A 286,950-nucleotide genomic window follows, 5' to 3' on the forward strand; every position below is an offset into this window, starting at 1 on the left:
TACAACAAAATAACTTTAAAATGTCATCAGTAGATCTATAAAGTTTAGGTAGCTGTAGCATTACTTGTCCTGCCAGGCATCAAAACCATATGCAGGAATTATCAGATTCAGCTGGTATCCCTTAGCATTTATGTCAGCCTAATGCATTATCAGGTTGACAAGTACGAAGTGCGACAAGATGTTAAGCACCACAGATTATAAAAGAAGACAAAATCTTTAGTCTGCTACATGAAGACTTAAGATTTTTTTCTTTACTTTTATTTTGTTTTGGTTTTAATCACAGCCATTGTAGTCATGACATGGTTTAGTGCACTTGGCATTGCTGGATTAACAACAGGACTTGATGATCTTCAAGTCCTTTTCAAACCTAAACAATTTAGTGAGTCCATCATAAACCAACAATTTTTCTGTTGGTGAAAATTCCCTGCAATGATGTTTTCTGAGAAGAAATTACTAATAACCCAATTTTTTGTGCATTCCAGGTTCTTTTAAGTAACTTCCCAGCAGAGATGAGAACAGAGTCTGGTTACTTACGATGTTCTTTGCTGAGAACTTGGCAACGTATCTGAAGCTGTGCTAGCCTGCTCTGGAAAGCAAAAATGAAAAGGGTGCCTTTATATGCCTCCCTTGTAGCATATTTTACCCTGTGGTCTCTCAGCACCAGATAAGAGAGTCACTTTCTTCTAGGGAGGGGTCTGCCACCAAGATTGTCCATCACTCCAGATGGGAGTTTCCTAACTAAATACTGCTTGTTCTCTGCTGAAGTGCTGCCTTGAGGTCTAGGTAATGATTGGTTACAGTTTCTTAAGCCATTCCTAAATTCATCCCTGTTCAGCAAAGCAGAGGAAATCATGCTGCTTAACCAGTGTGAACACTTGATGGTCTCTGCTACATATAACACACAAAATTATCTGTCAGCACACAAAGAATTGTGTTTTCTTTGCATTTCTACTTACTCTGCTTCTGTGCTGCAGATCCATCAGGGTGGGATTCCTAGAATAAAAGGACAAAGCAGCTTAGCATGTAGCTAAACAACACATCTGCTGACATCAAAACTGTGTTAATGGCATGTTATAGGCATGTGCATTTTTGAGTAAATATTTTTCAAACGCTCCAAGAGCTACCAAATAGCTGAGCTGGATTTCTGCTAAGCAGAAAGATCTCATAATTTATCAGAAGCCCTGGCATAAATGGGCTGGGTCACCTTTGTTGCCAATGGAAGTCGGGAAGTCTCTGCTCTTGTAGGCGTCTGGACACGTGGCAGGAGAGATGGCAGTGAGCTGCTCATTTCCTGGAAAGAGAGGGAGAGAAGCAGCTCTCAAAATGTATTTTGTCCCCACTTATTTCCTTAATGTATGCAAAACATAAGCATACACAGAGATCTTCTATTTAAGACCACTTACCTTCAAAATTTCTCCAGTCAATGGCACATCAGAGGGCTTCTTTGTCTGAAACAAGAAGGAGGGAAACAGAAGGAGTTTGTTTGGGTTTTTTACTAATTGGCAGAAACTCAGCAAACCTTTCCTTACCAACAGCTCCATAAATGTATTGCAGATGTAAAAATAATAGAAAGAGAGTAAGAATGATAAAGCTCATCTGAAGGGGAGTCAATAATGGAGACCAGGCATGGAGAGAGCTGAACCCAGCAATGTCAACTCCCCCTCCTCCTCTCAGATGTCTGTCTTCCCTTTGGAATCTTCTGGTCAGGGAGCACTGTTTCCATTTCTAAACTACTGCTCCTACTTCTCTTTATTACTATTACTATATTTATTTATTTATCACTATTTTATTATTATTATCATCATTATCATATACTTGTTATCACTATTTTTAAAATAAGGTATGTTTTCATGGTCTGCTCCCTTTATGAAACTGCACTTTCCCTAAGTTGCTGTTGAAGCAGTTGAGCCTTGCTTGCAAAGACACAGGCTGCCTCTGCATGTAAGAGTTGTGCATAAAGCCTCAGTAGTTTAAAAAAATCCCAAAACAGTTAGAAATAATAGTTCCCAATTAATCTAAGACAGTTCACAAGAATTTTTGTCATTTAGACAAATAAAATCAGACTCTTTCTTGTACTGAAGTGAAAAAAAAAAAAAAAAAACAACAAAAACACCTGGGTATAATGCAACCCCACACAAGATGCAGTTTCTGCTTGGTTTCTAACTCCCATCACTGTTTAGGGTCAGGGAACTCAGGCAGATCTTCAGGCAGGCTCCTTCTGCCAACATTGAGCTTCTGCTCAGCAGAAAGATCTCTTGTAATTTATCGGAAGCCCTGAAAAAAGTGGGCATAGGAATGTGCTCCTTGTTGATGGAGTAACAAAACTGTGCTTTGTCTCCTTAAGAAAGAAAAAAGCCTAGAAGTTTCTCTTCTCTATTAGGTAAAAAGACACTTGATAGGACTTGACAGACTTCACCTCAAACTTAAGGATAGCCAATTGGACAGAAGCCAAAAAGTCCAGCCTAAGCAATTCCCTAGAAAAAGAAGAGAACAAAGAAACTAACCACTTTTGTGCGGTGTTTTACCTGGGGCAAGAACCTCTTGCACCTGGCTCAGTTTTTCTTTGTAAAGAGTTTCGTTATTTTGCCTTTTATTAAAACTTTTCTGTTTCCAACACTACCACAGAAGCCATCCTGCTGATTTTATGCCATCTGAGGTAGATGAGCTATCTTGGGTGTGATCTAAATCTCTGAGAGCTTATAAGACCTGGCTCGAGGAGACCATAAATCAAGTGGGCTGGGTTACCTTTGCCTGCAATGGAAATTTGTAAGTCTCTGTTCTCACAGGTGACTGAAGGGTTAGCAGGAGAGGTGACATGGGGGTGCTCATTTCCTGGAAAGAGAGGGAGAGAAGCAACTCTCAGGAGTTTTCCTGATGAGAGAGTTTCACCTTTCCCAGAGTCAGAGGGATCCACTTCCCCATGGATTTGTACAGGCTTTCTCATGGAGATCTGGTGTTGAGGAGTACCCACCTTCAATATTCCTTCAATGAACGGCACATCAGTGTCCACAGTGGGCTGAAACAAGAAAGAGGGAAGCACTGTGAGTTTGTTTGGGTATTTTACTCATTGATAGCAAACAACATGCACTCAGTAAACATGAGCTCCTGACAGCAGCTCTAAAAATGTCACGCAAGTCCATTCATTATGGAATGCTAGTAAGGAATAACAGTTTCATCTGAAGGGCAGTAAGGAACAGAGACCGAGCAGAGCAAGAGCTGAAACCACCAGTCACCTCCGGCAAGATCAATGTCAGGCTTCCCTGGCAGTCAGGAAACAGTTTCCATTGCTGACTCTTTATTCCTCTTATTAAGAAAGTATGTCTCCACAGTCTCCTCCCTTTATTGAATATCACTTACTTTAGTTGCTATTGTAGCAGTTAAGCTTTGTCTGCAAGGGCATAGCAACCTCTGCATGTGAAAGAGCTGAGCAAAGTTTCATTAGTTAAGAAAAAACAGAAATAAAAGTTTCCAGTTCTAGAGAAATTCCCAATTCAGTTCTAGAGAAGGAGTAATATTTGTCATTCACCTAAATAATATCAGACTCATTTTTCTGAAGTAAGAAAAAAAACAAAACAAAACAAAACAAAACAACCTTGATTTAACTGCAACTCCTGCAAGGTGCAGTTGGTACTTGGCTTCCAGCTCAGAACACTGTTCCTACTCAGGTAACTCGGGCTGGCTCCAGGCTGGGTCCTCCTGCCAAGACTGAGCCTTTGCTTGGGAAAGCACTTAACCATCATCACTTGGGCTCCTGGAAAGACATCCTACTGCTTAATTCACCCAGCACTTGAACACAGAAAAAGGTTCAGGCTTTCAGGCACAGGAGCTTTTCCGAAGGACTAAAGCAGAGATCACAAACTTCAAACTAAGCCCAGGTAATGGACCAGCTCTGCAAGGTTGCTTTGGTTCTGGTGAGCGTTTCTGGCACAAGAAAAGCACCCACACATGGAGCTCATGCAGGACAGAGCAGACTCTTCATCTGTTTTCAGTGAACTTCAAGGAAGACCTCTTCCTTCTACCTGAGAATAGCAGTGATCTTGAGTTGTCCTCAAATTCTTCTTCTTGGCTCTAGACTTGGTAAACTGCAGAGGAGCACAGCTTGACTTGCCCTTTTTTTTCTGCACCCTGACACTTCCTAACTCTTGGCCCTGCCATGAAGCCTCTCACACACCCCAGTCTGTCAGGGCAGGCAATACAAGGCTGTCTGCTGGGCTGAGGGGCTCCTAAAGACATGAACAAGGAGGCTGGCTTTACCAACAGCTTTGTTCAGGTGCTCAGAGAAGAGGTAAAACCTGGCACAGGAGGACAAGAGATACATCTAAGCTTCATTGATGCACTACTTTTAAGGCTTCTCACAGCTCATTTGGAAAGATGCTTTAAAGAGACCAGGGTGATAGAGGAGAGCAAAGGTTCTGCTTTGGGGAAGAGGGGAAAGAGCTGTTCAGTGCCTCTGTGAAGGCAAAATGAGTCCCTGCACAGTTATCCCCTGTGGATTAATTCACTCTGCACTGGATTGTGCTTGCCTGTTCCAGCTGGAAGCCTCAAGTATTTAGTGCTGCCAGGAAAAGAAGCCATCAATAAGGAATTCCCAGCTGCAGGTGACATGTGCCTTAGACATTGAATGAGCCAAACTCCTGGCCTGGAAGAAGTGGCTGTCCTAGGGAATGTCCAGGGAGGTCCCAGGAAGAATCCTGTTTGGTGTGTGGCTGTTTAGCATAACTGAGGCCAAACACTTTAATTCAGATGGAATTCAAAGCAGGAGGAGGGAAGAACATCAGAGTTTCTTCTGCTCTAGACCTTCTCACTGTCAGGGTCCCTGCAGGGCAAGGGTCTCCCCACAGCTCTTGTTTCACCCAAAACAGGAGGGAGGGGTGAGATTTCAGCCAAAGGCCCCCCTTGGTCAGCCTTCCCAAGATCCTTTCTCTGGCTGAATCTTTCTCCTCCATGCAGCACGGCTCACTGGATATTTCCTCAGAGCCAAGGAGCCCAGCCCTGTGGCCCAACCACCTCTCCCATGCTGAACATCCAGCACACAGGCTAGAGATCCAGGGCTGCAGCCTCACTGTTTCTTCCTCCTCCTCCCTCTCCAGGCCTCAGCACTGCAGGACTGTGTTAGCAAAGACAGGTTCATCTTTCAGAGCAAGTAGAAGGAAGACTATATGATATCAACAGAACTGAAATGGGGAGAAAATGGAAAAAAGGGATTTTTTGCTCGCAGAGCCATTGTCCAAAACACCCATGGAAAGAAACCAGTCACTCAGGAGCCAGTCCAGAGATCCCTACTGCAGAGGAGGATCATTCAGCACATTCACTCAAAGTTTCATCCCACAGCTTCAAAATGGACTAATCCTGGAGTGAAAACTCCAGAAGGGCTGGACAATGATGACAAAGGACAAGTGGCAACACTGCCAGGTTTGGAACCAGAAGTCCAGGAAGGGTTCATTAATGACAAAATCCAGAAAGGAAGCAGAGGGCAAGAAATGTCTGATGCTGCTGCAGAGGTCTCAAGGGGATACCTGAACAGTGACAGTAATTAAGGTCTCCTGTCCTGACTGCCCTCAGACAGCAGAGTGTGAGGCAAGGGGCTGTGGGAGCAGCCTCTGCATTTGATTTGCACTCACCTTAGGTGCTGGTGCTCTTGGAAATGCAGACACTGAGGGGCTGTGGCAGTTCCTGGTGCTCCCTGGCTCCAAGTTGCTGGGCTGTGCTGGTGCCACCCTCTTGTGCTGGGACTGGAAAACTCTGCAAGGCCACAAGGTGACAAAATTAGGAAGCAGCAGTGGGGAAGGTTACTTACTTATTCCACTGACATGGCAGCACTCAAAACTAAAACTGAGCCCTGAGTTTGGGCACTGAGAGCAGAGAGGAGAAGGCCAGAGGAATACATTTCTGTGCTCCAAAAATAAAATACCATATGAAAAAACACTCTGGGAATAATCAAACATTTAATTCACACACAGCCAGACAAGAATGCAGACAGGATCTCAATGCTACATTGTAAAGATGCATTCAGCTGACTAAAGTTGAAAAAAATACCAAAACGGCCCAGCGTGTTTCTGAAAGCCCCAACCCCCAAAGAAAACACTTCCAGTAAAGGGTAACAAGTTTCAGGATGGATTCTTGGTCAATACAAAAACATAGGATCTACAGACCCACTGGGGGAGAGGAAGAGAAAAGAACGAACACCTGGGGACTTAGTCTGGTTCTTAGGACTAGTCTGGTTCTTAGGCAAACTCCAGCATGCCTAGATTATTAATTTCTAATGGGAGCTTTCCTGTAACCCCCCCCAAAATAAAACCAATTTTCAACAGCAGCACTCAGCAGCATCAAACCAAAGCCTGCATCTTCAAGGGAAACCAGGAACCCCTTCCCTCTCCCCCTCAAAGGAAAAGCAGTTTTGTCTGGCCTAGAGGGTAGTTTGGGAACACAACTGTACCTTGGAGGACCAAGTGAAGAAGTTGTCTTTTCCACGACCTGTTTTGTTCACAAAAACAGAGAGGAGAGGGGGAGGCAAGGTTAGCTCAGGGAACTCAGCACAATGCAACCAGTGGGGATGATTTAAAGGCATGTCTGTGTGCCTGGTGCAGGCAACATCTAAAACTGGCTTGGTCGGCAGCACTCTCACACTCCCACTTCTGTCTAACACTCTCAGATAATGCTTTTGCTGACAATCAAGATAAAATGGGGTTTGTGCTTCCACAAAGATGACATGCTTCAAGTGTTCATGAAAACCATCACATTGTAGATCAGAACTGAAACAAAAGTATGAGTCCCTGAAGCATTTTCCATTCATCTACCTCCTCTGGCTCAAACATGCTACAGCTCTACAGATACAGAGCCTGCTGAAAACAACGGAAAAGAGGGAAGAGAGGTTTGCTGTCACATTGCCCACTCAGAAACACTCCAAGGCACAATTGCATCTGGTTCTCAGTAACGCATGGGGCTGGTTTCCCTTTGTTTCCCAAATGGAAATTTAGAAGCCCAGACATGAGGCAGCAGGTCCAGAGCCTTTGGATGAGGGGAGCTCAGGGAAGGCAACTCCCAGCTTGAGGGAGGAGCAGCTCTGGCTGCTTGGCATGAGTGTTCAGTCTGGTTCTTGAACTGCTCTAGACAGTGCTACGCTCACAGACTGAGAGGAAGGCTGATCTTACAACTCCAGCTTTTATCCCTACTTCTCAGCCCACCCCAGAATATACTTTCAGGGCAAGCAATGTCTGCTGAGTGAACAGGAGCTGAGCCATGTATTTTTCCCCAGCCATTTCTTTAATATATGCAAAACATAAGCAAATACAGAGATCTATTATGGAAGAGCACCAACCTTCAAAGTTTTTTCAGTGGATGACACATCAATGGGTTTCTTTTTCTGAAACAAGAATGAGGGAGGCAGAACAAGTTTGTTTTGGTTTTTTACTAATTGACATACCCACAGCAGCAGTTGGTTACTAACAACTCTAGAAATGTCATGCAATTTCATTAATAATAGAACGCTACGAAGGATCAAAAGGCCCATCTGAAGGGAAATTGATAATGGAGGCCAAGTGGAAAACCAGTTGAAATTCCAAAGTCATCTCTTCTGCCTCTGAGAAAAAGAGGAAATCCCTTTGGAACCTGGCAGTTTTGGAAATAGTGTTTCCATTCTTAAACTACTACTACTGCTATTTATCATTACTATTATTATTATTATTATATAAGTATGTCTGTGCAGGCTTCTCCCTTTATGGAATTACACTATTACACTATGAAGAAGCTAAACTTTGTCTTCTAAGGCAGAGGCTGCCTCTGCATTTAAAAAGTTGTGCAAAAAGCTTCCTTAGTTAAAAGAAAAACAGTCAGAAATAATAGTTCCCAATTCTTCTAAGCCAGTTCTAGAGAGAGGGGAATATTTCTCATTCACCCAAATAAAATGAGACTCCTTATTCTTCTGAAGACAACAGCAGTCTGGACAAGACACTGACTTCTGACACTTCTGGAAAGATGCACCACAGTTTGTGCAAATTTTGGCTGACTTTAGGCATGCTCTTTTTGCCCCTGCAGGATTTGCAAATCCCATACTACCATTTATCACTCTCCCACTGCTTGACAAAGTGATGGATTTAGCAGCCAAATTTGGACCAGTGGAGGTTCTCCAGGGGTGCCCAGAGACACACTATGGAGAGAAGTTGGCTTTGGGCTACCCCAAAGAGCTGAGTCCACCCTCAGCTGGTGGCAAAAGCTGGATAGGACTCCACCCCTCTCTCAGAAACACTTTTTCTGGGCACCCACTCCTTCCCCTCCCTCATCACACTCTCCAAGAAGATGCAGCATCCCTGCTCCTTTCCGCACACTGATACTCCCTCAGCTAGTGTTCCAAGCAGCAAGGACGAACACTGCCCATTGCTGGTAGCCTGAGGCTGATTGCAGCACTCTGCACTTTCAAGAGCTTGAGATCCAGAATGGTGCTTTGTCTTTTTGGCATGAAGAATGGCTCCTGCAGAAGGCAGGCCCTGCAGTGCTCTACTTCTCTCAGCTTCCTCTTATTTTCCACAAGATGTTGCCTTCAGTCCTTTGCAGCTGATAGACACCCTTTTCCAGGAAAAGCTGACTGCAGCCTCCAGCTCTTCCTTCTCCTTCCAGAGGCCAAACACAATTTGAAAACCATCTCCATGGCCCTCCTGAACCAGCTGCCATGGCTCAGCACTGTGGGCTCCTACATTCTATAGGGCACAGCAACATCCCAGTGGTGATGGAGGAGCCTGGCAAAACCCCAAAACGCACCTGGGAACCAAGTGCCTTTGACCTGAGGAGTCAGGGCCTGTGTGCTGGTCCCTTGGCCTTGAGGGATTGCCAATAACAGAGGACCCCAACAATTGAACTCACCTTGACAAGCTCAGGAAGAATTTTGGATTGTGGAGCTTTGGCTTCTGACCTCCGATTTGAGAGACCTTCATTGCTGTCATTGTAGTTCTGCTCAGGGTGAAGTCTGATGCCTAGTGATTCTGGTGAGGGTTCTCTCCATATGTCCTCATATGGATTTGTCTTACTGGAGGCTGGCCTGCGACTGGGGGCCCGGGAGCTGGGTTTGGGCTTTCTTGGAATCCATATGGGATTCAGAGGGGACTCATGGCTCAGGGACACCTTGGGGTCCCACTCGCCCAGCAATTTCTTAATGCGCCTTGACAGCTCATCTTCTTTATTGGTCTGCAACACAAGAATAGAGGGGGAAATGTCAGAAACACCCCAAGCAAGAGACCCAGCTCAGCAAGAGACATTGCTCAGCATCTTCGTGGAATCACCATGCATCCACACAAGGATGTTCAGTGCAGCAGATGGGAAGATGCTGTGTTTGCAGGGATGAGGCTCAAGTCTGCTACAGCCCATGCAGAAGATACAGCTCTCCTCTCCCACCCCAAGCCTCCTTCCTTCTCTCCTTCCAGCCTGCACTCCACTCCCATTACCTTGTAGGGCCTGGGAAAGAGGGGAGTCTTCTCCTCTGGAGCTACCTTCCTCCTCCGCCTCTCTTCCTCCAGAATACGGAGCAATTCTCTGTTGTTGTTCCAGCTTTCAGACAGAGACAAAGAAAATATACTTAAGACTCAAACCCCTGTTTATACTCCATGCAGAAACGGGGGCTTTCCCACAAGGGCACATGTCCAGCAGCAAAGCAATGTTGAAATTCTCAGGATGCTGACAGTGGACAGATCAGTTCTGTCCAGTGTGTGCTGTGCCCCAGAGCAATGAGACACACAGGGCACAGCACACATCCTTCTCAGGGATTGCTACTCCTGATCCCAGCCATCAAGAAGGGTGGGAAGGGAAAGACTCTGCCCCCATTTCCTTGTGAAATCACAGGGGTGATCAGCACATGAGCTGGCAAATCCTCTTGCAATGATTAATGGGAGAAACTGGCACTCTTGTTCTCCTTCAGACCTCTCAGCCCAGTCTCCCTCCTTGTGAGTCAAACAGAATCTTCTATTCTGAAGGTGTTTTAACTTTCAAGGCTTGAACTTTGTCCACTTTATAAACAATCCTGGAAATTCACTCTCTACTTTAAATGGATATTTGGAAAGCTGCTTCCCTCGAAAATCATGTAGCTGCATTTAAAGCCATCCTATCAGCGTGATTAGAATGGAGTTCTCAGACATTCAGCAAACACCAGGTCAAATCCCCCTGTTCCTCCTCTGCCACCTATGCATGTACTCAATCACACCTGCCCCACAACAAAACACCAATAAAGTGTCCCATCATGGGAAACCAGATCCTTTAAACCATCCCTGGCCTTTGAAAGACTACTGCAAAATGAGGGAAACTCTGGCTCTGATATTTATGGACATCAGGGAAGGGAAAGCATGCAGGCACAGTGGATGCAGGTATCTATTTCTACTCTACTGTACAGCCTTCTCTATACATACAATTCATAAACTCTTCTTTGCAAATCCAACTTCCCAAGTGTCCCATGTTGCAAGGGGAGAGCCTTGTCTGCTCCAGCAGTGACACTTACTCCAACACCACACCAATAATCAGCTCCTGAAAGTTTAATCATTCCTAGAGCCAAGGCACAGCTGCCTCATCTCATACTGAGGGGCCATTACTTAAACTAAACAGGTTTTTGCACTGGATGGCATTCCTAATTCAGAGTACATAAGTCTGCACGCTACTGAAATGCCCAGACTTTTTAGATAAGCCTACAGATCTCCCAGCCTCCCCAGCCCTGGACACACCTTTGCTGCCCATGTCTGACCTGGCCATTGAAGGTGTTTGTCAAGATGCTCTTCAAAGCCCTTGCAAAGCTGAGCTCTGCTGCCATTCACAATCCTGCACAGTTCCCTTGAGGCTGGGGAACTTTGGGAACTGCACCTCCAGGCTCAGCACCAACACGCCCAGCACCTGGGAGCCTTGGTGCAGGGGGACTGCACAGTCCCACACCCTCCATCTCCAGGGGGAAAACAGCTCAGCAGTGGAAAGTTAAAAATAATCCTGTACTTGCTGCTGCTGCTCTACACTTGATGTGTCAACCCCAACAACCCGACTGTTCAAAGAGGCAGATGAAACTGAATGCCTGCCCTGAAATATCACCTCAGTTCTCATCATCTTCAAATATGTTTCACAAGGAGTAAAATCACCCCCACCCCAAAAAAACACAACTCGAGCTTTGCTACGGACTGAAACAGGAAAATACTCCCATGCCGAAAGCATCCCAAACTGCAGAAGGGAGAGCCCTGGCTCCAGTAATAAGAGATTAGTTTCAGAAAGTTCAGCAGAGGATCTGCCCTGACCCATGATAACATCCAGGCCTGGGGCTGTAACAGAAGCTCTTAAAATAGCAATGTGCTCTGAACCCACTCTCACTAATAGGACAATCCTTACTTCACTTGTCCCACTCCAGAATTCTGATTCTTGCATTGGAGGAGGAATTCTTTTTCTAAACCATCACAACATTCATCACAGCACCCAGAAAACCAAGATTACTTCAAATTAATTCCTACCTATAGTCGCTGTTCTGGTTGTCTGTTGGTTCCATTATGAAGCCTCAGTTCGAGTCACCTTCTCTGGAAGAGAACAAACAGAAAATCACCAGGAGTGATTATCTGCACAAATTTGTGCCTAAAGGGGAGGTCAAGATCTCCAGGGACTTGCTACACTTAGAACCTGGGTGCCTGACTGGGAGTCATTCCAGTGCTCCTAAACATAAACCATCCAAACACATGTAGCTGAGAATGGGAGAATCAAGAGATCCATTTTCCCCTTCCCTCAGCAGCGTTGCTGCATTTCAAGTCAGCACTTAACCCCAGATTTGGCCAAGAGCACAATAAACCAGGCCACTGCTATAGGTTCCAGGAAATTTAGTTCAATTTTCAGAACAAAAGTGCCCTAAGAACCCTGCAACCCCGCCTGTAGACAACAAAATGGGCCCCACATGAATGGCAGCATTTGTGGAAAGAGGAAGGAAAGAAATGGAGGGAAAAAAACCCATAAAACAACAGTTCTATATGAAAAAGTAACAATATTCCCTCAGCAGATGCAAGAGGAAATCTTGAAGTGCAAGATCTCAAAAATGCAGAAAAAGGACTGAAAACATTTACATTTAAATTTCTGACATTCACTTTCAGCATCTCACACTCTAGAAGGAGCGGATTTCTCACTGGGGAGGAGGCTACAGGAGCGTCCTGTGAAGTCTTCTGCACCACCCCACTGAGGACAACTGGTGTGAAACAAGAGCACAGACACTTGGGGAAGAGGTGAAGCAGCTGGGCTCTAGGCCATGGCTTTAACACCAGGGAAGGGACCAGCAGGAACCATCCTGCAAGCCACAGAGAGACACAGGCCATTACAGATGCGAATCCTGTCAAACCCCCACCTCCCCATGCAGCTGGGAAGCCTAAGAATAGACACTCACACTAAGCTCAGAGGACACATCTGGAAGCAACACTGCATCTTTGCTGCCTCCTCACCATCATGAAAACCAAAATGTTGGCTGGGAAACAAACTGCCTTAAAAGAACAAAGTGCCCACTTGAATTTAAAATAAATGAAGGTGGCAGAAGTAGCAAGAGCATACAGGCAGAAGTCATTCCAGCTTTCTTCTAACTTCCGTTGAGTGGACCTGGCATTGACATAACTTGTGTAGAGAGACATGCACACCTACTTGTGAATAAACAGCATGGCTGGGAGGCCTGCTCTGTCACCAGCTTATCCTTAAGATGACCAAAAAGCACACAAGTGGCCAGCAGGAAATCTAGATTCCACTGAACAGCCAAATGCCCTTGACAAGGCCAGGTTTTGAGCCTCACTGGAGCTCCATGGATTCGAGGCTGCACGGGCAGCATTAACCGGACACTACTCGGACAAGGCACAAATGCTCTTGCAACCAAGCTGTGCTTCTGAACATAAGCTTTCCTCACTGTGGAGAGGAAAGCAGGCACCCCAGTGACCGTGATGGGAATTCTTACAAGCTTTTGACAGCGCATTTTTTGGCCAGGCTCATTTCTGCATCCCGTAGCAGGACATATTTGATTGCACTTCTTTCTGCCTTCTCCACCCAGCCACAGGCAAAGAGGTGTTCTAATGAAACAAGGAAGCTTGGAAGCTGCTTGGAAACTTAAACCTTATGTACCCACCTCAAGAACTTTTCCTTCAAATGTTGCTATCACTAAACTTCACATGATATTTTTATGGACAAAGTTTGGTGTTTCGCATATACTGAGGTATTTGAAGGGAAAACTTGACATAGAGTCAGAGAACACATCAGATTCATAGAACCACAGCCCCATAAAACCATAGAATGTTTTAGTTTGGAAGGGGCCTAAAATTTCACCTTGTTCCACTCCTCTGCCATGGGCAGGGACACCTTTCACTAGAACAGGTTTTTCAAAGACTTGTCCAACCTATCCTTGAATGATTCAAATATTCTGGTGGTCATTGTTCTTATATACATATGATATACAAATACAGATACAGACAAGGCCATTGTAATTATAATGGCCTTGAGCCTTAAAACTGGAAGAAATATAAATAAATAGATTTGGCTTCATGTTGGGATGTGGGTGTTTCCACGTGGACTTTGCAACCTCCCCCTGGAGTCCCTGGCTGTGACAGTTCAACTGTAAGAGCAGCCTCGAGCAGCTGCTCCCACTTCCAACGGGGCAATCCCAGGCCCCAGCTGGAGCACCTGCTGCAGGCACTGCCCAGGAAAAGCCCAGAGCTCCCCCTGCCACACATCTGATGGGTCTGCCCTTAAGCCTCTCCTTCTCAGTGCTGGCACCTTTTGGCAGCACATGGGGTGGAACCCAGGGGCCTTTGAGTTTCCCATGTCACCCTCCTTTCCCAGGGATTGCCTGGCTCTTCTGCTTTTCAGAGACACTTAAAATTCAAGCTGAATCAGCAGCAAGCCCTCCTGAAACCTTGCTCTGTCCACTTGAAAGTGATTTGTCCCACTGCAAGCTGCGGAATAATAATGCTAAATGGTTGCATAAAGAAGGCTTTAAAGGCAATTTCCCTGGTCAGTGGCTCTTTCCCAGTAAACTGCTGTCAGCTTGCAGAGGCAGGAGCAGAGCCTGGGTTTGAAGCTGTTCCTGTTGGTGCTCAGTGCTGGAATGCAGCAGAGACAGCCATGGCTGGCCTGGTTGCCCTGTGGCAGCAAAGCACAGAATTACCTCGCACAAGCCACCAAGCTTGTGGGTGATGAGTGACTCCTGAGTGGCAGTAAATAAACACGCTGTGAACAGGCTCTGAGGCCAAGCAACACTCCCTGCGTGGAGCTGTGCTTGCTCTGAGCTGTGCACTCTGCAGGGCACTGCCCAAAGAGTGCCCCAACAAAGACAGTTCCACCGTTGGCACAGCCTGGGTAGCAACAGAATGTCCCAGGCACGGCTGGGCAGTGCCCAGGTTCCACAGAAGGGTCAGAGGGCACGGAACCCTGCTGGAGCTGCCCACACCCCCTGCTGCACTGCACTGTGGGACCCCAGCCTGCCAGGCAGCAGCACACGGGCTCTCCCCAGGGTGCACCCACTCTCAGCACTGTGGTCTCTTCTCTGGCTGCAATCTGGGGTCATTTCTTTTTTTTACCTTGACTTTTTTATCCTCGAGGCATTACCACTGTTATTGATGGCCTTCATTACTGCCAGGGGTGGGTACACCTTGGTGTTATTTTTAAATGAACTACTTCATTTCTACTCAAGAAAAGGAAAGTGACAAATGCTAAAAACCAATCGCATAAAGCCAAGTTCTAAAATTACGAAAAGCAATATATGAATAAATTAGGTTTATTCCATTGTAACCTGTTTCTTCATTTAATTTGATTAATTCAGGTTGTTTGATGCTCTGATATCAAAAATGTCTTCTTTCTGGTGCTGCTCCCAACATTTGAACACTACTGTGAGAATTTTTGGCATACTTTAGGATCTATCCTCATGTATCCCCTCCAGCTCAGAATATGCTATGATTTAGGACCAATGTCCCTGTACTCAGCACTTCTGAGGGTGCATCTGGAATCCTGGGCTCAGGTTTGGGACCACACTATGAGGCTGGGGCATGTCCAGAGATGGCATGGAGCTGGTGAAGGGCTGCTAAGGGAGCTGGGCATGTTCAGCCCCGAGCAAAGGAGGCTTGGGAGGCACCTGCAGGAGGCTGCAGCTGCTGCAAGAGGCTGCTGCTGCTCTCCCTGGCAGCCTGAGGGCAGCTGCGGCTCCCAGGCTCAGAAGGGCTAAGCAGCTTTGCCAAGAGCTTCCTGCCACATCCCCTGTGGAATCCTTAAAATCAGAGGGTTTTGGGAAAGCTGAAAAAGGCAGGCCTCAGAGACAGCAGAACTGCAATTGGAGCTAAGCAGCAGCCGTAAGATTTGTCAGCAGAAAAATTATAGAAGTAGAAAAGTAAGGACAAATTGAACAATGGTTTGTGTATTAATGCTTGTCTAGAATAACTCCCTAAGCTACAGAAAAGTATATCTAGCCAGATGTTAGGAAGTTCTAAGCTTAATAATAGAGCTCTGTGCATTGTATTTTAAGGCTTATAAGCAGGTCTTGTATTCGAAATAAGCAAGCATTGTTTTAACCGAAGGTACGTGTGCCTATAGTGGTTGGATAGAACTACTGTCAATATGTTTTTGCTTTGTGTGATTGGCCAAAAAACTTTTGTGTTGTAACACTGAGTTCTTGTGTGCTGTCAGGGACATGAGCTGCTAGCATCTTCCCATTGGCATAACCATGTAATGAGACTGATGCTGAAAAATAAACAGCTCGAGGCACGTTCCACAGCAGTCCCATCCCTTTCATGACTTGTACATAGACCCCCAGCACGTGTGCCGGGGCTGCTGCCATCCCATTGGGCAGAGCAGGGTTCAGGATGCCCTGGAAGAGGCTGGCGGTGCGCAGGGGCCAGGCAGGCAAGCCAGGTGCCAGTGGTGCCACTCAGGGTGAGGGAACTGTGCATGGCCAAAGGGGGAAAGCTGCCATGGCATCTGGCTTTGGGCAAGGCCTGTGGCCATCATGGAGCCAGGAAAGCTGCTGGGAAAGGGGCCAGAGCCCTGCCAGCCTGGGGCTGAGGGCACCTGGGTGACACCAGATCCCACCTGGCACATGGAATGTCACTGCAGCCCATGTGCCTTTGCAGCCATCGGGAAGTGTATGGGACACAGAACATGCCCATTGTCTGCATTTTCAGTAAATCCCGGTCTCCTTGGTATCTTCCCTATGGCACAGTGAGGTTACAGGGCTATGGGCAGAGAAGAAACCTGAAAGGCTTTCATGGAGAAATGTCCGGCTCTTTCTAGCACCACTTGAGGCTATTGCCTTGTGTCCTAGCCCTTTTACTTGGTAATAAAGAGAGAAAATGTGGCTAAATTAATCTTTCTGTGACTTGTTGTTTGGAACTACTTGAGCACACTAACTCAATGTTGTATTAATGCTGTCTTTGACTGCAATCCTGGATTGAAATTTCACAGGAATTTCTAGATGAATGACAGAAATAAGATGATTACATAATAAATTAAAATCAGCTATGCCCGAAAGGGGCCCAGTTATTTCTGAAGGAGATTGACATGTTTGTGTATATCCACGTGATGCGCAGACTGTGACACGAGTTCCATGGTTAGAGATGAACAGCTCTTCATGTTTTGAGGGTGCTGGAAGGTGTTTAGATTTGTAAGAATTTTATTATTTTTTACACTATAAGGACTATCAGAAATCTGCTGGGATAATAGTCTGACAACATTCTGATTTCTCTTGATGGTGTTTTAAAGATCTGCAAAGGTTATGGCAAAATGCTTCTGTCTGTTTCTAACCTCACCATGTTTTTCTATTTTGAGTGAGTTGTGGTAGATCATAGTTTGAATGCTCAGTATATGAAGGAATGAAGTCCCCTTTCTCTCACAAGTTTCACTGAAGAGATTCCTGTTGAAGCTGATCCAGCAGAGTTCTGTAGAGCTTTTAAAAATGACTACACAGGACATAAAATTGTATATAAATTTAGAAGGAATATTTCTATTTTTACACAGTCATTTATGTTTTCAAAGTAATTCCTAAAAAAAAAGGTAAGTAATGATTTGTGAAGATTTTAAAATTATTTTCTGGAATTTAGAGGGAGTCATGAGGTGAGATGCTCGTCCACGCACTCTAAATGCATTTATTAACCCCAGAAAAGAAAGCCATTGTAGAATGGAGTTCAAACAACCCACACAGGAGGGCAGTGTTGGCTGCCAGAATCGCTGTCAGTTCTTGCTAACCCCGAGGGTTTCTGCAGCCCGGGCTTTGGAAAGCCTGGGGGGGACAGATGCAAGAAGATGCCCCGCATGCTTAGACCTCAGAGATAAGAATTGCTTTTTCCCCTTCAGGAGGAACTTCCCTGTTAGTCTTGTCTTTGTTCAGGACCCAGGACATCCCTCTGGCTGTCCTGAGCAGCCCAGACCCCTGCCAGGGGTCTCAAAGACCCTGGCACATAGTCCAAAATGCCTGTGGTTTGGATTATGACCCGTGGAGCAAATTACCAACTTTGTATGAAGATCAGCAAGCCACAACAGCTTAAGTAGAATATTAGTGAAGTTATCGCAAGGTGGAAAAGTAGATTTTAGGGTTTTTGGTATGGGGGTTCAGGAGGCAAGATGGAGGGAACTGGGTGTGTCCAGGCTTTCTCCTTCTTGGCCTCCATCTTCTGCTGTGATGTTGGCACTTACCGATTGGTTTAGAGTAGAAGCTCACTGTCTAACATAGGTGATGGGTATTGGAAAGTGATTGTAAACATTGTATATGTAATTTGTAGTATAAAGACATAACGCCGCCCTGTGAGCAGGCAGAGTGCCTCAGACTGTCTTGCTGAGCTGACCTCGGCAGGGCAGGAGAAGATTTTTAATAGATAAGATAAAATAAACAACCTTGAGACCGAGAAATGAAGAGCCCTGACTCCTTCTTTAAGCACCGGGCTGGGAAAACAGACTTTCGAACTTTTCTCGGGGTCACTCTGACAAACTGATGATCCCGACAGCCCTCAAATGCAGCGGCACAGCCCGACTGCAGCCCTGCAAGCGCTGCGAGAGCTGCAGGCTCCTGCAATTGAACCCCAAAACTGACGCCACAGGCAGTGCTCACCTCACTTCAACAAGGGCAAATAAATGTGTTCTCCCCTTCAATTTCATACCCCAGAAGAGCAGAAAAGAATGGGTGTTCCTCAAATGAAAGCCTTCAAATGATGGGGAAAGGGGGATTTTGACCTCAATTCAAACCCTTTAAAAGGAGGGACACCAGGGCTGCCCCCTCAATTTAAACCTTAGGATGATGAAAATGGGGTAGCTACCTTCAAATCAAACCCATAATATGACAACAATATTTTTCCCATTCCCCTTAAAATAAAATGCAGGGATTCCCTGTCATCCCTGTTGTGAAAAATGCATGTATTATATGATTGGCTTTTCGCAAATATTAAAATGAATGTTATATGTGTTGTGTTAGAAAGAAATGCTGTATTAATTCTCTTAAGTACTGTGTTAAATATAGTTTTAGGTTATAAAAATTGTTAAAATAAGAACTACGTTAGTGGGTTTTTTTTTTTTAAAGAAAGGAATGAGGCACTCCACCAGATAGCAGCCACAGGACACCTAAATCTTTCAGGGAAAAGAATTTATTGCCCTCTTATCAGATGGAACTAACTTCTTCCCACCTTGAAGGCACTGTTAGGATTAGAAGGAACAAGCTGACAATGAACAGACAGAATCCTGTGTTTGAATGGAATTTGTGCATCATGTATGAGGTGTGTGAATATGCAACGGGCTATTGTTCTTGGGGGTTAATCCTTTGTTCAGGGGTGTCCTTTTTTGGGCTTGTGATGCCAGAAAAAGGCACCTGGACGTCCATAACTCTTTGTTTTTATTGTCTCATATTGTCTTAATTCAATTTGTCCAAACTGTTATTATTTTAATTGTGTTACTCTTCTTTTTAACCATTTTATTACCATTACACTTTTAAAAATTTTAAAAACAAGTGATCGGAGTTTTTCACACCTGTGATACCCCCAACAGCCTAAAAAAGGCAGTTTTCCTTCAATCAACACCCTTAAAACCACAAGTGAAGGGGTTCAAACACAGACAATAACAGAAGAGTAGCTTCTTCCCTCTCCTTAATTTGTTTTGTCCTCATAAGCTCCATTTTTCTTCCCTGAGGGCACCGGGGAGGCATTGGCAAGATGAAATTGAAAAGGGAAAGGACAAAAGTCCCTGCTACAAATCCACAGGGGCTCACCTGTTCAGCTGCTGCTTCCCGGCACAAAGATTCGTCCCTCAGCACCTCCTTTAAGCAATGCTCCACTTATCCAAGCGTGAATCCAGGTGTTCTCCCAGACCCTGTGAGAAGCTCTCACAGTCCTTCCATGAGACAGCCCCGGGAGCCCCCCATAAACCCCTCTACTCAGCAGCTCTATGCAAAAGGGAGATGAGGCAAACCCTCCCCCTAAAACAGCCTCCCCCCGGCAGGAGCCAGCCCCCCATCACCCTCACAGCTCACACCTAGGGTGCTCTGAGCCCCCATCACCCTCACAGCTCACACCTGGGGTGCTCTGAGCCCCCATCACCCTCACAGCTCACACCTGGGGCTGATGCCACTCTGCAGCAGCGCCTCTCCCTGTCCAGCACACAGCCAGCCCGCTTCTCACAAAAACAGAGCAAACAGAAATCTGCTGTGGGTGTTGGCTTTTCTTAGTCCATCTGGTTCCACAATTCAAACACGTGCGTGCACTGATGGCACAGAGGGAAAGCTTTCCAGTGGAAAAAACTGTCATTCTGCTAGCACACTTTGATACACCTTCAGAAAAAGCAGAATCAGCACCAACTCCTAAGGTCCTTGCTGAGGAATCCAACCCACCTTGGGACACCCAATGCAGCAGACCTCGAAAAACGAGGGGAAAAGTCAAGCTTGGAGTGGAAAAAAAGAATATAAACACACCAGCCTTTAAAAAAAGCCTTCACAAAGCAATAGTGGGAACCAGTTGCATTTCTTCTTTCCTTGCTTTCTGTAATGACATAAATATGAAGTAAAAAAAACAGAGCTAGGATTTTACAGGTCTTCATTTTGGCACTCTGGATGACAAGCGCCTCTTCCGGGACTGCGACACGATTTGGGGACTGGCAGAGAACGGAGGCAAAAGGTGCCAGAGAGCCCTTTATTGCCTTCAGCCCCTGCAGCTGTTCTTATGGTTTCAGGGCACAGCTTGGTTCATTCCTAGATAAAAACGTTATGGCAATGTATTTCAAAATTACTACCCATCTCTAGTCAGAGTTTCCTACATTCCTGTAAACAAATGAGTGGATAGAGAGGGTTTCTCCCCAAATGAATTTAGAGACAAATTCCTTGCCTGCCACCCACCTGCTCCTGCATGGCAGTGGGGCTCCCTCTCCTGGGGACCTTGGGGTGCTCCCAATGGCATCAGAGCCCCGAGTCTTCATTCCCTTTTCCTCACCCCCCAAAGAAGGCACAGAATGAGTCCAACTGCCCTGGACAGGAGCACAGCACTTCCTTCAAGCCCTTTTATTTTTTAACTGGGTCTAAAGCTACATGTTCACATCTCTATTTAGAAACTACACTGGAACTTTCTTCTGAAAACAAAGACATTACCTAAATCCTCTCCCTATGTCCTAGACAGATAGTTATTCAGTTATTATTATCCAGTTGACTGGGCAGCAGTTCCTTAAACAGAATGATAAACAATATGCAAACATTTTAGCTACAAGCAAATAGGCAAATCTGAACAAGGTACTGGTGGTCAACCACTGAAGTTATTTTGAAGCAATTTTTTAAACAATAAAATACTGATACCACAAAAATAAAGCAAAAAGCTAACTACTGGCTAAGAAATAAGGTAAAATTAACTTTTGACAACAACACAGGCTTTTCCCAATGTCATATCTTATAACTACCTGTCTTGGGAATTATCATCATGTATCCCAAAAGGAATAAATACCTCAGAGTGTCCTAAAGCAAAAAAGTAGCACACATGAGCTCCTTACACTCCTAGGAGGTCAGCACAGCATGCACTGAGTCTGCAACAAATTATGCTCAGTGAGGGTCTGCAAAAAAGTTTCAACTGATGAAAATTTACCCTGTTTGTTTCAACATGAAGCAATCTATAGGACTCCCCTGCACTCTCACTGATTAAATCAAACTGATGCCAATATGCTACACAGATCATACTGTCACTGCCCCAGCAGGTCCATCCACCAGTGTCAGAACCACTACAGGGTCACAAAGGCATATTTCCTATAATGTAAACAATAGAATCACACTCTTTTTCAAGGTCCTACAGTGGGTGCTTCTTGCCTTTTTTCTGGCCTTTCTTGCCTTTTTTTCTTCCCTTTCTTGCTTCCCTTTCTAGCATTTTCTGGCTTTTCTTCCCTTTTTTCTTGCCTTTTCTTCCTTTTTTCTTGCCTTTCTTCTTGCCTTTTTTCCTGCTGTTATTCTTCCCTTTTTTTTTTCTTGCCTTTCTTGCAGTTTTTCTTGCCTGCTGTATGTCTGGTGCAGTAGAAAATTTCAGGCTCCCAGGGAGTAAATAGTTTTCTTTAAATCATTATAGTTTGGGGTTCTCTTACTCCCAGGTAGCCTGAAAGTTTCTACTACAGGAAGAAAGAGGGAGAGGAGAGGAGAGGAGAGGAGAGGAGAGGAGAGGAGAGGAGAGGAGAGGAGAGGAGAGGAGAGGAGAGGAGAGGAGAGGAGAGGAGAGGAGAGGAGAGGAGAGGAGAGGAGAGGAGAGGAGAGGAGAGGAGAGGAGAGGAGAGGAGAGGAGAGGAGAGGAGAGGAGAGGAGAGGAGAGGAGAGGAGAGGAGAGGAGAGGAGAGGAGAGGAGAGGAGAGGAGAGGAGAGGAGAGGAGAGGAGAGGAGAGGAAGCCATAAGCAGTAGAAATGTTCAGCCTACCTGGGGGCAAGAAAAAAGGCAAGAAAGGCCAGAAAAAAGGCAAAAAAACAGGAACAGGGAATGGGACACAAGGATCCTGTGAGGAAGAATGTCTCAGGGAGCGCCACAGAGAATAAAAAGGAACTGGAGTGAGGCATGGAGAAAGACGGAGAAAAACCAGTTACACAACAAGGACAGAGGGATACAGAGACATAGAGGGAAACAAGGATCCAGAGGGGAAATGACCACAGCACGTGGGGCAGGATGCTTCTCCTCCAGTCACTACAGTGCAGCTTCCCTGCCATTCCATGCTCAGTGTCTCCTCCCAGCTGCACAGGTGAACAAACAGGTACTGCCAACGTTTCCTTCCCTCAGGCAGCACAGACCCACCAGGAGAGCCTGGAATCCAAGGATGGATCTAAACATGGGAGTCGCACTTGCTACTCTCTCCACCTTTTCTCCAGCTTAGCCCTGGGCTTGGAAACAAAAGAGAACAAACATTTAAAAACAAAACTTGAGGTGTCCTGAGGCTGCCCAGGCTTGGGAGGAAGCCCTTCCTGCCAGCCTCTTGGCCTTTCCCCACTCTGAGGAACTGTGGAAATGCACATCTAGACCCGGGGCAGACAGCCTGGGATGTTTTCTGCACAACAAACCCCACAGCCCCGAGCACCAGAAGCCTGAAGAGGTTCAGGAAAGGCTCTCCCAGGCGGCCCTGAATGTTCTTGGAAACATCTGAGTGCCACACAGGAAAACATGGATTTTCATTTTAAAGCCATTTTATTTTCCGCTTCTTCGGAATTCCGAGCACAACGTCCACATGACTGGAGGAAAACAATACAGAGCAGACAAGCTTATCCATCAGCAGTGAAACATGCCCTTCACCCTGCGAGTGCTCCTGTCCTTTGGAGCTCCCCTACAGTCCTGGCAGCTCATCTTTGCACTGACAGAGAAAACTGCATGGCTTGAAGAGTGCTGAGATAAAGGAGGATACATTAGGAGGGCCATGGATACAAAATAAATTAGAAGCATCTGTAAAAGTTTCTTTCCATATACAAAATAACTTTTCTTTCTTGGGGGTGATTTTCACTTTTTAAAATTGACTGTCTGTACACAGATAAACCTTTCCCCAGAAAACATTTAAAAATGCTGGTTTTAGAAGGAAAAAGGAGCCACTAAACCCATCCTGCAAACTCACAAGCCTCTCCTCAGCTGAGGGTGCCAATCTCTGGGACCAGCCCTGCCCCAGGAGTGACACCCTGCTGCTGATGAGTTCAGGGCCCCCCGAGGATGGAAGAACTGAATCACCACCTTGCCAGCTAAATCAGAGCACCGAGTGCCCCTTTCCTGAACAGCTCCATGGAGGGTGACTCCAGCACCTCGCTGGGCAGCCCCTTCCACTGCCTGACCATCCTGTCCATGAAGAAATTCTTCCTTATGTCCAGCCTGACCCTTCCCTGGTGCAGCTGGAGGCTGTGATCCCTGGTCCTGTCACTTGTTACCTGGGAGTAGAGGCCACTGCACAGCCTGGCAACAGCGCCCTTGCAGGCAGGCAGCCCACAGATTATTTGGAAGACTGTTCTAGAACTTGAGGTGAGGTGAACAAGTCATTCAGCCACCTGACTGAGGGTGGCATTTCCACAGCCCTGGCCTGCTGAGTGTCCATAGCAGAATTCAGAGGGATGCCCTCAGCAGGGCTGCTTGGAGCTCCTGTGCCCGGGGCTGCTGAGCTCCCAAGGGCTCAATTACAGAGCACTGTCAGGGGAAAGGAACTCGCACACAAGGTGGGTAACCTCCTACCAAGGAGATGCAAGTCACCTGGGCTTACCTACGGCTTTCAGGATGTCAGATTTGTTTTGCTGCCTTGTACTACTCTAAAACCTATGGCAAGAAACTTAGCTTTAAAATGAAGACTACTACATTTCTAACCTCCCCTCGCCATTAGTCACCATTAGAACAGAGATAGGAAGTACCAGCCTGTGCTGCTTCCAAAATCTTGTACAAAAATAGATCATTATGTCCTTTGGGCAGTCTCAAAAATCTGCAGATCCTTCCTTCCCCTCTCACTTCCAACAGGTACAGTCAGGTGCCATTCCCAAGCCTTGTGTCTTGGTCAGAATCACGGACAAATGAAGTTTGTCTTCACTTCCCTTGGAACCACTGTTTGGAATCCATCCTGCTCCCACTCTCACTGACTGGATTTCTTTACATTTTCTTGTCCAAAGGAGATGCATGGCAGTGCAAACACGAAGCAGGTATGATGAGACTCCTGCCCACCCCTTCCCCAGACAGCAAGCCCTCACCCTGGCATTGCCCACAGCCTCCCAAGGCGTTATCTGCACGCACAGGACTCCACTGTCATGTTGGGGTACACCTTCAGAACCACATTCTTGTTCTCATCAAAGAATAAGATACTGAGGGAAGACATTTTGTCAGGAACACAGCAAGGCTCGGGGATGCCGGGGACGACGCCGACGGCTCTCACAATGCTCTGGATGGTGGCGTGGTTGGATGGCTTCATGGCCTGCAAGAGAAAGACACGGCAGAACATGTCACTGCACCCACACTGCCATGGATTCACTACTCTACAATCACATTGCTTTGTTGAAGGGCCCTGTTGAGACCCCTCAGCTGGAACATCTCCAGCCAGCTCTGCCTCATACTAAAGTGATATTTTCCTCAGAGGAGAAACTTCAAAGGGCAAAGCTCCCTAAATTCATAAAAAGGGACACCAGAGCTTGGGTTTGCTCTGAAGAGAAAGCCAATCTGCCTGGTAAGGTGACTGCTTGGTCACAAAACCAGAAGCCATTAAAGTGTTCACAAAAATAAAAAAACAATGCAGAGAAATGAAAAGCACAAAAGTTTTTCTCTGAACCCTGAAATGCTTCCTGATCCAAGTATCTGTACAAGAGATAAGTGAGCATAAAAAATGCACAGGATGCAGCTTTTAGCCAGGGACTTTTGCTTTGGCTTTAGAGTTGTTCTTACACACACAATCTGGGAATCAAAACAGTTTAGTGTGTATCCCATCACATGTCCCTGAGAAATACACAGAACCATGTCATTTTGGCCAAATGTTCAACTTGCAGTTTTGCTGGAATGAGAGATGATTCGGTTCTGGGAAAAAAGAGTCAGTCTTAAGGGTTAGATATGGACCTGCAAAAAGAGCAGGAATAACTGTGAATTCCAGCTTGTCATCTCTTTTGCTCAGCACATTAGTACATGAAGTTTTAAGTCCCCATCTAAGCTGATCAGAGACATTTCTGTTGGTTTGCTTTGAATCCAAGAGTACCTATACCCCTCAGCAGTAGCAGCCAGGGATTTATAAACAAGTTTTGGATTATCATACAACTCAGATTTCTGTATCATTTCTGTCTTCAAAGGGAAGTGAAAGCTCTGGTAGTCCCCAGCCACGTTCCCTTACTCAGCTGCTGGGCAGCATTCTCCCCAGAATAACTGGGAGCCCAACAGCTGTCCTGAGCCTGATGATCACATGCCACAAGGCAGAACACCTACTGTCCTGCGGGGTGTCCTTGCAGCTGGGTTACAAGCAGGGCACAAAAGGCAGCTGTGAGCTCTCATTCCCGACAGGAGAACATCTCTGTGGCCCACAAGCTCTATGCCAGGTCATGCTCCCAGCACAGATGGGTTGGACAGCAGTCAAACCAGCTGGAAAAACCAGGGCATGGCTAAAACATGCACATCTGGAGGCATGGGGGGTACATCTGTTCTCCATTACCCACCAGGTTACTAACTCTAGAGGCTCACCCTCAGCAAGGGCACGTGATGTACCCAGAGTAGTCTGTTATTGCCTGAGGGTCAGGGTATCCCTCTGCAAACACACTCTCAGTAGCAGCAGATCCTGTGATGCCCGGCTTTGAAGCCCGCTCCTGCAGCTGGAGCTAGGCAAGTCTTCTATTCCTCCAAGGAGAGGACCCCATCTTCTGCAGCTTGCTTTGCCTGGGCTCCATCCCCTTGGGTGCCATTCTTCCACCCACCACTTTCAAAGGGAGACTCCCTTTGCTCTGAATGCCACATATATTTTGGAACCAACTGCTCTGGCTTCTCTGTGGCAGGACCAAAGACTTTAGAATGAAAGGCTGCAGTGAGTCCAAGAGCTCTGCCTTTACTGATGCCCCCCATTTTAGGCCAGCCTCAAATCCCAGGTTTAAGCAGCCTCCAGGACCTACTAAAAATGTTGCTAAGAATGACACTGGACATTTGGAGCAGAGTTCATCAATCCAGGTCACAGGGCTAGGAGCACATCAGCCTCCCCTGCTACTCTCATGCAATCAGCTCATACAAACCATGGGATATTTTGACAGTGAGTGGGCCTGGATCCATTGCTTTTGGATTCCCTCGGACATGGCAAACAAAATGCCCAGGTTATGGTAACAGACAGTGAAAAAGCATCATACCTTTGGAATTGGGAATTGGCATTCTCCTGAGCAGTAATAGGCGTCGAAGGACTTGGGGGAAATAATCCACTCACTCCAGCCGATGTCTGCAAAATCCACCTTGAGGTAGCGCCGGGCGCAGCTCCTGGGCTCGTTCCACTGCTTCCTCCTCGCCTTTTTCAGTGTCTGCTCATCAAACTGCAGAGTCTGGCTCTTCTGCAGATGGCTCTTCCTCTGCTTCTTCTTGCTCCTGGCCCTGTCTGCCAGCTGTGGCTGGAAGGTCTTGTAGGGCCTCGTGCCCTCCCAGCTCTGCTCCTCCCCGTACTGGTACTGGGCTCCTGGGAGCTCGTTGTTCTGCAGTGGCAACAGGACGTTCGCAGAGCGTCTCCTCCTCCTGTGGCCTTGTGGCTTGGGAAGGGCCCTGGCCAGAGGATGACGGTGTCCTCGCAGAGTGGACACGACACTCTCAGGCTCGGAGATGGCGGAATCGTTGGCGTAAATCAGGATGTAGGGCTCGTGGGAGGAAGAGGCCCTTTCCCAGGGATGATGGCCGGGTAGATCCATTTTAACTCTGATCAGCAGCTCGTTGTTTTGCTTTGCCTCGTGCAGGAGCCGAGTAATGTCCTTCCACTGCCAGGAGAGGACATCCTGGTAAGCAGAGGAGACATTGATGAGGAAATGTCCCAGGCTCCGAGCCGGGCTCCCAGCTGAAGGAAAGGTCCAAACTGAAAGGTGTATCTGAATTTCAGGTTTCCTGTGCTGGTGATGGGAACAGCCACTGGGCTCAGAACAGTTCCACTTCACATGTAGCAGATCACCAATATAATAATACACTGAGGCTGACAGGACATTTTCAGACTCTGTGAGTGATGTCAGGTTAAAAACATACACCTCCTGGCCCTCGGGGCTCCCTAGAAAAACAAGTAATCACATAAGAATACAGGCATCTAAAAATGTCATCCAGAGGGGACACAGGGCTGCTCTGACAGCCTTTTGGCTAAGTCAGATACTAATCACACCTGAAGTTTCCCTCTAGGGCAATCAGTTACACTGGCTACATTTGTCATTCCATCCTGGACAGTTCATCAGTTTTCATGCCAGAGTTAGAAGGTATTTACTCATACAGCTGAAGGCAGGCAGACAGTACTAGAGCAACCTCAATAGCGCAAAGAAAGCCAATCCAAAACCAGATTTGAGGGGTCATGGGGTAGAACACATGGGGGACTCTAACATCCACAAAGTGCAACAGCAAGGCCCAAGAGGAAGGTGTAATTTTTCTAAAAATCCCTGTGGGCTGCAGTTATGTCTGTCCTTCAGAGAAAAGAGAAATACAGATCAGAATGTTAGGCTGTAAAACCAGGCTGGCAGGGAAAACTCAAATACAGTGTAGCTAAGGTATGGTCTGCAGCCCCACCCAAGGGGCTGGAAACATCCTGACACGTGAGGGAAACGGGACCATGCAGAATTAAACGCTTTTTGGACACCACGGCGTGTGAAAAGCCTCTTCAAAGGGTCAGTCCAAGCAATGAGAAGCACAGAGATGGCCATGGACTAGGGATGACCCTGCCCAGGCAAGTGAAAACATCATTTCCAGTACTGATCTTCCACAGACATTGACAATTTCATGTCCTGTGCCTCCAGCCTGCAGTATCCCAATGGCCAGCGCCACTCAGGTAAGTGTGGCAAACGCCTGGACTCTCCCTGTGCAGCCCCATCCCTACCCCAGCAATCCAAGCAGCTTCCTCCTCTTCTGAACACTTTTGTGTCATAGTATTCCAATCAGTACATTAAAAAAAGCAGCAAGAAAGAGAGAACCCTTCTCCCCAACTTAGCAGATGCACTGCTTCATGGAATTATGGAAAAAACTCCATGTTTTCTTCAGTAGAACAGGGCCAAAAGAGTGAAAAGGCCAAATAACCTAAGGAATCATCTTTGTTTACACATTCAGCCTCATCTGGCAGCAGAGCACATAGGTAACTTTCTAAGTGCTGAAAACTCACATACCACTATAACAGATGCCTAGGGAACTAGATTTACCTGGAATTCCATCCTACTTTTTATTCCTCAAGCCAAAACCAGCCCTTGATTATGCTTGCACCAGGCATACATGAGGACCTGATCTCTGCTTGGTTTGTAACCACTGATGTAATAAGGTTATTACACACATTACATTTGGGATGTAATAAGGTTAATACACACTTTGGCAGGGCACTGAGTAGATCAGTCTCAGGAGCCAGAATTCATGGTGTCTCATGGGCACCTGTTTAAGAAGTTATTATTTGCATCACTGCTGTATGCTGAAGGACAAGTTTTCATCTCAATTTTTATTACCAATGCCACTTAAAAAATCCTGCCTTTTCTAAACTGGCATATTGTATTGGAAGACAAAGGAAGCTCCTATTGTTCATCAAGAAATTCTGGACAGCATGGGGCACACATAGATGGAGCTATCATTTTGGTTAAAAGCTAAATTCCAGCCTGCAGCTCTATGCCAAGACAAAGCACTTGCAGTAGATGGTGCTATTTTCCTACACAACCACCTGAAGCTTCAGCAGCTCTGAATTCTCCCATCTTTTATCTGCAAAATCACCTCAACAACAGTTACTAGTGGGCAGCACAGACATCTGTGGATCCACCACATTCTGTCTCGAGAAACCCAACTGCATAACTTGGGGTTCCATCAAAATTTGGGAGCACTGGGTCCAGCACACCACTTGTGTGACACCAATACCTGACTCCCAGGTGTAAGCATTGCACTGAAATAAGTGTTCCCTGGGCTAGAAATTACCCTTAAAAATTACAGGCACGTCAAGGAAGCTTTAAAATAACTACAAAAGCATCTTTTGCTCAGGAAAATTTCATTTCATTGAAACGAGACACTGTTTTTGCTCTGCTGGAAACCATTCCAAACCATTCCAACTGTTTACTCGAACCCAGCTCCTGGCACAGCAGCTGAAGTACTTGTACCTGCTGGATCTTAGGGGCATGGTTCACACTTCCTCACCTCCCCACACCAACCCACAGCTGCAAGGAAGGCCTGTGACCAGCATTAAAAACGTGTTTTTAAGGAAGTGCAGTAGGTCTGTCAAGACCGAGGTCGCTGGCACAGGCAGATTCCTGTCACAAGGGGGATTTCAGGCATCAATAAGCTGGAATGAATCTGCTAACATGTGGTGTGTTTACCTTTATAGAGGATGCCCTGACATTTTTATGGACTGCCAAATCTATCCCACGGGTGAAAAAGGATGCAATAACGAGGACTATTTAGTTATACGGTCACCATTAGCCATCATTTAAAGGAGGTATTACAGAGGTGCCCTTGTGCCAGGGCCTGGTTAAGAATGGATTGGCGTTTCCGGTGCAAAATCCTGTTCTCATCACTTCACAGCCCATATACAAAAGTTCACTAGGAGCTGGAAACAGGAACAAGTTCCTCAACAAAAACAGATTTGGAAACCAGATTTTCTCTTTTCTCCCATCTTCCTCTTACTTGGCTGCTGCTTCCTAGTTACCAATTTGTGTTCTGTGCAAAAGAAAAAGATGGGATGCAGTTCTCCCTTTTGAAAGAGCATAGGACCGGGTACCAAACTGGTTTTACTAACTCTTTTAGCAAAACAGGTAACATCACAGCAGCTAGCAACTTGATATAAAACAGCAGCAAGTTCACCACGGACTAAAGCTATCAACTGCTCAAATAAACAACTTGTGCAGAAACAGCAAAGCTGCATACCCAGGACCTAACTTACATGAAGGTTTCATGGTACGAAACCCACAAATCTGCACGTTGCACAGCCTAAGTGTGCTGCACAGTGGCCACTTGATCTCTTCTCTCTATATTTTAAGCAGGAGGACCACAGCAGGTATTAAGACTAAACACAACATCTAGCCCGAAGCTGGCACAAGCCAAGCAGGCTAAGGGGGTACATCCACAGCAGACACAAATACGGGCAGAATCCTCACAGCCATGACTCATTGCACTTGGGCTGCTGGGGTGAAAAGCAACTTGTGCACAGCCTGTGCTCTGATGCCACAGCTCCTCAGGCTGAAGCAATGTGTTCTAGAAACAGGGACCAGCAGGGAACTGTGAACACAGGTCGCTCACACGCATGGCACCGCTGTGAGACACACAGTGACAGAAGCCAGAAAATTCTGTCCTGAGAGGCCCAACCTACAGATCCTGCCCATTTGCCTCAGAGGCCTGCAGATTTGGGCCCATCTGCCCAAATCTTAGCTTAATGTTCGTCAAGTTCCTGAAAAATACCAGGATGCTACTGCTTGCATTGTATTTACATGAGTGCAGCAAAAAAACCCAGCAAACCCCAAAACTGAAGAAACACACAGAAGGAAAAAACACAAGTCTTCTGACTGGATATTTGTAAAGCTCTTATTGCAAAGAGCCCCTGATACTCTGGTGCTCAGAGGGGCCAGCATTTGGCCTGGACTGGTTTCTGCAGGCTGATGGCAGCCGGTGAGCTCTGTTTCCCCGTTTGCGTGGGCACTTCACACCACAACAAAGGAAAGAAAAGCCTTTGGAAAGGGAGGAGAACGTATCTCTAAAACCACAAGAATTGGCCTAGGGGAAGGTGTAATACCTGAAATTACTTGAACTTCAGTCATTAAAAAGAGTTTAAAGTGATTTCTGACTGTATATCTTTACTATAACACCATTAGGAGGACCTTCCAAACAAAGTCAGGACTCATTTGCAAGCTGTGTTCCTTAAGTGATGCTAGGATTAAAAATGCTTTCAGAAGCAAATCTAATCTGCATTTGAGGCTTTTGTCTTTCCAGTCTCTTTTATTTCTTCATGCTGTATGTGACCTCCAACTCCTGAGCCTGGGCAGCCACCAGCACACCTCCAGAGGCAGTGCTGAGAGTAAGCACACTTCTGCTCAGGTCTCTTCCAGGAGGAGAGACCAGTCGTGTACAGACACCCCTGCAGGACCACATCTCCAGAGTTCCCTTGCCAGAACTGCCCCAGTGATCCACTGTGGCTCATGTTCTTCCTATATGTCTTTTAGAGAGACAACGCATGGAAAACCACTCACTCCTGTGGCACCCACAGGTAAAGAACTGGAAAAGGCCTGTCCAAAGCACAACAAGGACTACCAGAGCTGTCCCAGAAATGTCCTGCAACAGGGAGAAGAGCTGCTGCAGAAATCACACTCACATATAGAGAAACAAATTAGAGCAGTTAAGTCCATAAAAGAGAACAGTGCTAAAGTGTAACTAAACACTCAGAGAAAGATATATGTACATCCTCACTGCACTCCTCAAGGATTTCAGGCCTGGGGTTTCTTTTCATCTTTGTCACAGCCACAGGTTCCTTTTCCTGGGCTATTCAAAGTGTACAGTTATGCACCCAGGTAATTTAGCAAGATTAACAGGAAACAAATTTGCCTGAATGATCACATGAATGTTCATCAAAATCAGTGGCCAAAAGCCCCAGCCCAAACAAGCAACAGTCCAGCCTCGTTGTAAAGTCTGGTGCATGAGAGATTTCAGGGCAGGAGGCTTCAAAGAGGTGCCACATGGGGCTGAAGCTCTGGTCCTATCCCCTCAGAGAATTGAGCCACAGAAAGGGAAACTTGCTTTTATCAGGAATGAGGATGCTTGTTTTGATCAATCAGTCTTAGCTGGGTTTTGTTGGTTGTTGGTTACAGGGCCACAGCTGCCACCTGCGACACCCCTGTTCTCTGACCAGAAACAGGGACGAGCTTCAACAAATCCTATGAGATTTTGGTCTCACCACACAACACTCCAGAGCCTCCAAAATCTGTCTGGGAGATTGGGGAAGGGCCTTTCCCATGTGCTGCAGAAGAAGCAGAAGCCCCTGCAGAGGAAAAGCAAGGACAGAAAGATTCCACACCTACACTTGAGAGCTCAGAAAATTTGTGCTTCAGAAAAGGAAGAGCTTCTCTCCTGAAAATGTCAGACTAAATTGCAAGGCTAAACTGCAAATGAAACCACTGAAAATTTGCTTCAAGACCTCTTGCTGTAGATGGAGGAGACATGGGACAATTCTGGGGGAACTTCTGCTCCCAGCAGACAAAAAGTTGAGTCCTGAAGGGGCTGGCAGAGGGACTGGTAAAATGTGAAGGAGCAATAGCAACATCACATATTAAATTAACTGATGCATCCCATTAAGGACAAGGGGAAGCCTGTGGGAGACTGAAATTTGGAGCCAAGGAGTGCAACAGTGAAAGCAGAGGATCTAGAGACAAAGTAAAGGGGAATACTGCTGGATGTGCCATGTTCATGGCAGGCCTTGTTAGGCAGTTGGGCCCAAGGAAGAAGACAGAAAAAGTCTTTCCATTGCACACACCACCCTGAGGAACATCAAATATAAGGGCTTTCTGGAAACAGATTTTCTGCCATCAATAACCACACAAAATAAGCTGCTGCTGCCAACGGCAAGAGAAAGACAACAGCCAACTGGTTAAATATTTTGCATAGTTAATAAAGTGTCAACAATGTTTAAAACCAATTTATTGCTTTGGCACTCGATCTGTGAAAGTATTGGAAGAGGAGGAAAGGGATTAGCAAGCAGTGTGTTTATAGGACTGCTGCCACTCAACATCAAGTGAGAGTACTAATATAATCAGAAAGACCACAGAGATGGGATTTCAACCAACAATATTCTAGGTTTAGAACAATAAATGGCATTTATCAGATATCTGTAACAGAGCAAATATTGTTCTGCTAGGGTCATTAACAACCTCTCCTTTTTTTAGGAGGGGGCTGTAGTGAATATTACATCCTCCCCTCTCTTGGTAGACTTAAGTCAGTGAGAGCCAGGGACATGAGACTTCACGAAGCAAACAAGCCACATTAGAAAGGCAAGAGAGCTCTTCAGTAAGAGCAGCAGCTGGGCAGAGTCCTGGCTCTCAATGCTCCAAACCCCGGGCAAGTACTCCTCTAAAGCCTTTCCTGTGGACAGAGATACTTGCAGGGTTGAAACCTAAGACACCAAAGCCACTCATTCCTCATTGTATTTGATCTCTGCTCAGAGCTGCCTTATAAAAGACATTGTTGCTTTTGAAGAAGCAAGGGAGCCTGCCACCCACAGCTCTCTTTCCTAGGACAGGAAGGACCTGAAGCAAGTCATTGAACCTCACAGACAGCTCTCACTTTTACTGATGCTTCTCTAAGAAAAAGCCACTGGGTCAGTGCACTGGTGTAAAGAAAAGCCAGAGACTGGCAAATGGGGCTTCTGTGTGTGTGCCCTGACAGCTGTCCCACACGCAGCAAGGTTTTGGGGTGCAGCAGGTAAGGGAAGGACATCCCAGTGATGCTCATCTTTAGCTTCTGGCCATTCCATTTAGCCCTTGTGGAGCTCACATGCATAAAAACCACAAGAGGGAAGGGTTAGTTAGGGTTAGCAGCAAAACAGTGACTTTTCTCTTTCTGCTAGGACATGGTTCTTTTGAGATGCTGGCATGTTAAACACATCCTCCTCCCTTACAGAAAATGTTTTTACATTTTCACTCATCTACCTGTGCATGCCAGTGTGTAATCATGGAGAGATGTAAGCGACCCTTCCAAAGATGCCAAGATGAAGTATTTATGACACCTAAGTCATGTTTCAACTGACCTCACCTGCCACTGCATCTCATTGTCAGTAAACCCCAAGCCATGACACGGCTCCGTCAGGCGCAGCTCAGCCCTTGGCTCCAACAGAAGTTACAGGTGCAGAACACCACTAACACACGGGGGACTCCGGAGAAGATCCGCTGATTACTCCACCTCCCTCGCACTGTACTCAGCTCTCCTGATGACAGTGATGCTCGATGCAGAGCAGAAGTAGTAGGGCAATAACAGGACATAACGTAATACACGACAGTCCCCGCCGGAAGGGATATTCCTCAAATTCTCTCATTTCTCCCATTCACCGCGCTCTCCGGGCCCAACCCCAGCGATGCTCTGACCCCGCGGTGCTGCCCTCTTTCCCCGGCCGCGGAGCGCACTCACCTGCGGGCAGCGGGCGGAAGCCGCGCACCGTGTTTCCCCCGCGGAGCCACGGCCCGGCCGGTGTCGGCGGGTCACGGTACTGCTCGTAGAGCCGCAGCATGTGCTCCGCCACTCTGTCGGCCGCCGCCGGCCGCCCGGGCCGCCGCTGCCCCGCGCCGTCCTCACCTGCGGCGGCCCGGGCGCGGCCGGCCCGCACGGCTCCCGGAGCGGAGCGGCGCCGCAGCCCGAGCCGGCGCGGCCGCAGCGCGTCGCCCAGAGCCAGGCACAGGCAGCCCCATCCCAGGCACAGGCACAGCACCCAGCGGGCCGACCACGCCATCCCGCCCCTCGGCGCGGCCGGGAGAGCCCGGGACTGCGCGGAAAGCGCGCTCGGGGCGTTCTCCTCCCGGAGAAGGAAAAAAGGGGAAAACGGGAAAAAGCCGGCAAAAAAGCGGGGCGGAGGAAAGCTCCGCGGTGTGGACCGCCCTCCCTTAGCGGCGGGGAGCGAGGGTTTAATTTTTTATTCCCAGCCGTGCAGGTTGCTGTCGGGGCAGAGGCGGCGGTGCTGCTGCTCCCGGCACGGCCGGCACTCGGTGCAGCCCCGCGGGAGAAACGCGGCGATCGCCCCGCCCGGCCTCGCTGCGGCGGGGCCAAGTGCGGGGAGCCGCCACCCCAGGGGAGCGCAGCCACGGGACGGGACGGGACGGACGGATGGAGGGAGGGGATGCTCTGGAAACTCCATCCCCCTGGGCGGACGGCGATCCAGGCGGAGGACGGTTCCCTGCCCGCCTCCACCCAGCCCCTCCCAAAGGCCGTACAATAACGTGATCGCATTAAAAAAAGGGGGGGGAAAAAATCAGGAGTAGTAGCGCACTCACGCTTCTCCCCTGGAAGTCTGAAGGCTTGGCTGGGAGAGGAGCACATTCCACCGCGGGCAGGTGGCAGCAATGCTCACCGGGTTGTGCTGGGCTTCTGTCTGCTCCTCCTGAGTACCGGCCACACTCAGTGACCCTCGGCTCCTCCAACCCTTCTGCCTGCCCCTCCTGAGTACCGGCCACACTCAGTGACCCTCGGCTCCTCCAACCCTTCTGCCTGCCCCTCCTGAGTACCAGCCACGCTCAGTGATCCTCGGCTTCCCCAGCCCGGCCGGGACTGGCAGAGGTGCCCTCAGCACCTGGAGCCCGTGGGAGCAGACGTGCACCTAGAGAAATTCTTCACTACAGCAGGGCACGGCAAGGTGTTCATTGCTCGGCTGAGACAATCCCATAGGCCTCCCGTATTTGCTGTCTTTCAGCACCAGAGGACAGAAACGTCTCACTTGCCCTTGGCAGCGCCACAGCCTCACACAACAGCCCAGCACACACGATGCTGTGCCTTACCAAATCTGCTTTGGAATAAAGGGCTGCCTCATCTGTACCTCGGGCAGGGAACACACGGGAGGTGGAAGAGGAGCCTCAGTGCAGTGTCACAGTTTATAAACATGCTGGTTCCTAAGATCAGCTTGGTTTCTAAGCTGAAGAGGGGAGATAATAAGATTGGCCTACAGACCAGCACACTGAGCTTAAGCACATGGCATTTTCAGCACGGGGCATTCAGCTTTTCCACGGGCTACAGCAAGTGTATCATTATACAGCCCCAAACAGAACACTACAACACTTTATGTACTGCCTCTCAAATTACACTGACATTAGGATGGGTAGCAAGCACTGTTATGCACTGTACAAGCCCATCTGTAACTACAAGAGGTGAGTGCCCACCAGCAGGCAGGGAGGAAAGTGAAGATTCTCAACAGCACAGTAGTGATTTTTATATGCTCCCACATTTGAAGGCTCAGATACAACCCCTGGCAATGACTCATCCACTAACAGTGCTGAGGCACCAAAGCTGCCACATGCATCTCCAAATACTATCCATAGATGTGGAAACACACCATGTCACTATCCATGCAAGTAGTACCATCACCTCTACTTCTCACTAGATAAGAAATACACACTAAATGCAATATAAAAGCTAACAATACAAGTAAACATAATTAATAAGTTCATAATGAAAACATTAAGGTATAATTGCTTTTTTTTGGACACAAGTAATAAAACCAATGTGGATCTGTGCAGAAAGAAAACAAAATTATTTAAACTGATGGCTAAAAAATTCAGCATAAGCAGCAGTCCCTGGCTTATATCCACAGCAGAGCTGTCAGTCCCAAAGAAGTATCTCTATGCAACTGGAAATTACCATTTCAGGATGATTTTCAGGACAGGATTTCAGTTTTTTCCTAGTGTTGGAAGAAGCAACATAAAATAAAAATCCCCAAGCAACAACACACCACAAGTCTTTAAATAAAAACTGGCATAACTGAATCCTGTAATACACCTACAGCACCAAGCCATTTGCTGGAAGATGTCATCTTTTGCACATCTCCAACATATCCTCTGAGCAGCTTCCTAACTCTTGAAATCAGATCACTGTAAATCAAGAATTACCTGAGTTGAAAAAAATCAAATAAACCCGTAGAGACACTGTGTACTTGTTACACCATTCTCAAGCAAAAGGGGATTAGACAAGAACTACTTTTAGTTCAACATGGGGGCTCAAGCACCCTATGGCTGACCTTTTATTCAAAATCCTTTGAGTGTTAGCAGAAAGCCCTGCTTATATAAAATTAACCCCAAATTTGGTTCCCAGAACCTCACCCCAGCAACTTGACTGCAACTAAGTGTGTAAAATAGAAAGTTAGCCCTATACAAGCCTGTTTCAGCCAGCAAGGAAAGAGAAAGAGGACACTGCATGTGAAACAGAAAGGAAAAAGTGACTTCTCAGGGCATTAGGAGCCTTCTCTTAATCCCCCTTTTCAAACAGCTGCCACAGGCACACACAGGGTTTCAAAAATTCCTCGCTTTATGGGCTGTCCCTGTGACATATCAAAACACTCATTACATAGAGTTCTGCAGCTTGCAAAGTTTAGGAATATCCCCCACTCCATGAGATTTCTAAATGCCAGAGCCTTGTGAGTGTACCATCCAAACCAAACCAAACCAGGAACTCCTCTCCACAGCTGACAAACTTTCACACCTGACCTCCAAGAGAACAGCGCTTCTGTGCCTCTCTGCTATTCCTTTTCTGCTTCTTCCACACAAGTGCTGCAAACCAGTTATCCAGACATATCCTGCCCTCCAGCTACAGCCAGCACAACTCCAGGCCCTATTGGGCCTGAGCAGCTCCATCCTCATCACCCCAGTCTCCAGCCTGTGCAGCAACCTGGTCTCTTCATTCCTTAGCCCCTGGCAGAGAGCAGGCTTCAATCCAAATTAAGTTTATTTAAATGGTGAGCAAGTCCTGTGCCATTGTCAGGGCCAGCCTCACCACCCTCCAGCAGCCCCTTCAAAAGTGCTATTTCAAACCTCCACCAAAGCTTCAAGGTTTATCACTTTCTCGGAGCTTGCCACAGAGTGCACAACCCAGTAACTCTGCGGCTATTTGTTCCCTTTACACAAGCACTCGGAAGTCCTGGGGAACAGGAAACCACAAATACTCCTTCTAGAGGAAATGAAATAATTACATATTTGCATAACAAAGTGATATTAGCAAAATCTGTTCAGCATGTGAAGGCTAACCCCACACTCATGCTGCTATTTGCGTGGCTCTCAGCTGCTGCAGAGCTCACTAGGCACAGCAATCTCTGCTGCTGTGGCTCCTGCATCCAGCTCTCCTGGCTGGCATCTGGAGAATTCCCCACTGCAGCTCCACCCCACCAGCCCTCCACACATCTGTTTGGCTGTCTCAGAAGGGCTTCTGTGTGCTCTGCCATGGCAGGGCTCCTGACACCGACTCTTTGGGGCAGTGGCACCAGCTCTGCCCAGCCGTGCATTCCCAGCCCCACAAGGCCACCCCTACTGTTACCAGACCCCAAACCCTGGCTCAGGTGTGCTGTCCTGCATCCAGGGACCTTGTCTCATCTCCCTGGGGTCATCTGCTCTGCAGGACAACCGAGTCCTGGTCCATAACCCTTCCTTGCATCCCTGACACACACACATTCCAGGTACACCAGGTATCTAAGCAGCTCCTCATCCAGCACTGCCTGGAACCACGGCACCGATCCAGCACTGCCTGGAACCACGGGACTGATCCAGCACTGCCTGGAACCACAGCACTGATCCAGCACTGCCTGGAACCATGCCATCCATCCAGCACTGCTCAGAACCATGGCACTAATCCAGCAATGCTCGGAACCATGCTCCATGGACCTAAACACCCCGCACTGGCTCTCCCATGACTGGAACCAAGGAGTGTAGTAGGTGCTCCTTGTCATGCTCATGCCCATGGCCCCAGAGGTGCACACAGGCACAAGGCAGGCCGAGGTGGGAAGCCCCGAGCAAACCCCCTTGTGCACAGCCATTCCCTGTATCCCCCGTGCTGCCTTTTCCAGCTGGGCTGGGTGTTTGCTCAGGTGGCCAGCAGCAGCCTTTCCCTGGAGGGGCCCTCCAGCAGCATTTCTTCTCTCAGGCCCCGGGATAACATGTTTCTCTCACCACAGAGAAGCTCTGCTGCAGGACCTGTAAGAACTCTGCCTGGAGGCGAGCTGGAATGAAGCGCGCCCTGAGCGAACAACAGCCAAGGAACAAGAACCGTGTTCCCCTTCCGTGCAAAGCCCTGTTCTGTACACACAGCTCATCTGCGTGGCCGCAGCCCCTCCAGCACCTGCGTTTTTGTTTTCTTTGCAGTGGGAACTGCGGCTTGGCCTGCACTGCTTGTCCCTGCCTGCCTCGCACAGAACTGCCCAAAGGTTTTAGTCATCTGTAATCTGATTTCTGGGTGTGGGGAAATGGAGCTAAGGGTACAGCTTCCCCAGCTGCCTCTTCCACAGAGGGCCAAAAGGAGAGCATCTAATGACCAAACACGTTCTACTAAATAATAACAACCCTGCTGTGAATGTGCTGGTGGCTCAGCAGAATGAAGCTCTTCAGCACCAACCTCCTGCTACTTTCCAGCTTCACTCTGTGAACCAAAGCAAACACCACAACAACAGATCTCCATGTTCTTGCAAGACCAAAGATTCAGATGCCACATAAAAAGAACGAAATTATGATTTTGGTGGGGTGCTGAAGAAAGAGAAAAGAACTGAAAACATATACAGGCTAATACAACCTGCAGACCTTAACTGATGCACACAGTTCAGATGTGCTGGAAAAAGACCTACAACTCTCCCCTCTGGTAAGAAATCTATATTTCCAGGGATCCACTTGCCCATCAATGTCCAAAATCAATTCCCTTAAGGCAGCGTGCAAACCCTGTACCTGTGGTAAATGTCACAATTGGTGACAACACCAGAATCTCCTTTTGGAAAAAACCTTGGACACTTCCATGCACCTTATGTTTACAGCGAGAAGTCGTTTTGGGCTGGACAGTTGGCATTTGCTTCTGCTAAAGAGCCACAAGGCCTAAGAATACACACAAGAAGCTTTCATGTGGTTACCAGTCCTTGGAATGCTCCTCTCTTGATTACTGTGCATGTCCACTTCACTTGGGTCTGATCAGGGCTGAACAGTGACAAGAGCTTGGGAACAACACCCAGTGACATTTCAGGGAAATGGAGTCTAAGGCTGCCACGTTACTTTCTTATGCTCTGTCCTGTTTGTCTAAGAAAATCAACCTTTCCTTTAGAATGCAAGCCAGACCACAGGAGGGTTTGGGGACAGATTTCCACTTAGGGCAGAGTCAGAGCTTCCTCCAGTTAGTACTGGCAAAGGATAACAGCATGTCACCTGGGAGCTTCCATTTTGTGGTCATGCTTTGGATGTCAGAAGGGACACAACAGCAGGAGGGCAGCTGGCATGCAGGCACAGGTGGGCAGGGAAGCAGACGGGTTTCCTGAGCAGCCAGCACTCCTGAGCATCACTCCTGACTACCATTCCTTCAATACAGATCCCATAGTTCACATTTTGAGCATCCTATAAGACATGGATGATTTTTATAAAAATACTTCCTTTTTACTAATGAGATCTAAGGATGAGCAGTGAAATGATTAATCGCAAGACATTTACAGAGAAAGGAAAATTAACTGGCATTACATGGGAGAAAAGATCAATAATCCAAAATAAGGGGAAAGATGGCAATATTACACAAGAACTTTTTACTGAAACAATGTTTTGTATGTGGTCAAATTACTTGCAGATCTCTGCTGCAGTACGGGAGATGAGTAGATTCAGCTCGGGGTACTGAGGAATTTTTCAACCAAATGTTTATTCCAAGACCCTGATTGCTCAGACCTCACCAAGGATGTGGGAAGTGCAGTTGCAAACCCGTTCTTCACTGGATCTTTAATTACTGACATAGCTTAGGCAGCAGAGCCTGGAAAATGCAGCCACAAAAGCCAGTAATCGCAGACCCACCCTGAGCTCATCAGGGGCTGTTCTCTGCCTCTTCCTGCTCCTCCCTCTCCTTACAATTTTAGAGACGCCAGGTCTTTCCCAAATAGCAGTTTTGGAAGCTTTTACAAGGAGTGAAAGCAGATGTCCCCCCTATCCCATCAGCTCTGTTTCCTGCAAGTCAATCACCAAGAAACAGCCTCTGGCCTCCTGGGCACAGGCATGGGCACGGCCACAGCTATTTCCACTATTTCCTGGTGGAACTCAGAGGGAAAGCAGTTCTTCAGACACCTGTGTGTGGCAGCAATCACAGCAGCAGCGCCAGGAGCAGCACACAAGCCTCTGGCTGATGCCCAGACACCAAACCAGACAATACAGGGAGGGCAGGATAGCATATTCCCTAAGTCACAACTCTTTCTCCCCTAAGATTTTAGTCATCTGTAGTTTCCATTTCCCTACTGCAAATATATAGGGTTAGTTTATCTGAAACTGTAAAAAGCCCATCTTCTCTCAGAAGAGATTTGATCTTTCTTATGAGATTTAAGTTGAAATGGTAAAAAAGAGAGAAATTTAAAGAGAAAAGCAGTATTTGGTGTAGTTAAAGACAAGCCAGATGTGGAACCATACATCTTCAAATTAAACATTTACAGAGTTGGCAGCAATGGATTTTACATCTCACACATGCAAACATCGAGTCTGAATGTACTCTCTCCTCCCTACCTATGCATCTATCCAACATCTATCTTGCCCCCTGCTGCTTTTTGCATTCCTAGGGATTATCCCCTGGACTCCTGCATGGCACCTCCTCACATCAGCACAGTGTCCTGCTTTCACTTCCCAAATATATGAAGACTGTAACAAAAATCCTGGATGCCCAATGAGAGACAGCAATGCGCGTGATTAGAAGAGTGAAAAATCTTCCAAAAATCAGGGCATGCTACCTGTGAGTGCAGACATCAAGCCTCATACATGGGGACCACCGCTATGCAAGAATACAGAGCCACTTGTAAATGTTGAGAAGATATTTTTCCCCCATATGGCTCCAGCCACAGGCTGGGAGCAACAGCAGCCTGCCTTGGCTTTGTTCTCATCAGGCTCTCCAGTTTCACCCCTTTGCCACCCACTTCCCCAAACTGTGCCCTGGAAGCTGGTAGATCACAGTGACAGCTGTCTGTCACACATGAGCCGCTCCTGTCACCAACTCCACGGGATCCACAGAGCATCCCACGCCTTCCAGAGGCTTTGGGCTGGACTCTGGGGTTACCACCCCTCTCCCCTGCATGGGGTCACTGCTGCCTTTGTGCTCCACAGGCACAGCTGGAGCTCTGTTCAGCCTCCACTCCCTCCTTCCCTCTCCAGCTCTGGATGTGTGGGCCTACAGCAGATCTCCTCACTGCTCTTAAACCCAGAGAGTAGAGCAGGGAAGGGAGAAGTTGCCTTCTGCCCCACGTTGGGAATAGCTTGCTAGCCATGACTTGGCCTGCAGGTCCTTACAGATTACCAGATTGTATCTCTGAGTACATCCAAGAACACAAGGGGAGGGAATTCCAACCCCAGCCAGGTGCTCGCCCACTGGCAGCGAGCAGAGTGCAGCAGTAGCGTGAGGAGAAGGGCATAACAAGGGGATGGTTCTTGTGATAACCATGCCCAAGGTGCCGCTCCCGAGTGCCCACGGTCCCGACCGGGCCGCCCTGCTCAGCCTGATGTGTGCTGGGCCCAGAGTAAATGGGTTACACTGCTGATGAGATAAAGGAGGGACTTCACTTCATTAGTCCAGGGGAAAATCTAGGAGCCAGGTGCTGCAGCAGAACAGCTCCTTGCCTGGCTCTGGTTTAGAAAATAGCATGCACATGTAAGAACAACAGAAAATGCAGCAGTCATGAGTGAAGCCTGAGGACACAACAGCACCCAGCTCACAGTTTCACAAACAGCACACCTAGCACGCTGCCACAGAAAACCAATAAACCAGGCAGTTCACACAGAACCCAGAAGCCATTCCACTGCAAGACATTCCCTCCATCCTCCTTCATTAGGAGAGGCGCCCCAAGTATGGTTCATCAGACAAGGAAACCCAAACTTGGCCTTTCACTGTACTGCTTCATTCAAAACACTTTTTTTGCTATGGTTTGATAAAGTGAACATTCTCCATTTTCTTTGAACAAACTGTACTACACTTGTTTCTCATCAGATTACATAAATTAGCTGAGCGGGAATGGATTCAATTACAGACCAGATTCCAGACCTCTTAAGAACTGACTGCCTAACACATTCCTTTCATTTAACAAACTGGAACCAAATGAGGATTATCTCATATAAATAATACTCCCTCGATAGGGAGATGCAGTAAAATGGCAAAAATACTCAGAGGAACCATACAGATCAAACACAAGAGCCTCTGATATTACCCTCTGGATTTGAAGTATGAACATCACATAAACTTCATTGTTCAGTATTTTTGCTTTGTATTGGGAACAAGAATTTGATTCAAAGGCTTCAACTCAAGACAAAGTTTCATATCTTCTGACAGCCTCAGACAGCCAAGGAAAAAACGCGTTTCAGCAAAGTAGGCCTTTCCACATTGAAAAGATAATTTGATATCTCTGCACGCCATACAAACCTGTCCTGAAAAACCCAAGATTTATAGTCTCCCAAGTGACTCAGAGTAAGCATGACCAAGAGCAAGGGCTTTACAGCGCTCAGAAGTGAGGCAGCTTCCCAGACACTCATTCTTTAGGGAGGCAGCGCTGTGGAACAACTGAACCTGCTAGGGCAGCTCTCAGGAACAACCCATCCTGACAGAAACACTTGCCCAGCCTTTCAGCCTGATCACCATACCGGCCACCTCTAGTAAGGATTTTTTTGTATCTGCCTAAACACATGAGCAGCCAGGGAAGAAAATGGCAAGGAAAAGACTTGGATTCGGAGGTCAATAAAGGACTGAAAGCTGAAGGCACAATGTTATACAAGGTGTCAATTATCACATTAGCAAACAGTGCTCTGGACACGTTTGAAGAGCCTGGTTAGAACACAGAGGCAGATTACCTGTGAGCAAATGTTTTTTAGATTGCTAAAGAATGGCTGAAGACAGTTTTGATGTCAGCCCATGCAATTACAACTTGTCTAATCCTCCAGCTGTATTTAACCTGGCACGCAACTACAAATCCCAGATTCAGCAGGTAAGCCTCACACATCAGACTCGATCCAAGAAACAGGATGTTTTTACCCACTCTGTGAAAAGGTTTCCAGGGGACACGGCAAGTTCTCTGCCAACACCAATCTTTAAGTCAGTGCAGTACTAGCCAAGACTTTCTTCCTGGGCTTCTTCTTACCTGTCCCTCCATATGTCCAAAAGCTTTCTCAGTATTTTAGGAACCTCAGTAACTACTGTGCACACACAGACACAAATAAAGCAAACAAACTGTCCTGGCACTTTATCTGAACATCCCTTTATGTTCAGTGGGAAGGTAAAAATGTAGTTTTGCACGTGCCACATTCCACCTATAAAACCCCAGACATGGGAGATGCTCTACCCCCCGTTCCTCCATTTCTTTTAGGAAATAAGTTAAATGAAACTTAAAGCTACATTCTTCCTCTAGAAGGGATGAACGTGCTGGTCTGTCCATCGAGCCTGCAGTGTGCCCTAGTTTATACCCAGTGAAAATGGTAAAAGTGGTTGAAGCATACATGAAATGAGACTTCTTCCACTCAGAGCAACTCAGGACTAAGTAAACCTACTGAGTACAAAGAGGACATTTCCCCTTTGATGGATGTGACAACAACAATTTTAAAAGGCTTCTTTTATTAAAAGGTTCCTAATATGTAGAAAGGAGTACTCATGCAAAGCAGACACAAAGTTAGGTTCACACCTGCTCTTATTTCAGTCCTAAACAGAAATTGTTGGCTTACCCCTGAGATCTAAAAGCACAAAATCCCAATTTTTGCTTCCCACCTCAATTGTGTTGAGAGATTTCCGTGTCTGTCTCTCCTGAGTGACCCCTGAACAAACCACCCAGACCCCTCACTAGCCACTCTGGCCCCTCCAACCCTCTGACCTGCCTGTGAGCTCTGTAAGGAACACGAGGCAGTGATATGATTTACAGAAAATGCTCTCAGAAAATTAAGAAAGCACATTAACACCTCCATACCCTCTGCCTGGGGACTGCACGTAGCTGTTGATAGCTTACTTTCTAAGCCATGGGAAGAGGAGACTCCCATAAGGATGCACTTGGGAAGGCTTTTCCCACAGGTCCCAGGCTGTATCTGCTACATACATACACAATACTCAAACAGGCTAATAGACACCTTGGACACCTATTTTTAAGCAAGGGTGGTTTGTCTGGTCATCTGCAGTGCTACTGTCCATGCAATGCCGACCCCAGAAAGGTAGGAAGAGTGAGAATGCTATTTTATTTGGAATGCCCCTCAGCAGCCAAAGCTGAACTGACTCGCCCTAATGTTCACAAGAGAGATTTTTCAGAGAGGTGTTGGGCTGGGAGCTGGTTACTGCACACCTCTGCTCTGTGTCCTGACCAGAGCAGGCAGCAGGCTCCGCCGGCCCTTTCTCTTCCAAAACACTCCCTGCACTGTTTCAGTTCTAACAGCCAATGACTTCCATAGCAAAAATCTGATACTTTAAACACAAGGAAACAAAGGACAGAGCAAAATCTGATAAAACATCCAGAAGCAATGCTGATTAGGACAGGGCAGCTGAATAGAGCTAGGATGGCAGAAGGCAAATCTTTATCTCACACTACCACACTCAAAAAGCACCAGTTGACAGAAGGGCTGTTGCATCCAGGAATCCACAGAGAAAACCCTAAGGGCAGAAAGCAGAGGTCACTATGCAGGTGAGGCATAAGAGTATCTGTTAGCTGCACACGTGTTTGTTTTTACACAACTGAAATCAAGTGATACTTCTTTACTGAACATGGGAAAATGGAAACAATACCACATGGAACCCTTTCAAAAACAATTTTTTATTTTAACAGCAGCAGATTTCTAGAGTGTAATGGTTTATCTGGCAAGCCTTTATTTTACTTGAGACACGTTTCCTTTTCCAATTTCACGTTTAATTCCTTCAAAACATATGTTACTCATTTTGCAGTTTTGTAGCCTTGATGCTGCTGATGAGAAGAGCCAGAAGAACCTCCTGCAGTACTTCTGACCATCTTGAAAAAGTCTCCTCTCTATCCTCAGCACCTCCCTTTTTGGGACAACTGATTTATGCCTCTGCAGAGCCAGGCACAAGCCCAGAGGAAAAATAGAGTAAGGGCACTACATCTGCCACGGACACAGTCGTCAGTACCACACAGTACACAGTACCATGGGCAGCCGGGCACCTGAGAGGGAATCACAGCTTTAAAGCAACGCTGTGACCCGAGCAGTGCTGTCTGAGCGCCGACGCTGCGGTGCCACCTGCCATGGCCGGCACAAAGAGAACGCACCAGCACCTGCTGCTTACAAAGCAGCCTTCTAGAAACCATCCAGGCAGTGTGAGCTACACGTCATCCCAAAGCTCCAGCAACCAGCATCACTTGGCAGCCTCTGCGAGAGCAAGCGGAATATCGGAAGGCCCACGCATTACAGATCACATTTCGGAGGTCTGCCCCTCAAAACTACCCATCTGTGATGCTTCTCCATCTGTCAACATCACTTCTCTCCTCACCTGTGATTCATTTCTAATCACCCAGAAATATTCACTTATTCAACTAGGAATCAGCTGAATTTTCTATATTTCTTTCCAACTTTGTCACACCTTTTTGCCCTGACAGGATTTGTACTAATCTGCACTTTTTCCTCCCAAAACAATACAGCTGTTGACAGCAAAGTAACTGAGAGAATAAATATAACAGGAAACTCATAAAGAGGAAAATCATGTCCCAGAAGTCTCCTCTTTATTCTTCTGATTTGTCTCTCACACAACAAATTCTATTAAGTGCAAAGATTGTGCTTCGTGTCCACCCTTGAGTTTTCAGGAATTTATATGGCAAAAGGTGGAAAAGCTTTTGTTTGTGATAGAGTTGGAAAAGCAAGTGTACATAAAGCTTTTAGGCCTAAGGACTGAACCTATTTACCACTGGAATAAAGTGACTTGTACTTACTGTAATTTTGAGCAAAACAGAGTACAAAACTAGGATTGAATTGGAAAGGAGCTATGACAATGACCATGCAACGCTAAGTTTCCTTTCCCTGCCCAGACCCTAGAGGCATGCAGAAGTGAGGTTTCACCAAGGACTGCAGAGCTCTTGGAGTTTCAGTGGAGTCCATACTGTATATTTTCATTTAATTGTTTACGGTAAGTTCCTATAAATACAAATTTTTCCACGGGGAAGAGGCTGAGGCAGCAGACAAAGCTCCAGACTGGCAAAGAGTCATTTGGAACAGAACCAGATCCTACCTTTCCCCACCTATCTTTTTCACTTCCATCTCCAGTGATATGGTTTTATGGTAGACAAATTCTGTTGGATGCAAATGCTCTGATTATTCCAAAACCATTTGTGGCTGCTGCTTCTTATAGACAAAAGCCGTTTACTTAGAAGGAGCTGCACTTGGTTGTGCCAAACAGGAGGGCATTTCTTCAGGAGCATATGCCTGGGATCCTTAGGAAAGCCTAACATCAACCTGTCATACCCCAAACCAGATTAAAGAAAACCAGCAAACCACTGTGAATAACCAATTCATCCAGGCATTTACTGATCTCCTTAACTACATGGATTATTTGTATAGGTCTATTGCCTTTCAGCACAGAGCCCTACTGGACCATGCCACTAAGTGTGTTTTTCCACCCAGCCATCCTCAAAGTCAAGCACAACTTGCACAGCCACAAAATCAAGGTCTGTGCTATCAGTACAGAGACCTGCCAGGCACTTGGCTCCTCTGTGCCCCATCCTTCTGCTGGCACAGGCAGTACCTGCCCTGTGTGGCCCCCAACACGGTCAGTCTGACCTGGGCATGCCTCTGCTGCTGAGCAATGCTGCTTATGAAAGAAAAGCTGTTCACAGAGAGCAGCCTGCAAGGAAAGACCTCAGACCTGTGCTAATTCCCACCTACCTGCATTTGTTCACAAAGTGATGTTGCAGGTGAGCTCAGACCTTTGCTCTGGACCAGCCAAGGGAGCAGGAGGGCTAACACCAGTGATCATCCCCACAAGGGGGAAAACCCACAGGATCTCTTTGAGATTAATAGGTATGGGGGTCAATTATCTTTGGAAAACTTTAAGCACTACACAAACCCCTCATTTGCCTCCATCCTTGGAGCAGAACATTCCTACTTGCAAAGGAAGCACTTCAATACAGACTTTCCTTTCAGCACCTCCTCAATGGGCATGTCCTACACACTAGATCCCTTTGAATTTTACATGTGCCCACAGACTTTGCTGGGCTGGGACCTGTGAGATGGCAAACAAACCAGCACTGGGACTGGCAAACAAACCAGAGAGCACAGCAATTCCATGTGCTTCGGGATCAGTGCATGAGTGCTTAGGTGCAGTGCAGCTGGGGACAGGAAATACAGGCAAACACAAAGAGGCCAGCCTTGCTGGAACCATCTCAGAACGTGTCCTTTAATAACACCAAGGGTATATGACAGGAAAGCAGGGACAGACAAGATTGAGAAGCCAATTACTACACCGCAGAGGAAGCTCTTTTCACACGGACAATGTCTCAGCTGGGGAACAAGTGCAGTTGCCTGAAAGGGACAGGTGTAAAACATTTCCAGTGGAAATAGGTGTTTAATGAGGAGCAATTAAATTTTGCTGTGCCATGTTTGGCCTTCTTTGCCACCTGCAGCTCAGGTTACATCGAACTGAAGCACCAGTGGGTACTGGTAGTCACTAACGGGAGCTCACCCTGTCTCTCTAACCCAGGTTCTCTCACCGTGTCTACTGCACGTGCAGGAACGCTGTGCTGAGCTGCTCTTTTGGCTCCCAGGAGCTAAAGCACGAGACACAGGGCCCCAGCAGAGCCTGCCTGGCTTCCCAGCTGCCTGGTGTGCTCCCAGGCACATTCCAGAACCACGGGCACCGAGACGTGTCCACACACAATAACCCAGCCCAGCTTTTTGAACTTGGGAAGTAACGTTTGTGGGAAAGAACGGCTGGCCAAGAAGCAGATGTTCTAGCTTTCAACTCTTCAGGGAAAGAAAAACACAAAAAAGAAAAATAACTATAAAAAAGGGTTACCCTTCAGAAGAAGAACTCTTTGCTGTACATGTGAACCATGTGCTGCCCTTGCACAAAGCGCTCGACAGCTGCTCTCACTGGAAGAAGCTCTGTGGACTGTGAATTTGCCTATCTATGTAAACAGGGTGTTGCCTCAGTTGGAAAACAATCCTCTGGCTGAGAACAGCTTGCTGAGAGACCGAGTTTAGATTAATTCTGTGAGCATGGAAATAAAGAAGCCTGTTAAAAACAGAGATGCACACAGAAGGCAGAATTTCCTCATTCAGACAAGAAGGGGGATCAGCAGTGAGAAGGCAGCCCCAGCCCTTGGGTGCAGCTAACAGGGACAGGGGGGACAGAGGGTCATGAGCTCTCCAGGTCAATGAGAGGGAACTGCTGCTGCAGGCTATCTTCTGGGCACAGGGAAGAGACAGGACGAGGAAAGAAACAGAAGCATGAAGGCAGTTGTCTGCATGTCAGGAACACATTGGGGGGAGCAGAAAAGGAAATCAACAAGAAAGAAAACAAATAAAAAGAACCAGTGGAAGACTCCCCACCCCTTGTGAATTTAAATATAGGACTGGGGAGAGGAGTTGCTTTGCAATCAGAGGCTATCAAAAACAGAGACCTGCAGATGCCTCCTGGGACCTTTTCGGGAAGCAAGCTTTTCTTCACAGCCACTGAGGAACTACAAGGCTTTTAGTGAACTGAGAAACACAAAACCAAAGCAAAACTCAGCACACAGAGACAGCCAAGGATGGCCCTTTATGCCTCAACACAAACCAAGCTCCTATGTGATTCTTCCAAATCCTTCTACCAGGTCCCAAGTACCATTTTTCCATGGTACCCAGGCAAGAGGCAGAATGGTGGATTTAGGGGGTGCAGGGCCATTGCAGCTATGGGGTTTTTGGATTAACTTTTTCCTGTGAGTTCCAGAATGTGGGCCAGAGCACAGAGGTTACTGCAAGCGTAACTGAACATATTCAGTTCACACAGGTTTGCAACCACACATTTGCCACTGGCCCACAGGGCTGTAGGAAATGGCCATTCCCAAAGAAGCAGGGCCATTTGTTACTTTGCTACTTGATTCACTGAAAACATACATGGCTACTTATCCTGCTAACACATATACAAGCAGACCAGTTATTAGACAGGTAAACCACTAGACAAGCCAGCAAAAGATTTTAGCCTGGAAAGCATGGGAGAAGAAATGCAGCCCTTTTTCCCTGGAATGTCAACTTTCACTAGTCCATAAATATTGCTTAAGGATGCAATTTTTTTCAGCTCACTGCCACTATAGTGTCCCTGTCAGACAGGCATCCAGTCATCTTCCCCAGAAAACACTTGATTTACAAATCTGACAGTTTCAAGGCAAGAGAAAACAGAATAGTAAGGGTATGCCTAAAGTCAGGGTTGGGGACTGCTCAGTGACTGCTCTGCAGAAATGGGTCAGGCACAGAAAAATGAAGCCTGTGCAGCAGAACCTGGGGCTGGGGCTGTGCTGCCAGGGGCCAGCCCTGCTCCTGGCAGGTGCTACTGAAAGGCTGCTGCCTGTTTGGCTTGGCAGCCGTGGCCCAGCCAGGGCAGGTGCGCAGCGTTCCCGGTTCACCGCGCGCTGCAGGAACGCCGCTGCCCAGCTCCGAGGCTTGGCCTTTTCACAGGTCTATTTGTATAATCTGCTTTCCAGTGGGGAAAAAATTACTGTCCAAACAGTAGTGATTTGCATATCTTTGAACTTTCAGGGAGTGTTTGCTTTTTTTGTTCTCGCTTTCAAAATGAGTCAAAAACGGGGGCAGGGGGGGTGAAGTTACGTGAGGGGAACAGATGCTCCTGCCTGATCTGCTGGTTGAGCAGAGGGTCCCCAGCCTGGTCCTGCATGGGAGCACATCCTCCCCAGATCAGGGCTCTGCCTCACAAGACAAGGAGTCTATCTTGACCAGCAAATCTATAAAGCCTTGGTGTTATTTTGTTCTCAACAGACACAACCTGTGCCCACCCCAGGACGTCCCACCACCTTGGCAAACATGACAATCTCAGCCCCAGGCATCGAGGCAAGACACAGGGCCACGGCTCTGCTTGATGCTGCCACTCTTCAGCAACAGCAGCCAAAGTCATCGCCCTTTACAGACTCTAAGCCTGTCCTCTAATTCCCTAAGGAGACACATCCAGCCCACCCTGATACCAGAGGCCACGTGGGAGCCACCAAACACCCTGAAAAGCAAGGAGTTGGTCAGGTTTTAGGAGTCTTCCTCTGGAACAGCGGGGACTGACACGAGCACGTCACCCCCTGGTCACTGCACTGCCACAATAACAACTTCCAGGCAGCAATCCTGCGGACACAAGTGTTTGCTTTTCCAAAGGCTCCCTCCCCGTGCTCACCTCTGGGGCAGCTGGAGAGCTGCCTGTGCCTGGCAGGTGCAGAGGGGCCGACTGGTGCTAGCAGCTACAGCAGCATCCTTCTCCAAAAGCAGCAGAGCAAGCTCCTGCCCAAATTTAGTCATAACAAGGCACAATTAGGCATAGTTTGCAAAATGCCTCTTTCTCCTTTCCTAAGGCCAGTTCTGATGGACCCTAGGAGAGCAAGCAGGAATCAAACCACACAGCAGAACACACTCTGACACAAAACCCAGGAGAACTGAACTCCAGGTATGGTGATAGCTGCTAGTAGCTACACAAACATTTGCCAAGGGATCACACTCTCAAGTTACAAGACCTGGCGGACCATGGCAAAAATCCATGCCAGACACAGCAGGCACTGACTGATGGCTTAAGGTTTATAGACAGAGTTAAAAACCAGCTTTACTCAGGAAATCCAAAACATAACTAAAATCCCTGGCCCTAGACAGACTCACAAAACATAAAAAGAAGCTCAGATCTCCTCCACCAGTCCTCAAATTTCCACAAAAGGGGGGAAAATCCCCAAAATGAACTAGAAGGAGAAAGATGAGGAAGGAAGTAAAATCAAAGCAGAGCAGAAGTGACTTGCTGTTAAGATATGAAAGTTTGGGTGCTTTTGATCATATAATAGAGTACTCATTTCTCCTGTCTCCAGGCTCAGAATTCAGTTAAGCAGTTGATTTGGAAATGCTAATTAAAAATAGGATTTGATGTCCATCTGTCCATCCATTGATGCCTAACTGTGCATGCCCTGCTCAGGAGGTAAGAATTCTCGAAGGCCACACCTTGTCGATGCCACAGAGTTTTACCCTTTCCACAGGGCAGGTCAAGCCTGAGCTGCACTGCTGCTCCTGTCCTGCACCTGCTGCACTTCCCTGCAGCCATGCTGCTTCTCCCAGAGGGCAGATGGGATCACAATCCTCACAGCCTGTCTCTCCCTTCTTTCTTTTTTTTTTTTTTTTATTTTGTTTAAGGAGTGACCTTCTAAAAGCAACCCACCTGTCTACAGAACACTCTTTCCTGGTATTTGCCAAGGATATTTGAACAGATTTGACTGTAATGAATGTCATGCCTCTAACCACTGAAATGAGCAAGTCATTCCCAGACTTCTGTTTTTGTTTGTTTTTTTTTTCCCCTTTCAAAAATCCTATTTATTGAAACATCCGTAAAATCTGCTTGGCAGCCTCAGGGCATGAGCCTCAGCTGCACTCCCTGTGTGTACTCAATGCTGGCACTGCTGGAAGAGACCATGGAGAAGTTCCCACTCTGCAGAGTTTGTCCAGTTACAGTTTTGTTCCCCCCATTCAGGGGAGGGGGATAGGCCAGGGAACACAAGTTTGTGCTTCTGCACGGATGCAAAGGAGGGGTAGGAAAGGAAATCTGCAAACTCCTCAGGGCAGAGAGCTTTCACTAGCACCTCTTGGCAAGTTGCAGAAGCTGTTTGCAGATTGTCATTATAAAATACTAAATTTACTGCACACAGAAACAGCACACTGAGCATCCAGCATATTTTGCCTGCCACTTCCCTTGGGCAGAGCGCCCCAAAACAACTCTGCCTTAAGGAATGCACCTGCAAGCAAAGCAGCTTTAGGGGAAGTCATTTTCTCTCTTAGCATTTCTGCTGCTAAGATTCTTCGTTTTGTAAAACCTGTAATTATAAAATAGACTTCAGTTACTTTCAGCACCACTGAAATGCCTCTGTGGTGGCAGGAGAGAAATCCACCCATCAATCCTATCAAGCACTGGGAGCGGGTCAGAAGTGAGAATCCCTCAGAGAGGGCATAACTACAGTACCAGTAATTAACAAAAAGGGAAGACAGAATACAGACTGAAAAAAGCAGCCTGCACAGACCAAACACCCCAAAAGCTCATGTGGAAAACAAACAGACAAACCAATCAGAAGCCAAGGAAAAAATGTCGGACTTAGGAAGTTGGCAGTCTGATTTCTTAATCAAACCTGCTGGAGTTGGAAGACTGTGGACAACCTTCGCTGCATGGCACATGACACCCTTGCATGTTGGACCTCTGGGGGTTTTGGAAAGAGGACTTGAATTCCCTCAGGAACAACTCCTGCCAGGGTGAAAACAGCCCAGGGTGGATCTGCCTCACCGATACGCCGCTCTGGGCTGGGTGGGCGCAAGTGCCATGTGTAGAACACCCTGAGAACAAATCCAGCAGTGCAAAGCTGAGCCCGGAGATCCCTTCCCATGTAATTACAGGGTGGTGCCGCTGGGCAGACAGCTTCACGTGGAGTTCCAGCAGCCCACAGCTAGCCAGAACAATCTGGCAGCAAATGTAGCTGGAAGGGGACAAAAAAGACACGTGCTTGCCCTGAATTGGGCAGACCTGCCTATAAATAGACATAGGGGCTGGTCAAGCACATCTCTGCTTGCTGATTTCTCACATCAGTGGGATCTAGGGCCAGGTGCCTACTTTCTATCAAAAAATAGCCCCACCAACACATGCTAAAGATGTCCTGCTGCTCTCTGCCTTGCATCTGGAAGGTATGCATGAGGACTTACAAGGCGTAAGTCAGTGGTAGTCCATCTGATTATAAATCACGTGACACTGTACTATGACCACATTAAAACCCTGCCATCAATTAAAAAAGGGAAAACTAGAGCTACCCTATAATTTTGGTAGACTGAATCAAGCCTGTTCCATGGACTCACACGCATTTAGTTCCAGATCTGTCATACAAAGGAGAGGCTCAACAGCCACATCCTCAATGACTTACATGTGCAGCTCATGGGGCTGACAGGCTGAAGGATTTTGTTCTCTCAACAAAATGTTCCCTTGACAGGAAAAAAGAGAATAAAAATGAGCAGTGCCATCACCAAAGGTGCTGGAATGGTAGAGGGACTTCTGTCACAGCTGCAGCTTGGGCAGAGGTGCTCCTTCCTTCCCCAGCCCTGGGGGCTGACCCTCCCACCCTTCCTGCTGCTGGCACAGCAAAGTGGAGAGCGATGCAGAGCCAAAAGGAATCACACTGTGCTGCCTGGGGAAGGGAAGAGGGTTTTCCCAGGAAGCACATGCACAACCACTTGCCCTGGCTGCACACCACTGCTCAGCAGAGGCTGTGTCACCACCGGCACTGCCGGACTGTCCTGCGCTTGTCACAGCCCAGCAGCCTGAGCTGAAGAGCACCAGAAACCACTGTCATGGCTGCCTCACACTAGTCCTTGATTTACACCCTGGTGTCTTTCAGCTATTTCCTGCCCCCAATCTAAGTTCAGCACTCCACTCTCTCACAACATCCATCTCCAGGCAAAACACGAGCAAAACTGGCAGCGTGTGCTGTGCTGCCAACAGGTTTTACTGCAGGCACGGAAAGCCCAGACCTCACCGGAAGGGACTGAGGAAGGGCTCTCCAGAGGACCTAATTCTGAGGGCTTCTCCTTCATATTTCAGAGGTTTCCTCTGAAGCTCCTTCAAAGACACCACTAAGTCCAACATCAAAGCCAGAGGAAAGTGCTGCTGTGCTGCTGCTTGGCTCCTTTGCCAGCACCGAGGAGCTGTGGAGCACGCAGAGCCTTGCACTGATTAAACCCCAGTGACACTGGGACAGAAAGCATTATCCCAGACTCCATTTAGGGAACTGCTGCTGTTCCTTCACAGAGAGGACAGATAACTGGGGAGGGAAGAAGGAAGGAAAGGAGAAAAGGGAGACACTACCCTATATCAGTCCTTTGCAGTCTTCCCCCAAGTGCCCAGCTTGCCTCTGTTGCCTGTGAAGGGACCGACTTCTTAGGGGGAAGCAGGCTTTAACATACACAAACAGAGCCCAACTTCTCTGTCTCCCCAGTCACAGCAGAGCTTTCCTGTTGGGATCACCTCTGTGATCAGTCAAACACATGCTGCTACCTCGGACTCAGATAGCAGCATTCCCACACATGGCCCTGGGGACCCTGGATGTGCCCAGAGAGGGCTTGGCAGCAGCCACCACTGCCCTCCTGTGACATTGCCAGAGCGAGTTCATAGCTCTGGCCCTCTCTACCCTAACTCTCCTGCTTGCCTGTGTGCCCCTTTTGCTGAGCTGTGCCTCCCCTTTTGCTGTCAGTAGCTTTCCTTGGCATTTCCTGGCCATCCACTCCATCAAGAGTTCAGGAAATCGGATCCTGGCCCAAGAGTGACACTTGCATAGCATTGCTCCCATTTTCTTACTTCTTTAAGTTTATGAATTTCCAGGCTCTTTTCACAGCCCACTGCAGATGTCGAAGGAGATACCACCATGTGGAATCAGTTTTGTGGAGAGGTCTGTGGTACTTTGTGTTGCCCTGGCATCCACAGCACTGATTAGCAAAACTCTCAGGTTTCGAGCAAAGCAGCCCTGGAAAGGACAGCTTGGAAACCTGACTTGGTGTGGAGCTTGTTGATCAGCAGCTAAATCATGATTACAGACCTGTCCTGACCACGCTGCATCAGCATGCCTGATCCCTGTACTGTTTGCATAGATGAAAGAACTGCAGCCTGTATGAACTCCATACATTTGATATCTTCTGAACCTGTTTTGTGCAGTCTGCCCTTTGAAAAAAAACCCTAAGTAGAGCAGAAACCCTCTTGAGAAAAGTATCTCTGCATTCTAGTGAAATCTAACTGGTAACTCCACTCCAGTTTCCCTGTCAGCAGCATTCCCGAGCACACTCTGCTTGCTCACATCAGTAAAACCCCTCAGTCAACCAGTTTGTCTGAAACACAGCTGGAAATATAAACCATGCATCTGAGAAGACAAGCAGAGCAAAGATACCCCAAGCTGAAGTTTAAAAAGTAGCTGGGTTACTCAGAGATGTTTCCCAACATTCAACAGCCCAGAGGAACACCCCTGAAACCACACAGGTTCCTCTGCACTGGTCACCTTCCCCTCAGCTACCTGTACCACTTGTTCCTGAGGGGTTAATTGTGACTTGGCTCTTATTTCTCATCTGAAATCACAAGTGCCAGTGAATCCTGCGCACATCCCAAAACCGGCTGCATCAGGAAGAAGCTCCATTTCCTTGGGCACCGCTCCTGACCGTTGGGAAGTTTGCACAAGGCTGATGCTGGCAGAGCTGGCTCAGAGCAGCCTGCTTGATGCCACTGGCTGTCCATGTGTGAGAGCCTCCCCAGCCGGCTGCTGAAAACCCCATTAACGGCTGTACCTGGGCAGGCATTGTCAGCTGTGCCACACACCAGGTGTGCCCCGCCGAGGCAGCAGCAGCAGGAAACGCCTGCCGCTAAATTACACATGGGGATGGTCTTGATGCTGTTCTCAGATAGCGCCCTGGCACCTCCTGAATGGATTTTCACATCAAAGAATCCCTAATACAAACACACTTTGTTTACAGTGCTCCTCAAAAATCGTTGTTCAACATCTTCTCAACATCTATAAATCACTGATCAAGCCAACTTCTACAACTCCTAACCCAGCCAAATGCCAAGTTCTGCTGGGAGTTAAATCCCTCCCAAATCTCTGCAGTGCTCCAGGGGATGTGCTGGTGAAGCTTTGCAAGAGCACTATGACAGCTTCCAAAGGATCTTGCTGAGGAAAATGCCCAGCAGGTCCCTTCCTCAGAGTGCTGGAACTACAGAACTGCAGAACTACAGTAAACAGCCCTTCAGCACTGAACTAGACCCTCATGATCTAGTGCATATGATTAAAAAATGCTGGCATTTAACTAAATAGTGTATTAATAAGAGAAAAACCATTACAATGCAGCCAGGGTAGGAACACATAACTTACTGCAAGCTGAATTCAGCCAGCTGAAACCAAACAGGTGACCCAAGCAGGCCACATTCTGTGCCTGTGTTTATGTGTTCATTATCTGGACACAAAACGAAGCTTTAAACACAGCCCTTTCTTTCAAGTACTGGCTGGATGTTGCACATGCAAATCTGTCAAAGAAGCAAGTCCTAGGAATTCTCTGTATGAAATGTCAGTTATGGATTCCCTCACAAAAGGCATTTCTTTCACAGAAGCCACAAAGGTTAACACACAGCCACCAAAAACCCTCCTGATAACATCCACTGGGCGGTGGGGTGCATTCTCACATCAGGCTCCATGCTCACTGCTAACAAACGAACTCCATGTCCTCAGCCCCACTTGCAAACACAGCTCCCAACCACAAAACCAAGGACAGACATGACCAAACTGCTTATGCAAAAGGAGAAGCTGGTTCCTCAGTTCCTGCTAAGCCATGTGGTAATCTTAATTAGCAGTATTTTCCAAGTAATTATTGTCTTAGAATAATGATGTTAATAAAAACAAGTAAGAGGCCACCTAGGATAGTTCTGTCGTGTCTCGGTTGAAATTCCAGTAAACACTTCTGGAATTCATACCAGCAGACAGTTTGGGAAAAAAAATCTCAAATGTACTTCACAGTTCAGCTAAATCAAAGCAAATCTGATTCCCCTGAAGTCTGAGTCAATGTCAGTTGATGCAAATGAGCATTTGTTGAACAAGTGAATGCCTAAATGCATTCAGCCTTGGAGCCAGAATCACACATGATGTAACTTGTTAATTTGCCTCTGTGGGGCATCAAGAAAATATTTTCTGCTTTCTTAAAAGAACAACACGGGTTATTAAATCTCCCAGAAAAAGTTCTCTATTCAACAACGACAGCTACTATACAGGATGTGATTCATTCTGATTTTCCATATCCAAATGCATGCCACAATTAGGCACAAGCTCTGGCACTAAAGGCAGTCTGGGAAAGACTGCAACGCATTAAAGTGAAAAGCACATCCACCATTTCCAGTTCCATTGTCAGGAACACCTCTTCCTCCTTTTGAACTGCAGTCCTCCACTGCCTCTACCTTTTGTTCTGGCAGCAAGGGGATCTTCGGCTACCTCAGTGGTCAAGTTTTCCTTGAACCTATGCTTAGGGAAGCTTTTTCTTTTCAATATTCCCTTAAACCTTTTGAATAAGCCAATGCTCCAAAAAGCCCAGTACAAACTGCCGTCTCCACAGGATGAAGAGAACTGCCGCATTCTTTCTTTGCCCTTCTCTTCCTTTCTGTGTGTTCTTTGGGATTTTTAAGGGTCAAAACCACACCTCTCCAGCAGGGCCATCAAACGCCATTTGCCCCAGTGTACACAAGGTCCTTGAATATTCCTGGTCCTTGAACTCGTCCCTGGGATTATCACCAGATGCACTGACTCCCAGCACTGGTGCCAGAGATCCACATGGCAGCAGCTATGGAATAAAAGAAGGGGTTAGGGACGTAGTTTAGTCACTCTTCTGACCAGCACATCTGCCACTGACCTACGGACCACAGCCACAACAGTGAAGCATCATGCCCAAGCTTTAGAATTCGGAATATCTGAAATGTCTCTCCTCCAATGAACATTTTTGGAGACTTCTTATGTGCCAAATAAAGGTTCAGTTTCATCCTTTCCTACTTCAGCAAAGGCTCCTGAATGCAGCTGAGAAGCCCAGCAGAGATGGGAACATGCCTTTGCCCCAGCCCAATGTGTTGCACCAGTCCTGGACTCTGCCGGTGACACAACAGCTACAGATCCTGGGTTCACCCATTTTAAGCACTTCAAAACATTTTTTTGTGAGGGTCTTGACAACCTTCCAGTAAAAAGCAGCTGTCAAAATGTATCATACTATATCCTAGCAGACCTCCTCCACACTGCTGCTATAATTAGGTTGAGGTTTTTATTTTGGCTTTAAAGCAGCTTGCAGAGAATACAATTTTGAGTTTGAACAAGTGAAATGTTCCGAGTACATCAGGTCCATAATTATATTTCAATTTGAGAAGAATGTGTTCCGTTTAAAAGGAAGCAAGCAGCTTAGTTGGTGGTAATTTAATTTACCTTCGAAAGCTTCTGAAATTTCTGACATTTCTGAAAGCCAAACCCTCAGAGCAACTGCAGTTCACCAAGAACACAGAAAATGGGAAACTCCCAAGTGAGCGCAGCGTCCACGTGTCCCTTTCAGTGCGGCACTTTATGGGAGAAGCTCAGAAGCTTTTACCCTCCTTGTGACTCTTCCTTGACTTCACTGACTCTGAGAATTGGAGTCCCCATCCCAAGGGCCAATTACAGACAATGTGACACAGCTCCTGTCAGGGTCTGGCTGCTAGTGGTGCTCATGTGACACAAAACACTGATAAATAAGGCTTCATTGCTTTTGCAGACACGCTGTGTCAACCCACCTATGCCAAAGAGGCAGCAGTTAACAAGGAGCCTGGCTCCAAAAGCACATAGAGGCACATTTCTGACAGTTCTGGGTAAGGACGTAAATCAGAACACTGCTTACATTCAAGAGCTGCCTGCACAAAGAGAGGGAAAATAGAGCCATAATAAGTTGCCAAGTTCCCTCTGTCTCCCAGGATGCTCTGTCCTATTATTCCAACAAAATCAGTGATGGCCAACAGCAAAGAATTTAATCCCTAAATATAATCTCCCAGCTCTCCTAACTGGGCAAGAATCTAAACACAAAGAAAAAGCAGCAGTCAGTGAACTCAAGAAGGCCGGCACTATGTGACCCGCACTGCTTAATTTTTCCCTGGCTAATTTATTTCAACAAGTTGTCTGAAGTAATGAGCAACTCTGAAAATATACACAGCTATGTGTCCCAAGCAGGTACACAAACATCTTGAAGCAGTCCACAGCCTGAACCTCAACCTGATCCTACCTAAAACATCAGCACTAGGGTTCTAGGGTTTCATTTCCACGCTGACAACTTGCCCTCTAATTATATTTCCTTCATATTTAACAAGGTAATTTTCTCCCCATCACTTTAGCTTATTTTTCATTTGGCAAACATCAGAGAGTAACCATCCCCTCTCAGAGCAGAGGAACTTGCTCTCCCTATTGTACTTTGGGCATCAGAGTAGTAAGGTCAGACCGAGCTATTCTGCAGCACTGCTTCATATAGAAGCAGAACCTTTTGCTTCTGTAGAACATCACAGAGCACCTTCTACTTTGGGTGAGAAAAAAAATCTCTCCTTACCCCCCCAGCAAACTGCACACCCTCTGCAGAGCCAGAACACTCACAGCAGGCCAGACATTCCCTACCTCATATCCAGGGAGAAAGAACACATGCCCCTAGGCCACACCTTGCCCTGGACCAAGCCTGGCTTTTATGGAGCTCAGACTGGTGTCCCCACCTCACAGCCACAGCAGCCAGCCCTTTGGCTCCAATGGGGGTGCCTTAGAACAGGGCCATTGTGGTTGCACCCCAAGGAGTTGATATGGGTCTCCTGTGGCTTGGGAGAGCCCTGATGCAGTAAGATCAGCTGTTGCTTTCAAAGATGAGTAGGATTTAAAAGACTCAAGAATTCGCCATTACCCTGAAATCACATCTTCAAACTACAGCAGGGTCCCAGGAAGGGAGTGCAGGAAAGGCAAGTGTGGTTCCACAAGCCTACAGGTTCAGGTTAGTGCCCATGCCAACCTCAGAGATGCCCTGTGTGCAGCCCAGAGCACAGCTGCTCAGCAGGAGCACCAGCCTTGGGGGACTGGGACCCGCTCTCAGAGAGGTTGGGTGTTCCCCATCTGAGCAGTTCCACTTGGCAAATTCAGTTTCTGAGTGCCAGGCTGCATGGCGTGCACTTAAATACTGCCAGTGCCTGCACTCACTGCATGAGCACAGGACAGAGAAGTCACCTCCTCTGGAGGAGATGAAGGAGTAACTGCTGAAAGGTCACAAAATAAATGAGTTTTGTGTCTAAGAGCAGATGGAGAGAAGTGCTGCAGCAGAGCCTTTTTGTAGCCCTCCTGGTGCCAAGAGAGAGCTCAGATTGTGAGCACCCATCAGAAGCATTACACACATGGCCTGTGTAGGGCACAGGTTTATTCCTAACCCATTCCTTGCTCTGCTTCCCCAGCCTGAACTCATTCAGGATGGCGTGCTGTCACCCACAGTCCAGTCTTTCCCCACAACATTGTATCATTCCGTTTACAGCAGCAGTAGTGATTAAGATGATGCAGTATAAAACAGAGCTGTTAATATCTGCAATTAGTTAAAGCTTTAACCTTTGAAGACATTAAAAGAATGAACTAAAATTATGCCCTTAAAAACATTAGAACAAGATGGTCCCAAGCCATTAGGTAGGTACTTGCTACAAACCAGGTGTGAGACCAAATCCTTCGCCATCTCTCAAACTGAGAGTATGCCATTCCTCTATCCCAGCACGCTGCCAGGATCAACTGCCTGGCAAAGCTTCTCCAGAAATTAATCTGATCTCACCAGGTCCAGCTCTGAAATTCAGAACACCTAAACAAAACTGGGGACAAGGAGGAATCCAGGCATGGCCCTCAGGGGGACCAGCAAGAGTGGATCTGGAAGGACTCACAAACACTTCCACTCCAGCAAACACCATTTTGCAACGTGGCCTTGCAAACTTTGAGCACCAACATTTCAGGCAGGTTGGGTTTTTATCAGAGCCATTCGCATGGCACTAACCCAAAGCAGTGTCTGAGTTTGGGGCCACTGTCCTGGCAGATTCTCTCATTAAATGGCCAAAATTTTTACAAGAACAAGCTGTCCAGTAACCTCTCTCATTTTTGAACACATCAGTTTTCTTCTCACTGAATTTTGTACAGCAGCATCTCCCCATCCACTGGGATGCCAGAGGCGCAGCAAATACAGGGGAATGTGGCAGCAGCATCTTTTAGGACAGTAACACCGACAGGATGAGGAACAGCCCCAGCTGTTTCACCCTGAAACAAACTTCAGTTCTGCCAATCTTGACAGAAATCAACTCTGACAGGCAGGGACTGGCAAGAAGTAAAAGGCATAATACAGCTTTTTAGGGATTTCCTTTTGGTATTAAAGGATTTAATGCCTCCTATTTGCCATCCATGCTCAAAGACAGCATCCTCAGCCCTCACAGGATGAATGTTTTCCCTTCCCCAAAGTAAAGCTTTTCTTGACTTTTTGAAACACATCCCAAGCTGTCCCTGTAACAACAAACCAATTTTCTTGCATTGACCACAGGAAGAGATGGACAACTGAGGCAAGATAGTTCAAGTGTCCTAATTGTAAACAGGATTCCGCTGTATTCTTATTTATACCAGACAGCTCCCACTATATACCCGCTATAAAAACACCCTCTAAGTACAGTGACCACCCAGAAGTGAAGGACTGGATTCCAAGAGGTTGTGGGGAGGGATGCAGCTCAGTAACACACGTGTTCTTATTTATGTAATTCTTTAGCAATATTATATTGAGCTTTAAAAACATAAAATTAATTGTTGATGTCAACAGAATGCAAATGACTAGAACATCTGTGTTGGAAAAATATATTCATGCTAGTCAGAGCAGTGGATTGGCTACAATTACAGTAGTAAGATTTAAACAGAAAGGAGATTTACTTTTTTTTTCTCACCCAAAGTAGAAGGTGCTCTGTGATGTGCTACAGAAGCAAAAGGTTCTGCTTCTATATGAAGCAATGCTGCAGAATAGCTCAGTCTGACCTTACTACTCTGATGCCCAAAGTACAATAGGGAGAACAACTTCCTCTGCTCTGAGAGGGGATGGTTACTCTCTGATGTTTGCAGCACAGGGCTGCACAGAGCACTCAAAAAACACAAAGGTTTCTGGAGTCTCACAGATGCAAGTGACAAGCACTGCTCAGCCCATCCAGGGAGAAAAGCAGGTCTGCACCAACATCTGCTAAACTGAAATTGCCAGAAACATACAGAAATCCACTGGCCCAAGTGCAGTGCATTCACATTCACACCTGAGAAAGTCACCTTCATCACCTGGCTGTGACAGCAATACAAACCTGGAATCTCCCCCCCCCAGACACTAACAGAGGAGCCCAGCTATCCTGTGCCAAGGGGAAGGAATTGGACGCGGAGATCATATTTTTATTTCCAATTTGGTCCAGTACACTTTCTAATAGCATAAAATAAGAAGACACCTATGCTTTTGTCTGTCAACCATTTGGTGAAAAAAGAACAGGAAAAAGCCTGCATCTGAATTCCTTCCTCCCTGAACTCTCTGCATTTCTCTGGAAATGAGCCATGCAAGGTACCTTAGTTTACCCCTCCTCAGAGAAGCCGAGAACTTCTTAGTAATTAACATCTTTATTGTCAACATCACTCTGGTAAAACTCAACCAAGGCAGAGACAGGTTATTAATGTCTCATTTTACAGACTAACAGCAGAAAATACAGCCTGGATTAATATCCTAATCCTTTTACCCAGCCCGTTGTTATCAGACCCAAATCACCAGAGAGGGAGCTCAGCGCCTTTCCAAGCTGGAAATCCAGACAGAATGAGCAAACAGCTGGGCTGGTGCATCCACAAGGAACACCTGAGTTCCAATCACACATTATTTGGTTAAAGCCTACATCCTCTTGTCAGCACTACCCAGAGTTATGGCAATGGTGTTACCAGTGCTGAAGTGGGTCAGCAATCTCCTGAGCACCAGAAGACTGGAAATGTGTCAGTCACTGTTCAGGTGTGTTTATCTGTAATTACTGCCCAAGTGCACAGGGAGCTCCCTGTGTGGCAGGGCTCACCAAACACGACAGCAGCACCGTGGCCATGGCCATGGCACTGGGCTGGCTGGTGTACACACACTGCTGCCTTCTGACACACGGATCAGGGAACAGCTCAGTGCTTCTAATCCCACATTCAGGCAATGTTCCCATTGACGTCAAACATAAATATTGGAGAGTTCAGCTGTGTAAGCCTCTGGAGCAGGGAAAACAAGTATATTTTCAGTACTTAAATGCTTGGCATGCTCTTAAAGAGAGTTCAGATGAAGCCTTCAAGAAAGGTCCTCGCAAAGAAGAACCTGGGGCTGTCCCCACCTTCCTGCTGAGCCATGTTCTTCCCTACACTGCGGCACCAGAACATCAGGCTGAGGCACCACTGTGCTGTCCTTCCCTAGCCACAGAACACAGCACCACTTCAAGCCAGGGAAAAAGCACTGTATGCAAGCAGTGCCTGCACCTCAGCCACTTCCCAAGCTCCTCACACATGTGGACATGCCTGTAACAGCAGCCAGCTAGAGGAAAATCCTTCCAGGCTCCCCTACAAGCAGGCAGGACAGACTGCCAACAGGCTACAACCCTAAAGGCTGGTTTGAAATTTTTCCCTTCTGCTCACTGCTACATTCAGGGGCTAAAATCAGCAGCAGGAGGGAGCTCCTCAGGACAGGAGAGATCTCACTGCTGGGAGGATGAACAGGACAGCAGCATGGCTCAGCTCACATCTGTGGTGCGATGCAGGAACGGTAGGATGGGACACGGTAGTTGCAGCCAGGGCAGTTTATATTTATTAGCACAGAAGTGTAAAAATATTTGGTGGTAAAATGAACCCAGCGGATGTTTTTGCTGGCAGGAGCCTGGGAGTGACAACTGCACCACGCATTGTGAAAGAGCAACAGCTGAGCATGTGCTGGGGCTGCTTTGACACTGCCAGCGAGGCATCCCATGCTCTGGGATTAATCGGATTAGAGTGGCTTTCCACTTCCCACCCAGATCAATTGGCATTTTAAGTAATTCACTTATCGCCCTGGAGAGTGAAAGGCTGAAGTAGCTTCAGCACTACGCCTTTTGCACAAGGTTAAGAGCCTTCTCCTCTCCCTGAGCCCTTGCCTCCAGCTCCCTTCTTTCCTGCTTTCCTATGTTTTCACTCCGTTCAGCTTCTTGCACAAAACGATCAATTAATGTGATGCAAAATAAAACACGTTTGAGAAATTTCCACCCCATTCCCCCTACAAACATAGAGCAAAGAAAATATTTTAAACTTCATTCTACTTGAAATCAGAGGGAACATGCCCCATGAAAACAATTTCCAGCATAACTTGAAGTCCATTTCAAGAGCAGCATGAAAAGCTGTTCTTCAAACTCCATTCCAGGAGCCCTGTCCAAGAAGCTGCCTTCCTGGAGAGGTATTATTCTGCCTCTGCAGGGGTGCTCTTTATACAGCTGGAAATTAATAGTCAGCAAATGCTTTGATGTGCCCTTGTACTTTTTGTAAGAACTATGTGATGACTTTCAATAATTTCCTTTCTTTGGAACTCCCTGGCTCCACGCTACAGTTCGGTACACCGTCAGCATCTGAGAGGGCACAGCTGTACCAGGGAGATCACTGGTGGCTATTCCTGCAGTCCAGACAACTTCTCAGAGCTGGCAAAACAGACACTGGGCAAAACATGACTGAGGTCATCAACAACAGGTTACTAACAGATTTTCAGATCAGTAACAGGTTACTACAGATTTTCCTTAGAATACAAAGGAAGTACAAGAATGACACAAAGTCTTCCCTTTTTTTACCTCTCTTGTACAGTAGGAGGAGAAAATGGGATAAAGGGGCATTAAAGGGATCATGCTAGGAAGTGAAGTGCCTGGTACCAAAGCCTTCACTAAGAAAACAAACATGTTCTCAACATTTTAAAGCACTAACTTTCTACCTCAGGTCTGTAAAACTCATGAAATCAGCAAGGCACCAACAACGAGAATGGTCATCACAGAACAAAACAAATCCCTAGAACAGCAGATACAGAATGTAACAAAACCAGGCCAAGTGCACATCAGCCATCTTGCTGGGATGCCATGAAATGTCTCTGGTAGATGGTGTGTGCTCTTTGTAGGTACCAACTGCTAATGATTATTTCCTCAAAGAAACCATAGTCTCAAAGCCTTGTCCTGCAGAAGCTGATCCCAACTAGAGCAAAGCTGTGCATGTACATTTGATAAGGTGTTTAACACAGCTCAGGTCTGCCTGCATACCCAAACCAAATCCCCGTGCCAACCTGCCATGCCAGGTGCAGCCAGAGCTCAGCCTCCGAGACAGGCTGTGCTCCTTTGTTCACCCAGGCAGCAAAAATAATACCCTCACTCAAAACAGTGAGGCTTGTGGGAGGATTATTGTCAAGGTCAGGCCTTTCCTTTGTGTGACAAAACAACCACCTGCTCACTGTCCTGTGATGGAATCACACGGAATCCTGTTGCTCTGCTCAGCCAAGCCCCACACTCAGGTGGGAAGGACCCGACAATTCACACGAAGTCCACAGCTAAGTAAATATTTCACCTGCTCACCTGCAGCTCTATCACTGATACAAAATGGTCTTTGTTGTATCATCAAAAGCCATCTACCTAGCAATCAGTCAGCCATAAAACCTTATCCACTGGCCACAAATGCCTGAGGTTCTCATAGCACATGAGGTCTGACACTTCCACAACATCACCAGACATTGCTGTCTCCTGAGCTGCTCCCTGCCTTGAATTTAAACATCTCTGAGAGCCAAGGAAGCCAAGCTTTCTGCTGAGCCCTGCATGAGATCCCAGAGCTGGTGGAGAGGCAATAGCTCTTCTTTACACCCCTCTGCCGCTTTACCCACATGGAGCAGGATTCTCGTTTTGGGAGTTGTTTCCACCATCAGAATTTCATGAGGACAGAACTTCCAGTAAAAGTGAACTCACTAAAAAGAAAAGCAAAATCTCTAAAAAGAAAAGCCTTGGCAAACTCTATTCAAAAAAAAAAAAAAAAAAAAAAAAGAAAAAAAAAAAGAAAAAAGAAAGAAGAAAGAAGCTCTGGAGAAGAAACTCTCCCAGAAACACTTTCCAATGATTTTGAGATGCAGTATCTAAAACAAACATTAAAACAAACATCCATATCAAGCCCTAAACTTTGTGGGACACAAAGTCCTTCTTCGTTATCATGACAGCAGCAAATCAGTTGCTACAATACAGCACAGAAGGCGGTAAACCTTTTCCTCCAAGCACCTTCTTGTTTACTGTGGCAGGATTTAACACACTAATTGATCATATCAAACTTACACAGACAATAAAAACTTGATAAAAAAGTGTCTGCTTTGTCACCTTTCCAACAGGAAGGCTTGTGAGTAACAATCATTATTACAATCTCATTGCCCTCCTGACTGACTATGGAGAACTCAAGAGTCTCAGTCTCTTTCATATGTGTCCCAATTATTCACCCAAGACAGACCCATAGATTTCATCTGCACTTCTTATCATCTGAGTGTGTCACAATCCTCCCTGTCCATGCTGTTAGTGAACCAGGGGTGTGAGGCTGGTGATTTTTCCCAGGAACACAGGGACACACAGACATGGCAGACTTTACCTAGGTATAGCTGGAGGTCTGGAGAAACACGCATTTTGCTTTTCCTGTTCTGCCATGGACACCTCCCCTTCTGACACCTTTACACTCCATGTATTTCCCCACAAGGATGGAAGCCTTAAAAAGTGCAAACACAAGTCAACAAAAACTGTCATGAAACAAAGACTTCTCTTATAAAGGATTACAGCAGAGCTATACAGATAAAGTCACTCGTGACAACTGCAGCACTAAATCCTTTTAGAACATCCACAAAACATCCCAGGGACCAAGTGCAAACAGCTCAGCTTTGGATGCTGCAGGGAACTGCCAACCCCACTGAGCTGCCAGCAGAATGCCAGGAATTTGAGGGGAAGGACCGTTTGGGATAAATGGCAGGAGCCACACTGCATGTCTTAAGGGTGGATGGAATGGTGCAGCCTGGTTGCCTCCATTGAAGAACATGCCCTCTGAGTGCCTATGGCAGTTTTTCATAGCAGCATTAAGATTTATAAGGAAAAACAGTGAAACCCAATCCTTTCCTTCAACTCTTCTGCCTTTTACTGGCCCTTTTCCAACCAGAGGAGCCTCCTTCCTAACTTTCCGCCCCATGTGTCTGCACACCATGCATGGGCTCTGACTGGCCAACACCAGGCACACCTGGAGAATCAAGGTGGCTTGAGTGAGGACTGGACAAGGAAGAAACTCATTGTGGATGCTCTTCAACATAAATACAGGAATATGCTTGCAAATGGAAGATTTAAAGTGTAGTAATGAAAGTAAACCAATCAGATGTTATCAATTGCACTGGCACACACTTCACCCAGAAGGATCCTGGCTCATGTACAAAAATACGGCAGACAGCATTAAAAAAAAGGAAAAAAAACCCCACAGAACAGAAATGCCTCATGGAAAACACACAAACTTATTCTTAGCTGTGTCTTTGGAATCATCAGGCACACAAACCTAAAAACCCAGCATAACCACGTGCCACTGTTTCCTCACTACAGATCCAGGGCTGATGCTTTTATCCCATCAGCTACAGAAAGAACAGCAGGATGACACAAGCACAGGAATGGAGCTGGCATCTGGAAAAGCCAGTAAGGAATGCTCTCAGTCAAATCAAAACAACATTTAGTCAAAAAAAGCCCTGAGCCTAAAGGCCTTTGACCTTAGACTGGGACACAGGTTACTCAGCTGGTATGACTGGAGTCTGAAAGCCATTTTTCGTAAGCACTGTAAGTCTGATACCTACATCTCTATGCCCCGGGACATATCCGAGTGCCAGTGAACATTCGGTTTACATTTCCTTTTCTCTTGTTTACATTTCTAAGAATTTGTATTTGTCATGTTCATTTAATCAGCTGCCTCAACTACATGTCACCATGTGACACAGATTTGAACAGCCAGGGCTTGTAAATACTACCTAAGAGCAATGAACAGTAACCAGAGATTACTTATTAAATCCAGGGTGAAAAAAAAACACTGATTTCCATTAAGAAAGCAATTCTAGTATTTTCCACATGTATAAAAACAGGTGCATGTCTTCAAAGACTAAACAGTCCCAGGAAAAGGCTGGCAGGTGGTAAAGTCAAAATTAGACCAAACAAAAGTAAAGAGAGAAAGAAATTTTTTGGGCCCATTTCCAGGGAGCTGCTCTTTGCCACTTGGATCACTCCTGCCACTGATGTGGGGTGAGTGAACCTCTTGGGTTTCCAGGCACTTCCCACCTTGCAGCAATGGTTGATATTCCTTCCCTGTGCTCAGTGGGTTTTGAAAATAGGACTGCTTTTTCTGTATTCTCAAGCAAAGCAGGCTCTGTACCATTAGTTGGCTTTATGGAAAAGGAAAAAAAAAAACCAAACCAAACAAAAAAACCCACAAAATAAACCCCCCAAAAACCAACTTAAATGCTGAGAGTAAAGATCCAGAGGTGGTGAGAGGGTAAGGAGCCCTCAAAAATATGATGAATAGTTCATGACTCCTGAACAACCACACAACCTTGAAGGGAAAGGAAAGGTGGAGGAATGCTCTGAAAAGTCACAGCTAAGGGGAGAATGCGCAGCACATCTTACAAAGGAAAAGCATGGCAAGGGATTACCTTAACCACGGGCTCAAAAGCATGTACCTTGGGCCCTGCAATACTGCTGAGGAGCTTCCAAGGAAACACAGACAAAGAGGAGGTTATCAAACACAGCTGGGTCACCTTGACTGACACAAACTTCTTTTCACCTGCACAGGGAATATGGTGTCATCACCACAAAGCTAAAACCAGAGGCAACATAAACCAGAGGTGAGCAATACCTCCAGTGCGGTCAGTTGTCAGTAGAAATGCTCGGATTTCTCTTAAGAGATTAACACAGATGTGTGGGGTTCTTTTAACAGCCAGTGTTGAAACCAAGCTGCTCATGAACAGGCAACCATTCATGCTTCCCCACCCTGGACTGCTGAACTAGGTGATGGAGTCACCTTTCAAGGATGCCCTGCCTACGAAATAAAGTTTAAAACTCATGTCCTAATCTCGGCTGATCAGGACATCTTCAAAACATCTGCAAGTTTTGGTGCAGTGCCTAGAAATCATAATTACTTCTGAGGAGGAGAAACGCAGATTTATTAAGGCAGGGCAATACCTGGAAAATTAGGAATCTCAGGCAAGACATGCCATTACTAACAGCAGTTCAAAACTTGATGAGAGTCAGCACTGCAGAATGGTGAACTCCAGACATATTTTTAATGATGTTTTTTTGGTTACACTCCATTTAAAAGAATCAGCTGTCAACACCGATCATTTCCTTTTGTATAATTCATAAAGTGGTTAATTTCAGAAGCAAAAGTATTATGGGTTTGAGTAACTGACTGCTGAGGCACAGGAGGTGCTTGCTCCATCTCCATATCTGGCCTCTGGGAGCACGCACTCGGAGTGCTGTGTGCCGGAATGTGCTTCCAGCATCCCTCAGCCCAGGATTACCCACATCAGCACCCTTACCCATTCAGGAACTGCCCCAATCTCTGGGACCTCGTCCTTGCTGAGGACACCAGGGGCCAGCAGGATGCCTGTGTGCCATGCCCCCCATGTGCTGTCATCACACCGAGCCCCTCAGCAACTATTTTATAATGGGTGCTCATGAAATGCTTCTCCTCACTGCCAACCCTGCCTAAGTCCTGTGCCATCTGAAAATCAAACTGGGCCTACTGCATTGACCACCAGTGACAAAAGCAAAGCAACCAGTCAGGCTCTGCACAGTGTCAACCGTCCTGAAGAGATACTGAGAAGTGGAATTTTGCTCACACTTCATCTACAGATCCAAGACAGGGAACGTTTTTCTAGTCATTTTTTTCACAGAACGCCCTTGGAGGATTATGACTACACACTATTTATAATTTACTAAAGTAAGTTTGCCATGGAAACTTACTAAGGATGGAACACCCAGGTTTCTTCCTCTGAACTACAGAGGTCAGGTCTCACTTGAGTGCTTCAGGAACTGACAAGTCAGATCTGCCCTGGCCTCCGGACTCCATTGGGAGGGAAGCCCACAGTTTTACCTGTGATGCTTTTCCTAGAACTGGAAAGAGAGACAGCAGCACAGCCCTCCTTGCACAGTGCCAGATGTTACCCTGAAACTGGCCACCAAGCCAGGCAGGAGTTTCTAGTACTTCTGTGTTCTGAATCTCCAGATTTAAGCAATCAGAAAATGGTAACTGGTTAAATACATAGAGAAATGTCACATATACTGCCTGTCACCACAGTTAGTGCACAACCATCCTCCTGCAGAGAAAACATTCCACCTCAATTCCCATGGGGAAGTGACAAACACACCCTGTCACAACAGCAGTAGCCCAAGATAAAGTCTCCAGCCAAGTTCAGCCAACAGTGCATAACACACCAAGAGCTAGCAGGCCACTGCAGTTCTTTAGAATCTGACAATTACTCTTCCCTGATAACTAGGGGCTTGGGAAGAGGCAGGCTGCCTCCCTTCAGGGATGCTTGATCCATGTCCAGCTGTAGTGCTGAGTCACAGAACCAGGGGCTGAGTGCTCTCACCATGGGAGGGGACAGGAGTATTCACAAGGAACCATTGAGAAAGAAACAAGTGACACACATGACTGAAGAGAGACAGATGCTGTCTCCAAATCCTGCTTTTCTTGGGAAGTTCAGAACTTCTTTCACAAACTTTAACGCAGCCCTCCAATCATGTCTTTCTAGGACACCACAACAAACCCAAAATACCAAAACTCAGTAACTTTTACAGAGAAGGAGCAGGTTCTGGAGGAAGAAGAACTCTTTTTAGAGCTGGTTGTTACCTGGCTTGACTGACACTGGACACATCAAGAACATACTCCTAGCCAGAGCTCTGCAGGAACCACCTCAAACAGGGCATCCCCTAAACACCTGCACCAAATAAAACACAGCAGAGAATTCCAGGTGTCTTTCTGGAAATCATTTGAAACTGCTTGTTTTCAAGTTATTTGAGCCTGCATCAGTATGTTAAGTGAAAAAATTCCTTGGCCATTCAATTTTTCCAAGTGAACAGTGACTTAGAGAAACCTTTTGGGGTGGGAGAGGAAGGGGCAAAGCAAACCTGACATTTTGAACTGTAGAAGTCAGCAAACAAACAGGATGAAACTGAGGGAAGGGCAAGCAAAAGTTGAGGCCATGATTCCTCAGCCATAAATTACACACCAGGAAAACATGTTAAATTGCCAACCAAAGTGAGGGCAGAGGAAACCACCCCCCCAAAAATGCAGCATAGCCCAAAACAAAGCTTATCCCACCAGAGCTCTCACTGGAGAGGGGTGGTAAAAAGCCTCAAAGCTCTGGGTGAGGGCAATTTCCAGCAGGGCCCCAGCTACTTTTCAGAGACTTGACATGCATTCTGTGAAACTCTTCATGCTCACAGCAGAGCTGTGAGTAGAGCTGGATTCCCCTTCTGCAGGTGCAATTTTACACATGGAAAATGAATTCCAGATGCAAAGCAGACTGCTTGTCCATCTCTAGAACATGAACTGCAGTTTGAGTGACATTCACCTGCTGAAATTCCCCCTTGCAGGTCAAGTATGGGTTAACATGGAGGGAGCCCTCTCCTCAAAACCTCTCCTGATCCATCTCTTCCTGCCCCACTGCCACATGCACAGTGACACAGGGGGCAATAAACCTGCATCTCAGCCTCGAGAAAGGTTTTCAGGCATATAATTAATGTATGCCAATTATCTGTGGTACGTAGAAACAATTCTTCAATTCTAAATTACATGTAAAGAGAACAACAAACAACTGGAAAGGTCTTTTGTGTAATTGCAAATACGGAGTTTAGAAAGAGAATTAAATCTTTGGGGATGTCAAACTCTTCAAACTTCTTGATAATCACATTTCCAGTTTCCTCCCGCCACCCCCCCGTAGGCACAGCACTGGAATCTGAGGCCAGCTGAAGGCACAGAACCTCTGTAGAAGCAATCAAAGGTCCCAGCTGGCCCTAAAGCAGTGCAGTGAGCTAAGGAGCTGCTCTGCCTGGGACCAGTGCAGTTCATGACTCCACATTCAACACTTGCTCAAGGGATGCCTGACTCGGGACTCCAGGCAGGGACACACAGAGCATTCTCCTGGGCAGACACAGCGCCTGAGGCTGCATGTCCCAAATGAGTGCCCTGATCCTGGGCAGATTCCTGGCACAGCTCCCCGCTCAGACATGCCAGCTGGGACAAACACTTTCTCCTACAGTTTAAACTTGTCTATTTAACCTTGCACCAGATGAAAGAGGAAATGATGAGAAAAATTCCTTAGTAGTGCTCCTAACTGCCCGAGTAAATACAAGCCAACTTAGGTTTGACACACAGAACACTACCAAAAAGACATATAAATCGCTCTAACCAGGGTCTTTATCTGAAAAGGAATGCCAATTGGCACCAATACCAACTCCCTGCAATTCATGAAGCTTCCCTTGCCATAATCTTTGGTGCTCCAGAAAGCAGAGGGATGCTCTGAGGAGAGTCAGGCTTAGAAATGACAGCTGTGCCACAGAGAAACAGACCTCAAGTTGCCCACAATGGTGTTTTCCCTGTAGGAAAGAAAGCTGTTTGCTTTGAGCATTGCAAGGAGTGAGGAGACCCACACCACCACTTCTGCATCTCCTTTTCTTGCCTGTTTAAATGTGCTCCTGTCCCAGCACATGGCAGCCCAGCTATGCCTGAGCACATTTCCCCTGCAGAACAGTACACCCTGGGGCAGGAGGTACCACATCCTGGCAGGACATTCCACCCTGGGCAGAATAAACCAGCAACCCCCCAGCAGCATCACCATGCACACAGGCCACTGCCTGCTGGCATTATATAGAGATCATGGACTTGGAAAAGCAGCAACCCAGACCTGGAGCTCTGGGACCTCAGCAGAACTCACTGTGTGCTGTCACCAAAACCCAGTCTAGCCACGAAGGTGGAAGAGAGAGGTGCATGTGGGAATTACTGAGGCTTTTGAGCCCACCCCCACAGCAAGAAACCCAAGGTTTCTGCTAACAATTATTCACCCCATTAACCAGATTGCTTTGGTGCATGAAAGGAAGCCATATCAGCAAATCTCACGTTTCCTGGGCTCACTCTGTGCTGATCAAAGAAGCCCATGGGTAACACCACAGCACTTGGCATTTTACAGTACTGAAAGCAGCACCCATGTTATTTGAGGCATATTGTTGGGGGAAGATGTATAAAAACTTCCTAAGAGATGGTTTTCATTCCAGTGAGCTCATGGCGTCAATAAGACAAGCCAAGGGTGGAGGGGGAGCAGTAGCATAAGCCTGTTCAATGACTTTGCTGAAGATCAGAGAGGAAGATCCTCATACACAGGAGCTGCAATCTCCCCAGCCCAAACACTTGGGTCTCTAAAGGTTAAAGAGAAAGTTCTGCTTCCCTAAAATGCAGGTGGCATTCTTTCCATAGCACACCCAGCCAAATAAAAGCAATTTTCAAAAATTTCCTAGCCCTATTTCCGATTAGAAAAAAGAAAATTGAAACTTGGAACCCCACTTTTCAACTGGCATTAATAGGATCAATATGGATCCCTGAACAGTTGCCATTAGTGACAGCAGAGCAGAATCCCACAGACACAAGTAGTAAATAACTCTCATTTTACAGCATTTCTGAAATTATACAGCAGACACACAGACTTTTAAGGATGCAAATACTGAATAAGTCTTTATCATTTGATGAAGGGAAAAAAAAGCATAAAATGAAAGCCAATATTTGAAAATTGGGAGGTTATTTTTAATAATCTGTAATTCTAAAGTAAGACAAGCAATTTAAGACACAATTTGCTTCAAGTGTGGCAATTTTCAAGACAAAGCAATTTTTCAGGCTATCATTGTAGCAATATTGATTGTGGGGCACCTTCAGCCTGAAGAAACTGCTGCTGCTCAGGACACACACCGGATTGCAGTGACAGCAGACACTGCCTGCACGTGGCCTTGGATTCCTGGGGAGAACCTGACACGATTGTCCCTATTCTCTGTTCACCTGCCCTTGCTACTTTTGCAAAGTGCTCCATTTTGCCAAGCTTTCCCTAGACAGGACATAAAATCAACACTGGCAGAAGCCTCAAACAAACCTGCAAACCAACCATCTCCCAACAGGGTGGATTTCAACACCGCTTCACTCTTGTTAGCACTGAGGCTAGAAATCAATTTCCATAGCACATCATGTCATTGTGGCTTGGACCTGGCCTGTCCTTCCCGCTCTGCCCTGGCTCCCTCAGGACATGCCCTCCAAGGCAAGTGGGTCACAGCTTCTGCACTGCTGGCAGCACAAAAGCACCCCAGAGCTCACAAGGAAAGGCAGCAAGGCTATCAGGGGCTTCCACATGAGCTGAAATAAAAGCTCAGTATCTCAGAAGGGAAAAGTGCCTCTCCTGTGCCAACCAAGATCCCCAGCAGCAAGTAAGCCTTTTATTCTCAGTGAGCTCAGACGAAAAGGAAGGTGCAAAGCAGAAATTCCCCCTGCTGCCGACTGGGAATGACAACACCAGACACACTCTGCGCTACCTCAGGGGCTTCAGACAGCCTGTGGGATTGCAGACAGGCTTTCTGCACAAAGCCAGAGCAACCAGGAACTGCAGCGCCTTTGGAAAGTACCTGTGTGCCTCAACCACAGCTCCGTGGGCTGCACTGTTTACAGTGCCCCTCCTGTCAGACACCTGGCATCTGTAAACACGCCACTGACCAAGGCCACCTCAACAACGGCCAGAGCTTCCCCCGCTGGCAGATCTCCTGTGTCCCAGAGGAGCCCAGCTCCGGAGCAGCCTGCCCAGCATACACTGCCAACAGAAACCAGCACACAGAACCCCAGCTCTTGTGCTGCCTGGATCAAAAGGTGAATTCCACATCCATTCCCCCCAGAATGGCCTTCCCCGGTAAGGCTGGCACACTGCCCAGTTTCACAGCTCCCTAACACCGAGTCAAGCAGCCAAGTGCCTGCACACTCTCTGCAGGTGTCAGTGGTCCAGCTCAGCCACAGCATCTGCCTCCTCCTGCCTGCACAGCCCTGGCAGCATGCTCCTTTCAGAGGCTCCCTCCTGGGCACCCCAGCAAGGAGCAATTGGTTTTCCTTGTTATTTAGTTCATGCTGTTAAACCTGCTCACATCCTGAGAGACTGAGCGCTGACAGTCTAAAACCAGAGCTCTATACGGATTTCTGACCAAACCAATATCAGTAAAAAGCCAACAGCCATTAAAACAGCAACTCGCCAGCCCACAACCACCCTGGTGGGCCAAAAGCAGGCATCAAGGCACGTGCAGCCCCTCTGGAGATCCCAGCCTGCTGCCCAACTGCCCTGGAGCTGCTGCCACCAGCCCTGGGTGCCCACTCTGCTGCCACCTCAGCTCCAGCTCCCTGCCTTGGCAGAGGTGCTCCTGACTCCTGCTGTGCCCTGACACCCATAGGGAACCATAAAGGGGAAATTCCTAAGCTTGGAAGTAGCCCAGTGTTACAGATCCACTAACAGCTTTAAGCAATTTGCCCAAGGTGAAAAGTGATACCTGTGGCTGGACAGGGAAATGGAAGCTGACCCTTTCCTCAAGCTCACATCCATCTGTGTGCCCTCCTCACAGCTCCTGCACCAGCCCCACGCCTGTGGGGATGCTCTAACCACAGCAGGCAGCATGGCTGCAGGCTCCCTCAGGATAATTACCCCAAAACAGCTTCATTTCACTTGAGACTGTGGACTGGAACGGGATCTGTGTGTTTTGTTGTGCTCTTTTCCTATTCCTGATAGGAGCTCCCTTTGCTCCTTGTATAAACACAGTGTAGTTTGCGAATTTCTTGTGTCATTCCTACAACAAAAATCATTGGTCTGGTACCACCTACTTCCCCCAGCAGCAGTTCATGTGGTTCTTTCAGAGAAAGGGTTTCAAAACTGAAAACCTGCCAGTACTAGAAGGTAAACTCTAAACTTCCATCTGCACCTACAAATGCCACAGCTCAAAGCTCTCAAAAGTAAATCAAGGCTGAAAGCAGGCAGCAGCAGAAGCTGTGTATTCAGGTGAGCACACTGAGACACAAGTCCCATTGGCACCTCGACTTCCAGAGAGAGGCCTTCCCTAAGCACAGAGACAGCCCTATCCCAGGAACAGTTCCTGGCCTCTCTAGGTTCCTAAGTGAGTAAGGGGACCAAGCAGGCCAAACCCCCTGTACTCCAGCCTATAGCAGCTGTCTTGTTGGAAATTAATTTGCTGCCTCACTCCCCCTCGGCCAAGAATCCAGCATAAGCATCTTCCAAACCTGCAGTTTTTGCTTTTTTCACTTAAATAATGTCATATTTGATGAAATACTACATTGTGTAAACAAAAGCCTTATCCCCAGCTATTAAATGTAAAGTCCCTTGTTTTGCTAAAGACATACCAAAGCCAAGTCCAAAGTCCCCAGACAGGCCTGCAGGATACTCAGAGCGATTAACCCCTCTGTCAGAGTGCCCTGACCTCCAGATGGGTCAGGGATTTTCTGCACTTGTTTCTTCAGAGATCCTGGCAGCACTAACAGTGTGTGCTCACCTGCAGCAGGGGAGGTGCTGCCTGTGCCAGGAGCAGTGCAGGCTGGACACCGGGATAAAAGAAAGTCCTTCCACGCTTGGAAGAACCAGGTGCTGAGGTCAGCATCAAGATAACCACTGCTTATCTCAGTGCTGACCACAGCTCTTTTCACAAGCCTCTTTTTAAGGTCCTTTAGAGGCAAGCTCTGGCTGCAGCCCCCAGCACAGTCCTTCTGAAACATGTGTAAAAGGGATTAATCAGGAAACCTGAAAGAGCCCTCAGAAACTGAACATTAAGGCCCCAAATCCTTCTCCAAACAGCAATACTGCAGAGCATCTAAGAGAGAAATCCTGGAGTCTCTGTCTGGAGAAAGAATCGCTGAAAACTGCGCCAACTGCATTTCTCACTGCAGAAATGCTGATGTTCACACTGCTCCAGAGCATAAGGCATTAGCAATGTCTTCATGCTCAAAACATGGAACCTAGAACTCTAAACTATGCAGGTAACAGGACAAGGGGATCACATCCTCAAAGAATATAAATCAGCAAAGCTTCTGGGCAAAGGCTTCCAGTTGTACATACATTTTGCAGGCACAATGTGATCTTCAAAACCACGCTTGCACCTCTCTTCTGCTGGGCTGACCCCACAGGCAGTGAGGAGCAGCTCTGAGAACATCGTTACTATCTTCCCCTCCCCTTCTCACACGAGCATCTGACCTGGCAGAAAGCAGTCATTCTGAGACTCCTTCCATAATATTTGTGTGCAGGAGGTGCAATTCCATATTTTGGCAATATGTCCTGCCTAATACAAATGTCTGGTCTGCACGAGAACAATGCAGAAAAAAGAAGTTTGGCTCCAAAATCAGACTTCAGCTCAGCAGTAGTCAGACCATGTAAGCCCCAAAAGCCTCCACAGCCAAGACTAGGGAAATCTGGTTTTTGTGTCTGCTCAGACTTCTAAATTAAAAAATGTATTTGCAGAGCAGCCATGGTGGAACTACACAAGAAGTACTTTTCACTCCAGTTTCAAACAGCAATACTGACTCAAAAAGAGGGGAAAATCATATTAAAAAAAAAAAAGAGAGAGAAAGACCTGTATCAAAACCTTAGGAATTATATGGAAAACATATTTCTGATCTAACACATTTCTTACCATTCTCTGTGCAGCTGAGAATGGCTTTCAAGGAAGGTGTTTTCCTCTAGCTAGTGACCACAGCTAGAAATGCCAGCAACCCAACTCTAACTGTTCCTAGCTGAAGTTTGTGCACTTGCTATCTTCAAATATCAATTAAATACCATTCTCATTTTGCAACAAATAATTTACTCATCCAGCCAGCAAGCAGAAACTGGCAGCTACACCGTACACCTGTTATTATGCATTACAATGAAATTAAAGTATTTGGAGAATTTGGCACGGCCGCGCTGCTAAAACCACGGCGGTGGCTGTAAGTGCGAGCACACGGATGGGTGCTGCTCCTGCCTGCTAGGAAAACGTGCTGGTGTCCAGCAGCTGGCCCTTCAGGGGGAGCACCCACACCATGGCCTCGGTGCCACCTGCTCAGGTGGCAGGGATGGCAGGCCCCGGCGCTGCAGCGGGAGAGGAGCAGCAGGGAAGGGGCCCAGGAACACAGGCGTGCTGACCTCCTCGGTGGAAGTGCAGAGCACTATTTATTCAGGTGCAATAACACAAATCTTTGTGGGCTGCTCCACGGCGATAAAACGAAGAGGATTCCAAAGAATGCGTTCCCTGCGTGACTTCCTGAGCCCCACTGTAAGCACACCGTGTTTGCAATATCTAGCGATGGCCAGAAGCAAAATTATTGTTATTTGGGGCCTCCAAGTGCAGAACTCGAGCAGCTTTTCAAACTGGGAAAGTTTTATGGTGTTGCAGAGTGTAACTGAGACATGGGGAATAACACAGGGACCCGGTGGAGATAAGCTTTTGCTCCCCCAGGCATCATTTCAGCTGTCCTACCCTTTTCATGTAAAACTAACCAGGACAAGCCTGCAACAAAAGGCAATTTATGTGCTGTGGCTGCACCACGAAAGCCAAGGGAGCTGGAGGCATTCCAGCACAGCCAGTAACCTGAGCTTGCGTCATTAATTACTGGTTTTGTTCAAGATGAGAGAATTTATGCTCAGTATGAAACACCACCAGCAGAGGTGGGAGCTAGAACTCTGTAATTTATGGAAATGCTTTCCTCACCACATAGAGCAAAGTAGTGCAGACACCTCAGCACCAACAACACCCAACCCCAGACAAGGTGTGCAAACGTGGGCTTCACACCCAGAGGCTTTGCCAGATCTGCACACCTGGGGCTGCCAGTGTGCAATCATCCCTCATGCAGTCCTGGCTGCAGCTCACAGTGCCAGCAGGTCACTGTAACCTCAGCCTCATCCGCATGGCCAATCACATCCTCCTCAACAAAAGAACTCATCTGAGGGACCTGTGATTTCCCTCAACGCTGGCTGTTTCATATCAGATCTATAAACTGGATGAGCCTTGACAATTTCCAGGGACACTCAGTAATCTTGGGCAGTTTCTCTCTAAATTCATTGGAGATGCAGGTAAGCTGCTGTGCTACACCTGGCTCTTTGAGAGGGAGAAAGGGACAAGGTGAACTTAGACCTTGGCTGTCATCAAGGCAAGTTGCCATCCTGAAGAAAAAACACAAAAGAAAAACTGCTAAAAAAGCTTTGTAAAAATACTCCTAAAAGACATTTTCCTGCCTGTCTGTATGACCCTGTCTTTTGCCTGTCAGCAACAGCTCTGTAGCATTTCTGAATAACCCTGGAGTTGAGGCACAATTATACATACATCCTGATGAGTAGGAAAAGTGCAGAGGCACAGGACACAGCAGAGCACCATGCTCCTCATGCTGAGATGGAGCTTGAAGAAAAGCTGTTGGATGCACTGGATGTTCCTTTGTCAAAGCCAAGCTTTTAAGAAAACTTAAGCCTTCCCCTGCCTCATTTTCTTGATGGCTGTCAGAGGTAATGGCATTGGAAGAGAAGCACAGAGGATCCCTTTGCTATATGGGATGCCAAGGAATCCATGTCTCTCTTTCACCAGGAAGTTTTCTAGTTTTACTTGCTCCACTATCAGTCTAGATGGCCAATGCTGACATGAGTGGGCACCATCAGCACGAGGCTGGCAGCACATAGCTTCTGTGACAAATATTCCTCTGGTGTCCCCCAGGCACAAGGAAAGTTTGGAAAATTATACCTATGCTGTTCTTGCTGGAGTCTGCGTTCAGCCATCAAATTCAATATGTTCCTACACAAAAGACTAAATCTAAAGAGCAGAAGTAACAGGGAACTGATATGCCAAGTTTGAAAAACACTTGTGTTCTGACCCATTTCAGTCAATTGCTTCTAATAAAACTAGATGGCTCTTGGAAAAAAAAAAAATCACTGATTTTCACTGAGAAAGAAGAAAGGTAGGCCCAAACTACAATACTAGAGTGGCCAAAAAAATCCAAAAAAAACAAGACTGAAACCTAACTCCCTCTTTCATTTAGACTGAATGGTCACCTGTATGATAAACAAATTCATGATCATACCGCTGCTCAGACAGCAATTGTGTGTACACAGCGAAGGCACACAGCAAGATCAACTCTGCTAAAAATTCCCACAACAAAGCAGGTTTCAGAACAGAAGAGCCTGTGTACACCTTGCTGTGTAAACCAGACAGACGCTAGGAAAAGATGACAAGAGTTGTTTGATATGAATCCAAGGTACAGCCACTTTAACACAGCTTTTTTTAACCCTCCTGTTGACAATGTGAATAAACACACCTCACATCAAGCTGGACACATCATCATGTCTCTATTGAGGGCGTTGGGCTATGTAAGTTAATTAAAAGCACTTGCATTGCCAGCTCTCACAGCATTGTTCATCTTTTAGTTCATTCAATAACCACATAGAGCACATTGCACAGAAATAAAGCTGAAGATTTCACCTCATGAAAAACACTTCCTTTTGCCTGTGGAAAAGACAGCTTCCATACAATGGATCTTCTTCACCACAGGACAACCAAAAGAGCACCTGGGTTACAGCAATTCCATGCTCTTTTCTGGTCAAAGTGATTGTCATACAGTAAAATCACAACTATGTTAAACTAGTCCTGTGCACACATCCATGATCTGGCAAGGCACACTATCAGCAGCTCAGTTCCAAACTACAGTAACTGCTGTAACTGGTGACTGGCAAAGTCAGATCCACAATGGAAAGCAACATTGCTACTTTTAATCATTTCAGGCCCCATAACAGACTCCCCAGTGAGCACTGAAACGGGATCAATAAAATTTTGTGCAAGCATTAGAGCAGATCTTGCTATTATGCTACATGGCAGAAGCAAAAGCACATCCCTGGAACGTACAAATATTATTAAGTCAGAGAAAAAGCAAAGAGGAGCAGAAACCCGAGAAGCAAAACACCCTTGATTTTGGGAGGTTAACACTGATTAAAAAAACCTCTTAATGAGATTCAAATTCACAGTACGCAAGACCTCTTAACCTGTTGTTAAGCCAAAAACCTGAGCAGTCCAGGCAGTCCCCACGTGAGAAAACACTGTTCAGGCTGCAGCCCCCCTCTGGAATTCCTGTCAATAACCAACCTGCAGGCTGATTACTCTGATTCTCCCACTGCACCAGGAGGGACAGAACTGGCCAAACACACCAAACCACGAACCTGATGGAAAACAGAAATGCCAGCCTGCCTAAGGCCTCCCAGGCCATCAGGGAGCACTCTCATCATGGAGCCTGCAGCCTCCCCTGCTCCTCTGGCACAGCCACACCACGGTTCCAGGGCTCATACCAATTCCAAAGTCTCGAGGTTCTGGGCTCAGAGGTAATGGTTCATTCAACATCATCATCTTATCCTATAGCACTGACAGATCCAAACAAAATACAGGAAATGCACCACTGAGCATGGCATAACCCAAATGTGTGGCAGCTGGTCTTCTCCTCACTGTTACATGATGATGTACAACACATCATGCCAATCATCAATTCATTTCCTGCTGTCTGAAGAGGATAATAAGGTAGGCAAGACAAAACATTTTATCTACATGTAAATACATAAAAATTTCCTAATGAGGCAGCCCCTCCTGTGCACCAGCAGCCTGCTCACACCTGTGCCTGAATCTACCACATCTATGGAGATGCCTGAGCTGCTGGCAGGACCAGGGCACCAAAGCTGGGGCTATCTCAGACCACACATAGGCTGGCAGTGCCAGAGCCTCTGGGCATGGCAAAGCCCTGCAGAGAGACACAATGCCAACATCACAAACTGCCAGAGGAGCAAGACCTGGGTCAGCCAGTCACCTCCTGATGCTCCTGTACTAATTTGGCCCCTCCAGGAAGGTTTCTTCAAGTATGACCATAGCAAAGGGGTTTTGAATGGAGGGAGGAAAGAGAGGATGGTAACTCCTCAGGCAAAACTGAAATGAAGAGTTCAAGCACTGGAATTCATGGCTGCCTAAATATTGCAATAAATAAAGATTGATCCAAAACGTCCTCCCAGTCCCAGAAAGGCAAGGCCATCACTTCAGCATGGTGTAACAAACTCTGGCTTTGGCCTCACACACATCTGGTTCCAATTAGCACCTGCATACCTCGGTTATTAAATAAAAACCAGCACTCTCCACGACCTGCAGAGCCCTTGTGCACAAGAACCTATTCAACACCACCATGTCCTCCCTTATCAGACATGTGTGGCATGACATACTGAACACAGGGCTGCAGCACACCTGGCACCAGCTCAATTCCCAAGCACCAGGTCACATTTCCCATCACACTGTTTTAACACAAACACCACAGGCTCAGTGGCTAATGGACAGAGCCCTGGAATTTTACCTCAGATCCTTCACATTTAACCTCAGGCTGATGAACCTAGTGCAATCTCTGGGGAAAAATGCATCTGTCAAAACCATTGCTTGCAGCATATGGCCGGACCGAGAAGTATGCACCAGCCATTTCCACCTTGATTTGTTGCACCCAGCCTCCAGTGTCTGCTATGCAAGCTGGATTACAAATGAAAAGTTGCTGCTCTACATATTTTTCCAAAACAGCACTTGGGGATTTGGATGGAGAAAGCAAATTGTTTTACTGTTAAAGCATACATCTCCATGTTCAGGAGAGCTCACTTCTATTTCTGACTCCCCACATGTACTGTGTGAGCCAACACAATATTCAAACAACACTCATATTCAAACAGCCTTCACAACTGTGAGCAGATTCAAGAATTTAGCAACTCCTTCAGATGATGGACCTGTCACTGGTGTCCTGAGACTCTCACTGCTGTGGCTGGGCACTGCACAGGTCCAGACTTCTGCAGGCCTTAAAATATCAGGCAAAAACTGATTGACCTGCAGGAAAAAATACCTTGACTGAAAAGCAGTTTTGTGAGAAGGAAAAAGGAAGCATGAGGCATATCTGCCTATGTTTTGTTTGATATAGCAGGAACTCTTGGGGTAATAAGGTACAGGCACACAGGCACAGCACAAAGTTACACATACAGCTGCCCATTAAGGCACCCTGAGTTAGTTTTGTCAATGCCTATCCATTTCCATACATTTCTGCAGCCTTTAGAGAGGCTGCCGTGCTGTGGGGCCCGCTCACCAGACCAGGACTGTCTACTCAGTATCCTTTCTAGTTTTTTATAGATACAACTTAAAAACACCATGAAATTTATTTCCTGTAATAATGATCCCCAAATATTTTCTTTAAAAGTGGACGTTTCAGCAAAACTCTCCCAAGAATGTGGAATTATGCACTCCCATTGTGCTAGCACAGTCCCTCCCTCCCCTGTGCCCCCTCAGACTCTCCCCGGTGTTTTATTTCACCTGCCCAGCTCTCTGATGTTTGCAAAGCCCAGCAGATTTCCCGGCAGACCAAGAGCTGTGAACATACATTGCTGGCACAGAGACACCTAGCAGTCTGAAGTGCCTGCAGTGACCACCTGAGCACAAAGACTGGGCAGATGAGAAGGAACTCCCCCACAATGACTCTCAGGAATCTGAATCTAGGTTGGGTCACACCTCCAGCTGACACAAGCTGGACACGGGCCCTCATGTTGCACTGTGAACTCACTTCCAGTCAGATCTGCACATCCTTCCTGCCCCAATGCACCCTCAACTTATCAACAATGACCTAACAAACCTTATTTTCATGTATTTCATGAGGCTCATCTTCTGGTCTAAATACCTGGTTAAGTTGAAGAAGCTCAATGCATGACTTTGCTCAGATCTGCTCAGCTGGATGCTTAGATGCAATTCTGAGTAACATGATATTTTCTTCTACTTGCTGTACCCTACAAAGAGGAAAGAGCTCTTGAAGACGTGCCTCGGGAGCTCCTGGAAGCAATCAGGCTCAGAGGGCAGCCTGTGTCAAACTGCAACATTTATTTGTTCTGCACTTGCCCAAAGACTGCAGAAAAGGAAACTTCCAAGTGCAAACACTGAGACTTCCAAGGAGATTAGATTGAATACCTCCCTTTTCGTCTCTGCAGAGCACTGGCCAGTAAATACTCTAACTGGTGTCAGACAACGAGGTGCAGCTGTTTGCTAGAGCAAACAAGGGGAAATCATTAAAGAGAGAAGCTTCCAGCCACTTGACTTGCACACCAAAATAGAAGCAGCAGGCAGACACATCCGTGAGGCGATTTCACGCTCCCGAGCAAGCTGCCGAGCGTGGCCCTGCCTTGCAGCACGAATGAGAATTCTTCTGCACTGTAACCGAGAGCTTGCCAGTTCCGCTCTCCTGGGCTCCCATGCCTACACGTCCAGTAGCTGCAATTTACATAATTGCAATTTCATCTCACAAATATGGTTGGGCTCCCTTTATGCCTGACTCTCCCAACTGCAGCTTCTCGGAGCTCCAGCCTCTGCTCATTATTTCAAACACTTAGCGGAAAAAACACAAACCATAATTGATACAATTATTGCACACACACACAAAAAAAAGGAAAAATTCTCATGGTTTGGAAGATGAGGGGACTGAAGGTTTTTGTGTTGGGCTTTTCCCCCCTTTTGTTCTCCTTTGCTCTTTAAGAACAGCACATGCAAAACATTTGTGAAGCCAACACAGCTGTGGGGCCCGCTCACCAGACCAGGACTGTCTACTCAGTATCCTTTCTAGTTTTTTATAGATACAACTTAAAAACACCATGAAATTTATTTCCTGTAATAATGATCCCCAAATATTTTCTTTAAAAGTGGACGTTTCAGCAAAACTCTCCCAAGAATGTGGAATTATGCACTCCCATTGTGCTAGCACAGTCCCTCCCTCCCCTGTGCCCCCTCAGACTCTCCCCGGTGTTTTATTTCACCTGCCCAGCTCTCTGATGTTTGCAAAGCCAGGCTGGCACCACCATACCTGAACAGACCTTGCTGCAAACTGGCACACCCCATGCTGGAGAAAGGCTCCAATACACACTGAAAACAACAGGGACAAGAGTTCTTCCCCAAAATTTCCCTTTTTCCTCTGGTGAATTCCTGGACTGATAACTTTATAGCTCATTTTCCTCTGTATGCTCCAGGACACTCCTGGTCTCCATTTCCAGAGTCTAGCTCAGCCTCAGGAAGGACCTTTAGGAGCTGTTATAAGGTCAATGTTATTTTGAGCTAATAAATATAGGTCTCCTGTCCTGCATGCACAACCCATTCTGACACATCAGTACCATTTCCTCCTACAGCACTTGCTCTTTTAAACAATACACAGCCTTCCTTCCACAGCAGCACACTCTCCCTGGAGCAGGCCCGAGGGATCCACGCCTGGGCACACCCTGTGGTCTCTGGACACTGAGAGCACGTGGGACACTGCTTACAGCACCTCAGGATTTGGTTCCTGAAGCCTGGGGAGGACACCGTTCATGCCTGAAGGCAATTTGCTCATGCTAAATCCATTGCTCAGGCTAATAACTCACTCTGCAGCTTGCCATGTTTTGGTCCTAACCTCACTGGGGTTATGGCAGCAGCAGGAAAAAATCACCAAAATGCTCCCTCCCACACAAAGCCTGGTCAACTATGGACACTTCTCCAGCACCTCCGAGTTAGACAGTGTCTAAAAAACAGGATAAGCACAAACCAGACCAGGACAACACAGAACTTCAATTCCCTAAGTGGAGGGCATGTCCAAGTAAGAGTGCAAAGGAGAAAGGACAGGGGATGTAACGTGGAGTTCAATAAAGCAGAAACAAATGGCAGGTCTGGCTGTTTTGCCTCCTTGGAGGACTCTGCTTGACAACATTAGGAGCATCCCTCTAAATCAAGTTTGCCACTTACTTTTACAGATGGCAAAGCTGCAATTCAAGAGCTGTGCTACATGCAGTTCTACCCTGGAAAAGTGTCCAGTTCTTGGGGCTGTAGCCCACCAGAACCTACTCAAGCCAGCAGCACATAAAACACTTTGCACAGACTCAGAGCTTTTCTGAGGGCTGGGGTTTGCACCAGAGGCATTTGCATTTCTATTTTATCAGTACCTAGGTATACCTGGTTGGTGACTGTCTGAGCAGAGAGAAAACCTGCCCAGACAAAAATCTAAAAAAAATTCTGAGTAGTCACAAAATCGAAGTACTCACAGCACCCCTTGAACAACACAGTTCTCAGGTGCAGACATCCAATCTCAAACCAAGAGCCAGGCATGGCCACAGAATGGAAGCCAGTTCACTTGCAAGGTATAAACTTTTTTTCTGCACTCGCTGCCCAAGAAACAGTTTCCAGACACTTGAGACCCAGACAGATCATTTAATTGTTTTTTTTCAGTCACAGTGTTACTGTGAAATCTTCTCGGGAATAGACACTTAGTGGCTTTATAGCATCACAAATACAGCTCTGGGATCTCAGGTAAGCCTGGGCTGGGGTTTGGGGGTTGCTTAATTAAAAGATAAAGGGTGGCAAATGTTTCCCACGACCTTCTCTTCATATTTGACCAAAGTATCTGTTTTTCTAAAAAAGCAGGTGGTCACAGTTGCCCAGGTGCTCGCCACCAAAGCCTGAGGCTGCCTGCCCTCAGTGGGAGAAAGGAAGCCCTTAGGGCAGGGCAGGGTCCTGGTGCAGCACACCTCCGGCCTCCTCCAGCTCCTCCCCAGCCACAGCCTTTTGGGATACTCCCTGCAAAGCAGGGGGAAGCTGTTGTTTTCTGCTGAGATTTATTAAACTTGCTGATCGTTAGGACCTGAGGTGGGAGACAATTTGTCATCTCACTGCCTGTTTTTCTATTCTTACCCCATTTAGTCCCCATCTCAGACAGTGACTGCCATAAATTCTTTCTGTACCACTGTGGTGTGACAGCAATGTCTGTGCCTGAGACATGTCAAAACAAACGCTCCTGGGAGAAGCCCATCACTAAGCATGGTGTGTCAAACATTTGCTGACTGGAACAAGCAGATCTCAGCTCCCAAGAGCACTGCTGCTCCCTGAGGTTTATGCTTCCACCTGCTCTGGATGCTGGACTTACACACACACTGGATGGAAAAGAAGGGAATGGAGCACACAGGGCCAAGGAAAAGAAGGGAATGGAGCACACAGGGCCAAGAGCACACCTAACTGAGGGGGCAGAGCCTGAGGCCCTCTGGCTCTGGCAATATCCACCAGCAACACCTCCAGCTTCTCACCTGTGCTCAGAGCCAGAGGAAAGGGAATCAGGGACGAAAAATGAATGACTCAACAAATATTAACAGAACTATCTGATTTCATTTGTCCAGTAAAAGGAAAAATTCATTTTATTTTAACCCACCTTATTTTGACAACACTGTCAACACTAGTCCTAGAATCATAGAATAGATGATATTTTTACCTCAAATGCTGCCAGTTGAACAAAAAACCACCTCCTACAAGTGTTACAATTGCACAGAGAACAGAAGCTGTCTTGTGTGCAATCACCAACTCACTGCTACTGATCATCAAACACGAGGAGTCTGTCCCTAAGGCATATTTACCATGTCCAGTGATTCCTGTTGCTAAACAAACCAGGAGCACTTACCAACGACTAGAGAAGGGTTATGGAAACCCCCTGGAGCAGAGCCTGGGGAAAACCCTTCACAGGCAGGCACCTGATGGAAGTACTGACAGTCCTGTGCCCATTCCAACTGTAGTGCATTCCAAAGGAAAGGAACAAGGGCTGCAGTGGCACTGCTGTTTATGTTTGCCGATACATTCCCCCTCCACCTTGTTTTCCACAACAGACCTGGAATAATTAACTAAAGCAGGAGCAGAGTCAGTCACAAGTAGTCACCAGCTTCAATTGAACCCAGGCCATCAGGAGCAATCCCTGAGCACTGAAACCGCAGTGGAAACACCTCCAAGCTAACTAAATATCCTATCTGTATGAAGCACATCCAATCCTCTTTTTTTCCTTTTATTTCACAAATACTGCATGGGATGAAAGAATGTCAGGGCTGAACTCTCCAGAACAGATGTAGAACACATGTATTTGCATCAGTTTAAAGCAAGATTCCAGACACTAGAAAGCAGTTGTGGTTTGGCAGTGGAGATCCCTCATTTTAATTAGTTCAGGGTACAAATGATTTCTAGAAAGCCTTCCTCCTGCTGGAGTAGGGTTACTTCTGTCAGGATGGGTCTTCCAGGCAGATTTTCTTGGGGGGAAAACTGCAGGGGTAACCATTCCAACCCAACACTCCCAGCCCACGACAGCAGGGAAATTCACACCTAGGGAGGTTCCCCAAGTCCCCTGGGTAGTGCCAGCAGTCACCTCAGGACCAGGTGTGACTGCAGCCCATGGAGCATGACATGAGCACAGATGTGCCTTTCTTCCTAGCTCAGCCCAAGGGAAATTGAGTCAGGGTGGGACTGGCTCCGCTAATGAGCAGTGGCCATTTCCTATCTGCTAAGTAAAGTACTGATATCACCCCACAGAAAATCTTTGCTCCCTGCTGCAATTATTTCCCTCCTAAGTTTGCTGAGCTTCCATGTTCTGCATAAGTGACTGTTCTAAGGAACATGCAGAATTATTCCACAACCAAAAACTTGCTCTTAATTAGAGGAGAAATGTAAGAAAGAAAGAATCAATGCTCCTGATTGTGTCTCCTGACATACTAAACTCCAAAGCCTGGGATATTGCTCGTTTGTCATGTCCTCAGCATCAGTGCTCAGAACAGCCACTGGCCAGAGAATCAGGCAATGACATCACCACAGCAAACAGCAAAGACAGCACTCACCTTTGTAAAGGGAGGGCAACAAAGAAAGATGAAATGGTTTTGCATTTCTTTCCAGACCCAACTTCAGCTTACAGAAGACAAGGGAGGAATGCCATGAACTGAACTTGGATTGACAGAAGGGACCCCAGAACACTGGCTGACATGTCACTGACCCTGTCCCCTGTGCTACACTGTCCTGCCCAAGAACCAGGTTTGCTCCAAGGCCAGCCCCACCAGGAGGGCAGGAGCCCACCCTGGGTGGGACCCTGTCCAGCCAGGACAGTGTCCTGCTTCTTGCTATTTGAATAATCACCAGCAACTGTAGCAGAGCTCTCTTTACACTCCAGTCCTTTCCTCATTTACAAGGTTTAAGCTGTCAGCTCTACAAGACACCAAGTTTTCATCACCTCACTCTCTGGATCAGCCTTGTTCAAAGGGACAGCAGGATTTTTCCTGGAAATAAGGGCCACAGGCAGCCAGAGAACAGGCAACTTCCCTAAGGCACATCCCCTCCCCAGGAAGCAGGACAGAGATCAGTCTGTGCTCACCATGACACATACTCCTCTCTGCATTTGCACTGCAATGTGCAAAGCTTTGCTCCACTCAAACCAGAGGCAGTCAGCACACTTTGGAAAATGTTACTATTTATAGAACATAGTATGCTTTTTTGCTGTACTAAGGTTTCATCCTTTCTCCATTGTTCATAGGTATTTTCCATAAAAAGCAAACCTCACTGCTCTACATTTAATGGATAGATTCTGGGGGGAAAAGCTGAAAAGAAAAATAACATCTCTGGGAGTTAAATCAAAGGAAGGGTTAGTTTTTCCAGCTGGGCTCTGGACGATGGAAGACAGTCTGTCATTCCCAGGCCAGAAAATGTCTTTTACATACACCAGTCTCAGCAAACCTACCCTGAGTTATAAGGTTTATTTTATAATAGTTTAAGTCTTATATTGTACTTGACTTCTGCTGCTAACAGCCAAGGCCTGTGCAACAGCTATGGGTTAGAAAGCAGCACCTAGGTCATTTCATTTTGCCAAAACACAACGTGCAGCCATAAATCCAAAACAGTCCTTCCCAGGTTGTTTATTATTATCATTAGAACAAACACTAAAGTTTGCACAGTGTCACTGTAAGCCAGGAGTGTTTTCTAGGGGCAGCTCTTCTGGGAGAGCAAGCAAGGGGCTGTAGAACATCTCCTGAGTGCAAACTTGGACTGTATTGTTCACACCTCAGCTCACTTGGAAATTAAATGCTGGAAATGCATCCCATGGGTCAGCCTTGAGCACCAAGCTCCTGGCTTCAGCTACTGAAAAACTTACATATTTACAGGAGTCAAAAACCAGAGAAAAAGCAGCCAGGAAAGAACAATGGACAGGTAAGGTTCCTAAGCCATTGAAATCCCCATGAAAAGGTCAATTTAGCCAAGATATTAGTCAGCTCAGTCTTTCTACCAGAACCTACAACTGGGAAGGTACTGGGGTTCAATCCAACAGTGAAAACATAGAAGGCTGGACATTGGCAGGCATCTCTCCAGAGAACAGAACTTCCCTTCCTTTGTCCCTTTTCTGCTGCAGCAGACTAGTGTGACACAGACCACCTTGACCTCAATTTGCTTTTTCCCTTTTAGTAATTGGTCTGACCAATAACCCACATTACTACAATTTAGCCGAGAGAAGCAAAAGCTACATGAAGTTCCTCTAGCAAGAATGAGAATTCTCCTCAACAACCAAAATGCAAACTCATTCAACAGCATTGTTCTGCTCACAGTGGAGGGATGGATTAGAAACTACCAAGTGTTTGGACACACTGTGAGACGGGTGTTATACAGACTTCAAGCACAGGGAAGAGTTATCCACAGTCCTCTGAGCACATTAGCTCATCTGAGAGCTCAAATAAAAATTACAGAAACACAAGAAAGTGCTGAAACCCCCCAACAAATGATTATACACTGACCAAGAAGGCCACCAGCCCTTCCTCCAGGTGTGCAGACCCCCAACATCAGCACAGACCTCCAGTTCACAGCACTGTGTCTATTCATGTGTCTCTGCTAGGCCTGCACTGTAACTTCTCTGCTGACTTCAGGAGGAAATTACTATTTCCAAAAGATACCTTTTCCTTTTCTTTCCTACTTTGTCTTTCTACTTAACTGCATAGAGTATTGCAAACACTTTATTAGTGCTGCTCTGCTTTGGTGAGCTCCATATAACAGTGTATATTAGAAGAGATTATTACAAGCCTGAATGTGTTCCTTATCACATTTGTGATATGACATTATCTAAATTGTGGGGAATGGAACAAATATATTCCTAGGTGACAATCAACACAGTGACTGAGGTCAGGCTTCTGGTTTACTTCAGAGCTGCAGGGTATCTGGTTTTTTTTTTTTTGAGTTTAGCAGTGCCAGTGCTTCATCTCCCACCTGGTTCCCTTTCCATGTGTGACTACCCCACAGCAGCTAACAATTACTCACTCTCTAGCTATGGATGCTACCAATTCTTTCACAAAATACCTCACAAATACAAGCTTCCAGGAACTGCCTGAAAGGACAATGAGGAAGTGTCCACAGACACTTGTGCATTCCAGCCAGGTTCCCTGTGTCCTGCTCTCCACCATGGCAGCTCAGGTCCTTTCAGCAAACATTTCTGAACCGAGCACTTTGTGCGCACTGTGCACTGTCCCAGCAGCACGGGTGTGACCCCATCCCTCCCTGTGCCACCACCTGTCCCATTCCAGGCTCCCAGTGGGGTACAGCAGCCTCCAGACACCTGTGTCCCACGCCTGGCAGGGGCAGAGGGAGAGGATGAGGAGCTGACCCCACTGGAGCAGTTCCCAGAGGCTCCTGGCTGGAGCCCAGCTCTGGCCCTGCCCCGCTCCCAGTGCTCCCGTGTGAACCTGGAGCACATTTCTGGCTGCCAGCACAGGTGTGAACTGCACCTGGCAAGGCGTTCCCTTTGTTCTGTGCCTTACCAACGGGAGCTCACAGGTGCTGCCAGGTGACAGGACTGTCCCCAAGGGAAAGAAAGGCCCTCTGCTCTAGGGGTGCCCATGGCTGCTGTGCTCCAGTGAAATCCTACAGTGCACCATTGCTTCCTGCAGCATCCAGGCTCTCCTGGCCACCTCCATCTGCAGTCCCTGGGTCATCTCCTGGACTCTCAACATTCATCTTTCTAATGCTTTTCAAGGTCTAAATTATCTGGGGTTTTCTTTATGCCCTCTTATACCCTAAATGTGGCCCCACCTTCCATACACTCCAAAGTCCTTGAAAATTGAGCTCAATCCTGCTGAGCTACCCCAAAATCCACTGCAACCCCCTGACTTCCCATGGAAAGTCAAGATGTGCCTTTTGGCCACGAAAATCTCCTTTATCAACCCAAACCTGCACACAGCTCAGCTCCAAGTCCAGCAGCACACTCAGTGCTGCAAATAAATGCAATTAATCATTCTTGCAAACCAAATTTGAAGGGGAAATGAACAACGCCCACCTCAAACACTCTCTTGTAATCATGGACAGGAAGGAAGAACAACTCAGGAACACTGTAAGAAAGGTGTCCCTGTTAATGGCAGGGGTGTGGGACTCATGACTTTTGAGGGTCCTCTCCAATCCTGCCTATTCCACAACTCCATTCTATGATTTTTAGACTTGGCTTCTATTTCCCAGGGTAATGAAATTGATCAAAATTCCTCTGGACAGGAAAGACATGCAGGTTTTCTTTCACCCCACAGCACAAATACCTGGCTGTTATTCACAGCTGTTATGTCACTGAAATTGTACAAATCATACACTCCATGAAATACACTCAGCTCTCCTAACTCATACTTCACTTGGATGATTTACAGCAAAGAACAAGAAAATAAAAGATGCTCTGCATTTCTCCTTGTTGTCCACATGCTTTCCCACATAGAGTCACAGGCAGCAGCCTGGTCCTGGGGAACATGCACCACAGGAAATCATGCCATTTTTAGGCATTTAAAACCATCCACAGGTCATGCACTGGATGGGAATTTTTGGGAATTACTGAATGGGAATGATTTGTCTGTGCTACCACAGCTAAGACTTAAGGAGATGGATCTCAGGGAGGGAGGAAAGCAATAATTATACTAATTGGTCTTTTGTAAGTAACAGCTAATAAACACAAAGAAAAGCTACAATGAACTTCAGACCTGGTTTAGCCTGTCCTACCATTTGAAACAAAATTGGGCTTGGTTTTACTGGTGGAAACCTTCTCCCCTCCTCCCCTCCCTCCACAGCCCCAATTAGTGGAACAGCAGAGAAAGGACAAATCCTCATCTTACTAACCTCCCTAATTTCCACCAACAGATTCCACCTAATTATTGGAGGCACCTAAACACTTTTGATGGCTGCACTGGTGCCCATAGAACCACAGCCAGAACTTGCTCTAACTGCCATGGAAGCCTCCACATCAAAGCTTGCAGGGTGCTCAGACACACCAGGGAGGCTGGGGTCGTCTTCTCTGGCCTGTCCCAGCAAGCCCATCCCAAAGATCAGCACAGTGGCTGAGAAACTTGCTCTGGGACATAAATGAGGAGTTCCTGACTATTGCATAATTTCCCAAAGCTTTTGTCAACAGCAGTGCTTATCACCTTGGATAAACAAGCAATGTTTAATGCATACCAGAGCAGAGGTTAGGGCTAGACAGGGTAAACACACACCTGTGTAAAGAAGTCAGGACCTGTCTGCCTGCTGAGCTCCTCTGGCCACGCACGGGCTCTGGCTTCCAGGTGCAGCCCTGCTGCTGGTACAGAGGCACTGGCCAGGCTGAAAACCCCACAGCTCCACAGGGAACACCTGCTCCCTGCTGGCTCACTAGGCACACAACAGGGAAAATCAAAAATGTCCTCTGTGTGTCTTTGTGATGGCAGCCAACAGCAACTTCTGACCCACTAGCTGAAAGTCCTTTGAAATGCTTTAAGGAAACGCTTTGGGGTCTCGTGTAAACCAGCACACTGCAGGAGAACCAGAGTCTGGACCATCTCCATGACAGCACTAAAAAGACACACAGACCAATAGCAGGGAACACCACAGATCACAGACGTGAACCAGAGCAGCGGAAAAATAAATAAATAAACGGGAAAAAATAAATAAACGGGAAAAATACCCCAAAAACCTTCTGAAGTACTAGGGGTTCTAGAAAAAGGCCTTTCCAGGCCATAACAGGTAAATCGGTACAGCAGAACCATCTGCAGCACGCACTGAGAGCCCCTCCCAGGCTGGAGCGGCTCTGGGATGACCCCGGCTGGAGAAGGAGGGAATTGCAGCTCCTTTCCGAGGCGATCACACAGCTCTGGCCAGAGAGGGAACCGAGGGAGTCACGGGGCACAGCTACCAGTGGTTATTGTACCTTTTTTCTAACATTATGTGGCATAAGCCAAGGAGTGCTTCCCTTTTCAAGGCTAAGCCATCCCTACACATTCCATCCTCTCAGGCACAGATTTAACCTTTTGTGTTGCATTTCTCCCTGAAAATCCCAAGTAGAACGGCGCCCAGGACATTTGCCAGGCAGCAGAAATTGTGACCCCTTTAAAACTCATGCAAAACCTTGCTCACATCTGCTGTGGAACCATGCTGGAGACAGCATTTCCTCTGCCCATTACCCAGCCATAATATAATAAAAAATAACCCCAGAAAACGGAAGGGATGGAGGGGAATAACACTCCTATTTCAAGCAGAAGTTATACAAAAAAACCCTAACAACATATTTCTCACTGTCAAGAAATCTCTCATCAAATAATCTTACTCACAGCTCACTTACTTCCACCTGATGTTTTTCTTTAAAATAGCAGGTTTTGTTTTTCAGATTAAGTATGAAGCTATTACATTCATCATGTCACAGGTACTCACAGAAACTCTTCCAGCATGACTTGCTGCTCCTCTCCCTGCTGGGCCTTGCAAGAAGTTATCATTCAAGCCTTGTAAGAATTTATCATTCAGGTCTTGTCCCATGCTTCCCAGTGACCTCGAGGAAAAAACAGTACAACTCAGAACGGTTTTACACGGGTTTCCTGCTCACTGTGGGGTTAAGGGTTTTATGAGTATAAGGAGAGAATCCTCAGCCTATTGGAGCCCCCTATCCCACCCTGTTCTTGTAAGCTTGTACAAACTTTAAGCCACTCTTCGAGACTCAGCACTTCCTCAAACGTACAATACAACACCTGTTTCTCCACAAATAACTTTTACTACTGTGCCTTTTCTGCTATGTACCCCGAGCACTCTGAGGGTTTATTTCACATGCTCAAGTACGCAAGAACACCCAAATTTCAGTACACCAATCGAACTAGAACAGATATAACATGTTATTCTACAGACAACACACAGATTAACTCCTGGGCACTGCCCGACCCGCGCAGGGCCGCGCAGCCACCACCAGGCCAGGCCCAGAGACGGCGCAGCCTCCCGGCGCTCACCCTGGGCCCTCCCCCGCGCACATCCAGCGGCGGTGGCGCTGCGGGCCGGGAGCACGGACGCGTTACCAAGCTCCATCCCCACCGGAGCCCGGCCGGGCCGCGGCCGCGCAGCCCCACCGGAAGGGCCGCGCGCCTTCCGCTACCGGCGCACAAGCTTGCCGCCCTGCCCCGCCATTGGCCGCGCCCGCGCGCCGCTCGCCGCGCTGATTGGACAGCGGCGCTAGGCCCCGCCCCTCACACAGGGGGGAGGGCCGGCAGGACGCAGGGGCGGGAACAGGATGGGCTCGCGAGGGGCGGGGCCTCAGGAGGGGTGGGCGGGGCCAGGCCGGCGGGAGGGAGTCCTGCGCTTCTATGGGGTTACTCTTAGCACTTAGAAATTTTATTTTTAAAAATCAATTTGTGCCCAAATTCGCAGCTTGCAATAGGATTTTATCCTGGGCCCGACAGCTCGCAAAGCACGTTGACAAAGTAACGTTTTAAAAAGGGGGTTTGGCTCCTTAGGGCAAGCCACGCCCCCCCACTTCATTCCCAAAAAAGTCTCCTGCTCCCGTATTTATTAATTTATTTTCATTAAGAGGCTAGGAAAGCACACAGCTCAAAGTTTGAAGATGTAAAGAGCAGTGAAACAGGGGGGAAAGGGCAAGATGAAGAAAGCAGGGGCAAAGACAAAAGAAGTGAAATAAAGTTGTGACGGCAGAGTGCAGAATTGTCAGGGCAAAGTCACCGTCCGTGAAAAGCACACACAGCAACAAGTACGGAAAGGCTGAGCGAGCTCAGGAGAACAGCCCGAGGCTAACACCTGCATGAGCACTGCTTGGACTGCCCTGGGCAGAGATTTGGGGAGCACACGATGGGCAGGAGCACACTTGAGGCAGCATCTCCTCTGCCCAGTAGCCAGCCACAGCAGGATAAACAATGTCCCTGGAATTATGGAGGGACCGAGGGGAATGACACTTATTTCAAGCAGGACACCCACAGGAGATGAAGGAGGTGAGCAGGGTACACCTGCCCAGTGTCCCAGCCAAAACCAGGATTTCACAACCATTCCTGCCTCCCAGAGCACCCAGCTGTGCCTTTGCAGGCACGTTCAGGGCTTTCCTTCAGCAGCAAAGAGAGAGAAATCCAAGCTCTGGCTTCTCCCTTAAAAAGGGACCAGAGGCACTATTCCAGCTGAACACAGCACCAAAACCACAATGCTCCTCCTGGGGCAAAATGAAAGCTTTTGACAAGCCAAGAACACAGGGCAATCCTCCCCTGGAACTGAGGAAATTGATGCAGCTCTGCAGAAAGCAGCAATTTTAACTTGAGCCAAGCCAGCCATATTTCTCACAGTCAAGATTTCTCTCGTCAAATAATCCTTCTCACACATTCCACCTGAGGTGTTCCTTCAAAACAACATGGTTTCCTTGCCAGATTCGCTTCAAAACTGTAGATCATCACCTCACAGGTACTCGTGGGTACTCTTCCAGCACAGGTTGCTGCTCCTCTCCCTGCTAGGGCCTGCAAGAAGTTATGGATCAGTTCTTGTCCCGTGCTTCCCAGTGACCCTGAGAAGGAAAAGTCCAACTCTTATTTAGAATCATCGCCACAGGTTTGGGTCACAATTGGATTAAGTGTTCCATAAATTACAGGAGATGGTCCTCAGCCTACTGCAGCTGATTTTTCTCTGTCTCCCACAATCCTAACAGAGACCTCCTCACTCCCCCATTCAGTGAACACCCTGAGCTGGGAAAGCAAAAGACAAGAGATATTTTGAAAACATCCCTGCCATGAGGCTGTCCAGACATGGGACAAAGCCCTTCTCACCACCCTGCTGGCCTATTCCCACTCTGAGTACCTCTGGAAATGCACATCCAAAACCAGGTCAGACACACAGTGATGTTTTCTACCTGCCAGATGCTGCAGCCACAAGCACCAGGAGCCTCAGAATTCCAATTCAGTGAACCCTGCAGGGAAAGCCAAGTGGTTGGTGCACAGACAAAATAAAAGTCACCATTTTTAATAGTTAAAGTATCCCTGGGAGTTACTGGCTGCTTACAGCAGCAAGCTTCATACACTTACAGTTCTGTTAGGACCACCAATCTCAGGTTCTTTCCTTCTGAAGCCCAGCTCCAAACGGGAAACTCCTCACGACTGCTCCTGAGAGAGGGAAGAGGAACTTGCGGAGCTCAGGAAAGCCATTCCGTGCCCTGAGCCCTGGTTCACCTGCCCGAACACCCGCAGTGCTTTTGTACCCCCTCATTCCCTGTTTTCCGCGTTCATAGCAATAAAACAAACCCAAGCTCTGCCGGCAGCCCCAGTCGTGCCCTCACGGCGCCGCCCCCTCTCCCCTCACAGCAATCCCCCCGTCACGGCCCCGCCGCCTGCTCCTCACAGGGCTCCTCTCGCTCCCCGCTCATCTTCAGCGCAGCTGCGGCCTCCAGACCCGCTCGGCTTCTCCATCATGCCACGGGGCCCGGACACTTCAGGTCCCGGGCAGGGGAGCTCAGGGCCCGGGCGCTCCCGGTACCGCTGTCCCACACGGGCGGGACCGCCGCCCGCCGCTCTGCAGTACGAGCCGCTCCCCACAAGGAGGCAGCACTGCACGCCGGAACGCCACAGCGCATGCGCGTCATCGGGGTGATCTTTTGCCCTTACACACCACGTGATAGCGGGGCGTCAGTTCTGCATTGCGCATGCTCCGATTTGCTCCCACTAACACACAGCTCCTCCGCGGTCAGTGCGTATGTGCGCCCTGCAGCTGCAGTACCGCATTGCGGCCGGCAGGTGTCCCCACTGCGCCCCGGGAGGCAGTGCGCATGCGCCGCTCCGGGCGCAGTGGCGCAGCGTGGTCGGCAGGCGGCAGCAGCAGCGAGGCGCGGCCAGGCCCGGTTCGGTCCGAGCGGGGCTCTGGGGCACAGCCAGGGCGGGGGGCTCGGAAACGGCTGGGGATAAACTGAAATAGTGCTCGTCTGCGCTTGGAAATAAATACCTGCTCGCTGTCTCCCAGGAAGGGCTTCTCCAGGTGGGAGTGCTGGGAAACGGGACTTGGCGCTGTGTGTTTGTCCCGGCTGTAGCTGCAGGGGCACAGCGAGGCACGCAGCTCTCAGCACTCCCTGCTCCAAACACAGGCCTGGGCTCCTCTGTAAGCTGTCTCTGCCATGTGGTTTTCTCCAGGAAAAAATAAAGCGTTGTTCATCGCAATTGGGAGAATGAATTTCCACAAAGGAAGTAAGGAATAAAATCCTGCTCTAGGAGCCCCTGGGATCTGCAGGGCTGCTTAGGGAAGGGGACATTCACTCCCTGCAGTGCCCCCAGCCCACCTGCAGCACCAGCACAGGCTGCCAGCTGGGCTCTGCCAGCCCCTCTCTGTCACCCTCCCTGTGCTGCTCCCTCTCAGTGCCCTGGGCAATCCAGCCCTGAGCCTGAGCAGCCCAAAGCTCTGGCTGGCAGCCCAGGGACAAAGGGACACTGCCAGGGATGAGGCACATTCCCAGCCAACGCTCCCAACAGAGCACAGACGCCCCCCTGGAGCTCCTGGGTGGGGCTGGCAGGAGGGCACAGCCTCAGTGGGGTGGCAGTGGCAGTGACAGCAGCAAAGTGCCACGGTCTGGTGGCACAGCAGAGACACCAAGGGCAGCAGTGCCCATGGGAGGGGCAGGTTTACCTTCAGCTCCCTGTGGTGCAGCATCACCTTCCACCACAGCCACATCCCGGGGAAAGCATCAAGAGGGCTCATAAAACCTCAGGATGCAACAAAATGCAGCATCTGTCACCCTGATCCTGTTTCAATAACCTCTGTTGAGAGCAGCCACCTCCCCAAAGCCTTCAGGCCTCCCAGGATTTTGTAGGGAACAGACCCAACTCCTCATCCTTAATCTAAATTCCAAGCACATTCTGTTAGAAAAATAGCAGACAGCATTTCATACAAAATGATGCAACAGAACTACAAGGAATAACAGAATATACAAGGAATAACGGAATATTTTCCATGAATAACCAAAGTTTCTTTTTCCCCTTGTCTGTCTGGGTCTGTAGGACCAAATCTTTGCCATTGAGACACAGCTCTTAAGGGTTAAACCTCACAAACCTTGCTCTTTCTCAGAGAACTGTGCCAGCACTGAGCTACTCCCGTGTGCCAGGATGGAAAAACTCAAGATAATAAAAAGTGAATTCTCCTCTCCCTCTCTGACCCATCACCAAAGCAGTTGTGTCAAACAACAACTCCTGAAACCCTTTGTGAGGAACCCAGCCCTCCCTGGAACACCCAACAGAGCAGGCATTGAAAAAGGAAGGAAAAACTCTACAAGCTTGTAGGAGGAAAGATTAGACCACTGTCCCCAGCTTCTAGAGGTAAAACCTCCTTAATCTTTCGTGTGCTAAACCTACTGCTTTGATTTTCTCTAGAAAAACAAAACAAAAGCCCCACAAAAGCCTAACCCAGGTGTGACAGGTAATGAAAGATGCTCCAAGCGCTTCCATCCCTGTGCACAAAGCAAGCAGCCTGGCACCCCCCTCCCTGACACCAGGGCCGAAGCACAGAGAGGCCAGAGACAAGACAGGAGCAAGGAGCAGGCTGTGGGACCCAGTGTGCTGCACAGGAGCAAGCCCCAAGACAGCAGCTAGGAAAGCACAGTGAAAATAGGCACCAAGTTTCTTGGTGGCAACAAGAGCAAAACTGCAGGGAATGGCAGGAGAAAGAGGAAAGGGCTACAGGAACAAATGAGCGGAGGAAAAGAACACATAACCCAGCTGTCAAGTCAAAGCAAGCGCAGCCCTTGAGCCTCCCCTGCACACACAACACCCCAAATCCAGTGCTCTCAGGGTGTGTGTTCCTGTGGCCCACCTGTGGTGGGGGGAGCTGGAGCAAGGCACAATCATTGGAGTATCCCTGAGGCACAATTTGCCAAAAAATTTTAAAAAATTATTATTTTGAAACTGTTTCTCTTTGGTAACTATTTAGCTCATCTTAGCTGGAGTTCACACTTTACTCAGAGCTATCTTGGCCAGAAGAACCCTCACCCAGCAGACCATGAACTGCAGGAATCCACAGGCAAATCCATTTCTCAGATTCCAGCTCCATTTCCTTGAGGATTCATAAGAAAATAACAGAGTAATCCTCTAGAAAGGAAGCACTTAAACACATTTGATTCATTTAAGCCAAGCATTTTCCCCAAACTACAATAAAAAACAGTAAAAAAAGGAAAACCAATTACTTCTTGTGTTGATTATTGTAAGACACCTCCAGGTGGAAAAACATTGCTGCCAGCCCAACAAATCCCTTGTCTACAGCACAAAGATAACTAAACATCTCAGTCTCTTAAAAAGATACTTTACACTGTATTAGGAACATTAGGGACATAACACCTGGAATTAAGAAAATTGCTTGGTTTCTGTACTTGAGGGATGACTTTCAGGCCCAATGGCCTGAGTGGTCCGCAGATACAAAACCCACACCCCTCCAAATTTGACACAAACACTCGTGGGCAAATACCTATGATACAAATGACACCTAACACCTATGAAACAAACATCTGCCTACCTGCTGGGCTTTTTCAGAAGCCTGCATAGCCAAGGCTGGAAATGCTCACAGGATTAAACAGTAAAAAAGCCAAGGGGAAAAACAAAATAAAGGGATTAGTGCAGCTTCACCTTAATATTCCTCCTAGTGATGGACAGAAAGAAGAAGAAAAGCTGTTCTTGCAGTTCTCCCAGCTCTGGACCAAGGGTTTCCAGCAGCCAATATCATCCCCAGCTGGAGCTGTGGGGAGGCTCCTCCTTCTCTCAGCCTGCCCTGACTCCTGAGGGGCCAGGGGCTCCCACACCCCTGCCAGGATGGACCACCTGCACCCACCTGGAAAGCCCACACTGAGCACTTGGGTTTAAAGATGCTGCACTTCATGTCACAGATGTAGGAATGCTTTGGGATTTGGTGTTTCTAGTGCCTGCAGCCACTGAAACACAGTAAAAGAATGAACTGCAGAGGCCTGAAGGTCAATTATTCAGTTTATATTTCAGTGGAATCACTTGACATAACGCCCAATGCAAAGCATAGAAAATGAAAAGCAACATTTTTTTCCCCTCACTTTTAATTTTGTAATTTAGTAGTCCTCCTAAAAACAGGATTAAAAAAACAGAAACAAAGTGCAAGACCTACTGTTAACAAGTGTGCCAAAACACCTGCTTTCTGTGTTTTCTAAACAGAACACGTTTTCATTACACCTGATTACTTTCCTAATAACCTAAGTTTATATGTGTAAAAGTGCATCCAGTAGGGGCAGGTGTTTCTGAGCCCACACCTCGCAGCTAAAGGATCACAGGAGGAATGGCACAGAGGGATCCAAAAGTGCCCAAGAGAGGTTCAAGCTGACTGTGTTTGGGCAGGATTATTTGCACCCAAAGTTCTCTGCAGCTGCCCCCAGCCTGGAGTTCACAGAAACAAAATGAGCTCCCCCTCCTGCCTCTTCTTCTGCCCTCTCTGATCAAGGGAGAATCACACAAAGCAAATGACAGTAGAGAAATGCTAAGACCTGTGTGGCACCCCCAGGATGGCTGGCACCAGGGCTCATTCCCTCCTCTGGCTGATGGAACTCAAACCCAGGTTTGGTTTGGATCAGTTCCATCTGGGATTTCAGGAGCAAACATCTCTGTTTGGACACAAGGGATTAACAACCTGTGGTCCTGTGTCCCAGCTGTGGGCTAAAAGACTCCCATTATTTTCCTTGGGTATGTTCAGGGTCAGATTACACAGCACTAGGAGCAACTCAGTCCCATGGAAGTTGTCCCTGCTCATGGCAGGGGCGTGGAATGAGATGAACTTTAAGGTTCTTCTCAAGCAAAACCATTCTGGGATTCTATGATTCTGTGAAGAGTCAATCCTGCATAATAATAATTTAAAAAATTAATTTAAAAGGCATTAAAAAAAAAAGTGAGGTTTTTCCTGAATTAGGAGCTTGGAACAGGATAGCACATGAGGTATGGCAATGGCTGAACTATGCAGCACATGTGCTCCTGGCCCACAAATGCTACCAAAGACATTTGACACATGCTAGTAAATTATGCCATAATCATCTCCCAGCACCAGAAAAAGGGGGAAAATCACACAGGACAAGGAAGCCACTCAGTGGCTCTACCGTTCACCAGCTATGCTGACAATCTAAGCACTATAAAAATGGTTTTTAGCTCCTCATAGCAAGATTCCCCCCCAAACTACTATTTATGGTAGCTGTTATTGTGTTTTCCTCAAGAGGCCAGGAAGGCACACCAGTAAGTGTTTGAAGATGTACACACCAGGGAATCAGAGAGAAGCAAGGGCAGGAACAGAAATCAGAGGGAACCAGACACAGGACACGACAATGCACGACTGCAAAGCCCAGAATTCCCAAGACAGGCTCAGCTTTCACAGCAAGCGCACGCTGCCTGCCGCAAGTGTGAGAAGGCACAGCTAAAAAAAAAAAAAAAAAAAAAAAAGAGAAACCTAAAGCCTGAAGCTGCCTAAGCTCTGCCTGAGCTGCCCTCGCCAGAGACTTTCGGGGAGTGCATCAAGGATTTTCCAAGGCGAGTTGAAGGAGCGGGGACACACCGTAACAACACAAAACATCCCGGGCAGAGGAGCGCGTACCCTGTGCTGTGACAGCGCCCACAGTCAAACAGGGCTTGGCTTCACTCCCTTCGTGCCCCGGAGCACACCTGGAGGTGACCGGCCCTGCCACCGACACTGCCTGCGGGCATCCCGCTCCCCCTAGAGCTGGCTCCCAGCAGGGCGCACTGGCACCTCGGAGATGCGAATTCCAGCGCTTGGGAGCCTTGGGATGTCGCTGTGACGCGGCTTGTTCGAGCAGATCGTCCCTGGCAGCGACTCAGCACCCAAATCCTACTCCACAAGCCCTGCACAGGATCTCCTACACCTTTCTGGGCCAGGAGCAGCTAGAGGCTGCCTTGGCCCACCCGAGCCAGCCCCACTGCCAGCTCAGCTCACACCTCCGGACGGTGTTTGTGCCAAATTATTTGACCCTCAGTGGCGGGGGGGGGACACACTGTGTGTCTGCCCCTGTCCCCCTCAATGCTCCGCTGCTGACGGAGCCCAGCCCGGCCCGGGGGTCTCCAGCCCTGAGATCCCTGAAGCACCCTAAGGGACCCTTCAGCTCTGACATTTGTTCATTTTTCTTTCCTCACCTGCTCCATAGGAAATCCTCTTCCTCTCACTCCTGCTCAAGGCTGCTCCTTCCAAGCCATGGATTCAGGAGTGCAGGACACACACAAATCCTCCTGGGGGATGTGGAACAAGGCATACGCCTGCGGTAGGGGTGACTGCAGGGTGAAAATGGATGGGAAGGCTTTTTTCCTCTCACAAGGTCGATGGATGTCTCCAAACCAGGGAGCTGGGGGGCAGTGCCAGCTCACTGCACTCCTCACATTGCCCTTCCCAGCTCCATGTGGATTTGCACCTCCTCTGAAGGCGGAAATTGCCTGGAAAGGAACCTAGGAATCCTCTTCATCCTCTCAGGTTTCTGGTTTGTTCTCTCCAGCACTGCAGCAGTACTTCTGAGGTGGTTGAACAGGAAAACAGAAACAGGAAAAACCCTCCCCCCCCAAAAAAAATCAAATTTTAAATTTAAAATAAATATCGGCCACATTCTCAGGCCTTTAGTCCCCTGCTGCTGAGCAAGCCCCATGAATTCCCTTAAAGAGGAGTGTCTGACAGGAATGGGCAGTGCCTGCTGGATTCCCCAACCCTGCTCTCCCTGTTTCAACTGCACAACTATGTTTTAATTATTATCACAACATCAAAACATCAGCTTTTGAGGGTTTTTCCCCAAAAAGATGAAAAAAAAAAGATGAAATCAATACCTTGTTTCCTCTGAGGGCATGCAGGGGCACCAAGACCAGCACATTTTCTCCTCTGTTATCTGCCTGGGCTAGCATCTGCAAAGGCTCCGATTCCATCAGCTCACGGAGAGGAGCTGAGCACAAATCACTGGGATTCTGTCCCTGCACAGCCAGACAGCCCAGCTGGAAGTGAGGGGAGCGCAGGACACACCTGCCCCGGAGTTGGGATGGCCCAGGGCACAGTTTGGAGGGCACAGCAAAGGGAGCACACCCATCCCTTCAGCTCTGCTTCACCCCATCACCACTTGTTTTTCCCTTCAGGAGAAGGGAATCAGGCACAGACAAGGCAAGAGATCACACAATCGGGTTATAAAATGAAACAACAGTTTTATTCCAGCGTCCCCATCCCATGGAGCACACATGTCCGGCCAGGGGCTGCCAGAGGGATGACAAAGGCAAAGAACCACAATCCCAAAGGACACAGCCACACTCAGATGCGGAGGGGAGGCTGATTATTGCTGCCGGACGCTGGCAGGGCTCATGTCCTGAGGGGCTCTGCCAACCTGAGCCCACCCGGGCTCCTATTAAGGCTTCACCGGTGAGGTTCGATGCTACCAGTGCCTGCACGAACAGCAACACTGCTAAACACCCACTGCAAACTCCGTGTGCACTGCTACTATCACGATGGAGAAGCAATTCCACATCAGGGCCGCCAGGGTGGGGGAAACACTCCCCAGGGGACCAGCAGCTGTAACAGCACTTATTACCACATCGCCACGCTCGCTGAAAAACAAAAACCTTGCTCCCTGCCTCTGCAAATGTATTGAGAGTGATAAAATAAATCAGCAGCAAAAAAGGTTGGACGAAACTGTCGGGCACCTGGGGGCCACAGGCATCCCTATCCCGTGGGGATACCTGCGGGGGGGCTCCTCCAGGGAGCGGGAATGCCCCGGCACTGGGGCAGAGGTATTTCAAAGCAGGCATCTAATCCGTGCTCGGAAGGACAGGAGGAGACTCGCTCCTCCAGCTGTCCAGGGAAGAACGGGAGAGACCGCCAGGGGCGGGCTGCAAGCAGCCACCGTCCCCCGGCCTGCGACCCCCACAAAACACATCCACACATCCATTATTGCCAACAAAGGGTCTGGAGAGCGCCCCGCACCACAGGTAAGGCGGCAGAGTTCGCAGGGCTTGGTCTCTGGGTTTAACCTGCGGAAGGCAAGAGCTGGCTTCCGAGAGAGGGAGAGGGACAGACCTGGATGCACGGTGCCTGAGGTATGGTCAGAGGAAAAAGTGCAGCAAGAAGGAGATGCGAGAAAAACAAACAAAACCGCTTGGCTCTGAACATCTCTCTCGTGTGAAAATGATTGTCGAAGGAGTCACTAGTGAAAACAAGAAAACATGTTCGCTGTAGAGGTACCTTCCTACTCAAGGTCCCAACAACAGAACGCTCACCCGAGGTCCCGTCCAGTGCTGGAATTCACGGCAGGAATTCTCCTTGGCACGCCTCCGGGGATGGCGCCCGGTCCGTGCGGTGAAGAGACGATCCAATCCCGGCCCGGGAGGCTCCCGGTGTCCATGTGCGGAGGGAGACACGGGTCCCCGCGTCGGGGTCACCCCCGAGCTGCCCGGTGCGGCCCTACCCGAAGCGGAACTTGAGCCGGTAGCGGGCGGGGCCGGGGCTCCTGCGCGGCGGGGCCGGGGCGGGCCGGGCCTTGGGCGGCGGCAGCGGCTTCTTGTCGGGCAGGGCCACGGTGAAGGCGAGCTCGGGGGTCTGCAGGTGCCCGAAGCGGGGCAGGAAGTGCGTGGAGACATGCTGGGGCCGGGCGCGGGGGCTGCAGCCGCGCTTGGCCTTGCCGCGCTTGTTGAGCGCCACGTACCACGGGCGGCCCGAGCGGGGGCTGCGGTGCACGGCCGAGGCGTAGGTGTTGTAGCTGTTCTCCTGGAAGCGCTCCCGGAAATGGCAGTCCACCGTGAAGCGAGCCTGCGGGGACACACAGGGGACACCGCTCGCAAGGGCCGGGGGGCAGCTGTGCCCCAGCGCTCCCGGGCTGGGCTGCCTCCCCAAAGCCGGCCCTGAGGAGCGGCTGGAAATATGGAGCACCGGGCACCTGACTGGAAAACCTCCGGTGGAGGTACTCCAGGAGCTGCTTGGCACCCAGGTTTGGGCTTTCCTTGGGGAAAACATCCCAAAGCCAAAGAGCAGAGCCCAGCACTGCACCTGTGTGCCCACACCCTGGAATCCCTGTCTGTAGACCCTGGCAGCCCCTCCCAAATGCTCTGCCACACTTGAACCTGGTGGTGAACACCGTGCCCGGTGCCCCAAGGGTTTCCCCAGCTCCATTCCACAGCAACACCTCCAAACCACGGACATGGAGGAGATGCTGAGCTCTGCAGCTCCCAAACCGGCTGCCCAGAGCAAGACCCAACCCCCAGCAGGGCTTTGTAAGCACAAGGGAAGTGTTCAAAAGCCCAGATTTAACCCAAGAAGCTGAGCCTTACAGCACAAGTGACAGAGCCCACAGCCTGCCACGCTCATTTCACCTCATAGCACTTGGATTTAGGCCTTCTTCAGCTTGCTGGTCCCGAGGGACACCAACTCTGTGACTCATTTCTGCTCTCCTCATCTTCCATACACCCTCCCTGCTGTCTGCCCCGTGCACAGGCCTCCACCTTCCCCAGTAAGGCTTTGCTGACCCTTGGTGCTCCCTGCAGCCCCAGTGCTCAGGCAGGACATCCCACATGCCTGGGAAGTGCATCAGCAGCTGCCTCACCACGATCCTGTCAGACTTGCCCACCTCCTGGCCTCTCAGCTCATCACTGCAGTGCTCCAGCCTGGAAAACCCACTTTTTTCCCCACACAGGGCAGGGGGAGCAGCCACATCACATGGCTGGCACTGGAGTTGCTCTGCAGAGCTCCAGAGCTGACCTGGAGTCAATTAAATTTCCAAATCCAGCTGAGCAGAGATTTGCCCCAGCCAGGAATGCAGCTTGGTGGCAGCTCCTGGGAAAAGAGAATTACCTGGACAAATCTGTCCCCCCAGGGTCCATGCTGGACAGGCACACAACCCCTCCTACCCTCTCCGTGCTAAAAATGGCCAAACAGGAGAGCGAGGGTTTACCAACGAGGAAAAAGCCATCTGTGCGCACAACTGATAATTGCCGGGATAACTGTCATCTTCCGAAGCTGGCGCCTCTAAAAATGAACCACTCAGTAATTTAATTAAGCTGGCATGAAAAAAAAAAGAAAGAGAAGGAGGAGGAGGAGGAGAGCACCTGTGAAACACCGAGCTGGGATGGAGCAGAGCCCAAGAGCAAGTTTTGGAGGAGCCCAGATCCCTGCAGGAATGAGTTTTGCCTGCGGTTCAGTGTGGAGCCCCCAGCCTGACTACCATATCAAGGCTCTGCCCTGAGTGACGGGCACAGGACGTGCTTTGTGCTGCTCAGCACTCATTAGGCCATGAAATAACCCCCGTCCTGCCAGCACAGCAAAGAACAACAGATGCTGGGTTTGCATTATTGGCATTGTTCAGCCCAGCAATCTCAAGACATTTGGGTCAAGTTTCTACAGTTCTGCAGCTCTCACCCGAGCGGGGCACCGCATGTCCTCACCCCTGCCCTGACCCTCCGACTGAGGTCCCTCTCTGGCCCTGCCCTTTGTGTGTCAACAATTAACCGTGCCCCGACAAGGCTTGATTTAATTTCTGCCTGTGCCAGGGCGTAAATCAAGGCTGCAGCTCAGATAAGAGGCCATTGTACACCAGAGGGGAAGGCTCTGGAGGGTCCAGCAATCTCCTCTCCATCCTTTCCCTCTCCTCCCGCTCTGCCCCTCTGCTCTCACCTCATGTTTTTTCCTCCACAGAACCATTCCCCTTCTCCCTTAGATCCCATTCACGCTCATAGGTGATTTCTTAAGAGAAGCGAGCACATGCTCACCTAAGCATCAGTAGGCTGTAGGAGCAACACACCAGAAAGGCTTAAGGGAGAGAGAGGTGAGTCCAGAAATCCCCCTGGAGGTGATCTGCGGCCTCGGGCAGCGCAGGCACATCCGTGACATCCGCCCTGCCACCGGGAGGTTTGTCTCGGAGCTGCGGGATGGGTAACAGCCTTTTCCTTTTCCCCAGCCCTCAGCCCTGGCCGGGCTCCCTGGGAAGCACCCTCAGGGATGAAATGCTGCCTTACAAATGCCCCTACATGCACACACACCTTTCAGAGGCACCCACTTGGGTGCAAGCACTGGGGCTCACTGTGTTTGCCTAAACGGTCCCTGGAGCTGACAGCAAGAAACAGGGAAGCAGCATCCCGAGGTTGGAACCAGCAGCAAAATCAGCTTATGGATTCCTCCGAAACAGAGAGCTGGGAAAAGCATCATGAGACCAGCAGGAAACCTCAGCCTTCAGGTCGACACCCTGCAGAGGAAGGTGACCGAGATTTTCCCACCCTGGCCGCAGCCCGGCCCTCACCTGCCCCAATTCCCGGTGGCCCAGGGCAGAGCCAGCCCGAGCCGCGGCGCTGCCGGCGCCACGCGTGCTGCCCGCCGGGAGGAGACATTTGGCCAAACCCTTCTGCGCGATCTGCGGCAGCTAAAAATAACCCGGCCGTGCTCGGGGAGCCGGCTCTGCTGATGCACACCGCGCCGGGCGCGCTCCCGAGGGCGCGCTCCGCACACTGTAGAGCCCCGAGCAGGAAGGTGGGCTCGGGGGCTGCGGCTCCACCTGTCCCTCGGTGTCTGGTGGCGCCGGTGCCGGCGCTTGGGAGGTGTCACAGAGCCTTTAAAATGCACCACACATACTGGTAAGAGGGGGGGGGGGGGGGGGGGGTTACTTACACTTGCATGGAGTTTTCCTTTTTTTGACATCGCTAAAAATTTGTTGCTGAAAACTCCTCGTATTCCTACAATCCCCTGAGACACAGCAAATATTTCCAAAATACCTAGGATGACAGAAATCCCAGAATAAATCACAGTTCTTCCCACATCGGCGTGACAGAGAAAAAAAATAAATACAACTTAGTCTGACAGGTTTGCATTTCCTCTCCCACGTCCCTGCTCCTTCCTCAGCTGCCTGGCTCCACCCAGCTCCTGCTCCATCCCTCTGCCTCCATCTACTCTGGGATGATACGAGCTGCTGGCTGGGACTTGGAGGGTTTTTTAAAGCTCCATTTTGGGGCACAATTCCTGGCTGGGCTGTGGTAGAACAAGTTCACCCCTGGGTAAACCACCTACACCAGCCTGCTGGGATCAGAGCTGCCCATGCCATGGACACTGCACTCGGGAAGTCTGGGTCCCACAAGCCAGCTGGGACTGGAGGCACCCTCACAGCCCAGCCATGGAAAAAATGCGACTTTTCTGAGCGTGATGGGGGCTCTGGCCCCTGATGGGGCACGCAGGACCTGCAGCTCATCCGACACAGGAACTGCAGCCTCCGAGCATCCCTCAGCAGCAGCATCGACATGTCACCTCCCCGGGTGGTGCAGGGTAACTCGGGCACAGGGCCGGGTGCCCCCCAAGCCCTGCCAGCTGGGGGGCACCAGCACACCCCCAGAGCACCCCTGGCACCCCGAGAAGCCGGCACTGCCGCCCCGCCGCAGCCTCAGGGGCTCCGTGGCCGCGGCCCCAGAGGGAGGAGCCCGCAGAGCATCTCGTCCAGCCCCACGAGGCCGTGGGATTAACGTGGTGCCGGGAGCCGCTGCGAGGCCACGCTAAATCCCCCAAGGCTGGGTGTCGGATTATGGCTTCCCACGTTTATTTTAAGGAGGAAGAACATCCCCCTGAGGCACCCCAGTCCCAGCACCAAGGGCCTGGGGCACTTTGGGGGGGTTACAAGCTGCCACACCCCTCATGCCACAGGCCACGGGGCTGAGCAGCCCCACTGGAGCAGGGCAAGTCCCTTGTCAAACACCTGCCTGTCCCCAAGGGCACCCCAAACCCTCCTGCCCTTTCGGGGTGGCCCTGCTGCCATGGCAGACACGCTCCTGTTTGTTGGGGTTGCCCGGGGTCAAGCCCCATTTCCCAGAGGCCAAAGGCCAGGTTTCCCTGCCAAAAGCCATCCTCTTCCTCCCGAGGGCCTCCTGAGTGCCACAGCCCGGCACTGCCCCCCGTCACCGGCTGGGGCTGGCTCTGCTCCCACGTGTGGAGCTGGTATCCCTGTGGTCTTTCTGGGGGGGATAGCTCAGCTTAAGGAGGAAGGAACTGCACGTAATTCAGGTCTCTGCAGGACAGCTGTAGCACCAAACCTCTGCCAGCCCTTCCAAACCCGTGTCTCCCCAAACAGCCATGGAGTGAGGGCCCCTTTTCCTATCCATCCCCTAAACCCCTCCAGGCCACGTGTCCTGCTGTGCCCACCAAACATTGAGCAGAGCTCCTGCTCTCCCTCCTGGAGCCGGCACAGTCTGGGCCCCAAATCCTTCGGTCCTGGGCAGATGTGGTGGCTGCTGCGTGAGTGCTCCCGACAGCTGAGCCACCGCCAGGGTCACCTCGGCCCCGAGCCCCCGGGCTCCTGGAGGGATTTTTCATCCCCACCTGCCATTTCATTCCCTCCAGCAGGATATCATGGCAACTCCGACCAGAGGATAAGCCGTGAGTTAGCACAGCTTTCTCTCAGGGGAACGTCAGCCTCAGTCCTATTTTTAAACTGAATATATCCTATCGCTGTGCTGGGAGAATGAGAATGCAGTGAGAGGGATGGAAAAGTCCCACTGGGAAAGGACCGAAAAGGGGCAGCATCTCCTTCTCCCCCACGTGCCTGGTGTGGCAGTGCAGCCCTTCAGGCTCTCACACCATCCCCTCGGGCTGGGCAAACCCCCGGGTGGCACCTCCCTGAGGAACATAGGCATCTCCCACCTATCCCACAGAGCACAGCCCCCCCAGCACCCCAAACGCCCCTTCCCGGGCCCGCCGGGGCTGCAGCTCACCCCAGGCGAGGGCGACAGGAGCGAGGGGCTCCGATAGCCCCGCGGGGATGGGAAGCCCGCAAGGACGGGGATGCTGAGCCCCGGCAGCCCCCCCAGAGCTCCCGTTCCCCACTCACTGAGCGGACTCGCGTCGTGGGCGCCGTCCACGCGGCCGTCGGGGTGCAGCTGGAGGTGGAAGCCGATGCCCACCCGGCAATACAGCCGGCCCCGCCGCCGATCCGGGCGGCTCCGCGGGAAGCGGCTCGGCCCCGCCGCCGCCGCGGAGGAAGAGGAGGAGGAGGAGGAAGACGCGGGGGCGTTGCGGCCCCGCTGCGCCCCGCCGGGCACCTGCTCTCGCCGGGCGCGGGCGGGCAAGGCGAGGAGGAGGAGGAGGAGGAGGAAGGACGGGCTCATGCTGCCGGCGGGCGGGAGGAGGGAGGGAGGCAGGGCGCCGCATCCCGCTCCTAGCCCTGGAGGGGGGGACCGAGCACGGGGGGAGCCGGGCCGCCCCTCCCCGCTATTTATAACCGGGCGGCGGCCCCGCACCTGTGCCCGGCCCCACGCCCCCCCCCCCCCCCCCCATCCCCCGTGCCCGCGGCAGATGCGGGGCTCAGGGTGCATCTCTCTGGGAATTAACTTGTCCTCCTGGCCGGGACGAGGCCGCGGGGCTGCAGGACTCTGGGGACAGGCTCGGGTTGCAGCCCCCTGCCCGGGGTTCGGGGGGCGACACGGCAGCTGCACGGCCAGCCCAGCCGCGGGCAGGGGGCTCGGGGCAGCCCTCGAACCTCAAAGCCGCTCTCCCTCACTCACGGGGCCCTGCTTGGCCCTCAGGGATAACGGGGGGGGCCCATCACGACCCCCCAATGGCATCTTACGGCCTGCAGAGAGGTGGCGGCGGCCCTTATCAAACCACAACATCCTCCTCGGCTCCCAGGCAAGGGGTACACAGCCCCAGCCTCCCGCCACCGTCAGGGGGACAGCACACGTGCCCGGTGTCCCCCAGCACCATGGGCCGAGCTCCTCCCCAAACACAAACACACCGACAGCACAGCATCGCCGCTCAGGAGGAGACCCCGCAGCAACAGCCCATCCATCCTCCTGGCACAGCTCTGTATGGATTAGGCTTTCCTCAGCTCCTAGGGCAGTTCCATGTCCTCAAAGCCACTGGAGAAACCTCACCTGGCCCAAAGCCAACAGGGCCGGACGCACCCTGCCCAGCCCGCAGCCCCCGCTCCCCCCGTGTGCCCTCAGCGCTGCCCCACCGGGGCTGTGCCCACACCCCGCCAGGAGCTGCCCCTCGACCTGCCCAGGGTGCTCTGACTGCAGGGCTCGTCCAGGCAGGGATCAGGTTCGGCAGGAAGGAGGCAGAGCCGGTGGCACGCCGGAGGGTGACCTCCGCCTCCCGAGGAAGCTGAAGGTCGGGGGCACACGGAGGGAGGGACACGGGCTGAGGAGCTGCATCCAGCCTGGGTGACACCTGGCACAGGCTGGTGCGAGCAGATGATCTCACAGCATTGCTGCCATTTCAAACCATTTCTCAGCAGATATCTATATCCACAGAGCTATATGCACAAGCATTATATATAGACATGTATACATAGACTGCCCTATATATAGATGCACATACCTGCAGGAAAGTCAGGGCACTCAGACCTTGTTTACTTCTCCCAGCTGTAGGGGTTAGCCTGGCAAAAGCCATGACTTCCACTTACCCACCTCCTCTTGAATTACACACACATGCTGATCCATGAGAAGGATGAGGAGCTGCAGGACTTCCTCACCTCTCGAGTGGCGTTTGTGTGAGACTTCCTGTAGCAACACAGCTGAGGAGAGAAGGCCACCTTGCTCCAGGAGGATTTCCTCTTGGGCATCTTGGTGTAAAGGCTGCAGCTGGTACAGGATCATGGCAGCAAAATCCCTGTTCTCCATCTGAGGCAGCAGAAACCACTTCTGCCCCTGAAAGTAAAAAGCAAATTCAAAAATGTTCACAGTTACCATCCTGGGGGTGAGCGGGCACAGCAGCAGCCCAGGGGCAGAAAGGAGGCATCTGCATGCTCAGGACAGGGATACTCGCCTTGAGAAACTTCTGTGGCCAGAGGTTCACCAGCAAGTCCAGCCCCCTCAGCTTCCACCCTATCGTGCACCCTCACGGTTTCCAACAGCACTCCTGCCACCACCCTGGCTGCCAGGCAGCCTCTGCTCACTCACACTGCTGTTATTTCCCACCTGAAGAATTCCCAGACAACTCAAACCTTTGATGGGGGGTGGACACCAAGAAGTCACACCAGCCAGGTGTGCTTGCCCAGGCTGGTCCCCAAGACCTCCTTTTGGAAGGAACCCCACTGCAGTGAACATTCCTAACCCTTTCTGGGGGGGCCCCAGTGAGGCAGCAGAGCCCTTGGGGCTTCACTGGTTGCCTGCACTCCTCTTTTCTTTGTGGTGGAATGGGACAGCTGCAGGACAGCACCCCCGTTCTCTGGGGACTCCCTTGTGCCCCTCAGAGCAACACCCAACCACTCTCACTGTAGAGAGGATACTGTCACAAGTCCCCATAGCACAAGGTGTGTTTTCATCCTCACTGTGACACTTCAGGGCTCACAACAGCGCTGTGTGATTCTGGGTGCTTCTTAATTCTTCCCCTGCCCAACACACCCGTTTCAAATACTCCAGGCGCTCCTGCAGCACAGCTCAAAAAAAGCCCCAAAGAACACCAACATAACAACAAACCAAACATGAGGATTAAACCTAAATAAATAAGCAGAGGTAATAGTGAACTTCCCAGAGCAATTGTGTGTAATCGCCTTTGGCAGTAGCAATCCTCACTCACACACACCAGCAGCTTCAGAAGCCTAATACTGATGTTATGTTATTTAAATTATTCAGGGCTCGGTTACAGAGGAAAGTCAGCAAATGGGGAGGCAAAGCTGTGTTTCAAGTGTAAAATTCCCCGACTGAAGATGAGAAGGACTCTTCCGAGCCTGTTTGATCTGCTGCAGAGCACCGGGCCTGCGAGCTGCACCGCAGGAGCGCTCCCCCCTCCCCATGTCAGCCTGGTGCTGCTAAATTACCACTCAAAAATATGCCAGGCAAAGCATGGGGAGACATGAGACCAGCCAGCAGAGCCTGGAAACAAAACCCCTGCAACGAGGTTGTGCCTGAAGGAGACTCACCACAGTCAAAGGGGGGTGGCTGGTCCCCAGGTCCCCCTGTACATCCCCCTGGAAGCGTCCCCTGTCCTGAAACATGGAGAACTGCAGCTGAGTCAGAAGCTTTGCAGAACCAAACACTCCACCAGGAGGAGGTGCATTAAAAAAGGTTAATTTAATTAGGATGATTGTCCAAACCTATTACCAGGAGGGAGGGTGTGCATTAGAACAGGTGAATTCAATTGAGATGATTGCCCTCCTCTTACTTAACTAAGATGATTATTACCTTCAGGTGGTGGGGAAAGCACAGGTGCAAGTGGTTAACATGCCCCACGGGCACGAATGTCACCGAGATCACTCAGAAGCCACCTCACAAGCAACCGGGATAAGGAAAGAAAAGAATTCTAACATGTGAAAAGCACTATGTCTTTAAATAAAGCTCAAAGCGCTCAGGCATTCCAGCATTCTGCAGGACAGCAGTGTATCTCACAGAAACATCCCCCCTGTGTTTTGGTTTTTGTTTGTCTTTTTTCTAAGCACACCATCAACACGTTCTGTACTGGGCCGGGTCTTTCCCCACTCCAAATCAGCCCTTAGCAGCAGGGAAAGCAGGGAAGGAATACCGTACAGTTCATGGAATTTTCAAACAAGGGAATCACTTCAGCCTTTCCTAGACACCCACAGCTGAACAAAGCGTTTTCCAGAGCTCGGTGTTGCAGTGAAATCCTAGTAGCTGATTTTCCAAATGTAACCAGTGAGAGGTTAGCTGGAGATAGGCACTGCACATAGAGGAGCTCGGCCTCCTCACAGCAGTGGCAGCAGATGTCTGTCTGTCCGGCACGCCACTCAGCACCTTCACACACAGCACAAAACCCAACACACAGATTTTGGGGTGGCCTCTGCAGGCTGGCTGTGAGGATGCTCAGGGGTTGGGAGAGCCTCACCTGTACACCTCTGTCCAGACCTATGGGACACAATCCACATGACATTCTGTACAGCCCACGCCCACACTGGCGAGCAGTTCAGGTGCCCATCCCAAACCTAATCCATTCCCAAACCTACACAGGCACAGCTCCTGCTGGCTCGGGCAGGAGGGGATCAGGCCCCCAGGCAGGCAGCTAGCTCCAGCTGCAGCCCAAAGTGCACAGCCTGTGGGTCTGCTGCCCGTGGCTGCCTTCAAACAGAAACCTCTGTGGGTGCAAAACTGCCTTCTGCTCCCCAGGAACAGCGTTGATATCAGGATTTGTTGAATTATTATCACTGTTGTGATTTGCAGCGTGGCCCAGCTACAGGGAAGATAGAGCAGTCTAAGGGCTGCAGGGCACAGGGAAGGGGCTCCCCAAATCTGAAGGCTGCTCATCCTTACTCCCGGCTCCTACTTGCTGTTCCTCTGCAGCATATCAAAGATGCCCCTTGTGGGTAGGTTTCAGAGGCAAATGCATCTGTGGGCTCTGGCAGAGGCTTACAGGGGCAGCTCTGTCCCAGAGAAATGCCCAGGCGATGCCACAGCTGGCTGGGCTGTGATGTTGGGTGAGGACCCTGCATGGGGGAAAGCCAGCTGGTGCCACAGCTTCTGTGCTGTGCAGAGACACAGCATAGCATCAACTGCAGACAGGGAAAGACATTTAAAGAAAAAAAAATGAAAAGAAAAAAAATTCTCTTCCTGTTTCCCAAGCAGCAGAAATGATGACAAAGGAGCAGTATGTGGCAATTGTACCCTTGCTGACCTGAGGAGAGCCAGCATGGCTCTGGGGAAGGAGGAACGTGCTGTGGCCAAGCCCTGATCCCAAAAGGCCCAAGGGGAACCCTCTCCATACAACACCCGACTCTTCAGGATCATGGGCACTGCCTGCCCTTATTACAGCACGATCTGCTTGTGCAGGAAGCATCAGTTGGAGTTTGATTTATCACTTTGGAGTTCGATATTCGATTTCACCCAAACAAAGTCTTGGATTAAATTCCCTAGCCTGTAGATTTTTGTGCTTTTAGACAGAAACAGAGTGAGCTTTGTGTGGAAGTAACAATGCAGGCACCTGCTGCACCACGTGTGCCCTGTCTAACAGTGCTTTTAGGGGGCTGACTGCAACCCCTAACACAACCCCAGTGGGAGAAGTCCTGGGGTTTAGCAGAGTGCCTTCTGAGAGAGTCCCAAGGAATGCACAGAAGGCACGGTGCTGCAGGAGGCTGCCAGGGCAGGGGCACAGCACAGCACACGGCTGTGAAAGCCATACAATATTTGGGGTAGATGGAGGAGACTGCGAAACCTGAGGGTATGTGCTGGGTTCCCGAGTGCACCTTCGTGCAGGGGAAGCAGCATCCCTCCTGCAGCATCACCCGGACAAGCGCAGGGAGCCGGGCAGAGCATAACCAACACCGCCGCTGTGAACCTCCCCGGCTGCGGGAGGAAGCCGGCCCCAAGCCGGCCCGGGGCAGCCGGAGAGGCGAAGCTGCGGCGGCAGAGGAGCCCTGCGCACCATCGCCGGGGGAAGGAGCCCGCCGGGGCCCGGAGCACAGCCGCTAGCCCCGCGGCGGCCCCGCTAGGTGGCGGTGCCCACCCGCCGCTGCCGCCCCCGGCATCCCCGCAGCCCGCCCGCATCCCCCGGAGCCCGGGGAAGCATCCCGGGGAACCCTCAAAAGCGGGACGCGCAGGGGTGGCACCGCTTCTTAAGGAAAATCCACGGGATAATCAGTGTCTCGCCCCCGCAATTAATGGCGGCAGGTGAGGCTATGTGTATTCCAGAGGCAAGGAATGAGAGCAGGGGGCCGCTCCGGATCCTGGCGTGGCTTGGGGGTTATTGGTACCGGGGTGCCGGGGTCAGCGCGCTGAGAGAGCGAGCAACACCAGCGGGAAGCTGCATCACGGGTACCCCGTGCAACCCCAAACCCCACGGCCGCCGACGCCGGTGGCACCTGGACCCCATTGATTTGACACTGTGGGCTCCAGCCTTGCACAGCTCCGGCTTTGGGGTATTTTCCCTACCAGTGACCTGGCACAGCGTCGGTGTCGAGGTGACGGCAGCCTGTGTGTGGAAATGGGTTTCCTGCACATCCCCGCGCTGTGCGTGCCCCGGTGCCCCCCAGTGCCCCCCAAAGCGGGGCTGGCACTGAACGCACCCGCCGCAGGCTGTGCACCCGTGCCCGGGAGTGTCCCCCTTGTCTTGGCCCTCCCGGGTGCCCCTGGCTGCGATGCCACCACCCAGTAATGCACCAGGACAGAGGGGACCCACCCTGGGCCCCTTCAAGCGCTCCCTACCCCACGACACTGCGGGCTGGGGGCTCCCCTGGGCCCTGTCACCCCAGACAACCTCCGGGCCGCCTCCGTGGCTGTGCCCACCCTGCGAGCCCGCAACCACCCACAGCCGTGGCCAGGATGGGGGGCAATACGGGCTGCTGGAAGAGGGGAGGTGGGAAAATAGCAAAACACAGAAAGACAGAAATAAAAAGAAAGGTAAAATGAAAGAAAATAAAGACAACCCAAAAGACGAAGGGGAGAGGAAAGGAAGGGAAAGACAGGATGAAGGCGAGAGATAAAGGCTGAATAAAATGCCGAACGAAAGCAAAGACGCACAGAGGAAGGACGGACACATGTCGGAGGGGCCGAAGGGAGGGAGGCAGGGGAGCGGGGAAGGAGAGCACAGAGAACAGACGGCGTGGTCGGGCTTTCCTGCCCTTCCCTGCGGCCCGATGGGGACCCCATTGCCACCCCTTCGCCACCCCTTCGTCACCGCCCACTCCCCCGCATCGATTAACGTCCAGGTGCTTTGAAGAAAATAAAGTCATTTATTGTCAAAGCATCCAACATACCCGGATAAACTATAAAGTTTAATAAATCTTTTTTTGTTGTTTTTTTTTTTTTTTTTTTTTTTTTTTTTGTCCAGAGGGGCGAGGAAAAAAAAAAGACAAACCAAAAACCAAACCCAAACGGGAAAGGGAAGGTAAACACGGAACTACCGAGACTCCATTCCACGGGCACCAGTGACACTCGGGGGGGAAGGGGCGCGGGCGGCGGGGCCGGACGGTGGTAGCGCCCGGTGCATGCAGGACCCCGGCCCGCCGGCCGCCGGCCCCGCCGCGCTCCCCTCGCCCTTAGCTTCATATCCAAAATAAAAATTTACCCTGACATAGAATTATTATTACATCTAAACCATAAGTGCTTAATAATTTAAGTAGAAACGTATGACAAATGCATCAATATGTTGCAATATATGACATTTTAAAAAATGTATTTTTAAGTAATTTTTTTTTTCTTTTTCCCGGTGATTCTCTTTTCTCTCTCTCTCTTTCTTTTTCTTTTTTTTTTTTTTTTTTTCTTTTACCTTCATTTTTCTGCTTCTTCTTCTTCACCTTCTCATCCTTCTCACCCGCTGCCCTCCCCGCCCCTCCCCGGACTGTGGAAACGCGTGCATCGAAGGGGAAGGGTGGGAGAGGCGGGCGGCGCGGGTGTCCCCGGCGCGGGGGTCCCGGGCGTGTTCCCGGGGCCGGGACGGGGGTGTCCCCGCTAGTTGTGGGAGGTCATGTGGCGGGAGAGGTGGTGGCGCTCGCGGAAGGACTCGTTGCAGATGGGGCACTTGAGCTTCTCCTCGCGGCGGCGCTTGACGAGGGGCTCCAGCGCGTACTCCTTCTTGTGGTGGGAGCGCATGTGGTAGACCAGGTCCGAGGTCATGCGGAAGGACGCGTTGCACTTGGCGCACCAGTTCTGAGCCGGCAGGCACAGCGAGGTGAACGACGGCGGCAGCAGCGTCAGCGCCGACGGCAGCTGCAGCTGCAGCGGCCCCGCCGCCGCCGCCGCCACCGCCGCCGCCGCCGAGCTCTTGGGCCAGAAGGCCGTGGTGTAGAGGAAGGGGCTTTGCTTGGGCAGCCCCCCGCCGCCGCCGCCGCCGCCGCCCGCCGCCTCCCCGCCGCCCGGCAGCTTGGCGGCCAGCGCTTCGGCGGCGTACAGGCGGGCGGGGGCGGCGGCGCCGTCGGGGCAGGGCTCGCCCAGCCCGCCCAGCTTGGGACCCAGCACCAGCGGCGGGACGTGCGGGAAGGAGCGGGCGGGCTGCGAGAAGGCGCTTTTCCTCTCGTCGGCGCCGCCGCCGCCGCCGGGCCCGCCAGGGCCGGCCCCGAGCTGCGGCACCGTGCTGAAGGCGCTCCCCCGCGCCGGGCTGCCGCCGTCCAGGCGGGCGGCCAGCGGGCCCCCCGCGCCGCCGCGGGGGCACAGCCCCGGCTCCGCGCCGCCCGCGCCCGGCGAGCCGCGCTCCGGGCCCTCTTCGGGGCCGCCGTCGGGCTCGGGGCCGCGGGCCGCCTTCTTCACCTCCACGAAGGCGCTGCGCTTGGCCTCGCCGGTCTCCGGGCTGGGCGGCGCGAAGAGGCGCCCGCCCTCCTCCAGCCCGCAGTAGGAGCCGGCGGCGCGGTACTGCTGCTGCGGGGCACAGCCCGGCTCCTCCTTGGGCGCCGCCGGCAGCCCCGGCCGCTCCGCCGGGAAGCGGCCCCGTGCCGCGCCGGGCCCGCGCTCCTCCTCCTCGGGGAAGCGCCGCTTCGCCTTCCCGGCCGCCGCCTCAGGGCCGCCCTCGGGGGGCGCCGGCCGCCCCGGGGAGCCGGCGCGCCCGCCGCGGGAGTTCTCCAGCTCCCGTGCCAGGTTGTGGAAGTCCGTGGAGGGCTTGGTGCTGGCGGCAGGGCCGCCGTCGGGCCCGGGGAAGGGGTGGTGCGGCGGCCCGCCGGACTTCCCGAACTTGCCGGGCTCCTGCTCCTTGCCGGAGCCGTCCTTGGCGGTGGCGGCCTCGGCGGCGGGGCCGATGTCGGGGCCGTGCAGCCTCTTGGGGCAGCGGAACCGGAGGTGTGCGGCGAAGGGCAGTTCGAACTGGAAGCGCTGGCTGCACTCGGGGCAGGCGAAGGGCGGCGAGCCTGCGTCGGGTGGGCACGACAGACAGAGAGAGAGGGAGAGAGAAGCAGCACCGTCAGCCGGGGCCACCGACGGGATGTCCGCCGAGAGTTTGGGGATCGGGAGCCCAAAGCCCTCCGCCGCCTCCCGATTCCCCCCGGCCGCAGGGATCCCCCTCCTTCCTCCCGCCCGGGGCACCCACCGTTGGTGCGGGCAGGGGCCCGGGCCGGGCCGAGCAGCAGCAGCTCGGTGAGCTCCTTGCCGTACCACACCAGCAGCTCCTCGTCCTTGGCGATGCGGCGCAGGGAGCGATAAAAGAGCTGCCCGCTCTTGATGTAGGCCTCCAGGTTCTGCTCCTCCCGCTCCCGCGCCGACTGCACCAGCCGCAGCCACATCAGCCCCTCCGACGAGCCGTTGGCCGCCGACGTGTCCACCTGAAAACCCGCGGTAATCAATCCACCGGACCGAAAGACAGACCGATCGACGGACCGACAGCACAGGGCCAGGCAGCAGTAGGAGCGGCGGCTGCGGCGCGGCTCTGCCCTCGGGGACAGCCTCCCGGCGGCCGGGGCTCCCCGGGCCGACCTGCGCTCCGCGGCGGGGACGCGTGCGGGCACCGGCCGGCGTGGCGAGCGGCTGGGCCCGGGGACGAGCGGCTCTTACCCGGAATATGTAGGGGACGGTGCGCTTGTCGGTGGACTTGAGGGCGATAAAGGCGATGCTGTCATACAGGGACGTGTGGCTCAGGACGCAGGGGCCGAAAATGGCATTTTCCGGGATGTCGCAGGTGGTGTAAACACTGGTAAAAATGTCAGTCAAGCACTGCTGGACCGTCTTGGCATCCCCGTCCCATATTCCCCGCTGGACGCCGGCGTCCTCCATCCCTGCGGGCGGAGAGAGGGGCAGAGAGGGGCCCCGTTACCGCAGCGGGTCCCGCTCAGCGGTACACCGGGATGCCCCGGAAAACAAGATAAAATCAACTTGAATTAATAAATAAAACATTACGATAAAACCTCCAAATCATTTTTAAAAATTAGATAGAAAGATAGAAAGACAAGAAAAAAGCAGGCGAGCAGTTTCTCCGGTTTGAAAAAAAATTTAAAGTAGGCTCGGAGCTGCGAGCAGAAGTGGGGTGCGGGGACTGCCGCGCCGATTTATTTTTTTTTTAGATATCGCGGCGGAGCTGGTTCTGAGCAGGGACCCGGGAATCCCACCGGCTAGGTCCTGTCCCGAGCGGGCGCCGGGTCTCCCTCGTGCAATCCCCGGCGCCGGGCCGGGCTGCGGGCTACGCCGGGGGAGCGGGTGGGTTCCAGCGGCTTGTCATTGTCGCCGATTGCGTGTCAGCTCACCTCCCGCTCCGCGCGACAAGGGGAACGTATGGCTGCTCATTATCATAATCCAGCACTTTCCCTCCGAGACTTTAATTAAAAGCAGCAAGCAGAGGTAATTATTTTTACCTCGACACGCTTATTTATGGAGCAGGGTGAGAGCCCCGGCTGCCGCGCGTTACGAGGGGAGGGATGCGGGCGGCGGGCAGCTGGCGGGGCGCGGGCAGCGGGCAGGGTGCGGGGCCGGCGGCGCCGCCGAGGCCGGGGAGGGAGCATCGCGCCGGCTGCGGTGCCCTCGCCCTTCCCGACCAGATTAGCGCACGGCTGCCTCCCCCTGCCCCATCTGCCATTGAAATCCGTCATTTGGGGCTGGCTCGGGAAAAGACCGGTGCTCCTCCCGGTGCGCCTGCTGACGGCTGGCGCCGCTCGCACCGGGCACGGCTCTGCCGAGCTGCCGCTCCCCCGCGATTTCGGGGTACGACCCGCACCGCCGGGAACTTCACCCCCTCCCAGACCAGAGCGGCGGCGGGGGTCCCGGCCCCTCCCCGGGAACGGAGGCCGGGGGGGAAGGCGCTCCGGCCGCCTCCCCGGCGCCCTCCCCGTTCCGCCGCTACCCGGCGCATCCCTTCCCCGAAGGAACGATTTCGCCAAACGAAACCACCGGCGGCGAGGGGCCCCAGCCCAACTTTCCTCCCGGCGGCGGCGAGCCCCTTACGGCTCCCCACGGGGCCGCATCTCCCCGGCTCCCCGGGCCGCCCCCGGCCCCTCGGCGCTGCCTCCCCCCGGCCGCCCTTTGTCCGGGCCGGGCGGCGCCGGGGCCGCTCCCGGAGGCTCCCCCGCCGGTCCCCGCAGCCCGGGCAGGCCCGCCGGCAGCACGGCCATCCCCGGCATTGTTCCCGCTCCGGGGCGGCGGGGGGCAGCGGGGCCCCTCCGCCGGTACTCACCAGGGACGGTGGGGATAATCCTCGCCCCGACAGTGGCACAAAGGCGGCTTCGGGCTGGCTGCCTCGGGCTCTCAGCGCCGCTCCATGCCGGGCCGGGCCGTGCGGGCGGCGGAGCGGGAGGCGCGCGGTGCAGACGGACCCGGTGCAGTGAGGGGCTGGCACGCAGACACACACTTTTTGTTTGCTGCACATAATCTGCCCAATGACGCGTGACAGCCCACGTCCCTCCCGTTAACCCCTTCGGGGCTGCCCGCTCGCCGCCCGCCCTACCCTCACCTGGACCCGCCGCCACCGGGCACCACCGGGGAAAGGGGTGGGAAACGCGGGGCGCCTTCCCCCACCGACCCTCTGCCGGGGCAGGGAGCGTGTTTGGGGCCGCGGCTCCGCTTCGGCCCGGCGGGGATGCGGGGCGGGGAGCGGGGGTGCCCGACGGCCGCTCCGCCCGGCGCCGGGATCCCGGCGGCGCCTTCCCGCCCTGTCCCCGCACCTGCCAGGTAGGGGCAATCTGACACGCAGGAAAAAAACCTCCTCGGCGAGACGGAGCCGAGTGGGGATGCCCGTGCCCGGCTCCGCGGAGTGGAGCGGCCCTCCTGCGCTGCCGGCGGCCGGCGAAGGCCCGGCGTGCGGGGAAGCGGCACCGGGCAGCCCCGCGCTCCCCGCCGGAGCGGGGCAGGGGCAGCCCCGGCCGGAGCCCCCCGCCCATTCCGAGCCGCTCCGGGGCGGGGGGCGGCCACGGGCTCTCCCCCTGCACACGCGGGGCTCCCGCGTTCACCGACACGCGCGCAGCTTCGGGAAACACAGAGGCGCGGATGCTCTGTGCAGAAATAAGGGGTTTATCGCGTGGAAAAGTGTTTACCGGTCCCTCCCTGATCATCGTCATTTCAGATATAAAACAGATAAAAAAAAAAAAGAATAATTAAAAATAGAATTTGAAACCCCTTAAACTAAAAAAAAAAAAAAGAGAGAGAGAGAGAGACAAAGCGTTTTCCAGGGGCGAACGGAGCGGGGTTTGCAGAGAGTGGGCTGATGTTTGGCTTTCAAATTCACTTATCCTCCACATAATTACGATTTTCCTTGCATTAGGATTAAAGGCTGCATATAATATGCTTTCAACATTTATCTTATTAATTCGACAAAACGCAGCGTCTCCTAAAAGGGAGATTCTCATAACATTAAAAATATGGGAGTCTAAAAATTTGGATGTCAATTCCTGCTTCAGATGTGGTGTTGGTTTTTTTTTTCCCTAGTCCTGTTTCTTTTTCCTTTTTTTTTTCGTCAGCGCTGCAGCTCTCGCTGTAAGATATAAATTGTCCGAATGACTGTCATTAGTGGGGGGAAAGAAAACCTACGCGCTGATTTTATTCGCGAGAATTTTAAGGGACATCACAGCACATATACGATCTCGAAATCGCTTCGGCGTGATCCAAGCTACCGAAATTCCCTGGGACTGGAAAGGACCGCGCAGGAATTTCCGAGCTTTTATCCAGTCTCTGATGCCACTCTAAAAGGGGATCCCAGGGAACAGCGTCCTTCGACCTGCAGAACGGCTTTGGGACGGCCACGGGCTCTTTCTTTTGGAGTTTCTGCTGAGGGGTGCGCCCACCGCAAACCCCGCAAAGCCTGGCGCCGGCGGCGCTCTCCCGGCCTCCTGGAAATGCCTCACCGGGATTTCTGGGGGACACGGGGCAGGCGCGCCGGGCCCGATCCGGTCCCCGCCGCGCTGCCAGCGAGCGCGGTGTCACCCAGCGGGGCCGTGCGATCGCTGCCCGCCGCCGCCCGGCTGCCGCACGCTCCTATCTATCTCGGTACATCCATGTATTTCCTATTCGCTTGTTTTTCCAGAAAATCTCTTGCGGGGGGCCAGGGGCAACCCGGGCTGAGGAGTTCCGGGCTGAGGAGCTTTCCCAGGGACCCCCGCAGCCGGCAAACCCCCGCCACTCCCCGCCCTCCAAAAGCACAGCCCTGCTCTGCCGAGCCCCTCTCGACGGCACCAGCTCGGCACGGACCAGCTCCCGGGCGAGGGGAGCCCCAGGAGCAGCGGACAAGCCCGGGACCCGAGCTCAGAAGGGGCTGGGCTGGCCAAATCCCTGCAGAAGCCAGGGTGGGGCCTGGTGGAGATTCAGGCGGCTGCAGGGCTGGCAGAGTGGGGATGCCTGGATGCTTGGACACCGTTATCACTAACCACCGTGAGAACCCTCTTCTGCCCGCAATGAGTTAGTGTGGGGATGGCTGCAAGGGACAGAGAACCTGCTCCCAGGAGTGTCAATCTTTTCTTTCCTCCCTGGCCTTCACGCAGGAAGGGGAGAGGAGAGGAGAGGGACCAGGAAAGGCTGCTCAACCTGCGCGCAGAAACACTCCTGCATCCTTTGGGAAACACTGCCTGAGTCGTGGCATGCGCCAGGCCTACGGGTGTGTGGTTACTCCCGTGAGGAGACACACAGCTGAGAGTCAGCTCCCAGGTGACTGCAATAAAATCACTCATAAAATAAAATCACTGAGAGAACACACGAGTTCCCAGAGGCACACAAGCCCAGCCACACTCACTCCTGCGGGGCCAGGGCACTGTGAGGAGGGGGCACAAAAGGATGCTCTGAACTGCCCTGCTACCCTCTCTGCCTGCTGCTGCCAGGGGCAGGGCCAGCTGTGGTCCCCAGGAGGTGCACACCAGGTGGAATGGAAAATCCACTTAAAACGAAATGTGGAGCCACAAGCTTTCCTGGTGCCTGGAGAAATGCAGCCAGAACGGTTCCCTTCCCTGGAGACAGACAGGCCTCTGTAGTGGAAATAAATCAGGGCCTCAGCTGAATGACTGAAACCATCCTTTCTGCTTGTCACCAGGCTCATGGATGGCGCCTTTCCTGGGGAAGCCCTGTGCTGGGGTGCCAGAGACATCCCATCATGCTACAGACATGGGGCACAGAGAGGAGGGGCGCTTCCCCCACTGCTCATTCTGCATGGGGAGCCCACTGGGAGTCCTCAGACCCCCACCCAGATGAACGTTTGCCTACCTCCAGGTCCCTGCCAGGGCTGAGGCACACCACCAGAGCTCTGTCTTGTTTCCAGCCCAGCTCCCAAACACACCTGAGGATGCCTACCCTTTCCTATTCCCTCTGACCCTTCAGCCCCACCTCACCGGTGCTGGACTCCCGGATCAGATCACTGTAATGACACAAATCCCTAAAAAGGGCCAGATACCACCTTTAGCTGTGGTTCACCCCAAGGAGCCAATGCTCCTGCTCCCCAGGAAGCTGACATACTTTCCCTACCTGCCTTCTCATGGTTCAGATACACCACAGGCATCTTGGCTCTTTCCTCATCCCTAATTGTGCCTGAACTTCCCTTCTACTTTCTTCTGAGCAAACACATAGTCTGGTTAGAAATATTAATTTGCATATTCACCAAAGGGTCACAGGAATTCTTTTTATTACCTATAACCCTAGACCACTAAACATAATACAGGTGGCTGGTTAAACGGTTCATACATAGCCCTCTATCACTGCTGACTTTCTATTTCAGAATTATTTTTCTCAGGCTTTCTGCTTCTCCTTCTTTCTTGGCCTGACAGCAGCATCAAGGTTTAAAACATGGAAATCTTTCACCTAGCTTCACCTTCCTTCAAACATTTAACAGCCTGACAGAAGACATGATTGGCTACGAAGGACAGAAAAGGGAGAGAAATGGAAGAAGGGGAATCCCTGCAGGACTGAAATCTGCCTCTGCCTCCTGTACACCCTTGGGCCTTTCTGTCCCTGTGTGCCACCAGCACGTCCCATGCTGGGACCAGCGTGGGGTGGGGCAGTCCTGGGCTCCATCTCCTCAGGACACCTGAGCTCAGAGTGGTGGGCTGCACGTCTTTTTGGTGGCCACAGGAGTTCTCTGCTGTCGGTCCGTGACGACGTCTCTCACAGCTCCCCGCCGGACCCTGGGTGGCCGCTGAGTTCCGCACGGCAGGAGCTGAGTGCCCAGCATATTCCCTCAAGTGGATAATCCTCCTGCAGGGATGGCCTCTCCCCTCCTGGTGCTGCCCGGGGGCTCTGGAGGCCTTGGCCTCTGCAGCGAGTGACAGTCCCTAAAGTTAGGAAAGGTTTGCTAAAGCCTGGCGCAGAGGGGGTGGGGAGAGCAGTGAAAGGACAGACAGACGGGGTGGGGGGGAGGGAAAAAAATAAAGATGCAGAGGATTTCAGCTCCAGCTCTGCTGCAGCAACTTGACGTGGGGTGTGTGAAGGAGCCTGAAACTTAAAAAGATTTATTTTCTCTAGTCATAAATCTCATCCCGTTGTTCCTCTGACCAACCAAGCATGATAAAGTCCTTTTCCATAAAGTATTCAGTATTAAAGCCACAAAGCTCACCCAATCAGTAGCCATCTGCTTCTCCCATAACTGCTGCTCCAGAAGCAGGGAAAAGCAGCCAGAAGAGAAAGGGCACCACTGTTACGGCTCTGGGACAAATGAGGAGGCACTGAATAGCAGCCGAAACCTTTGGTTTGCCTTGTATATCTGTATCTATAGAGACAGAGGAAGAAAGGAAGCATTATATTGATACAACAATTGTAAAACAAAAAAAGGAAGAGGCATCTAAAGGGCAATACAGCGGGCATCAGAGGGCCCCGCGGGGAGGGATGCTCGCAGATTCATACAAACCTTTAATTGCTTTGCAATTGAAAGATAAAGAGGCCGAGAAAACAAAACAAAACAAAACCCCAAAAACCAAAACAAAACAAAAAAAAAAAAAAAAAAAAAAAGAAGAAAACAAAAAAAACCCACCAAAAAAACCGAAGAGTGGCAAAGCCCCGCGTTACACGGTGCATCGGCGGCTGAGCTCTGGCAGCCAGCGAGCCGGAGCATTGCTGACTGGGGTACGATATTGGCGGGACCGACCCCCCATTACGCTCTCCCCGGCCACGCCGCACTGAATTCGGCTTGCAGCCGGCTGGGAGGGAACAACCCCGAGGCGCCCCCCCGGAGCTCCCCGTGATGCAGGACACGTCCCGCAGCCGCCCCAGCCTTCCCTGGAGGGTGTTTGAGGGGACCCCTCTCACAGCACCGCCCGCCGCGCTGCTCCTGGGAGCACAGAAAAAGCCGGCAACGATGTCACCCCAAAAACGAGGCGGAGAGGTGCGAGGGTGGCGGACCGGAGAGGGGGTGCAGAAGCCTGGGGGGGCTGCGGGAGCACCGGGCCGGCAGCGCCCACCCGAGAGCGGCCCCCGCCCCTTCCCGCGCCGCCGCCCGCCGGGCAAGCAGCGGGTTAATGACCGAGTTAGGTCATTAACAGATTTACGTCCCTGAGAGCAGGGGCTTCGACCCGGGACCCCACCGCACGCTCTGGGGAGGGGACTTCGCCCCCAGCCCGCGGGGACGCGGGCAGGGACCCACGGCCACGGGCCGGGATTAGCGGCGGCGGGCCGGGATTAGCGGCCGCCCGCTCTGCTGCCGCTCTCCGGGATTACGACGGGATTAGGACGTAGCCCGTCCCCACTCCCGCGCCGGGCGGGTGAGGGGGAGTCCCGGAAACCCGGAGGGCCTCGGGGCGTCCGGGGGGCCAGTCTCTTCCCCTGGCCCCACGCTGTGCCCGGCGAATGCTGCTTCCCTCCGATGGAGGGCAGGAGAGGAAAGACGAAGCCGGGGATGCTGCCGGCGGCGAAATGCAGGTGCCAGGCACCTGCCGGCAGACATCCCAGCTCCCGGGGGGCACTGAGCCCCCTGCTCGGTTCCCCATCTCGGGACCCGGCGGGAGGGCCCAGCAGGAGCCGGGGCTGGGAGCACAGGGAACCAAAAGAAAAGGTGGTGGGTTTTAAGACTGCCTGGCACAGGAGTGAAAGAGACACAAATAGGATTTACGCACCGATAAAACCAGGGTGGAGGGCCGGGAGACGCGGCTGTGCCTCCCTGCCCTCTGCAGGTTTCGTTTCTCTCACAGAGCACGAGAAGGACCAAACGCCACGTTGAAGGCACAAGTCGCTCCCTGGCTTTTCCTGAGCACTGTCATGTCCAGCAGCCCTGTATTATGTCAAAAATCTGGCATGGCAGGCAGTGGCACATCTGCTAGGTGTGGATGACATTCATTAGCCAAGGTTCTCTGCTAAACGGCCTGCCAGAGTCTCAGCAGCACTGCCCAATGCCAATCACTCGTCTGCTGCCAGCTCAAAGGCAATCCTGCTTCAGGGATGGCTCCTTTCCATGCTGGCAGGAGAAACAGAGGAAACAATGCATTTAGATGTTTGGGATGTGAGCAAGGTTGCACATGGGAGCAGCAAGCAGATGTAGCAGGAGAGGAGATGAAGTTGTGAAGTGTCATTCAATAATTGCAGCACAAGGGATATGTGCTGGTGAGCTGAGGTTTGGGACGGGAAAGCGTTAACCCCTTTCCAAACCACAAGGCAGACAGTGGTGGGCGCTTTTTGGAAAGGAAGCATAATGAGGCTAATGCAGCAAATGGCCTGCTTGTGCTCACGGACGACACACAGAACAACGCAGGGAGATCGGTGCCAGGCCAGCCGGGAAAACCGCCCGGGCCAGGGGAGGGAGCTGCACCGACCTGCTCGGGGGCAGCCTGGCTCAGATGTGCTGCCCCTCTGGGGGTCTACCTGCTGCAGCCCAGACAGCCACCCTGCTCGTGACAGAGCGGTCTCAGTGCTGGCCCTGACAGCTTGGTTCACAGCCCAAAGGGGCAGCTGCACACCCACGGCAGGCTGGGCACTCCCTGCCCTGCCCTGCAAGAGATGTGGGGACCAGAGGTGGAAGGAAGGAGCATCTGCTTGGCACTGCTACAAACATCACTCTCTGGTAAGAGAGGCTCCATTTTCCTCTGCTCAGAATCTCTGGGAAGGTACTTGTTCCTACAAAGGAATTAAAACACCTCAATCAGAGATAGATGTAAAGACATCAATCTTCCCTGTTTATTAATTTAACAAATTTACAACCACATAACGAAGCTTGATTTTGAGCCACTGTGTGCTTTCCAGGGAGCCTGGGAGGCAACCTCAAATAGATGCTCAGTGAAAGCTCCCCTCAGCCCTGTTTTCCCATTCTGACTTCTATTTCTGTCCACATCCACCCAGGTAGTGGTTCATCAAGTGTGTGAGATGCTACCTACCTACACACACAGCTTTTGCCTCACAGAGAATTCCTGTGACAGCCTCAGTTTCTTACGTGTTCTAAGACTTCTGCTTGCACCATGAAAGGCCACTGGCAGCTTGCAGCGCCCTTCATGCTGCTCTCAGCCAGGCAGGGAATCACAGGCTTCCCCTCCCCAGCACCAGCCTCTCTGCCATTACCTGTGCTATTAAATGCCCACACACACCAAGAGCCCTCCCAGGTCAGCACAAGTGTTCCATGGTGGAGCCCATCTCTGACACCACACGTGCTCTTCCCACAGGCAGCGGCTTGCCCGGCATCCTGTGCCTGGCCATCTGCGGCACAGCTCAGCTGTGAGGCCTTTCCTTCTGCTCTCGCCTCCCCAGGAAGTCGTTCTGCTCCAGCTGCATTCTGGACTCAGCCTCATCCACCTTCTGTTTCTGTGCTGGGTTTGTCTCTGTTCTGGTTAGCTGGTCAGCCTCAACCAAGGAATGTCTGCACATTGTAAGAGATTTCCCCAGTTTCCTACTTTTGGTGGTTTAATGCTTGCTGCACAACATACACCCCAACACCCTTCTGGCAGAGGCAGTGTGAACCCCATAACTCCCCATCCTCAGACATTAGAACTGCGTGGCTGCAAGAGCAGGAGCCACATCAAGAGACAGAGACCCAATGCTTCTCCCTCCTGTCCAAACATTATACCTTCATTTAAATACTCGAGTAATCCCACTGGATCTACTCCGGTGCTTAAATCTAAGCCTATTAAGTGTTCACGGGGCGGTCTGCACACAGAAGAGCCAGGAGAAAAGGAAAGGGGAGACTGAGGCGCTGCTCCGGCAGGGAGCCATGGTGCCAAGAAACACCTCCTTGCTCTCCTTTTCCTCAGGCTTACCTTCTCCTCCGGCTACTCCCGACAGCCCCAGCACTGGGCTCCCCTCAGCGTTCGGCTGATCTGAGTACGAGATGAAGCCGGCTGGGGGGGGGAGAAATTGCTTTAAAAACTTGTCAAAACAAAAGCCTGGATTCATTTTTTAATGCCAGCTTGGGCTCTGCGGTCACAGTGTTGGAAGCTATATTTTGTTTTGTTTTCAAGACGCTTCTCGCCAATCTCATTGTGCTCATCATCATTATTTTCAGACAATGATACGGGAGAGAGAGAGCAGTTATCCCCTCTCCTGCAAGGAGGGCTCTAGGAAAGCACTCATGCACATGGTTTCCTTTGCTCTCCAAGGATTTCAAGCACATACTTAGATTTAAGTATGTGTGTAGACTGAGTGCTACTTTTTGTTAACAGGGAGCACCTCTAAGAAACAGGACTTGATTCAAAACCTGCACATCCACGGAGCTCTGGCTCTTGACTCTGCTTCAAGCACTGCAAAACCTCCTGCCTTGGCCGCACAAAGCCCCGTCCCACCCTTTGATGCATTTCTTGGCACGTGCACATTCTAATTCCCGACACCACCCTTTCTTCCCCTTTTCTTAGCCGGCTTTTCTCTGGGCACAATGCATTATGTTTTCCTGTATGTACTACTCCATACTGCTTGCACAATGTTTTGCATGATCTAATATTCTTTGTTCAAAACTGCAAGAAAATCTAAATAAAGACTATAGTGTGTCGCATCAGTATAGGCATCAGCTAACGTTTTCCACGGCATATGGTACTTCAGAAGCCATATGTACCACTGTTTAGTGATTCTGGCAAAGAGGCGCAGAATGGTGAAATCCAACTGCCAGGATTTCTGAAAACAAATATGTAAATGCTCCAGTGCTTTTGTTATTCATAACATACCTCTAACACAGCACATACAATATGCTGTTCATTCTGTAACGAGTATACTACTAAACTATATTTGCTTCCGTTCTTGTTTTAAAAGATTTTTTCCTTCTGTATACGATTCCCCCATCCTCTCTATCAAAATCCATCTAAGCTGCAATTCAGAAAAGGCGTTTTATCTATTTTGAAGCACACACTATGGGGAAGATTGTGTACCTACGCAAGGGTCTTGCATCAGAACAAAGACAGACGTTATCTCTGCAGCCTGACTAGTGGAATGAAAGCAAGGCAGGGAAGTGCACTTAAGCAGATCAGCTGCATGGAGCAAAGCTTGTTCAGCCAGGAATAACCTCCCTGGGAACACGGGTGGGTTGGCCCTGCTCAGGGGCTACACCAAAGCAAGTGGGCGGACAAAGCTTTTGTGAACAGGTCCTCAGAAACAATAGCTGGGGTGGAAAGAGAGGATTTCAGACACGTGGTCCAAGGTGGATGGCAGCTCTGCTAAACTCTGACCTGGGCTGGGATCGGTCCTGGTGAGCGAGGGCTCAGACAAAGGGGATGGTCCATGGTAGCAGCTGTTCCCAGAAGGGCTGGCAGCACCAACACCGAGGTGGAGGGGCAGTGCACAGGGCTCACATGGAGCACCTGTGCATCACTAAAGGCTTCAAACTCCATCAGCCAAGGCAGAAACCCTCCCTCCTTCCTTGGCTGTGCACCAGCAGGTACACAGCAATCAACACCCCATTCCATGACCTACCTCTGACAGTGCTACTCCTGGCACTCCTCTCATCTGCAGAAAAAGCTTGTCATCTCTGCCTGGGATCTTGCTGTGCTGAAGGATTCCAAAATGTTGCTGTTTAGCATTAAGGCTCCCCATTCACAATCAACATTGTAACATTACCTGTTGCCGCCATTGCCTCTGTCTTTTGGCTTGTCAGCGTCCACAGAGGCTGATATTGTGGGAATGAGCAAGCCCATTCCCAGGTCACTCTGCAGTTCGCTCCTGCCTTGGAAGCAGGGCTCCTGACATCCCCAGAGCTCCTGGCAGCGCCAGGGGACCAGGCAAACCTCGGGAGGAGGGGAGAGATACCAGTGCCTCCAAGAAACACGTGGCTTTTCCAGTGTATTGCTTACCTAATGTTAAAAACAACAACAACCCCAGGACCCCCTGCACACAGTCTCAGCGAAATACTGTCACCCTACAGGGTCCTGAAAAAATTCAGCCATCTCCACACATGACAGTGTTATTCAAGACACACAGATGCATTTTTCCCAAGAGACCGAGGTGTGCTGCACCTTTCCTTGCCAGTCTTGCACTGCAGCACCCCATTTCAGCAAGCACAACCTCCCTCAACAGGGTCCCGTGCCCACCACCGCCTCTGCTTGACTTCCCCTGCACATCAGACCTGCTCATTACCTCCTGTCTGCTGCCAGCCCCCAAGGCATTATCCTGAGTTGCAAACCATCTGGGTGCCCAAGCAATTCCTTTTTGGTAGGTTTTTTCCCCCGGTGACATAAAGTGGGATCCCACTTTCCTCCCCTCAAATTACAGAGATACTCTGTTCTAAAGCTTAAGCCAGACCTCTGCCTGCAGCCAGGTCTTTTACTTCTAAACAGTTTTTTTCTATTCTATCACAGAAGAAATCCTTCAAATATCAAATTCTTCAAGCCTTTATGTTATCCTACTTTTGTAGGTCCTTCAGCCAGAATCCGTTTTTTCCCTATTCTGTTCTGGTCAGCAGGCGATAAAAAATTGCCATAAGAAATGTTGGCTTTGAGCATAAGTGCCTGGATTAGAAGAAGAGACAATTGGAAAGTGAAAAATGGCAAAAAGCTCTAAGAAGCCAAAAATAAAAGAACAAACAAACATGCAATCTGGCTATCAAAAAAGGCCACGTTTTTCCCTTACTGCAGTAAAAATCAACATTGTCAAAATTACAAAGTATATATATTACAAAGACTGGCAGTCATGGGGAGAGGGAAAAACAGTCCCACAGGGTCCAAAAGGGGAGGCCTGGGAAAAGCCACCTGAAGGAGCTGACAAAGAAGGGGACAGAGAAAGGCAAGCACCTCACATCATGCTGCCAGGATGCTGCAGTGATCCTGCAGCTGCTGGGTGAGACAAACTACCCTGAGTGAAGGGAGCCAAAAAAAAGAGCCTGCTGATTGAGCTGGCTCACGTGCGCCCGCATTTATGGCAGCACAAAGGTCAGTCTGGTATTGCCTCTTGTGAATCCCTCTTGAACAGGCAGGCTGGGGATTTGATGAGCTCAGGAAGAAGATTTATCGACATGCCAGGGGTTGCTGGCCCTAACTCTTAACGTGCTGGCAGAGGTTGGGGCTTTTCATTAAGGGGGGCTATGCATGGAATACTTGCAGGCTGTGGCTAAGAGTAAATGTGATCTCAGCCCACACAATTTGCCACTGCCTAAGAGACACCAGATTATTTTCTCTCAGCACAGAAGTCAGCAGTCCCCTGGAACCCTCTGAGCAGCTGAGTGCACAGAGGGGATAGTAAGGGGAAAGCTGGAAGGGGTTTAATGGTATGTTGCTCATCATATCCATGAGCAGGTAAAACCCAACCACCCCTCCAAGCTGTACTCCTGTGCTCCAGAGGCATCCCCTTTCTGGAGCCAGGCAAGCACCCACTGCCACTGCCAGGACAGGCCCCTCTCCTGGCAGCGCCATTCACAGCTCCCATCAGCAATCTCCCTATGCCACCAAAAAATCTGGCCCCTTTTAAGGGAGAACAGTCTCCATGTGGGATATAACCCCCTGGACAGGCTTGCTCCCTCTCCTAAATCCCATCCTGAATGCACAAGCCACTATAGTTTCATGAGGAAAAAATAACCTGAGCAACTGGGTATTTACAACAACACATCCTTCTGCCTCCCCTATTACTTGTTTTCATTGAGGCCCATGTCTCTGCAACCCAGTCCCTCCACCTGGAAGGCATCACCTCTGACTGCCTGTACATGAGCTGCTGGGTTACCTTCCCCCTGTTCTTCCTGGGGTGTTTCTGCAAACCCTGCTGAATCCATCAGACTTCATTTTACAAGATCCAGCACCATTTTGAAACTGCTTGCTTTCTGCAGCAACTAAAAAAAACAAACAAACAAACAAAAAAAAACCAAACAAAAAAACCAAACCAAACCAAACCAAAAAAAAAACAAAAAAAACCCAAAAAACCAAAACAACCCCAAAACCTGAACTAAGGGGTTTTACACTTGGTGTTCTTGCACAGTTCACCCTTGTTCCCACCTTTTCCTTTTCCTCTGGCAGCCTGAATTCCCCATGGTGCTGGCTGAGGGGCAGTAAATTCACTGCCTCCTTCCCTTCCTGCAGCCTCTGGCAAAGCTCTCAGCTTCCCTCTTTGTTCGGTTGAGAGGTGCAAAGATTTCTCACCCGAGAGACACCATCCCAGGAAGCTTCCCAGCCCCTTGGGGACACACCCCCCCAGGTCCCTTCAAGCACCTGGGTTGCAGCAGGCACAGCTGGAAGAGCCAGGCAGGGACTGGAAGAGGGATTCCCAATGCGCGCTCCTGCAGAATGAGTGAATAATTTCTCTGCTGCAGTTGGTGCCAGCACTTGCTCCTTGCCAGTTGGCAGAAGGTACCATTTCCTTTTCTGAGGAATGCTTAACATCCACCTTTCCCCCACCCCAAGGGGAAACCACAGAGGCTGCGGGGATCTTTCCTGGCAGCCAGGCATTTGAAGGAGCTGCAGGCTTGGGGAAGGAGGAGGAATCCAGCAGGGAAGCCAGGTTTTACTTCACAAACTTCTTTTAGCTGAAGGGGAGCAGGGAGCATATTTCTCCCTCACCTGAGAGTTCCCATGGGAACATAGAAGGGCAGTGTAACAGCAAATTTTGGAACGGGCATGTCTGCGAACAACTTCTGATATAATATTTGAGTCCTCAGATGTTCAGCCGCTTGCACATACTGCGCGAGCGCCTGATTTGCATGGGATTTGTATTTGTTGGTATTCACATTCGTAGGAAAACGCATACATTAGATTAATGTCATCACAGTTTATGGAGATCATCTGTGCCACAGCACCAGCCCAGGGCTCTGACTGCATTCCGTGCCCTGTGGCACATGGCAGCCCCTCCTGCCCTGCCAGGGCCACCGAGAGTCGGGACGGCTGTGCCAGGCTGAGCCCCGAGGTGGTCCTGCTGGGTTCTCCTCTTTTTAACACAAAAGTTTAAAGATCATTCAGAGTAACTGTCTAAAATTGCCTAGCCCACATTCCAAAGATAAAATGAATCCAACTATTTTGACTTATTCTCTTATATTTCCTTGTATGAGCTTACAGCACGCTCCACGCCCTCATTTTTAGTGCCTACTTAAGGACATTCAGCTGTCTAGCAGACCAACTAGGTGGTCGCTTTTTGTCTTGCGGGAGCATCCCTCTCTCAGTGAAATGGGATGGTTGTAATTCCCTCCCCGTTTGCCACGACACCTGGGTGCTCTCATCTGCTAGACAGCTGGAAGCTGTCACTAGAGATGCTGTTCTCACAGAAGCGTTGCTGGGCTCAGTCAGACACTCTTTGTAAAGCAGATGGAACACCTCAGAAGAACAGCACTGCAGCAACAAAAGCTCATTTTCTGCTAGGGGATTTCTGTTATTGGGCAATGCTTCCATCAGGTGACTTCACACCCCAGTGAGCCCACATGCCAGTGGAGCCCAATGATGATTCTGTTAACCTACTTCCACTGAGGCCGTGCAGTTCCACCTCCCAAGGCTGCCCTCCCTTTTCATCTCTGCCCTTCCAAACTGCACAGGAGCATAAGGATTGGGGGCTCAACCCCTGCTGTGGCCCTGCCATCCAGGATTTCCGACAGGCCAGGATTTCCGCTCCATCCCCACAGAGCCTCTCACGCTGGCAGCCACATCCGAGTCACTGCTCGTGCACAGGGTCTGCAGAGTCTGTCTCAACCCTGATGGTGCAACCCAGAGGAAGTGGGTGGCACAAAGGAAGAGTGCACATCTCCAGATCTGGTGATGATTTTGTGCTCACTCCAGTAACAGGCCAAATAACACCTTTTGGTCACCCTTAAAAGCCTTTTTCTCTACAGCACATGCCACAAGCCCATGCTCAAGCTACCTGCACAATTCAGCTGCTTCCACCGCTCCTTACCCAGGCACAGCTCTCCCACCTCAGAGCCAGCTCCCATCCCACAGCATCTGACACTCAGAGAGGCTGTGGTATGCATAGCTCACCCAAGAGAAGGGCATGCCCTGCTCCAACATGGGTTGGAGACACCATTTCAATTTATGGCTCTTGCAAGCAAAGTCTTGAAAAGGCCTTTCAATATTTGAGTGCTTCAGTCTTATTTTCCAAGCAATTTATACACTAAGAAATCTAGATGGAAACCTCCAAGTGATAATGGAATCCCTTAGATATCCCAGAAAATGTTGCCCCCATATGATCTAGTACCCTCATGACAAACATCTCTCTATTTTTCTTTGTGATGGTTCTTTACTTCCCACCAACATCTGTCACTGTGATTATGATCTCTAATGAGCTTCTAAATTATATCACAGCATTCTGCCTTGATGAGTTACATTCAGTAACTTTCATTCTGCAAGACATGAAACACTGCCTACAAGATGCTGAATGAAAATTCCCTCAGCACAGCAGCTGAAAAACTGGTTTGGAGGGGGTTTTAGCCTGTTTTGCTTGGGTTTTATTTTGGTGTTTTCAGTGTTCTGTTTTGTGGATCTTGTTATGCATCTTATTCCAGGATGCCTAGGAACTTTACAAACGAGGCACAGAAAGTTGAGCCTTCTTGCACATCCCTAAAATCTCCACCTGAGGATGGGAACTGTCACCAAAGGGCAGCAGAGATGGCACATTATTTCTGTAAGGCAGGACCCCAGCCAAGGCCCCAGAAAAAATTGCCATTATTTTTATGCTGGCTCCCAGTTCCAGTAAAGGGTTATACTCCAGTAAAAGTGAAACTGGAAAAGTGAATATTAACCCCCAAGGTTTGCTGCCCTGGCTGCAAGGAACCAGTGCCTGTGGCCACTCAGCCTTGCTAACACGTGCCCACATTGGCTAGCAATTTCTAAGGGACTTGGATATCTCCTGCTGATTCCTCAGACAACACCAGCCTCCCTCAGCATTCCCACTCACACATGTTATACTAACGTGCACCTCCAGGGTCATACCTTGCACTAATATCACCCGCCCATCTGGGAAAGTGTGTATGGTGAGCCTGAAGACAAGGACAAAGCAGGCTGATCTTTGTGTGTGCAAACAGCTCCCCTGAGGCAGCAAGGTGTTGACTCCCTCCCTGCTGGTGACTCAGCTGCACCTTTCCCTGCTGCTTATCCAAGATCTGTGACGTGGCTCATGAGAGCTGAGCTCAGGAGGGTTTGATTTGTGGGACAGGATTTATGGGGGCTATTCCTTACTTCCTGCAGATAAGCACAGACAGCACTGATCAACAGTGCCATGTTTCTAGCTCAGAGTAGCTGTGCTCTCTCTGTAACTCCTGCCTGTGGCCAACCTTGCACTCAGTGCCTGCAAAGCAGCTCCAAAACAAATGGGACAAAACATGCTGAGTACAGCAAGCACATTGTTCACCTCTCCCAGCCAAACTGTGGAGAACTGACCACCGTTTCCCATGCTTCCAGCCTGAGCCAGCACCCAGGTAACAGTGAAGGTGCTGAGAACAGAGGCTGAGATTGCAAATCCTGAGGGGGACAAGCATTGCTGGCATACTGAGTTCCCAAGTAAACTTGATTTCTAAGGGCATAATTCTCATTGCAGAGCACCAGCCTGGTTCCATAACATGGAACATCTGCTCACTCACTGCAGCTGACACCATCTCACATTTCTTTTGGTCTCTGTGCACCGAAGTACCTTTCCAAGCTCACGGTGACTCTGGCTCATTCTCTGAAGTGCAGCCGCTACCAACAGTTCTTGCTAGGGCAGGAGCACAAAACCCTGGAATAGCAAGCAAAACAAGTAAGTGCCCCTGAGTAGAGGAAGGGGGAGAGCACAGGGCTGGCAGGGAGCTACTGAGAAGCTTATGCACCATGGCTTGTCTGTGCCACAAGATGAGCTGCCCAGGTGAATGCACACCGACTCATCACTGTCTCCGACTCAGGAAATGAGTTTTCCAAGGAAGTAAACCAGTCTTTGCATATCCTCAGCAGGGACTGAAGGCCCTTCCTGCTCAACATGTGTCATTACAGGTGTCTTGGGCTATGGTGCCATGGTACCATTGTACCATGAGCTATACTGCTTCTTGGTTAGCTTTGCTGAGCAAAACATTTCCTTTAAAAGGCTTTCTTACAGGCACAAGAATTCAACAGGACCATGAAAATCCTGCCCCGGGGGGGATGACAGTTTGGTACCCCAGCTCTCTTTCTGTGGCTATTGCCAGGTAACTCTACCTGTTCCTCAAAAGCAGTGCCAAGCACACCATCTTCTGCACCCTGCTAAGCTGATCCATGAAAACATACGAGGTCCTTGCCAAGCTGCTTCACCAGCTTGTCCGTGGGGGAAGGGACACAACCCTTCCTGCTCTTGTAGCATTTGTTGCTCTGCCAATGGCACTGCAGAAAATGAAGCCTGCAATCCAGTCAGCACTGCTCCACCTCCACCCATCTTAACTGCCCAGACATAAGGAGAAAAGGATAAAATATTGTATGGCAGACAACAGGACATGAGTGCATATAAGGTAAACTTCTTACATGTGGAGATATTGAGGAAAAGCTAATTCAGAGTCACACAGATGTAAACACCAGTCAGATAAGACACATCCCAGCCACATCACTCCTGTCTTAAGGCCAGCACAGTTACACTGGTGATCAGAAACACTTGTCATCCAGGCAGCCAGAGGAGCAGCTCTCATGAACAGGGCAAGGCTGATGCATGCCAAGTCAGCGGCGTGATCTGGCTGGTGAATAACCAGGCAGGGCCATGAGTCAGCCAGCAAACACTCCCACACGCACCCTTCCTGCCCTGCGGTGTGACAGCAGCAGAACCAGGAGCTGACTGCAATGGAAACCCCATCCTACCTCCTCTAAGTGGTGCTTCCCCAAGCACATCCTCTAGACGTGGAGTTTGGTGTACAAATCTTCACTAACCTGAGATTACACAGGGCAGAGGAATGGTGTTGCAGCCAAGCACAGGGGCTGTAAGCAAGAAGGAAAATCACCAAGGTTGGAAAGTACCTCGGATGGGTTTACCTCCTGCTCAAAGCAGGGCCAACACCAGACCAGATCAAAAATCTAGTCAGGCCTTAAAACCCCGAAGAGAGCTAACACCAAATTAGCTCAGTTCTTGAGAGCCTGGTGCTTAAAATGCCAGGGTTGTGGGTTCCATCCCCATGTGGGCCATAGGAAGTAACAGGTACCATGTGGCCACCAAGCCCCTGCTGTGCATCCCTGATGTCCTGGGAGCAGTCCCTCCTCTTCCTCTCACTGCCCTGCAAACCTCCACGGCACCTCTGTGCCAAACACCTAAGCACCATCCTCTTCCAGCAGCAGCAGCAAGCCTGGGTGATGCCCAGGCTTGGGCGTCCCAGAAATGGGAGCTGCTGGTAATCAGCACAATAATCAATAAACAATAATCAGAGTCCCACAATCAGGGAACAACAAACAGCTCCTGGGGGGTGCGGATGGGCTCAGGAGCAGTGACTCCACCCATGCAAAGCAGGATCTACACGAGAAGACAAATCTAATTCCACAAAGAGCTCCTGAGGAAAAGAAGGGAAGAAAAAATAAATATGCAAAACCCTAAGAAGATTCCTCAAAATGTCACGCAAGAAAAAAGTTGAAAAACCTCCCACAATGCCATCCAAAAAGCCTCTCCCAAACTTATAGAAGCCTCTGTTTAAATATATAAACTAAAAATATATGCTCTGCTGGCAATCTTCAAAATTGGGGAACTCCTCAAATTATGAGTAGGACAGAAAATGGGGGAAAAAATTAAATAAAAGCCCCAAATAAACTGTCATAAACCATGGAAAGGAATGGTGAAAAGTTGAAAAAAGCATCAGCAGCAATGACAGCAAGGGAATCTCCCTGGTGGAAAAACAAAGGAGAGTGTTTTTCCCCCCAGTTCCAAAATTCATCCCCCCACAAGTGAACAGCCTCTCATGTACTGGTCTCTGCTGAGTGCCTGCACCTGTCTTGGAATGCTCCCCCCAACACACAGCAGGCATGATAACTAGCAAGAGGTAAGTCAAGCCAAGCAACTGACCCAGCTCCTGGTGAGTTGCCCGAATTTTGTTTTTTCCCAGTCAAATCTTGTTGGTTGAAAGCACGGGCTAGGTGTTTGGGCACACAGAGCATACAGCTCTTTGTGACTGTCACTCGCCCCAGCCTTGCAGCCGGAAGAACCTGGCACAGATGACTTCATGAAACCAAATTAGGGGTCATACACAAGAAAGGACATTGCCACAGCTCTGGCGTAATTAGGGCCCATCATCATCAAGGACAGGAAATTGGCACATCTGCTTTCCGGGCTGCTGATCCAACGGTGGCTCAGGCATGATGTGATGTCTTGCTGCAGCCCCCTAGCCCTGCAGAAATATTGCCCTGATTGCCCCCAAACAGTGGTACAAGCCGTGGTTTTATCTCTCAGGCTCCCAGTTGCTCTTTACTCTTTCTCTCCTGGGCCTGGGAGGACAGGACAGACACAATGCTCTCTCTCACTCTCCTCTGCAGCACTGAAGGGGCCAGGCCAGATGGACAAACATCAGCCCCTTTTTCTCCAGTGTGACCCCAAACTGACCACAAGTGACGTTTCTGTTTGGATGAACCTTGGAAGGTTTGAAACTGCCCCCCTGGAGTCAGTGATAAAACTGCCACAAACTGGATGACTGCTGGATCACGACCTGTGCTTTTTAAAAAATTACTTTTCTCCATACAATACTGAGAATTGTGTCATCCCTGCCCTGGGTTACACTGCTCTGCAGGCAGAGTTCCTGGCTGCTCCATTCTTCAGTCTCCTCTGGCCGGGCCGTTGTTTCCCAAGAACACCAAAAAGGGTCACTGCAACTCTAGAGTTGTGCTGAGCTCCCAGCCCCAGTGATCCCTGGGTGTTGCTCAGAGCCAGCAGCAGCTCCCGGGCCAGAGTGGGAGTTCCATGTTTTCTGTCCTGCTTTTTTTTTGGCTCTCCCAGCTGGAGTGATTTATTTTTATGCTGTTGTGGTTTGCACCAGGACAGCCCATCTTTCCCTCTTTGTTTTCATTCCTTCTGCTTGCCTGAGCACTGTGGAAACAAACAGCTCTGGAAAAGTGGAAACAAGCAGCTCTGTGCCTTGTCCAGGGCATCAGGCAGCAGAGAACCACAAGAAGCTCAAGGAAGCCTGCTCTGCTTCTGCTGAGACAGGAGTGAGCACCAGGGACCATCCTGGCTCCTCGGAGATGAGTCAGCCTGCACACAGCAGGGACACTGCTCCATATTCCTGCACTTAGACCTTCTCTCATCCTACATACTGCCAGCGTTTAGGTTCCCTGGCTGCTGGGATTGAAGGGCTTCTTTCTCCCCTGTATTTCTGTATTTTTGGTGGGCACTGCAAATGCTTCATGATATTGGAAAGGAAGAGCTATTCAGGAATTCCAAGCTTGCATAATTCCCAGATTTGTCTAGACAGATACTTTCCATCTGGATGATGCAGGCAGTACCACATGGACACGAGAGTTCCTGTGTTACTTAATGGTGTCCTTTTTATTTAATAATTTCTACACTGCTTTACAGGATGCACACAGACACAAGGCTACAGCTGTGAAGGGAACAAGGATTTGTAGCTAATCCTTCAGGAGGCAGCTCTCAAACAGCTCCTGCATCTTGTATAACTGCTGGAGCCCCTCTGGTTTCTCTTTCCTTTTACAAAGCATGAGACTTCCATGTGTGGTTCGTATCCTGTGAGAGAAGAAGAAAAATATTTTCCTGTGAGCTGCCGTGGCTCAAGGATCGCCACCATCATCATCATCCCCTATTCTTGGGTTTGCACAGCTCAGGGTGTCTGGAAGAGCTGGCTGTGGAGCTGTCCCATTCCATGTTGCCCCTGGATCATGTGGCAGAAGGGCAATCCTAGACCTAAGTCAGAAAGGGGATTTAATTAATCAGCACGGCAGCCACACTCACAGACAAACCCAAGTTTCATTTTTCCAAATGTTGGCAATCACTGAGCATCCTGAAGAAAACAGGCTGGCTCACAGCTGTTGGGCAGAGGTGTCCTGGACCTGAGCTGGATTTAACAAGCAACAAAGCCCTCCTGACCCTCTGTAGTCCGTGCAAAAGGCAGCCTGTGCGGCCACCAAACCACTGCTTGACTCCAGTCCCGAGGTCATCCCAGCACAGCGCTGAAGGGTTTCCCCTGCAGGCCCCACCCTGGTGCTGCAGCATTCCTGGGGACCCACAGGCAGGGCCAGGCTCACAGCCAGGTTACAGCAAGGGTGACTTTTCCTTCCAGCTGCTCATTCCCAGATACAAGTTCGCCTGGCACCGTTTGCCTGAGGTATTCCCAACCAGCCTGGGCCAAAAAGAAGGTGGGAGTGGGTGGAAGTTAAAGGACAACATGTGGAGAAATCATCTGCAAGTGCTGGAGATGAAGAAGGGAACTGTATAACCCCAAAGGCGCTGTAAGCTGCTCTGTTTCCTACTTTTCTCTGCAGTAAATCTTGGCAGTGAACTTGAGTTCATTTGCACATCGACCATGCACGTCAAAACTTCTGCTTCTAGGGCTGGGTTACTTTGTAGCTGTATTTTTTTAAGAGTTCTGTTTTCCATCACTGAGGGCAGTTTATCCCTGGACCCCTGGTTTCCCTGCTGTCCCAGCCTCCGGGCACAAGGAGTCAGTGTAAAGGAGGTCCTTGTGCAAGTGAACTGGATTCCAGAAGAGCAGGATGGGGAGTGAGAACAAGCTGTGCCTGCTCCAGATGGGGTCAGGGCAGAGGTCTGCAGCTGGCCTGGGTCCCTTGGTGCAGCCAAGAGCCAAGGTCCCCTCCTGCTGCTACAATATGGCTTGTTTTGGCATTGGCAAGCTGCTGATGCCCCATCTGGCTCCTGGGATATCATGAAGATATCAGCTCAGGGGGCTGCTTTCCTGAGGGCTTGTGTGCACACAGGGAGGAGTGCCTGTCCTGATGGGGCTGTGCAGCACTGTGGCACTGGAAGAGGGTTGGGAGAGAGCCAGGCATCAGCAAACAAGTTCTGGGAACTGGGAAAGGAGGCTGCAGCCTTTGTGTGAATGAAGCCAAACAGCCACGAGCCACTGCCCTGTAAGTCCTACATGCCTATCTCCCTCTCATCCAGCCATTCCAGCAAAATAGCCATGATTTATCTGCTTCTTCAGCAGAAACCACAGGCTAAAAGAGGAATTCACACACTTGGAAACAAGTAAAGAGTGAACTGGCAGAGAAGGCTTGTTCCAAACACACGGGGTCACATGCACTTGAAGCAAGATTTCCAACATCTGGATAACATGACATGTACTCCCAGGCAAGGCGAGTGCTCCTGGGGCTTGGGGTGGACTCATGCAGCTTGGAAAGCTGGAGTGCAGCTGGTTTTGGGAAGCTCACCAAGCTTCCTCTGTTGTCTCACAAGCCTCTGCTTGGCCTTTCTTTTGGCTGGGTCTCTGGCAAAGCCTAGGCTGCTCTGCCCTTAATCTCCCATGTTTTGTGTATCCACGGAGACTGTAAAACACTGCTTGCTTACCCTTTGGCCTTGCTAGCTCAAAGGCACTAAGAACTCCATGAGCCAGATCTCTGGCTGACATTATCCACTGCTGGTCCGCGGGCTTTGGTAAAGTTTCCAACTTGCATCATAGGGAGGTTTGGCTTGGTGTTGGGATTGGTGTGGAGAAGGCACCGTGACACGGATGTGTCAGGTCAGAGTGCTGTGTCTACAGCGAACCGTCCAGAGACAGCAGGAATGGGGCTGAAGTGAGATGAGAGGAAAACTCTCCAGCAGGATGACTCCGACTTCCCAATCTCCTCCTGCGGAGCGAAAAGCAAGATCCTTTTTGCAGTCTGATTCACGTCCGCAGCCTGTGGGAGACACATGATCACTGTTAGGACGGGGCTTTTTTTGTTTGTTTCAAAATCCCAACTCTGAGGTGTTGGTGTAATCCCCAATCCCCAGGACATTAAATTTATTTGGGGCTCACTCCCTGGCACACGTGCAACGCCGGCAGCACCGCGGACCGGAGTGACGCGGCTGACGGGACGCAAGGGGGACGCAGGGGCCGGGCGAGCGGGGGCGGTGCGAGCCCGCCCGCCCTGTCCCCCGCCCCAGCCGCCCGCCGCCGCCGCTGCTGTGGGGAGGGAGGGCCGGGCCGGGCCGGGCCGGGCGAGCCGCGGTGGCGGCGGCGAGGGGCGGCCACTCCGGCGAGCGGCAGGACGGCAGCGCCCGCCTGCGCTCCCCGCAGCCTCCATGGCCGGGGCCGTGCCCTTGCTGCTGCTGCCGCTGCTGCTGCCGCCGCTGCCCGCCGGCGCCGCGCCGGCTGCGGGCGAGCCGTCGTGCCACGGAGCCTTCGATATGTACTTCGTCTTGGACAAGTAAGCGGCGAGGCGAGACGCGGGCGGGGATGGAGGAATCGCCGCCATCGGGGTGGCGGCGCCGCCGCTTTTGTTCGGGCGCTGCGTGGGGCTGAGGGGCCGCGCGCGCGGGGGGGGGCGGCTGTGAGGTGCCGCGCGCGCGAGGTGGGGGGGGCGCCGTGAGGGAAAACGGCGGGAAGAGCATCGTGAGGGGCTCGGCGGGAACGGCGTCCTGAGGGAAGTTCGGGAATCCTGCCCGGACCTCTCTGAGGGGCTGTGCAGAGGGGCCCCCTGGAAGTTCCCCCAGCAGAGGTGCGTTTGCAGCCGGAGGCGTTGGGGAAGCGAGCGGCGGCAGCATCTGCCCCGCCGCGGCGGCCGGGCTTTTGTGGGGAAGTTCGGCGGCCGTGAGCGCCCTCAGGGCGAGGGGGGAGCGGGGCCCGGGCGACGAACTTAGCAGCGAGATGTCTGGCACCGCGAATATGGTCAGTTTCTCCCGAAATGTCAGCCCGGATCAGGCCGCTGATGTGCTCTGGTTTTCCCTTGTAGGTCCGGGAGCGTGGCGACGAACTGGCGAGAGATATTTGATTTTGTAAATCAGCTGACAGAAAGATTTGTGAGGTGCGTGGTGCTGCTTGTGACAGCCGAGGTGGTGCTGGAGTAATTCTGGGCTGTGTTAAACACCCCCCTACCCCTGGTCCCCGTGTTTTTGCAAGCTCAGGGGATGTGTTCCTCAAACACATTAAAAGTTTGGCTTCTAAGACCCAGACTGCTGGAAAACATTGAAAAATTTACTTTATTTTCTTGTGCTTGGAACTGAGCAAAAAGGTGACAATATGTGCCTTTAAATACTCACTTTCTTAAATGACTCTCAGATGTGATTTGAAGTTTTTGTCAGACTTGATTTTCAATATACCATGTGCCTAGTTTCTGATGGAGTTCTGCTCAAATTCTGTGTTTGGAGATCTGTATAAAGAAACAGTCTTGAACACATGTAAACATATGTGTTAATATATAGTGCAGGTCTAAAGGAAGGGAGCAATGTTAAAGCTCAAACGCAGAGGAAGCCCATGCCCATGTAACAGTGCCTTTGTTGTACTTACATATAATCAACTTTGTTACTGTCAGCAGTGTTGTCGGGCAAGCCCAGTTCCTCTTGAAATAGCTGCTGCAAATCCTGGCTGACTGCTCTGTACAAATAGCTGAGGATTGCAGTGCTTTGCTTTAAAAAACCTTACCACAAAACCCAGAATAAACTGAACGAATCCCTCACCACACACAAAGGGAGAGGTGGTGTGGTAGGTTTTGCTGAGGAAAACCCAGTGCAGAGTGCAGTTGTAATCTTGGCTTGCTAAGAAAAGGATGATCCAGTTAGGCTTTTATAAGTAAATATAGCTTATTGTCATCTTGTCAAAAGCAAATCTTCTGTAAACTTATGTAAAACTTCTGTCCAGGGGGCGACAGAAACTTTTAAAAGTTGTTTTGTTGTTTTGTCTGGAATTACACCAAAAAAAAGAAAAAAAAAAAAAAAAAAAAAAGAAAAAAAAAAAAAAGTACTTACATTCCCTTGATGTCAATAGTCTTAAGCTGCATCAGTGACATCAGTGGACTGAAAACATATGGTCATTCAGCTTTTCAAGTGTTAAGTCCTTACTAAATGTAACCTGATTAATTAATGGTGATTCTCATGTACAGTAAATTACCAAGTTAGTGAAGATATTAAAATTGTGATGAATAAAACGTAAAATCATGCAGGAGAGATGCTACAGCTTACCTTGGGAAAATTCCTGTCTTGGGCCTCCAGAGCATCTGGCAACTCCTAAGTGCTTTCCACTGCTAATTAGATATCATTCCCTGCAACCTTGTGCAGAGACAGGTGACCTTCTTAAACATAAATGGAAAAAAAAAAAAAAAAAGAGATTGAATTCCTCAATAAAAGCAGTTTGTACAGCATTGCTTTTTACCATGACATTTCCCTGGATGCTTTTAGGGAAGAAGTTTTCAAGTCTCACAGCTCTCTGGTCATAGGAACAAGCCCAATCTCACTCTGGAAGGCCCTGCATGCTTTCTCAGGGCTAAAGCAGTGGGCACTGGGAGGATTTGATAAACATAAAAAGCGAAGTTGGAAATTGGCATTGTGTCATCCTGAAAGAAAAGGGTAAATTGGCAGGGTCAGTTTCAAAGATGGGACGTGTGTCTGGTCAGTACCCAGGGGAGCAGGAGGGAACTGAGTGGTGTCCCTGCCTTGGTGTTATACCAGTGGCCCTGGCGATTCCAAAGGGTGTGTGTGGGGTGGGCACATCAGCAGAGACTCGTCATGTGGGAGAGAGTAATGGGCAAAAATGCTTCAACTCCTCTCATTTTGGGTTTGTAGTTCAAAAGTGCATTCCTAGGAGGCTGGAGGGTAAAGTTCACGTGGATGGGACCTGAACAAGTGAATGAAAGGCTGTGCATCTGTGTGTTTCTCTGAAATGTGTTTTTGCCTTCTTTCCCTTTCCACAGCCCCAAGATGAGGCTGTCGTTTATCGTGTTTTCCACCCAGGCGCATGTCATTATGCCGCTAACTGGAGACAGGTCAGTGCTCTGCTTTCTTAATTCTCCCCTCCTGCCTCTGCCCTTACTGAATCAGAGCAGCAGTCATAGGAATACAACAACGACCAATACCTCTAAGTGCTGGCCAGTCTGCAGAGCTGATTTAATTTTGTGGCCATATCCCTGGATAGCCTCATAAAAAAGGAAGGAGAGGAATGATGGGAAACAAATCCTTGATGTTACTTCTGCCACTGCTTTGCAGAAAAATTAGCGCTAATGTTTTCATCTCTGTGTGATTCTGCATCTCACTTGGCACAGCGTGAGAATGATTCTTCCATTTGCTTTTGTAAAGCAGCCTCCATAGAATGGTTATCAGGATTTTTTCATGTCTAGGAGAAGCATAAAATGGTAAAAAAATGTTTCTCATATTCTCCCATAAGGTAGGTATTTTGTTTTGTATTTCCTAATCTGAACTTCAGGGCTTGTTTTAGACAGTGGGGTTGGTGCCACTTGAAGGGTGTGAGATCTTCCTGACACTGTGGTGATGTACAGGTGTGCCTGAACTTTCAGGGGATGGAATTCAAGGCTGCTCACTCTGATTTCTAAAGCAAGTGAGGATTTGCAGCTAGGATATCTTAAGGATGGGTGGGGGGAAACAGAAGGAGGAGAAACAGGCAGAGAAGAAAATATTGTAAAAATTATTACCGAACTCACAGAAACTGGGAGATGGTCGTGTGGAATGAGCGCTCTCAGCAGAGGACAGTGGCACTGCTGTCAGAGTCCTTTGGTGTCCTCTCAGCTTTCTCAAAACCAACATGACCTCTGCTCTCTCCCTTTTGTCCAGAAGCTGCCACCGTGCACACTCTTCTGGGTTTTGAACCTGTGGATAAGCCATTTAGGAATCACTCCACAAATGTGTGGCAGGGTGGAAGTAAGGTGGTCCATCCTTTCTGCTCCTGTTAGTAGGGAGCTGTAGTTGGTGTGGTGTAGTTAGTTAGCTCTGCTGTGGGTTTGTTTTAAACAATACATAACAGTATGAGACCTCCTGAAAAGACCTGCTGCTGGCAACAGGCAGAAATGTAGCTGATATCTGAGATGTCCAAAAATTCAGTTCTGAGCCCCTCCTGTTTTAGCATTTATAGAGTGGCGTGACATGAAAACAGCCACTTCCCCCCATCCGGACTGGGATATTGGATCTGCTCTCTGTGGGCAGAGAGAAGCTTATAAGTCATTTTTCCAGATGGCTGGAGAGGGGTCAGGAGAGGACACTTGAGCCTGTTCTGAGGCCTGCTGAAGTCAATGAGGTCCTTTCTCTCCATTTCAGTGGGCTGTCAGTGGCCTGTTTCTTATCAGGCCTCAGAGGCAGCAGTGATAGCACACAGACCACTTGAAATGCTGGGCAGGGTGCTGGAAGCCCGCCACTGGGACACAGGCGCCTTTTTCATTGCCGGCACGCTTGGAGCCAGGGACAGAATTGTGCTTTTCTTGTGTAAATCACAGGAAGAACCTCTGCAGATCCAGTGGGCTCCCTTGAGGGGCTTGGCTCTCGTTCAGGGTTGGCCGAAGCTCTTGTATGTGTGTCAGGGGAGACAAAGTGCCACCATTCTTGTTCAGGGGGAATGATAAGGAGAAGGGAAGAGGACACTGCTGACTGGGACCATATGTACACAGGTAAGGACAGATAGATACAGCTGGAGCAGCTGTCCTTTTAGATATTAAAGAAGTCAGCAGAGGAAAAATGCTGAGACTGTCTGGCCCCCATTGTTCCTAACAGAAGATGAGGATGCTAACTAAGCACACTACAGTTCTGGGGATGGGTGTTTGTGAGGGTTATTATGTGATATTATGGCCTTGGTTTGTTACGTGCACTTTGGACTTGCAGGCATGTTTTTGCCCTGGCTTTCTTGCTAATTCCCAAATGTCAGGAAACCACAATTTCTTCCCAGCAGTTAGATCAAAGTAGGGCAGAATTTTTTGTTTGGAAAGCCTTAGGCTTCTGATTGTTTGCACAATATTCTTGCTGGGTTTACTGCACAACAAAGCTGTGGATACAAAGAAAGCCACAGCATAGCACCAAAACCCCCAAATTCCCTAATATTTTGTGAGTGTGGGCAGTGCTGTGACTAACTCTGTAAAGAGAACTCGTTGTTAATCACAGTACACACAATGCTACAATAAATCCATAGAATAACAGCAGCACCCAGGTGGAACAGCCTTCTCACACTGGTTAAAGCCCATTTGAAACTCACACATTTGTGACGTTGAGCTGGAAACTGTGCAGGAAGTGGTAAACAAAGATTGATGCACTCACCTTCAGGGCTGGCTCCCGGGAAGCACATGGTTTGGGACAGTGGATACCTTCAGGAATACCGTACAGCTGGCACGATGTTGCCTTTGTTCTCTTTTGGCCAGCTGTCCTGGCCAGCAGCAGTCCAGGTTTCTGTGAGCCGGCTTTGGCAGCCCTGACCAGTGCCAGCAGCCAGGACGAGCCCTGCTGCCTCTGCCTGGGTGAAACTCCTGCTGGAGATAAACAGAGATGGTGTTAGTGAAGGTGAAAAAGTAGGACACTTGAGTACCTGGTTACATGACCAACTATCCCTTGTCCCTAGTCCAGCTGACTGCTCCTGGTTTCACAGGGATGTGTAAGACATGGATGCATTTGGGGCCTCGGTCACGTGAGCTGCCCCTGCGTGTGGGTCCAAGGCAGCTTGCCAGAACAGACTCATCTGCAGAGAGTGTTTTGCTGTGTGTGTATCAAGTAGAGCAGAGCTGGCCACTGATGTGGTTTTCATCTGGAGCCTGTGCAGGAGACCTCAGGTTTGAATCAGACTAATTATTTTAAGTGAATCGGCCCTTTGTAATATTTAAGAGGCCTAGAAGGCATAAGCCTCTTCCAAATGATACATCTGGGGAGGCTCATGCAGGGTTTTCTTGCACCACTACAACAGCTTGCCTCATCAGAGATGGAGCCATCCCTCTTTTTGTTAAAGAACACTTCCCCTCTCGGTTTCACTGACACGTGTGTGTGTTTTCCTGTTTACTCCACATCCTTCTTAGCAGCAAACCCCAAGTATCTGTTTTGTTTGCCCTCCTTTGTTAGGGATGAGCCCGTTGCCTTGCAGCACACAGCCTCATTTCTCACCAGAAATACATGCTCAGTAAGAGCCACCATCTCCTGCCAGCACTCATATGCTCATCACATTGAGATAATTCAAGATTCCAGCACTTCAATAGGTGGAATGCAACATGGAAGAGACATACAGAGTGCTGTCCTCCACTCAGAGGAGCCAAGAACACCCATTCTGGAATCTGCATGGATATTAGCAGCTGTGGTGCCTGGCTGCTGCTGGAGGAACTGTCTGAGGCAGTTACACAGCTTAGAGAGAGAACAGACGGGGTAGCTATTAAAAATTAGTTGTGCCTGTGCTTAAACACAGAAATGGGCTGCAGCGCATATGCTGAGTGGGTAAAAAGATATTAAATTTGTACTTATTCAGCCCAAACACAGACAGGCTGCAAGTTGCTGGCTCTGTTTTGCCTCTTCCACCTCCGTTCCTTTTCTGACTTGCACCACAAAGCCAGTGGCCCTTAGCCTTTGTTAGTGTTCCTGAGCTGTGCCGTGGGATGTCCAGGCACCCAGGCTGAGGGCTCTGCTGTCATGGTACAGATGAGTTATACAACCAGAACTTCCCTGGGGACTTCCGTGGCCACCAAGCAGCCTTACAGAAACTAGAGAAAGGGAAGTGGTGAGAGCACTGAGGAGCAGGAACGGGGGTCCTGGCTGCTGCGGCTGGTTGACTGCTGAGTCCCATTCATTGTCAGGACAGTGCAGGCAGGCACGAGCCCCTGTGCCTGGCCTTCAAACCAGCCAGGGGTGGGGTTTAGAGTGATGGAGCCTACCTCTCCTGTTGGTGCTGGGGCCCCAAATCCTGCATCCACACTGGCATTCGGACATGCAGACCAGGACCCGCTTGCACTTGACCAGCTTGGAGAAAGCCGGGAGCTAGCTGACATCTGGCTGGGTCTGTCTAGTGCAGCTGTGCCCTGAGGGCAAGAGATGGTGCCTGATTAAACACAACTAAAAGAGCTCATGCTGCCAAAGATTTTCCTGGAACCCCTTGTAGGCAGAGGCCTGGCAGCACCAGAGATTGCTGCGCGACCGGGTCACAAGACATTGCAGATAAATAAAACTGAACTGATTGTACGAAAGCTATTTTTGCAAAATGAAATCTGTTTCAGAAAACTGGGACTTGAGTTGCTGCTTGTTTCTTGGCAGCAGAGCACTAACGCCTGTGATGTGCTGCCACTCATTTCTGGCAAGCACCAACTCTGTGGTTTATAATCTGCATTCGTACATAATCACTTGCAAGTTGTTTCTATAGATGCTGAATGTAAAATATTTGGATCAAACAGATTGTATTATCTTACATAACTTGTTCCCTTCCATACATTCCATGCCACATATCTCTTCTACTCCCTCCCCTCTGTGATCATATCAGTGGATCCTGTGACGGGGAGCTTATTCCAGCTATGGATTGTACTTTGGAACAGAGCTGCTAAACATAGAGGAAGCCCATCCGTGGAACAAATGACGAGTGGGTGGCATTCAGGCAGTGTGGCATATGCATTCTTTCTCATTTGGTCTGGCCTAAGGAAAGCTTTCACGCATCCCGCAATGTATTTTCCCTCCATCTCCTCACCCCTGCTGGGTTCCTCTTTCTCACCTAGATTTCTCACAGTGTTCTATATATTCTGGCCCAAATTTTGCCCCTTCTTAGTTTTTGCTCATCCTTCCCTAGCATGACTTTTCATGGACTTGGCTGAAACTGTGTTTGCAGAAGAATGAAGACCCTCTGGATTTGATTCTTTCAGTAGTCTCTCTGCCTTTGTTCCTGCCAGTTGAGCTGATTTCACTGGAAATAATTCCTGTGGTGCAGTCTGTCAACTTCTCCCCTTTCAGCCCCATAGTTGGTGAGCATCTTGCAGGTGGATCTGCTGTACTGCTCATGAAAAATCATGGTGCAGATGCATTCTCCCGTTAAATCTAAGTGAGCTGTGAACCTGTGTGGGATGTCTTATGAAAGGCCACATGAAAAGGTTGTAACAGTCAAAATTTAAATCTGTCCTCAATCTTGCTCTTTTCCCATGGGAACAAAAAGTATCTTGCAAATGCTGTGTTTGCCTATTGATATTTTCTTCAGGGCAAAGGCTTTAATTATTGAAGTTCAGTTCTATGTGATAAATTCGTACATATCAGTCTGGAAGATTTCTGCTGAAATAGAACCGCTGTTTTAGGGGATTTCTTCTTTGACTGCAGTGTGATTAGAAGCAAAGTTGGTTTAAAGTAGCAAAATAGACCTAATGCAACAGAATTTCCACTGGGCTATGTAATGCTGAGGCTTTGCCACCTCTTTGCAATATCTGCTCCACCTGGACATTTTCCTTGATTCCAGCTTTTTGACTCACTGAAGCATATTGTGTTAGATAGGTCTGAAATGCCTGTTCCCACAGCACCACTTCTGTCATAAACACAGTCTGCCTCCACGTGGGATCCTAGCTAAAGGCTCTAATTTACAGCTTTTCATTTCAATTCTCCTTGAAGACAAATACCTTTTTTCAATTGATAAATGACACCCTTTTCACACTTCAGGTCACACAAGCAGGCTCTTACCTTTTTTTCGTTCGCAGAGAGAAAATCAAGAAAGGTCTAAAGGATCTGGAGGAGGTGACACCAGCAGGTGAGACATACATACATGAAGGACTAAAGAAGGTAGGTTTTACTCATCTTCTTGCAATCAACACATCCTCTGTTCTCACTCTTTGGGTAACAACCTGTAACATAAATAGATTTATGTTTTATCAGTCTGTTATGCTCAAATCTGTCTGGTTGCCTGAGTGGTCCCAGGGTTGCCCAGACACTCTGCAAACCCCATGCAGAGGATGACTAGCCATCACAGCAATCTGCTGTGTGGAATTTCCCTCTCTACTTCTTAGGGAGCAGGGGTCTGTGGGGTGGATCTCAGAGCTCAGCCAGCATCTCAGTGACACTGTAAACAGCCACATGCAGCAGCAACCCAGAGACAAATGCTCCTCATTTTGGGCTGTCTTAATTAGAGTTCCCAGCCACTTAGATTCTTCTTTGGTCAAATAATGCAGTTTTGATGAAAGCCCTGGCCCTGAAGGTGAGCATCTAAGCTTTGACTGTTACAGACAAGTCAGTTCTTCCCCTGTGACTGTAGAACCATGTTTGTAACCAGGATCTGTGCAATGAAAAGCTGGGCCAAGGGAATTTTGTTGCTATTAAAAAAAAAAAAAAAATTAATATCTTGGAACCTACTGACTATGTTTGAAATCTGGGGGGTAGCAAAGGAAATCCTGGCAGTGGATTTGAAGAGATCTGTCCTGGAAGAAATGCGTGTTGGCAAGGGTTGATGGGTCAGTGACCCCAGTGCTTTGGAGATGGGCTCAATGGTGGCTGGAAAGGACCAATGAGGGGTTTCCCTGCTGTTAGTGAGTTCAAGGAAGGCAGAGGATTGTCATGAGAGAGATGTTGCATTAGATGCTTAGAAGATGCATCATGGTTAAAAGTTTGGATGTAATTTTAAGGTGAATAATTAATTTTGTTGTTTTCAGGCCAATGAGCAAATTGGGAAGCAAGGAGCCTCAAGGTTCTCTAGTATCATCATTGCGCTGACTGATGGCAAGCTGGATGGACAGATTCCCCTGTATGCAGAGAAGGAGGTGAGCATGAGCCAGAAATGTCATGCTCTGCAGAGTTTGGGTGCTGCCTTGTTGAATAAAACAATGCTTATTGCTCTGTTCTATGATACTACAGGCAAGGAAATCCAGAGAGCTGGGAGCAAGAGTTTACTGTGTCGGTGTCCTGGATTTTGAACAGGAACAGGTAAGAATAAGACCCTAACTATTATAGAGTCCTAGGCAGTACCTCAACCCAAAGTTTTACAGAGTTAATGTTAAGTAGTACAGAAATTTAATTTTACTTACATTAGGCAGCGTAATGTCTTCTCTGGCTCAGGAAACATACTCGGATGTGTACGTAGACGTAAATAGAATGTGTGGGTGTCGTGCTCACTGCCAAGGGGACCCGTTGGAAATACCCTTGTTAGCTGGGAGCTGCCAACAAGAGGGTGCAGGCAAGCCCCTCTCACTGGAATGGCAACCAGGTCAGGGTACTGATCACATGAATAGAGGAGCTGTAGACAAGATTCAAGCAGTGTATATGTAACAGTCTTGGGATACGGAAAAGAAGGTGGGATTCATGTCCTTCACTGGAAAGCTGTTCCAGAGTTGCTGTGTCCCAGTGAACACTGTAGCTACTCCTGTTCAGTCAAAGTGGCTTCAAGGAGAGGTAAACGAAAGGCTCCTTCCTGCAGAAGGTGCAGTGAAAGGGTTTTTAGTGAAATAATAAGCAGAGCAAACAGGGGAGGTAATTCTGGACAAAGGTACAAAATCACTGCCAAGATGCAGGCCCTGAAAAGCTTCTTCAGTGTGATGCTTGCCACAATGACTAGCCAGCATTTTGTTAGCTGCAGTCAGCTGTGCTAAGTCCTACAGTTCAGAAAACTCTTGGCTGTGAGAGAGCTCTAAAGTTTCCCTCTCTTCTCAGAATTGATGAGGGTTGCTTTTAGACATCCATTTAAATTTTAAGGGTGTAAAGCACTGTGAGGAATTTAGTTTGCCAGATGATTCATGTGTTTGCATTCATTTTCTCTCCAAAGCTGGAAAGAATTGCTGACGTGAAAGAGCAAGTCTTCCCTGTCACTGGAGGATTCCAAGCACTTAAGGGGATAATCAATTCTGTGAGTACCAGGCAATAAGTTTTACCTTTCCTCAAGATTAGAGCATGCTCTCCAGTCCCACTCCCAGGCAGAACTGGTTCCTAAAGCAGCAATTGCAGTAGATGAAGTTCCTTCCTCATTACCTTAGAGAGGCAGTTCTGTAAATGAGCACTGCTTGCGCCTCCTGCAGTTATTCATGCTCACACCTCGTGTGGAATTTGAGGACTCTTCACAAGGAGAGGGGAGTTCATGTGCGAAGTTCGGGGGATGCTCTGATAAATGACTGCTTTGGGTTTAGTCTGGAAAAAATGGAGACTGTTACTCTGGGAGACTTGAGAACAAACAACTGCTTAAAATCTGGGGAATAAGTGCAATTTAGGAATTAACCTTTACTTACAGACAGAAGCATTTTAAATCCATGAGTTTAACCACTTGTTATCCCAATAAGTGGTAAGACTCAGTTCCAGTTTTCAGCATGGCATGAGAAACTCCTGTTGGTGAGATGAGGCCATTCAGCTGATTACCATGGTTTGCAGGAAGGGATCAAAGAGAAACATTTTGGTTGTGATCAGTGGTTTGACAGTGTTTCAACTGTGTGTTAAGACACCTGTGGTTGTGAACACAAAATTTATTTGTCTCATTTTAGACTGAAGGCTGTATCTTTTATGCAGGGTTAACAGTGCTGCTGCTGCATGTAGGCAGCACAAACAGGCAGTGCAAACAGGCTTACTGGCAGAAGTCAAAAGCAATAATGAAATCCTTTTTCTGAGAGAGCCCACTGTCATTCATTTCCCTTTCCTTTTCTTTTTTTAAATAACAAGAGGAAACTACTTACATACAGGATACTACACAGTCACGAATTTATCGCTTCCTTTGAGCAGTGTGGTTTTTGTGAATGCTGTAATGCAGCAACTTATTTTCCTTGTTACTTAAAAGTAGTTCCAGAATCTTCCTTGAACTTTCTAAAGAAAATTAATCCGTCTTTGGATGCATTGACAGTTGTTCTCCTGAAAAGACAGGGCAGCCCATGTGGTATTCCCTCTAGTATTGAAAATCTCACACACATGGCAGGTTAACGTAAGCTGTATAGTGTCCCATTACCCAAGGTGGTTTTGGGCAATCTCTGGCTAGCAGCAGTGCCAGCCTGCTGCATCCAAACCTCCCAGAACTTTAAAGCATCTTCACTTCTGTGTCAGCAGGGAGGGAGGCTTTTCTGGTAAGATATGCCTGATGGTGTTTGCACAAGCCTCAGTCCAGCTGCTTCTGATACTTAGAAAAAGCCCGGCTGTAAAAATCCCAGATTTGGGCATATCTCAGCTGTAGAACAGGACCAGACATACAGAATGGCAGCATACTGTTTCAAGGTAACAGCAGTGACAGGAAAAGCAAACTGATGCACACTGTTCAACAGCTTACATGCACGGTCTGCTTCTGCAGACTGAGCTCCTGAGTTGGCTCAGGCTTTATTTACAGCCCGGCCACCAGACATGTCAACACTCGGCTTTTCCCACAGAGCACGGATGGAAGCATCCATAGTCGGGTTTCTGGTTGGTTTGGATCTTGTGTGTGTGTGGGCTTTTTTTGTAGTGCATGTGTAGTGGCAGTATTAATAGGATATTTGGTATGTTTTATTTAATACTTTTCTTTGCAGGGGTGTGGAGTGATTGTGGCAATTCATTCTCATAACGTTATAGCACTGATAAGTAGATCTAACTGAACATGAAATAGTCAGAGTTTTCCTTTTTAGTCAGTGTTATAAATTCATTTCAGTTTTCAAGTTAGCTATACAGACTCAGAGACACTGATCTAAAGGGGAAAGCTAATTGTGAACCAGATGAAAAGGAGATAGGTCACAAACATGCACCAGTATTGCTCAAAGTACAGAGTCAAAGGTGCAGTTGTGAAACCCTCTGTGAATGTTGCTGAACAATTTCTGTTCAGAAAAAACATTGTCTTCAGAAGTGGTAGCAACCCAGCAATTAAAACCCCTGAGCAAAACTACAGCCCAGAATTGCTGAGGAGGGGATGCAGGAGCCTCAACTACATTGATCTCTCCAAGTATGAGACAATTTGGCTGCTATCCTGTTACTTTTGCACTGTATCCCAGGAGAGCTGAGCACTTATTCTATGTTTTTTAGTGTTAAAAAAAAAAAAAAAGTTATGAGTTCTAGCACAGACTGTCATACCTCCTTCTTATGCTTTCAGCATAGGCAACTACTCCAATTTATTTTCTCTGGACATTTACGCAGTGTCTGTTTAGTCATGACCAGGGATTAACATTCAGGACAGTTGAGATGAACATTTAGACTAACCTCAGCTTAGCTGCTAGAGAGCTTGTGTCATGTTTCGACATTAGTTCTGATAAAATCCTAGGGAAGTGAGAAGGGTTGACACACCTCCATGCCATTGTTTCTGCTAATAATATCCACTACTACACTACTAACTACATCCAACTACACTACTGACATCCACTCCTAAAAGTCTGTGCAGACCTGTGAAGAGGGGGCTGCTTTGCAAAGTTCCCTGCTCTGCCAGCTTTGCTCATACCTAGCTTACAAGGTCATAACTAAACAGCATTGTCAGTGTGAATAAATCTGAGCAAAACTCTAGAGCTTAAAAGCAAAACGCTGAAGGCAACTTACTGCACTCTGAGGAACAGTCACTGATGGGGTTTGGCTGATTGTTACACAGAGTGTAGCCTAGTCAACGAGCTAGGACAGGGTGAAGGCTTTGGGAGGGCACAGCTTCTGTCACCATGCAGCAGATCAGTACTAGATAAGGAAATGAAACCCTTAATTAAACTCAAGTTCTGCTGATTTGTGAGTGAAAGTTGTCTGGTTGTCTCTGCAGGCAGAATTGGACAAGGCTGGTACCTTGAAAAGTTACATTAAGGGAACTCACTTAAGTAACATTATCAGTGTATGACAGCTCTAAGTAGACAAACACATTTTTATACTGAAGTAAGTTGACAGCACTTAATACAGGAAGTTAAAATATATTTTGTTCTTAGGAAACACCACAAAAACTTACCAGATAAGACTACAGGAACTGATACATGCAGAACTTTAGAGGAAGTAGGTCAAAATAGGGTCAGCCTAGAGTTGTTTTATCTACAGTGTTCCAAAATTTCTTAAAAATTCTGTCTGGAAAGGATTAGAAATAGAATTGGTAATCTCTTCTTCTGCTTGTTCATTTTACAGGTGCTCAGAGGTTTGTTTTTTTTTTTTGTTAATTTTACATGGGAAACTCACTGTTAAACATAATGGACAAAAAAAAAAATAGATCAAGTCATGTGAACTGCGTAGTTGCATTGTCAATTGAAGCAAAATTCTCTCCAAGTTGGCTGAGCCTCTTGGGAAAAAGCCCTATGCCTCAGCATAAAGCTGTCAGTTTGTCCAGGAAAAATTGCAAATTGGGATACTCGAGGATCTGCCTCCTGGTGAAGGGGTGACCAGGGGAGAGGACACCTCAGGGTTTTACAGGGTACAAGCTGAGCTCCCAGGCTGACATGGAGTGAGTTAGACCCACCCAAGGAGTGCGTCCGGGACCAGTGAGGCCAAACAAAGGATTAAATGCACACAAGGTCCTTAAAGAAAACTAGATTCACCCAGTGTCAGACTCTGGCTAAAGGGGTGTAAGCAGGGAGTGCTATAAAAAAGTAAATTGTTTGCCATAAACGTATAAATTCTCTCCAGTTAAACTCTGTAGGTGATGGCGAGAAGTCTGCTCCTGTTGCAAAGAGCAGTCAGCAAAATCCCTCTGGCATTCCAGTCCCTTTGGACACCAGTGAAGGATATCTATGGAATATCCTGGGGGTGTCCATGTCAGCTGGATGGTTCCTGTGTCACTGGCTGTGCATAGCAGTGTTGGAGTTACACGGCTCAGTGACAGCCAGCACGGCGGGGCCCGCGGGGAGCTGCTGCACAAACCGTGCGTGGCAGCGGCGCGCTCAGCTCTGCCCAGGCAGGGACAAAACCAAAGGCTCGTGAGAGGGAGCCAGTTTTGTTGAGGTAGGCAAGAGGCATTCATGTGAGGAACAATTTTACCCTTTATGTTGATAAAACTTACTGCACTGGCTTCCTAAAGATATGCTCCAGCCTCTCTCCATGAATCTGACACCTTCTTTTCCAGCTGTGCTGTCAGCAGCACTTCCTCAGGCTGACCTGGCTTTGGCACTGGGGGAGGGTGAATTACCGAACTCCCAGGAGTCCAACAGCATCTCCCACTGGTACCTGCTGTAAGGCAACAGAATTTGTGTTTAGGGAAGGTGGGAAACTTCCCACTGCCTCAGTGATGCTCCAGGATCAGACACTGGAGAACACTGGTTCCATGTCTCTAACCTGGCTGCTTACCAAGCTCTGCTGCCCAAACCCAGGGTCCAGGCTGCAGCTCGGGTACTGAGCAGCAATCAGGGACTACCTGATTACATGATGTTCAAGTAATCCCTGCTGCTGTGCAGCCCCTCGAGCTATGCTGCCTCCCTGCACTTCCTTGGGCAGTGTGCTCAGTCTGCTCCCTCCCTTTCCCCAAGTGCTGTCCCTCCACCGTGGATGAAGGGGGGTCAGCCAGCTGACTGGACGCCGTTAAGATTTTTCAAGGCCAAAATCAGCTTAAACGGTTCATTATCAATTATCCATCAACTTAATTGGATCATTTCCTGTAGGAAGAAAATATGCTCAGTTTATGCACTGGGAATCCAGGAAGCAAACTATTAGACCTTTAAGGAGGTGGGGGAGGAGAAATGCAGCATGTTATCATTAAAAGAATTATTCTGATTAAATCAGTCATCTTATTTAATCCCCTTGGACGGTCTAATCTTCAGCTGCACTGGGTGCAAGGTTCAGAACTAACACTGCGCTATGTTTTCCATGTGACTGAGACTGAGGAGATAGTTTTGGGAATTACTGCATGTAGTTGTTAAAAGGAATCAATGGCCTGGAATAGAATGCTTTCTGTTCTACCCTTCACTGCCGTGCAGCCCTCAGTTTGACATTCTCTGACATATTACAAACCATATAATGTTCTCCTGGAGCACAGTGAGCTTGATAAGCCCGCACCAGCACTGACACGACTCTGGTTAGAGTGAGCATGCCTGTGCCCTGTGATTGGGATGGGACTTGTCAGCCAGCCCCGCACGCCTGGCAGCTCTCTTACATAAGGGATGCTGCACAACTGGCTCCAAAGGAAGCAGCCACAGGTCCAAGTGAAATCCAGCCACTCCTTAGTGAGAAGTTTCTTTGAGCCAGATTTTTCTTACTAATAAGAAAAAAAAAAATAGCCCGAACAACTTTTTTCCCTGTTATGGAAAGTAACAGTTTGTCTTGATTCCTAGTTACATTACTTGATAAGTAATGGTTTTAGGGTTGTTTTTAGCAATTTGGGGGTAAAGGTTCCGGTGCTGTTAAAATACTCATCTCATGACCCGCAGTTTTGTCATCTCCATTTGCTTTCCTCGGTGGCTGCCAATGAGGTGCTGCTCAGCCTTGGTGTAATTAGAATATTCTCACTAACCTAACGCCGCGCCAGGCTTCTCTCGGGTGGTGATTTTATGCAAGACCATATGTCTCAGGGATTTTTTTCACTTAGATAGGGGACAGGGTAGCAGCCTTCCCCTTCCCCTCACTCTTTGTCCATGGCACTGCCAAGCTGTGTCAGGGAGCAGGCTGGGCTTGGCAGCGAGGTGTAGTCACAGGCACAGATGTTTGGCAGCAGAGAGAGGAAGGAGCCATGCGATATTAACTGCTGCAGTTCCTGCTCTCACTTTGTGGGAGAGAAGCATCAAAATGGTGTTTCCTTGAAAAGCATGTGTTTCATTCCAAGTCACCCTGAATTGATTGCCTTCCCTCTAGTGTGGGGTGGTCCTGCTGCCTCGTGCCTTTCTGCACAGATCAGCACTGGGGAGATAAATGACAGAGCTTGCTTGAACACAGCAGAGGCATGTGATGTGAAACCAATGCTAGAAAGAGTGAAAGGCTGCACTTTGGAAAGAGTTAGTTTCAGGGAGTTCAAACATTAATTGCTATATGGACAGGCTGGTCTGTCCACAGCCTAAGGTGGGCTGCGAAGGTGCTTCTCACTTAAAAAGTCTGATAAAGGTTTCTTGAGTGTAATCACAGCAATCAAGAGCTCTACTTAAATTTATTTCCTCTTGTAACCTACTCTAGATCTTTTCTTTTTAAAAACCTAATTCTGCCACACTGCAGGGGCGGGGGGGGGGGAGGGGGGCACAAGTCCTATTTCCATAAAAAAAGCAACAGCTCATGAATGAGAAATCTGTAACAATGCCAGCCTACATACGCCTTATATTCTTCATCACCCTCATTTCACACACGTTGACTTTACATGCCATAAGAGTCACTGAATTCAGTACAAAAAATCCTGCCCAATGCACAGTCAGCATTTCATTCTCTAGAACAAAACCAGTGAGTCCAGCAAACCAATTATACACCTCCTGCTTTACTTCTCTTTCCTTTTTACTGTCTTAGTGGTAGTGGAAAAAAAAAGGTTTGAATTAAAAAGAAAAAAAAGGAAGCAAGCTGCCAGTAATACTTCTAAGTGACTCATAGAAAAACAAACATACATGGAAACATGGGGTAAGCCTAGTCCTGCTGCAGCCAATTGGAAGGAACGAAGCAGAATAGTTGTAGGAACTGAACCAAGCACCTGGGTGAGCTCACCATCCATTGCTCTGAGGAGCTTCACAGCCCCGAGCTGGGATGGGGCTCTAGAAGGCATTGACTCACCAGAGAATGGCCTCGCTCAGGAGCAGTGTTCTATAGGCTGGGACAGCCTTCCCCTGCTCTGATCTGGGCTTCTGGACCCCATCAGCATGCCCTGCTCCACCTGTGTAGGCAGGAGCCCTGCTGTTCCCTACCATTTAAATAGCTGCGCCCACACCCAGTGGCATTTCTGAGCAGCTAAACTGGGAGCCCAACAGTGCAGGCAATTCCTCACCAAGAAAAGGCCCACAGCTGGCAGTCATTGAGGCTTGGCCTGCATGCACAGATCCAGCTGAGGCATGGAATGCTCAACACAGATTTAAACACTCTTTATGTTATCAGGGCCCTCTCAGACATCACCTTCCTTTACTGCCCCCCACTTGCCATAACTTTATGACACTGACAATCCATGCGTTGCAGTGACAAGTACATGAGATGCACGCTTACCACTGTGTCTTGAAATATGTATCCTGATGAGAGATGCAGCTCTTGAGGCTGGTTTTGTGGTTACCTGAGGGAGGAGCTTGGCAGAGTATAAGAGGAAGCACATCCTAATGGGCTGTCACACCATTAACAGTGTTTCGTTTCTAGCTCTGTTTTCCTTGAGCTTACAATTTTGTTCACCAGCTGTTCTGCTTGTAGCCTCCCTAGAGAAAATTACAGACCCCACGTTTGGGAGGGAGAGAGGAAAGAAAAGGAATCTCCACAGGAAAGAGCTGCAGGCAGTAGTAGCTGAGGCTGCTGTGCAAGGGTGCTTTCAGGGCTGTGCTGCCATCTCTGGCTGGCAGTGTGTCCATGGACTGCACTCCAGGATGCCTTCACGTGCCCACCAGGGGATAAAGCTGCAGGGATGATATCTGTGCACACACAAAGTGTGGAAGCCATCCTGTTGTGCACTCAGGGGTTTTGCACAAGCCTTGCCATACAGCAGTAGAACAAAGATGAGCTTGTAAAGGTGAACATTTTCTCTTCTTTAAAAACAGGTTCTGGAACTAGCAAGTTGGATGCATTTGCTCTGTTACGGGACATACGCTTGGTTCAGAGACTCAGGCTGCTTTTTCTCAAAAATCACAGCAGCCTGATTTGTGGTCAGCTTACGGTGAGCACTGATGTAAACAGAGGTGCAAATTTGAATGGATCCACAGGGAGGAAAGGCCTCTGGTGGCCCTAGAAATCCTAATTTATTCAGAGTTGTTAGCATGCCAGGTCTGACCAGAACATGTCAGCAGCTGTCTCCTTCCAGCAGTTCCTGGTTATTCCGACCTCTGTCCCAGGAAGCAAATGCTTTACAGAGCTATAGAGCATTTTCAAGACTTGGAACCATTACAGTGGTTCAGTGAAGAATCCAGCTGTGATGATGACTACCCAAACCCTGAATGCAGTTTACAGTTCTGGGCAGGAACAGATGCCATGCAAGTTATGATTTATGGTGCTGCCTGCTGCCAAAAACTTTTGAACTGCATACAGGGCTAAACGAAACCGAGCAAGGTTGCAAGACAAATTGACGCTTAGCGTATTTTGTTAATTGTCTCTGTATGGTTGGGCTGCTCATGGCTTGTTACTAGTGCATTGTTCTCACTATTCCATGGAACACAATCTTCATTAGTGTTCTGGAAGGGAAAGTTGTTTGTGTAACGCTGTGCCGCCTGGTACAGCTCTGTTCCACAGCATGTGCTGAGGGAATGGCAGGCTAAATACTTGAAAAGCTGCAGGAGCCATCCTGCTTTGCTGTTAAACACTGAGAACTTGTAAGAGGCAGCAGTGAGGGTGAAAAGAGAGTCCAGGCAGAGCCACACCTGGTCTATGACAGGCTAAAGAGGTCTTGGAAGGTCCAGAAAGCACATTTTCCACAAGAAGAAATGTTGCATAAAGTAGGGGAAAGATCTCTGGCAAGGCAGAATTGATAAACAGAGGTGGAGTTTACAAAGACTGAGCAGTGGAGAGCTTGGTGTCAGCCTGTTAGTTGGCTGCCTTTGTGCAGTGTGGTGCAAGGACATCTGCCCTTTCAGTGCTGATGTCAGAATTTGGGTGTGGGGTGTTGCTGCAGCTGGGGGCTGACAATACCCCGGTGTGTGGTCAGTGCAGACACCTGCAGGTCAGAAACAGGCAGAGTTTCTCCAACAGCTGTGGTAGGAGGAAATGTGTTAGTAATGACAGAAATAGCAGAAATACTGCTTCAGAAATGGTGCACTGAAGTTTCTGTGAGCCTTCAGGAACCTTCTAGTGAGAAGCACATAGAAAGCCATGAGGACAGATGTGGATTTTAAGTATTCCTTAACAATCAGGAAAGTCTGGGAAAAATGCACTAAGTGAAAATGGGGTCACATGGAAGAGCTGGTAAAGCTTTTGGTAATGGTAAGTGAACCTGATAAATGAACTTCCTACAACTGTTTTAGGAAGATTGACGTGTATGCTCACTTGTAAGCCACTGAAATAGCCTGGAGACAGGTGGTTTAAAGCTCCACAGCCACAGTTGGGATGGCCATGGTGTTCCCAGAGGAGCTGGGCAGCCCAGCAGCTGATTGACAGGCGACCCTTTCAGCAAAGAAAAGCTTGTTTGGGCCCAAGGCATGCCAGCGAGCTTGCATCAAGGGTGAGTTGGCTTGAGAGTGTCCCCAGGTATCTTGGGTGCCTCTCTTCTGGTAGCTTGTGCTCTCAGAAGTGTTCTGAAATGATCAACTTGCTTTACTGAGAGATGCCATAGGAACTGCACAGAGACCACTCAGGAGCTGTAAGAAGGGATTTTACTGAAGGAGTGGGTGGGAGGCTGCCCTGCATGCATCCATCAGAGTCGGTGTGGAGCACAAGCTGCATTTGTGCCACTGGTTCTGGTGCTGGCTGCTCTAAGAACTGGCCCTAAAAAACACCAGGGTTTAAAACATAAGATCCTTGGTTGCTGCTGCTGCAGTGTGGCAGCAATGTAACAAGTCCTCAACATGGAGAAGCTAGAGAATCATTTCCTCAGCAGTCTGTTGTGTTGCTGTTGGACAAGAGGATGTTTGGGGCATGGATTCCATGTCTCATTTTTGTACAGTCCAAGAGACTGCCTGCCCAAGAACAGAACTGCAGTGCCTTCTCCTCTCCCAGCAGCCACACCTTTGTTAACGAGTCACAGCTGTGGCCACTTCACCTGATAGACTCGGCTTGCAGCTGGCACCATTCCCACACTGCACAGGTCGCCTCAGGAGGCAATGAACACCCTCTAGTCTTAGCACAGCTCTCCACTGCTGAAGCTGCAGGACAAACGCTGACAGGTTTCTACTCTGTTTTACACTTGGGGTTGTGGGAAATTGGTTCTCTCTGGTAAAGCCAGCCCTGGGAGGAGGGGAAGGGCAGGGAATGAGAGAAAAGCCTTTGTGAGCCTGGGAGCAGAGTCCTATATTTGGTGAGGACCTCTGGAGACAAAGTGGATGACATCAATTCTCAGAATCTCTCCTTGCATGCTGTTAAACTAAGGCAATTTGTCTTATTTGAATTTATGTCAGCAGAGTGCTTAACTATCCTATCCAAGGATGGCCTTATTAAGTTATTATTTCAACTTTTCTTGTGGGCAGTAGGTTTCTAAATAATGAATTTGCAGTGTCTTGGATTATCCTGAACTGGAAAAGAGGGAGCATTGTATAGATTTTTGTGGAGTTTTTTTGGTCTTGCTGACTTTGCAGCCCAGATTTCCACATCAGGATAAAGTTAGTTTTAAATTCTAAAGGACAGGGGTGTGAAGGCATGTTAAATAATGCACATGGATCATAAGGAAAATGGGTAAAATACCATCACATGATTTCTCCCCAAGGGAAAAAAACTTTCTATTGGAGTGCTGGAGTGCACTGTGCTGGCTGGAAGGAATAGCTTGCGTGGAAAGGAAAAAAAGATTGAAACAGGTAGAAAAGAGTGGGAACAATGAAGGGTGTTAAGTTTCTGTACCTTCTCCTAAGATGTGCAAATACGTTCATTTCCCTCACACATGAAAGCACATGTGGCAATTGGTGTATTGAAAATATCCTCAGTTTCCCATGGTGGGGGCAGAATCCTTGTCAGCCAAACCCTACCCAGGGCTGGTGCTCAGGACAGCTGGTGGGCTTGGACCCTGCAGAGCGTGTGATGGCTTCTGTTTAACTCTGAGGAAACTCAGTTCTGAGCAGTGTTTCAGTGTTGCTTAGGGGGAGTGTTAAGGAGAACCCAGAGAGTCAGCAGAGGTTAAGCAAAGAGCCGGATCTATGAGCTTCTGATGGGCTCCACCTGAATCCACTTAGTCCTTGACAAGCTTTGATGTCTGCTTTTTAAGCTTACTCAGTCCTTGAGGGGAAGGGCTTTTGGGGACAAGGCACATTTCTCTACCATTATCTTTTTTTTCCCCCAAGTGTGGAGTATCAGGAGGCTTTTTGAAGGATAGCAAACAACCTGACAAACTTACAAAGCCAAATTTGAGTCGTCTCAGAGACAATAGAAGATTTGTCTGGGGGGAATGGTAGAATTAGGCCACCAACCTTGCAAAGAGATGGTCTCTAAACAGTACAGCTTGCTTAAGCTAAGCAAAGGACAGCAGTAATAAAAATTATGAAAAATTATTGTTGAAGCAGTTATATCTAGAGCAGTATTAACATCTGGTATTTTCTGCTTTAGCCAAGAGCATGCATGAAAATGGATTCCATGCAGGAAGTCAGTGTATCCTGACCCTTGCATTGAAATTTGCTTTTTTTGTGATTTGTCATAATTTTAGCTACACCGTATTTTAGCTCAATTGGAGTTGTCATGTCTGTCCCTCCCAGTTTGTTCCTAAATCCAAAGGTAGTTAAATATATCCAGGTAGGTTTTTTCCTGATTTATATTGCATTTGGAAGCACAGTGTTAGAAAATTCACCCTGGGATGTAATGAAACCAGAGAACTACTGATTTGCAAGGGAAGTCCCACACTGTCTTCCCCTCTCCCCAGCCTCCAGGTCATACCAGTGACCTTTCCTCAAACACTGGGCAAATGGGGCCAGGACAGGGGTTGGAAAGTTCTCCCTCTAAAAACAAAATTACTGAATTCTGTGCCAACTGCTCAATCTGTGCTTCACATAAAGCTGGCATCTAGTCTCAGCTTCACTTGAGCTATTTATCTGACTCTTCAGTGAAAACAACTGAACACGCTTTTACAGCAAAGGAATAAAACGCTATACAAAATATTCCCCAGCCAAGCCACGGATAAATTCTCTCCACACTGCAATAGGAATCAAGAGGCTAAAGCCCTTTTTTGGAAGCAAGATCCTCAGCTAATGTGAACTGCTTGGCTTGCAGTGAACTCTGGGCTACATTCTTTCCTAAGATCTCTGTTGCTGCATCTCATCCAAATACACATCTCCATTTTTTAAAATACCACTTAATTTTTAACATGGGTTTTAAAGCACTAAAAGATGAATTTGTGCATAACAGTTTGTGGGGAGAGAGGCAACACGGGAAGTGTTCAGTGAGGCTCCTCTCTTTCTTGGAGCTTGGCGTGCTTCTTGTCAGAACAGTGCCCGCATGATTGTTTCTGCTGGGCCTGGGTATGTAGCAACAGAAACCACTGGGAAACATCATAGAGTGTAAGGAGTCCTACTGAGAGGAAGGCAGGAGTTAAGAGTAAGACAGAGGGACATGCCTAGGAAGTCAGGGCAGCTCAGCAGCAGGCACACACCTGGCAAGTGGAGCTAGAGAGGGGACAGTAACAGGACTCTCTGCTGTACACATGATTGCAGGGAGCTGAACTGATGCCACCAAATGTTTAGGAATGACTGCTAAAAATACCACATACAGCAGGGAGAGCTGAAGTGAGATCCCTGTCCAAGGGCAGGCAGTGCAGTCAGGAACACGCTGTCACTCTGCCTCTCCACACAGGGCAAGGTGCCAGCACCAGCAATAACGTGCACTTGGCTGGACCAGGCTTCATTGTTGGAACACTGCTTTTCACTGGATTAGGTTTTGGATCAGGCTCCTTGTGATTCATTTTTGGCTTAAACATTAGGATTGGGGTGCATGGAAAATCAGGAGAGGGATCTGGACATCGTTATATTTCAAAGGTACTCCAGGGTTTAACAAACTAATCCAAGCCTTAGGCACTGCTAGACTTGACTGACTCTTGCAGGTGTGCAAGAGCTGCTCATGCTCCAGGCAGTGTCCTGCAAAGTCAGACTTAGCAAACCAAACCTGTAGCTCTATGTGTGTTCTATGGAAAAGCATTTGTTTTAAACTAAGATTGCTCATTGAAGTAGTGCTATGAAACCTATTTGTGACTGTTTCCTCCTTTGCAATAGGTTTTGAAACAATCCTGCACTGAGATTTTATATTTGGAGCCATCCAGTGTCTGTGTAGGAGGTAAGATTTTATAATTTTAATATTCTGTTCCATTATTATAGGACTGTGATTTCCCCCTATTTTATGCAAAGGAATAAAGCATTTCTAACTTAAGTCCTCAAGTTAAAGAAACATGAGATTTCTCTGTTGCCTTCTTGTTCTCCTCAGAGGAGCTGTCCACCAGGGCCTCCTTCCATAGCTTGGGTGATGCAGGTGGAGGTTGGAGAACATTTACCTGCCCCTCTTCCATGAGTCTGCTCTGCACTTGTGTCAAATCTGCCCCAAAATCTGTGGAGTGTAAGAACAAAGCACATGACTGCATTTTTGGGCAGCAAGAGAAATATATTAATGAAATAGAAGAGCTGCACAGAATTTTAAGGCCTTGTCTTCTTTCTAAGCTTCATAATCCACACATAGTTGGAGATGCATCAAAATAAAGTAGTTGCTAAACATTACTTGGATATTTTTGTGAAAATGTGGATGCTCTGGATGAAGTCAGCAGCTCTGGTATAAAAACTCTTCACTCCTCCTCTGCACAGCTTACAGAGAGCATGGCCCTTGGGCAACTTGCAGAGAAATAGTACTAAGGAGAAATGTTTTCTTCATCTGGTACTTCAAGTGAGCCTGATCTGGGTTTGGGGAGTCTTCTTCTTGTTCTGAGTCCCCTATTTCTCATTCACCGAGAAACTGTGTCTTACTGTGCAGCTGAGCCCCAGATTATGCTGATAGCCTGAATCTGCTTCCAGTTTCAGAGGGCTGTCTCAATAGAGATTTGGGAACAAATCGTGCCTCTACCAATTTATAAGGAGAATTCAGTACAAAGGTTCAGGAAAAAGGAGATCTCACTAAGTTGGAAGCATTAACTATGTTGTGCTTTGTTTATTGCAAACTAAGTGAAGTTGCCCTGGTCTAAGTGCAGCTTTCTGCAGTGCACTGCAGTTTGGTGATTTTGTGTGTTTGCTTTCCCCTCCAGAGGAGTTTCAGGTTGTTCTCAGAGGAAGCGGCTTAACCCTCGGTGGGAGAAGCGACAGTGTGACCTGTACCTATCAAGTGAACGGAACAACAATCCGTAAGTGCAGGCACTTGCCATCTCCTGCCTCTGTAATCCTGCAGTTACCTCAGCTCATAACAACTCAAAGAGAAAAATAGCCAAGAGGAGGAGAGCAGGAAAGCTCTGAGGATTAGTAAAGGGAGGAAAGCTGTTTCACACTCTGCTTAGTGGTTTCAATTTGCTACCAGGTGCCTTCAGCTGTGAGCAGTGTTGGCAACCCCCTCACTGTGGGCATTAGCATGGTGAGAAGTGTTTGGCTCCTGATGTTTGGGCAAGCAGATGTTTGCTGATGAACCAACCTGTGGCTGCAGTGTACTGACTGAGGTCCCTTTCTGCAGTGAATCTGGCCAAGGCATCTCATTGCAATTCCCAGAGGCACTTACCTTGTTTTTTGCAAGGTCTCTGCCAGTCCTGGGTGGTGTGCCAGGTGTGCTGTGGGGTTCAGGGGCACGTCAGTCCTCCTCCTGCAGCAGCACAGAGAAAGGCCAGGTCAGAGCAGTGGTGTATTTTGTCATGGTCCATGAGCTCTGTCTGCCCAGCATCAGGGCTGACTGCAGCCATAGCACAAAGCAATTCTGTTTCAGATGGTGACCACCACACCTTGTACTGGCACTTTCCTCTAGATTATATGTGAGTTGGCTTTTTGTATCCAGAAGCTCAAATGGATGGCTAGGATATGTACATCAAACCCCTAGCTCTGAACAGAATTCCATAGAAGCCAGCTAGACTGGAAAAAGAAACAAACAAAAAAGAAGTTGAAGGAAAATCTACAACTGATTTTTTCCCTGCCTACTGTCTGATTTCTATATTAGCCTGTCTTAAATTCCTTCACAATCGAATTTGTTTTTCCAGTGCACTTTCTTCCTTACCCTGGATATTGTATATAATGGAGTGGGTTGCCAGTTTCTCCTGCCTGTTAAATACCTACAATAATTTGGCGGAATAACAGGGTAACCCAGTAGTTCTGGATGCAGGCAGCCTGTGTAAGTCAATTCGCTTGTATAAATTCCCCTTCAGTTTCCATTACAATTGTCACCTCTGCTTCCCATTGCCCACAAACACTTGCTACCATCTGATGTGAGAATTGCCAACTACAGCTCTGGGCTGCTTCTTTTTTCTTGGCTTCAGAAAGGGGTGTGCTGAAGCACATGAGGGTAGGGGAATGGCACAGTGATGTATTGATTACAAAAACACAATCTGCTCTATGGGGCCTTGCCAGGGCCTTCTACATCCCCCTGGTCCATGTCTTCAGCAATGGACAACAGCGAGCTGCTGGGGAGTAGTACAGGAAGAAAGCAGGAACATTTCAAGTGGGACATTCCAAGTGGTCCTTCCCACAGTACTCTGCAGCTCTGTGCTGGACTCTGAATGCCTGGTTCAGAGGAAGCCTAAAGGGGTCCAGTGGAGCCAGGATGAACAGGAAGACAGGGAGGGCACTTGGAGCAGTAGCAGGAGGAAGGAGATGGTCTCAAGAGAAGGACAGCCATTCTCATGTCATTGCAGTCTCCTCTGCATAAGACTGGCCCTCTGCAGAACCCTCAGTATGTGCGGGCACTCGGGCAAGGATCTGCTGGTGTTGGAGCTGCCCTCACTGAGAGTCTGGGCTCTCTCTGGGACCAGCCTCTGAGCACACCCTTACTGTGTCAGCTCCCCTGCTTTTAAAGGATGCATTTGGCATCTTCCTCGTTCTGCATTTATAAAGAACCATTACCAAATGCTAGAAAGGAAACCTGCCAAATGGAGCTGTGGGATAGAAAAATAATCTATGAAACATACCATTAAGACAAAAACATATGGCAATGTGCTAATCCCTCTTCCCCACCTCACAACTAACCCCAAATCTAGGCCAAGCAGTCAGTGCAGATTATAGCACATATGAAAAGCTCATTTATGCCAACAGCTCCTCCTTCAGCTGCCCCTGAACTGCTTGTCTGTCTGCCTGTTCCTGAAATGCAGGACAGAGTAATCTCCAAGTTGATCTGGCAGATCAGTTATCTGCTTTCACCCCACTGTCAGGAAATAGTCCTTGCACAGAAATCATCAGTCCTGCCATGGGGAAGTTCAGGTTGATGGCTCTGCACATAGGAGCTGGATTTTCCCCAGCTTACCAAACACATGAGGCAAAAAAGCTCCATCCTCCCCTCCTCACATCTGAAGAACCGAAATGCTGTACTGGACACAAGGCTCTACAAATAAGTGCTTCATGTACTCTACAGGTAGGTGCTTTGTAAGTGTAAGAGGTTTGCCAATCACACAGACTCAAAAGCAGAAGAAACACTGGAGAAAAACACTCAAGTCACAGCTAATAAAACAGTCCTGCAATGCAACAACAGGAATGGAGCCAACTAGAAACAAACCTTCATCTTCCAGCTACCAGGAAACTACTAATAGTGTTCTCACTCTCCACAAAGACGGTGTTGATTCTAGGCAGTGTGTTCTCTGGAAGAGCATGAGCTGACTCGAGTAGCTCCAATAAGCACTGTAATGTGGGCTCACCTGGCATTTACAGCCGGCTCTGGTGTTCCCTGTTCCTTACCTTGGGCCTGCCTTGCTGCCAGTTTCAGCCAGGACAGACTAGTAAGGAGCATGGGAGTGGAGGGAGCTCACAGCACGTTCACATGCCAGCTCCTCACCTAAGCTGCACAGCATAGTAAGCTTGTGTGATTTTTGTTTTTCAGATGAAAGGCCTAAAACAGTAGAATCTGATTTTTTGCTCTGCCCTGCACCGATCCTGTACAAAAGTGGCCAGTAAGTACTGAACCAAATACCACCACATGTTTTGCTGGAATTTGGCACCATTATAGCTGACATTAACTGGGAGGGGTTTGGCTGAAGGCAATATTTGGTTTCTTTTACAGGGGGTGGTTTGTTGCTGCATTTTTCCTCCCATTCTTGTGTTATTTCCCTGGTGTATATGCCAGCTTTGGAGTGGACTTAGAGTAGTCATCTGTGACCAAACCCATTTGGACAGTGCCTTAAAAATGAATATTCAGCCAGTTTATGAAATACTGAAAAGATCTGGCTTGTCATAAGTTCTATGCAGATTAGCTGTTTTAACAGGGCATAATATGCTCTCATCCAGATCATCTTCAGGCCCACTGTTAAAAAGATGACATTACCACTGACACTTACAAGCTATTATTAAAATTAGGTGTCAGGACATGTATCCCTGCTCCACACATCCTGATCCAGTGAGTTAACAGCTCCAGCACTGGGGCTAAACTGCAGCTCTGGCCTTATTCTCAGTGTCACCGGCCAGGACTGCACATTACTTCTGGCCCTTGGAGAATTAATCCTTCCCTACTCCTCTCCAACTCAAAGGTGCCTCAGGGCCTTATGATCACTTGGGCTTCATTGTGCACATTTCTGAAGACCCTAGGCTAATCTGAAATCAGAAGACTGCACATCAGATCTGGGTCCTGTGGGAAGGGCCAAGGCTTTGGCTGTTGGCTTCCTCCCTGCTTGTCAAGTCGTTATTCCCGGAGACTTACTAGGCATGAGGCTAGTGCTAATCCAATGGGAAGCATAGCAGCTCTGCATTGGCCTTGATCTGTGGCACTTCCAGAGCGGAAGAGGTAAGCGTGTTGTATAGATGGCTGGTCTGCAGCTACATTTCTGACTTGAGCAACAGTCGGCCGCCTCAGTTGTGCTGTCAGATGGACAGCAAAGCTCCAGAAGCACATCTGGTTTGTGTGTTGGACAGCAGGCTGGGGGAGGGAAGCTGGAAAGCTGTGGAGCAAGAACGTTCAGTGCCTGGCCCCAGTGGGGTGGCTGGGGCCAGAGGGTCTGCCTCTCGAGCTGTGTCATGGCTGGCAGGGAGAGCAGGCACAGAGCAGAGCTACATGCAGAGCAGAGGGAGGGTGAGGGATTCAATACTGATCTGTCTCCTGATGCTGCTTTTCACATGGCTGTGTGACCAATGCATCTTGTGCCACGTGCAGCAGGGTGTCAGTCCCCTGTGCCTGCTGAGCGGCCTGTGCATCCCACAGTGCTGCAGCTCTGCAGCCTCTGGCTCAGCTAAAAGCAGTCAGCACCACCACAGTTGTAAGTGAACTGATCTTGTCATCAGGACAATGCCAGTCAGTTGGGTTTAAACCCCTCCTCCCCAGGCCAGGTATTTCAGGGCAGTTACTGTACAACAGAAGAGCAGTAGCAAACCACATACACTCCCAGTATGAAGCATGCATGACATACAATCCCAGTATGAAGCTCCCCAAAAGGTGAGGCTGTAAAGGCTTTTCCACACACAGTTTGTCCCAGAGTACATAAACAGCCAGTCCTGCCAAAGGCATGTGAAGTGTGTGACATATCTGCATAGGTAAAGCCATGGAAGTTAGTTGCACATGCTGCATTTTTCCTTACACTGTGGAGTGGTACTGAAGCAGACAACTGCCACCCTGGAAATGCAATGTGGATCATGCACCTCAGCACAATGCAGTTGGAGTTCTACAGGTTCACAGGAAAACACCTTTTCCCAAGATACCATGTGAAACACAGTTCCCTGACATACTATTGAAAGAGTTGGAGCTCTGCCCCAGAGCTGAGCAGTTTACTGTGCAGAAGACTGACAGCTATGAAAGATATGTACGTACTTCAACTCTTGACTTCCCATTGGCACAGCCTAGACTAGTGCTGGATATCTCCCAGTAATTCCTCATGTAGTGGAGCTAATATTAGTCACTAATGTAGCAACAACCGCTCTGTTCTTTTCTAGTGCTCTTTTGGGTGGATTTAAGAGAACACAGGCAGTCTGAGTTAGCTGCAGATTTAAAAGCCACACAGCAAGCTTAGTTTCTGGGTGAACAGTCAAGACTCATGTAACAGGTTTCATTGTATTTTTCCCTAATTGGAGACACTTCTTGTTGCCTGATGAATTAGCAGTTTTCACTTGCAGAGCAATACTAAGCTGTTTGAAATAGATAAAATGCCAAAGTATTTAGGATGTTGGGTTGGTGAGCCCGTACTCTCCTGGAATTGGGCCATGGTGTGTTTCTGCTTCCTTCCCAGCTGTTGGCTGCATTGAGTCTGGAGCTTCCCAAGTGCCAGCTGTAGATTAAACCAAGCATTTTTTTCAGTCTGCTTTTCCACAGTACCCTGTAGCAGATGGATGTATCATCCTTAGGTTGGGTGACAACATGACTGTGCTGCCTGTGCCATTTAAAATCCCTTCTTGTCATGCTGCTTCTAAAGTGCAAAATTCCATAGTCTGCTTACAAACCCAGCCCACTTAAAAGGCTCCCGATCAGCTAACGGCTGACAATTATTCACGATTTTCACACAAGCACCCCATGCCTTATAAAACACGTTATGAATTTGAAATAAAGCAGAAAGGGAAATTACACATACACCTGGCAGGAAGGTGAGGACGCTAACCCAGGTTGAATTGCTTTGAAAGATCAGCTCTGCACTGTGATGGCAGATGCCACAACACAGTCAAGCTGGTTAGTAAGCAGAACTCTGATTCTACTGCACTGCCCATTTAAAAGTCACGTTTTGAAGGGCTCAGAATATTTTGAGAAAATCAGTTCCCCTTTTCAGCAGAGACTTGGATTCGTTGTCCTGCCACAGCTTGAGAGAATCTAACCAAGCCAGAGGTGGCTGTGACCTCTCCCTTACTGTACATCTTTCTGTAGCCATTGTGCCTCCGAGGGCAATCAGAGCCCTTGTCTCTTTCAAGAGACTGTTTATGATCACTAGCCCTGAACACTAGTACAGGAAAAACTGTGATATTTACAAGTCCACATTCCCTGCTAGTTTCACTTCTGCTCTCTCACTGCCCTAAGCTCTGTGAGTTTGCATTCAGAACAATCTGTCTGTAGGCTTGGCTTCACTTCCAGCTGGCTTCTGCTTGGGTGAGCCCTTGTGCCTTGCATGGAAATGCCAGTGGGAAAACCAACATTTCTTGCACTGCCTGAACACTTACAAATTTGCTTTTATTAGGTGAGTGGGTGACAATAACTGCAGTTCAAACTAGCACAAACACTGCTTTACTGGAATGCTTCTACTGAATAGTTATATGACTACTACTTATCTCAGTCTATTTGAGCTCTCATTTCTCACTGGGAAATCACAATAACATTTTGGTTCTGATGGTGCCTACTGAAAACATCCAATCTTGTGCAGACTCTCCTCTAAGCCAGGCAAGAACGGATGGATGTAGGCTAGGCAGTGGATTATTCAAACTGAACTAACAGGCTGAGGAATTGTCATTGTTCTTAAAATAGTTCAGGGAACTACAGAAGGCTGTTTTTTCATGCAGCTGCAGTGCTGGCCAGCTTCCATTTTCGTGCATCCTGCACTTGAACTCAGGTTTTGCTGGGACCAGAGAATGCAGCACCCTTCTCCTTGGGCTCAGAAGCTAAAGGAATAACAGAGCCAAAAAAGAAAAATCCCAGCCTAAACCTGAGTGTAAGCGAAATTTCTCACAGGTACCTCAGCTTGCATGCCAAGGTAGGAGAGTCCACACTGCTGCTATTAATGACCTTATTTGCCCTCTCTTCAAACCCTGCTGTCTTCAGCTTCCATTTATCGCTTCCTACATCCTGTCCAACACAAACCGCTGGTGGCACTTAAAGAGCAAAGATTCAATAGGAGTTATTTGCTGGGTGGTAGGAAGGAAAATGACTGTATTGCCAAATTCTCGGTTACCTGCAGTTTGCAAGGAGCTGATGGAGTCTGGGGCAGCTCGCTTGGCACAAAGCAGACAGCATTGCAGGAGGTAATCTGCAAAATGAGGTTACCCCCCACGCCTCACATAGCTCTTGGGGCTCTAGGATTTCTAGGTACAACATGTTTCCACGACAGTGGAACAGGGCTATCTTGAATCTTGCTTCCCATTTTCTAAGTGCCATTTTTATTAATACTAGCACCAGATTTAAGGGGAAGAGCATGGACACATGAAAGCAAACAGACACAGAGAAGATGAATGGATTGTGGACTCTATCCTTCAGATGACCTCACTGGGTTTCTAGATAGCTGTCCCTTTGGAGAGCAGCTGGAAGGTGCTGTATGGAATGGCAGGCTCCTAACCAGTGATCCTGACTATTCCCAGTACCCAAAGATAGATCCTCTTCTGCCCTGACTCCGTGCACTGCTGCCTGTGACCTGGGAGTCAAGAACTGACCAACTGCTTTTGTGTCTCGCATCTTGAGGAACCAGAGCCCGTTCCCTTGGGACAGTGGTGGTCCCAAATCCATTGCGCAGGCAGGATGCCAAGCAAGCACTTGCACCCCCCCCAGGCACATACCCAGTACACGCAGCAGCAGGGAAGCCAATCTTTGCAAATTTGACTTAGCTATACCAAGGAATAATTTTTTCCACTGTTACTTCCCTTTTCTTCCCCATCAGCTGCAGCCTCTTAAGTCTCACTGCTTCCTCCCCTGTGCCACTGTGCTGGCAGCATGGATAGGCGCTCAGCTAAGGCATTACCTGTACACTCCATTCATTAAGACCCTGTGGACCCCTTTCACACATTTATTTCTTGCTGCAGCTCCTTTATGGAATTGGTAGTTTTCCCCTCCTGTTTCCTGTGCTTGATAAAGGCACTCAGGAAGTAAAAGCAGTGTTGAAGAAGCGATGCTTTGTAAGGTGACTGATGGTGACTATGTTTGCCTAATTAACTTGTGGCTAATAATTCTAAGCCATTAAGTAGCTAGTTAGTACATGCTCCGAATAAACACATCTGGTGCTGCCTTGAGTGGAGGCTGTGGCTGTGTGTGGGTGACAGATGTGCCGTTTCCCCAGCGCTCCCTTTTCCATGCCGAGCAGCACGGCAGTGCCGCAGCCAGAGCCAGGGAGCCTCGTGGCAGCTGCGTACTTCCGCGAGTGGCTCCAGGGACTTGTGCCTCCTCTCCTCAGCTGCCCAGCCACTGCAGCCTGCTCTGGTGCCTCAGAGCTGGCGTGCAGCTCCAAGGAACACCCTTCCCAATAGCTTAGAGACTCCTGCCTGCTGGGCTGAAAGGCAGCAGGAAAAGGGGATGAAGTGTCCGGCCACCCAAGGAGCACAGAGTTTAGAATTCCCTAGCCCTGCAGACTGATCTCTTACTGAACAGTGGGCACTGGGAATGATCACGCTTTGCTGTGTCAGTGCCTAGAACTGCTGGGCTGGACTTGGAACAACCCTCCAGGGCAGGAAGAGTCCTCCCGTGGAGGACAAAAGCCTACTCCTTTCTATGGGCAGTTACTGCCTAGGTTGGCAGAGCTCATAACTCTCATCAGTCTTAGAAACGAGAACAGCTGGGATCAGTTCCATGCAGGAGACACCCTTTCTTCCACTGAGACTGTTTCCTGATTTTTCAGGTCGGCTTTTTGTGGTGGGGCTGTTTAAAGTTGGGTGTTTTCCAGACAGAGGAAGGAGTTATGACAATGAAGTAAACAAGCAGCAGAATATTTTGCAAGAGGCTAATTTGCCAGGAATTACATCTTAAAAATGAGACTTAAGTTCTGAGTTACCAAGGGGTAAGTTAAGGTTTATTCCTGGTTCTGAGGGCACAGAAACCCTGATTACATTGTAACTGCCCCATTATGTCCCACACAAGCTGTCATTAGAGCTAGAGCTGCAGGCCCAGCCCATGACCTCTGTTTTGTCAGACACCAACAATAGCACAGCTGCCCCTGCCTGGCTGGGATCTCAGACCTGCCATTTGGCACAAGGAACAGAGCAAATTGGATAAATACACATAAACACATTGGGAAGGGAGAGAAAACAGAACAGAATGAACCAGAGCACCAACCCACAACTTGTTTGATAGGGATGATTTAAGTAGGCATATGGTATAGTTAAATGTGCTTTCAAAAACATTGGCCTGATTCTTCAAGCAAACACAAAATAAATATCTGAATAGCATGCGAGCCAATCCGGCACCATTAATGCTCTCAGAGGATGCACTCTGGTGCTGGGGCTGACACACTGACATTCCCACACCAAGTGCCAGTGCCTCATGTTAGCATGGCACAGTGGTACCTCCCTCTAACAGTGCAAGCCTCAAAAGCAAGCAGGCCATGAGCTTGTAATTACACCTGACCTAGCAGCCAGTGTCACACCTTACTGGCCCAGTGTCGGCAGCACAGCCCAGCCGCACCTCTCCCAGCTGGATGCATCCAGCAGTCCCACTGCCCTCACACACATGTAACTCTGGAACTTGCTGGGTGCTCACCCAACACCCCTCTGCAATGCCAGGTTACTTGGTACCTCAGGCATACCTGCAGCTTACACTTCACCTTTATCTCACCCTGTTCTACCACATGGACAAACAACAGCAGTAACCTGAGACAGTCTGTCTTACCACAAAGTCCAAACTCACATTCAAAAGATGCCCCTGACAACCCTCCAGGTGTTTCACCCACAAATATTGAAGTACAAAAATCCCCGTGATTTCCAGTGCACACAGGTACACACACATGTCATCACCTGTTTAGTCAGACAAGGCCAGAACTTAGTCAGGGTCATGGAATTGTGAAAGACATCTCTTTGCCTGTCCAAACGAGTGCTGAGAAAGGTATGTGGAACTTAAGTGAGTTTTCTGATAACATGGAAGTGAGTGGCTGAAACCAGAGTGAGGAGAGCTGTTGCTTACTGTGGCTTCCTTCACTACTGTTATTTTTGTTTTGTCACTTTTCTTCTGCTGAGAAAGGTAAAAATTTAGAAAAGCTGTTGTCAGCAAAGGCAGAGTGTTTGCAAGCTGCAGCTCAGTCTTACATGTCTTTCAGGGTCACTCAAGAAAGGATTAATATGCTGTGGCTGTGTTGAGGATTTCTGTTGTCTAACTAACAAGTGACACTGAGCTCTTTCTGTAGTGCTGTTCACTCAGTACCCTTAGCACAGCATTTGTGGCAATGCAGACAGGGGTGTCATTTGGCCACAGAGCTGAATTACTCACTGACGTAAGGGGCTGTGCTTGTGCTGAGTGCTGAGCCACTTGAGAGCTTGGCAGCTGGTGTCAGCATGCAGGCATGGGTTAAAGGACCAATTTTCCAAGCCTCTTCCTCAGTCTGAAACCCACATGCTGACTACATACCACTTGGAAAAAAACATTGTTCACAGACAAGGGGACCAAGTAAAAGGAGAATTCTATAAGATTGGCAAGTTAATAGGCAGCTTGTTGACTAAAATATTTCCCATTCCACATAACACTGGTCACTAGTGTGAGAAGGCAAAAGCACAAAGAGCCCAGTTACCTCTCAGAAGCCAGCTGTCCTTTGAGATGCTCTGAACAGAGAAGAGCAGGCAGCCTGCTGCTGCTGCAGGAGTTCCCAACCCCCAGGATGAATTCTGGGCTCTCTCAGCTGCTCAGTCCTCTTCCAGCCTTGCCAGCAGCTCTCTGATGTGGGAGTTGCAGCCATTCCCATCACCAGCCAAAAAGGAAGGCCCTGTGCTTCTCCCTTTTGACTTCCTGCTGCTCAGCAATTGGTAGGATGCCAGCTCCAGGTCAGGCTGTTTTCACCTATTCACTGTTGTTTTCAGCGTTGCAGAGCCCCTGTGCTCAGGTGAAGGCAATAGCCCCAAATTGCTGCTATGCCCATGGCCAGTCCAGACCTGGTCAGGATATTGGCATTACCCCTCATTGCACACAGCTGGGCTTCCCCTGCAGCCCTGGGCAGGCAGCCAGGGGGTCAAGAACTGCTCTCACCTGCACTGATTCTTCCTGTGGCAAACTCAGTGAGGTGAAGTGTTTAATGTAGGCATTGTCTTTTATTTCCCTACACAACATTTTGTTCCCACAAAAATAAGGGACAGTATGGTTCCCAGTGTCTGGTGCTCCCATGGGACATAGTTCTCATGTGTCTGGTGCTCACGTGGGACAACCTCCCCTCTCCAGAATAGCCAGGGAAATCAACTCAGGTAGGGGGGAAGCGAGAAATAGGGCTGGAGTAGGCTTAATGTCTGTCATAAATATTAACTTCTGCAAATATTTTAGAAATACATTTAGTCTGACACAATTAGGGTATAATGGGACCTATTCACAGATGGAAACATCCTCAATGAATTGTACAGGCTAACAGGCCCCTCAGCCATATGGATGTGGTGTTAAGATCAGTAGTAATTTCTGGCGCAGTCCTTCATGTCCCTCCTAGGGCACGCAGTGTTCCCAGAGCATTAGCGAGGACTGCGTGAGCAGAACTAAGTGCTGCACATCCAGCAGTGGCCATAGGATCCCGAGCTGAATTAATGGTCTACTTTAGCAGAATAATGACGTTTCATACCCTGCTACTGCAGGTTCCCATGATTCCACAAGATCAGATCTAGTTCCTTGCTGCTCTCCAGTTCTGTCACATTCCCTAGGAGCTCCCAGCAGTGAAAGTTTGTGTCTTGTTCCGTGGAAAGTCAAGCCCAGACATGTGGACATGTGGCTGGAAAAGCTAGAGCATTCTGAGCTAACAAGAGGGAGTCCTAAAGAACCATCATCTGAATTTATATCAGTGCTAAGCTACACCAAGAAGGGCAGGGGGATGAGTTTCTACTCATTCTTTACCAGAATCCCCAAACACCATAATGAATTCCAGGATGAGTGGGTCTTGCTATCCTCAGGAAAATACTCAGTGCTCCTTTTTGTGCCTGTGTGTCTGATGGGAGGAAAACACCTCTGCCCACTTCTCCTAACTGCAGGCCATGTCCTGCCCCCAGCATAGTTCCCACTGAATGAATGATTCCAGTGCTCCCTGGGCACAGCTGGCCTGTAGCATAGTGGCACTGCACCAAACAGGACAGGCAGGGCTGGAACCCTGCTCCAGGAGAGCTGTCCCTGTCCTTGTGCTGGAGTTGCTGTCTGCAAAGAGAGCCACACCCAGAAGTCCGGGGTGGAAATCCTTTCCTCTGTGTGTTGCCTCCTCCTGGGGCTGGGACGAGTCCCTGGATGCAGAGTCATCATTGTGGTCCAGGAGTGTTTGTTAGCAAAGCCCAGGGAATGACTGGGTCAGGGAGAATGGAGGGGTAAATGTTAATTGCACCCCAGCAATCAGTCCCCAAAGATATCAGAGTGAGGTTGGTTAAATGGAGCCTGTATTATAAAGCTATCCATTATTTCATGAAGGCAGAGTTGGAAGGGAAAGTGCCCTTTAAATACACAGACCTATTTTTGCCCTCCTCCTATGTACAGAATTTTTGCTATTTTAGTGCAGGCATTTGATTCTGAAGTACCTTTGTCACCGTAATTTTAGTAACTTTTTGAGCAGTTGCCAGTTTAATTTTCAGTGCGTGAAAATTGGAGGTAAATTATTTATTACTTACAGCAAATGCCTTTCACAATTGTATTTAATTTTTTCATCTTTTTTAATGGGTCATAAAATGGCAGTCTTTTAGTAGCTTCCCATAAAGTAAGGAGCAAATGAATACTTTGCAAATAGGTTACCGTGGATGGAAATGTCAGCTGTATTTCACAGGGAATGGGAGGCTTTAGACCAGAGTTGCAGGGACATATGGCGCTGGGCCACATCCCTCTGCTGTCACAATAAACCAGCAGTGGGCATGAGGGAAGGAATTGCAACTGTTTGGTCTCCTCAAGTTACATTTTTGGGTAAATTGTGTATTGGGATGGGCAGTGGGCCAGGACCGAGGCAGCTTCAAGTTGCAAGAGTCTTGTGGTTACCTTTGGTCAGAAATCAGAACAGTTTTAAAAAGCTCTTTTCAGACTTAAGTTTTCCAGGATTGGTTCCCATCCAGAAAGTGATATTGCACAGACAAAGGATAAGAAAATCCCTTCCACGTGGAGGAAGGGCCGTGAACTGTAAATGGAAGGCAGTTTTTCCTAGTGCAGTGAGGCAGGTTGGAAGTACAGACTGCTGGGAAGGTGCACACGTTAGGGCTAGGGTAGAGGCAGAGCAGTAGGGTTTGTGCTGCGCACCACTGTCACTACTCCTGCTCCTTTGCCAGCTCTCTGCTTCCACTTCTCTCAGGTGCAGTGTCAGGAGGGAGCAGAGGATGGGAATGAGCACCCTGCCTCAAAGCCAGTGTCTGTGGGCACTGCTGGGCTTGTGAGGAGGCGTGAGCAGGGCGCTGCTGCCTTTCCCTGGAGCCTGGCCTGTGGGACGGCCCCAGGGGGCTGCAGCAACAACACTGCCCGACTCTAGAGTGGCTTCATTTGAGGGGCCCTGAGGACATATCTCACTCTGTGGCAGCTTTCCAGAGCTCAGCCCTCAGCTGAGATCTGTGCTGGGACAAAACTAGTACAGCCTCACCCTTCTCTGGTGAACCAGGGCTGTGTCCCTGGCTGCAGGGACAAGAATGTTCTCTTGACTGGGCTGTTCTGAGCTCCACAGAGGGACTCAGCCCTCACACAGCAGTGACAGTCACCAGTGGGAAAAGCAGGGGCCCGAGAAATGGGATGGCTGCTGCTTGTCATTTTCATCTCAGAATATTTTCAGTTTCGGCGGAATGCCGAGCTGAAAGCCTCACACTGGTAAACACTGGGATGTGTTTGTGTATGTGTCTGTCTCCGAGCCATGTGTGAAGGAGCAGCAGAAACAGGACACCTCTTTCTGGGACTCCCTATTTAGGGGGCAGTGTTTGTATGAATCACAAGTACCCACAGCCCAGCAAACAGGTGGCTGCTCAAGAAATGAAAGGTTGTACTGAGTATCCCCAACAGTCATGACAGTCTCAGGGAAGGAGTGCTTTAGTGTGTTGACAGGTTCATCCTTTTGAAGATGAGGTAATTATCTGTGTGAGTTCACTCTGTGGCTTCCAGAACAGAGCGGCTATGATCAGCTCCAGTGACATCTCCAGTGGCTCATCCCTGCAGCGGTGTATCAGGGTGGAGCTGTGCCCGTGCTGGAGCTGATTGCTCAGTGAGCCTGCTCCCTGGGATCTGTCAGCGGGCTGACAGCGGGAGTGGGGCTGCAGAGCTGCGGTTGTGGGCTGGGAAATGCAATCCAGGCTGGTACCTAGTACAGGCAGGAACTGGTACTGTGCTGCACACAGCAAGGGCTACAATATACTCCAGCCTGCTGGGAAATCTTTGCTGTTTTTCAGAATGTTTCATACAACCCAGTGAGCTCAAGAACATGCCAAGGTCCCCAGGATGCCAGGGAATGATCCTTTGCTTTAATGTGGCTTACGTGTTTTATCCAGGTGTGTTTCGTGTCCCTGTTTTGCTCCATCTGCTAGCAAAGACCATCTACCAAAACAGCCTTATTCCTCACTAGTGGAATTCCTCAGAGAATTGTTTTGGTAGATGGTCTTTGCTAGCAGATGGAGCAAAACAGGGACACGAAACACACCTGGATAAAACACGTAAGCCACACTAAACTCAGGCAGGACTCAGAGAGCTGCCAGGGCACACAGAGATGGTGGGACAGCTGCAGGAGTGTGTGAGCAGCTCAGCCTAGGGGTCCTTGTCTCCCCCAGGGGAGGCAGGAAACCCTTCTACCCTGCAGTTCCAGGAGTGTTTGGCCAAACCTGAGCAGAATCCTCATGCTGCAATTTCCCCCAGCATTCCTCATGACAATGCCAAAACAAGTAATTGGAATTAAAATAGTAAAAAGCACCACATCTTTAAAAAAGTCATCATTGACCAGAGTTTCACTGTGGTTTGATTTATTGCTCTGCAAGGGAATCAAATAGGTTTGGGTTTTTTATTGGTTCTGATTCACTTATTCCAGTGAATTCCAATTAGAAGGAGATTATTCTTTCTGTTGGATCAATTATTCAGAACAGAGATCATATAAAAATGAGTTTAGTGGAAGCAACTCACTTCATTTTTGCTAAAACTGAAGAAGAAATGAGCCAAATTAGCTAAAATAGCTTTGAACTCCATATTGACTACAGTGTTTGTGCCAGAATAAAAACTCATGACATGTAAGAACGGTGTAAATGATTAATCATTTTAGTTCATGGATATCTACATTTTTATTTAATTACATCTATGCATAACATAAACTGTCTGAATCCTGGGAATCCAAGCCAGAGAAGCTGAGGAGTCTTATTCTGTTTAACATCCACCATGTGTTGTTTTCTTGTAGGGTTAATTTGTAAAATGTAAACCACATACTATTTGTATGCAGTGTTCGGGGCTATTTATAGCAAGTCCTGACCATTTATAATTATCCGACATCTTTAACCATAATGTCTGTGTGTGACTAAGGAGATGGTTATGGAACAGACAAAACAATGCTACTTTTACAGCTGAACTTCAATTTATTTTATGGAAAACTTTCTGCTCTGTGGAATAGGGAAGGGGTATTCTCTACTTGGACAGCTCTTTGTCAAGGAGACCAAACTTATTCCCAAATAGGAATAAGCACAGGCTTCCATTTCCCCTCTGAGGACACTCCCTGTGGAGCAGAGACTGTAGGTACAAGGGCCTGCACAGCAGGTATGAGCCCTTCTTGGCTCTTCCATGGCTGCTCATGTTTCTTCTTTGTCTCTTGGCAGAATCCTGGAGGTTTTGGTGAGTTTGAATGAAGGCCAGTCTTTCATGTCCAGCTCGTTAACCATCACTGCTTCTGAGTGTGTAAGTGAATGACTTCTGTCACTCCTTCTAAAATCCCTACACCCCGTTTCTCTTTGGACTTTGCCATTGCAAAGCCTCAGAGCACAGAACCTCTGCTTCCACTTTGCTGTGCAAAGCTGTGTTTTTCCAAGTACTGGGAGGCTTTCCTGCCCTCAGAGACCTGTCCTGAGGGCCAGGCATGACAGTCAGCTGAGTCCCATTCCAGCATGGCTCTTCCCTCACTAGGGCTGGAGGGAGCAGGGGGTACAAGTTTGGCCCTTGAGCCTGTGTGTGGAGAGAGGTTACAGACTGCAGAGGTGCTAATGCTCTGCAACTCTGGGGCCCGAGTGAGGAGTGTAGGCTCTCAGCTCTTGTTCATCCGGGGAGACAGCTGTCCAAGCAGAGGCCAGAGTGTCCCACTTACACCTAGGAGTCAGGCAGTGTGAACATCCTGCTCAATCTGATCACAGGTTATAGAAGAGATAAAAACTGCTTCTGGAAGAGACCACACACTTGTGCAGCCAGTGACTGTTCTAACTTAACACATATATTTTCTACTCTCACATTTTTGCTGTCCTTTAATTCCTTTTGTATTACACAGGACAGCTGGAATTTATGGAGGGAGATATGAGCCCACGGTGTAGAGCACGTGTTGTGCACGTGGGCCTTAAATGTGTCTTACCTCACATGAGACTGGAGAGCAGCTTTTCCATTGGGCATGGAGCACAGAGAGAATCTCTTTTGCCCGTCACCACACATGGCTCCCAACAGGATTTCTTTGCTCGTAGATCAGTGACTGAAAAGAGAGAAAAAAGACATTTTTATTCAATTAATTTAAAACCTCACCATTTGTGCAGCTGTAGAGATCAGAGCTCCAGTGCAGCCCTGCAGTTTGAGGAGGGAAGCCTGACTGAGCTGGGAGCCAAAGGAACACCCAGAGCCCAAATCACAGTTCTGTGTTCCAGGGCCTTTGTCAGTCAGCAGCATGCCAGGCAGGGTGGCTGAGGGCTGTGCAGCACAGGAGCTGCTGCAGCCTAGCTGCAGCCTGCTGCACCTCAGTCCTTGCAGACAAGGCAGCACATGGTGCCCCTGTAGGAGCTGCCAGGAGTGCACAGAGAGGAACAGAAAAGCCCTGACACAAAGCAGCTCAGAGTGAGGTGCTGGGCATGGCCTTCCCACCGAGCTGCATGGCAGCTCTGCTGCTCTGTGCTCACAGCCTGTCCTGGCAGGAAGCAGAGAGCTACAGATGTGCACAGCAGCAGGAAGAGCTTCTCAGCAGCCTTTTTTGTCTCTTTCTGGTTTCTGGTCTTGGCCTGTGCTGCTGCAAAGGCGGCTCCACACAAGAACTGCTGTTTCCATAGTAGCAGATGGGCAACTCAAGAAATGGGTCACTGCTAGAACTGCTCACTAATTCTGGGAGCTGAGCAGCTGACGGCTGAATGGGAGATGAGTTGCAAGTTACAGCCTCCCAACACACGTTACTGCAGTGAAAACAAACAAAATCACACAGCATTAGGCACCCAGGCACCACTGTACCTGTGTGCCTCACTGCACCTGGGATACGGCTCTGTTCCACCCCCATGTGCAGTGGAGCAGGTCTGGGTCAGGACTGCTCATGCAGTATTTCAGTCTCAGTGGTCCTCTGGGTCTCTCCTTTTTTTCCCCAGCTGAAGTCTGAATAACTTTTATTTTATATAACTTTTATTTTAGAGATGCTGTTGTGTTTCTGTCAGTGTTTTAAAAGCCTAAAGTGTAGGAATAAAGACACCCCCAGGAAGTGGGTTGGAGGTGTGGGAGGTGGGCTGCTCAGTTCTGTAGTTCAGGTGTTTCTGGAAGCAGGAACACTCCCTCCTTCAGTTGCAGGTTCCCACAGGATGGCTGCAGGGAGTCAATGTGCCACAGTCTGTGCAGGAGTATGGGCAATCTGCATCAAAGCCTCACAGGTGTACTATTTGTAGAGATGCCCTAAAACCTCCCTGCGTGCTCCCCAGTCCATGTGTGAGACTTGGGTCCTCATGGAGAAGAGCACCTCTGTGTTATCCACAGGCTTAGGATGAGACTTCCCCTGTCGGTGGCTGGCGGCTCATTCTCTAGCAGGCAAGGGACTCTGTTTCCTCAGGCTGGGCCTCATTGTGATCTCAGGGCTGTCAGCTGTACAAGTTTTACATCAGAAGGAAGGCCCTGGGCTGGCTTGTGGGGCGAGCGAGTGGGGCAGCACTGACGCTGTCCCTGCTGTCTCCGCAGTCCAGTGGCGTGGGAGCGCTCATTGCCGTCCTCGTGCTCCTGCTGCTGGTGGCGCTCGGCCTGCTCTGGTGGTTCTGGCCCCTCTGCTGCAAAGTGGTGAGTACAGACCCTGGGAACAGCCCCTGCACCCTGAGCCACGGGTGGGAAACACAGATCCTGCAGGAAACGGGTGAAGTGATGGGGAGGCAGCTCTGGGGGGGCCTGTGACAGGCAGGAAAGGACTGGGGAGAGCAGCTCCAGCACTGGGGCTCCTCTGGGCACAGCCCTGCCTGTCTGAGTTACACACACAGGAACCAGCTCCAGCATGGTGCTCTTACTGGGAATGGGATGGCCTTAATGGTGTGCAGATGTTACCCTCAAATCAAGGACCACTTTAAAACTGCTCTCAGGAAAATTGGTATTTGTAGTCCATTATGGGCTCTCAGGTTGAAATCTCTATTTTTTTTCATAATCCCTGCACACATCCATCTCTTTATCTGAGTGCGCTCTCTATCCCCACCCCAGCAGCAGTGGTGTTGGTCACTTGCCTCCTGCCATTCCTTTCTGGGGGAGCAGGAAAGTTTATTATTCATCCAGCTCAAGGACAGCATGGGGGACTTGGGAAATGGAGATTGCTTCCCTGGTCTGGGTTCCTGTTCCTGTCTGGGGCTTGTGGAATGTGGGGCAGAGAGGAAATGGCCTTCTCACCTGACTGTGCTGCAGCCCTTGGGACCTGGGGGGGTCCATCGGGCCTCTGGCTGTCCAAGGGCAGGAAATCTCAGCCTCCATCTGCACCCTCACAGTCTGGGCTTCCTAAGGTGGGAACAAAAAGCCTCCCTTGTTCTCATTCTCCACAGCACAGGCCCAGCAGAAATCCAGGGCGCTTCCTCTTAATCACCTTACCTCCGCTGTGTTTCATATGATGAGTCTCCCTGTGGAAAAAGAACATTGTAAATCAGTAAAAAGCAAGCCCCTGGTTTTCCTATTATAAGAAAACCTAACCTTGATTCATAAACCAGCTTCAAAAGTTAAAATTCCAACATGAAGCAGTCCAGTGAATAGTTGTATATTACCAATTTTCAGCCTTATAAAACCATAGTTCTTCAAATGTTTGTGCCCTCTGTGTTTCCTCCTACCTCCTTTGGATACTATTTTGTTACTTCTAAAGAAAAGGTAATCTTAGGCCTCTTTGCTACAGCATTGCTGAGTTCCAAGCTCACACGCTGTTGCACTGAACCTACTGCAGAGCACTCATCCTTCCTTCTGGTTTTGCTGTCCCTCAGTTCTTGCCTTTCTCTCCTGCCCATGAGGCTTGGACATCCATCACCTGGAAGGGCCACTTCTGGCTCAGTAGCATCCTTGAGAAGAGAGGCAGCATTAGGGCCAGGTAGGACCTACTCTTCCCTTCCTCTGGCTCTGCTTCCCTGGTTTCCTGGAACAAGGAGCAAGAGCACAGGAGTCAGATCCAGAGAGGTAGAGGGTGTTGTGGGCAGAACAAATGTCTGTAGCCAGGTGGGTGGGTTTCCCCCTGCCCACGGGCCCAGCTCCATCCTGCCTGGGGCTCGGTCTCACAGCCTTCCGTCGTGTAAGTCCCATGGACACTTAGAGGGTGGGGAGGGCGACTCCTCTTCCTTTTCCTTCCTTGTCCCCCACTTCCAAGGGTTTCACTGTGACAGTTCTGTCACTTGTCCCTCGCTGTGGAACATGTGATTGCAACAAGCTGGCTGTAGGCTCTGTGCTGACATCTCCTAATGCCCACATCATGGAGCGGCAGAGAAGTGTTAATGAGTGGATCAGAGGCACTGCTGCCTCAAGCACCAACTTTTTTTTAATGATTTTTTTTCAAGAAATTAGCTCATCTCCAAACTCAAACCTTCATTCTTTGCGACTCACTAAATGAGATGGAGCTTTGCCCGGAGAGGCTGATAACAAAACCAGACAAACTGAGGAAGCAGCCCATCTCTCCATGAGGATAATAAGACAGCAGCATTATTCAGAGGCTTCCTCATTGAAACAGTCTGAATCCAGCTCAGGGAAAGTTAATTTACAATACTCAGGTCTTCCTCTCTGCAGTTCTGTGTGCTGCTCCATCCAGAGCTGCACGTGTGCCTTGGATTTCTATTTTTTCAAAAACAGCTTTCTACTGATTTCACTTGGAATATCACACGATTGAAAAGAATCCTTGTGTGTGCACGTGTGATTCGAGTGTGTGAGTGTGAGAGCCTGTGGAAGCATAAGGATGCAGGCATTGACATTCCAGTGCTGTCAGCAGGGTGAGGAGCTGCTACTCAAAGCAGATTATTTTCTCACACCACTGTCACTTTTAAAACAAGTTTCATTTTCTGAAGCCATTAGAAATAACAGCTAATTAATGGATTGCTTGGCTTTAAACTGAATTTCCCCTCAAACTTTAGCAAGTTCAGGAGCTGGCACAGGATTGGATCCTCCACTGAGGAGATGAGCAAAAGCTGTCATTGACTATTGCCTTAGGAAGCCACAGTAAGCTCAAACAAGTCAGGTTTCCCTTGATTGTCCAGGGTGGGAGTTGTGATTCCTACATCCCCAATGGGCTTAGGGCCCGCAGGAATTCCATCCCTCATCACGGAGAGGTTTGCTGGGCAAAGCTGTGCTCAGACAGAGGCTTCAGAGTGGCACAGCCATAGATGAGGAAGGGCAGTGCCATTTCATATGGGTGCATACAGACCCACCTAGGAGCACCTTCTCCTGTACAGCTGGCAGGCTTGACAGAGATAGAGACAGAGACTGTTTTGGGACGATGGTTAGGGACAGGTGAAATGGAAATAAGGGCAGAAATTAAATAAGGTGTCCCTTCATTGAGAGAAAATGCTGCTCTACTGTTTCCAGTCTCCTAATTGCTTTCAGCGAGAATTAAATATCTCCAGGCTTTGGGAAATCCTACTCAGCATCCAAGTATCTCTCAGCATCTGTCCCACAATCCTTCTGTGTTGCTGTTTCATGTAAAGTTGGGGTAATGATTCCAGTGTGGCTCTCAGGAGTGTTTCACTAATTAAATAATTACTTTCTGTTAAGTACGCTGGAAACTCTTGATGACTGGGAAGAAAAAGTTTTCAGAGCTGTTTAAAGAAAAGTAATATCTGGCATGGTTTTGCAACATCCTAACAGCAAAGGGATGTCTCAAAGTTGAAATCCATAGTTACTTTCCAATCCACCCAAAGCACTCTGAGTTTGACATGAGCCATTCCATAATTTAAACCTGGAGGGCTGTGGAAAACTGGTTCCAGGGGTGCCATAAGTTATTTATCCTATTGGGCCAAATTCCTTTATGCACTGCTGAAAGGCAGTCAGTAGTAACTGTCTGGGTGGGACTGATAACTGAAATATAAATCAAGATGGAAAACTCTACTGATCAGAAAAATATGTTTCTTTCATGTATTATGCTGACTGCAGTGGTATTTTTATAAAAGTACTAATATTAAACAGCACAGAGTGAATAAAGTAAGGCATATTTCAATTAAGTTACTTAAAACCTGTACTAGATTGAATTGTTTGTCGGCATGTACAGTTTTGGATATGTTTGTGTAATATCAAAGCATAGCAAGAATGGACTCCTTGATATTCATGGTGTATTTTTTAGTCATTTCCAGGCAATACCCAAGCCCAAAACATGGCCCAATGTCACCAAAAAATGTACCAAGGTTAGCTTGCAAACTTGCTTTTCTCGTGGAGGAATGCCTGTGCATTCAGTTTTCAGCTGAATCAGTGAAGAGGGTCCCTTGCCTGTCCCTCCCCTGCTGGGACTGTCAGTGCTGGGCATTCTCTGAGCTTTATAGTGTGGATGTGACAAAGGGAATGGGAAGAGACTGTAGGGAGATTTAAATAGAGGTGTAAGAAATGCTCCCGGGAGTGGGCTTCACCCAGAGCAGTGTCAGAAGTGTGGGAGTGTGACTGCAGTGCAGGCACTGCACAGTCATGGAGCTGGGAGGTGGGAAATGAGAGGGCTGCGGAAGCGTCCCGGACATCCAGAGGTGAAGCCTGAGCTGCCAGAAGGCATTTCACACTTGTCACTGGGCCAGAGACTCCCCAGCAGCCGCCACAGCAGCAGTGGCAGCTCGGCCCACGGCTGTGCAGGACCTCACACAGCCCTCAGACGCTTTTCCTCCGGGATTGCTGACGGACTCTGTGAGGTCTCAGTGGTGGCTGTTCCTCACAGCGGCTGAGACTCATCCGTCCAGGAAGCGCGGTGGCAGACACGTCTGCCCAGAGTGTCTGCAGGCTGGGGATGGCAGCTCTGGCAGACGGATGGTGCTCATTTCCAGAAGGCCTCGCTGATGGATGCTCAGGGGAGCGGGCAGCACAGACTGCCAGCTCGCTGGCCCTCGTGGGGGCTCGGGTGGAAACAGGTCACTCTTACCGTGGTCTGTTGCCTTGGGCTGCTGCAGTGCAGCACCTTATTCTTTCCTGTGTTTGGTTCTTTCAGGTGATCAAGGATCCCCCTCCACCTCCGCCAGCCCCAAAAGAGGTATGGTGCCCCCACATGGAACCACTCCTGTGCTTTCCTGCGCGCTGCACGTCCGCCTCCTTGTCCGAGTGCTGCCAGAGAAAGGACTGCCCTGGGGGGTGCCTTCACTGGAGAAGAGGGTTCCTAAAGTCCAGATCTCTGCTCTCACAGATCTGGATGTGTGGGTCTCTCCACAGGCCTCAGCTCAGTGTGGCCTGAATTAAGCCCAGATCTGCAGAAACACTTAGGGCCTTTATTCTAAGACAGCTTTGTTTTCCACATTCTGCACTGAAAGCAGAAAGCTTGAATAGCCCTTGTCCAACATCTAAAGATTCATGTAGGACTTAGGCAGTGTTTTCCCCCTGCTCTCTCATTCCAGACACTGAGGAATCCCCCTAACAAGAGAATTCCTGTCCCTCTTACAGGCAGTAACACACTGGAGGCTCTGCTGTCCTCAGTGTTTGCACCCCTTTCACAACCAACAGGGTACACTCCGGGAACTCCAGTGGAATACACAGAAAAGACATTCAGTGTGTGGGTGTGGAAGCATCTTTTAAAAGTAAACGCCATTTGAATGTACTTACAGGAAGAAGAACAGGAACCCTTGCCTTCCAAGAAGTGGCCCACGGTGGATGCTTCCTACTACGGTGGACGAGGAGTTGGGGGAATTAAGAGGATGGAGGTTGGTATGATTTGGAGATGGCAGTTCCCTCAAGCACGAGCTCTCTGAGGCTGTAAGTGTGGAAACAAAGACTTGACAGTGCACTGAAAATACAAGGCCATAATGTGTGCTTGTCTTCCCACTGGCATAAGCCTTGGAAAATTTGTTACCATATCGAACAATTCTGACCTTGCCTCTGAAAGAACAGCTTTCAGTAGTTCCATTTGACTGGGACTTTAAATAGCTGCCTCAAGACATGCTCTTTCCATCACGCTAATGAGAAAGAGAGAGTGAGAGCCTTTTCTGCGTGTTTTGGAAGGAATTACAGTGAAACATAAGTCCCCCAAGTGTGGGCCAGCCAAATGCGCTGACAATGGTGACGCTGAGGAGAGGCTTGATCCCAGAGGGACTCGCAGCGACAACAGAGCCTGTCTTTGAAGAGACACGATAGCATCATGTTAATTAAAACAGAATGAAGAATGTGCATCCTTATGGGCACATCCTTATGGCAGGTTTTGTAGTCAAGTCAGCCTATATGGAATGTGCAAAGCAGTTCCTAACTGCAGTCCAGGAAGCTGTCTCTGTCTGAAACACCCACCTAGGCCATACTGAGGTGTCTTAATGAAACTTTAAAGGTATTGGCCTAATCAGCTTTGCTCGAGTACTTTTTAAATGCAGAGGCAGAATATGCAGGTTTGAAGCTGTGTCACTTATATGCATTTTCTTCAACAGTTTAGAATTGCTAATTTAGAAGAGCTTCAGATTTCACAAAAAGCAAACATTTTGTGCAGTGTTTTTCAGAAGCAAACTAGGAAATGCTTTCCAACATCAAGAATTACAAGCCTGGATTTGAGGGAAACTATGATGGCCTCCAGGAGGGGCTCCCAAATGGGATCCTGCACAATGGAGCAGAAAGCTCATGAACAAAGTGACATCGGGACCACAAAGAAAGACATGTTCAGCCCATGGCAAAAATGCAAACAAGGGTAGAAACTGATGATTAGGTTAGAAAACCTTTTCATCTGTGGTAGGAATTTCATGCAGGACTAAGGGCTAAAGAAGTTAACCAACTGAAATTCCTGCCAGCATTATCATGGGCCCTAGAAAAAAGCCCCCCTTGTGTGGGGCTGTGTGGCTCTGTCTGTCCCTGAGACCCCAGAGCAGTGTCAGGTGTGGCTGGGCACCGATGGTCAGTGCCTCTGGGTTTGAGTGGGGAACTTCACCTCTGCCCTGCTGTGTCTGGGACAGGCTGGGAAGATGGGCTCTGGCTGTAGGGAAAGCAGGACAGGCCTCACAGCTCTCCCTGGCTTAGAAGAGCACGCTGCTCCTTTGGGGAGCTGGGGAAGAAGTGAGAGAAAACACTCCAAGGGAGGTTGTTTCTTATCTGGCAGGTAAAGGTGGTTTCTGTGCCATGGCCACTGACAAACTTGCTGGTCCAGTTTGTCATTTCTTCCATGTTCGCAGTCCATGTGGCAGTGGAGTCGTCTGGTTTTTATTGCTTCTCTGGCTTTTTTTCTTCTGCCATTCCTTCAGCAGCATGATTCATCTGGCTGCTTCCCTTTCTGGAGAAGGAAGGGACTGAACCAACACCTTTGCACTTCCCACTCCTGTGCTGGAGCAGGTACCCATCCACTCCTGCCTTCTCCACTAGCTCCACTCCTCTGTGACAATCCCAGATAGCTTGGGCAGTGCTCTCCTAGCTCTGTCTTTTGGCATTGCTTTAAAGTTTTGTGATGTCATTGCCAGACCCCACCTGTTACAGTTAATTCATTTTTATGTCAAAATTGGGTGGTCAGACTCCACCACTTGTGGTTTCTTCTGGGTGAATTGGCTTTTGTCTGAAGGAGAAGGTAATTTTTTCAGTGAGAGATCCACCAGCTAATGGTTTTAACAGTGTTTAAAATACATGTTAGCAGCCACATGACAAGCCCTGTAAAAGTACCACTGATCACAGTGAAGACACAGGTGTACAGGGGCCTCCTGGCAGGCCACATCTCAGCAAATGGCATGATTATGGCAAGTCTTGCTGAAATGGTCCAGGTCACTTTCACTAAGGACTCTCAAACTTTCAGCTGTTCCTTTTTGGATGAGAAGGGAACAGCCTTGTCCAGGCTTGTTTCTGTGCACAGTACAGCAAACACTGCTGCTCAGATTGCTGCATGGTACTTGAGTTAAAGGTGAAACAGGATTCCTGCAGCAAGGTGAATTATCCCTCTTAGCAGGGAGGTTTTTCCATGTATTTAATCTCCAGAGCACAGTGAGTACAGCCTGTATGGAAGTGAGAATATGTGTCTCCCTGGCAGTGATAACCCTGGTTTCCTTCTCTTTCAACTCTCTATATATTTTATACACTTGGAGCAGCGTAACACACAGTTAACATTATCATACACAGTGTTGCATGTTCTGCATGCACTTAGGCAGGGTAGACAGTTTCACCTGCACTTCTCCAGCATGTATCTTCCTGCAGGACAACATGGAAACCTGAGCAGGTTCAGGGAACTTCTGCTTAAACCTCCCTAGGCATCACATTAAATCTACACTGGGGTTCTTGAAAACTCTCTGGGCCAGGAGACCTGGTTCAGAAATCTTACCCTTCATGGGTGCAGGTTAAGGTCTGAAATTTTAGGATAAATAAGAAGTAGAAATTATATTTTTAGAGATTTCACAGATCCCCTGTCACCCATGTGAAGAAAGATAGGATTTTTCAGTTCTGAGACTTATTTACAGACATTTACCTAAGACTGAAAAGGTAGTGTTTTCCTCAGTACCTCCTCTCTTGTTTATCCAGCACCTCTTCCAGATTTACCCTCTGTTATTTGCAGCAGTTTCCCTGCCCTGAGGTGCACTTACGCCTGAACTCTGCCTTTCCTCAGGTGCGCTGGGGCGACAAAGGCTCCACAGAAGAAGGGGCCAGGTTGGAAAAAGCAAAGAATGCTGTGGTGAAACTCCCAGAAGAACCAGAAGAACCTTTTCACCCTAAACCACCTAAACGAAAGCCTACCTCACCAGCCATACAGCAGAAGTGGTACACACCAATCAAGGTATCTGTTCAGTCTTTGGCACGATTGTTACTAAGGGCTGGGTTCTTTGTGCCTTATGCAGGCTGAGCTGTGCCTTACTTTCCAAGTGTTCCCATTCAAGTGTAATGTGCTATTCTCGAAGGGAACACCTACTCAGCAGGAATGGCAGAAGCAGTTTGTAGCCCTAAATGCACTACTTGATCATTACTGCCATATTCTGTTTGCCTCCCCTTAAAAAGGGACATATTGTACAGTGAGAGCATTAAAATCTATGGGGGCTTTGTTGGCTTAGTAGAGCTAATTAAACCCAAAACTGCACAGTTTGTAGCTGCTACACTAAGTTTTAAACACACATTGTCATGACAAACCAAGAAAAGCAAAAAATTACATAAAACAATGTAGTGCAAGAATTCTGATAAAAAGCAAATTGTTCTATCTGGCTCATATGGATGGTGCTCTGAGTCACCTGCCAGGAGAGCACAAGCACTGCCTACAGGCAGAGGGTAGGTCTGTAAATACCTTGCCTTTTTAGGTGTTAAGAGCAGCAAACACCCAGGTGTAGCTGGGACACTGGACACTGCTGTCTTCCCAAGTGCCTGCCACTCCTTTCTGACCCCCAGAAAGCCCTGAAGCCGTGATGTCCAGACACACAGGCAAGGTCTGGAGCCATCTGTGCAGTGTGGGATGCTCCTAACCGGCTCTGCTCCCCAGGCACTCCGGGTGGGCAGGAGCAGCACCACAGTGGTTGTAGGGGACACAGGCCAGCCTTAGCTCTGCTCCCCAGGCTCCAGGGAAGCGGTGCTGCCCTGGGCAGCCCCTGTGCGGGTGGGGGTGCTGCTGCCCCTGACTGAGCCCCCGTGTCCCCGCAGGGCCGGCTGGATGCGCTGTGGGCGCTGCTGCGGCGCCAGTATGACAGAGTCTCGCTGATGCGGCCTCAGCAAGGAGACCAGGTGGGTGTGCGGTGCACGGCTGGCCAGGGGCCGGGACACGGCCCGGGGGGGAGCAGAGCGACACCAGAGTGGCACGGTGGGAAGGGCGACACACCGGGGGATCCAGGTGGCAAAAGGGGTGTTGCACCAGCCTGGATGCGCAGCACTGGCACAGGGCTGGCGGAGGCAGAGGGAGGGGTGCTGGATGTGGTGTGTGCTCAGGTGGAGAACAGGAACACAGCCTCGTGCAGGGTAAACTCTTGTCACAGGCACATACATCACTCTCAGACCCAGCTGTTTGCAACAGCAGAGGCCGGCAATAATGTCCATGCAAGTTGCTTCCTAGAGCTTTGCACTTGCACACCAATGGCACCTTTCACAGAAGAAGGTGAGGAAATATGTTTTCTCAGTAGTCCTTTCTCCTGGAACATCTCTGGCCACTGAAAAAGGGGCCTCTCCCCCAAATGCTGCTGAGGACACAGAGCTGCTGTTTGCACCTCTGATAGTGAAACCAGATCAAATATTTTTGTTTGCTGCTCCTTAGGAAAGTATCACTTTGATTGTCAGCATTTATCTCCTGCATCCACTCAGCTTCCTGTCTGTGGCACTTGGGAAGAGCCACGGGAGCAAATGCTTTACTTTCAACAAGATGGCAGCAGGTCACAGTCTCACGTACTCCAGGGCACTGTCTGTGCACCATGCAACATGAAGGCCACATAAAAGGATGACAGGGCTGAAGGGGAGGGAGTTACATGTGGTAGAATGGGAGGTAACGGGAATTTTGATTATTTTCGCGGGATGAAGTTTGGTGCTGTTCAAAAGGATGAAGAGGTGAGACTAAGGTAAGGCAAGTGTTGGAAACAGCAGAATGGCCAAGTGCAGTGCTGCAGGTGGAGAGCACAGCTGGATACAGCTTTTAGCATTGTTACCGTGGCAGGTTAGTCACTGTTTGCATGAATAATGCATGTGACATGGAGCAGCAATAACAACGGCAATCTACACACAAAATACATGGCACAATACAGTTTAACGGGTAAATGCAATGTAAACAGGAACGTAGAAGTGGTGCTTTAAAAGGCTAAAAAAGTGTCAATCAGGGCCTGTTTTGGGGATTTCTGCCCCTAAAGGGAAGCAGTTACTGTAAGGATTGCCCTGGGGGCAGGCTTTGCTGAGCCGTTGTGCAGATACCCTCCTTCCCTGGGCCTGACAGGAGCAACACTGGCCAGCATCTCAGCTTGTGAAAAACAGAGTGGCGGCTCAAGGGAAAAGGAATGGTGGGTCAGATGTGACCTATGTCACTGCAGAGTGCCATTTCTGTCTGCGCAGTGTTTGCTGTCTTGGGGAAAAAATGGTATCTTTTTCCTTGTTCCTAACACACTGGGTGGAGATCCCATGGTGGGCCCCTAGTGTGTCAGTGCACGAGTGTGCACAGGGAGACACACACAGACACACAGACACACACACAGAGCCGTGGAGTTGTTCAGCACCTTTCTGTTACTGTTTAGGAACTTGTCAGTTCCATTTGTAAAAGATCTCACTGCTGAATTGGAGTGCTTGATGAGGCAGTTGAAATTTGGGCATGAGGTATCAAAGCAGAGCGAGCAGTTGGTGCATCCCCGCGCTGTCCTGGCTGTGCCGTGCGGCAGGCGGTGCCGGGAGGGCCGTAGCAGGAGGCTGCGGGGGAGGCCGGGGCCGCGGGAGCCGCGCCCAGGTGTGGGCACACCGAGCAGGCTGCGGGCACAGCTGTGCGGCGGCCGCGGGAGCGAAGGGCAGGCCGGGGCACGTGGGGCCCGGGGGCTGCAGCACTAAAGGTAGCACGACTTAGACACAGCTGCTCCCCGGCTCGCCTCAGGCACAAATCCAGAGATCCATCGCGGGCTGGCTGTGCTGGGGGCCGAGGACACGCAGCCACTTCAGAGACAGCTGCACGCCACGGCAGCTGCGCCGGGCTCCCAGTGAGGGATGAGGACAGCAGGTATGGATCGAGGGCCCCACAAACAGCCTCCATTAAGCCACGAGCGCTTTTGAAGGGCTCCCATCAAACAGAGCAAGTCCACAGCAGGAGATTTCAGCTGCAGAACCATGTGGTGTTTTCTGTGCTAACAAGGTAATTTATAAATGATGCATTACCCTGTGTCTGTGCTCCTAGCTAGACTTCCGTCCTTTTTTTTATTAAAGGGGCAAAGAAGACTGAGCCACAGCAGTCTGGGCTACTCTGATAAACCAGTTCAGTGTCCAAGGATCTGTACTGAACTTCTTTTGCCAGGAGTCTGGGGCTGCCCAGGAACACAGCCTGGCACAGGGGCACAGCACCAGCCTCAGGGGCCTAGCTTTTCCTCTAAATCCTTGTGTTTGTTTTCCAAGTCACAGTTTAGCAGCACAAGGTGATCATCAGCAGTTTGGATTCTTTGTCTGAGCTTGCTGCAATGTGATGGTGGCTGAGACTCTGATCCTGTGTACGTTTATGCACACAAACATCTTTAAGTGCATGGCACTTGTAATGAAGATTTTGCCCTATCAGGATGGAAATAGGAGTCAGTGGTAAAGGAAGAGAAAGACTGTACTTCATTCTAGGACAATCAGAAGAGACAAGAACTGTAGAATACTTCCAGGTTGTACTTCCATATACAAACCAGCCTTTTAAACAGGAAGACACTGGTACTTGTTTTTAAGCCTGTTAGTTTTTTCCTGCTTTAAAGGTCTTTTCTAATAATGGCTGCAGAGTTACCACAAGCATCTGTTTAAACTGTTACTTTTGAGCATCTCTGCATACTACAAAAGTAATACATTCTGCACGTGCAAGATGTGGCTAGCAGTTCTCCCTCCAAAAGGAAGCTCCTGGTCACTGGAATCATGCCCTCTCCCTGTAGCCTGAGCTGGTTTCAGGAGGGTCTGGCTGGCTGCCTGGCAGGTGCCCTTTCCTAGAGCCACTGGAGTGGCTCTCCTGGCAGCCGGATTTGCTGTCAGTCAGTGGGAGCGGGAGGGACCATCTTGCTGAAGAGAGGATGTTATGCTGGTGTCAGGAGAAACAGGGATATTTTCCCAACTATGTAGGCAGCAGTTCTTGGCACTGCCTCCCTTGGTGCAGATGAGTCTGCTGCTCTCTTGAATGAGCCTTGGGGGCTCATCCCTCTGTGAGCAGTGGTAGGAATGAGAGAGCAGGAAGAAGCCAACCTGCCTGTCAGTTCCAAGGCCATGTGGCACGGGATGGCAGCCATGGAGGAAGGAACGTCGGTGCTGGGGGAAGCACGGATGTGCCATAGGTGTCGCACAGCTTCCCTGCCAGCACATGAGCAGTGCAACCCCCCAAACCAAGCCAAAGAAAACCTTTCCCTGGGCAGGGCAGGGGCTGGTAATCACAGAGTGTTTCACTGCACAGGATTCCCAAGCAACAAGCACATTTGTTTTCCTCATCCTGACAACACCTTTCCCATGGAGTGAGCTGCAGCAGAGTGATGCAGCAGGCCTGTTCCCCTGGCCAGATTATTCCTCCCCTGTGAGTTGGTGGCACAGGGCAGCTGTCCGAGCGGCTGGCTGGGATTCGGGAATGGCCGCTGAGCTAATCTCCAGGCTTTGCAGATGAAGGAGGCAGCAGATAACAGGATTAAAGTTTCCCAACCCAGGGTTTTCACAGCCCGAGACGCGGGCGGAGGGGGAGACAGAATGACTTCTGTCATTAATCTTAATTGATTGCCAAGAGGTTTTTAATCTGGCTTATTAATTAGGAAGGTCCTTAACACACTGTCTACATATCAACATCAGATGCTCTTTTGGGACTTTGGGGACATATGGCCTATCTATATTTACATTCACACAATTTACACATACATACATCGCTGTATGGGAGCTGCTCGCACGGGTAACGCGCATGCAGCGCCGAGGAAGCGTTTGCATTCACACAGTCTTCAGCAAAAGGGGATGAAAATGAAAAAACACCTCGCTCAAAGGTTACATTCCCACACTCTGAACTCCCATACCTCTGTTTATATTGATATGTGTATTAATCCAGATCAATTTTACGTGCCATTTATCTAGATTAGCATTCAAATGGCATTCTTAGTTTGGCAGATTTAAGAGGTCCCAGTGTTCTTCCACAGTGACATGGTACATTTTAAAAAGTCCAGGCTGTGGTTCCACTGCCATTTTGGAGGAGATCAGCACAAATACTTGATAGAACAGAGTTAGGTGATGCTTGAAATGGTGACCAGAGCCAAAGATGGGAGGTAGTGGCAGAATGAGGTGAATAGAACTAGGCTGGTTTCCCTGTCACTTCACTGGCCTCTAACTTCACTCCTCTGACCAACAGCAAAGGCATGTGAAAACACCTTGGAAAAGCTGTTTCTATAAAGTGAGTTTCGGTCTCACCTGGCAGGTGTGCTATCACTGACCATAGCTGTGGCAGCCTGAGCTCGTTCAGTCACCCAGGGTGAGTTGTTACAAACCTGTGGTAAACTGCAGCTACTGGAATGCTCAGATGTGCCCACCCAGGCCCTGCCAACCCAGGGCTCTAAAGCCTGTAAGCAGTTGCACACGTTAATCCTTTTGTGCACAACATTATCCAAAAGAAGGCAAGGGGGAGGGAGCTGTTTTCCCCTACAGCTCTTCAAAAGTTGGGAAGAACTACAGTGCACATGCTGCTGGATGTGACTGCTGCATGGGAGAGGCAGACAGTGGGGAGAGGGAGAGGAAAAGTGATCCAAAATTAGTTATTGCCTCCGATCTTATTAGTGCATTCCCATAATTCAAAATTACTTTTGTTCTGAAATCAGTTTTTGCACGTTTAAGTTAATTCTGACCTACAGATCCATAAAGCATTAACACAACCCCCATAACACTTCAGTTGTTTGCATTGTGGGCAGGTGTTCCCCAGCCAGAACATTTCCTGACCACTGGCTGTGGGCTGGCTGTGCCACAGCCTCCTGCAATTTAAGCACAGGCTCCAAGGAAGGCAATGCAATGCACAACAATGGTTACCAATGCTGCTCCCTCTCACAGAGGGCTTGTGGTGCACACAGGTCTGTCCCCTCCCAGTGACTCCAGAAAGAATTCTGTAACTTCCAGGAACTGGTGAGCAAATGCTACATGAGATAACCACTGCAGTTCAGGTGGGCTCAGTTCCTGCCAGGCTCCAAGCTGTGCTGGACAGGTGACCAAGGAAGGGGAGCAGTGTCCCTGGCCTGCCGCTTCAGGACAGGTGACACATCTGGCTGTGAACACAACCTTGGGGATGGGGCGACAGCCTTCCTAGGACAGCGCTTCCCTGCTGCAGCTTCATGGGTGCTCTGGGGCTCAGTACTGCCCCTTCCCAAGTAATGGTTGTTCCTCAGACACATTTCTGTCTGCAGTTTTCTCCCACAGCCTTGCCCTGTCTTTATTTGTTAGTCCAGCAGGCCACACGCAGCAGTGTAAAACAGTTTAATCCAGTGAAAAAGGGGTAGATTTTCTTGGAGTTCATTATCACCTTTTTCCAGTGGAAGAACAGAAATTCTTTACTAGTGTGAAATAGAAGTTCCCTTTCTGGATGCAAACTGTGCCTGTCTGAGCAGAGAGGAAGCAAGGGTGCAAAGCACACAGGAGCTTGTAGCATGTTTTGTATCTTTCTGTACCTAGGTAGATGGATGATACTTTATTTTACATTATAGTAAAACATAGACCTTACTAAAATCTGGAAAGGCCATAAAATGATCAGCAGAATAAGCATATTATGATCCAATAGAAAATGGTTATTTAGAGTTGAACATTCAGAGCAGTGCCCAAGGGCTCTGAGAATATCAGTCCATTCTGGGAAGGAGGTTCCCAGCCCCGTTGAGCACCCCTGAATCTGGGAATTGCTCAGAAACTCTGAGTAGTGCCCCCCTGCTCGCCCAGGAGACAGAGAGGATGTCTGAGCAGCCCTCTTCCAAGGGCTGCTTCCCTGCCTCTCAGGACTGCTTGGCTGCCCTGTTCCCATCTCTGTTTGCCCCCTTGGGGAGCTGTGGGTGCCTGTCTTGAACCTGGAGTATCTCCCACAGCCCAGCCACAAGAGTCACAGGCCATTTGCTGCCATGCCTTTACTAAAACAACATCTCTAGACAAAGGCTCCCCAGTGAAGTGGCCAGGGCAGTGATAGGAATGCTGGGAATGGCCCTCCCAGCCCACCTGCTCCCACAGTGGAGCAGCCATCAGTCCCCTCTGGTGACATGACTGTGCCCCAGCAGGTGGTTATAGGGCATCGGGGCCAATCGGCTCCATGATTACGGCGGCCCAGTAAGGTTTTTTTCCTCTGATACCAATACTTACAATAAAAAGGAAAGGTGTTTGAAGGATTAGGGGAATAACAGATATAATTTTTCCATTGTACTTAGGAATCTGTGCATTAGAACTGTGAGAATTCTCTGAAAGAACTCTTCCTGCTTCCTTAAATTCTTCCTATGCTGGTTGTAATTAAGGCCCTTTCCTCCCAAGCCAGCCACATGCCCAGCTGGCACTCTGTGAATGCTCCGAGGCACTCTCAGGGCATGTTTGATGTCAGTCTGTCCTGATTTATAAACCCATAAATGCTCTGCTGAGAGCGAGGAGAGTAATACTAGGTTTTGGCTCAGAGAAGTCAGGAGTAATGCAGTGCTGTGTCTCCCCCGCAGCAGGGAGGACGTGCCTTCCCATTGGGCCCTGGCCGTACATCCCTAAATGCAGTGTGTCCTCTGGACAGAGCAGCAGGGCTCTCCCGAGGGACAAAAGGAGCTGAGGCACATGTGCAGAGCTGATGTGAGCCCCAAGTAATGAAGCAAGCCCATGGCCAGGAGGGGAAGGAGAGATGCCCCTGGTGAGCGTTGAGTACCAGCAGGGAGCAGAGGGTCGCTGATGTAGTTAAAGGGGTTCACAGTGCATTTCTAGGGGGTGAAAATGGGAGAGTCACACTGTTAAAACAATGACAAGGGTATTTGGGGCCAAAGTGGAGCAACATAAAGCAGGTTTTCTCCCATGAATACACTCATTGCAGAGCTTAGGGCGCAGAGATTTCACCTCGTACACAGACACAAGCCAAGCCAAGTCAGATTTACACCAGTCTAGAATGAGCTACACAAAGCCCCTGCATCTATCAAGGACTGCACTGCTTAGGTAGAAAGTTGTGGCATGGAGCTCAGTTCTTGAGATGGCTCTGAAGAGCAGTTTTATGAATAACTGCTGCAGCTACTGAGCAGTTCAGGCTGAGCCACGTGGCACCCCCTGTCAGCCAGGAGAAACACTGACACTACTGATCCCCTGGTTTGTCCCGTGCATGCTCAGGGACAGCGTTTGGCATGCATGCCAAAGGCTGCCGTCACTGGACATGGCCTGGGAAGGCCAGTTTGGTGCTAATGAGATGGCTGGGAGAAGGGAACTCCACCACAGCGGTGGGAAATGGTGCTCTGAGCTCGCTGCCACTCTGGGATTAGGGTCTGTCCCCAGCCTGTCTGACATGGCCTGAGCACCCACAGAGCCCTCAGCATCTGCAGCTGGGCACCTTCCTGAGCATCCTCCTGCTGGGGACCCTGTTCCCACAGAACCTGTGGGAGCAGCAGGAGATGTGCCTGCTCGGGAGGTGACACCGGAGCACTGCACAGGGGTGACCTGACCTGCTCACACCTGCAGTACAGCCTGGTGTGAGAAGAAGGGCTGGGCTTCCTTTGGCGCCAGGGCTACAGGTCTGTCTGTTTCCATGGTGCAAGTTCAGTCACACGCACCCCAGCTTCCTGAGGCTGATATTTTCAGATGTGCTACTCAGATCTATTTTAAGGGTTCTTCCCACTGCAAGTCTGTGATGAGCATTAGAGCTTTAAAGGACTGCTTTGGGAAGCTATTACCAGTAGGTATTAATTATTGAACACTATACCTTCTGGAAAAGTTGTTTCATCACTGGAAAGTGACCTTGCTAGAAGAGGCAGAGGGAAAGAGAGGCGTATGGTGCCTCCTGAGAGCAAGTGGAGTGATGCGTGGCAAGAGAAGACACTAAAGATTTATTGTCTGTGGCAAAAGAAACACAGATCTCTGCTTGTGCAGTAAGTGTTTTTGACATCATACGACATAAAGAGTGATCGGATGCTGTAGTTAAAAAGTGTTTCACTGAAGGGAAATAATAGACATTTTCACAGTGCTGTGTCTATTAAGCGTCCAGCTGCGTGGCTGTGCAGCTGAGCTGGCCCTGATAACTCCAGTGCTGGAGTTCAGGCAGTTCTGAGTTAAAAGGCAGCTGGATGATCCTGAGAGAGGACACTAAGAATTTATCTCTCTTGAAAGAAGATCCCTTTTGACCTTGGCTGGTACAGGTTACTTCCTGACAGCACACCACTGAACAAGTTCAACATCAGCACTGTTTGGACGCCTGGCATGGAAATGTCATTTATTAACCTGGCCCTGGCCTTTTCCCTGGAATTTCTCTTTTTCCCAGCTGTTAGTGCAGCAGTGTGCTTGTCTCTCAGTGACACTGGGAGTTGGACTTCTCCCTTTGCTCCAGTGGTTTAAAAACCCCAAGTGAAACAGGTGTTCAGTTTAAAATAAAAGCTGGGGAGAAGCCAGAACTCAGGCTCACCTCTCACCCTGTGGCTGCCTTTGCCAGGCTGCAGAGCGAGGTGTGGCCAGAGAGCTCCTCGATAAATCATCATTAAGTCCACATGCAAATACAGCAGCCCAGCCCAGGCGCACAATTAGGCACCTAATTACGGTGAAAACCCAACTGCACACTTTGCTACAACAGCCCTGTGGCCCTGGGGGCCAGCCGGCCCGTCCCTGCCCTGGGAGGCGCTGGGATGGCACCTCTGGAAGGGCTCCTGGGAGGGGCAGAGGTGTTCACGGCGCTCAGACAGGGAGGAACCCAGTTCCCAGTCAAGAAAAATGCAGTGCACGCGTCCTGTGCCTGTTCAACATCCTATGATGCATTTTCTTTATTCTTAAGTCTTGTAAAACCAGCAGTGCCTTCTCCTTCATAACATCTTGGTAATTTCTTGGAAGGAATTTGAAGGAATTCCTGATTTGGAATTGAAAACTTATACTAAAAGTCTGAGAATAAGAGTTGTTGAAAAGAATCTACTAGCCAAGGAGCAAAGACACAGTTCTACATTAAAAAAAATCATAGAACTGCTAAAATTACTGCAGTTTTTAGTTTTAAAATGCACATAATTTGTACAGTCTGAAGTGCTGCTCAAAGGAACTCTGTCTGTGTGAGGGGATCATCATTAGGTTTATTCTGTGAGCACAGTAAAACCAGGATTTCTGTGCAGATTCAGGAGGAGAGGCTACGTGGGCCTCATTTCTGTCCATTTTCACCCCACCTGCCACAGTCAGGCCATCAGCTGAGAGGTGTTTGCGTTTTGTTCTTGTGCTCACCACCACTACTTAATCCTAAGGAAAGCATCATTTTGCTTAGGAAAAACACAGTGTTTCACATGTTTTGCAATTTCTCACCCACGCTTCCAAAGAACGGGTCCATGTCCCAAAATCCCACCAAAAAATCCAGCACCAGAGTTGGGAATATTACCCATATTTGGGAAAGCCAGTTTCCGTGCTCTTTGATCCAGCGCATGTGCAACCACAGGGTTATTACCTGGGTAACAGACACACCTGCACTTGTAAGCTCTTGCATCCCTGTCTCAGGATTTCCCATCATTTATACCATCTCTGTGACAGAGGAGGAACTGTATTTTCTGATTGTCACTACCAAGTCTGCAGTGATTTATTCCTGTAGGCTCTAACTGAATTAAAATCTTAATTAAGCTTATGCCATTTTTTTCTTCATTTTAATTAGGAACAGCCAAACCACTTGTCTGGGGGAAGGAGAAAGAAAAAGATAAAGAGCAGCAACACTTTTTTCTGTTCTTAGTTGTATTAATGAAGGCATGGTGAGAATGTCCTCCCAAAGAGGTGCCACAGGGCTGGACAGTTAACACAGCACAGCCAGTGCTGTGGTTCAGGAAAGCTGAGTCTTCCACAGAAATGCTTTCCCTGAGTGTTTCCAGGTGTCATTTCACACCTAACTTCTACAGTCCTCACTTCAATAAGACACCAGGAAATGACCCATTAGAGTGCTGAGTTTTTGGTGTAGTCACATTGAAAACCCTCTCAGATCATCAAGTCTGCCCACCTGCCCAGCACTGCCAAGGCCACCACCGACCCAGGTCCCCAAGTGCCACGTGCACAGGCCTTGGAACACTTCACAGAGAAGCATCACTTGTCTGTCCTGCTCCTGTTTCACCTACAGCAAACTGTACACAGATCACACAGGTTATGCCCTGAGCACATTAGAGGTTTGTACTAAGCTCTTCTAACTTACCAAATGCTGCCATCAATTAAGTGTAAGTCCCTCACTTTTAGCAGCAAGGGATTTTCCTGTGCTCCTCTTTCCGTGTTTCCCATTCCTTCCTCCCCAGCCAGCCTCTCCAAAGGTGGCAGCTTTGCACAGGCGCAGGCTGGTTCTTTGTGTGGAAGCCCTGGCTGAGTTTGTGTGCTCCTCCACAGGGTGGAAGATTTTTTTCCACACACTGCCCACAGGGCCTGTGGCAGGGAAGTGGCCATTCCACGAGTTCCCCTGGTCTGCAGGGGAATGTGCTTCCACCAGCAAAGCTGCTGTGGCAGGGCCGGGGGCTTAGGCTTTCCCAGGGCTTCATGGGGTGGGAACTGTCCCAGGGGAAACTGGAGGCTCCCAGTGCTCCTTGAATTTCCTGCTCAACATTTGCATGTTGACATTTTCTACTTAAGGGGCCTTTTGGCATCTCTGGCATTAATTTATAATGCTGTGGTAGCGGGGCTGCAGCACTGCTGGAACAGCCTTTACTTTAGAAAGACTTTGCTATGGAATCCGACTGGAATCGGTGCAGAGACTGACCACGTTCCAGCTGCTCCTGCTGGGATTTTTGGTTTGTTGGATTTTAGCTTGTTGAATTTTGAATTTTTTATCCTAATTGGCTAGATTTTGTAAGTGCATTTCCTAACTGTATTTCCCAGTATCTTTATATTTCACATGTTCTAATGGAGTGTTAAATGACACTGCTGGATTTTGTGCACTTTCCTGTGTGAACTGAGCCCCGAGATCAGTCCAGGAAAATAAGGGCTTGAATTTGTGTACTTGCTTGGCAGATGTAATTCACAGACTGTGAAACCTCCTCTGGTTTAAGTGAAGGTACAATTTGAACCAGGGGGTTTTACACAAGCAAAGTGGGATTAAAAGTGCCGTTTATGTCAGTAAGGCCTTGCAAGGGCCTAGGACAGACCAGCTGGATTGAATTTTATTACAGCTGGTACAAGACCCCTTACAACATGTGTGGGTCATTTAAAAATTTTAGAAATCATTTAGCTTCAATCAGCCCTTCATTAACTGCAGTTAAATGCATGTAAACCATTTGAGGACAGTTCACAAAGCTATTTTTACTCATTCATCTGCACCTGTTTGAAAGTATAATTTGAAATATGCAATGAATTACAATAGTTGAACCTGTATTTCATTTTTGCCAGAGAATTTTTATATAGAAGTTTCTGATTGTCATTTGGTTCTGTTGTGCTTTCAACTCCAAAGAGCTGACATGCTCATCAGTGAAAGGATGTAGAAAAGGCACCGATCTACCTGTGTTGCAATTAAATTCCGGCTTCAGTCCATGTGTGGCTGCAGCTTCGGAAGGTAATTGTGCACACCTCATTGCTTTTTAGTTCTGAATGCTGCTGTGGTAATTTACCAGGTAATTCCAGAGACAAGGTCTAAATTATCAGTGATTTCATAAAGTTTAAAATATCCATACCTAGCAGGAGGACACTGGGGCATTGCCTCCTGTCTCCCAGACTGTGAGTCCAAGAGTACTGGAAAAGCCCCAAACCCGGGGGTGCAGGGCACTGGGCAACCCACGGCTCCGTTCTGTGTACAACAAACACGGCGTTGCTACGGCAACCACGCTTCATTCGGCTCTGTAATAGCTGTGACAAACCCCGCCACCTTTCCCAAATTCACCATTTATCACGGCATTCCTACACTTTACCTCCAGTTAACTGTTCCCAGCCATTTCCCAGCTCTCACACAGGGATTTTTGTGGGAGCTGTTCCTTTCCTTTGTCCAGTCAAACCAATCTGAACCCTCAGGCAGCTTGAAACTCTCAGGGTGGGATAATTTGAATTTCTGTCAAATCCTTTAGAACTCCAGTGTCCTCCTCCTGGTGGCATTCCCAAGTGTCTCCTCAGGCAGGAGGCAGCTCAGAGCAAGGCTCCCAGTGACACTGATGGGGGCTGTGCTGTGCGCACACACCCTCTGGAGGGTACGCAGCTCCTTTGGGGAGATCTGACTGTGCCCTTCCTCACAGCCAGGGCTCAGGCTGGCCTCTGGGAGCAGCCCCCAGCTTTGCCCCAGGCTCTAGGAATGCCCCCGAGCACACTGTCCCTGGCAGTGCCATCCCCCGACCCAGCCAGCCTTCCAGGCCAGGCAGATCTCAAACAGTGGGGAGTGCATTCCTTGGTGTTCAGCGCTGCTGGATGGATGCCCATCCTGGCCTGGCCCTGTGCTGTGCCCAGGTGTGTGCCCCCCCAAGCCAAGCCATCTGCACTGCCATGACCAGGAGCAAATCTGGGTCAGCCCAGGCAGGAGGGGAAGGGCACTGGGCAGGGACCTAAACACCCAGCACATGCTGCTGCTTTTCCTTTGGCATCAGTGCAGCTTCTCAGGAGAGGCCGGCTCAAGTACTACCCAAGTACTCAAGGCCAATTCCTCAATGACCTGGAGGAGCTTCCTTCCTTAATTCCAAAGCTGATAACTCCATCACTACCTCAACCCAGCTGTGTACAGCTCTAAGCTCTGGCCAGCTTTACCCACGCTTTAGTGAGGACCAGATGTTCCTCTCTCTCCACAGCTCCTCTGAGTTATCTCCCATTCTGAGACTGGCCTCGAGGGTGCTTCCCCCTGCCTGGTAAAAAACTACAGAAACCCAGAAGCTTTGGATAATGAAGCAAACATATTTCTGTGGTGTGGTGTGGGCATTTTTTTTTCAGTCTGCTGCTGCTAGTTTTTAAATATAAAGTATAGCATATGTTTAACACAGAACATATGGAAAGAATGTAAAAGCAACTCTTGAATTCCAAGTATCATATTCTAAGTGGAAAAGACTCCACAGTGTGAAAGTGGTCATTCAGAAAAAAAATCAGGAAGATGTACTTATTATATGTAAATACTTATAAACTCAGTTATGAGGAGGAGAGGTCCCTCACTCTGGGGTGTGTCCAGGCACACACAGAGGTGAGTCCTGCTTTGAGAGGAAGGTATGACTCCTCAGCCTTGTTAGGAAAGGTGCTCAGCTCAGGAGGCTGCTCACTACCCCTGCCAGGCGGTCGTGTGCTCCTTCCCTGATGAAAGTTAGGCTGGGTAAGGTACCTTATTTGTCTGGACAGACTGACACTGCAATGATTTAATTAATTTCTATGCCAGATAATTCACTTCTAAATTCTTAGCACACAGTTATGTTCAGTGTAAGAACTCTTGCATCTGTATTTCTGTCTGCTCTTGTACTTTGTACCTGCCTGTGTAGGACAGATCAATCCAGGCTTTCAGCTGGGAGTTCATGATCTCTAAGTGCCCAGACTCCATCCACATGGGCCTGGGTGCTGGGAGCAGTTCAGCTGCCTGCACAGGAACAGCAGCAAACGCTCCCCTGTCTTGTTATTGACGGGAGAACTCCTCAGAGGCCATTTCACACACAAGGGTTTTTTACCAACAGAGACCCTGAACAGAAGGCAAATGGATAAACCAGCACGGCCACCCTTGCATTCCCTCCTGCTCCTCCCCTGCTCACAGAACCACGGCACCACCCGGGTCCAGCCCTGCCCTGAGGGAAACACTGCACAGTGCAAAGCCCAGCATTGTCCCCAAATTGTTCCCAGACTGCAGCAGCTTCTTTCCCCATGTCCTGGCACTTTGTCTCTCTTCCAGAACACAAGGACAGGGAGAACTGGCGACAACGGATAGAACAAGAGGACACAGTCTCAAGTTGCGTCAAGCTAGATGTAAGTTAGAAGTAAGAAGGAAATACTTCACAGAAAGAGTGGTCAGAAACTGGAATCATTTACCCAGTGAGGTGGTAGAGGCATCATCCCTTGAAGAATTTAAAAAAAGACTGGATGTGGCACTTGCTGCCATGATCTAGCTGAACAGTTAGAACATCGGCTGGACTAGATGATCTTATAGGTCTCTTCCAGTCTTGAAAATTCTGTGATTCTGTGAATGCCACAATACAGGTATTCTCTGTTACTTAGGGAGAAAGGACTCAGCAGTGGCAGGGAGGGACCCCAGTGCAGGTTTGTGCTCCCCAGACCCACCAGCACACAGGAAGGTGCCATCCCTACTGACTCTTCTTCCTTCCTCCTTTCTCTCCCCTCTCCTTTTGTGTGCAGTCCCAGATAACTGCCAGTCACTTGGCCGGGCTGGCTCACAGAAGGTGCAGCAGGCACAGATGGCACTAATGCATAAATGTGATCTAGTGAAGGGATGCCAGCACCAACCCCCCACAGGTTCCAAGGAGCTGCAGTGCACTTAGAGGGATACGGGGATTGGCAAGGTGAAAGCTGAGATTTGCAAGAGCTCACTGTTCCCGAATCAACAACAGAACCCTACAGCAAACGCGCAGATTTCTTTATTAATTTAGCAAATGCACTTAATGCCACCATCTCTGGGTTTATGTGTAACAAAGCCCCTCCAAAGCCCTCATTCATTACACAAATTAAACTGAGCAAAGGGAAAAAGGGAAAAAGGCAAAGGTGGGAACTGAAAACCAGAACAAACTCACCAGTCTGGTCTGATTCCCATGTATGAAACACGGCACTGAGGGGTTGGGAGTCAGGGGATCTGAACAGGGTCTGGCAGCAATGGAGTAAATTCCATAAATACCCTGTCCCTGCTCAGCACTTGGAGCACACAAACATCCCATCAAATCCCTTTTTCCCATAGTCACTGGTAATGGACATTTAGGAAGAATGCATAGGGAAAGGAGTAAACTCAGCCTGATGGTGTTTCCACAGGACACCTCTCCTGACTGCTAAAGAACAGGGACATCTCCATAGGCACATCTGTAGCAGTGACTTCTAATGAGGAAAAAACATCTCAGGAAATACAGCCTCTACTCCCAGGCCCCTTCCCAAGGCAGGAAGAGAGGACATCCCAGTGCACCCACCCCTGTCACACACTTGGCACAGAGTGTGACAGGCCAGCCTGGGGGGCTAGGAAGGAGCCCCTGACAGACTGAAGCCTGTCGCTGCCCAGTCCAGGGTCCTCCACATCCCAGTGCCATGAGCCTTACGCAGCTGCCTTTAAAGAAACTATTCCTCATTTTCAGCAAGGTGCACAGGAGAAGCAGAGCCTAAAAATTAACAGAGCTGCTAACTTAGTGACACTGGCACCTACGGGGGAGTTGTAGCAAATGCCTCGTCAGTATAAAATCAGAGAATGCTGCTGGGGAGTGGGATGCCCAAATACCTGAAAAGTGTGAATTACTAATCCCTTTGGCATTCCAACCAAAGCCTAAAAATGTGTTGGGGGTTTGTATGCAGGAAGAGGAATTTACTGTATGGTGTCAGGGAAGCTGATGTGGCTGAGGGGTGGGGAACAGCCTGGCACTGTGTCCTTCCTGGCCCAGTGCTTGGTGTCAGCAGCACAGAATTGTCACCACTGTAGGGCTGGGACAGCTGGGTGACAGTGGCATCTAGAGGGCTGCCACATGCACTGTGTGTGTGCAGAACGAGGGTCCTGCTGGCTCTCCCTTCCCATCTGCAGGGCCAGAGCCAGCCCCAGTCAAGTGGGTACAACCTCGGGGAGCTGCCCCTCCTGCCACAGCCTTTCTAGTTTTCCTCCTAGGAGCCCCCAGTTAAACCCTGCCTACTGCTTCAAACAGATTGGCATCTTCCCACAGGTGGATTTTTTGGTTATAGTATTTGTATGATAACTAGCTTAAAATGATTCCCATAGTGTACTAAATACCACAGAACTGGGCTGCTTTCTCTCATTACAAGCAATTGCCACATGCCAGTCAGATGCTGTATAATCTGTGGGTCAGGATCTGAATGCTGTGCCACCACTGCTCTGTTAAGGGCTCACAACATGTGCCTGGATGACTTACACACCTAAAGCCATAGAGCACCTGAGTCTTAAATCTCTGGGCCATCTGAAGAGGAGAGTCTTTCTTCAGAAAGGCCCAGGTTAGAGAGCTGATCAAGAAAAGGACGCTGGGAAGTATTCCTAAAGGAAAGGGCTTTTAGGAGAGGACTGAGCTGAGGTCATGATAGAGCAGAAGTGGAGTTTAAGGAGAACAAGTCTTCTGACAGTTCTGGTTTATCTGTTCCTACACCTGATTTCAGAGAAGGATAAATTGCTTTCTTCTCACAGTGGTTGCACAAAGAGGAGGAAGGAAGAATAATGGGAATATTTAACTTGTGCTTTCGAGGTGCCATCCCTAGGAACTCCATATTTCTGATATTCTTTGTCCTCATAGATAAAAAAAGGCCCTGAAGCACTAGGATTTGCTAAATTATGGTTTCACCAGGCCAGTTCTCGATTCTATGAGGCTTGAAGTGTGATGCCTCTATAGTAGCAGATTATCTTTCTCTTCTTCCTAAAGAAGACATACCAAACTCAGGAAGTTGTTTAGGATGCTGACATAAGGAAACTGGCACTAGAGATCCGGCCTGGTGTCAGTCTGTCTAGAGACACCCTATAGCATAAATGGGGTCCCCATTCACAGCAGGGATTCATCCCAGAAGATTTGGGAAGAGCTCAAAGAGCTGGGACATGTCTCAGAGAAAACCCCTTCCCTGTTCTTCCCCACACACTGCAGTGCTGCACGTGTGGCTCTCGGAGCTTCACCTGGAAGCATGAATTACAGTCTGACCCCCCAGTGTCCCATGGAAGGAGAGGGAGCTGTCCCAGGGACAGCGCTGCACGTCACTGTGGAGATGGCAGGAGCTGTGTCCTGGTTTTGGCAGCACGTGCGCGAGCGGCTGAGTGTCGGTGCTGGGCAAGGTGTGTGCTGGGCCAGCGCCAGGACACAGAGCACCTTCCCTCGGGCAGTGACACGGCCTCGCGCTGCCTTCCAAGGACTAAGGAGAGCTGAAGGAGAAGAGCCCTCCATTGGCAGGTGCCTGCAATGGAAGTGAGAACGTGCCCTTCAGGAAAGGGTCACACCCTACCAGGTCAGGGGGGTACTTCCAGGGAGGCAGCAGTGCTGGGAGTGAGGGAAGCTCACTGCCAAAAGTCAGGAAGAGTGACCCAGGGCCCTCCCTCCAAAGGATCTGTGCTGGAAAAACAGGGACTCTGCAGGCCATTTCCACATCCTTTCCTTTTGCATAAGCAGTGCTTGCCTTGCATGAGGAAAACAACAAACTCCTGCCCTCTAGAGACAGGAGACCTCCAGCTCTGCTGAATAAAATATTTGCCACGATCTCCTTTTGAAGCAGATGCTACAAACACAGCCAGTTTTATCCTCCCCCAAGGCCCACGGGTGAGCTCAGCAGCTCGGCACTCCCTCCTCCCAGGCCTGGAAGGCCGGCTCACAGGAGAGGCAGCTTGTCACAACCACTCTTGGTCAAGGCAGGAGTTTATTTGGACAACTGCTGAATACAGCAGTCATGGAAAACTTGGCAAAGGAAAGAAATCCCTCCCTTTTCTCACTACCCAAACCCATCAGGGCAGGATGGTCAGTGCTGACGCCAGCCCAGTGCCCACTCCTGCCCACTCCCTGGCTGCCCAGAGCCTTGTGCCGTCTCCATTCCACCTTGCACACGACAGGGTGCAGGGCACCGGCACACAGGCCAAAGTGCAGGTGGCTCTCGCTGGGTGCCACAGACTCAGGGAGCTGCAGAGCCCCTGCACCCAGATCCCACAGGGATACACCCCTGGTGACATGCTCTGCCAAGACAGAGCAACTGTGCTGACCTGCCCATATGCCCAGTTCCCAAGTAACTGCTGCTCATGGGTAGAAAGCTGCTCTAATGGCATTTCCTCCCAGCTGCCAGCACACTAAAGACACCCTTGGCTCCCAGGGCAGCAGCAGCTGTGTGCAGTGCCATCCATGCAGTGAGTACCAAGTGGGTACGAGCCACCCCACGTGCCAACAGCAGCATTTCACACATTAACATGCCCTGCCCTCCTTAACGTGTATTCCAAGCACACGTCTAAATCACAAGCACTGAAAAATAAAATCTTCCAACCTAGCATCTTTAAACTACCTCTTTGGAACCTCTCCTTGGCAGGTTTGGTTTGTTGGCCTGTGCTCCAAAATACAGCATTTATCAGGTGCGAAAACATAGGAACTACTTTTTAAAACAACTTAGTCCTATCTTCCTGTCCTTTTTTTCCTGCAGCTAAAGCAGGTCCAAGGGGTGGAAGGTGGCTGTGAGGTACCTGTAACTGTGCAGCCTTTTCTTGGGTTTCCTTGGGAAATCAGTTCCTGGACCCCAGACCTTGTGACCTTTGGAAGGTGACATCCAGGACTGTGGGATGGCTGGGAAAGATCATGAGGTTCATGCACACATGCTACGGAGGCTACATTACATAAATCTGAGGAAAATACACAAATGAACATCTCTTTCCACTGAAGCTGCTGGTAAAATTTGTTGAAGTAAAAAACTGAATTCTTGCTAGGGCCCAAATAGCACCATTCAGTTGTAGTTTATTTCTTTTCATGATGTTGTGTTACTTTAGGAGGCCTTTGAGCCCACCCTGTGGTGTTTTCAGAGCTCACCTCAGCTCTGTCACAGGTGTTTCAGCCAGCAGTTCAGGAATTCTGGGGAAAAGCTGCCTCAAGGGAGCCCCAGGAGCAGATCCTGGTGCCTGCAGCAATAACAGTGGTTCAGGAGCAGTCCTTCTAAGGAGTTACTGCTGATGAACTGTGTGACAAACAGTCTGTCCAGCAGCAGGTCATGCTGGGAGGCAGCTCTCCAGGGGTTAAAGTCCTGCTCCCACACCATGGCTCAGGGGTGCCCAGCAGGACCTCTGCAGGTGCCACCTGCACAATGGCAGCGTGCGGGCTCTGCCGCAGGTGACAGGAACAACTGGCAATGGATTTGCCTGTGGCAGCGCACCTGGGCACAGAGGAGGTCTGAGTGCTCAGAGCCTGGCAGCACAGCCCTGGGCTTGGTGTCAGCAGGATGGGAAACCAGTTTCAAATGCCCACAACACCCTGAGCTTCCCAGAGGGCTGGGACAAGGGATGACCACATTGTCGGGGACAAAGAGCAAAGGGGAGGGAGATGATGCCAGCACCCAATCCCTGAGGGCTGTCCAGAGCTGCACAGGATGGGGTAGGTTAGCAGCCCTTCTCCACAGTAAAGAGTGATCTAAAAAAAAAAAAAAAAAAAGTCCCTTCAGCTGTACACTTGTCAGTGGGTATTTATGGGGTGATTGAGTGTTGTAACTGTAATACATCCCAGGCAGCGGAGCCAGGAAGGAGCGGTCAGATTTAATGCCAGAGGGATTTTAGTGCCCACATGGGCCAGGTGACACAAGCTGTAGGTAATGCTGCTTCTGCCACCTCTGGAACAGGAAGGTCATTGAGGGCCCTGCCAGACAGTGGGGTTTGGCCCTGCACAGGCACTCTGGTTCTGCTCCCACTGCCCAGGGGAAGTGCCAGCATCAATTCAGCAAGGAAACGGGACTCTGAGGCAGGTGCTGCCATGCATTGGCACCTCAGTGCCGAGTTTGAATCCCTCCCAGCTTTACTCCCTCAGAATTCCCTTTTACTGTCACCATTGCACACAAGCATGCAGGTCCAGAGCCCATGCCTTATCCCAGTGAACAGCAGATGGGGAGGTAATGACTCTGAAGAGGTGTGGAAAGCAGGAAATGGCGTGTTTCCTTGCATTACCAAAGAGGAAGAGGTGTACACAGTCCTGTTTGTGTAAGGGCTACAGGGAAGAACCCACTGCCCTCAACTTGGATCCTTAGAGGGAGGCCAAGTGCAGGCTGGGCCACAGGGTATATGTGAGAAGAAACAGAATCAGATAAAGCAGGTTCTTGCCTGCTGACCCACACTGCAGCAGCAGCCTGGGCAGGCTGTCCTGGGGAGCTGTTTGGAGCAGACTGCTTCCCAGGGACAGGCTGTGCTCACAGGGATGTGCCCGTGGGGGATGGAAGATGCTCTGGTAGTGCTGTGACGATGGGGCAACAGAAACAACACAACAGTGTTCAATACGTGTCTTGGGAGGGACATTATTCTGAAGCCCTGTCCTTCCTCGTGGCTCTGCAGGCACTGATCACACACAGAGAGCAGGATCATTGCCAAATCCCAAAAGGGCGTGTGCTCCTCATGGGACACTGCAGCCGAGGTAGGAGCACACGAGTCTCAGCAGTGAGCAGTGGGGATCTCAGTCCTCCAAGGCCAGGAGAAGCCAAGCTTTTAGGACATTGGGTATCACACGGAGCAGCAACTGTCCAGGCAGGACAGCACTGCCAAGTGCTCCTTTGGGAAAAGCAGTTGTTAGTCCTGAGCCAGATGCTGAACACATCAGCAATGCCACCCATGGAAATTTTTCCCACAGATACAACTACTCAGCATGCTAAAGGAAACATGCAAGGACAAGCAGCCGAGACCAAGTAGAGCAGCTCAGCCTAGAGTCTCAGTTCAGTCACATTCCATCCCAGATCCAGCGTGCTTCACCTGCCCTTCCCGAATTCCTGATGAACATTGGAAGGGCTCCAAAGGAGCCCATGCCATGTTCTCCTATCCCTGCTGGAGCCCAGAATTCTGCTGGAATGGCAGGACAGCACCATGTGTCTGCTCACACACACACAGACACCTCAAAGTTCTTGTCACACCTGACTCGCTGCAGTCAAGGGCCAAGCTCCAGGCCCAGGGTGGACACTGTCCCAAAGTGATCTCTCCTTCCCCCTTGCCCCCAGCACTGCCTACAGAGCCTTACGGCTTGGAGAGGGGCACGATGGGGAGAGCCGCTCCTGCAGGCCCCTCCTGGTGCCTTGTTTTGGCATTGCCAGGTGAGGGTTAATCTGGGGTTTGGTGTGAGCACTCACTCCCTGAGATCCCCTGCCCTGTGACTATTTCCACCCTGTCCTGTAACTTAGATTCAGTAAGAAATTCAACAACTAAAGAAATGGCTTTGATGTCATATAAAAGAGTTCCTTCTTAGGTAAACCCCCTTGCCATAGATCTCTTTCCTGTTTTTTCTTGGTGTTAGAGACCTGCCACATTGTTACCCTGCAGTACATCTGGTGCATCTGTGAGCTTAAGAGTGGGGTTTTTCCTGTTGGATCTGGTGCATGGAGACAGATCTTATATTCCCTGCAAAGATCACAGAATGCATGCATAACTCATTTTTTAATTACTCTCATGCTAAACCACTAATTTAGTGCAATTTCATACGGAGTACATGTTGGTATTGTTAAGGTTTATGAGCCAGTGATTTACAAGGCATGGTACGTCAGAACTCAAATTGGTTGAATTGATGATTTAATTGAGCACAGGGACATGAGTGTAACAGTAACTCCCCACACTGGGGTATCCTGGCAGTACCACCAGGAGGAGAATGCGCTGGTGAAATTGGTTACATGGAACATGCATGTTTTAATTGGGAAGTCCAAAACCAGACTGGTGAGACTAATGTTTAGTAAATAGTGCTTCTACTTAAGTAAATAGTTGTCTCTGTAAAGGTCAGATTAATCAGAAGAAGAATTTAATATTCTGTTTCTAAAAGCTGGTCTCAATGATGACACAGATATTGCTGCATGGGAGGTTTTGGATACTTTTCAAGGAAGGACTTACATGAGTCCAGAGCTTTTTCTCCACACCAGTTTGCAGGAGACAGTGCTGTTAGTCACATCACTGAGTTTCTAGTAACAAAAACCTGCAGCTCATATTGATCTGAAGTGATAAACCCCTAACAAGTGAACACCAGCCTTTCATCTTCTGCCTGCCTCAGTCTGCCCATCTAGAATGCAAATGGTTGAACTTCCCACTTAAACCAACAGTCTGTTTGTTATTACATGTTACATGTCTGATGCTGACAGTGTTTCTTAGGGCTCTGAGATTCCCCAGCTCAGGGTGTTTTCCCTGCCAGTGACAGGGGCAACAGTTTGCCTAACCACACAACTTCTTTCTCTCCTCCCTTCTCCATGAGTCATGGAATAAAGAAGGTGGGGGCAGAGATGTGGGAGAGAAGAGGGGAACCAGAAAGGGCAGTGCTTGTTTAAGGTTCTCCTGTCTCCCTGCTCTGCCTAGAACCACTCATCCTGGCAGAAAAGCCATGTGGATATGGCACTTGGGGACATGGTGGTGGCCTTGACAGTGATGAAGGAATGGTTGGACTAGGTGATCTTAAGAGCTCTTCTAGCCTAAAGGATTCCATCATTTATCTCTGTGCATCTCTTCTACATTTATAATACAGATGGTGGCAGCCAGAAGTTCTTACAGTTCCTGTCCCCACCTTTTCACCCATTTTATATTTCTTAAACAGCTGACAGAAACAGAACTGAAACATTAGGAAACCCCTTGATGAGAACACTGCCCCTCTCGTGCCAGCCAAGACCCGCTTGAGTCATGCCAGATAACTGTGTGCCATCACCCTCCTTGATACCCAGAAAAACTGGAGATCAAACTAAATGAATGATAGGAATATGAAACTCAGCCCAAATTTAATTTGGCAATTCCATCATCTCCCAGGTTTGAGCAGAAAGCAGTAATTTTCCTCCAGTAGCGCATCTAAAGCAGAAATAAGGATTCAGAACACAAGCAGTGCTGCCTGCTCCAAAGCCAGCACTGTTCACGTGGCACCATCCTTGACAAATGCCCGTGACCAAAGGGAAGGAATTGCTGCTGTGCCAGAGAACTGCTTTGAGGCAGCACACCCTGCTCTAACACCCCATGACCCTGTAAGAGTTTAGGCATTTAAAAGAGCTCCAAATTAATAAAAAAGGCTGAAGATTTTGCTGTTGGAATGGTTTCATTTCAGCTACACAGAAAGCTGTCAGGATTCACCTGGACCTCTTTATGGATATGGCATCCCAAGAAACCCCTTTTCCTTCTGTGCACAGCAATTCACAGATCCTAAGTACAGAGTCTGTAGGTGCAGAGCTAGGGTTATTGCTAATAAAATGCAGTTTCAAATCAGCAGCAGCTCTGCTAACTAACAGTCACATCTATCCATGTTCACTGTGTGAGGACCTGGCTTAGGGGAGATTTGGGGGCAGGATATGCCTTCCCCATGCTCTTCCCTCCCCACAGTCAGATGGGTTTGGGTTTGCTCACTGCAGCTTGACAGAATTCGTGAATTATGCTCACAGAAGGCCTGGGAGTGTCAGAATGTGTCGCCCGTGTCCTCGTGCTTGCCTAGAGCCTGCATTTGTAAGGCAAATGTAGTGCCTCACTCTGGGTAATTTCCATTAATTCTTAAAAGGTTTTTCATGGGTTTGTTATTTTCCCAAACATCTGAATTTCAACAGCCTCCTTCCAGCATCCAGCAACCTCTGTCTGTGTGCTACTTCACCAGTAACAGCTTCTCTCTTCCCTCAGGGCCGCTGTATCAACTTCACCCGAGTTCCCTCTCAGTAGAGGAGAAGAAGCGGATACCAGGAAGAGAGACAGCCACACTGCCACTGTCCTACCCAGCTGAGAGAACCGAGCCCTTCCTCGCATCCCTTGGACCATCTTGCAGCCCAAGCTCCACAGGTTCCTGCATCCCCGCTCCGGGAGCCCGCGTTCTAATTCCGCACTGGTGCTCTGCCCGTGCCCCGGAGAGCAGCACTGCCATGAGTGCCTGGCTCTGTGCGCCACTGAAGGGACAGCACAGACACCAAAGATGAGAATGCTTTTCTATTTTTTGTTATTTGCTGTTTTTTTAAGGACTACAGATTCTCAGGACGCAATGTGCTTTTAGCGGCGACGCAGCATTCCTCAGCTGCAGCGGAGGCACGTGGTATTTACACAGGGACTACTCGCCACAGGCACAGGATAACGATTCCCACCAGGCTATGCAGGCACAGAGTCAAGTGCCTCAGAGCCATGTCAGATCCCCAACCCTTGCCAGCTCCCTCCGTTGTGCCTTACGGGAACCTTCTGACTGGAAATCTTGTCACTCTAACACTGAAAAGTGCACACGCATGACAAAATGTAGACAGGATGCCTCGAGGTATCAGTAGCGAGCAAGACTTTGCCCTTTAGTTTTTGAAGACACCTTTCCTTCATTATGCACCCGGGACAGGAAGGAATTACTAGAGCGTTATTCTGCGGGAAGACAGCCTGTAAGCAGAGATCTCTAGCCGAGTTGGAGGGACTGATGCTTCAAGACCTTGACACTGTGGCTGGTGGTTTTTTCCCCTTTCCTGCATTCACAGTTCAGTAGCGCATAAAACATCATCATCTATAAACATACCTAGCAGTCGTAGGCTTGTGTATTTTTTTTTTAGATTAAAAAAAGCAGTAGCCACTACACTGGTATCTCAGGGTTTTTTCCCCCCCGCAAATCTCCAAGGGCTCTTCAGCGTCACAAGCCAGCAACCCTCTTTGCATGAGAATTTCAAAGTTTAATTAATATAATTAAAGGCAACAGCAAGCAGCAGCCTGTGAAGATTTTGCTCATCTTTTTTATGCCTTTTGACATTGAATGACCTATTACTGTATGTGCGTTCCTCAGTGGCGGAGGGGGCGCCGAACGTTGGGTACGATTCCGAGTGGGAAAGACCTCTTTCCATCAATTCGGAAATTAAATTTATGGGAGCGCCGGCCATCACCAAACATCGACAATGTATGTATTATAATTTTTTAGAAAAACCAGTGTCGTGTCACGTCGACAATGCCAAATTATGTTAGCGTGAGCGGAAACACTGTGGGGGAGGAAGGAGGGAGCAGCTGAAGAAAAAGGCTCAAATGATCCAGTCACTTTCGATACTGTACTTCAGAGGCAGAATGGATATTCGAGTCGAAACCTGACAAAGCGCGCCCGCTTTGATGGGAACTGGTATAGACAATGACCAGTGGCTGGGTCAGTGGGATGTCTCTCTGCGAGCAGGAAGGCTTATCAAATGACACTAAAAATAAGTTCAACAACCATCACGTTGGAGGGGAAAAGGCGAACATTTCACATTTGGTGGGCATGAATGTGCGTAAGATGGAAAGAGCAATGCGGAGCATCCTGGGCTAATTATCTCCTTTGTGCTCTTCATTGGAATCGCAAGGGACAGAAATAATTCTCTTGGTCCACGTCCAAATCCGTGGCACTGCCCAAAGATGCCTTTACATTTATCCACTCGCTTACATCTTCTGCTTGAGTTTATTTATGTCACTGGTAGCCTCATCAGCAACAGCCATGTCTGCACATTAGACTATAAATAAAATTATTATCAAAGTTTCAGTCATTATTTCCGTCTTCTATTCCCCCATAGCCTCCCCATCATTCCCACATCTCAGACCTCTGCTTTCCAGTGCCATGGTGACTTGTGGTGCTGAATTCCAGAGGCAGTCCACTTTGCTTTGCACAGCGTGGCCAGGAGAGCTGCCACAGCTGTACCCAGGGGACCCAGCCACCCAGGGCCAGGGAGAACCCTTCCAACACCACAAGGATGCTGATCATGCCTTGTGGAGCATCAGCCACACAACCAGAACCACTAAGTGCCCACAGTGACGCCCTGTCGCTGCAGAACCACAGCTTGGGTGGCACTGGCCCTGGGCTGGGGACGTCTGACCCACAGAGCCCAACCAGCAAGCACCTGACTAAATCTCTGTGCAGTCTCCAGCCCAACGCAGGACCAAGAGCGAGCGCTGGGCAGGTGTACCAGGACACAGGTGAAGTCCTGCAGTGCTCCTCAAGGCGCTGAGGTGGCACAGCTGGAAGCACTGAGCTCAGCAGATGTTAGGTTAAAACACAATCGACTCCCTCTCACTTTTCCTTCCTTTTCCATGTACACACGACACATTCCAAGGTATCACTGGAGCGCTGGCTCGTGTTCTGAGCTGTGCTGTGTAACAGGACAACATGCAGACAAAGAGGGTTTGTCCCTCACGTTCTTCTGCTGCCTCTCAAAGAATATTTGTAACCAACTGAGACACCGAAGTAGAAATCCACTAATCACTCTTTATCCTTTCTGCCTGTGCCCATTGAAAACCATGAAATGAGCAGATCTTCACAGAAAGGCTGATCACAAGCAAAACTGCATTTTGAGTCCCTACATGGATTTTCCCTTCTAACTGGCACAGTAGCACAGCACCTTACACGTGGCATTTTGATGCAGATAATAGTTAAGAGTTTCCTTATTACACAGTGTGGAAACGTCCATCACAAATAATTTGTGGGACAAGAGGCGTAGGGTGATATAAAATCCACTGATTCAGATGACACAAGTGAGACTTACTTGGCAGGAGTGCTCAGGATGGCTCAGAGAACTCTAAAGAGCTGTGTACAAAGAGTCCAGCAATGCCACCAAGCAAACCCAAAGGGCTCCTCTCACCAGTGAGGCAAGGGAGAACTCATGGGGACAAGAAGATCCTCAGTATGACAAGGCTATGTTTATTTTATATATTTTCATAACAGCAGAAATGAATTGGCTGGAGTTAATATGAACAAAACATTAATTTTGCCATGTTCCCTTTCAGATTTTTGATTTAACAAGAACTGCAGCATTCATCAGGCATGAACCTGCTGTGTGTAACCCAGGGGAGCTGGGTCAGACTGATCCAAGGCAAAATGGAAGGGAATTCTGAGTGCTGTGATGCAGGCTCATCTCGAGCTCTAGGCACTGCAGGACAGTCCTGGCTGACTGGTACTAATTCCTATTGGGGATTTTCCTGCAGGAAATTTCTGAGCTGCATCCCTCTTCTTATCATCCCTAAGGTGACACCACAGCTCTGCATTTCCCACACTGCAGTTTGTTTGACACACCTGACTCAGCCTCATCACACTGGAATGCTCCCACACAGGGGTACATTCCCACTCCTGGAGGTGCTGGGGTTTAGTGGCAAAGATAACTTCATCTTTGACCCCTCTCAGCAGTGGCACCTCATGCAGGCCATCATGGGTTTGCATCTCTTTCCTGGGATTCTCACAAACTCCCAGGACACAGACTGCCCTGACAACTGTCATTACCTTACCATGTCCTCATGGTTTGGATCATACTGACATACTCCAGGGAAAAAACAAAGATCAAAGTTTGGAGTAGGGGAGGTTTTGTTTTTCCTTTCTGCTGTTTCTCCTGCATGTGCAGGAGGAACTTGGGAATTCTGTATGATGTCATTTCAGACCAAACCTCCCTTTCCAGCTGTGGAAGAAATGGCTTTTTTTCTTGGTCACAATTCAGACTGCAGGGAAAGGTGAAAGAAACCCAGTGCTATAAATGAGGGAGAAATCCCCAATCCATTCTCTCTCATTGAGTGGTGCCTCATCACTACAGGAACCCTGATTTGCTGCAGGACAGGTGTTTTCCTTACTTCACTGGGAAGCAGCAAAGGCACCAGCACCACCTGCCTTCAGAGTTCAGCTTAGGGAACCCCTGCTTCACCAGAGGAGACACTGAGGGGAAATTTGGGAGCTCAGCTCTGCAGTGCTGGGAGGCAGGATCTATCTCTGACCTCCCCTCTATGCATCCAAAACAGGCATGGCAGTGTGGCCCTGGTGACAGTTCACCAGCGCAGACAACAAGCTCAGGTGTGGCCAGAGCAATGTCCCCTTCCCACGTGCCAAGCGAGGGGCTTGGCTGTGTCCTCACCCAGAGCCAGGGCTGTGGACCAGGGAGCTGCACCAGAGCAGGACACGGGGCAAATGGCCTCACATGGCCAAGGGGGCTGGCACTGCACTCCAGGAAAAGCCACAGCAGGGGCAGTGTGCTGAACAGAAACTTCAGAGGCTGCAGTGAGCAAGTCAAGGCAGTGCTTCATCTGCTAAAGAGCAACTTCTGAGTACCTCTTGTGCCCTTACAAAACTAATGCCACAATTTCTAGAGAGGGCCTTATTAGACCTGGCATGTCCTATTTTACTTCACAAATCTGTTTTGCATTGGCTCAATTAAAATTGTTATATATTTTTGGGTCCTGTGTAGGTGCCATCTGTTTAACAGTGCAGTTGGGTCCTGTGATGCACTTGTAAATTTTGTGCTGCAATTTTTTTTTTTAATATAATGAGGGACTTTGGATGCAAGAAACTGCCTTTACTTGATAACTTTTTGAGTCTTGGCAGTGAACTCACAATGGTTCTTCCTGTGCTACAAGGATGGCTCCACAGCCCATGGAAAAGCAAAATTTGATTTCCATGTTTGCACCAAAATTGTATTATTTAATTCACACTAATTTTTTTTTAATTTGCTTGCTCTGCCTGATTTTGTAAACAAACCTAATTTCCCAAATGGGAATGCACAGGATTGCTCAGCTGGGGCCTGTGGCTGCTGCTGCCTTCTGGGGAGCTCTGGGATGTTCCAGTAGTGCCCAGGGGCCCACTGCAACAAACCACAGCTGTCCTCACTGGAACTGGAAACAAACCTCCTTCTGAGACAAACACCCCACCTGCAAAGCTGGATGTGCTCTACAGCACAGCCGAGCCCAGGACAGATCTCCTGAGAAACAGAATTCAAACATGGTTTTATACTTTGAGGGGTTTGAGTACCATTTTTAGGTCTGCACTGATCTCACCAGCACTGAAATAACATTCCTGACTCCCAGTGAATCATAACAAAACCCCAAACCCATCCCATTGATTAGTTCTCCTTTAAAAGCACAATCTCAAATTCTGCTAAATTCTCCAACACATTGTAGGAGAAAAGCATCTGCAATGGCACCAATCCTGCAGCATTTGTTCCCAGGGGTTCCTAAGTCTGCTCCACAGCCAGGAGAGGTGTCCCAGGTCTCAGCATTCGGGTTCTCTAAGTGGAACTGCTTTGTTCTGGGTGGTGAACTGGGCAGTACCCAAAAGCTCCCAGCTCCCTGCAGCACTGCTCAGCAGGACACTTAGGAAAACCTGTCCCAAACAGTATACTGCTTCTTAAGCTGCCTTCAGGGACATAGATTTACCTGGAGCACGAGTCCTGCCCATTTCAGGATGTAACAAGACATGACTAAGTCACTGAGAAATGCCTCCCTGACCACACCACTGGTTTTAGCATTAACTCAAGCCCCACCTTGGCCCCGAGCACCTCCTCAAGCTCCAACAACAGCCCTCACTTCCCTGGAATATCTCCTGAGGGCACAGTGACCCCTCTGCTCCACCTGTGGTACTGGAGCAAGGATTTCCCTGGGATTTAGCACAGCACAGAACCTGACTGATCGATACCTGCCGCAACAGCATGGGCTGCAGTAGCCTGAGACGCCTTCCCCTCTTTCCCCAAACCTCTCCAGGCTATCCATGCACCCTGTGGCTCCTTGGGACAGCTGCCTGGGATTGCCAGCCCCTGGGATAGATGGTGTCTACTGACAGAGCTGCAAGACGCTGAATAAATTATGTGCTTTGGCCAACCTGCATGGGGAAAATTAATTTGAGTGCCAAGTGATGGGTTCAGTGCTGCCTTGTTGGAACGGGGAGGTTGGGCTCTGTGATGCTTCATCTCCTTTTATTTGATTAGGCAAATTAGGAAACAACAGTGTGAAATGCATTATTGTACTGATCTGATGTCCAAAATGTGAATCTCATTAGAGCTCTGGCCTCGACACTTTTTTTTGGTTTCGCTGTAAGCTGAGGAAGAGCAAGTAGGCCAGAAATAAATATTTTCCAAATTACATTGGAATGGCAGTAATAAACATCATATTCTGTACAGGCTTCAGTCCCTGGAACAGCTCCTCATAAAAATCATCTCTCAGCTTCTGGAGAAATTCAGTACAACATGTGCAAGGAGTGGAGGAGATGCACCAGCGACAGGAGGTCAAAGCCAGATAGGGTGATCCACTGACCCAAGTTTCCTTAGAGCTCTGTGGGGTGAGACCCTGGGAGTAGGGACACTGTGCCCCTCCAAAGGGATGCTCCATGGTCCTAGAGGGGGCTCTGCAGAGCCTCTCTTGATAAGGGTGCATGCTGTGGTGGTCAGGGAGAAGACAGGAACAAAGCAGGATGGATGGCAGGGTGCCACAAGTCCAGGGGACAGCCAGGCACCATCCTGCCACAGCACGGAGAGGGGACCTGGCCCCAGAGAGCTCTGCTCAGCCCAGCCTGTGCCAGAGCTCCCTGCAGAACCTCCTCACTACACTGGGCCCTTGTCTGCAAGGCTGAACTCAAGGTCTCTGTAACACCAGGGGTGAATAAACATACAGTGTAAAAGTAAAACAACACAACATTTCACTGCAAAGGACTCTCCGAGAAGAGCCAGTGCAGGTATCATTTGGAAAAGGGTCACTTCACAATACAGCCCTTCCAAATTGCAGCTCCAACTCAGAATTAATTATCCTTTCACTGTCTTGGGTTTTCTTTTCTTCTTTGCTTCACATTAACTGCAGCTGAAATTATTTTAAAGCAATGATCTTGAACGTCATGTCCTTCAGCTGGCCCTGAAAATCCATTTTCCATGGAAAGCCTCCTTTCTTCTCCAAGATTTCTGAGAGTGTACAAAGCTCATCAAGGCTCTAGTTCTCTAGGGGTGTCAGATGCTTGGATAATACCCAGGTGTCTGCCTGCTGGACCAGCCCCAAGGTACTTTATTAGCATGAAGAGGCCTATTTGGAAACAGTTTAACTCCTTCGGCTCCCAGGGCCTAGCATGTGTCCTGCAGCAGCAGACAGACACCAGGACACCGCCTGTGCACGGCTACAAATGCAGACTCTGAGTCACCACCACTCACTGCTACATCTGCTACAAGAGGAAACACCTGAGATGTCCTGTCATCACAATTGGAAAGATCACCTGGTTTTGTCCCACCCACATGAAAGCAGAGAAGAATTGCAGAGACAACTGCAGACCACAGCTCTGCTGCACACCTGAGGCTCAGCCCTTCCCCAAACTGCTTTGAAAAATCCCAGTGGGCTCCTCTTGGGAGCTGTGCCCTCCCTCATGACAGTGGCAGCATGAGGGGACACCGTGGGGTTTGTTTTCCAGGCATGGCATGCAGCTTGGCATTCCCAGGCACGGACTGACACAGGACCCTGAGATGCCCTTGTCCCTGGCACCAAGCAGGGCCTTTGCTGTACCAGGGCAACCTGGAGGGGCAGGGGGGACTTGTCCTGATCCATCTGAACACACGCACACCAAGCAAAGCAACAGAGCACGTGAAGGTCCTGTCAACATACACTTAAAATAAGAACTGGGAGCTGACACCCTTGGATTGCCACGGACTGCTGGAAACTTCTCCTGACTCCAGCAACTTGCCCCAGCAGTGGCAGAATGTCTCAGCACGGTCCCACAGAAGACACCACGACCCCTGGAAAAACACACCCTGCTCCAGCTTGCTGCTGAGATCACATGGTCTGCATCCACCCTTTTACACAAGATATTTCCTTTAGTTTCCCGAGTGCAAAATTGGATTATGCAAAACAAAGACACAAAACACACAATTCCGAGCTTACAAAATCAGCTCCCACTTAAAAAGCAAAGCTCCTTTTAAACTGCACACTGTGTTGCCTCAAAGCTTGCAGCAAACAGCTAAAAATCTGAGCCACCGAGATACGCAAGGTTTGAACAAATATGGTCCCAAAGGCTCTGTTTAAAATTTTAAAAGCCCGAGGTTTAAGTTATTTGTGAGCTGTTTGAGGCCTTTTCTTGGATTAAAGAGGCGAAACCTTCCTTGAAGTTTGGGGTGTTTCCAAGTGTCAGCTGGCAGCAAGAAAAGAGTGGCACTCAGAGCCAGCTGTATTCTCCTTCCCTGTGCTGCTGACCAGGCCACAGGACAGGAGACATGCACCTCCTCTTGGAGATGACTCCTCCCTGAATGTCACAGCCACGTCTATGCAACCAAGAAAACATGTAGTGTTGCCAAAGCATTACACAGCATAGGGAGGCTGTGAGAAACTGAGGTTCTTGTAGCTGGGCTTCCAAACACACTGAGGAAACATGGATTTTGGCAAGAGCGAAAGGAAGTTCAAGCCCTCTGTGTAATGGGGCTCCACAGCCCACAGCAGCTGAGTGGGGAGGAGAGAAGTTGTTAGCTCTCACCCCAGCTGGAGGGAAAAGCAGCATTGCTGGTCTGAGCCACAGAGAGCAATCAGGGGCCAAGGGAAAACTCTCACAGTGCTGCTGCAGCATTGTACCTAACACAGTCTCCATGTCCTCCTGCTCTCAGAGATGTCCCAGTCCTCACACAGATGTCTCTGGGGATGTCAGCTGAGCCACAGCTTCATCTCCCTGCCAGGAAAGGACTGCACAAAGGGTTCCTTGACCAGGACCTGCACATTCCTCAGGTGAATTGCCCTGATGAAGCCAATGCTGAGTACACTGACACTGGGAGGTGTTTCTTGTGTCCTCAGAGAACATCTGGAAACCATGCTGAGACGGACATCCACTGCCACTACAACAAGGCCAGGCCCACCAAGGTGTCCATGACCAGGCTCCTCCTCCCAGAGCTGCTAAAACTGCATTTTCCTCTTCTCTTCAGGAATGAAGCTATGTTGCTGACATATGCACCAGCTGGAGGAACTTCACCTGCAGGGAGGTGATGAGGACTATTCCAATTGTGGCACTGGTTGTATACAGGGTGCCTGCTTTCCCCTCCAACCCTGCACAGCCCCATGGGATCAGTTTAAGTGACAAAACCTTCACGGGACCAATGGGACTCTCCTGTTACTTCTATTTGTTTTCTGTTTCACAGTGGCTTCTCCCAGCAGCTGAAGTTGAAACAGGACTGGCTTCAAAGGTAAACATTTCTCACAGCTTTCTCATCAACTATATTAAATACAGTCATAACCTCCCCCCCAATATTTTTCGTATTTGCTGAAGAATGACGTCCTCCTTGCCTTCAGCGTGTGCCAGATTACTCATAAACCTGGACCATATGCCACTGCAATTTACTGATGGGCCCAAGCTGTTTTGGTAGATACGAAATCCGAGGGGATTAGGGAGGCTCGAGCTGTGCTGAAAACAGAGCAGCAGCAGTGGGGCAGCTGCTTGCTCTCTTTGCTCAGCCTCAATTTAGGTCAGTGGACAAGAGCTGCCCCATGCCAGGCTGGAGGGCCAGGCTGGCTGTGGGGGCTCACATGGAGGGGACCCCAGCCATGGGTATCTGCCCCTGTGGTGGGGCTCACCCTCCGTGGGGCAGGTGAGACCATACTGCTTCCTCAGATCTGGAGCCTACCATGCCCCGTGACCGGCCCTCAGCTCAGAGCCTAAGAGGAGGTGCCTTCCCCCCTCCCACGGTGACCCCTGCCTGGCAGTGCGCCTCAGGGTGTGGCAGAGCATTGTGACAGCCACCGGTGGCTCCAGCAGAGCTCCCTGCTGAGACCTGCCTGGCTGGTGGCCTGTCCGGAAGGTGGCCGGGTGACTGACAAGTTGCCACAGCTGTGTTTCTGCACAGCTGGCCCAGGGAAGGATGTACTCCGGGAGAGAAAGGACAGCTCAGCTGGAAGTCCCACCTGAACCAGGGCCTTTCCTAGGTGGGGGCTATCAAGTGCAAAAGTGCTCAAACCAGCCTGTGGCTCCCAGGCCTGCACCTTGGCTGCTTTCTCCAGAGCCTGAACTGACACAGAACATGGAATGACATAACAGATCTGCTGACTTGAGCACTGCCCATTTAACACCCAGCAGGACACACAATGCAGCTGCAGCAAGCAGCTAATTATTCAACAGCTTCTTCGCTGCTGCACTGGAACCATCCTTCCCCTCCACAGTATCTTACACAAGGATCTCCATCACCTTGAACAAAGCCACTGCCTGTCACTAGGAAATTCCAAAGGTCTGCAGAGAGCACCAGGGAATGGGGACCAGAGTGGCTGAACACAAGCACCCCAAACTGCCCCATAGTCACAGGAAGCAATCCTGACTATGGTTGTTGTGCATGGAATATCAAACTTAAGTAATGGGAACCTGCTTTCCAGAATATTCCTCCACTGGGTATAATTTGGGACTTCCCATCACTTAGAAGATGCTCACAATCCACATAGCCTGACTGGATTTCCAGCTGTTGGAGCTTCCCTCCAGACCACAATGTATCCTGTTGCAAGGAGTTGCTCCTAGGGATTACACTACTTGGTCTGATTAAGTAGATTAGAGTGCCCATTATGACTTTTAGGTAAGAGTTCATGATTTTACCTCTCATGTCTCATCTTGAAATGCACCAAAACCTGCAGACTTCTCTCTGCTGGTCTCCAGAGGGTCAGCAGGGCCTGACCGCAAGAGCCTGGCTCAGGCCCTTGTGTCCAAGTCCCTGAGAAGGGTGGGGCCATGCTGCATCCCACTGGCTGCCAGACCTGGCCCCACACTGGCAGGGACATCCCTTTGTGCCCACCCAGCACAGCCCAGGGCCCACGGGGCTCTGTGCCTGTGAGCCCTGAGCACCTAGTGACAGCTGTCAAGAGACTGAGAACAAGTATCTACTAGAAGGGTATGGCTAGGGTTTTCTGTGTTATTTTACAGATTTTCCTCCTCAAGTTTGTCACTGCTGTGTCCCAGAGTGACCCCAGACCCCCCACACCTTCCTTCAGAGTCAGGGCAGGTGGGATGGAACATGCTGCTCCCTGCTCCATGTACCCAGATGTGCCATGCAGATGGGTCTGCGGGGAGGGACGGGGTCTGGCTGCTGATCACTGTTTACAACTCTTATTAAACCCATTCTCCTTTCCTAATTATTATAATAGTTCCTGAAAACACCACCCGTGAACTTTAAATGTTTGATGTGTGCTCTAATGAAAGCTGCGGAATTATCCCATGCTCGCTGCCACATGGCCCACACAGCAATGGAGATGCTAAATAATTTTTAAAAATTTATAGTTTACAAGATGTATGTCCCATCTGTGATGATGCAGCAGCTCCCAAATGCCCTGAATTTCACTGCATTAACAACACCTCTTAAAACCAACTGGCTGCGCTCCACAGGAAGGCTCAGTAACAACCCAAGGGGTGCATCACAGTGTACCCAGGTTGGAGACCGACCTTGCTGAGACCAAATGCCACCAAGCACACAAACTCCATGGCCAAACCAAGTGCTTTACACCTCCAAGTACCCACACTGCTGTTAAAAGCATTAATCCCATTATACCAGAGAGAAAGAAGCTCCTTTCAGCATTTCCACCAAAGCTCAGCCTAATCACGGGCATGACAACAAAAACCTGGTGAGTTCAAATGCAGTATCCCTGGAACGATCGATCCCTGGGGTGAGATCAGGAGTCACATTTTCCTCCTCTCCCAAGAGACGTTCTCTGTCACAAGGCAAAATCACAGAAACTGTGCCCAACTTAAAAACTGAGTTTGGGATGGGAGCCAGAGCAGATGGTTAGGAAAGCTAAACACCACTGATTTATTTCTTACCCTTTATGCAGCAATATTAGAGACAATGGCCCTGATCAGAACAAATGAGAACAAACACAGAAATGCAGACTCAATAGAGAATTAACAACCAGCACTACCAGATTCCATTATGCTGTGATTAATTCTGAATTTGTGGCAGGATTATCAGCAGCAAACCTCTAGCTTTATCTAATAGAAGCAGTGCCAAAGCATCCAGCCTTTCAGGGAGGGCTCTTCAGTCTGCAAGGTACTCCAGCAGGAAAATGGTGTGGAAGATGTCAGACTCTATGCTGTAAATTCAGCTGGAAAATTAACTTCCTGTGCCTCACATCCACCCCAAACCCCAAGAAAACACCAGAAAAGTCTGGATAGACACCAGAAGAAGTCTCTGAGTCAGGGAGGTCTGAGGGATGTCAACTGCAAACATGAGGGACAAAGCAACAAGGCTGTCACCCTCCCTTGTCTGGTCTCTCTTACATGAGCACTGCCTTCAGCTCCCCATTTCCCACTAGGCATACTGTGAGGCTGGGGGAACATCACCAGGTACTATCCAGCCTCACTGTTCCCTTGCCATGGCTTCCTGGGTGCTCCAAACTCTGTTGCACAACATACGAGGCTTTGGTCACATGATGCCTCAGTTTCCCCCTCTCCAGCACACCACAGCCTTCCCACACAGAGCTCCCCTCCCCTGTCTGGGACAAAAAGTGTGAGACACTTGTTATGGCCTTGTCACCATCAGCATTCCCATAAACAGGCTATATGAATACTTCACAACTGTTCCCCACTGCGCCATGTCACCCCTGGCTGGCCTGTCTGTGCAGAGGACACCTGGCCTGGGAACTGCCGCCCCAGCCACAGGAAATGGCCTTGCTGACGAGGGTGTTCATGGCCATTATTTGTGAGATGCAGCTGTGGTGGGATGCAATGAGTTCAGCCCTGCTTTGCTCCATTTCCCATAGCTAAGCACACAGTAGCACCTGAGTTCATACCTGGAGCTGCCATGCATGAATATCTCATTATAACTGCAAAGACCTTTTATTTGTATCGGGCCCCGCACCAGCGCCGCACTGCGGTAATCACCAGAGCTGGGCTCTGGTAATGACCAGCTCCGTGAACCAAACACAGCAGGTTTGGCTCCTTCCATCCTTGGGCCTCCATGATGGAAAGCAGGGGTTTTTGCCAGGCTGGGATTTTGGCTGGCACATAGTGGATTATAGCTGTGAGGAATTCCTGCCTGTCACCAGTGGTGAGACCACAGAGGTGATGTCACAGCTGGAGTTGTGCTCGGCACAAAGAATCCCACTACATTACCACAGTCTGCCTTTCAAAGAACTGGTTTCTTATGGCACTTGATCATTCTCAGGAACAGCCATGAGAGAAAAGCCAGTGTCACTGGTTTGATGGAATTTGCTTGGGATTCTTTTAGGACCTTGCTGAAAGTTGGGATTTGTTTCCTCCCACCTCCAGGTAGGGAAGCTGCTCTTTTCCACCTCTGTGGAAAAGAGCTTCTTTGCACAGAGCTTATCTGCCTGTAACTCATACAAGATCCCATCTCTTAGCTCCTCCAAAACATTCCTAAAGCAGAGCCAAAAGAGAACGGAGCAGCTGGGAGGAGGTGGGGGACATTTAAGGGTGCTTGCAAAGGCTAGGAACTGTTTGTCCTTCAGGAAAGCTGAAGGCTCAGTAAAAATGGGACAAGAGTGAAGGCATATGGGAGAGAAATCCAAACACAAAGACAGGGCCAGGTGATGCAGTGAAATACCAGCACACTAAACACACAGATGCTTATGAGGGATCACAAACCTCCAACCCAGATGTCTTTTACAAAACCAAATCCTTAAAAACCTTCAGCATTGCTTCTCCTTTCACAAACATTCATAATTTGGAAAACTCGGGGCTGGAAATTGCTCCAGCTGTTCATGCTCCAGGGGCTGTGGCTGCAGTGAGTCAGTGCCACTTGCAGGGGCCTTGTGAAAATGTTCTGCAGAGCCCAGCAGTGGCTGCCAGCACAGCACTGAGAACACAGCAACTCTGCTTTTTGGGGCTGCTCAGACTCCCCTCCTATGGGACCCAAGCACCTTTCTCCTTTGCTGGGTTTTGGTTCCAGCTTAAGAGGCCATGGAGCAAGAAAAAAACTGAAACAACTTTATTGCTCAGCCAGGCCAAGCAGGGACCTTGCCTGAAACTCCTCCAGTTTGCTGGACTTCTAGTTAGGCTCCAAGCTTGTACTGAGCAGTAGGCACAAGCCTTATAGCCAGCTCTGGGATCACTCAGAGAGCCAGGCAGTGGCTGCACTCTGTATGGGGCTATGTAGCAGTTACTACACCCAGGGTCACCTCTAACTTGCACCAGAAACTGGCCTCCACACCCACATTCTGGAGCTTTGTAATGCCTGAATGACTTACCATGGACCATGAGCACCTGCTTTAGCAATCTGTGGTCAGGAAAGCTTAGGAGACAGATCTGGCAGTGCTTTTGGCAAGGAAGTGGTGCTTCAGAAGTTCAGGGGTTTGACTCTTGAAAGGGAACAATTAGCACAGCTCTTCAAAGTATACATGGAATGACAGGAAGGAATGGGACGTCTCCCTACAGCCTTTAGCAAAACTCAGATCTAACTCACGCCTATGTGAAAGCTGCTGCTCTTAAAACTGGTGCTAACAAAACTGGTGGCAAGATGCTGAGAAATGGCAATGGGAAATGTGCTCTGAAGTGTTTTGAACTGGAAGTCAAGAACACCTTTATAAAGGGAATTCCCAGCTCACAGATCTAAAAAGAGCTCCCCTTTCCCAAGACACAACAGGGGCAGCAGGACTGGGGATCTGCTCTGTGAGAAGAGACAACATGGCAGTGGTACAGCCCACATCTCAAAAGCTTCTGTCATGGGTGTGGGGGGCTCCTATCAAGGGGTTCATGCTCTATTGCTCCCCACTCCCCTCTCCTTCTGTTCCAGGGACAGTGGGATGGATGGGATGTGCTGGGAGAGGGGATAGTGACACGTGTCTGTCTTTGGCAGTCACTCCATGTGTTGTCTGGCCCTGGTAAGACAGAAAAGCTCAGTCTCTCTCCTTTCCAAGGGGCTGTGGAAGGAGATCTGCCCTGGGAAAGCCAACAACATGGACATGGATTGAAGGAGAGCTCTGATTCCACAAGGAAAATCCCACCAAAATTGGAAAGAAAGAGAAGTTACATTTGAGTCACCCACAGGGGAATCCCACATCTGGAAGGCTTCTGCAAGTCACCCACTGACTTCACACCAGACAGCAAACAGAAGCAGCAAAAGCATTGCCTTTCTCTCATGAGTTACAAACTGTACTAGCTCAGGGTATTCATCAATGAGCAACAAAGCCCTTCCTCCTGCTAGTACATACAGAATGTGGCTCCTATCTTAAACCCGATCCCATTCACTGGGATTCCCCATGCTGGGAAGTGCTGACCAGTCACCTCTGTCTCCCCACAGGCACTGATGGCATTTTTGGCTTGTCACCCTCCTGACATAGACACAGGAGAGATTCTTTCTGCACAGAGCAGGAATGACACAGGCGAGTAAAACACGGAACACCCTGAGAACTCTTTTTACAGCCAATGCAGTATCTTTCTTGGGGTGGGGAACTTGCACATCTTTTCTCCAATTTCTCTTTTATAAATACTTAATTTAACTCATTTCCTTCCCTAAGTAGACTTGGATATCAAAATAAATGAAATAAATGCAGCTCTGCTGTGGGCTTTGGTAGAATCCCCAACAACTGTGGCAAATGCTGGGGAATTGGCATTCCTCTTAAAAATCGCCTTCTTAATTCCTGCTTACATGATTAGGTCCTGAAGCACAGATACATTCAATCACCACCTTGGAGTACCTCATAAATCTCTGCTCAGTATCAGAGCAATAACAACATGAAGAACGTAAAGTGCTTTAGGCAGAATATTCCCATTTGCTGCGCTTTGAGCACAGAGTGTGCTGGCCCACTCCAGGGTGCAGGAACAGCCCTAAAAAGCTGGGCTCTGATAAGCACCTGCCAACTATGCTGGACAGGGCATCCAGATACCTGCACCATCCCTTTTATGGGGCTATCACCTCTGGGCTCCTCATCCACCACAGCTCCCCGCCACTTCCCTATCTCCCCCAGCTGTGCCTGAGATGCCCTAAAACTACTTTGGAAACGGAGCTGGTTAAACTGCTGCAAGTGCCTGTATGGGTGAATGGAAATCCATTTCACTTCATGTCAAATACAGCTCAAATCCCCACAGGATCAGACCAAGTTACGTGAGTAATCATTACACATGGTTACAGTAAGTGCCCCTGAGAGTTTCTCCACTGGAGTGGTGGGATAGAATAACGTCAGTTTGTACCAGGGCTGCCTTGTCTGAATCACACCTTTCTGCCACTGATACTCGTATCTGATCTAGTGCAGAGTGCCCCTACGTGCAGCAGCTCACTCAGCCAGGAACTGTGAGGCAAAGCCACCAGTGCCAGTAAGAGAAGAGTGGCTTTAAAGGAAGGACAGAAGCAGAAAACCTCCCTATGCTGATAGGGGCACAGCGTGTTCGGCTGCCAGCCCTGCAGGTAACCAAGGGTGACTGGTTTGGGGGGGCTGTGGGGAGAGCAGCACTGGGATGGAAGGTTTGGACAGCAACTGACAGGGAAGGATGCTTGGTGGCCCACAAAGAATTGTTTTATCTGACCAAGGGCCTCTCCTGAAATGGTTAAGCAGGTGTTAAGCAAAGCAGAAGAAATGTGGACGAAAATACACTGCATATTGGTTTGGCTCTGAATGCCATTTGCAGTTTGGGCACAGGAAAGGACCTTACATGTTTACTTCCTGGGAATGCAGATGTGGACCCTTGCTTTTCGAAAACACGGAATGCTGGCCTTAAATTCTCACTCACATCCAACTTCCAGACGAGAAACAAATTAAGTCAGCACTGATTCATTAACACCAGCAGAAACCCAAGCCGTGCCACAAACAGTTCTCAACTGAAATTTAAAACCTTCTGTAAGCAATTTGTGTGTGGCCAGCAGGCTGAGGGAGGGCTCTCCCTCACTACTTCACTCATTTCAAGACAAGTAGCAGCATCTCCTAGGGCAGCCATGCCTGACTGTGGCTGTTTCAAGATGCCTTTAGCCTTGTGCCTTGGCCCAGAATTTGTGTGTGCTTCCCAAGAGGAGCGTGCCTGTGCTGATCTGGCCATGGAATCAAGGGCACCAGCAGGCTACAGTGACAAGCATGGTGGCCACAGTGCACTGGTCTGGCTCCCCACATACGACAGCCGAGCTGGGCTGTGCCCATCACCCCTGCCTGCCCTCCCCATGGTCCAGTCACCTCCGGGGCATGAGGAGCAGCAGCCAGAGCCACGCAGAAAATCAGAGGTTCCCAAGGAGCACTTCACACCCCTCTGAGTGCAAACAATGCCACTCCAGGCGCAGGTGCCACACGCCATGACACCATCCTCATGCAGGCTGCCATGGCTCCAGAGAGCCCAGCCCAGACCCCTCCTGCAGCCTGCAAACCTGACAATCCTGCAGCGGCTGTGACCTTGCTGCTGTCCTCTGGCCACAGCCCCCTCAGGAGGAGGCACGCGGAGCGGGGATGCCAGCCAGGACTGGGCTGCGAGACACGGAGCTGGACATGCTCAGGGAGCAGGCGCCGTGCATGCATGGCTGGTGACCTGTGGGACTCAGGCTGGCAACTCCTCCAGGGCCCAGCACTTGGCAGGTTCTGCTCCCAGACCCTTCTGTGCAGCCACAGGCAGGTGCCAAAATGCTGCCCAGCCTGCATGCGCTTCAGAAGGTGAGGGGAAGGTGGAACTGGGCTGCACCAGAGCCTGTGGGCTACCAGGACTGACTCCCAACACCTCCATCTGCTGTCACCTCACCCCATGGAAGGAACTCGCTTATCACTAGCATCAAGTTCATAACCTCTTTCCTACCATTTCACACTGTTTGTTTTTTTTTAACAGAAGGTGGTAGTGAAGAACCAGAAAGGTTTCAGCAGCCTCCTGAGCATGAGGCCAAGACAAAAGGCAAGAAGGCACCCTAGCCAGAACTGCACACTCTAATAAGTCATCAAAACCAGGGAACTTTGCCATTGGACACAGAGAGAGGGGGGTAAAACATGGCAAACACCTGAAATCAAGGCACAAAAATGGCAAATCCTGAATTTGGAGCAAAGAATTAGTATATGCTAGACTGAATAAATGCAGCAAGACATAGACAAGGCAGAGGGCTGGGACACACAGAGAAGGTTTCCAAATGGGATTTACTAAACCTCCCAGGTGCCTCCATTCACCAGCACAAGTGTCTCCTCTGTGCCCCAAAGCACAGCCAGTTGCCTTGTGTACCCTATACTGTCTTTTGCTTTTAGTTGTACTTTTCCTAGGCTTTGGCACCATCAATTGCTGCTCCATTTGACAGCCTTGCCCAACAATAGCCTGGACAAGAATGTGCTAATTGCGCAGTGTGTGTGGGTGTTTAAAAACACAAACTAAAACTCAAACAATGGTTCGCTGCTGAACCAGCGCTGCATCCAGCAGCCTTTCCCCCAGCCAGCACAAATCCACTTTGACACAAAGGCAATGCCCAGCCAGGCACACTCCAGCCACCCAAGTACCAGTAGACATGCTGTTCTCCAGAGCAGACTGGAAGGCCCTTACAGACCCATCTCCTCGCTAAGGGGGTGCCGCGGGAGCACCTGGGGGGAAATGTGGCGCACTTGGCACCTGCTGCTAGTTTAAGCAACATCCTTCATGACAAAGAATAGTTGCCATTGCAAACGTCCATCACCCAAGCTCCATTCACCTCCCTGCACACCGGGCGAGGGCTGCTGGCACGGGGAAATGAGCCGGACTCCCTAAAACAAGGTGGCTGGCTCAGGGAGGGTTATTGCCAATGTTATTGCCATCCACGTATAAATATGTACATGGACCATCATTTTCTTGTAACAAATGGTGAAAGCCACTGCGGTGACAGTGAGGCAGCGCGGGAGCAAGGTGACTTTATCACCTACCCATGACTATGTTTCCCAAGCAGCCTCCTCACCAATCCGGAGCCCTCCATGATCATTAGTTCCTGCACATGGCAGCAATGAAATTGTCCCTTAAAGTAAATCATTCACGGATTTTTATAATCCGAAATAAAATTTTCTAATATTTTTTTCCTAAGTTTTCCAGGTTTAAGGTTTTAATCTTTTATTATTTATTGTGCAGCAGTTGTGAAGGGCATGATGAGCAGCCCAGCGTAAATAGTCATCGGTGGAGGGTCGGTGCCTGACAATGCTGCATTGAATAAATTAATTTCTTTTCTTTTTCTTATTACTCCACATTCTCTCCAAGGGGGTTTGAATAAAGCCAGAAAAATGAAAGAGTAAAACAAAACAAACTAAATCTGCACTTTGGCTTTTGGGTGTTTTCCTGCCTGGTGGCTGAGGCTGCTGATAAATATTCCCTGGAAATGGTACTGAAGGAGGAAATGGCATATAGATATATTTTCCATTCTTCCTTCACACTCAGAGCATCAAATTCAAAAGACAACAATTTTCTGCTGCTTGAGATGCAGAGTGTTTCTCTATTTCTGGACTCTCTAGGATTTATCGCTCTTTTAAACTACTGCAAACACAATTTAACCTTTGCTACCTTTACCTCTGGTCATTTCCTTTGGCCCACCAGAGCCTGAATTAATGCTAATCACAGCAAAACACTGGACATTCTCCTAACTGTAGGCTTAAAAAATAATCCTCTTTCCACAGAAACAGACATAAAATATCTCATTAGACCAATAGCACTACCAGGCATATTCCAGCCTAGAGTATAAAAAAATTTATGTTACACATAATTTCTTTCTACCTAAATTCTCTGACTCCTGGAACTCTGAGGTTGAACATCCTGGTGTGCCTGCAGGACCCACTTCTCTGTGGCACAATAATGGTGTTAATAAAGGGCTCTCCAAACTGCACACTATAGGTGACACAATAATGTCTTGTTGGCACTCTGAGGCTTCCACTTGTTTTCTCTTGGAAACAACTTCCCCTTTAATTTCCCTCTGCATTCAAACCATACAATAACACCAGGAACAATCCCCCTGTACAAGAATCCTACAGTATTTCAATTAAAATCTCTCATCTTTAGGCCATTTTTTTCATGGACACCCCTCCAGTTCCACTCACAGCCGAGGCGCGAAACCCAATTAGTTATTAATTGAGGCACGTTAAAATTCATTAACTCTGCTTGTGAAGCTGAAGCTATAATTAACTGTCTGCCCAGGCTTTTGTTCTTTCATCTCCAGGTAGAAGGTCCCACAGTTAATAGGATAAGGCAGCATCCCACCTTCTCTCTGTGGCAGACAGCCCAGCTCTGGTGCAGTGGGAACACCCCACTCAAACAACTGTCCTTGCAGCTGCTGCCTATCCTGTGCCTCAGGTCAACCAGGGCACATTTGGAAAGAGTGGGAGCATTAAAAATCTTGTAGAAATATTTTGCAAAAGGCCATTTCCCACAGGCTCGCCACCCTGCTGCAGGACAGCCCCAGCTGTCTGAGAGCTGCTAAAAACACAGCTCAAAGCAAATCCTGCAGAGCTTTCACACGTGAAGCAGCATCAAGCCAGCCTCTACTGTAAAACAAGCATGGGAACTCACTCCCATGTCAGGTCCCTGTGGCAGCCGCACGCTGCTGCACCTCCACTGGCTTGTGAGGAACACGGCCAAATCTAACAAAAACCACAAAATCTAACCATCCAGCTCTTCCCAACTGGAGCTGCTTTGGGGGGTATTTCACAGACAGATCAGTGGAAGCAACTTCCTGCTTCTGGTATAAACTGTCCTTGGCAGAATGGGAATCATTTGCACTTATCCTGGAACATGTTGGAATCTGTGCCTGTAAGCACCATCACTAAAGTGAATAGGAGGAAATGGTGTAAACCAGGAAAGAGGGATGTCTTATCCTGGATGTTTTTCTACCCCATGAAGGCAAGGCCATCAGGGGCCATGGCAGGTCAGAACAGAGGTGATGGAGCCAGGACTGTTTCCACTTCTTTTGCCCCACACACACATTCCCCGTTCCTGCAATGTGCTAGCCTACACATTGGAGCTGGCACCAAGGAAGCTGGCTGGTGCCAGGAAACAAGTCTGGTGCAGATTATTTCCCAGCTGGAGCAGTGAGGGAGCCACAGAGACTCTGGGAGTTGCAATATGGTTCCTCACCCCACTCTCACTGCCCCACAAGTGCACTGGTACAGTCCCTCAACCAGCATCCACACAGCCTCTCCTCAGGCTCCAGCCAGGCTCTGAGGGCAGTATGAGGGATCTGGAAAAACTGCATGAGTTCCAGATGCTAACTGGGAGACATTTGGGGAAGGAGACTCTTCTGTTCCCACAGCCAGAGGCAGCAGTGGCAAAGGAAAATGAAACTGGAGATCAGAGAACACAGAACAGTCCAATTTCTGCAGTGCCCTGTGTGGGCACTACAATTTGTCAGACAATTCCACCTCACAGAGCACACAGACACAAAGTGTCTATCCCCAGAGACAGCCTTCAGAGGGGCTCCCTGCATCCAAACACTGATGGCCCAACAGTCCCAGAGCTCTGTTCGGACCCACTCAATGCATCCATTTGGCAGAGCCCCTGAGGGCTCCCGACTCATCCTGCCAAGCAACTTGCAGCAGCACCAAACAATTCATGTCCCTGTGTGAGAACTCAGGGAAGCAAATGTGAAAGCCAGGAAAAAAATGGCAGTGACCTGCCCAATTTCTCACATGGCTCCATATCCATCACACCCATCCCATCCTCATAAGCTGCACAAGGAGCTCTAATGCCAGTATTGATGATGCTGTCAAGCCTTCACAAAAGGTGCCTGACAGCCTCGTGTAAGGCAGAGATACGGGGAGCTCAGGCCATCAATAGCTGCAGAAGTCTCACACAGAAACCTCTACTGCAAGCACAGACTGGCAACAGCTTCTTCCTCCCTTTCCCTAATCGTTTGAGGATAAATGCCCACAAGACTCAACGACCTTGCATTCTGCTACAAACATTTATTTTCACAAGAGAAATCAAAACCATTAAAGACCTGTTGCTGTCCAGGAGCACCTGGGGCTGGGACCTTGCCACTCTCCCTTGAGCAGCAGCTGAACAGGACGTAGAGGGTGGTGACAATCGACCTGCACATCCACCTTTCAGGCTGGGAATGCTGCTGTGCAGTTTCACCTGCTATCACTGGGCCTCCTTGTCTGGGTCTGTGAGCTACCAGGCCCCCACCCAGCAGCCTGGCTCTGCCCAAAATCCAGGTGGCTTCAATACTTCCTCAAAATATTAATGGCCATATTTTAAAACCAACATTTGTTTTGCCAGGAGCAATGAATAATGTGAACAGCACCTACCTCAAATCATGACTATTTTATTTAGATCAGAGGCAGAGAGCCACCCTCTGATTCCATGCCAAAATTGAAGGAAAATAAATGCCTTTGGAGCTCATGAGGGGGAACAGGTACAAAGGCACAGGGAATGAATGGCTGTGTTTATCAACAAAACACAGAGTCAACACAGCCCCGGGTCTCCAAACTGCAGCAGCCAAAGAGCCCTGTATCTTCTGTGCCCTCTGAGCCTGTGGCTCCAGAGTTTGGAATGCCTGTTTCTAGGAGAAACAAGTTTCCTGGTTTGCTTCTTTCCAAAAGCAGCGACCCAAAGCCTCTATCATCAGTAACAATAATTAAAAGGTGCCATAAGAGGGAGTCTATGGTTGGTTGCCACTAGAAGGAACAGTCTCATTAGTTTAGTACAGATTTTTAACTTCTTTGTCAGGACATAGCTTTGTGAGGACATGGCTGTTGAAGGCCATTAAGGACTCATGGGATACTCTATGCTTCAGGCTCCCTCAGGACTGTCAGGAAGAAGGGAGGCAAGGAAGAGATGGTGGCTGCTGTGTAGTTTTGCCCATGCAGCCAGAGAAGGTATCAGTCTGTCAGTCCTTCAGACAAGGAAAAACATCCTTTCTCTGACCTTTCTCACCAACATACACCCAGTACAGCTTTTCTTAGCTGGACACAGCAAAGACCCAACAGCCCTAAGCTAACTGATAACTCAGGATGGGCATTGGGGAGAAGTTCCCGTGTCAGACAGCACCCACAAAGCAGAACTAACCAGTTATCACAGACCCAGCACACAGGAAGTACCCAGCAGCCTCTCCAATGGAGCAGAGACAGGGAGATAGGAACACAGCTCTAACAGCCAGCTTGGGAATGCTCCCAGAGCCAATTCCTAACATCACACACAATTGGGAAGACAGATTTGTAATTTAAGTCTACTTTAAAGTAAACAGAAAAGCCCTGTCATTAATCACAGCTTTTATTATACATGTTATGCAACTATTGTATCTACCTGATTTCCCTGACTGCCCTTTCCTGGCAGTCCTAGAGCTCCCAAGGACGTCTCTGCAGAGGAGTACATGGAGTCAGGAGGAAAAAGCCCTTGGGAAGCACCATGGGAAGGAAACTTCCCAAAGATGGGGCTATGGGCTTCCCACCCTCCTTACAAGGACCATCAGCTGAGATGAGCAACCACTTCATGTTTCCCAGCTATAGAACAGTCAGAGCATGCAGCAGAGGCTTAGAATGACAAGCAAGGCCAAGGCCTACAATCGCAAGATGTGGGCTGCCAGGTAGAGGCTTTCTGGACTACCTCCAGCCTCCTGAAAAAAAGCAGCTTTAGAAATCAACATAATAGTATTTTTGCCTCAGAAAAATACTTGCATCCAAGCACACTTTTATATCACATTGTTCTTACTTACCATAACATTTCTGGGATGCTTTGAGGTGTGTACCCCAAAGAAGGCGGCTGTGCTTTTTATTTCACATCTAGGAATTGTCTCTGCTCTCCTTGACCAGCAGAAGCTTTGTGCTATGTTAGATTTTCTCCAAATTGCAGTCAGAAGAAGAGGTTCAGGTCTCTGAACAGAAAACATCCAGAGTGGGGTAGCAGGGTTAAATCCATTTTGCACAGCAAAAGCAAATTACTCTAGGCTGATAAAGTGTGAGCCTTTACTTGCCAGGAATCCACTAAAGCCTGTAGAGATTTATTCCTGCACTGCATTTCAAGAACACAGCTGGCCTGCGTCCCCCTGCAGCCCAACCTCATGGCATACGGGTCCAGATTAGGTTTCTCAGCTAAATGTACATAAAGGGTTTTTTACTTACTGCTAACACTGGATGTGCAAATAACAGTAAGGAATCTTTAATTAAGGCAACCTCTGGTGCATGGATTCCTATGTCACCAAAATAAGACCTGGAGGGCCACCAGTCTTGCAAACAAGTGCAGATCCCCAATGTTTTAACAGCCAAGCAACAGAGGAAAGAGTCCCGTGTTCTACATTACTGCCTGTGATGTTCTTTTTCAGCTTTTTATTGCACAGCTCTTCGCGTACCCAAAGATTTTGCTCACTTTCAGAACTGTCCCAGCTAGAATCTAACCACACCTCCTGTGCCCACACTTGTCACCAGGCACAGCACCAGGCGCCCACAGGCTGTGCTGGCATGAGCCAAGGCAGAGCTCAGGGGTAGCAACCCCTCCTTGCCCACCTGACCCAGCAGATACGTGGAGCCTGACATTGCCAGGGGATCCGGCAGCGACCAGCGCTGCCAATTGGACACCTGTAGTTCCAGGACCAGGGAAAAAAATTCATGTTTTACGACTAGGATCTAAAGCAAATTTTATTGGGAGCTTTTATGTTGGTAGCTTTGAGTAGTTTTTATAGAGAGGAGTTCTGAAAACTGCCATAAAATTTTGCCTTGGGGGTTATGATTACATTTGTATCTCTCCCAAACTTAGATAAATAAAGACGACAGTTTTTACTGTAGAAGCTTAAAAGGTTAGAGTGGTATTTGGTCTGTGATGAACCTTTTATAGAGATGATGTTGTAAGAATTTATTCTTAAATATCAATAAAAAAAATACAACTTAACACTTCTTGATAAAGCTATGGTGATTAGAAGAGCTGTCAAAGAGGTGGCAGCACTGCTGGTGGCTTCCTTCCTGCTCAAATCATGCTTTAGTACATTTTTGGTTGCTGGAAACTATTAACTAATTTGCATTCTGTCAGAGGAAAAATGCACTTTCTAAGGGCAATGCTTTGTGGTGTCCCAGTATTTGAAATCAGATTCACCTCACAGCTGACTTTGGGGTTAAGCTGATACACCCTCCCTTCAGGAGGGACCTTGCTCAGTTCTGTCTCTTTACACTCTTTGCAAAAGGTAAATGAGGCATGACCCCTGATTTAGGCAGCCCAGCAGGTGCCACAGCCCTGTCCTGAGCTCAGCACATTCAGCTCCCAACAGCCTGTGCTCAGGCTGTGCCCCTGCCCCACACGGGGGTACCTCCAGCATTACCTGCACAATTCCCCTGTGTGATTCAGCACCTCACTAACAACAACGGGCTTTTCCCAAGAGGCATTCCCCAAGGTCTCCTCTCCTAGACACCGCACCCACACAGACTGTTACAAGGACTGTCACAAGCCTACAGGGTGTGGGGTCCAAACCCCTCATGTCACAAAGAAGTCCCAGTTCCAGGAACATTGTGCACGGGTTGAAACAGGCATTGCAGCTGCTCTCAGGGGAGTGAGACACACACAGCATTAACATGCTGATTTTCAAACACACAACAGCTTGTGTTAAAGTGAGCACTTCAACAGTGGAAACAAGGACTGTTGAACTTGCTCTCCCCTCCATCAAGCATAGCCATAATTGGGATTTCAACATTCAACAAAAAGTAGTGATAATCTTATTTGTTTCAGACAGGATGACTAATTAGTGAGGAGAACTCCCTCAAAGCCTTCAGCAGAGCAGCTCTTGGTTGAGCGCAGCATGGGCACAGGCACCTCCCCACCCAGCCTGGCACCCCCTCAATGTGTTCCACAAGGCAGATTAAACCCTGCTCAAAGCCTCTATCAAATCAGGTGGTCTTGAACACACATCTGAATGAAATCTTTGCCCACAAATATGTTAACTGAAACAAACGGGACACCATCAGTAAAAAATCACACACATTGTGACAAGTGCTCACAGTGAACTGGTGCTCTGCAGAACTGGCAATAGACACAAAGTAAAATGGAAATCACAGCATCCAAAAGGAGACAACAAAGGCACGCGCGCAGAAAAAAGCTGCTTTAATTCTTTTTAAATCCCCTCCCTCCTACCTTAATTTCTTCAGTCCAACACTGCTCAAACAGGATCGCTGTTCTGCTCCAGCCACGAGAAGAAAGGGGGATGTCCCTGAATGCACTTGGAATCACAGTGCTTGCATGTGTTTGTGTGCTTCAGTGGTAATCTGTCTTTCAATATGTTTAATGTGTAAATAAGACTGAACATCTCCTACCTTAGCCTTCACCTCCTGCTGTGCCTCATGGTTGCCACCTGGCAGGTCCACCGTGGCTGTCGGGTCACCAGAGATCCAGAGGAGACAGCTGGGCCACAAGGCACTGGAATGCCAGCAAAAGGATGGTGCAGAGTTAGCTAAGTCACAGGAAAATGCTCAAACATTTCACGAGGAAAGATCTTTCATTCAACAGGTGCCTGAGCCCCAAAGACACAAGTTAAACACATGCTGAAGCACCTTGGTCAAACAATCAAGATCCCCCAATTCACTTTTATCCACAGAGGACAAGTACCCTGGAAATGCACAGCCCCCTGCAAAGCCAGTGACTTCCCAGCAACTAGAAGCTGACCAGCTCCACACAGAGTGAAGGGTGAAAACCAAATGTTTGCACCTCAAAGCTCAGGAACTAATGAAAAATGTTTGCACCCATGTTTTTATTGGGAACCCCACATGTCTTCAGTGTTTCTGGGGGAAGTAAAGAAGCTTAAAGCATTAAGTGATTTATTTGTTATGAATTACCTCTTTAGGTCTTGTCCTGCTACAGCTATTAATACTTCATTGTGTCCATGTAAGGCTTAAAAATGCCACTGACAATGACACAGAGTTTCATCCCAAGCCAAAATACAAGAAACCCAGTAATTTAAGGGAGGTCTTGGTGCTGCTTTAAAGCAGAGCTGGCTGGTAGGACTAGAGCCTGTCCCCAGCTGAGGACTGCTCACTTCTGCAGGCTGTATGGTTGCTCAAAGTGCTGCCTGGCCCTTGATACCCTCCCCCAGACTCCCATCTTCCTGCAGGCTGATCATCAGCTATTCCAGTAACTCCTGCAGGCACTCCAGGAGCGCATTTCACATCCCCTGCCTGGCTCCGAGGATGGCAGCAGGTGGATATTGCCCACGGGTGAACAGGGTTTCAGAGGCAGCGGAACGTCGCCAGCAGCTGCAGGCTGAAGGCAACAAGCCCGATCAAAGGAGCTGCTGTTACCTGAGGCCATCCCAGAGCTGTGCCTCCGGAGAGATGCTGTGTGTTTGCCATGCTCACAGCGTTCCTCGGGATACTGGGGACTGTCTGTGTGTGGGGCTTGGGGGGCTGCTCCAGCACCTGGGCCCCCGGTGCTCGGGGGTGGAAACTGAGAGCCAAGGCAGCACAGGAGGGAGGGACACAGCCCTCACCATCCCAGTGCACAGGGGAAGGGGAGGCACTACCATCATCCTGCTGGGGACGTGCCCAGAAAAAGAGAATTGAGAAATGCCAAACAGAATGAGCCAGCTGAAACAGGAAGCCTCCAGAACACCTTCACCCAGTTTTGTGTTCTTTTTCTTAAATAAAAATGTTCTGCTTGCCTGAGGCTCTACAGTATGTGTGTTGCATTGGTGGGCAGCACCCTAATCTCAGCCTTCGAATGGGATGAGCAGAGACTCCACATGTGACAAGGCTACAGTCCCAGCATCAGTCATGTGCAACCCCGTTCCAGAGCCCCAGTTCAGGGATGTGCAGGCTCAGGACATCAACAGAGGCTTTTGGACACAACATGCCCTGTTTATCACAATTCTGGCAGAAGTACTCATGCTCCACGTGGGCAGGAAACCGAGGAATGTCTTGGAGGAGGTGGGGGGGTTCAGGGAGTCCCCAAGCCCCTTTGCTCCTTACCACTATCCCTGTGTCATTGCAGTTACTTTCCTACTCATGGTCACACACACAAAGCATAAGCAGGGGTTACCAGAGGGCCTCCTTGCCCCACAGGCCATGCGCATAGGATGAGGATAGCTTCAGGGAGAAATTTTTGCCAGCATCTATCTTTTTGCTGTTGTTACAGGTTGGCATCTCCACAGAGCACTGAGAGGGAGCCAAGTTTATTACTAACCAAGTTTATAATTTACAACGACTGCACGACTGAAGGCTGAAAACACAGCAATTTTGCAGGGTAATTCTGGGAAGTAACCATCCTGCAGCACCAATTATTAAAACCACTTGCACACAATAAAGCTATAAAGATTAAAAATATAGCACACTTGTCATTAACTATGGATGAAGTAATGTAATATGTATTATAGAGCAGCGCAGGGCCAGCCGCGCACTATGGCACAGCCCTGCTGAGGAGCCCAAACCCCAGTCCCAGACCAGCACGCGTTTTGTCAGAGCCCAGGAACAAGTTTGTCATGCAAAATAAACACAGATGTTCCAGCAGTGACTGCAGCTCCCAGGCAGGGCCAGGCAAAGCAAGGGCTTTGGGAAGCAGGGCTCTGGGTGCTGTGCTGCTGCTCCGCACACACCACGGCATCCACTGCACTGGGCGTCACACAGAGGGTGCATCCTGCTCTGGGGCCTCATCTGCTCTGCTCTTCACTCTATTTGTCCCTGGATATTCTGTCCTGAATCACACTCACATTGGCTCAGCATAGTCTTGGGCCTCGCATGCCTCGGTGACACAGGCACTCCATGTGTGCCTCAATGTTTCCAAAAGGCCTCAATTTATCAGCATCTCAGGCACCACTCTGCTGTGTCACTGCAATTGTTTCCTTAATCCTCTCACTCTGTTCCCCACAGAAACAAATAATTTTCTCTCCTTTCACACACAGAAACATGCCTCAGTTCTTCTAAGTACAGCATGCAGGTTGCTGGAATGTTCTGCCAGTACACACACGCACACACCTGCACAAGCTCATGCACACACACTATGGCACCTCTCAACTTTACACCTTGTTTTACTATTTTCCTAGATAAAAATATAGTTAGTATTTCCTGGTAGAGAAAATATTTATGTTGGCTAGATTGAAGATCAGCTGAAGCCATAGGGGGAAAAAAGAAAAAAGGATTGATTTCTGCTAGAGGATGAACAGGGTGATTCCCCTACACAGACCCACATGGGGGAAATAAAACACCAACCACAGAGGTCACCACCCTAAACCAAGAAACAGCTGGAATTTCCAGCATATTCAGTTGTGAACTTGACTGTAAATTTGCATGAAATCAGCCACAGATGAAGGAAGGAGAAACACAGGTCACTGAGTAACATCAAAATCATAACAGGGTGTGTGACATGCAGGACAGTTGTGAAGATTTATTCAAAATACGCTGGAAGGTTAAATTTATGAAGTAAATTACTGGCAGTGCATTCTTCTCCCAACCCCACTCCAAGCCATGAGCTTGAGACACTGGATAATGCATTTCCAGTACCTCTGAGCTGGGCACAGATTATCCATTCCCAGAATCCCAGTTCATTTGGCACTGCAGACCTTGCTGGGTGTCATTAAGTGCCGTGCTTGTCCCTGGGCACCACAGGAGAGGACATTTATTGGTGTGAGGCAGAGGCAGGGCACAGTTCAAATCTGCCACAGCTTCACACAACCTGTGTGCACCTGGCACTGCACCCCATGAGGGGTGGGAGGAGGGGTGCACAGCAGGGGTTAACACTCACAGTGAGTGTGAAAGCAGCACCAACAGGAAGGAGGCACCAGCATGGCTGTGCCTTTTGTCACACTGATCTAAGATGGTCTTTGTGATGTTCTGACCTTTGGGACCAGGAGAATCCCACATGGGACTGGGCTTGGCAGAGCTGGGACACACAGGTGCCTGAGCTAAGTACAGACTCAGGGCTGCCTGTGGCCTCTCCTCTCACTTCACTAAGGCCCTGCCATCCAATCTCTACTGTTCTCAAATACCTGTAACTTCCAACCAAAACCATGTCCTGGATGTGCTCTGCATGTGCCAGCACAGGTACTATGCTCCACCAGGCTGGATTCTCAGCTGAGAATTCTCAGTTAATCAACTCAACTCTGTCAAGCAGTTTCACAGCAGTTGCCAACGTGGTTTCTTGGTTTTGTTATAATCCTACAGATGTGTGCTCTGGACTGGCTCCTGCCGGTCCCTGTAGCTCTGTAGTGGCCCCTGAAAGGGGAAAAGGCCAGAGCCAGGTCCCTGGGCATGTCTGTGGTGAGCACCTGTCTGACCCATGTGAGGCCACACCGGAGGATGTTACCTTGCCTGTTCCTGGGGAAAGACAGCCAGAGTCCAAACATAGATCCTGATTCCAGGAGGCACAAGATTGCTTCTATTTTCTCCTCACAGAGAAATCTGCAACCAGCAGCTCGATTTTGAGCCAGAGCCATACATATGGATGAAATGGGGTCACCTCTCATTCCCAGGAATTCAACAGTCATGCCCAGATGTTTCAGCTGGACTGATCCCAGCATGTGCTGTACTGGTGAGGGTGGAACTGGATCTCTTAAACCACAGAAAAAACAGAAAGGGTAAAGGAAAAAAAATCCCAACCTAACAAAAAAAAAAAAAAAAAAAAAGGGGGCTGGAACAGTATTTCTGGTCTTTTCTGGCACCGTCAAGCAGAAAAATCTGGAACCCACAGTGTTAACGAGTGTAAGCTGCTTCGACAAGGGAATATATACTGTTAAATCTTGGGAGTTATTTAAAATGCCAGTGAGTATAATAGCAGTGCTCTGAAATAACCATTTCATCTGCCTACATTACTCTAAAATTAATGAATAATGAAGCGATGCCCTTCACATTCTCTTCCCTTTCCATTCCAAGATATATTGATCAGATGACATTTATTTAAGTTTGGGATAATGTATTAATTTCAAGATAATTATTCAATATACTTTTGTCACTGTTGATATGCTTCAATGTCATACAGGGGCCAGGGGATGAATAAACTGTTATCTGACATTGCTGGACAGGGTGCTAGGAATAAATGCAATCTTTCTCCTTGAGAATCACTGCCTTAGTTTTCCCTTTTCTTTTTCCCCCTTGGTGGGGAGGAAAGGCGTTCTGATGGAGCGGAGCCAGGCAAGATGGATACGGGGGGGTGGAGGGAGAGGGAGCACTGTGGGCTGAACTGCTCTTTCCTTGTCACCAGGGTCAGCCTGACGCTCAGCAGAGCTGACAGAGCCCATCCTTAGTGGATGCCACTGCAATATTAACACTCATTTGGAACAGATGTGGCTAAAAGCATGAAACATTGAACAAACAGCTGCCACGGATCCAGTGCCATTGCAGGAGCACTTACGGTCCATTGATGCTGCGTTCCCAGGCCAGGAGGGCAGCCCTGCTCCCCTCAGCGCTGTGGCTCCTGTGGCCCACCTGGCCCTGCCCTCCTCCCACATACCAGGAGCACTTGCCTCTGGATTTATTCCCGCATAGAAATTGTAACTTTTTTCCTTTTTTTAATCTCCAGTCTTTATATGCCCCTCCACATATCACGCACAAGACAAGCAGCCAAAGGGGACAGTAAAACCTCAAACGCCCCAGCTCAGCTTGGGAGAGCTCCCCTGTAAATCTGCTGTCCACATGGGCTGATTTCAGGGGGGACAGAGAGCCCTGGTCTCAGCCCAGAGGCACAGAGCACACAAACATGAAACCTGCCCACACAGATCTCTGCAGAGAAAAGGAAACACAGCAAGCAAGGCGTGAGCCAGGCTGTTCCCTTGGATTTCAGCTGAACGCTAACATTTGACCTAGCCAGACCATCAGCACATTTCTAGAGCCCAAAGCTGAGCACAGCAGTGCTGAAGCTCTCAGGCAATACCCAACAGCAACTCGTGACACCAGCCCAGGGACAGAGTTGGGCACACAGCTGGAGCTCACCAGCCATGAGAGGGACAGGGGACAACACAGAACTGGAGCCCACCAGCCAGGGATCCATCAGGCTGCTCTGGCTCTTGGGCAGCTTCTTACATAGCCACCATTTTGGCATCTGAGGGGTTTCTAAACCATTCCCTTTAAGGCAGCCACTCTTTGCCTTTTACTGGCCTAAGCTCTCCTGCCAAAATAATGTCAGGTAGTAAAAGGAAGTTGAACCTGCTGAGGTAAACACTGTTGATTTACTATTAATAACCATAAAGCACCATTAACCAGAAGTCCTCTGTGAATAGGAAAAGGAGTATATGGTTCTGCTCTGCTTAAAAACTAACTCCTGAATAGGGTTAACAGCAAGGGGCACAGAAAAAGCAAGAGATGTGGGCATATCTGTACCTTTAGTAGTATTGCAGATAGAACGTCTCACCAAGAGGGCCGATAACACAAGGACATGGAGAGACAGGACCCCAGTCACTGTCACCTCTTCATTCCATACCCTCCACCTTGGATGTGGGTCACCAGCACACCAACTGTGCCCTTACTGAATGGCATATGGTACCCCAAGCCATGCACAAAGGACACTTCCAGTACCTGCAGATCTCCAACAGCTCACCTGAGATACATTTGCCATTGTAACTATTTTACAGCTAAGCCAGCTGCCCTATTTCACCCCAGCACCAGGATCGTCTGTCTAGGTTTTCCAAAAGCATAGCAGCCCCTGGGACTTGTAAGTAACCCTACAGACATAGGCAGACACAGGACTCAGGTTCCTGATGCCATGCAACCTCTTCCACCAGTGGAGAAACTCACCCCTGGCTCTGCAGTCTGTGCTGCTGCCAGCTGACAGGGATTCCCAGCTTCCTCTTGCTTGTCCCAGTTTTCCAAAGGCCCCTCCAGCTAGCTGAACCTCATTTAATTTGAATGGCCCTTTAATATCTGCAGTTGTCTAAGCCACAAGGGTAACAGAAAACCCAATCCAAATCAGTGAAGGGAGGACCAACACTCAGGGGAAAATCCTGTGTTCTCAGCTAAGTGAGGTATCCTGAGAGCATTGTGGCACAGAGGTTACACTGACACATCAAAGAGCATCTCCTCCCTCAGCACCAGCTACAGGTACTACAGCAGTATAATGAAGTGCCACTGCCATCATTAGTGACATGACAGACTGCCCTCCATTAATGTACCTGATGGTCAGGCCAGCCCTCTGCTCCTGTCCTTCCACCTCTCAAGTGTGTTCCTGATCCCTGGACTCCAGGAGGCACAGTCCATAAATCACAGTTCCAGCAGCTCTTCCTCAAAGGGAGCAAATCCCATGCTCAACTTCCCTTTGGAAGAGATGCTCAGAAAATATTTTGGGAGATATTTGCAAAATGCCTATGTGACTTGGGCAGCCAGTGAGAGGTGTATTTTCAATTCACAAAAAGCTTTTGCACTATGGATATATATGGCTAATTAAGAATGTATTGGACAGCCACAGGAACACATCATTCACAAACCATTCTGAAGAAAAGGCCAGGAAGCTTGCATCCAATTTTGCTGTACTTCAACAGGAACAGAAAGCTGCTCCTTAAAGACTCCTGCAGATGCTGCTGGGCCTGTTTCCGGTTTCCAGGACCCCAGTGACATTGCACAAAGGCAGCAGTCCAAGCAGCCCCATGCCACTCTCCATGTCCGCCCTCCCCATCAAGCTCACATAAATTCCATGCCTCCTGCCCTAAGGCTGTGGGAGTGCAGCCCAGCACTGGCCTGTCCTGTGCTGCAACAGGGACACTCTGAAGCACAAGACTTTGATTTAGTGATGGATGTCCACCTTCTGGCAACAAGTTCTCCACTATAGCTCTCCTTTCTTCTCCTCAAATCCCACAGAGAACTTGTGCCAACTTTTTCACTTGACTTCAGGTAAACAGGTGGATTTTTCCACACATTCCTTTGTGGTGACAAAACAATGGAAATGCCACACAAGCACAGCAACAGGCCCTAAGCCTGCATTCAAGAACATGGCTTTCATGTTTACTTCTTCCAAGGGTTTATTTTAAGCCTCTGAATGAAGGAAAGAAAAGCTGCATGATACACAGGTTATTCTGATTGCATCTGAGTTGTTCTCTTACTCCTCAAAAGACACTCAGATCCCCTGGCCAGAGGACTTGTAGCTGCAGAGAAACACCTTGTCACGTGCAGCCCAAGCACTCTGGGCTGCCACTGGCAGTACAGTGCTAGTGACCAAAGCAGAGCAGCAGGGCTTGGTAAGTCCTAATCGAACCTGTCCCGCCCCTCCCAACATTCCCAGCAGCAGCCTCCTGCACTCACCCTGCCTCAGCAACCCCAACACTTAGTAAAAATGTGGACCCAAGGCCATGGATAAAGAGCAGAGATCCCCAGAAGGGTACATGGAAACTCGTCAGGAGCCTGCCAGCTCCCGCACTCACTGGCGGGCACAGAAGCGGCCGCACTTCCACTGTGAACTGAGGCTACATCAAAGAGAATCCCCCAGCAAAAGGTCAGTGACTAATCCACCGAGCTGTGGCACAGTGTATCACCTACTCTGCCTTGGAATGACACATGGAGACAAAGGGGAAAAAGAGACAGAAAATCTATCCTGGTAGAAATAACACCTCTGGCTACTGGCTATGCAAAGTGCATTTCTGAAAGCCTCAAATCATTCACAAATTATTGAGATAAGCAGAGGAGGCAGCAAAAGCTGAGCCACTGTGAGGGTGAAACAGACAGGTGAGAGAAAAGCACCACATACCTATATTCAGTCACTGGCAGTTTCACAGTGATGTCCAACTCTCCTTTAATGGGAAATGCTGAGCAGGATGGAAAATGTGGACAAAGAGTGAGGGCACAAATGTTAACAGGTCATCAACTCTGCAGATGCTCTCAGGACTCCCAGCCTGTCCAGCCCCTGTCTCTGCTGACCAGAACCTGAGTAAACACCCTGCTTTGCCTAACTGCAGGAAATCCATCTGGCATTTTCTGCTCAGGTACTGGAAATCCTAGATGAGCTCCATGCTCCCACTGCAGAGCACAGAGCCCAGCTCACGGCCTTGGAGCAGCCTGACCAATGTATGGGCATGCTTGACTCCTCTAGCCTTCATCAGGAGTTCATTCAATTCTACTCTACTCTAGAAGCAAGCCCTGCATGCTTTGAACATGTTTCAGACCAAACACAAATATCCAAGCCAGAGCAATTTGCCTCTCTTTGCTGTAACCAGGCTCCCTGGCAGAGCTGCAGTGGCACCCAGGCTTCACCTGCCCTATGAGTTCAAAAGCTGCAGTAACAACTGATGCCTATTCCACAGCAGCATATTCCACACACAGGGCAACCAAATGAGGGAATATTTAACCAGTGCTCCTCCTCTGCCTCACAATTGGATGTGTCAGTTATTAAATTGTGTGTGTTTTCCAGCTCTGCCGCTCCTTTCTGAAAGGCCATCACACAGTCCCCATTGCCACTGCAAATTGCTTCATAAATGGGAAGTTAAAGGATAACATTACATTTCCCATTGCAATTAGACAGGGCTCCTGACAGACAGGGATAATGTGTTCCACATACAGGTTGTTACTTACTAGATAGGAAGCTGGCAAGGTCTGTGCTTTCAAAAGCCATTGGATACCAAAAAACCCAAGTGCTGGAGGCCCTGGTGTGTCCCTGTTTCTCCCACAGACCCAGGGAGGGACTCCTCTGAAGGGACTGTCTCCATCGCAACTCTGCATGGCAGCAAATCCTCATCCACCAAAGCCTCACATCCTTGCTCACAACTCACCAGGAGGAGGGAAAGTATCCGAGTCCTGCACACGCTGACAGGTAAGTTTCTAGGTGAGCTAACCCTGATTAGATCTGACTGAGGTCCAACTTCATTTCTCAGCCAGCCTGTGATCTTTATTTACCTGGATGCTCTCCTGCTGCTGTCAGGTGGAATAACTCTGCACTGGGCTTCTCTAAGTCACCAGCAGAGGAATAATTGAAGGGGAGGTTTGCTGGGACCTGATGGAGCAGTCACGATGCACAGCTCCATCCCCTGGCCTTTACCTCCATGCATCCTAAAACAGCCTTTAGCCAGTGTCTATGCACAGACAGAAGGGTGAAGGAGGTTTCAGATTTAACAGCACCCCACCAGCAGACTCCTTTTGGGGGTCAACAGGAACTACTGACAAAAACGTGGCTCGCCCCTGTGCACCACGTGCTCATGCAGCTCCTGCCCCTGTCACAAGCAAGGATGATGTCAGACTCATCCAGCACGGGAGGCTGCCACCAAAGGCAAGGGAACATCTTCTTTTGGGATGGCAAATCTCCCCAGCCACGGGGCACTCCAGCAGTGTTTACAGCTGGCACAGCTCCAGCATTCGCGACATTAAGGACATTACTTGGCCCCATCAGGCACTGCTACAGCAGTAACAAAACAGTGAGTCAGAGGAGCACAGGCAACCTGTGCTCCACACTACCTGTCTGGTTCTGCTCGAAATAGGATTACAAATTACCTAAGTCCTCTGCAGGACAAAAAGCAACCAAAATTATTTTTGTGGAGAAGAGAGGCAGAGGAAGAACTGAAATGTTGATACCTAAAATTTAGGGACCATTCTTTTCCTTCCAGTCATTTTTATAGATCAGATCCCTTCTCAGCCCTACCAGCCTGCATTTAGTTTGTGAAATAAAAGGAAATTTCACAAGTTATGGTGCTGATTTAGTTATTATTAATTATTGCTACTGTTCAGAATAAGCAAAGTGCGGTAAGAAGAGTTCAAGTGCCTGAGCACAGGTGAAGTCAAGGCAACAAACAAAGACATTAGGTGCTTGCCAAAATAATCTGTGCAGGTTGCAGGGATGAATTAAATGATCCTCAGTATGAAGGAAGCAGAATTGAGGTTGGGCTTTCTTCTGCATTTTTAAGGCCCCCATTTAGTAAACAAAGCTACTATGCCCTATGGAAAGACCATCTGGCTGCTTCTGGGTGTGTGATAAATCTGCCCTGTGCAGAAAGGTGCACAGTCCTGTGGAAAAGGGGCCTTTTCTTTTGAGCCAGGCATGGGGAGCAGGAGCAGTGCCAGGTGGGCACATCTGTGTGGGACACATAATCAGCTGGGTGCTCTAGTGTGTGACTCCTCATAAAATCCAGTGCTGGAACAGCTCACAAGGCTCCCACCTCCACCCATCTCTTCTGCATCTCATTGGCATTTGAGAACATTAATTGACTCATTATTTAAATTCTTGTTCAAGGGAGGAAGCTGATTAAGGCAGGCAGATGCAGGATCTCCAGACGGCGTTGTTGTCCTGGCAGTTTACCCGAGTTATTACAATGCTTAGGAGGTAATAGGCAGGAGAACAGGGAATGAGGCCTGGGAGGGGGGGGTCCTTGCAGGATGGGCTTTAACCCACAGTGACACAGCCCCAGCCCTGCCCAGGCTCCAGCAGAACAGCCCAGACATCTCAAACCCAACCCAGCAGCAAGGGTTGGTTCAAGACACCCCATCTGCCTGCACAGCAGCTTCGCACAGCCAGGGAGAGGAGGAGGAGCCCTTCCCTGCCCAGCTTTGGTGTAGTGATGACTGTACTGAAAGCCTCACTGCTGGTCCCTTCGCTTTTAGATGCACAAACACCAACCTGAAGCAGGAAAATATCCCTCATGGAAGTCTACTAGGAATGACAAAGCAGACAATAAAAAATGGCTCCTTTGGTGCTGTTATGATCTGTCACATAAATATCAAATTAAGGATTTGTTAAAAGGCAGATTACATAAATATATACTAAGGTTCTTCTAAAAATGCAGATGATTCACCCACTGGAACCAAACAGCTCCTCTGAAGCTATTCAGAAACAGACATGAACACTTGAAAGTGTCCCCATTACCAACCTTCAAGTCCTGCAGCTTCTCCCACAGTGACTTATACAACACCTGTAAATGTACCTGCGTGGAGAGCAGATACTTCTGGAGTCTGCTTACTTAGCAAACTGCTCCTCCACAACTTACAAGGAGAATGGGCCAATTCTATCAAAAGATGGCATTAAAAAAAAAGACAAGCTAACAATTGCTCTCAAATCCAGACTGCACGTGGAGCCATTTCAGAACCTCATGGGTGCACTGAATTTCCATGGAAACTCAGCCACCCAAAATGTACACACACTTGTGAAGCCAGAAGTAGTCAGAATCTGCCAAGGTAGATTTTGCCCAGCAGAAGGGAGTTAAGCACTGAAAAAAACCACTGTTTTTTCCCTCCCCAGTATGGCCCGGACACTACACTAACCCAAAGGTTAATCTCTATCCACACCAGCAGCTCAGTTTCTCTCCCTGAGACCGATCCTGGCTCTCAATGTTCCCCAGCACTGTGAGGGATGCCAACTGGACGTGTGCTGGTACCAGTGTGGAAAACAGTGCCAGCAACACTCCTCCAGAGAATCACAGCCCAGGGAACTCTTCTCAAAGAATCCCTTTTCCACTGTACTTAGAAGAATGTTTGGATGCCCGAGGACAGCTTTGAGAGAGTGAGAGAGAGCAGGTTTTCAGAAGAAACAAAAGCCAAAATTGCAATTGAAGGGCTAGATCAGATTTCACTGCTGCCCTAGCAGAGTAACTCTCTTGACAATATATATACAGGACAGCTTAAAAAGTGTGACATGTGTGCCCTGGAAAAGGGGACAGGCAGACAGCCTGATGTGCTAAGAAATGAGAAACCTACCTGAATCTGCACAATATTTTGGAGGTGCTCACTTTGAAGTACCTGTCACTGTTTGCAGCTTGAGACTGACACCACACTCCACCCTGTTCCACTGCTGACATCTTCACATCCTCTTTCCACATCTCCCCTGCTTCAGTGGCCAACCCACAGCCTCCCCCAAAATGGTGGTCACTGATCCACGGACTGATGAGGGCCACAAAATGGCAGGGACTGACCCACTCTGCTAAGGGCCCCAAAATGGCGGCCACTGACCCACAGACGGCTGAGGGCCACAAAATGGCTATGACTAACCCACATACGGCTGAGGCCAGAAAATGGTGGTGACTGATCCACAGCTTAACCTAAAATGGTGGCTGCTGACACACAGCCTGCTGAGGGCCACAAAATGGCAGTGACTGACCCACAGCCTGCCCCAAAATGGTGGTGACTGACCCATGTCCATACACAAAATGGTAGTGACTGAGCCACAGCCTGCTGAGAGCCCCAAAATAGATGGATGTCTGTGTGTGTATAAGAGGCAGACAAAAGCCAAAGATTTGATTCTCCCAGACACAGAGGGAGAATAAAATCAAGTTTCTATTTACAGGGTTTCAGTAAATTTCATCAGGTATCCAAACACTTCCCGTAAAAGCTGATACCTGTGTATTGAATAAACACTGCAACCAGCAACTCCTATGAGTATGAGACACAGCACTTGGCGTGTCCACTTGGCCTCAGCTTTTGGAAAGGCTGTTTGCAGGACTCCTCCAGCCCTGCCCAGCTTTGCCAGGTCTACTGTGCTGACACTGACGCAGGGGCTGTGGGAATGGGAACAGCTCTGAGAGAGCAGGAGCAGCAGGAGTTAAGCACAAGTAGTGCTTTAGGGAGAATAAAAGCCGCTGTAAGAGGAAAGCTGGCTGCCTGACAAACACGTTCCAGCAAATATCATTATCTTTAAGGTCTGTTGCTTTACCAGTCAGCGGTAGCTGATAACAACAGACACGACGAGAGTTAGTGGCTGAGGACAGAATATTCCCTGTAAAAGCCCTGATTTGCTTGCTGTCTCACAATGACCAGCTGAATGCCCAACCTATGTGTCGGTGCCACAGGAATGGGAAGGCAGACACTGCCTGCCCAACTGCCCCTCTGTGGGGGCACAGGGGGCCTAGGCCAGCTCCCCACCCTTGCTTTTACCCCCCATTTGAAGCTCAGTGCAGAGGAGCAGGAGCTGCCAGCTCCCTGTTCTGCCTGGGGCTGGTGCCGATGAGCTGGGCAAAGGCTTCCCAGGCTCTGGTGCCAGGCAAACCAGTCCCTCCTGGCAGTGCCAGACCGGAGCCCTGGAGGCAGGAACAGAGAGCATGGCGTAGTGGCACTTGCCAGCTCACAGGCAGAACTAAGGAAAAAAACAACCGCTTGCTTCAATCCACAACAAAAAATAGATTGTGCCATTCAAAATGTGACAGAAATAAGAAAATGCAGAAGAAAATGATCTTATAATTTCCTATTTTTTGTCCAGTCATACCCTGGTCAATTCTTCTAAAAAGGAGACTTCACAGAAAGAAAAAAAAAGAAAACCCACCAACCCAAACCTTCTCCAACTCATTGCCAGAATTATTTAGACCCAGAGGAAAAGTCTGTTGTTAAGAACATAAATCAAGGTAAACCCAGGTAAATGAGTGCTGGGATAAAGTCTGCACAGTCTTGGGGGAATCTCCTCCTTTTAATTTGCCAAGACTGTGTCGGGGAAGCTCAAGGAGCAGGCGAGATCCCCAGGCCTGCTTAGGCCAGTGAAGTACATGCGCCTTAGGTATTGCTACCCTTTCTGCAGAGTGTACTCTGAACCACACTAGTTCTGTTTGTGGGGAACAACCAGCTGACAGCAATATCTGGACCCCCTGCTTCTGCTGGGGAAAGACATTTCCTTCAAGTGCTCCTTTACTGATAAAGACAGACATTGACCTTTAATTACTGCTTTGGACTGCCAGTGTCCAGAGCCTAGGACTCATTCTTTCTTCTCCACAGAGCTGGTGATATTAGTGTAGGTTTTCCTTCTGTTTTCAATTCTTTGTCCATGACAGATTTCACAGCAGGAAACAGTTCTGTGGCATATGGCCACTAAATTACTGAAACTTCAGAAACTTCTGTCCATGAGTTAATTTTAAAACTGAAGAAACATAATTTTTTTTTTTTTTAAACACTTCACTAGACCACATAAAACCCTTCCCTATTTCCTCAGCCTTGGATACACTCTCTCCTGGGTTGCAGAACCAGCCCTGCCATGGCTGTCCCTGTACATGGGTGTGAAGCATATATAGTTGGCATAAAGTTCTGTAGATGCATCAAGACTAGGGAGGAACTGTGAAAAAAGGGGAAAACATAAAAAAAGGAAACTCACAGAATTACCAATCCAAACCCACAGAGTGACTGGAAAATCAGACAAACTAAAGCCACACATGCTTTGGGCATCTCTGGGTCTCCCTTTGCCCTGTGCCAGGATAGATTCTTCTCATGTCAGCCCGAACACGTTCCTTCTGGAATGCATGAGACAGCTCTGTGGAACCATGTGGTACAAGTAAATTGCATCTTCAGGCTCTAGCCAAAATACTGTGAAAGATAAGCTGTCTTGGGTTTGGGTTTTTTAACTTGACAAAGGAGGAATTGGGCAAACCTAATGATTTCAATGAAGGAGTTTGGGTAGGATTTCTTGTGAGGATACACCAACAGCAAGACAAAGCTTACAGGTGCAGGGGCGGTGAAAGCAGGCAAATGCAGCAGCCCTGCACAGGCTGAGTGCATGGGGCTTAAACTGAGCAGAGCCAAGAGCCCTTCCTTCCCAGCCCAGCTCAGAAAACCACGACAGCAACACAAGAACTGTGAGCCCAGATGAAATCATCCTAAAGCCCCAGCAGAACCTCTCTGCAACCCAGGGAGCTCTTCTGCAAACCAGGAGGCTAATGCTGCTCCCAACATCCTGATTGGATCTGGCATGGCCAAGGTTTCTCAGTGAGAAAATGTACAGCTCCCTAATGCTGTTGACAGAAAGCCACACTCAGACCTTTTCAGAGGCTCTCAGGAGTTATTATCACAGATTAACCATGGCGGGAGCAAAAAGGTTTAAAGTCTTGTTTAGAGTTAGCCCGTGGCTCCAAATTAGCAACTTCTCTCTGAAATGATCAATTGAGTCACAGGCGTTAATGAGTCAGGCTTAGCCAGGAGGGGTGAGGAAGGAGGGAGAAAGATGTAGAGCCACGGCTTTGCAAAAAGGCAGTATGAAAATCTCAGTAATTTCTGAAGTCAAACTGTGTTTTAATCAATGCCTCCCAAATCCGATGAAGAAGCTACACTGTGACTTTCCCAGCTGTAAAAAATGGAAGTCTGGTTTCACATTTGCATGATTTTGAAGGTCAAATGCCTGCTATCCAAGTCTTACTGATCCATATGGACTAGAAATGCCACAATATGCAATCATCATGAAGGCAGATTGTCTCCTGTAAATCTGTCCTTTTTGTAACACATTCCGAATGTACCGTATTGGATGGATTATAAATCCATTCAGGAACCGCAGACACTGCTGTACAGAGCGGGACCGGTTTGTGGGAGGGATATGCGGGATGTGGTGTGTGCGTGGCTCTGGGAGCGGCAGGGACAGATGGCCCAGGCCTGCCCTTCCCAGAGTCAGCGGGAGCGTTGCCATCCCCTGCACACGATGGAAGCCTGCATTTGGGCAGAAAGGGGCCTTTATTAGCACAGGGCTGAGTCAGTCTGCATCTAGGAATGAAAAACATTGGAAAAACAGGCAGGCAGGGCTGTGGAAGCCATCCCCTGAAGGGAGCAGGCTGCTATTTGTCTCCCAGCTCCTCACTGAATGGTCTGGAGTGCACGGGGCTGGGGAGCAGACGGCTACAATACTCTGCTCCTCCATTCCTCAGACATTGGAAAGCACAGGAATGCTGCTTCACATGAAACCAATAGCCATTACTCCCAAGTAAGGGACTTCAGAACAACATACATTTTCCTCGAAAGGAAGGGCTGGGTGGTCCCTGCTCTTTCCCGCAGCCTCTGAGCACATGGCGCTTCCCTCTCTCCATTTTAACAGATCCCTTTACACGTTGCCATTTTTTCTTCCAGCACATGCAATTGAAAAGAGACATATGGAGACCAGCATGCAAACCCTGCAAACATTTCAGCTTTGCTTCAAAACTAATGCTAATCCATTTTTTTAAACTTCTTTTCTTCCCCCCACTTCTGCTACCTCTGGAGCGAGTTCTCAAGAATCCAGGGGGTAGTTTAAGCCAACACAGCAATTCTCAGCAAGTGGCAGTGTGCCTACCCACCAAACATTCTTCCTCTTATTTTTTAAACACGTGCAGACACAGGGTCACCCACAGCATTCCCACAAGAGCCTGGGAGCTGCTGGCATGGAGAGCTGGGAGCTGCACATCTGGGAAACCACATCCTGACAGCAATCCACCCAGAGCTGTATCACACACCAGTTCCCCTCTTTTTTCCCAGTGTCAAGGAAAAGCCCCTGCTGCAAAATCCTGCTGCAAGGCTGTGCTGAGCATTACCTGGGAATGAGGCAGGCATGAGCTGAACAGACCTTTACAACAGAATGTGCATCTGCCAAGACAGAAATACCCGGCGAGCTTCTGGTGCTGGCAGCGTGTCAGGCGCGCAAGCTGTCTGCGCAGCGGCTCCCGACGGGCCTCCTGGGCTCCGAGTGCAGGTCCACGCTGGCCACGGAGCCCACGGACCACACGCTCCCTATCCCGCCACCTGAGCGTGCACCGGATCGGCAGGGCTCTGGGCAGAAGAACCCTTCCAGGGCTTTCTGTGCAAACGCTCTGCAGCAGGCACAGAGCTGCTTTTCCCCCTCTCACTCTCTCTCTTTTTGTTCAGTTGCCTGGCATCCGCTAACCCACAAGCTGCTGTTTCCCTTTCCAAAGAAGCTCTGATGGGTGGAGGGCCAGGAAAAATTAGCCCAACTGATGAATGCAATCTCGACAGAAAATATGTTTTTTATCAGAGACCACATGTTGCCAACAGCAATTAAAGTAAAACTGGGAGATTTCATCGGATATAAGCCTGCATAAAAACCCCCTGGACCCGGTGATCAGGTGTCTGTCGGCTCAAGAGGATTACTCGGGTGCTCCAGAGCCTGCTGCCACTGGGAAGGGCAGACAGGGCCTGGGGAGGATGCCAGGAATGCCCAGAGCAGCACATGTGCTCACTGGGAGCCTGCTGCCCACCCGGTGCCACGGCTAGGAGAGTGCTCCCAGGCCTCAGAGGGAAGCACTTGGAATGCCAGCCATGGTATGGCAAAACCTGTCTCCAAGGTATATTTTACTTACTGACCTTGCCTACATCTCAAGGAACAAGAACAAGTGACCAGAGAGCATCAGAGCTCCAGCTGATGAGGACTTCCCCTCATTTTATTCTTCAGACTGGTATATGAGATAACACGATGAATTTATGTCACTCTGCATACATGCAGAAGTAACTACACTTGTGTACACACAGATAGACCCAAATTCAGCCAGCCAGGGTGACAGCCAGCTCAGGTGTCTTGGACAAAGACACCTGGAAAAGTTTCTACAGCAGGACACCCCACAGGGCTGCAGCAAAGGGCTACAGGGACATGTCCTTGGTGCAGACCCATCCCCCAAACCCTGCAAAGCCACTATTCCTGAAAACCAGCACCTCTCCCAGTGTCAGCACTGCTTCCACCTCACAGTGTCCTCTTGTTGTCACGTATCACTTAGTGGAACACTTATTAAAAGGATAAATACCATTAAAAAGCTGCTGTACATTCGACTGCAGTGTGGCTGTGCAAGACCCAGGCCAGGGCTGCCACCAGAGCACCTGTCGGGTTCCTCCACAGGCAGAGCCACCAGAACAAGGAATCCAGGAGGTCCCACACCTTTCAGAGCACAGCTGGATATTAACATATGACAAAAAAATGCCCACATTGCTGCCTATGAGTTCTGATAATCTGTGACCAGCAGTGTCACAAGCGATGATTTCAGCACTGCTGGCACGATCTGCTCTCCCAGGCGCGGGGCTGGAACTTGTGCCACAAACCGGCGACGCTCTCACGGCCGCGCTTGTCCCCACCAACAGTGACACCAAGTGACATCTGCATTTGGCCCATAAGCAGGGCAGTTCACCTGACACAGGGTGGCCCAATTACTGCTAAAGACCTTGTCTCTCTGATCCAGAGATGGCCCTGGATCCCAATACAGCTCCCATTTAAGACTATTACAGAGGAATCAATCACCTGTCCAAAGGGAGCAGCACAGCAAGCTTGGCTGTCAGGAGAGGCTGCTCCTTGTGAGCAGTGTATCAGGCTCTGCCTGGAGAGTGGAAGTGACAAAGAGCCAGGCTCAGCAGCCAGCAGTGACCTCCAGCAAGAGCGGCAGTAGCAGCCAAGTCGGGGAGGCAGCAAGGGTGCCACAGGGAGTGCCAGGAGAAGCCCAGGAGCACACAAAGCCTGCTCCTCCTGCCTGTGTGCAGTGAGTGCCATGCTGTCCTGGCCAGCCTGCATTGTGGCGAGTCTGGGCCACAGGGGGAAGGGGCACCAAGTGCCATCCTGCTTCAGATGTTCATTTCTGCATCTGTCCAGGGGAAATACAGCTACAGAGAAGCATCTCCTTTTGACCCTCTGTACCACCAGGTTCTGGACAGGAAGTGACTGTGTTTGCAAATAAACAGCACAATTTTGTCAGGTGCATGGGCCATTTGCTCTGTAACACACAAAGGCAGGGAGAGGAGGTTCTGGTTTATGTAAGATACCTGCCTTGCTCCCCGTAAAACAGCCAGCCCCATGTGAACACAGGGCACCAACTGCACTGGCTTGTGTTTGTGGAGAAAACAGAGAGCAAAAGAGTTAAACAAAATCTCTATATGGTCAGATCTAATTTAGCATCCTGATGCTGATCTAGAAGGGCAACTGCAAAGTAAATTAATAGCATTTCTGAAAAAACCAAACAAACCACCATTTAGGGGTTGTCCATAGGAATGGGAACAGGGTACCAATACTCTGATGGAGATATCAAAATGATTACCCATAAAATGCTCATTTATGACATGCCTGTAAAAGACATATATTCAGAAAAACCCAGGGAAGGGACACAGAGATGAGCACCAAACAGCAGCAGTGGATCAAACCACTTCCTTTGATTCTAATAAGTCAGAAATTCAGTCCTGATGAGTATTACACAGCCCTCAGGAACCCCAACATCTAGGAAAAAAAATCAGGAGACATACAAACCAAACATCCTCCGCCTCTGATGGAGCCAGAGTCCCCCAAGTCTGTGACCCTCAGACGCATCCATGAATGCTAGAAGTTCATTACAGCCGAGGGTGACACAGTGCCATGCAGCAAGGACAACCTACAGAATGAAGTCCACCCTCCATGGCAGGAATAATTCCTTGCACTAGAATTCAATTCAGCTCTTCCTAACATAATGGGAGCCAGTGTGGGAATTAAAGGGAGCCAAGCTGGAAGGAAATGTAGTGTCTTTGCTATTAATTGGGGAACAGTGAAACCACTGGCACATATAAGACAGGGACAGCAATGTGCTGCTCCTCCCTATAACTCAGGGTTAGATATTTATTTTCCTGGAAAGACCTCTAAGGAGCTGGGGATGTTACACACTACTCTTCATTCTCCACATGCTCCTGGTAGCCTTTTCCCAGGCCTGGCTGGCCATCCAGTGCACTGTGACACCACTCCTCACCACAGGGCTCCTGGGGGAAAGAATTAGGAATACAATGAAATCCTGGAGGCAAATCTTTTCTGGGAGCTAAGTTGTGGCTCCAACGTGAGGGATGCAGTGCCCAACAGGCTGGACCAGCAGCACTTACATCAATGCAGCCAGGCAGATCTGTATATGAAAACAATTTAGGTTGCATTTTATTCATAACCTTCAAACACCTTGTAGTGAAAACATTTTTAAAAGGAGAGAAGCCATGTGGAAGCAGCCACCAGCCTCCCTCCATAACAGAAGCCATGACATTAGTCCAAAGAGCAATATCTGGCGCACACAAAGAAACGCTCCTGAAGAAATTAATTTGGAATACCCTTGGTCATGTCCTAAACTACAGTTGCAGATAGGGTGAGTCTCTGAGAAAAATCAGACAGCATCCTCCACCATACCAGCACAGCTGCCAGCAAGGGCAGACAAGTCTTCATGGCCTTAAACCCCTTATTTGCCAGAGTATTTCCTTTTTTGTCCAGCTAAGTACCTTATTCTCATTAAATCTCTATTTCACATGCTGAAATCCTAATGGTCTGGACTACTAAATTCCATCTGATGCTTCCCATGAAGTTTGTCAGAGCTCTGCTTTGAGCTCAGTCCCATTCAAGCACAAGCGATAACAGTCCGCATCTTCCTGAGGAGCGGGGGCTTGCTGCGTTACCATGGCAGTGCCAGGCTTGTGCGGAGCTGGGGGTGGTTTGTGCTTGCCTGGATGCAAAGTACTGTCAGAACACCAGGGGTTAGTGACCATGGCCCATGGAAAAGGCCACGGTGACAGTCCAGGCACGAGAGCAGTGACTCTATGGTCTATGATGACAACACTTCACCCTCTGCCTCTCACACCCCCAGGTGTCTTGGCTGCCCAAGCCCACTGCAGTCGGGCTCCTGGCAGCCCCCAGGGGACCCTGGTTTTGCTGGACAGAGCTTGGCAGAGCCCTTTCCCAAGCTAAGTCATCCCTGCTTGGTACCAAGCTATGCACCCACTGTGAGACATCCCAGGACAAAGACTGAGAAAACTTATCAGAATGAATGTAATTACCTCTGAAAATTGTAACTGACATCTAATTAATTTTTTATCTGCTCAAGTGCTGGCTGAACACAACAGGCCACTACCATCCAATGGTCTGATTCCACTACATCCAGCCATGGAAAATTGGGAAAAAAAATCCAGGGACGACTTAGAACACAACCAGCCTTCCCTCATTCCCTTCTTACCTGGGCAACCCAGCACGAAGCAGGCCAGAGCTATGGTCACAATGAGGGAAGGAACAGGAACCAAGACCTTTGTCACAGCATATGTCGCAGTCGAGATGGCCATCATAAACACTGTCACCATAAGATCTCAGAAAGCTTCAACCCATACAGAATAACATCACTTCAGAAGGCTGCAAGCATCTATCCTCCTTGTTCTTTAGCCCCACTTTTTATACCTTCATGTTTATGCACTGCACCTGTGTGCTCTCTGCTCCCTGTGGTGATTGGTCAGTGCCCCTGGGCACTCCATGGCTGTTACCGTCACCTGCTGCTCACAGCTGGAGCCCATTGGGGATGAGGCTCAGCAGCCCCACTCCCAATTCCACAAACTGTGTGCCTACATACCTTCACCAAGAGGGACCCAATTGTCACATGGTGCCAGGCCTCTGCTGAACAAATGTCCCTTTGCACTCTCCAGCATTTTAGATCATTTCCCATACATGGACATGCATGGGAATTGATACCTGTGTCCCTGAACAGCCACAGAATGGATCGTCTCACATGGATATTTGTGAACACTTTCCTTCCAGAGGCTGTGATAGAATTACAGGTGCTGTGGGCACCTGCAGCACTCCATCCCTGAGGTCCTGGATACCTCCTGTGTCCCTCAAAGCTCCAACCACAGGACACAGTAGGGAAACGCAGGGAGCTCACCATGATACTCCATGATGCCTTGTGCTGGAGCTGCTTAGGAATGGACTGGGAGTTATTTCTGTTTAAGCAATAGGTATTTTCAGGGGCTTCCAGTTGTTGCAGGACACCTGATCCCCACTCTGTCTTTGACAATTCAGCCCCTTTCCCTGCAGGAATAAATTCTGAAACCCAATCCAACATGGTGAGAACCAAAAATTTCTGCCTATGGCACAGAGATATTGCTAGGCTCTGTCTTGGGCCTCTAACACACAATCTATATCCACTTCCCAGAAGATCTTAGACAACTTGGAACAATGATTCCAGGCTGCTCTGGCTCCATGGGAGTCATTGACAGATCTGGGTGTTCTCAGGTATTAAGGGAGCACTCCATAGGTAGAGACTGGAGCCAGGACTGGCCGTGGTGTCTGGCATGCTGTGGGTGCTCTGGTAGCCTCTGCCCATCCCTATACAGCCCAACTCCAATTACAATCGCATTCCACTTAACGGGACCTTGATGGCAATTTCATTACTCAAAAAGTCACATTTATTAGTCCATTGTAATGTGTTGTGATTGTAACTCTAATGCTAATAGGAAGAAGTTTAACCTCATTCCATTTTCCATATAGTTAAAAACCTGGTTACAATGGTCATAAATCAGGGTTTCAAATGTCATAAAAGCAAAGTTGCAGCTCTACACTACGCGTATCTTTTTTTAATCTTTGCATTTCATATTAATCTCAGATCCAGTCTTTCACAACTCCACTTACAACCCACATTTTATTTAGATTATCATTATGATAGCAGAAAAAAATCCTCACCCTGCATATAATTTGCATGATTTAGGTAGACTGTGTTTTCAATTACATTAATAACCTAAAATGAGGCAGACTGATTAGAACCCTTTCTCTCACTTAGAACGAATATTTTCATTAGTGATGTCTTTGGAGATGCCCCTCCTTCCTCAGTATTCCACACACACACACCATGATGGATACTGTAAAGGAAACACTCCCTAACTTTGGTGCCAAGGGATCCTGCTCTTCATGGGAAGCCAGAGACAGAATGGAAAGACCCTACAGAAAGACCCTGCATCTAGGCAGGAACTCCTCACCTCATCTCTTCCATTCATTGGGCACATCATTTCAATTTTTTCCTCAACTACTATTTTCAGAGATGCTTCTTAGAAAATAACTAGTTTTGTCCTAAAGGCATTTCAAAGCAATCACAGAAGATCTGGATCCAGAGTGTCTTGGGCTGGTTTCTTTCCTGGTAACCCACAGATTTTAACAACAAGGAACATGTACTTATCACACCAAAAAGTTGAGGTTTGAGCTGAGACAAGAGGAACCTCAGCTTCAGTCTACAGAGGAATGATGGCCCTGGAGGTTGTGCCTCACTGATCTTACAGCCTTGACACTAGGTTTATCTACCACTGCGCGAATGACAGCCATAATGCCATGCCATGCCAAGAAAGAAAGAAAGAAGGGATTGTCTCTGAAACCTTTTCAGCTTGGTCTTCATGATCTCAGGTGAGCTGGAAGGTAGAAAAGATGGCACATAGTAAGCACCTGTTAATCACAATATTCTTTTTCCATCAGCTCAAAGCCTTTACAATGCTCAGAGGCAGACACCAAGAGGAGTGTTCCAGTCCTCGGTTCCCAAAGCCCAAGCCCCCACAGCTCTATATAGTGCCTACTCAGTCCCCACTGCCAGAGGCGAAAGCAGAAGGTAGGAAATGCTGCTCTTGGAGACCATAGCAGGGGAGAGAAGATGGGCCCATTCTCCTGCTGGAGCCATGCCGCAGGCTGTGAATTTGGGTTACAGGCAGAAATAGATATGCACTTTGCATCTCGGGCAAGGCTTTCCTTTAAAATGGCTCCCCTTGCACACCTGGAGACGGACTGACAGACCTGTCACAGGCAGGCTCCCTTGCACACCTGGAGAAGGGCTGACAGGGCTGTCAGAGCCAGAGGTGCAATGCTGTGCTCTGCTCCCAGCCACTCCAGCTGCCATGGGGCTGTGGTCAGACCCAGAGGCCCAAATGGATCTGCTGGAACCGGAGGGGATGAGCCTGCAGAGCCACATCTTGTTCCTGGTACCGCCACTGCCAACAAAACCATCTCTGCCTTTTCATGCTGCCCAGGGAGGGCAATGCGGCTCCTTAAATATTTTAAGTCCAGGGGCAGTGGGGAGGGACAGCCAGGAAGGGAAAGCACCTCAACCCACTGCCTTGTCAAATGCGGATACTGGCACACTCCCACAAAATGCCTGACGGGTCTGAGCCTGAGGCAAAAAGCTCTGCCCAGCCCCCATGGCAGCTGTTTATCTGCTCCATAGATGTGGGAGGACTGCTATTCCTGCCTCCACAACCCTCCACTCCATTGCCAAGGGGAGCCTTAGCTGGGAATTGGACACCAAAACGCATGCAGCACAAACCCAGCGGCATCTGTCTATGCTCTGGAAAGAGACTTCTGAGAGCAGGGACCTCCCAGCCCTCCTGTCCCACTCAGACACTTGTTCCCTTTCTGCATCCCTCCCTCCAGCTCTCCTGGGATCCACCCTGCACAGGCAGGGACATTGCAATGGGGATGAAAAAACAGAGACCTTCTATGAACAAATTCTGTTCCCTTCCCCCAGCCCTGGTCTCTCCTCATGAGTTTTCAACCAAGGCAGCAGCAGCATCTGCTTTCAGAACAGCCTGACTTTGCTCTGTCTCAGAGTTTACCCAACGCCTTGGACCATCTCCTACTTACACACCTGCAGTGTTACCTGGACAAACAAAACAAGGAACCTCCTTCCCTAAACCAAATTTCTTCCTGCAGCTTCAGCTTGGAGGGCTTTCACTGCCTGCTCTTGCCTGTGCTCTCCTCCAAAATCCCACCCAGCCCAGCACTGCACAGGCCAGGCCTGTCCCTCAGCTCCTTCCACCTGCCACTCTTCCTCCTAGGCTTTAAGTCTCCCTCCTGACAGGCAAACCAGTTTGGCTCTCTAGTGAAGGGTATCTGAGCTCTTCTCAAAAGTTCCCCCACACCCTCCAGCACAGTGGTAGAGTGGAGCATGGAGCACAATCCCAGCTGTACAGAAACAGACAGTTCTGAAATGCCCTCTGACAGCGGGCACCTCCAACAGATTTGTTGGGCTTGTGACAATCCTGCAAACAAATACTGTGGTGTGTGGAATAAAATGCCAACAGCCAGCAAACTGTGCTGTTTCTGCTGACTAAACATCTTCTCCTGCATCAGGCAGAGCAGACCTGGGAAACGCGCTGAGCCATCAGCCTACAGACACTTCTGAGATGACAAACCAGAGGTGCTGATTCCTTCCCACAGCTGACATGACTCCAGGAACACCACGGGGCCATGAAATGGCCTAACAGAGCTGTCCCTACCAAGATGCCACTGGTACCATTCCTCACAGGCACTATACAGAAAAGGAAACGTCAAAACTATTTATTTAGAAGGAATTTTATCCTGCTCTGAAAGCACCTTCACCCCAACAGGCACAGCACAGAGCAGGGTGACTGTCATGGGTCAGTGTTTGAGCTTAAACTTAATCTACTGCTTCCACCTAGGTTGTAGATGAACAGTCCTAAAAATCCTTCTCTCATATAATGTTATGGGGAGGGAAGGGGGAAAAAAGCAAATACTCGCTGGGGACTGCTGGGCATGTGGTGCCATCAGCAGAGAGCCCCCTCACTTCTGCCAGCCCACCAGCACAGCCCAGCCCTTTCCTTCCCTGCTCACACTCACATAGATCCAGATGCATGATGCTGTCATTCCTCATTGTTCTCAAACCAACCATAATATCAGATGATATCAAAACACAAGGGCTTGGAGGATTTCAACCCACTCAGCAGAAAAATGGGTGTCCAAATGCTGTGTGCTTACTGATATTTCACACCTTGGACTATCACAGCTGCTTTCAACATTTCCTGTCCTTGGTAAGTCTCAGGCTTTGCTTATTTTCATCTCCCAGTTCCACACTCATTTGCATTTCCACAGTGGCTACTCCTTACTAGCAACATCAGAGGTACTGAAGAGCAAGAACCCAAGCTCAGCACACCTTGAGTCAGACACCAATGACAAGTCAGGCAGAAATAAGCAGACAGCAAGAGACATCCTCTTCACATACCCTTGCCAGTGAGCCTGGCCAGGTTCTAATTCCACAGAGGGTACAGGCACTGGGCACAATCCTTGGGGTTACAAGGACTGTGCCCCAAAGCAGCTGTTCCAGTCCTCTGGCACAGCTTGTGCCTGGCACATTTGAGAGATGCCCTGGCACTCTGCTGTTTACCACTGTAGACAGACAGGGTGCAGACACTAGTGATTTCATCCCCCATTTCCTTCCTAACACAAATGGTGTCTGTGACATACAAGATTATAAGGGAACAAGGAGCCGGAGAGCAATGAATGGCCAACTGATGGAGAGTTCTCTCCAGCCAATGTCACCGAGGTAAACACATCCCTACAACCCCACCCCTGACTTCTGAGACTCAGCTGCCCTGGTGAACACTCAGCTGTCAGTGTTCAGGTTAATTGCCATGCACATCTCCAGTCTTTGCTCAAAGTTCTGTAATGAAGAGACTGAATTTTTGATAAAATCATAAAATCACAGTCAGACCCTTTCCCTGGAGCCAGAAATCCCCTCTTTTGGTTGCCATATGATGGCTCTCACTCTGAGATCAGACATGCCTGCACATCGGCATAAAACAAAGGAAAATAAAACCCAAAGAAATAAACTTTTTAAGCATCATAGAGGAAACAGCTCCAGCAAACCCTATCCACATGTGGGCTGGGAATGTCAGTTCAGGAACACTAGCTGGGTTATCCAGACACAACTCATTGAGCTACTCAGCTGCTTATTGACATGAGTCCTTTCTTTACTCAAGAAGGAAGAGCTGCTACCACCTAGACTCTGCTGCCCCAGCCCAGGATGTGCAGTGCTGGTTTCTCGGCTGTTTAGGTGACCTGGAAGGCCCAGGGTGGCCTTGGACAGCCCGCGCTTCAAAGGACGAGAAGAGGCCTCAGGTCTTTTCTCGGTCTCGGTGTTTATTAATTGTTTATCTAAAAGATTTTCTCTCAGCCTGACAGACGTCTGCACAGCAGCCAGCCATGAGCACACTGCGAGCCCCCGGGGCGGTCACCTATCTTTATACTCAAAGTTACGTATACAATATTTATCAATTTTCCCCAATGCCTTTTACCCTTATTAACCAGTGCACTTTTAGTAATAACCAATCCCAAAGTGCCAACATCACCACAGAAGATGGAGGCCAAGAAGAAGAAGAAGAAGAAGAAGAAGAAGAGGACACGCCCCAATTCCTCCATCTTACTTCTTTAGACCCCCCTGTACAGAAATCCTAAACCCTGTGTCTTACACTCTAATTAACTTATCCCTTCACCATTTACCCCAGTGAAATCCTCCTATCCTCATACAGGTGTCGTCTCCCTTGTAGGATCAAAGTCCAGCCACCAGACACTTCTGGCAACATTCCAGGACTCCCGAGCCCCCCAAGGGTGGTCTCGGTCACTCTGCACATCAGTCCTGAGGTGCTGAGATCCCACAGTGGAGAGCCCATAAGGTTTGTATCTCATTGCTTTTGTTACAGTCCACTTTTAATGCACACCGAGTAACTGCTGCAAAAAAGGTCCATTCTCCATCCAGCACTGTACACCAAAGGTTAAACACCTGTCAGAAGGCTATTACCAAGGCAAAGGAACATGGTTAGTAGAAAGCAAACTTGTGCTTACAAGTGAAGGAGGGAAAGAGACCTACTGCAGGTTCAGCACCCTCTGCAGTCCAGCTGGCACCCACCCTGGAAATGCAGTAGATGAGAAGCCCAAAAAACTGCTGGCTGCAATGCCAACCGCTAAGGAAGGAGATTTCCTTTTCTCCTTCCTCACAAGAGTGTGCAGTAAACTCGCTGCAGCTCTTTGTCCTTGAATGCCAACATCAGAAGGGAAGACATCTTTAAAGAGAAGTTATCCCCCAAGTTCACAGCTGATATTCCTTTCTTATTTAGGGGAGTCTCTGGGGGCAGGACTGTACCAACAGAACTGGGGTAGGACAAGGTAAAGGTGGGGTCTTGTGCTCCCCATTACTGGATTTTGGTGGAGGGCCACGGGAACTGACATGATTTGTACTCATCAAGTAAGTAATATATTGACTCCAACACAGCCAAGGAAACACAAACTAGGCAAGATATAGAGGCCCTCACCATCTTGTCACCTTCCAAATGGGAGAAGCACAGTTAACAGCAATAGAGAAATGTTTCCTATTTGATTTTATTAACTGATTGACATGAATTAATGCATTGGGATATTTGATTGTGTCATAAAATGTGTATATGAACATCATGATTCAATTTAATGTACCCATTACTGCTTGATGTGCCATTATATTAGACTAAATTAAAAGAATTTTATGGAAAAAAAATTACAATTAAAGACTCAAAATTGATTACATTCATAACTTAGAGGATATTCAATTCTATTCATGTTTTGAATAATGACAATAAAAGAACCAGAAAACAACACAGACCATAGAAAGATGGACAAAATAAAGTGTGGCAGAGATAAACAGAACAAATGGAATGAGGGGTCCATAAAACCCCACCTTCCCAGAGGCTGGGAACAGCTGAGCACAAATCATCAGCACAGCAACAGTGTCTTCCAGGACAGCAAGAATTTTGTCCAGACCACAGTGCAGCCCAGCTAAAAGAACATAGAAGGCCCACACATGGCCCAAACTCTCGTGGGGGATCTGCTGGAGTTTGCCCTGCGTGAGCAGTGTCCCTGGCAGATAGCTACAACCCTGGAGCACAGCCAAAGTGTTAACCATGCTGTACAACTCCAGTGCTAGGTGTCTGTTCATCTGCTCCTGTAAGGCTGAGGAGTGCTCTGTACCACCCTGTGGTGTTTGGTAGGTGAGACCCTCTCAGGTTTTCAGCTGTGCTGCCAAGGGGTATCATTTGAGGCCCTTCCTGACAGGTGTGCTGCCAGGCAAAGGGACCCATATCGCTCCACGGCATGGAGCCAGGGTACAACAGTTCAGTAACTCAGCCCTGTCTTGGGGACCTCAGCAGGAAAACAGACAGGAATTCCCAAAGGGAAAGGACTCTACCAGAGGACTAAAATCAGCCATAGGTAACACTGCCTGGCTGGGGCTATCTGAAGTTCCCCTTTTTTTCCTGGGAAATAAGAATGGTGCTAAGAAACCCCAAAATATTTTTGCAACATACACAGAAGTGACTCTGGAAAAGGGGTCTGGACTCCAGACAAAACAGAATTATTATTTAACAGGTAAAATTGAAGCCTGGCCTGAGTCATGCCTCACCCTCTGTGGACTCTAAACTCTGAGCAAGAACTGGCAATGTTCCTCAGCAGTGAGAAGGTAAAGAACATCTCATTTTCCAGTAAATCAATACCCCGAATTATCCCACAAAATGAGCAGCATGTTAAGACCCACAGGTCTTTTTCTCTTGGGAAAGAAGGGAATGACCAGCTAGCTAGGATATGCTAACTAGCCAGTTCAGTCTGGGCATCAGACACTGGGGTTTCAGAAAGATAGGAGTTGGACTTGGGGAGACGTGCATGAGTAAGTAGCGAGGGCCTTGCGGAATATCCACTTGAAGACATGCCAGCAAGTAAATTGTTGGAGAAAAAAAGTACAACGCATGTCATGTTTTTAATTACATGTCTATTTTCCCAACAAAGAAGTGCAATTAAAGTTAATCATGTCTATTATATTACACAATGCCTCCCTTCCTAATGGAACCAGGCCTGCATGAAGGAAAAGCATATTAACACACAAACACTGTTCGTAAACAGGAATGTTTTGCACCCCAAACACGCTGGGATACAGCCGTGCTCAGTTACGCATCCTCCGCTCCAGCACAAGGCTCCACCGATGTCCTGAGCAGTGGCAGGAGGGGAAGCAGGGCTTACTTACAAAGCCTGGCAGCCCCAAAGATGTGACTGATGGGCCCACACACCCTGTGAGCACACAGGAGGGTTCCTGCCCGCATGTGCCAGCTTCCCCCAGCCCGCTGTGCACAGCCCAGGCCCCGAGCAGGGACCCTGCAGGGCTCCGGCAGCCTCAGGATCAGGCAGGCAATGCACAGCAGCAAAGCTCAGAGCCCTCTATCATCAGCGAGCCAGTAGAGTCTGATGGAATCTGAGGGACACCCAGTTAGCAGGATAAATTTTGCTCTCTGGTGTCAATCCAGAGTAGTGCAGTTCATTATGGGATTTAATCCCTGTTACAGCAGGTGAAAATAACAGCAATTTGACTTTTTCCCCCCTGCAATTACCAAAATAGTATTTCCTGCTTCAGTCCCATTTTATAGCCTTCTGTGGCTGCTGCCATCACTGTCCAGCTTGGCCTTTACATACATGTGGTGCCTGAAAGAAGCACTCAGCAGCTGGGAAGATGGAGGCAGCTCTCAAAACTGGCACAGCCAAAGCCAGTGCCCATCCATCTCCATATCCACAGTGATGGCTATTCCTGGAACATCCCAGGGCAGACCCCACACCATCCAACAAGGCCAGGGCAGCTCTGCCCAGGATGAAGGATACCTCAGAGAAACATCAATGGCAGCACTGAGCCACTGGAGAGCCTGTGCATGCCCTGTTCCCTGGCTGCTAAGGGTCTGGCCTCCTGGCAAGGAGCAAAAGAGCTCAGGATGGACACCAGCATGAAAAATGTCCATGCACGTTTCCATGCAGTTTCCAGGTTCTTTTGGCAAAGCCCTGTTCCAGTAGCTCCTTGGGTGCTGCAGAGCACTGCCCCTGCATTTCCAGCACCAATCCAGCCACCAGAACAGGATGAGATCAATACACCACACAGGACAATGCCTACAAAGCCTGCTGAGTCCCACAGCTTAGCCCTCAGACAACTCTTCCTAGCAACCAATTCCAGTACCTTGGTTCCCAAGTTTTTATTTTAATTTTACTTTGATGGCTTGGCTGATTTCTTTCAGACTGGCAAACCTGAGTAAATCCAGTGGAGCCGTGATAGCTCAAACTGCTTTTGCTGTGCTGATGAACCAGCTTGGACAAAACCCTGAAGAAGCAAATAATTTGCAGATAAAAAAAGTTTTAATTTCAGCCAAGTCAAAGCAAATAACCAGCGCAGGGCATCATTAACAAAGCTGTCTGAATTTAATTTAGTCTTCAAAACAGCAATTTCTAAAAAAAACTGCTTTGATACCAGAGAGAAGGTATCAAAGAGAAGTGGAGGAAGGGAGGAATCCAAATTCAGTTTTTGGGGTTTTTTTTGTGAGCACCTCCATCTTTCTCAGCCCAAATCAGACTTATATTTTCAAGTATTTAATTTTATTTGCTTTAAAAAGAGTCTCTGCAGCTGGCTGGGAGGAAATTTAGGTGGTGCAAGTGTCCACCTGGACAAGGATTTGCCTGTTGGGGAAAGGAAATCTGGCAGACGGCATTAGGAGAGGAGCTGAACTCAAGCACTGGTTTTTTAAATCACACACTAACTCTTAGAAGCTGCTTCATCCCATCAAAAGGTACATGCTGATCTGAACCAGCACTTGAGTTCCAGCTGCAGAATGCTCACTATTATTGAAGAAGAAATGAAGTGTTTTATGAGAGAGACTACTTTCAGAAAATTGAAAGACCATGAAAGAGAAAACATACAATAGGATGGTGCAGTTGCCAACTGTTGTTCAAAAGTCACATTCAAAGGAAAAATAGAAATTTAAAAATCACTTAATGGCTATAGCTGGGTCTGATACATACAATTAGGCTTACTGAAATAATTTTTAGCTACTCAACTGATTTACATATAAAATCATTCCACACCATGCACATTAGTAGGGTGAAGTGGTGACACTAAGCACAAGACAACTGTTCTGCATAAAGCCACAAGAACATCATTTAGCCAGGGTTCCTCAACAGGCAAGGGGTAACAGAAACTAATGGCCAAACATTGTCCCAACTGGTGTAAATTAAGCCATAAAAATAAACACACAAATCTGCAAGCCTCTGGAATGGAAGAACTTGCCAGTTATGCCGATGGGAGCCACTGCTCTCACGGGTTTTTTCCAAGCAGCCTGTTTGATGCAGCCCTTCCAGCACCCCTGCCCACATCCCTGAGGAATACTCAACCCAGTCAATGGCAGTCCCTGGCACAGACAGCTCTGTGCAGTGCATATCAGGCTTTGGACAGGGCAAGAACATAAAACCAGATGATATTAACAATCTCAGTGAATCTTAGCAAACCGGAACCAGATGTGGGCAGGGAGCTGAAACTGGCCCCTGCTCCTCTTCCCTACCTCTGCTCAGCTCCCTTCAGCTGCTCTTTGGGTTCATTGCTCTAACTTGCCTCCGGCCTTTGAATCCCAGTCCCTGAGAACACACACAGATAGCACCAATGACTCTGAAGGAATGATTCACCAGAATTACTTGTTTCCAGAGAAAGTGGATGTGGCAGGCTGCTGTGTCCTGGCCAAATGAGAGGCCCAGTTCCCAAGCTGGGAGGCCCTGGGCTGCCACTGGACATGCACTCTGTAATGCTCAGGAATCCCAGATGGGAGAAGAGAGCCACCCGCGTTCTGAGCAGCCTCCATGGCACATAGCATCAGGCATTTGTCCAGCGTTTATCAGCCCCAGCCCTCCCTATGCTCTAACACACCCTGGCATTTCCCAGGTGGAAAGCACAAGGCCTCAGTCTCCTCTTTGCCAGTCTCCTCGTTATACTAAGAAGAACAAACAACTCCTACACAGTGCTGCCAGCAGAGCTGCACTGCACAGTGATATGGCAAGTAAAATTACTTTCAATTCACCACAAGGAATAAAGGTCAAAGCTCCAAGTGATACACTTGGAAACAACTTGTAGGGGATGGACAGCTGCTCTCCTAGGAGGAAGATGACACCTTGCTGGGAGCAGAACTCTTCCCCGCCATGGTCATCCTCACCTCTGTGCCCCTGTCCTGCCCCAGAACACCCCATAACCACACCTGTCAGGAACGGCCTCAAATGATACCCCTTGGCAGCAGCACCCTCCAAGTGATGGAAAAATGAGGTCAGGTTGCCAGGAAGGAGCCACATGGCTCACACAGCCACTCCTGGAAAACTGGGAGCTCCCCTGGCATCATTCCCCACACTGCTCCTGTACTTTGGATTCATCGATAAGCAGTAAAAGCTTATTGCCAATGACTAGATATTTAAGGAATTAATACTGCTTCATACAAAAAGGTCTTGTAGGATGCAACACAGGGAAGCAGCTAAGTAGCTCAAGGATCCTTTTCCCAAAATGCCTCAACCCATGTGCCAATTCTTACCCAAAATCACTGGAGGATTTTCTCTGCAAATTCCCCAAGTATGACAAACATCAGTATGTGGGACTCCAAAGCCAAAGGAAGAGCCATCACTCCTGGGGTGCCCACTCCAAGGCCTTGGCCCCCTGAGCCCTCCGGGCACATGGCAGATGACAACAGCATGGGCTCATCAGCTCAGCTATTGTGTCTCGTTAGCTTAACCAAACTCCAAACTCCATGCGGAGCGCCTTTCCCCCTCAAGTTATTAAAGGGTAGATTTCTTTTAATTAAACTCATTTACATGACTAAATTAGATTTAATTACTCCCATTCATTTTGCTAATATCTCTCTTTGATTGGAGAAAGGCAACTTTTCTAATTGCTCCAAACAGGACTGGGTGGCTCTGCCCTCACTCGAGCTGGCACAAGGAAATCCCAGCTCTACAACACACAGAGACGGGCCCAGTGCAGATTTTGGGTATAAACAAACTGGACAGCTTTTCCAAACCACACATGTACTGTGTGTGGTAATTACTTGATCACCATAAGACCTAACATTTATGGCATGCTTTAAAGCATGGGAATGCCCACTATAAATTCTTTTCAAGTACCTTCTATCTGCTCAAGGGAAATGCTAGGAGAAAAACAGCAATTCAACTTGCTTCCCCTCTTGTACTTTTGAAATTGGGGAGGGAAAAAATCAGCAATTTTGAAATTGAGGGCTAAAGGCATTTCTACTAAGTCCCTTACCCAGACACCTCACTGATGCAATTATCAATTTTCTTAACATCCAGCACTTCCTCATTTTTATAACTTTGGACTTAGAATGTGTCAAGCTGCTGCCTAAGTTATCCATTAAGCAGAAGCATCAAGCTTCCCAATAGGCCAGAAGTTGCCATATTGAACTCCATGGGACTGTCTGAAACACCCCAATGCCTCCCATTTCATCCTACCAGTCACTGCCTCATGCTGCTCCAGTTAGTGATGCACAAGCACATGAAATTCCACTCAGAATTCACAATACACTGAGTTTCCAGACACCTTCTCACATGGCTCAGTGATTTCCCTCATGCCAACTGCGGTGTTGCCATCAGTGGCCCTGGGGGTCAGATGGACACAACCTCCAGAGCACACAAAAGCCCCACCAAAACCAGGCACTCACAGCAGAAACACCCGTATATATATTCCTGTTGTTTCCTAGGTAGTGAGCCCTCATCCCACCCCAGAGGCCTTGTATCTGCAGCCCACGGCTGAGCAGAGCAGGCCTCAGCTTTGTACGAAGCGCAGGAACTGACACCTCAACTCAAACATTCCCAAAGGCACTGCTTGCAGAACAGCCATTGTGCTACCCAGGGCCCAGCTGGTGACCCGTTTGCCAGCGAAACAGTCCCTGGCCTCTATCAGTGCTGCGTGGGCACGTTGCGCTCCTGATGACTTCCTCCTTCAGCTGAGGTGAACACACGGCATTTATCCAAGACAAACGCAAATCTCTATACTATTTGGCACCAGTTCCTTTCATTAGATACAATTTTCTGCCCCCTTTCTCAACATGTAACTAGTATTTATCCAACCACACATGATGTGTGGCCTAATTATCACTCTAATATTTTTCCAAAAAAAAGAAATGAATGCAATTAACAAGGAACTAAGAAACCAACCCCCCCACCCCCCCTCCCAGCTTGCTATTTTTGTTGGGTTTTAAATCAGGTTCAGTAGTAATCACAGTGGTTTGGTTGGAATCAGACAAGATATTTGGATTCTTTGCCAGCACTTCAGAGATTCTGAAATTCATAGAATAGTTCAAAATCAAAACCTCCCCACTTTTCTGGTCACTTCTTTTCTTCACCTCCCAAGTCACCTTAGTATTGTCACAGATTCTTCATTTAAAAAGTTTTGAGTAAACAGTGTCATCAAAAGCCCAGATGAAATATGTACTTTTCATAGGATAAATTATCTGACCCAAGCACAGGGCAAACGTAATCCAGGCCCAAACTCCAAAATTACTGGCAGGCCTTGTACCAAGAGCTTTCACTCTGTTTCAGCAGCTGTTATCAAAGATTTGAGAAGGCTTTTCAGCTTCAAGACACGTGTCTCCAGCGACACAGAAACCCTCTGCTTTTCCAGACAGACACAACAGAACCACCAGTGTCTGGGGCAACTGCATTCCTGGCTCAGAGGTGACACTAAATGCAATTAAGGGAAATAAGTATGTGAGGAAGGAAAAGTCTGAAGGAAAAAACTGTGCCTCCTGCCATTAACCCCTCACCTGTTACCTGCCATAGTGACCCACCACCCTCTTGGCTCTGGATTTTGCAAGGAGCTCTGAACTATCTCCTTCCTCTTCCTCCAACAGACCCACCACTGAGCTCTGATTTCAGGAATTTCTGGACAATAACCAGGCTGTAATTACACGCTTATGCAAAGTTATACGGTCACATTTAGGAAATCTTTTGAGAACACGGTTAATTCCAGGAATATCATGTCCTTATTTTTCAAATCCTGCGTGGGAGAAACAGCTTTTGGTTCTGTTTGCATACTAAAAACTCTACGTGCCGTCGCACAACAGGTTGCTCTGTTCCTACAAAAATAAGGGTCAGATGCATCCATCAGTCTGAGGGGCTGTTCTGACTGCAGCACAAGTAGCGTAATATCCCCAAATTCGAGCCGATGTGAGTATGCCCTGAGTGTTGAATAATCAGAGAAAAAAGCATGTGTGGGGGTTGTTTGGGTGTTTTTGTTGGGTTTTGTGTTGCTTTATCGGTTTTACGGGAGCGGGGGAGTTGTCAACATAAAGTAAACATCTTGGCATTGCCTGTCAAGAACACCTAAATGACCCAGTGTGTGACACAAATGACCCCATGCAGGCCAGCTCTGCTCTGGGAACAGGGAGAGGATTTGGGAAATGTAAATGTCTCTAAGATTGGGGTATGGCTTGAAAACTTCACTTGAATCGTGCCCCCAACAAATGCTTTTGCTGTCGAGTAAGGAAAAAAGAAAAAAGTGCTGTTTAAAATGTTTGATAATCTGACAAGGCCATAAGGCTTAATGGAATCAATGATTACACACAGATGGATGATTAACTCTCGAGGTTTAATGTTAAAAAAAGAGTGCTGGATTGCTACTTAATGGAATTACACTGCCCATATGGAAAAGAACTATAGCCTGCCTATACCCAGAATTAGGGAACAGGTGGTCGATCTGGGCAGGACTGCTTGGAATGCACAAAAGCGTACTGAACTTGTAAGTGCCAGAAAAAAAGAAAAAAACTCTTCCAAAGTGTGTTAACTTTTCCTATCTCAGAATTGTAAATGGCAAAACTGAAGGCAGGGACCCTCCCAGCCCCTGTTCCCAGCCCCAGCCCCAGGTACCCCATTTGCTGCAGCTGCTGAGCACAGTGTGGTGTGAGTGAGGGGACGCTACTGGATCCACAGAGGCAGTGGGGGTCGGGAACAGCTGGCCCTGATGCTGCTTTCTGCCATGCCCAGCCTAGAGTGAGTTCTGCTGTCTACCCAAGGGCTCCAAGAAGCTTCTCTATGGCAGAGGATCCCCACAGATTAGGCTTTGGCTGCTGCAGTCCATCCCACTCTCCCTAGACATTCCTTACTTGGAGAGGACCCTGAGGCCACTGCTGTAGGACAGCATGCTTGGGTTTCCTGTGGCGCCACATTGGAGAACTGCCTCTTGTTTCTGGAAGGAATCCTCAGTGATTCCATTCTCAGACCAGTGACCCCTCGTTCACCATCCAGAACGCACTGAAAAGTGAACCCTCTCACAGCCTTTGCTCCTGCTGCCTGGGGGCCCTGGGGCCTGCCAGACACCCTTACTGCAGGAGCTCTATGGTATCCCATGCAGAGAATCCTCCAAACACTCTGACACTGTTCACAGAATGCAGTCATGAACAAGGTTAAAGCAATCCTCTACACATGCCACGCCTGAGATCACCATCCTGAAAAGGATGACCTTTAGCCCAGCCTCCAGAGTAGAAGCTGTACACGCAGGTAAACTCTCCTCTGGAATGAAAAGCATTCCGTACAAGCAAAGTAGCATCACCAAGAGCTTCTGCCCACAAGCCTCTGAAGGTAATCCAATAGGAAATAAGACCCAGCTTTGTAGAAGAACAGCGTCTTTAGAACGGAGACAGGACTGGGTCTTAGGAAAAATCAAAGCAAACAGATTCCAAGACCCATTTCCAAAGCAAGTTTGGTACCCAGACATCCATAATCCTCCTGAACTGAATGAAGGTTACCAGTGCATGTCCATAATAAACACAGATCATTAAATAGGCACAGCTATCCAGAAGGATCCCTTATTCTACACTAAGAATAGCTTTCTGGCATCCTTCAAACAATTTCTAAAGTGACATCAACTAAATTGCAAAGAAAGTATTTTTCTGTGAAAATAATGTACTCTAGAAGATAATGTTCCTAGAGGGCACTTTAAATTCACACCTCGTCTTGGTAAAACAGTTCCATATGGAAATACCCAAGTCACACACAGGCTCTGCAAACCCAGCTAGCAGGAAATTAGGTGATCTATGAATCAGGCTGTAGACCTCAACTCACTGAAATGTGGGCTTGATACGCAGGGTTCACTTGACTAGAGCCAAGGTGTGACATGGGGTCCCAGAGCCTCTCCCCCTGCCTGAGTTCCCTGCCAGTGGCAGGGGTCCCTCACCTTCCCCAGCACTGGCCCAGCCAGCCTGGCTACCCACAGAGATGAGCTGTCCAGCTTTGCACACCATACACAGGGGCCATTCCAGAGAGGAAGAGCTTTTGCTTCTTCCTCCCAAGTGCTCACAGGACCAGTTGTCACAAATGACCACTTAAAATGTAGCGAGTGTTTTTATTCCCCCATATAATTTATTCATGTTCTTCTGTAACCAAGGAAACAGAAGTGATTTTTCTCTCTCATCCAACATTTTCTGTTAAGGGTTGGGTTTTCTAAATCTGTAGGGTCTAATAGCTGTTGAAAACTGAGTGCCAAATTTCATCCAGAGAAAGCCAGCACTCCTGACACAGCAGGAGGACACCAGTCTCCTTTCTTTACCTTTATCCAGCACCTATGACTGCCCTCTCCCACACTTCCTACCATAAGCATTTCAAGTCCAAGCTCTCCCAGACAGTGCTATCTCTCATTACCTGCTGCTCCCAAGCAGGACACACTCACTACCTGTCTCCAATGATATGACACACTGTCACAGTCCCTCAGGATAATATGAACATGGAAAGGCTCATGCACTTTCAGTAAACAGATACCTGGCAGCCATGGGCTTGGCCACTGCCCTCCTAGCCATGACATCTGCATTCTGATTCTTTCAGAAGGGTTCTGTCCCTTTTTAAGTGCCTTTCTCCAAGACAGTAACTTGAAGACCTTATAGCAAATCCAGAGGAACAGAAAAGGAGTCCTCCTATGCTGTCCCAGCCTGGCTCTGCTCCTCATGCCAAGTCAGTCTAACTCCGCTGGCCTGAAACAGCAGCTGTGCCATTTCTGCATGGGGTTCCTCTTGGTTAGCATTCTCCAAGCCCTGAGGGGGACTAATCTCCTGAACATAGAAGGCAGGGATCCTCCCAGCCCCAGGTGCCCCATTCGCTGCAGCTGCTGAGCAGTGTGGTGTGAGTGAGGGATGCTGCCAGACCCGCAGAGAGAGCGAACAGACACTTCCCTCATCTCCTTTTCACTGGGACCTTTGGTAACTTGTTCTCATGCTTCGCACACCTCCTCCCATTCTATGGTGAAAAAGCACCTGTTTTCAGTTCCTGCCATACCCCAAATTTCTGAGGTGTGCCTCAGACAGCAGCCAGCCCCCATCCTGCTTGCCTGGTGAATACACCTCATTATCACGCCATCACATCCATCTAATTTCCCTGAAACCTACTCTCTTTATTCTAAACGATGTAGAGGACTATGGATTTGAGAGGGCCCCAAGATCTGGATGTCACACCCAGAGAAAAAGAGGTCAAAATCCGTAAGTAGGATTTGAACTTCCAGTCCCAGGGGGCTTGAACTGAAATGAGCAGAATCCAGCCCATGTGAGGCACTAACTCACTCGGTTCTCACTACTCAGCACTTGTGACGGCAGTAACTGGCAGTGGAATTGCTGCACAGTGTCATCCTCACGGAACATAGGGTACTCTCCAATTAAATTGGTACCACTTCTGTGCTGCCATTAGGATGACTTATTTGTTTCTGATTAATTAGGTTTCAGCTTCTTTCTTTTGGCATTGCGTTTTCCTCCTGTTCAGTCTATCTGGCCAGTCTAGGTCTGTGTTGGCACAGATCAGTCACTGCAATTCTGGATCAGAAATCTGTGCCTTTGATGAACCTGGCTTCTGGTTCCTGTCAATCTCTGTTGCGGGGTATCACGAGCCACACAGACACTCAGGCTTTTACACACACATACAGTGCGAGATCCCTACAGTGGGGAAAAAAGGGAAGAAGGCAGCCGTGACAAGGTTGCCTCCTTTGGAACCACAGAAAGGTGCCAACTAAAGGTCCCAGCAGCTCATCTGCCAGAGCATGAAGAGCAAACATTTGTCTCCTTGCTCATTTAAAGGCCTTGTCGTGGCTGGAGTGCTGGATGGTGGTGGGAGAAGGCTTCTGAGGGAGGACAGAACCGCAGCTGCCTGCAGCACAGCTGCAGCTCTGCAGCCGGTGGCATGACAGAAGCCACAGACAGGCCAGAGGGCGGCTCTGGTTGGTGAACTGGGCGAAGCCCACGCAGCTTCTTGGCCAGCAGGGCACTGCTCTCACACAGCAAGGAACAAGTAGCCATGAGGAATCAAAACTCAAGGAGTTCTATCAATGTAAGGGAGAGAAGAAACTGAGGCATTCCATATCGTTCCATGCGAAATTATTGAATGCTTGGAAATGGTGCCTTTTTTTTTTTTGGCAAACAATATATGGGGTCGCCAATGCGCAGATGGGAGAGCAGCTTATATTTAATAAAATAAAAATTGACATTGGTGGCACATTCTCATATACAGGCATACATTATGGATGATATACACTTGGTATAGTTTGCACACAGCCTAAACGTTTGTCCTACAGATGGACAGGGAATTAGAGGGATAATAGTTTACATTACACAAACATTCCAAATGTGTGCTTTTCCAAACACAAGTTAGTGGAAAATCTACCTCAGAAGTAGAGGACAAACCATAACATAATCTACAACTCCCACCTCCATGTACTCCCACCAGCCTTGGGATACGATCTCAGCAAATTAAGGTACTACAAAGCTAAAGGTAAGTAATGAAATTTTAATAAAAATATCAAGTCTTCTTACAGAGAAATTTTGCAATTCATGTTACTTTCATCTAGTACCAGCAAACATGCGCCAATACACAGAAAGAAGACAGCAGATCCTCTCGCTCTTTAGGCCACACATCCACCTACAGCACTGCTGAGAATGTTAAACCCAAAATATGTCTCTATCAATGCTTTTCATCAAGCTGCATGCCTTCAACTTTGTCTTAGAGACACTAATTTCACAGCACAGACACTGCCTCCAGATACACCTTTGTTAATAATGTCCATTTTTGTTTGAAAATGCCACTTACTGCGCAGAACTTGCTTAAAACACGATGAGAAACAAAGCTTTCCATCCTAGTTCTACCTGGAAAACGATTTTTATGTTCTCAAGCAGAAAACAGCTGTCACATTTTTAAGTACTTAACTTGAAACTCAATTTTGCCATCTTTCACCTTCTTCATGAAGTCCTTCACAAAGATCCCCGTTTATGAGCCTCCCTCAAGTCATCCCCACCACAGAATAACCCCCTTTTAAAAAAGGCTTTAAGCCTCACAGAGTGTCATTGAGAAATGCCATATTTCTGGGTATGTCCAGCAAATGTTTGAAATTGTCATTTTTTCAGTATTCCCTGGGGCTTGCTGGATAGTACAACAACAACAACCAAACAAACAAAAATATCTTTGTCTTTCCAGGAAAAAGAAACTTTC

General features: G+C 49.0%; 4 protein-coding genes and 1 long non-coding RNA gene across 9 annotated transcripts; 1 reads left to right on the forward strand and 4 right to left on the reverse strand.

Annotated features, from left to right (window-relative positions):
• Nucleotides 1-22,638: 22,638 nt before the first annotated feature.
• On the reverse strand, nucleotides 22,639-98,230 carry BMP3 (bone morphogenetic protein 3). 5 transcript variants are annotated; one of them, XM_058803761.1, is made up of 7 exons: nucleotides 98,070-98,230; nucleotides 97,757-97,834; nucleotides 97,585-97,641; nucleotides 97,136-97,242; nucleotides 95,133-95,247; nucleotides 26,255-26,881; nucleotides 22,639-24,360 (listed from the first exon to the last, which is right to left on the reverse strand). In XM_058803761.1, exons 5-7 carry the CDS (start codon nucleotides 95,232-95,234, stop codon nucleotides 24,169-24,171), a joined length of 921 nt encoding a protein of 306 aa, XP_058659744.1. In that variant the 5' UTR covers nucleotides 95,235-95,247; nucleotides 97,136-97,242; nucleotides 97,585-97,641; nucleotides 97,757-97,834; nucleotides 98,070-98,230; the 3' UTR covers nucleotides 22,639-24,168. The 5 variants fall into 5 exon arrangements, 4 of the variants coding, with proteins under 4 accessions (XP_058659744.1, XP_058659746.1, XP_058659745.1 ...); XM_058803763.1 differs by having other exon boundaries at nucleotides 26,255-27,144; XM_058803762.1 differs by lacking the exon at nucleotides 97,136-97,242.
• A 6,762-nt stretch (nucleotides 98,231-104,992) lies between these two features.
• FGF5 (fibroblast growth factor 5) lies at nucleotides 104,993-114,610 on the reverse strand. The gene is made up of 4 exons (XM_058804088.1): nucleotides 114,562-114,610; nucleotides 113,173-113,347; nucleotides 109,329-109,432; nucleotides 104,993-106,484 (listed from the first exon to the last, which is right to left on the reverse strand). The coding sequence occupies exons 2-4, from the start codon at nucleotides 113,318-113,320 to the stop codon at nucleotides 106,140-106,142; spliced, it is 597 nt and encodes a 198-aa protein (XP_058660071.1). The 5' UTR covers nucleotides 113,321-113,347; nucleotides 114,562-114,610; the 3' UTR covers nucleotides 104,993-106,139.
• Nucleotides 114,611-118,817: 4,207 nt separating this feature from the next.
• On the reverse strand, nucleotides 118,818-122,819 carry PRDM8 (PR/SET domain 8). The gene is made up of 4 exons (XM_058804207.1): nucleotides 122,670-122,819; nucleotides 121,061-121,281; nucleotides 120,600-120,831; nucleotides 118,818-120,420 (listed from the first exon to the last, which is right to left on the reverse strand). The coding sequence occupies exons 2-4, from the start codon at nucleotides 121,277-121,279 to the stop codon at nucleotides 119,036-119,038; spliced, it is 1,836 nt and encodes a 611-aa protein (XP_058660190.1). The 5' UTR covers nucleotides 121,280-121,281; nucleotides 122,670-122,819; the 3' UTR covers nucleotides 118,818-119,035.
• Nucleotides 122,820-144,820: 22,001 nt separating this feature from the next.
• On the forward strand, nucleotides 144,821-221,483 carry ANTXR2 (ANTXR cell adhesion molecule 2). The gene is made up of 17 exons (XM_058802963.1): nucleotides 144,821-145,044; nucleotides 145,570-145,641; nucleotides 147,523-147,594; nucleotides 153,241-153,322; nucleotides 154,186-154,293; nucleotides 154,388-154,456; nucleotides 155,292-155,372; nucleotides 168,343-168,403; nucleotides 169,356-169,451; nucleotides 172,112-172,181; nucleotides 184,801-184,879; nucleotides 187,103-187,198; nucleotides 191,541-191,582; nucleotides 192,148-192,243; nucleotides 195,096-195,263; nucleotides 196,112-196,192; nucleotides 219,660-221,483. Exons 1-17 carry the CDS (start codon nucleotides 144,920-144,922, stop codon nucleotides 219,696-219,698), a joined length of 1,437 nt encoding a protein of 478 aa, XP_058658946.1. The 5' UTR covers nucleotides 144,821-144,919; the 3' UTR covers nucleotides 219,699-221,483.
• LOC131556446 (uncharacterized) lies at nucleotides 167,404-179,738 on the reverse strand. The gene is made up of 3 exons (XR_009274643.1): nucleotides 179,610-179,738; nucleotides 169,817-169,897; nucleotides 167,404-168,670 (listed from the first exon to the last, which is right to left on the reverse strand). It is a non-coding gene; the product is annotated as an uncharacterized LOC131556446 (long non-coding RNA).
• Nucleotides 221,484-286,950: the final 65,467 nt, after the last annotated feature.

The sequence above is a fragment of the Ammospiza caudacuta genome, chromosome 4 (genome assembly GCF_027887145.1).
Source record: "Ammospiza caudacuta isolate bAmmCau1 chromosome 4, bAmmCau1.pri, whole genome shotgun sequence".
Taxonomy (NCBI): domain Eukaryota; kingdom Metazoa; phylum Chordata; class Aves; order Passeriformes; family Passerellidae; genus Ammospiza; species Ammospiza caudacuta.

Excerpts from the sequence above, each read along its gene's own strand:
- BMP3 (XM_058803762.1), bottom strand. The coding sequence starts at position 95,234 with ATGGGACAAGACCTGAATGATAAATTCTTACAAGGCTTGAATGATAAC. Across the intron at positions 26,882-95,132 it reads GTCATGCTGGAAGAGTTTCT|GATGTCCTCTCCTGGCAGTG; the intron begins GTGAGTACCTGT and ends TCTGCTTACCAG. Across the intron at positions 24,361-26,254 it reads GCCAATTCCCAATTCCAAAG|GCCATGAAGCCATCCAACCA; the intron begins GTATGATGCTTT and ends TTTCTCTTGCAG.
- FGF5 (XM_058804088.1), bottom strand. The coding sequence starts at position 113,320 with ATGGAGAACAGGGATTTTGCTGCCATGATCCTGTACCAGCTGCAGCCT. Across the intron at positions 109,433-113,172 it reads ACACAAACGCCACTCGAGAG|GTATTTTGGAAATATTTGCT; the intron begins GTGAGGAAGTCC and ends CTGTCATCCTAG. Across the intron at positions 106,485-109,328 it reads AAGGAAAACTCCATGCAAGT|GCTCGCTTCACGGTGGACTG; the intron begins GTAAGTAACCCC and ends GTGTCCCCGCAG.
- PRDM8 (XM_058804207.1), bottom strand. The coding sequence starts at position 121,279 with ATGGAGGACGCCGGCGTCCAGCGGGGAATATGGGACGGGGATGCCAAG. Across the intron at positions 120,832-121,060 it reads CCGTCCCCTACATATTCCGG|GTGGACACGTCGGCGGCCAA; the intron begins GTAAGAGCCGCT and ends GCGGGTTTTCAG. Across the intron at positions 120,421-120,599 it reads GGCCCCTGCCCGCACCAACG|GCTCGCCGCCCTTCGCCTGC; the intron begins GTGGGTGCCCCG and ends CACCCGACGCAG.
- ANTXR2 (XM_058802963.1), top strand. The coding sequence starts at position 144,920 with ATGGCCGGGGCCGTGCCCTTGCTGCTGCTGCCGCTGCTGCTGCCGCCG. Across the intron at positions 154,457-155,291 it reads TGGATTTTGAACAGGAACAG|CTGGAAAGAATTGCTGACGT; the intron begins GTAAGAATAAGA and ends TTCTCTCCAAAG. Across the intron at positions 168,404-169,355 it reads ATCCAGTGTCTGTGTAGGAG|AGGAGTTTCAGGTTGTTCTC; the intron begins GTAAGATTTTAT and ends TTTCCCCTCCAG.